The sequence below is a fragment of the Delphinapterus leucas genome, chromosome 16 (genome assembly GCF_059928025.1).
Source record: "Delphinapterus leucas isolate spDelLeu-1000000601 "Yukka" chromosome 16, BTC_Dleu_Yukka2, whole genome shotgun sequence".
NCBI classification, from domain to species: domain Eukaryota; kingdom Metazoa; phylum Chordata; class Mammalia; order Artiodactyla; family Monodontidae; genus Delphinapterus; species Delphinapterus leucas.
The window spans coordinates 17,623,445-17,911,802 of record NC_143144.1 but is presented as its reverse complement, the minus strand read 5'-3'; the positions used below and the strand labels follow the sequence as shown (position 1 = coordinate 17,911,802).

Below are 288,358 nucleotides of genomic sequence, written 5' to 3'. Positions count from 1 at the left end.
ATGATTTTCTTTTCGAAACCAAATGTCCTCTTCCATGAAGAAGCCATTGAGAGTCTATGCTTATGCAACAGCAGTATATGCCCTTACTGATTCCAGGGAAGCTGTAAAGTGCGGCACACACACGCAGCCAAAGGAAACCACTTCCTTGCCTGTCACCTCATATGTCAGCCATCAGTCAGGGCCACGTTTTTACGGCCCAGGAAGTGGGGGACCCTGATGGAGCTGCACGCAGGCCTTGGACGACCCGTCCACTAACTGCGCACGTTTTGTGAGCTTGTCTGCCAGGAGATGCTTTCTTCACAGAGTTGAAATACGAGGTGTTTACTATAGCACTTCATGAAGATTCCCCCCTCCGCAAATCTCTCCTCTGCGTAGGCCCCCCTCTCCTTCACTTTGTTCCAGGAGGGCGGAAGGCTGCTCCACACAGGGTGTAAGTGGGGAGGTATCTCCTGTATTCTGAGTTACCCCGTTCCAGAGGCGTGCAAGATGTATGCATGTGCCTGGCTCCATCAAGCTCAAGCGCGCTTGGGTCCCAGCCACCTCGATCCTCGGCTTCCCAGCCCGCATCTGTCCCTCTGGTACCCAACCTTGGTCACCAGAAAAGTGCCTGCTCTGCCTCTTCCCAGTCACCTTGATCGAATTGGGCCCAGTTATGCCTGGATAATGCTCCCGGGATTTTCCAGAAACGGCCATTTGAAACTCACAACTGTATTGTTTTAGGGATGTTGTTATATACCACCTCACAGAAAATCACTTTATGAAGACCCATAAAAATTTTTCTTTGACTCAATACAAGAAAAGAACTGGACTCTTCCTGAGCCACTGGCTTCTTGTTCTTGTTCTTCATTTTGTATCTGTGAATCTAGCAACTGACCTTGGTCTCTTTTCTCTGGCTGCTAACAAGACTTTATAATTCACCTCTGTTCAAAGCTACTTGCTAAGGATTTTCAACCGTAAAGTATTTCCCTACCTTTACATTTCCTTCCTCTAATTTTCTCATTTATTTTGTGTTTTAATAATATATGTAGCTCTGCATACAATTTCATAACTTTTTGTAATTGGATGGAGGATAAATACCCAAAAAGCAGACCATCTATTCCAACATTTGTTGAGCAACTTTATTGAGCTCCTACTCTCTCCCAGGTACTAAGCTTGGTCCTGAGGCATGTAGGTAAAAATAACGAGCTGGCTGCTCCTGGGGAGTCCACAGCCCGAGTTTGCTGTAACCTCCTGTGGACCTTAGAGCCTGGAAGTTACCATCAAGCAAACTGCACTTACATCGGACCCTGGGGGGACGGGAGGCAGAGCCATGACAAGGAAGGGCCACTCGCTTTCTGGTCACCGTCTCCTTCTCACACCTCCTGCAATGTACAGGCGTTGGTCTTCTGCACGCTGGCTACTTGTGTCTGTCTCTTCTCTAGAAAGCTAAATCTCCAGCGCAGTTCATGCCCACAAACACCAGGCAAGAGAAGCGTCTCGAGTAACGTTCATCGACCGGAAGGATGGTTGAAAGAACGTAGTTTTTCTGCTTAAATCTTCCAGGTTTTTTTTTTTTTTTTTTTATTTGAGTCACACTTAGCGTAAAATTAAAACTCCTTACATTGGCCTGCAATGAGCTACATCATCTGGCATCCATCTATTGATACCTTCCACCTCTCTGAACTCCTTTGCTCTACTGTCAACCTTCCTTTCATTATTGCTGGTGCCTGGAAGGTTTTGCCCCAGGATGTGGCAAGTCCAGATCCTTCTCCTCATTCAGGTCTCAGCTCAAATGTTACCACTTTTGAGAGGCTTTCATCTCAACCCCCACTGCCAGCCCCATCTCCAGCACTATGGATTGAGTGGCCCTGCTTCTTTTACTTCACACCACTCATGTTGACTGCTGATTCCTACAGACTCCTGAAACGGCCTGCTGATTGCACAAAGCCGAGTGTATTGCTTAGTGGAGTAAGGGATATCATTACTTCGATGGAATCATAGAAGCTTCTTAGAAGGGGGAGGTCAGGGTGGAATATTAAGATTTTGAGGTTCTAGTTTAAGGTGGGTCTTTCACTGTGGAGTCCTGGTTGGAATTGTGCAGTTTGTGATATAATAGTTTAGGACGGATGAACACAGCAAGGTGAGGGCTTTGCAGGGGACCTTGAAGAGTACATAGACAAGTTGGGTTGTTCTGAGAAAGGGGCAACCACCCTGATCCCCATTAGTTGAAGAGTTTGTTGTTCAGATAAATGGGTTTTCAGGAAGTTCCTAAAACAAACAGTACCGCTGTTTGCAACTCCATCTTTTTGGGCTAGAATTTTCTAGAATGTTGCTGTCATGTTAACACTGAGTGTCAAATAGTTGAATCATGTTAGCATGGACAGTAAGCCTTGTGGCTGCAGTGGTTTCGGGCCTCATTTATTACTAATGTATGAAATTATATTTATTTACTCTCTTATTATCTGTCTCCCCACCACACACACACACACATGCACACACACACACATACACACATATATAATTTCACATGAATGTGATTGCTCTAGCCTGTTCGTTTCTGTGTCCATAGCACTTACTACGGGGCCTGGCACTGATACTATTTGTGAAATTTAAAGCAAAATCAGGACTTTGCGTATGTTCAACACCAGGGGCCACAAGGCTGTGCTCTAAATTACCAGCTCCCTGCTGAAGGACCCGTACGATGGAAATGTGGGTATTGTGCTTGGGCTAGTGTGCTCCCAGGGTCTACAGGCGTTCATTCACTTACTTACTCATTTAATCAAAAGCATTTCTGGAATCCCTCCTGTGGGTCCGGCATGGTGCAGGGTGTTTGCCACATTAAGCATCTGATGGCTAACTGCTGTCTGCCAAAACGGAGGGCTCTGAGATCCGTTCCTCTCATTCCCCTACATGCCCGAGCTGGGGATTAGAGTCAGCATTTGTCAGCCATTAAAAGACCTGGTGATGAAAGATATTTGAAGACATAGGAAAATATATAGCAGTAAATATATACAATGATATGTGAAATAAAGCACGTTATACATACATATAATGTTATAGGGAAAAACATAATATAAAACTGAATATTTGGATGTTTGGTATAATCCAAATTTTATAAATATATAACTGACAGTAAATCACACACGCACAGGTGTGTGTGTGTGTGTGTGTAGACAAGGAATAGACCAAAATAATAACAACTCTGGGTGGTAAAATTATTACTGGTTTTAATTTAATGTTTCATATTTTTCTGCACTTTTGACAGTGAATGTATGTTTTTTTTTTTAGAATGGTATTTGAAAATGTCACTTTCCTGTTTGAGGGTGGAGAGGGTGGGAGAGTTGCCAGATAAAATACATAATGCCCAGTCGGATTTGAATCTCAGATAAACAACAATTTTTTTTAGTATAAGTGTGTCTTTAATATCACATAGGACATACTTATGGTAGAAAGTATTCACTGTTTATCTGAAAGTCCCATGAAACTGGGTGTCCTGTTTTTTATTTGCTAAATCTAACAACCCTAGAGGGTGAGGGCAAGTCATCAGAACCATGTGGGGAGCCTTTTCAAACCTGTCCTCTGGCTCCCACCCCCAACCAGATTCTGATGTGCCTACCTAACCTTACCCGCCAACATTCAGAGTTTGAAATCTCCCAAGGTTATCCCTGCAGTGAGGCGGTGAGGACAGCGTTGCCGTGGGGTGCTGTGGTTTGACAAGGCTGCAAGGGGGTTTCAGTCACGTCTCTCCTGTTCTCCCTGGTGGAACTCACTGAATTCCACACTGTGAGGACAACTCTTCACAGTGTCTGGACCCTCCTGACTGTGTTCTGATTGGGCTGTTTACATAATTCTAGTCCTCAAGGAGGAACCAGTGGGCCCTGGACAGTGGTGGAGCTGCTTTGCAGGAAAGAGGGAGCTCTCGAGGTTACTTGAGGTCTCTGACCTTGAAGATTCTCCTCTGGATCACTGGGTCCCCCGCAGACCCAGGGACTGAGACAGAGTGAGAGCTGTCTCCCCAGAGCACGAGTGTCTGTCAAGTCACCCACTAAAGGCCAGGAAGCCAACAGAACTGTTCCAGCCTCTGTGAGACTCTCTCCTCCAGCTTCACCACCGTGGGCATGGAAAAATGCTTTTCTGCCAGAAGACAAATATGTCCAGAGAACAGCCCTCTCTCAGGAAGGAAGTATCTAGGACCCAGGGCCAGTGACTATGCACCAGCTTGGCACCTCTGGAGAGCTGTGAAGAATCCACAGCATTGTCCTTTTGGGAGACCTGTGCAGAAGACCTGAAATAACCCTGTGGGGCAACACCTCACAAAATAATACTGGAGATGCAAAGAGCTAAACATTAGCCAGGACTTGTAAACACAGACTTCAAAAAGGTGATAATTAACAAGGTACGGGGCAAAGAGCAATAGAGGAGAAACAGTAGGCTTTGAACAAGGCCCCTGAACCCTCTAGGCCTCAGTTTCATCATCTGTAAAATGGATGGTTTGAACAAGATGATAGAAAAGTACCTTCTAATTTTGATGTTCTGGAAGGTTAATTTTGGGAGTTAACGGGGGGTCAGTTTCTGAACCAGGGAAGCAGAATGATGACTCATAAACACAGCATCATTTACTGAACGCTGCCGTATGGGGGGTGATGGGGAAGAGGGATTAATATTCTTCAGGTGTATATTTGGTACTAGCCATTTTGGTACATGTTTGATCTCATTTCTATGCTTTATAACAGTTCTTGGAGAGTAGTATCATTGTCTTCATTTTATATCCAGGGAATTGGAGCCACAGAGAGATTAAGTGACTTTTTTGAGGTCACACAGGGGCACGTGCAAAGCCAGGATTTTTAACCAGGGCTGTTTTCTGCTGAACTCGATGCCTCGGCCACCACACCATGTAGACTTTCCCTGGCCACCTCTGTTGCTGAGCTGAAGCTGAAGTTACCTGTTCCTGAGCTCTCAGCAGCACCAGGTGAGGTACAGAGATGGGGGGCAGAGGGAGGTCCATCTAGAGAGAGCTACTCCCCTTTCAACTGTGATTAATCTATCAACTCTGTAAATAAGGAATTGCCTACAACTGACTTCTGCTTACCAGGGACAGATGCCAGGGGCTATCTTTAAGGGCCCCTGTGCTCCAAAATTCTCCTCATATCAATTGTCTGATCTCTGAAATACCTTGAACAACATCCAGAGCTTTTTATTATGTAGGGAAAGGGTATATTTTAAATACCCGAACGCTCTCCACCCCATCCATCACCGAGAGAAGAAAAGTAGAAACTGCATTTCAGCCACTGACTGGTTTAATCATTTCTCATGAACAGATTTTGACTGGGCAAGTTGGAAAAGATATAGGGGCGCTTTTGCCTGAATGAGGGCACTGGTAGAGAAAAAGAGAGGACAGGAAAGGAGTCAAAGTCTCCACTGTAGTGGTCACCAGTGGGGAGAGGGCAGTGGGGGGCCGAGATCGGGGTGGGGGATTAAGAGATACAAGCTACTATGTATAAACTAAGTCCGCAACAAGGGTGCATTGTACAGCACAGGGAAATATAGCCATTATTTTATAATAACTTTAAACGGAGTATAATCCGCAAAAAAGATTGAATCATTACGCTGTACACCCGAAACTAATATGATACTGTAAATCAACTATACTTAAATTAAAAAATGCAAATTAAAACCATGATGAGATACCATTACACATCTATTAAATTAAATTACAATTAAATTGAAATCATAAAGACTGACCGTACCAAGATTTGGTGAAAATGCAGAGGAACTGAAACTTTCATATGTTGCTGCTGAGAGTATAAAACGATGTAACCACTTCGGAAAGCGTTTTTGCAGTTTCTTAAGAAATTAGACATATACCAACAATATGATCCAAGTATTTCATGTGTAAACATTCACGCAAGAGAAAAAAGAAAGTACGTGTTCATACAAAGACGTGTTGAATGAATGTTCATAGCAACTTTATTTGTAATAGCCCCAAACTGGAAACAACCCAAGTATCCTGACAGGTGAACCTATCAACATTGCGGTATATCCATGCAATGGAACGCTACTTAACAATTAAATGGAATGAACTTCAATCCATGCACCAACACGGATGAAACCCAAAATAATTATGCTGAGTGTAAAACTCCAAAAGCTACAAAAAAAGAATACATAGTATACAATTCTATTTATATAAAGTTTTAGAAAATGCAAACTAATCTATCATGACAGAAAGCAGGTTAATGGCTGCTTGGGAGAGGGGCGAAAGGAGTGGAAGGGAGACACTGTAAAGGGATGTGGGGAAACTTTTGGAGGTGAAGCATATGTTCACAGTCTTGACTGTAGTAATGGATTCACGGGTTTATGCATATGTCAAAACTTATCAAATTGTATACTTTAAATATGTGCAGCTTATTGTATGTCAGTTATGCCTCAATGAAGCTGTTGAAGACTTCCTTAAAAGAGGAAGTCTTAACTGATTTTAGAGTAAATATTCAAGCAAGCTTCCTTGAATACAATGGTGGTTGATCAAATGAATTATTTGGCTACTGCGGGCCCTGACCTTTTCAGGCCTCTAAAGGCACAAGAAGACATGTTAAGTGAAAAGATTGGAAATCACCAATAGCAAAGAATGTGGGTGGGCAGGAACAGAAAAATTTATTTGTATGAGCAGCTGGCATTTAAATGTCAGCCACTTCACTTGGAGGAAGCAAATCGCTTTGGAGTAGATTAAGGGGAAAATGTAAGACCAGAAGGCATTCAGCACCTTGAAACTTTTGGTTGGTGTCTTAAGTTGAGTTCCCCAGGCGCAGGCTCTGAGATGAAAGCCACGAGGAAATGGTTGATTAGGGAAGTGCTTCCAGGGTAGACAGGTGAGGACGTGGAGGAAGCAGGACAAGGAAAGGAAGGAAACCAAGCAAGGATATGAGGTAGCTCCACCCTGATCCCACAGGGGAACCTGGGAGCGTTAATTACACGTCACAGTTGTCCAGTCAGAGGCAAGAGAACTGGGTAAAGGGCCACTTTTTGTGGGGCATGCTGTGTGCAAATTCCCGGACACTTCTAGCTCTGTGCAAATGCAAGCCAGCATCAGGGCAGGCCTCTGAAGAGCCACAGGTGCCTTAAGGATGCTGCCTCTCTTTACACTTCTTGGAATGCAGAACTAGTCTCTGGACAGCAAGTGAGCAAATCAAATGGATCCAGACCTGATCCCTTCCCTTTTGAAGATGTGATGAACTGAGGTGGTCCTGAGTGAGCTTACTTATAGGAAAGGAAGCTCAAGTGAGAGGGAATTCACCATGAAGACAGGGGGATGTGGGTTTGTAGATGCCCCTATAAAATGGTCTACGCTAGCATGGCTGTTTCATTTTGGGGCTTTGGCTGAATGTATGGGAAGGGCAGTTATAACCTCAGGGACCCAAGGGTGGAGCACACATAGACAAACGTGCCAATGAGGTAATAGGACCATCACAGTGTTATGGTGGTAGAAGGCAGTGATACGTTGGCCTCGGAGAGCCAGGTCTTTTCAGTGGTGACACAGTCTACCATAGCCATTGTAGTAATCTTAGAAACAAGGAATAAAAAGGGAAATCTGTTAGTGGATTGATTAGATTTTATAGTTCCTCCTTGTGGGATATTTGAAAGCTCAACTAGCTAGACTATATGCTGAGATTCTAGGATACTACAGCCAGGGGTTCCAAGATAAAGACATACTACTTCCTGCTAATATGGACATATAGTGGCTCAATACCTTTTTAAAAAAAAAAAATAATAATTTTATTTATTTATTTTTGGCTGCATTGGGTCTTTGTTGCTGTGTGCAGGCTTTCTCTGGTTGCTGCGAGCGGGGCTACTCTTCGTTGCGGTGCGTGGGCTTCTCACTGCAGTGGCTTCTCGTTGCGGAGCACAGGCTCTAGGCGCACAGGCTTCAGTAGTTGTGGCTCGCGGGCTCTAGAACGCAGGCTCAGTAGTTGTGGCACACGGGCTTAGGTGCTCTGCGGCATGTGGGATCTTCCCAGACCAGGGCTCGAACCCGTGTCCCCTGCACTGGTAGGCAGATTCTTAACCATTGCACCTCCAGGGAAGCCCAGTGGCTCAATATCTTAATTTAAGTTTCAAAAGCAGACCTGGTGGACTTCTGTTTTCTGGTCTAAAACTTCTGGAAGTTGTCACTCCTGTCCTTATGACAATATAAAAGCTGAACCAAGTGAAAATCAACAACTCTTTCTAGATCCATCAGAGAATTGGGGTCACAGGAGAAATTGCTGTCCTGAAAGCTGGAGCAACAGACAAGTGGATACAGAGAGCCACAGCTCATAGAGCCGAAATCCTTCACTGCAGCCAATATTGGTAGGAATATTTTAAACTGTAATTGATGAATTGCTCCAGGCTCAGTATAGACAAGCGTGACAGTTAAAAACTCTGAGGAAGCCCAGTTTTAGGGAGGCCTCCACACATTTGTAAGTTTTATCCCCAGGAGTTCTATAAGTTTGTCACTGTGAAGACTGGAGAAAAATGCCCTCACGCTTCCAACAGGCAGAGGGGAAAAGTAACCATTTTGAAATATATCCAGAGCTGTCTATTCTCAGCAAGGCCTACCCTTAAGGCAAACTAATTTACAAATGTCTAATCTACTGAGGCTTTACCAAAGCCTAACCACCCTGGGGAAAGGGAAATACCCAACTCATGTTCACTAAAAGGCTGAAATCTGATTACAGGACTACAGAAAACGTTCCCAGGCACACACACACCATACTACCACGTCAATCCACCTTCTGTGTAATAGTAGATGATTATAGCTAAAAGAACTGCAGCCCTCAGACCCTGTTTAAGAAGTCTCTAGGAAAACCCCAAGCAACGGGGGAGACAAAAATAAGGATACTAGCAAAAATTTTAGTCTCTGACACCACAGTTACAGCCAACTGTAAACACCACCTAACTCCTAGTCAGACAGACATAAAACTTCACACTAAGGGCCTATCTAAAGCAGTTTCTTTTACCCAGTACATCATCTCTGCTTTCAATTTTAAAAAGTTAGAAGGAAAGCTAAGGGAAAAAAAACCCAAAAAACAAAACCTGACAGTCTGAAGAGATAAAGCAAATGTCAGAACCAGACGCAGACATGGCAGAGATTTTGGAACTAAAATAACTATGATTAATATGTGAAGGGCCTTAGTAGAAAAGTGGACATTGCACAAGAACAGGTGGGTTATGTAAGCAGAGGTATTGACACCCTAAGAATCAAAAGGGAATACGGGTAGTCAAAGACTCTAAAATAAATGGAGAATGCCTTTGTTGGGCTTATTAGCAGACTAGACATGGTCATGGAAAATATCAGTGAGCTTATCAATAAAACTTCAATAAAACTGTCAATAAAACTTTAAAAACTGAAATGCAAGGAGAAAAAAGAAAAAAGATGGAACAGAATCTGAGGACTATGGAACTTTTGCAAAAGGTATAATAACGTACAATTCAATGGGAATACCAGATGGAGAAACACAAGAGAAAAGGACAGAAGAAACATTTGAAGTAGTGATGACTGGGAATTTTCCAAATTAATGGCAGACACAAAGCCACAGATCCAGGAAGCTCAGAGAATGCCAAACATGATAAATACCAAAAAAAAATGTACCTAAGCATATCATATTCAAACTATAGAAAATCAAAGACAAAGAGAAAATCTTGAAAGAAGTGAGAAGCAAAAACAGAGGAATAAAGATAAAAATTACATCAGACTTCTTTTCAGAAACCATACAAGCAAGATTATAGTGGAGTGAAATGTTTTAAACTTGGTGGTGGGGGGAAGCCTACAAACCTAGAATTCTGTATCCAGTGAAATCATCCTTCAAAAGTGAAGGAGGAATAAAAACTTTCTGAGACAAACAAAAGTTAAGGGCGTTTATTGCCAGTAGTCTGTCCTGAAAGAAATATTAAAAGTTCTTCAGAGAGAAGGAAAATGACATAGGTCAGAAACTCAGATCTACTTTAAAAAAGAAAAGAGCATTAGACGAGGAATAAATGAAGGTAAAATAAAATCTTTAATCTTTCTTATCCTTAATTCATCTAACAGATAACAGTTTGTTCAAAATAATAATAATAGCAACAATGTATTGGGTGATTATATCTTAGGGATAAGTGGAATGAATGACACCAATATTAAAAGGAACAGGAGGGAAGAACTGGGAATATGCTGTTTCAGGGTACTTACACTACCTGTAAGTAATCAATCTAACTGTCAATGGTCTAAATATACCAATTAAGAGACAGAGATTTCAGAGAGGATTTAACAGAAAAACAACACCCAACTATATGCTGTCAACAAGAAACCCAGACAAAGATTAAAAGTAAAGGAATAGAGAAAGACAGAGCATGCTAACACTAATCAAAAGAAATCTGGAGTGGCCATATTGATTTCAGACAAAGCTGACTTCATAACAAGGGAAATTATCAGTGATAAAGGGGTACTGTGTAATGATAAAGGGCTCGATTCTCTAAAAAGACAAAACAATCCTTAACGTGCATGTGCCTGCAATGCAGTTCTGACGTTGACTACCCAGAGTTAGTGCAGACTTCACAAATTAAGGGCTCCATTCTCCACAAAACTCCCCTCACTTCAGACACCAGCTGCAAGCTCCAGGGTTTCCAGGCCACCCACACTGCTTATCAACTGGATACAAATTTAGGGGTTCCCACTATCCTCCTAGGTTTCATAATTTGATAGAATGACAAACATCACTCAGGAAAGTGCTTTACTTTTTATTACAGTTTTATTGTGAAGGATACAAATAAGGACCAGCCAAATGAAGAGACCTATGGTGAGGTCTAGGAGGGTCCCAAACGTGAAGCTTTCTTATCCTTAGGGCACATCGCGCAAAATATGGAAGTATGATTGCCAGCCAAGGAAGTTCACCCAAGTCTCGGTGTCCAGAGTATTTATCAGGGTTTCATTATGTAGGCATGAATGACTGAATCATTAGTCACAAGGCTGAATTCAGTCTCTAGCCCCCCCTCACTTCCTGGAATAGTATATAAAGTTACAGTAATTAAGACAATGTGTTGGTGGCACAAGCATAGACAAATGAATTGATGTAACCGATTGGGGCCATAAGTAGACCTATGCATATACAGTCATTTGATTCATGGAAAAGGCCCTTCTTTACTTCAGTGGAGAACAGTTAGCTCTTTCAATAAATAATACTGGAATACATATCTGTATCTTTTAAAAAAGAACCTTAATCATTATTCACACCAGCTACAAAAATTAATGCAAAATGGATATAGACTTAAAGCTGAAATTTTCTAGAAGAAAAAATGTTTGTCCGTGCTAATGATCCTGGGATAGGTAAAGATTTTTAAACAGGATGCAAAAAGCACTAATCATAAGTTAATAAATTGGAATTGATTAAGATCAACAACTTCTGTTCATCAAAAGACTTCATTAAGAAAGCAAATAGGCGGGCTTCCCTGGTGGCGCAGTGGTTGAGAGTCCGTCTGCCAATGCAGGGGACACGGGTTTGTGCCCCAGTCTGGGAAGATCCCACATGCCACGGAGCGGCTGGGCCCGTGAGCCATGGCCACTGAGCCTGCGCGTCCGGAGCCTGTGCTCCGCAACGGGAGGGGACACAGCGGTGAGAGGCCCACGTACCGCAAAAAAAAAAAAAAAAAAAAAAAAGGAAAGCAAATAGGCAAGGATTTGAATCTAGAATATATAAGGAACTCCTACAAATAAATTTCAAAAAGACAAAAAATTTACAGTTAAAAACTAGCAAAAGACTTCAACAAGCAATTCATAAAGGAGCATATCCAAATGATTAATAAGCATGTGGAAATAGGACTAAGCAGTATTATTCATCAGGGAAATGAAAACAGCAGTAAAATAGTAGTCTCTACTCATTAGAATGACTAAAATTGTAAAAACTGGAAATACCAAGTATTTTTGAGGATATGGAGCAACTGGAACTTTTATACATTGCTTATGGGAATGTAAATTAATTTAAATACTTTGTAAAACAGTTGAGTAGTAACCACTAAAGGTACATATACACCTACTCTGTGACCCAGAAATTCCATTTCTAGGTGGAATTCAGTTCCAAAAGAACCAAGTAAATAGGTCCACAAATAGCCATATACGAGAATGTTTGTAGCACCTTTATCCATCGTAGCTCAAACATGAAAAGCACCAAATGTCCCTCAGCTGTGCTGATGAATAAATCTATCATGGTATATTCACTCAATGGAATATCTCAGCAATAAGAAAAGAACAAACTATGGATACATGCAGCAACATGGATGAATATCAAAGAATTATGTGAATGAAAGAAGAAAGACACAAAGTAATACATATGCTTTGATTTCTTATATGAAATTCAACAACAGGCGAAACTACTCAATGAAGATAGAAGTCAGAGTAGCAATTACCTCTGGGTGGGGGAAGGAGACTTGGACAGGACTTCAAGAGAAATTCCAGGTGATAACAGTGTTCTATATCTATATTTGCACTGTGTTTCGAGTATATAGACACATGCAAAAATTCATCAATCTGTACACGTAAAATTTGTTCACTGTGCTATGTGTAAGTTATACTTCAATTTTTACGAAGAAGAAAAAAGTTAGACCTGAGTATTTGTAACTCAGGCTAGTGAAGCTGTTCACGCCAGTTATAAAGTCACATGTCAGGGGCTTCCCTGGTGGCGCAATGGTTAAGAATCCGCCTGCCAATGCAGGGGGACACGGGTTCGAGCCCTGGTCCGGGAAGATCCCACAAGCTGTGGAGCAACTAAGCCCGTGCGCCACAACTACTGAGCCTGTGCTCTAGAACCTCACGAACCCGTGTCCCCTGCATCGGCAGGCGGACTCTCAACCACTGTGCCACCAGGGAAGCCCCCACAAGTTATATCTTTATTCGATGTATTTTATTTTATTTATTTATTTTGGCTGCATTGGGTCTTCGGTGCTGCGTGTGGGCTTTTCTCTAGTTGGGGCAAGCAGGGGCTACACTTCATTGTGGTGCGCGAGCTTGTCATTACGGTGGCTTCTCTTGTTGCAGAGCACGGGCTCTAGGTGTGCGGGCTTCAGTAGTTGCAGCATGTGGGCTCAGTAGTTGCAGCATGTGGGCCCTAGAGCGCATGGGCCTCAGTAGTTGTGGCACGTGGGCTCAGTAGTTGTGGCACACAGGCTCTAGGGCGCGCAGGCTCAGTAGTCGTGGCTCATGGGCTTAGTTGCTCCACGGCACGTGGGATCTTCCCGGCCCAGAGATTGAACCCGTGTCCCCTGCATTGGCAGGTGGATTCTCAACCACTGTGCCACCAGGGAAATCCTTGATGTATTATTGTCATCCACAGATTTTTTAAATAAAAATGTAAAAATTAAAAGACCCCCTAACTAAACTGAAGGAACATTCATATATATCATCTTATCTCATCCTCACAACACTCCTGTGAGATGTATGTTCTTACTCCCTCCCTCCCACATTTTGCATATGAGGAAATGAGTCTCAGTAAGCTGGGTAGCTTGCCCTAAGTGCTGAAGCTAAAACTCTAATCCAGGTTTTTATTTCAGAACCCATGATCATCTGTTGAGAGTTCTGCTTAACAGATATACCATAAACTGTCAGGGCTTCCCGCTTCAGTGCAAGTCTGCCCAGCTTCCAGCTACCAGCGTCTGCCTCTCTTTGCTTGAGGGCTTTTACTTGCTGCTGGAGGAGCTAACCCTCAACCAATGATGGGAGTTGCAGTATAAATATCCCAACTCCTTGCCTCTGGGGGTGAGGGTAACTGAAACACAGTTTACACTGACTCACAGGGTTCCCCAATAGGATCAAGCTCCAGCCACCCTTGGTGATTTGTTTGATAATGCGCACTTCATTGGCTGCCTTCCCTTCCCTGACTCACTTTCCTGCTCCCCTGCTGGTATTTCCTTCACCTCCCAAATAGACTATTTGCACATAAATCTTTGTTTTAGGATCCGTTTCTGGGGAAACTCAAACTTAGACAATTGAGTTTCTCAGAAACAATATTTTTAAAATTTCCTGGCCCTCATTACCACGGCTGGTTTAGTCATTGGGCATGATCTTAATGGTGGTCTTCCTGATCATTGGTAGAAATGAGAACAAAATCCCTTTCCCTGACAAAAACATAAATTTTTCAAAAAATAGACAACTTTTCGCTCTTTTAGTTTTTATTAATGTTGCATAGGAATTATTTTTACAACTGACCTTTTTTATTGAGATATGATTCAGATAGCTGTAAAATTCACCAATTTAAAACGTATGATTCAGTGACCTTTAGTATATTCAGAGAGTTATGTAACCATCACCACTATGTAATCCCAGAGCATTTTCACACAATAAAGAAAAACCATAGCTGTTAGCAATCACTCCCCATTTCCCCTGACCCTTAGCAACCACTGACCTAATTTTTGTCTCAATGGATTTTCCTGCCCCTGACATTTCATATAAATGAAATCATCCAATATGTGACCTTTTGTATCAGGCTTCTTTCACTTAGCATACTGTTTTCAAGGTTCTTGAATATTGTAGCACAAATCAGTACTTCACTCCTTTCATGGCTGAATAATATTCTATTGTATATACATACCACATATTTATCTGTTTATCAGTCAATGCACATTTGGGTGGTTTCCATTTTTTGGCAATTGTGAATAGTGCTGCTGTGAACAGTCATGTACAAGTTTTTCTTTGAAAATTTGTTTTCAATTTTTTCCTTGGGTATATGGCTAGGCATGGAATTGCTGGGTTATATGGTAAAACTCTATGTTTCACATTTTGAGGACTTGTCAGGCTGTTTTCCAAACTGGCTACACCAGTAGACATTGTCACCGGTAGTGTATGAGGATTCCAATTTTTTCACATCCCTGCCAATACTTATTTTCCTTTTTTCTTTTTAAAAAAGGTATCTCATTGTGGTTTTGATTTACATTTTCCCAAATAATTAATGATGTTAAGCATTTTTTTCAAGTGCTTATTGTCCATTTGTATATCTTCTTTGAAGAAATGTTTATTCAATTTCTTTGTCATTTTTTAAAATATTTATTTATTTTACTTATTTATTTTTGGCTGCGTTGGGTCTTCATTGCTGCACGTGGGCTTTCTCTAGTTGCGGTGAGCGGGGGCTCCTCTTTGTTGCAGTGCGCAGGCTTCTCATTGCGGTGGCTTCTCTTGTTGCGGAGCACGGGCTCTAGGCATGCGGGCTTCAGTAGTTGTGGCACTCGGGCTCAGTAGTTGTGGCTCGTGGGCTGTAGAGCACAGGCTTAGTAGTTGTAGCGCCCGGGCTTAGTTGCTCTGTGGCCTGTGGGATCTTCCCGGACAAGGGATTGAACCCGTGTCCCCTGCATTGGCAGGCGGATTCTTAACCACTGTGCCACCAGGGAAGCCCTCTTTGTCATTTTTTAATTGGGTTATTTATCTCTTTATTGCTGAATTGTAAGCGTTCTTTATGTATTCTGGATACTAGACCCTTATCAGATATTTTGACTTGCAAATATTTTCTTCCATCATATGAGTTGTCCTTTCACTTTTAAAAATTTTTTTATTTAATTTAATTTATTTATTTATTTCATTATTTTTGGCTGCTTTGGGTCTTCATTGTTGCGCATGGGCCTTCTCTAGTTATGGCAAGCAGGGGCTACTCTTCGTTGCAGTGCACGGGCTTCTCGTTGCGGTGGCTTTTCTTGTTGCCGAGCACAGGCTCTAGGTGCGTGGGCTTCAGTAGTTGCAGCACGCGGGCTCAGTGGTTGCAACATGTGGGCCCTAGGGCGCGCGGGCTTCAGTAGCTGCGGCGTGTGGGCACAGTAGTTTTGGTGCGCGGGCTCTAGGGCACGTGAGCTTCAGTAGTTGTGGCTTGTGGGCTCAGTAGTTGTGGCTCGCGGGCTCAGTAGTTGTGGCTCATGGACTCTAGAGCGCAGGCTCAGTAGTTGTGGCGCAGGGGTTTAGTTGCTATGCGGCACGTGGGATCTTCCCAGCCCAGGGATTGAACCCGTGTCCCCTGCATTGGCAGGCAGATTCTCAAGCACTGAGCCACCAGGGAAGTCCTGTCCATTCACTTTTTTGATAGTGTTATGAGTTTTATCGTTTTATGCTTACATTTAGATCTGTGATCCATTTTGAATTAATTTTTGTATATAGTATGAGGTAGGAGTCCAAGTTCATTCTTCTGCATGTGGATATTCAGTTGTCCTACTATTATTAGTTGAAAACACTACTTTTTCCCTGTTAAATAGTTTTGGTACCCTGTCAAAAATCAATTGACCACATAGATATATGGGTTTATTTCTGAACTTTCAATTCTATTCCCTTCATCTATATGTCTGTCTTCATGCCAATACCATAACCTCTTAATTACTGTAGCTTTGTAGGAAGTTTTAAAGTCAACAAGTGTGAATCCTTCAACTTTGTTCTTTTTCATGATTGTTTTGACCAAGTCACTTGCATTTCCATATGAATTTTAGGATCAATTTGTTCATTTCTGCAAAAAGATAGTTGGAATTTTGACAGGGATTGCATTGTACCTATAAATCAATTTGGGGAATATCGCCGTCTTAACAATATTAAGTCTTCCAGTACATAAGTACAAGGTGTCTTCCTACGTATTTAGGTCTTCTTTAATTTCTTTCAGTAATGTTTTATAGTTCTCAGTGTACATCGTGCACTTCTTTGATTAAATTTATTACTACTAAGTGTTTTATTTTTTTGCTATCGTAAATGGAATTGTTTTCTGAATCCCATTTTAAGATTTTTTCATTGCTCGTGCACAGAAATACAATAGATTTTTTTATATTGATCTTATATCCTGCAACCTTGCTGAACTCATTTATTAGCTCTAATAGTTTTTTCGTCTGGATTCTTTAAGCTTTTGCTATGTAGTATCATGCCATATGCAAATAGAGGTAGTTTTATTCCTTTTTTCCAACTGGATGCCTCTTACTTCTTTCTCTTGCCTAATTTCACTTGCTGGAACTTCCAGTACAATGTTGCATAGAAGTTGTAAGAGCAGGCCTCCTTGTGTCTTTCCTGATCTTAAGAAGGAAACTTTTAGTCTCTTACCATTAAATGTGATATAAGCTGTGGGTTTCTGTAGATATCCCCATATCACGTTGAGGCAGTTCCCTTCTACTTCTAACAAATGACCTTTTGGGGGGAAAAACGATCTCTACTTTTCTAAATAGGGGAAAATGACTATCAAGGTAAAAACATTGGCTAGAAGACACATTTCTTAGGATTTTCATGTCCAGAAGGCCCAGGGAAACATGTTATGGCCTCTCTGCTCTTCCAGCAGACTTCAACAGGAAGTGAGTTGGCTATTTCTAAGCTAACATGGACATCATAGCTGTTTCACTTGCCTGGACTTCAGTTTTTCACTCAGTGACTATATCTAGTTCATTTAAAGAGTGAGAAAGATTACCAAAGCAATGCTTCAGGGATTTAAGTTTCCTGTGAATCCGATGGAAATATTGATACATAGTAAGCATTCAGTAAATATTTATGAATGAACGAATTAACAAACTTCAGGTGGTATTTAGGATTTTTAGAATGTTGGATTAGAAATCCTTGAAAGCTTCTCCTAACTTTAATACCCTCACGTTATCCAGCATACTGAAGTCAGAGTGACTCCGAGGCTGTGAGTCAGAGACAGGGCCAGGGTACAGCTGGAGTGCCTCAATTTCTCCTGCAGGACTCTGCGGCATATACCGTCCTATCCAGGAAAGCCCGAGTCTGCACATCTTCTAGGAGCAGGCCTTGTAATTAGGTGGCTCCACTGCCGAAAACTCCATTATTAGAGTTTTATTCGTTTAAATCAGAGACTCCTAAAAGACGGCAGGAGCACGTCAGGCCGGGGCACGGAGGGAGTCCAGGCAAGAACCTGGATGCTGAATGGTTAGGAGGCAGCCTTATTATAGACACAGCCTTCAGCTGAGGACAGAGCTGAGCCTGAGTCCCAGTTCTGTCACATGCCGTTGTGTGACTTTGGGTTAGATACTTAACTTCTTTGAAGTTCAGTTTCTTCGTCTGTAAAATGGAGATAATAATAATACCTCCTTCACAGAATTATTAAGATGATGAATAGGATCCCATATTTAAAACGCTCAGCAGAGTAGGAGAAGGGAGACCTTGAATTATCTTTTTTAGACCTACTCCCCTGTTGCAGATCTTCAGGCTCCTGGTGGGACCCAGGAGTGTACTAGGAGCCCACCCACCCCAAGGCCTGTCTAGAGCCAGGGAAACTGTAGGCAGAGCCAGAGGCAGAGGTGGGCAAAAGAAAAGGAGGAGAGCTTCTTTCGAAACAGTCGAGAGGAATGCAGAGAAGGGCAAAGCTGCTGTGGCCTTCAGAACCAGATGGGAGGAAAAAGAGAATCTAGTAGCTCTTCTGAAGATGGGAGTTCCGTAAGGAGTCTTCCGCCTTCTGAGTTCTTCTAAACCAAGAAAAATATTAGCAAAGAAGGCCCACATCAACACACAGCAGGCTCTCTGGGTTTCTGTTTTTCTTCCTTAATTCCTACATTACATAATTTTATGCACACTGCAGGGGGAAAACCAAGTTAATGTTGATTTTGACTTATATCTTCATTTATTCACAGGCACTTGCCTGGCACTGGAGGCTTGCTGAAGGAGCTGGCTCATGGCTGAGCCTGGCTCTGGATTCTTGCGAGGCCACATACCACCGTGTACTCACTGAACATAGTAGTACTCACCCCTCCTGCTCTAGTAGGACACAGCTCTTAATACCAAACCCCGCCTTGGATTTGATGCAAGTGCCTGCAAGCCCTGAGGGAGGTCCCCTGTACCTAGTGATGGCAAATTACATTTGCCTCATGCTGACACCCATTTACCAGTATTGCAGTTACAGAGATGTGTTGAGAAGGATTCTGAATCTGCATCGGGTCTCAGTGGGAACAATTTGTGATCGATTTGCAATATTGGCTTTAGGCATAGTAGTAAGGAGTTACAAGTTTAGGTCATGGTTGGCCAGGCTTGGACTGCAAGAAGAATGCTTACAGAATCAATAAATGTACATGCCTTTTGTGCCATTTAGAAGAGGAGAGACACAAAGCTTTAGACTCATTTAATCCTCAGGTTCCAAGCAACAGGTGCTCAGAGTGAACCCAGCCAATTCCTGGGAGAAGGACTTTGGGGCGAGAGGTCACAGGGCCATGTTCTCTCTGACCTGGAAGAACATCCCTCTCATCTTCTATTTCATTTCTAAACATGTTTAGTGAAAATACAAGTTGTTTCTCTGTAATTTTTTGAATTTTGAAAAGTCTATCGCCTTCTCTTTTTTTTTTTATTGTGATAAAATATACATAACGTAAAATTTACCATTTTAACCATTTTTCAGTGTACAGTTCGGTGGTATTCAGTACATTCACAGCGTTGTGAACCATCATCACCCTCTATCTCCAGAACGTTTTCCGTCTTACTCAACTGAAATCCATACGCATTAAATGGTAACTGCCTGTTTCCTCTCCGACCAGCCACCGGCGACCTCTGTTTTACTTTCTGTTTCTATGAACTTGGCTACTCTAGATACCTCATAGAAATGGAATTTGTCCTTTCGTGACTGACTTATTTCATTCAGCATGTCTTCAGGGTTCATCCATGTTGTAGCACGTGTCAGAACGTCCTTCCTTTTTAAGGCTGAATAAGTCCACTGTACATACGTACCACATTTTGCTTATTCATTATCAGTCGATGGGCATTTGGATTGCTTCCACTTTTTAGCTGTTATGAATAATGGGTGTACAAACATCTATTCAAATTCTTGCTTTCAGCCCTTCTGGGTATACACCCAGAAGTAGAATTGCTGGATCATTTGGTAATTCTGTTGTAATTTTTTTGAGGAACTACCATACTGTTGTTGTCCCCAGTGACTGTACCGTTTTACGTTCCCACCAGCAGTGCTCAAGGTTCCAATTTCTCACCAATACTTGTTATTTTCTATTTTTTAAAACAATAGCCATCCTAATGGGTCTTTTTGGGTTTTAAAGATTATGCTAGCTGGTCCCAAAGGATGTGGCAAGTTCAATGCAGTAGAATCTCTTTGTAGAGGATTTTCCTTCCCCTTAATTTTCAAGGTATCATCATTCTTTAGGTAAAACACTAGGTGGAGTAGACCACATTTAAAAAAATATGTCCTGAAAAATTCTTTTTCTTATTAGTACTGTCTGATCAGACAATTCTACCAGCTTTTGAGAACAGACATAAAGAATGACTTTGAAATAATTGCATGTGTCTCCCTTCAAAGCCCTGGAGGAAATGGGTGACTTTGGGGTGGTTTTCTGAAGGCAGAACTGTGGGTGGTGGTTCATAGGTAGTGGGGTATTGACCTCCCTCTCCGCCAGAGCAGGGACCCTGGTTTGATCATGACCCAAGTGTTCATGGAGCAGCTCCTTGTCCAAAGTACTGGCTTTTGGACAAAGATGCATAAGACGTGGTCTCTGCCCTGATGGAGAGCTGCCTGTTGGATTGGATCAGAAGTCATAGGTGGACAGTGTAGTCCCAGTTGCTGGAGAGAAAGTAAACGCTTCGGGGCTCTGAAGGCTCTCCTCGGGGCTGTGGTCATCTAGGATGGCTACCGGCAGGTGACGGGACACCTCGGGGCTGGGTAGGTCTCAGGGGATGTGGCGTGAGAGGGAGTGAGGGACATTCCTGGGAGGAGGAAGAGGCTGAGGAAAGGGAGGAGAAAATACATCCGAGACATCCATAGCCTCATTTTAGGGTGCCGAAAAGTCACTAAGAGGATCTTCGACATTAGCTTTTCTCCAAGAGGGCGGTTTCTGAGCAGAGGAGTGATACCATCGAACTGCTGCTTACAAGGATTGTTCTAGTAACAGGTTGTGGATCAGATAGAAAGTGGAGAGAGCGGATAGGAGGGCCCTTGTATTCTGTGATGGGAGGCTCTGAACTTCAGACGAGGCTGGCAGTAAGTAACACTAAGGGATTCCCATAAACACAACGCTTTATTTACTTTCTGTCCCAATACCTGGTGCCCTTAGGCCTCCAGCATCCAGCCAGCCCAGGCCTGTCCCCTGATGAGCCAGTGCAGCCATGTGCGGTCTGCCCTGCCTTCTCTTCACTCTGGTTTCTCCTCCTTTCATGCGCCAGCAGACCCCTCACCAAGGCAGGGTCTGCTCCATGGCCAGCCTGGAAGAGGAGGGAAATTGGCCTTTCTAGTCTAGATGCTCCTGTAATAAGGCTTTCGGACCGACGCACAAATCCTGCCCGTGTTTTGGCTTTAGCCAGAGGGGAAAAGTCAGAAACTATAATAACCAAAGAAGAAAATAAAAATCAGCCATACTCCCTATCATCAGGAGTACAGGTTGGGTTTTGTTAAGGTAACAAATAATTAGCAGTGTCAGTGGTTTAAAACCATTGGTCTTTCTTTTCTGCAAGCTACATGATCATCGTGTCAGAAGGTTGCCTGGGGCATCTACTCCAGTGTCATCTTCCTCATTCTGGGCCCCAGATAGGTAGAGCTGCCGCTTAACATTTGGAACATTGCCAGTTGCTGTGGCTGAGGGGAAAGAAGGGAGCAATGGAAAGTCTCACTCCAACAGTCACACACTTGACCCAGCAATGACACATGTACTTCAGCTTACAACTCAATGGCTAGGACGCTCGCATGGTCCCGCCCCACTACAATGGAGCAAGGGAGTACGCTCCTACTATGTGTCTTCATGGTTGGGAGCCAGAAATATTAGGTCAGGAGCACAAATGACTATTATACCAGGACCAAGTAGAGCTATAGTGCTAACGTTTTGGTGTTTATCCTCCAGGGTTTTGTTTTGTTTTGTTTTAATGCACATAGGCCTAGCTAGTCATCCACACATAAAAACAGATATTTTGTATTGATTTTTTTGTTTGTTTTGTTTTTACAAAAATGGAATCATGTTGTATGTATTATCTTGCAACCTACTTTTGGCACTTAACGGATTATGGTTGTTTTTACTTATCACTGAACACATCTAATGGCTGCCTAGCATTCTACTACATGAAGACCATTATGTATTTAACCAGTCTCCTACTGTTAGACATTTAGGTTATTGTGCAAGTTTTACTATGTTAAATAATGCTGCAATGGACATCCACGGAAATGTCTTTGTACTCTTATACTATTATTTCCTTAGACTATATTTCCAGAAATGAAATTAGTCTCCAAAGATAAGCCATGTTATATATATATATATAACAAATATATAACAAATATATATATAATATATATAAATATGTAATATATATATAAATTATATATATATATTATTTAAAAATATATATAAATATATATATTATATATATATATATATATATATATATATTTTTTTTTTTTTTTTGCATTACACAGGCCTCTCACTGTTGTGGCCTCTCCCGTTGCGGAGCACAGGCTCCAGATGCGCAGGCTCAGTGGCCATGGCTCACGGACCCAGCCGCTCTGTGGCATGTGGGATCTTCCCGGACCGGGGCACGAACCCGCGTCCCCTGCATCGGCAGGCAGACTCTCAACCACTGCGCCACCAGGGAAGCCCCCATGTTTTATATTTTGATAGATATGGCAAACCTGCCTTGCAATAATGCCTTGCCAAGTAACACTCTTACCAGTGGCATTTAAGATTCCTGAGAGCCTGGTTTCATCAGGAACGACTTAGTTCTCCAGCAAGAGCTTTCTAATAACAATGATCTTAATAGCACTTACTAGACATGGCAGTGTGCAAGTATTTATTGAGCATTATTTCATTTGATTCATATAATGTTTAAGGAAGATATTATTATCTTTTTCCAGATGAAAAATCAGAAGCTAAGAGAGGTTAGTTAACTTACCCAGGTTAACCCAACCAGGAAGTAACAGTGCTGGGAATGACAAAGACTTTCCTTTACCAAACTTGAGTCAGGTTCCTCTGAGGCTTCTTTGTGACTAGGCTTCACTCTTAGGCTCTGTCCTTGGCCCACTTAGTCCAGTTTTAGCTCAAATCCTGCTGGGTCATTTTAGTGAATATCCCCTGCCCTTGATATCTGATCAAATTTCTCATCCCACACCCTGGCCTGCTTTTAGCAAAAATCCTATTAAAATTGGTTTAGCCAGAATTTCCCTTACCCCCATGTTTCTTCTTAGTAGTTTCCCATCCAGTAACCCGTACTCTGCTCCTTGACTGTAAATTTCCACTTGCCTTCTTGTGTTCAGAGTTGAACCCCATCTTCCTCCCCTACAGCTAAACTCCATTGCAGTAGCCCACCTTGAATAGTCTGCCTTACCGTTTTCAACAAGGGTCACGAATACTATTTTTCTTTGACAAGTATTTAAACCCAGCTGTCTCTGACTTTATAGCAAATGCTACAGTCTCCAACCTCCTTGACAGAAGATTTCTAAAAAATTTGAAGCTGAACCTCCAATAAAACCGTAATATGCTTAAAAACAAATTTTTTACATGAAGGTTACACAGTGCAATAGTTAAGAGAACTGACTATGATACTAGACTGCCCGGCTCCAAGTCCCACTCTGACACTCCTGAGCTGGGAAAGTCACTTAACTTTCTGTGCCTCTGTTTCTTCCTCTGTAAGATGGAGAGAATATCAGTATGTACCTCATGGAGTTGTGAAGATTAGAGTCAGTATATGTGAGTACTTTGAACAATGTCAAAGTACATAGCAAGCACTATTAGGTGTTTGCTATTACTGTTATCCCAGTAATGTATCATATTTATTATAAAGAACACCCCCCCTAAAAAATGAAGAACGATGAGATCAGCTAGTAGATAAAAGAGAAGTGCAGTATCTTTTGCCTGCCTTGGGTTGGCTTGCACAGGCATCAGCTCCCTCACCCTCTCCTTTGGATACCACTAGGCTTACATGTACCCACCTTGATGATTTCAATGGGCCATGAAGGCCCACAGCCTGGGCCCATTAGGATGCCATCATGGACTTGGAGCTCGCCATCGTGGAAACATATTTGCAGTGAGGACCAGTCTACATACCCAGTCACAGAGCTGGGATGTGGGCTGGCCCCTCATTTCGGCTAAGGTTACACCTCAGAGGGGCTTATCCTGACCCATCTCTTTGCAAGTAGCTCCCTCACCCCAGGTATACTCTCTTCCATTACCTAGTCCCATTTTCTTCTTCACAGCTCCTATCACTTTCTGAAATTATCCCGTTTCTTTATGTTTTTGCTCATTTACTGCCTGTCTTCCTCATCAGGATATAAGATGTTGTCTGTTTTATTCACAGCGGTATTTCCGCTGGTTAAGCCAGTGCCTGGTACAGAGGAGGTGCTCAGTAGACATTTATGGGATAAATGAGTGATCAGATGTTCCTTTCTATGTCCCAAGGACTGTAAGGCATCAATAAATAGAAGGAGAATGAACTCCAGAGCTTAACTAAGCAACTCCATCCCTCACCCCTTTCCACTCACTTCCATTTTACAGATGAGGAAATTGAAGAGGTTAGGAGAACATCCATGAACACACACAGGGCAGGACAGAGGGCTCCCCATTCTTTATTTGACACACAGTGGCCACACCATCGTACTTTGTCCCGCTGGGAGGAAATGGAAGAATGCAGAAGTCTTCTCTGTGGGTTCAATAGGTTAGAAGGTTGAAAAACAAGGCCCCATCATCTGCATAGCTTTATCAGCCCCATTTTATACCAAGGGAGACAGAGACCCAGAAAAGTTAAGCAACAATTTATCCTGGTAAACCACAGTACTGGAATCTGAAGCCAAATCTTTCAATTCCAGGTACTTTCCACTGTATGGGAGCTACTGCCTCTTAAGACCAGGTGTATCAGTTAACAATGGATTTGGCTGCAAATAATAGAACATCTGATTAGTAGCAGCTTAAACCAACGGGAAGCTTATTGTTCCTCATGTAACAAAAAATCTGGATGTGGGTAATCAGAGCTGGTGCAGCGGCCCAACAGTGTCTGTGGAGACTCAGGTTCTTTATATCTTGCACTCTGCCCTTCGAAGCATTTTGGCTTTATGCTCATGCATGTCGCCACTGGTTGTAAGGTGGCTACTTCCCCTTCAGCCTCAGGGCCACGTCCCCAAATTAAGAAAAAGCGGGCAGGGGCAAAGGCCAAAGGAACACGGTGACTGGGTCTGTCCTTTTTGCAAATGTTTTTTTTTCTTTTAGCGCAAAGATTTCTGTTTTTACCTCTTTGCCCAAACGGTGTTACAGGGCCACCCCTTGCTGTATAGATGAAGAGGAGGTTAGCTGGTTGGGTCAGTCAACCCACAACGTTTGCTGCGTCTCAAACTCCGGCTCAAATTCTTTCTTTAGATCCCTATTTTCACGTGGCTGCCTAATTGTTTTCTGAGGCGCCTCGGAAGCATCCAGTAGTTCTTTGAGTGTAGGCTCTGAGTTTACCATCTCTTGCACCCATGGGATGCCACACACACAGCTGGCCTCAGAGAGCTGCTTCAGTACAGATTGATTGGGCAGAATTGTCTTCCAAGAAGGGCATGGGCAAGGAAGAGCCTCAGAAACTGGTGATGCAGGGGAGACCCACCAGGATCACAGCACATGTTCCTGAGGTATCCAGCGGAAGCCCTGCAAGTTTAGACCACTGGGGCGTGCCGGGCCCACAGTTAGGCAGTTAGTCTGCCCAACTACGGGGGTGAGGGGGAAGAGGTATGAGGTGAGCCTATATCTGTTCTTGTCATCTCACTGAGGTTTATCGATAGAGAGGAAATGGTTGCGCAGATCATAATGACAGTGTTTTCTAAGCCTAATTTCCTTTGGTTTACTTTAACCCTGGTGATGCTGAAGCCAAGTTCACTGATGGGCATGTATGGGAAGACCATCGTTATGCAAGGCAAGTGGGGAAATCTATGAGATGCTGGAAAGTCCCCTCTAGAAAGACCTCCTCCTGGGGCTCTAACAGTATCAGACGGGTCACCACTGAGATTTATTCCTTTGGGTCAAGACTTTACCTGTTATCTTTTTCTTTATTCCTCCACCAAACTGTTTTTTTTTTAAACCACAGTCATTTCAAGAAAAGAAAAAAGTTCATTATCCCACTACTCAGGTAACCCATGTTCATATTTTAATAAATGAAAGTGGATAATCTGTATATTTTAAAACTGTAAAATGAAATGTAGAAGTCTGCACCCCTCAGTGCCATGCCTCTACCCAAAGGTAGCCACAGATAAAATACTTTTGATTGCTTTCAGAAAACGTGTTTACGCCTATACCAGTGTGCATCTCCCTTGCTCCTTCCCGCCCTCTCTCCCTCTGTCTGCCTATCGTCATCATTTATCTATTATGTTTCCTTTTTGACAGAAAAAGGATGATATTATACACGGTTCTGCACCTCTTTTTTCCCCATCTCTGTACACACAAAACTACTTCATTCTTTTTCATACCTGCATAAGAATCATCATACAGTAGCCCTGTACTTTATATAACCCCTAATTGGTGGGTTTCTTTCCTCCTTTTTGTAATCAAATAATGCCACAATGAACACACTTTTATGCATTTCTTGACCAACATATTTAGGTACATATACATATAGGTAAATTCCTGACAAAGTAATTGTTAAGTTAAATGATATCTGTTTTAGTCCACTCAGGCTGCTATAACAGAACACCATAGGCTGGGTGGCTTAGAAATTTACTTCTCACAGTTCCAGAGGCTGGAAAGTCCAAGATCAAGGTGTCAGGAAATAACAGTGTCTGGTGAGGACCCTTCCTGGTTCATAGATGGCCTTCATTTTCCTGCGTCCTCACATGGTGGAAGGGGTGAGGGAACTCTCTGGGGTCTCTTTTTATAAGGGTACTAATACCATTCATGAGGGTTCCATCTGCATGGTCTAATCACCTCCCTCTTAAATACCTCCTAATCACCTCCTAATACTATCACACTAGGGGGGTTAGGATTTAGCATATGAATTTTGGAAGGATGCAAATATTCAGTCTATAACAGTCCCTTTAAAATTGGATGGATTTTGCCAAGTTTTTTTTTCCCGGAAATGAACCAGTTCACCAGCCCTTGCTTTAGCTCTTGCCTGTTTGCCTCTCCATAGCCTTCTCAGAATAGGACCTCCTCACGTTAGCTTCCCACGATCTGAGTTAAAACTAGTCTCTTGTTGCTGTGTAATTTGCATGTCTTTACTTATGAGTAATGTTGAGCATATTTTCATATCTACTGGCTACTTTTTTATTTCACTTTTTAGTAATTGACCACTGATCTGCATTGTTCATCATTTCTCTATTTTATTTGCATGAGCTTTTTAATGAAAGAAATTAGCCCCTTTCCTGTCACATAAGTTAAAATTTTCCCAACTTGTCATTTCTCTTGACTTACAGTATATTTTTGTTTTAAATAATCATAATTTTTAATATAGTCATTTATTCTTCCAGAAGTTTTATAGTTTCTCTTTTGCATTTAAATTCTCGATCCATCTGGAACTGATGCTGGTGTAATAAGTGAGGTAGAGATCTAGCTTTATTTTTTTTCTCCAGTCAGCTGCAACACCATTTCTTCGCAAACCGCCTTTTCCCTACTGTTTTGAAGTGTTACTATTTCATATATTAAGTTCCTCTATGAATTTGGCTCTGTTTATGGATTCTTTTAAAATTTAATTTATTTAAACTAATATGTATATACACACACACACAACACAGTTTGCCTATTCCTTCCATCCCTCTACCCTCCGACTCTTGCGACCACCAATCTGTTCTCTGTATCTGTGAGCTTGTTTTTCAGTTTGCTTGTTTTTTTGTTTTTTTTTTTAATATTCCATATGTAAGAGAGATTACATGGTACTTGTCTTTCTTTGTCTGACTTATTTCACTTATCATAATGTCCTCAAGGTTCATGCATGTTGTTTGCAATGAACATAGGGTTGCATATATCTTTTCTAATTAGTGTCTTTGTTTTCTTCAGATAAATACCCAGAAGTAGAATTGCTGGACCATATGGTTCGAGTTCTCTTTTTTAATTTTTTGAGGAACCTCCATACTATTGTCCATAGTGACTGTACCAATTCACAGTCCCATCAATAACAGACAAAGTCTACATCCTTGCCAAAACTTCTTATTTCTTGTTTTTTGTTAATAGCCATTCCAACAGGTGTGAGGTGATATCTCATTGTGGTTCTGATTTGCATTTCCCTAATAATGATGTTGAGCATCTTTTCATGTACCTGTTGGCTGTTTGTCTCCTTTTGAAAAATGTATATTCATATCTTCTAGTTTTTAATTGGACTTTTTTTTTTTTGCCATTGAGTCATATGAGCTCTTTATGTATTTTGGGTATTAGCCCCTTATCAGATATATTATTTGCACATATTTTCTCCCATTTGGTAGGTTGCATTTTCATTTTATTGGTGGTTTCCTTTGATGTGTAGAAGCTTTTTAGTTTGATATTGTCCCACTTGTTTATTTTTGCTTTCGTTGCTTTTGCTTTTGGTGTCAGATTCAAAAAGTCATCAGCAAGACCTGTGTCAAGGAGCTTACTGTCTATGTTTTCTTCTAGGAGTTTTATGGATTCAGGGCTTACTTTCAAGTAAGTAAGTCTTTAATCCATTTTGAGTTAATTTTTGTGTATTATGTAAGATAATGGTCCAGTTTCATTCTTTTGCATGTGTCTGTCTAATTTCCCCAACACCATTTACTGAAGGAACTGTCCTTTCCCCACTGTATATTCTTGGCTCCTTGTAGTGTGGATTTATTTCTGGTCGCTCAATATTGTTTCATTGATCTCTCTGTCTGTTTTTATGCCAGTGCCATACTGGTTTTTTTTAAAATTAATTAATTAATTAATTTATTTTTGGCTGCATTGGGTCTTCATTGCTGTGTGTGGGCTTTCTCCAGTTGTGGTGAGTGGGGGCTACTTTCGTTGTGGTGCCTGGGCCTCTCATTGTGGTGGCTTCTCATTGCGGAGCACAGGCTCTAGTGAACGGGCTTCAGTAGTTATGTCACATGGGCTCAGTAGTTGTGGCTTGTGGGCTCTAGAGAACACGCTCAGTGGTTGTGGAGCATGGGCTTAGTTGCTCTGTGGCCTGTGGGATCTTCCCAGACCAGGGATTGAACCCGTGTCCCCTGCATTGGCAGGCGGATTCTTAACCACTGCGTGCCACCAGGGAAGTCCTGCCATACTGTTTTAATCACAATAACTTTGTAATATAGTTTGAAATCAGAGAGCATGATGCCTCCAGCTTTGTTTTTCTTTCTCAACACTGCTTTGGCTATTTGGAGCCTTTTGTGGTTCCATACAAGTTTTAATATTGTCTGTTCTCTTTCTGTGAAAGATACCATTGAAATTTTGATAGGGATTTCAATGAATCTGTAGATTCCTTTGGGCAATATGGACATTTTAACAATATTAATTCTTCCAGTCCATGATTACGGAATATCTTTCCATTTATTTGTGTCTTCTTCAATTTCTTTCATTAACAGCTTATAGTTTTCAATATAGAGGTCTTTCATTGCCTTGATTAAATTTATTCCTAGGAATTTTATTCTTTTTGATGTAATTATAAATGAGATTGTTTTCTTAATTCCTCTTTCTGATAGTTTACTATTAGTGTAGAGAAATGCAACAAATTTTCGTGTATTGATTTTGTATCTGGCAACTTTGTCTCCTGGATTCATTTCTTAGTTCTAACAGTTTGTTGATGGAGTCTTTATGGTTTCCTATATATAATATCATGCCATCTGCACATAGTGACAGTTTTACTTTTTCCTTTCTGATTTGGATGCCTTTTATTTCTTTTTCTTGCCTAATTTCTCTGGCTAAGACTTAAAATACTATGTTGAATAAAAGTAGCAAAAGTGGATGTCCTTGTCTTATTCCTGATCTTAGAGGAAAAGCTTTCAGCTTTTCACTATTGAGTATGATGTTAGCTGTGGACTTGACATATATGGCCTTTAATGTTAAAGTACATTCCCTCTACACCTTCTTTGTTGAGAGTTTTTATCATAAAGGGATATGGAATTTTGTCAGACACTTTTTCTGCATCTATTGAAATGCTCATATTATTTTTATCCTTAATTTTGTTAATGTCATGTGTCACATTGATTTGTGGATGTTGAACCATCCCTGCATCTCTGGAATAAATCCTACTTGATTGTGGTGTATGATCCTTTTAATGTATTGTCTTTATTCTTATTCAGTAATATATCTTTTCCCTAATAACAAACTTTTAAAATTATTATAGCTTTAAAATACTTTTGGTATCAGACTTGGCTAGTTCTTCTTATTGTTTTTAATTTTCAAGAAATTAATCTTCTTAAGTTGTTTTACAAACTTTAATATTATTTTAAGTTTAAAAAGTGGTATTTTAACTGAGATTTAATTACCTGTATAAATTAATTTAGGAAAAATTGATATCTTTCCATCAAAGACCATAGTTTGTCTTTCAATTTCTTAAGTCATCTTTAGGTCTGTCAATAGATTATTAAAGTGTTTTTAATAAAGACCTTGCAAATTATTTGTTACATCAATCCCTAGGATTCTTTGTGTTTGATATTTTTAATGAGATCTTTTCTTTTACCACAGTTTCTAACAAGTTATGGCTTAGGAAAATCCATTGGTTTTATATATTTACTTTGCAACTCATCTCTGAATTCTCTTACTGTTTCATGTTGTTTTTCAGTTGGTTCTCTCAGGTTTTATGGGCCTGGCATTCTCTTTTGGAATGTAAATTATTCCATTAGGGGTAATTTTGTTAAATCATTTATTTGCCTAATATTTGACTCTTCAAGTTTTATGGGAGGTTGTGCCACAGTTGTATGCAATAAGTCAGTGCTTTTCCTACTTTCTTATTTAGGTACTTCCCCCGCCACCCCAGCCACTGACCCCACTGCTTTCTCAGTTCCTAGGACACCCATGCTCTGTCTTGTTTTTCGAAATTTTATGTATCTTATTTCCCCATTCATCACTTCCCAGATCACTGCTTAACAGTCACTTCCTCCAAAGAATCTTCCCCGAATCCTAGTTGAAGTTACCACTCCCCTAGCTCTATGCTCCCACAGCTCTTTGCTCTCTTTTATAATACTCAACACACTTAGACGTACTGCTTTCATAACTGTTTTTCTCACTAGACTTCAGGTTCTGGAAGAAACAGAAAGGCACTGCCCTACTCAGTGCTCGAATTGGGAGCTCTGCACTATGCCTGGCACATAGGAGGCTCCCAATGAGCATTTGCTGGATTGTAGCCTAAAGCAGCCTGCTGCATATTTGACATTTTTTTGATGTCTTTGGTTTTATCTTAAAACTCAGAAGAATTTTGCCTTCAATTACATAATATGTCTGTGTTATTTTCAATATAAAAATAATGTTGTTTTTTAATGACAGAGTAAATTAGCACAACAGGAGATGGCCTTGGTTTTTCCATGCCTTTGTAAACTGCAAGAGATTTAAACTCTCCATCTTCAGCTTAAAATAGTAATGATGATTTAGCTTTCCACTGAAGTTATTTTCTGAATGAGGATATTTTTTTCCAAAATATTTGCTTGGGGGATCATCATATGTTAGTTTGAGATGGGTGGAGGAACCTTATTGTTTACACTTTTCTGTGAGCTCCTCCATGCCAGCCACATGAGGCAGGATACAGGGGCTCAGGTTCTGATGAAGAGTGAGGCAGAAGAAATGGCACATGTGTAATGATAGGGCAAGAATATATGATGAATAAAAAATGAATTTTCCCAGAGATGCACCTCCCAAAGTTTGGGTGGTAGACCCAGAGCAGCTGAAAAAGAGCAGTCACCAAGAGGCCAGATGGAGAGGGCCGAAGGTAGCTGTGTGCCAGCCTCACACTCACCCACGCCAAGAGCCTGGCAGCAAAGATGCAAACCCTAAGGGGTGAATTCCTGCTGTTTCAGTTCAGGGTAGAGGCTGGGCTCTGGGACGCTGGAGCCAGAGGCCATCACATGTTCACAGTCACAGCACTGACACTTACCAGCTGGGTGACTATGGGCAAGTTATTTACTCTTTATAACCCCCAGTTTCCTCATCTATAAGGTTTTAATGGAAAAAAATGAAAGAACGTGTCTTAGCTTGTATTGCAACAAAGAATCACCAAACACTACATTATGAGGTCACAAAATTTAAGCTTGCAAAAAAGCCCATTTTTTCCCACCAACATATCCCCAGATCTGAGCTGCTTACTAATTTAAGAAGCACCAACTCTGGTGAAGACCATTGCTCTTTGGTTCTTTTGCAGAATTTCCCAAGTTAAAGGAAGCTTGACTTACTGTCTGAATATGACTTGGTTTGCATACATGGATGGAGCACCTTTCAGGAATCAGACATTATACTAAAAGTGAGGGAACATGGGCAGGACCCCCGTGCTCAAGGATTAAATGAGTCAACAGCACGTCTTTCTAGTACACAGCAAAACCTCGTCCCTACTAGGGCCTTCACGAAATAGAAGAGATGATGGATTAAGACATCCTCTTAGAGTAGGAAGGTCTGGCCTTGAATTATGAATGACCTAACCTCAGAGGATTGTTATAAGGAGAGTATATATGTGGAAGCACTAAGCATAGTATCTGTGTTATACACACACACACACACTTACACTCGACACTCACGGAGGAGGAATTGTAAGTGAATCTTCCTGGCTCATGGAAACTAGTCCCATTATTTTGCACCCTCAGTTTCTCAGGAGAAAGTTTGGAGATCCACACCTCTTCTGTCCTAATCTTACCCCCCTGGGCAGGTCTGTTTGCTGCTCCATGCACAGAGATGTACCACTATCCCCAGCCTCCTCCCACATGGAGTAGAAGCCTAGACTGGAGAGCATTCTCATCATGTTCTTGAAATGTGGAAAATTTGCTCCAAAAGAAAAGCAGAAGGTAGTTCCCTGGTGGTCCAGTGGTTAGGACTTGGTGCTTTCACTGCTGTGGCCCAGGGTTCAATCCCTGCTCAGGAACTAGGATCCTGCAAGCCACACGGTGCAGCCAAAAAAAAAAATCAAAAACAAACCGTTCAGAAAAGCAGAAAGGTCCTCTTCGTTAATCCATGGCCACCACTGTAATGACTGCTTCCCAGCCCCACTTGGTTTTGAGGCAAAGGGCCAGGCTGTTGAGGCCCTGCGTTGGGAAGGAATGAGGGGCTGAGCTAAGAAACAGATTGATGTGCTCTGTGGGGGATTTGAGCCCTTCTAATGAGATCTCAGGCTTTCGTCTTTCTCTGCATTAGGGCAACCGGGAATAAGACCCACCTGTCCTGAAGATGGGCGGGGGAAGCTTGGTGGGGGGGGGAGGGTGGAAGCGCGGGGGTAGATGGGAGTTGATGAGGGGTGGGTCGGACACCCGGAGGTGGGTGGGAGTCTCGGTAGCAGAGGCGAGTGTTGCGAGGTGTCTTTGCGTGAACGCTGACAAGTCTGGGCTGGGAAGTAGACGTCCAGTTATCAAGAGCAGAGTGTGCGGTGCAGTCGTAAACATCAACAGTAATAATAATTTTAGCTGCGTGGAACTTCACTGCTTATTAAACGTCTTCGTATCCTGACAACAACGCCGAGAGGAGCCCAGGCAGGTGCTATTCATCTCCAGTTTACAGGTGAGTTAACTGAGTCTTGGAGGCTGCAAACCCGTGTGTCTTTACTCAGTATGCGGCGTTATATGTCAGTTAGTTTATAAAGTAGAATTTCATATATACAAAAATATGTCATAGTATATCACCACATTCTTTCCACTCAAATTCAGTAAATATTAACATTTGCCATCTTGCTCCAGATTTCAAAAGAAACAAATTTTACAGGCAGTTAAAGGGTTTCCTCCCTCATCTGATTCTCCTTTTCCCTCTCCTGTAAATAACCTAATGTTGATGTGTTGCTGTCTATGTCCTTACCTATCTCCTATTCGTTAAATGCAATATATTCATAAACAGTATTACCTTGTTAGTGTGTGTTTTTATTGTTTGTTTGTTTTTGCGGTACGCGGGCCTCTCACTGTTGTGGCCTCTCCCATTGCGGAGCACAGGCTCCGGACGCGCAGGCTCAGCGGCCATGGCTCACGGGGACCAGCCGCTCCGCGGCATGCGGGATCTTCCCGGACCGGGGCACAAACCCGTGTCCCCTGCATCGGCAGGCGGACTCTCAACCACTGCGCCACCAGGGAAGCCCAGTGTGTGGAGTTTTTTTGCGGTACGCGGGCCTCTCACTACTGTGGCCTCTCCCGTTGCGGAGCACAGGCTCCGGACGCGCAGGCTCAGCGGCCATGGCTCACGGGCCCAGCCGCTCCGCGGCATGTGGGATCTTCCCGGACCGGGGCACGAGACCGTGTACCCTGCATCGGCAGGAGGACTCTCAACCACTGCACCACCAGGGAAGCCCCAGTGTGTGTTTTTAATTCTTTTTTTTTTTTTTGCGTCTGTACCTGTGTCCATTTATTTATTTAAATTTTTATTGCAGTATAGTTGATTTACAGTGCTGTGTTAGTTTCTGGAGTACAGCAAAGTGATTCAGTTGTGTGTGTGTATGTATGTATGTCTCTATATATTCTTCTTCATATTCTTTCCCATTATAGTTTGTTACAAGATATCGAATATAGTTTCCTGTGCTACACAGCAGGATCTTGTTGTTTATTTATTTTATATATAGTAGTTTGTATCTGCTAACCCCAAACTCCTAATTTATCCCCACCACCCCCGTTTCCCCTTTGGTAACCATAAGTTTGTTTTCTATGTCTGTGCGTCTGTTTCTGTTTTATAAATAAGCTCATTTGTATCATAGTTTAGATTCCACATACAAGTGATATCATATGCTATTTGTCTTTCTCTTTCTGACTTACTTCACTTATTATGATAATCTCTAGGTCCATACTTGTGTTTAATTCTTATCATACTGTCTGAAACTTTTTGCAATGTTTTTCTTTTCCACTCAACATTAAGTATTTGATTGCTTCTTTACCTTGATACATAGAGATTTTAAATATTCATTTTTAACTACTTCATATTATTCCATTTATGTGTCCTTTCTTTATTGATGGACTTTTCTGTTGTTTTGTGTCTCTGTTTGTTTCTCAGTATGTGATGAGAATCATGGCTGCAAAAAGAATTCCCCTACCTACTCCTTCTACCCCCTACCTACTCCTTCTACCCCCTACCTACTCCTTCTAACACAAGCGTCAGGGTTCTCAGGATATATCTAGAAGTGTTCTTGCCGAGTTTATAGTAAGCACGTCTACAACTTTACTGGAGTATGCCAAATTGCTTTTCAAATTATTTTCTTAGATTTATTCTTAGGTACCTTTTGGTTTTATTGCTACTGTGAATGGAAGAACTTTTACAGTACCATTTCAGTTGTTGCTGGTAGATAAAATGTTATGGGCTTGGGTATTTTCATCTTATATCCAACAAATGTGTTGAGCTCTCTCATTCAATATAATAATTATAAATTCTCTTGGATTTTTTGGATAATCATATTGTTTATGAAAATTTTCAGTTTCATTTCTTCCTTTCCAAACTTTTTGCCCTTAATTTCCTTTCCCTGTCATATTACACTGCAAAGGACCTACAGTGCTATGTTAAATAAAAGCAGTGACATGATGGTAAATATCTTTGTGCTCCCAATTTTTAAAAGAGTGCTAAAAACAAGGTAAACAAATCTGATCATAGAAATCAGGATAGCGATTGCCTACCTGGTCAGAGTAGGTGAATCGACCAGAAAGTGGCGTGAGGAAACATGGCAGAATGGAGGTGGACTATATTTTGTCCTCGGTCATGGTCACATGGCTGTACACGTTTGTCAAAGTTCCTTGAACTGTACGCTTAAGGTTTGTGCATTTTACTCTCATTTGCCCATTTTCTTCTTGATTTCTAGGAGCTCTTTAAAGAGATTAGCCCTTGGTGACTTGAAATGCAATATTTGTTACCATAGTAAAATTTGCCTTTTGAATTTACTTATTGTTTGCATAGACGTTAAATTTTTATGTAAGTAAATAAGTTTTTACAGTTTCTAAGTTTTGAATCGTAGTTAGAAAGGCTTTCCCTACCATTCTCCAATGTTTTCTTCGTTGGAATTCATATCTGTTTTGTTTGAGGTATGGATCCAACTTAATTTTTTTCAAATGGCTTTCACATGTTATTACATTAATAGAATTTCTAATATTTCACCATCTTTATACTTCTAGGATAAATTATTCTTGGTTATGCTATAATATTTTTAATACATTTCATGTATTAAATGGTTTATCCCAGGAGATTGGATATGGTTCCCTGTGCTATGTCACTTTAGTATTTTATCTATGCATGTATATGTACACATACACGTTTATGTGTGTATATGAATGTACACACATAAGTTTATAAACAAGTTTATATAAACATAAACTTAATAATTTTCTGATATTTTACCACAGATTTCTGCATCTGGTTTGTAAGTGAAATTGGGCTATATTTTTCTTTCTTTCTTTCACAGTGCTTTTTGAGTTTTGGTAATGAGGTCAAAATAAACTCATAAAATGAATTCAGTAGCTTTTCCTCTTTTTCATTTCTCTGACACAGTTCTTAAAACCATCTGGGCCTGATGCTCTTTGGTGGAGATTTGACTCCTGGTCAAATTTTAAATTTTTATTTGTTTTATATTTCTTCTTGGGAAAATTTTGTTAAGTATTATTTTTGTCGAAAATACCTTCTTTTATCTAAGTTTTCCAATTTACAGGCTTAAAGTTAATGCTATTCTCTAATCATTTAAAAAATCTCTACTGCATCTGTTTTTCTTTCCTAATACTATTTCTTCGTGTCTTTACTTTTTTTTTGCTTCATTGATGTACAAACAACCTTAGGGTGCTCTGCCGACATTTTTGGCTGATCACTTGAATTTCTGGGTCAGGGTGGCAGAATAAAGGAGAGAAGAGGAACACAATGAAAACAAATTTGGGCTTCCCTGGTGGCGCAGTGGTTGAGAGTCCGCCTGCCGATGCAGGGGACACGGGTTCGTGCTCCGGTCAGGGAAGATCCCACATGCCGCGGAGCGGCTGGGCCCGTGAGCCATGGCCGCTGAGCCTGCGTGTCTGGAGCCTGTGCTCCACAACGGGAGAGGCCACAGCAGTGAGAGGCCCACGTACTGCAAAAAAAAAAAAAAAAAAAATTTAAGGAAAGAATCTTGATACTACAGCGCAGGCACTGCTCCTTTTGTTTGGTCATCATAAGTTCCATTATGCCTTTTTTCCTTCAACTGTAAGGTAGGAATAAATAGAGTATCTACATTGAGGATGGGATACTATGAGGATCAAATGAATTAATACCAAAAAACCATTTGAAGCAGTGTCTGGCATATGTGGAGTTGTCAGTCTATATCCTTAGTGTTTGTTGTTGTTGTGTAAAGGAGAAATAAAGTGACATACCCAGGTTTGAAGTATAAGGACTGCTGAAAATATGTTTGTTATGGATTCTTCCACACTTGGTGACTGGGTCCTTTCCCTACCTGGTCATCTCCTTCCTGCTAAATACTTTCCTAGTCTCCAGAGATAAATACTGAATTACCATGAAATAAAACAATGTGGCTTGAACATGGCCACATTAGCATTGCATAAACTTTCTGGAAGTTGCATTCAAGCCTCACACAGTCAGATTTAACATGAAAGGCAGGACTGGATTGCAAAATGCTGCAATTGTCTGTAGACTCCTTTTTTTTTTTTATTGGAGTATAGTTGATTTACAATGTTGTGTTAGTTACAGATGTTACAGATGTACAATGTTGTGTTAGTTACAGATTCAGTTATACACATACATATATTCATTCTTTTGCAGATTCTATTCCCATATGGGTTACTATAGACTACTGAATAGAGTTCCCTGTGCTATACAGTGGATCCTTGTTGGTTATCTATTTTATAGATAGTAGTGTGTGGTGTTCATCCCAAACTCCTAATTAATCCCTCCCCACCCCCACAGTTCCCCCCTGGTAACCATAAATTTGTTTTCAAAATCTGTGAGTCTGTTTCTGTTTTGTAAATAAGTTCATTTGTATCATTTTTTAAAAATTAGATTCCACATATGAGTGATGTTCTATGATATTTGTCTTTCTCTGGCTTACTTCACTTAGTATGATCGTCTCCAGGTCCATCCATGTTGCCGCATATGGCATTATTTCATTCTTTTTTATGGCTGAGTAATGTTCCACTGTATATTGGAATATACATGTCCTGGCTATTGTAAATAGTGCTGCAGTGAACACTGGGTGCGTGTATCTTTTTGAGTTATGACTTTCTCTAGATATATGCTTAGGAGTGGAATTGCTGGATCATATGGTAGCTCTATTTTTAGTTTTTTAAGGAACCACCATACTGTTCTCCATAGAGGTTGTACCAATTTACATTCCCACCAACAGAGTAGGAGGGTTCTGTTTTCTCCACACTCTCTCCAGCATTTATTGTTTGTAGATTTTTTGAAATTTGAATTATAGTTGACTTACAGTGTTGTGCCAGTCTCTGCTGTACAGCAAAGTGACTCAGTTGTACAGATATAGACATTCTTTTTTTTATATATTCTTTTCCATTATGGTTTATCCCAGGAGATTGGATATAGTTCCCTGTGCTATACAGCAGGACCTTGTTCTTTATCCATTCTAAATGTAATGGTTTGCATCTACCAACCCCAAATTCCCCAGTCCATTCCTCTCCCTCAACCCCTCCCCCTTGGCAATCACAAGTGTGATCTCTATGTCTGTGAATCTGTTTCTGTTTTGTAGGTAGGTTCATTTGTGCTATATTTTAGAGTCCAGATATAAGTGATATCATATGGTATGTGTCTTTCTCTTTCTGACTTATTTCACTTAGTATGATTATCTCTAGTTGCTGCAAATGGCAGTATTTCATTCTTTTTATGGCTGAGTAGTATTCCATTGTATATATGTACCACATCTTCTTTATCCATTCTTCTGTCAATAGACATTTAGGTTGTTTTCATGTTTTAGCTATTGTGAATAGTGCTGCTGTGAACATTGGGGTGCAGGTATCTTTTTGAATTATAGTTTTGTCTGGGTGTATGCCCAGGAGTGGGATTGCTGGATCATACAGTAGTGCTATTTTTAGTTTTCTGAGGAGACTCCATACTGTTTTCCATAGTGGCTGCACCAACTTATATTCTCACCAACAGTGCAGGAGGGTTCCCTTCACACCCTCTCCAGCATTTGTTATTTATAGACTTTTTAATGATGGCCATTCTGACTGGTGTGAGGTGGTACTTCATTGTAGTTTTGATTTGCATTTCTCTGATAATTACTGATGTTGAGCATTTTTTCATGTGCCTGTTGGCCATCTGTATGTCTTCTTTGGAGAAATGTCTATTAAGGTCTTCTGCCCATTTTTCCATTGGGTTGTTTGTTTTTTTGTTGTTGAGATGTATGAGCTGTTTGGATATTTTGGAGATTAAGCCCTTATCTGTTGCATCATTTGCAAATATTTTCTCCCAGTCTGTAGGTTGTCTTTTCATTTTTTTTTATGGTTTCCTTTGCTGTGCAAAGCTTGATTAGGTCCCATTTGTTTTTTTTTTTTTAATAAATTTATTTATTTATTTTTGGCTGTGTTGGGTCTTCATTTCTGTGCGAGGGCTTTCTCTAGTTGTGGCAAGCGGGGGCTACTCTTCATCGCGGTGCGCGGGCCTCTCACTGTCGTGGCCTCTCTTGTTGCGGAGCACGGGCTCCAGATGCGCAGGCTTAGTAGTTGTGGCTCACGGGCCCAGTTGCTCTGCAGCATGTGGGATCTTCCCAGACCAGGGCTCAAACCTGTGTCCCCTGCATTGGCAGGCAGATTCTCAACCACTGCGCTGCCAGGGAAACCCCCATTTGTTTATTTTTGGTTTCATTTCTATATTGCCTTGGGAGACTGACCTAAGAGAACATTGGTACAATTTATGTCAGAAAGTTTTTGCCTATGCTCTCTTCTAGGAGGTTTATGGTGTCATGTCTTATGTTTAAGTGTTTAAGCCATTTTGAGTTTATTTTTGTGCATGGTGTGAGGGTGTTTTCTAACTGTATTGATTTACATGCAGCTGTCCAATTTTCCCAGCACCGCTTGCTAAAGAGACTGTTTCCCGTTTTATATTCTTACTTCCTGTAAGAAGGAGGTAATTGACTGTAGGTGTGTGGTTTTATTTTTGGGCTCTCTATTCTGTTCCATTGATCTGTATGTCTGTTTTTGTACCAATGCCACATTGTTTTGATTGCTGTAGCTTTGTAGTATTGTCTGAAGTCTGGGAGAGTTATGCCTCCTGCTTTGTTTCTTTTCCTCAGTATTGCTTTGGCAATTCTGGATCGTTTATGGTTCCATATACATTTTTTGATTATTTGTTCTAGTTCTTTGAAAAATTTCACCGGTGTTTTGATAAGGATCACATTAAATTTGTAGATTGCTTTGGTTAGTATGGCCATTTTAACAATATTAATTCTTTTACTCCAAGAGCATGGGATATCTTTGCATATCTTTAGGGATCACATTAAATCTGTAGATTGCCTTGGGTAGTATTGCCATTTAAAATTCTTTTTTATTGGAGTATAGTTGATTTACAATGTTGTGTTAGTTTCAGGGGTACAGCAAAGTGAATCAGTTATACATATACATATATCTGCTCTTTTTTAAGATTCTTTTCCCAGGTCATTACAGAGTATTGAGTAGAGTTCCCTATGCTATACAGTAGGTCCTTATTAGTTATCTGTTTTATATATAGTAGCGTGTATATGTCAATCCCAATCTCCCAATTTATCCCTCCACCCACTTACCCCCTGGTAGCCATAATTTAGTTCTCTAAGTCCATGAGTCTGTTTCTGTTTTGTAGATAAGTTCATTTGTACCCCCTTTTTTTTTTTTTTTTTTTTTTTTGCGGTACATGGGCCTCTCACTGTTGTGGCCTCTCCCGTTGTGGAGCACAGGCTCCAGACACGCAGGCTCAGCGGCCATGGCTCACGGGCCTAGCCGCTCCGTGGCATGTGGGATCTTCCCGGACCGGGGCACGAACCCGTGTCCCCTGCATCGGCAGGCGGACTCTCAACCACTGCACCACCAGGGAAGCCCCTGTACCCTGTTTTTGATTCCACAAGTAAGCGATATCATATATTTTTCTCTTTCTCTGACTTACTTCACTCCGTATGATAATCTCTAGGTCCATTCATGTTGCTGCAAATGGCATTATTTCATTCTTTCTTAAGGCTGAGTAATATTCCATTGTATATATGTACCACATCTTCTTCATCCATTTCTCTGTTGATAGACATTAGGTTGCTTCCATGTCCTGGCTATTAAATAGTAAATAGTGCTGCAATGAACATTGGGGTACATGTATCTTTTCGAATTATGGTCTTCGCTGGATATATGCCCAGGAATGTGATTGCTGGATCATATGGTAGTTCTTTTTTTAGTTTTTTAAGGAACCTCCATACTGTTCTGCATAGTGGCTGTACCAATTTACATTCCAACCAGCAGTGTAGGAGGGTCCCCTTTTCTCCACACCCCCTCCAGCATTTATTGTTTGTAGATTTTTTGATGATGGCCATTCACACTGGTGTGAGGGGATACCTCATTGTAGTTTTGATTTGCATTTCTCTAATAATCAGTGAGTTTGAGCATCTTTTCATATGCTTTTGGCTATCTGTATGTCTTCTTTGGAGAAATGTCTATTTATATCTTCTGCCCATTTTTTGATTGAGTTGTTTGTTTTTTTGATATAGAGCTGCATGAGAGATTTGTATATTTTGGATATTAATCCCTTGGTGGTTGCTTCATTTGCAAATATTTTCTCCCATTCTGAGGGTTGTGTTTTCATTTTGTTTATGTTTTCCTTTGCTGTGCAAAAGCTTTTAAGTTTAAATAAGTCCCATTTGTTTATTTTTGTTTTTATTTTCATTACTCTAGGAGGTGGATTGAAATGATCTTGCTGCAATTTATATCAAAGTGTGTTCTTCCTATGTTTTCCTCCAAGAGTTTTACAGTATCCGGCCTTACATTTAGTTCTTTAAACCATTTTATGTTTATTTTTGTATATGGTGTTAGGGAGTGTTCTAATTTCATTCTTCTACATGTAGCTGTCCAGTTTTCCCAGCACCACTTATTGAAGAGCCTATCTTTTCTCCATTGTATATTCTTGCTTCCTTTGTCAAATATTCAAAGATAAGGTGACCATAGGTACATGGGTTTATCTCTGGGCTTTCTATCCTGTTCCATTGATCTATGTTTTTGTGCCAGTACCATACTGTTTTGATGACTGTAGCTTTGTAGTACAGTCTGAAGTCAGGGAGCATGATTCCTCCAGCTCCATTTTTCTTTCTCAGAATTGCTTTGGCTATTCGTGGTCTTCTGTATTTCCATACCTATTGTAAATTTTTTTGTTCTAATTCTTTGAAAAACGCCATTGGTAATTTGACGGGGATTGCATTGAATCTGTAGGCTCCTTTGGGTAGTATAGCCATTTTCACAATATTGATTCTTGTAATCCAAGAACATGGTATATCTCTCCATCTGTTTGTGTCCTCTTTTATTTCTTTCTTCAGCATTTTATAGTTTTCAGAGTACAGGTCTTTTGCCTCCGTAGGTAGGTTTATTCCTAGGTATTTTATTCTTTTTGATGCATTGGTAAATGGGATTGTTTCCTTGATTTCCCTTACTGATCTTTTGTTGTTAGTGTATGGGAATGCAAGAGATTGCTGTTTTAATTTTGCATCCTGCAACTTTACCAGATTCTTTGATGAGCTCTATTAGTTTTCTGATAGCATCTTTAGGATTTTCTATGTAGAGTATCTTGTCATCTGCAAACAGTGACAGTTTTTACTCTTCTTTTCCAATTTGGATTCCTTTTATTTCTTTTTCTTTTCTGATTGCCAAGGCTAGGATTTCCAAAACTATGTTGAATAATAGTGACGAGAGTGGATATCCTTGTGTTGTTCCTGATCTTAGAGGAAATGCTTTCACTTTTTCACCATTCCAAACGATGTTTGCTGTGAGTGGGTCACATATGGTCTTTATTATGTTGAAGTAGTTTCCCTCTGTGCCAACTTTCTGGAGAGTTTTTATCATGAATGGGTGTTGAATTTTGTCAAAAGCTTTTTCCACATCTATTGAGATGATCATATGGTTTTTATTCTTCAATTTGTTTTTGTTTTTGTTTTTGGCTGCATTGGGTCTTCATTGCTGTGCATGGGCTTTCTCTAGTTGTGGCAAGCGGGGGCTATTCTTCATTTCAGTGTGTGGGCTTCTCCTTGCGATGGCTTCTCTTGTTGCAGAGCATGGGCTCTAGGCACGTGGGCTTCAGTAGTTGCAGCATGTGGGCTCAGTAGTTGTCGCTCACAGGCTCTAGAGTGAAGGCTCAGTAGTTGTGGTGCATGGGCTTAGTTGCTCCACGGCATGTGGGATCTTCCCAGACCTGGACTCAAACCCGTGTCCCCTGCATTGGCAGGCAGATTCTTAACCACTGTGCCACCAGGGAAGCTCCAGTTTGCTAGTATTTTGTTGAGGATTTTCATGTCTATGTTCATCAATGATATTGGCCTGTATTTTTATTTTTTTAATTAATTAATTTATTTATTTATTTTTGGCTACGTTGGGTCTTCATTGATGCGTGTGGGCTTTCTCTAGTTGCGGTGGGTGGAGGCAACTCTTCACTGCAGTGCGCAGGCTTCTCATTGTGGTGGCTTCTCTTGTTGTTGAGCATGGGCTCTAGGTGCATGGGCTTCAGCAATTGTGGCATGCAGGCTCAGTAGTTGTGACTTGCAGGCTCTAGAACGCAGGCTCGGTAGTTGTGGCACATGGGCTTCGTTGCTCCGTGGCATTTGGGATCTTCCCAGACTGTTGATCGAACCTGTGTCTCCTGCACTGGCAGGTGGATTCTTAACCACTGCACCACCAGGGAAGTCCCAATAATTTTCTTTTTTTGTGATATCTTTGTCTGGTTTTCGTGGTCAGGGTGGCCTTGTAGAATGAGCTTCAGAGTGTTCCTTCCTCTGCAGTTTTTTGGAAGAGTTTCCGAAAGAGATGTTAACTCTTCTCTAAATGTTTGATAGAATTCGCCTTTGAAGCCAACTGGTCCTGGACTTTTGTTTGTTGGAAGATTTTTAATCACAGTTTCCATTTCAGTATTTTTGATTGGTCTGTTCATATTTTTCTTTCTTCCTGGTTCAGTGCTGGAAGCTTGCATCTTTCTAATAATTTGTCCATTTCTTCTAAATTCTCCATTTTATTGGCATATAGTTGCTTATAGTAGTCTCTTACGATCCTTTGTATTTCTGTGGTGTCCATTGTAACTTCTCCTTTTCCATTTCTAATTTTATTAATTTGAGTCCTCTCCCTTTTTTCTTGTTGAGTCAGCTAAAGGTTTATCAATTTTGTTTACCTTCTCAGAGAAACAGCTTTTAGTTTCATTGATCTTTGCTATTGTTTTCTTCATCTCTATTTCATCTATTTCTGTTCTGATCTTTATGATTTCTTTCCTTCTACTAACTTTGGGTTTCGTTTGTTCTTCTTTCTCTAGTTGCTTTAGGTGTAAGATTAGGTTTTTTGAGATTTTTCTTGTTTTTTTTTTAATTTTTTAATTTTATTTTTTTATACAGCAGGTTCTTATTAGTCATCCATTTTATACACATCAGTGTATACATGTCAATCCCAATCGCCCAATTCATCACACCCCCACCCCCACCACCCCACCACTTTCCCCCCTTGGTGTCCATACATTTGTTCTCTACATCTGTGTCTCAATTTCTGCCCTGCAAACTGGTTCATCTGTACCATTTTTCTAGGTTCCACATATATGCGTTAATATACGATATTTGTTTTTCTCTTTCTGACTTACTTCACTCTGTATGACAGTCTCTAGATCCATCCACGTCTCAACAAATGACCCAATTTCGTTCCTTTTTATGGCTGAGTAGTATTCCATTGTATATATGTACCACATCTTCTTTATCCATTCATCTGTCGACTGGCATTTAGGTTGCTTCCATGACCTGGCTATTGTAAGTAGTGCTGCAATGAACATTGGGGTGCGTGTGTCTTTTTTTTTTTTTTTTTTTTTTTTTTGCAGTACACAAGCCTCTCACTGTTGCGGAGCACAGGCTCCGGACACGCAGGCTCAGCAGCCACGGCTCACGGGCCCAGCCGCTCCGCAGCATGTGGGATCCTTCCAGACCAGGGCACAAACCTGTGTCCCCTGCATTGGCAGGAGGACTCTCAACCACTGCGCCACCAGGGTAGCCCCATGTGTCTTTTTGAATTATAGTTTTCTCTGGGTATATGCCCAGTAGTGGGATTGCTGGATCATATGGTAATTCTATTTTTAGTTTTTTAAGGAACCTCCATACTGTTCTCCATAGTGGCTGTATCAATTTACATTCCCACCAACAGTGCAAGAGGGTTCCCTTTTCTCCACACCCACTCCAGCATTTGTTTGTAGATTTTCTGATGATGCCCATTCTAACTGGTGTGAGGTTTATTTGAGATTTTTCTTGTTTCTTGAGGTAAGATTGTATTGCTATAAACTTCCCTTTTAAAACTGCTTTTGCTGTGTCCCATAGGTTTTGGATCATTGTGTTTTCATTGTCATTCATCTCTAGATATTTTTTTTATTTCCTCTTTGATTTATTTCTGATCCATTGTTTAGTAACATATTGTTTAGCCTCGATGTGTTTGTGTTTTTTACCAATTTTTTTCCTGTAATTGATTTCTAATCTCATAACATTGTGGTCAGAAAAGATGCTTGATATGATTTCAATTTTCTTAAATTTACCGAGGCTTGATTTGTGACCCAAGATGTGATCTGTCCTGGAGGATATTCCATGTGCACTTGAGAAGAAAATGTATTCTGCTGTTTTTGGATGGAATGTCCTATAAATATCAACTAAGTCTATCTAGTCTAATGTGTCATTTAAAGCTTGTGTTTCCTTATTAATTTTCTGTCTGGATGATCTGTCACTTGGTGTAAGTGGAGTGTTAAGGTTCCCCACTATTACTGTGTTACTGTTGATTTCCACTTTTATGTCTGTTAACATTTGCCTTATATATTGAGGTGCTCCTATGTTGGGTGCATGCATATTTACAATTGTTATATCTTCTACTTGGATTCATCCCTGGATCATTAAGTAGTGTCCTTCCTTGTCTCTTGAAACATTCTTTATTTTAAAGTCTATTTTGTCTGATATGAGTATTGTTATTCCAGTTTTCTTTTGACTTCCATTTGCATGAAATATCTTTTTCCATCCCCTCACTTTCTGTCTGTATGTGTCCCTAGGTCTGAAGTGAGTCTCTTGTAGACAGCATATATATGGGTCTTGTTTTTGTATCCATTCAACCAGTCTGTGTCTTTTGGTTGGAGCATTTAATCCATTTACATTTAAGGTAATTATCAATATGTATGTTCCTATTACCGTGTTCTTAATTGTTTTGTGTTTGTTTTTGTAGGTCTTTTTTCTTCCCTTCCTTTTTTGTTGTCTTCTCTTGCTATTTGATGTCTGTCTTTAGTGATGTGTATATGTTTGGATTGTTTTTTCCTTTTTGTGTGTGTATCTGTTTTAGATAGATTTGGTTTGCATTTCTCATGAGGTTTTGATAAAGCAGTCTATATATATATATACAAGGTTGTTTTAAGTCGTGGTCTCTTAATTTCAAATGAAATTCCCATTTCCTGAATTTGTACTCTCCTCTTCTCATGGTTGTTGGTTTTGATATCATATTTGTGTATGGATGATTTCTTGCTTTTACTGTATGTTTGCTTTTACCAGTGAGCTTTCCCATTTATGATTTTCTTGTTTCTAGTAATGGCCTCTTTTTTTTTTCCCCCCTGCCTAGAGAAGTTCCTTTAGCATTTGTTGGTTTGGTGGTGCTGAATTATCTTAGCTTCTGCTTGTCTGTAAAACTTTTGATTTCTTCCTCGAATCTGAATGAGAGCCTTGCTGGGTAGAATATTTTTGTGTGTTCATTTTTTCCCTTTCATTACTTTAAATATATCATGCCACTCCATTCTGACCTGTAGAGTTTCTGCTGAAAAATCAGCTGATAACCTTAAGGGGATTCCCTTTTATGTTATTTGTTGCTTTTCCCTTGTTGCTTTTAATATTTTTTCTTTGAATTTAATTTTTGTTAGTTTGACTAATGTGTGTTTTGGTATGTTCCTCCTTGGATTTATCCTGTATGGGACTCTCTGTACTTCCCGGACTTAGGTGACTATTTCCTTTCCCATGTTAGGGAAGTGTTCAACTATAATCTCTTCAAATATTTTCTCAGGCCCTTTCTCTTTTTCTTCTTCTTCTGGGATCCCTATAATTCGAATGTTGGTGTATTTAATGTTGTCACTCAGAGGTCACTGAGAGTGTCCTCATTTCTTTTCATTCTTTTTTCTTTATTGTTCTGCAGCAGTGATTTCCACCATTCTGTCTTCCAGGTCACGTATCTGTTCTTCTGCCTCAGTTGATTCTGCTGCTGATTCCTTCTAGTATATTTTTCATTTCAGTTATTGTATTGTTCATCTGTTTGTTTGTTCTTTAGTTCTTCTAGGTCTTTGTTAAACATGTCTTGTATCTTCTTGATCCATGCCTTCATTCTTTTTCCGAGATCTTGGATCATCTTTACTAGCATTACTTTGAATTCTTTTTCGGGTAGATTGCTTGTCTTCCCTTCATTTAGTTGTTCCGGTAGGTTTTTATCTTGCTCCTTCACCTGCAATGTATTTCTTTGTTGTCTCATTTTGTCTAACTTAATGTGTTTGTGGTCTCCTTTCTGCAGGCTGCAGGATCGTAGTATGTCTTCTGGTGTCTGCCCCCTGGTGGGTGAGGTTGGTCCAGAGGCTTATGCCGTTATCCCCTTGATAGGGGGTTTGACTGGTGGTGTGGTCACAAGAGCTTGCCCCGGATATTGAGCAGGGCCTTCCCTTTGCTCTGTGGTTGTCACTGCCCTGTCAGGGATGGGGCCTGCTCCCTGGTTTTTGGAGTAGAGGCCCCCAGATCTATTTCTTCGCTGTGTTTCAGATCTGCATTGCAAGGTAGGTGGGATTGGAGCACTCCCACTGGGAGAGAAGCCACTGAGTATTCCTGCTTTGTAGCTGTTCACCTGTGAATGTGCTCTGTTGTGTCCCCTTTCACCCATTGTGCAGGCTCACAATGTATACTGTTGTTGGCACTGCTCTCGGTCCCACTTGAACTGTGGGTACACCAGCAGTTGGCCCTGGTGACTCTCAGGCATTGTTTTCACCAGGCCACCAGTGCAAATCCACTGAGGTCAGTTCCCAGGACTGCAGTAGTTGTGCACCTGGACCCACTGTGGGAGCTGTGGAGGCAGCTCAGACTCTGGCCTGGCCCAACCCCCACGTGTACTTGCCCACAAAGCCCATGGCTGCTAAAGCTAGTCCTGTCCCAGCTGCAGGAGCAGTTATTGTCCTTCCAGATGTTTCCCAGGCACCGAATTTAGGAAGCCGTCAAGGGAGGTGTAACTCCACAGTTCATGCAGCTGTGAGGAGAGATTTCAGCTCTCCTTCCGTAGTCACACAGCCACTGGGGCTCAGCTGTGGTTTCAGCCCCACTTCTATATGTGGTCCTCCCACTGGAGTCTTCTCCAGAGGTTGCCGGAGCACATGAGCCCATCAGGCAGGGAGGAGCCAAGGAGGCGACTGGGGCAAGTGGGCCACCCAGGTGGGAGGGCGCTGGGGTAGCAGTTTGAATGTACGAGCCCATCAGGCAGCGACTGGGGTAAGCAGGCCGCCCAGGCCAGGGAGGGGAGGTGGGGGAGAAGGAGGCGATGGCAGGGGCGCATGAGCCGGCCCCAGGAGGAGCCCTCCCTAGTTAGTGCCTGCGGAGGCAGGGGCTGACATGTGATGAGAGAGGCTGCAATGGCGGCCCTGCCCTTTGTGCGTCACTCAACAGCGGTGCTTCGCTTCTGTGGTGATCCAGGTTTCCTCCACAAGAATTCCCGGTTGCGGAGCTCCTCACTCCGTGGGGAGTCCCCACAGCCAGCAGTAGTTCCCTCCCCAGGTCTACTCTTCAAACCCCACATTCCAGCACCCAGACTCCGTGCACACCGGCGGACACCCGTCTCAGGCTGGGGTGTGCAGGGCTGTGGCACGGACTATCTGTGTACATACATCTCACTCTGTCCTGCCTGACACAGACCAGTTGCTGCTCTCTCCTCCGAGCCCTTGAAGCTCCCCTTCTGTCCCAGCTGATCTCCGCACCAGTGAGGGCATCGCCACATGCGGGAACATCTCTTCACCTTCAGCTCCCCACCAGGGGCGCAGGTCCCGTCCTGCTTCCTCTCCTCTTCGTTTCCCTTCTTGTTTCTTTTGTCCTAACCAGTTACGTGGGGACCTTTCTTGTCCTTTTAGGTGTCCGAGGTCCTCTGCTAGTGCTCAGCAGGCGCTCGATGAGAATTGTACCATTTATAGATTTATTCTTCATGTGTTTGTGGGGGGAGAGGAGCTCCACGTCCTCCTCCGCCGCCGCCATCTTGAGCACCTTTGCCAGGGAAAAATCACTATTGCCATTTTTTTTAAATTTAATTTAATTTTATGGTACGCGGGCCTCTCACTGTTGTGGCCTCTCCCGCTGCGGAGCACAGGCTCCGGACACGCAGGCTCAGCGGCCATGGCTCACGGGCCCGGCCGCTCCGCGGCATGTGGGATCTTCCCGGACCGGGGCACGAACCCGCGTCCCCTGCATCGGCAGGTGGACTCTCAACCACTGCGCCACCAGGGAAGCCCAGTATTGCCATTTTAACAATATTAATTCTTCCAATCCAAGAACATGGCATATCTTTCCATTTCTTTGAATCCTATTTAACTTCCTTTATTATGTTTTATAGTTCTCTGCGTACAACTTTTTCACCTCCTTGGTGGGGTTTATTTCTAGGGGTTTTTTTTTTGGTGCGATTTTAAAAGGTACTGTTTTTTTTTTACATTCCCTTTCTGATATTTCATTGTTAATATAACAAAATGCAACCAATTTCTGAATGTTAATCTTGTACCCTGCTACTTTGCTGAATTCATTTATTAGATCTAGTAGTTTTTGTGTGTAGTCCTTGGAGTTTTCTATATATAGTATCATTATCTGCATATAATGGCAATTTTACCTCTGCTCTTCCAATTTGGATACCTTTTATTGATATTTCCTTTTCTTGTCTGATTACTGTGGCTAGGGTTTCCAATACTATGTTGAATAGAACTGGTGAGAGTGGACATCCTTGCCTTGTTCCAGATTTTATTGGGAAGGCTTTCACCTTTGAGTATTATATTGGCTGTGGGTTTGTCATAAATGTCTTTTATTACGTTGAGATGTTCCCTCTATACCCACTTTGGTAAGAATTTTTATCATGTACAGATGTTTGGATGGGTGGATGGATGTTTTATCATGTATGGATGAGTTTTGTCAAATGCTTTTTCTGCATCTATTGAGATGATCATGTGGTTTTTGTCTTTTCTTTTGTTAACGTGGTGTATTACATTGATTGATTTGCATATGTTGAAGCATCTTTGTGAACTTGGGATGAATCCCACTTGGTCGTGGTGTATGATCGTTTTTATGTGTTGTTGGATTTGGTTTGCTAATATTTTGTTGAGAATTTTTGCATATATATTCATCAAAGACACTGGCCTGTAATTTTCTTTTTTGGTGTTATCTTTGTCTGGATTTTGTATCAGGGTGATGTTGGCTTTGTAGGATGTCTTAGGGAGTGTTCCCTCCTCTGCAATCTTTTGAAAGAGTTTGAGAAGAATCTGTGTAAGTTCTTCTTTGTATGTTTGGTTGAATTCGCCTGTGAAGCCATCTGGTCCTGGACTATTGTTTGTAGGGAGTTTTTATTACAGATTCTATTTCACTTCTAGTGATTGGTCTGTTCAAATTATCTATTTCTTCTTGATCCAGTTTTGGTGGGCTGTATGTTTCTAGAAAGTTGTCCATTTCTTCTGTGTTGTTACATTTCTTGGCATATAATTGTTCATAGTATTCTTTTTTTTTTTTTGTATTTCTGCAGTATCAGTTGAGATTTCTCCTTTTTCATTTCTTATCAATATTTTGTTTATTTGGGTTTTCTCTCTTTTCTTCTTGGTGAGCTTGGCCAGAGTTTTGAAAATTTTGTTTACAGTTTCAAAAACCAGCTCTGGGTTTTACTGATTTCTTCTATTGTTTTTTAAATCTCTACCTTATTTATTTCCTCCCTGATCTTTATTATTTCCTTCCTTCTGCTGACTTTAGGTTTTGTTTGTTCTTTTTCTAATTTTTTTTTTGTGTGTGTGTGTGCAGTTCGCGGGCCTCTCACTGTTGTGGCCTCTTCCATTGCGCAGCACAGGCTCTGGACACACAGGCTCAGCGGCCATGGCTCATGGGCCCAGCCGCTCTGCGGCATGTGGGATCTTCCCGGACCAGGGCACGAACCCGTGTCCCCTGCGTCGGCAGGCGGACTCTCAACCACTGTGCCACCAGGGAAGCCCTCTTTTTCTAATTCTTTTATGTGGTAGGTCAGGTTGTTTATTTGAGATTTTTCTTGTTTTTTTGAGGAAGGCCTGTATCGCTATGAACTTCCCTCTAGGAACTGCTTTTGCTGTATCCCATATATATGGGTTTTTTGTTTTTGTTTTAATATTTATTTATTGATTTATTTGGCTGCACTGGGTCTTAGTTGAGGAATGCAGGAACTTCGTTGTGACATGCGGGATCTTCAGCTGCAGCATGTGGGATCTAGTTTCCTGACCAGGGATTGAACCTGGGCTCCCTGCATTGGGAGCATGGAGTCTTAACCACTGGACCACCAGGGAAGTCCTCCCATATATTTTGTATTTGTGTTTTCATTTTCATTTGTCTCAAAGTATTTTTTAATTTCCTCATTGACCCATTGGTTTTTTAGTAGTATGTTATTTAGTCTCCATGTAATCATTTTTTCCCTCATTTCTTTTCCTGTGGTTGATTTCTGGTTTCATACCATTGTGGTCAGAGAAGATGCTTGAAATAATTTCTATACTCTTAAATTTTTTGAGGTTAATTTTGTGCCCTAGTATGTGCACAATCAATCATAGAGAATGTTCCATGTGCACTTGAAAAGAATGTGTATTCTGTTTTTTTTTTTTTTTTTGGCTGTAATGTCCTGAAAATATGAATTAAGTCTAACTGTTCTGTTGTATCATTTAGGATCTCTTTTGCCTTATTTTCTGCCTAGAAGATCTGCCCATTGATGTGAATGTGATGTTAAAGTCTCCTACTATTATTGTATTCCCGTCACTTTCTCCCTTTATGTTAGTATTTGTTTTATGTATCTAGGTGCTCCTGTATTAGGTGCATATATGTTGATGAATGCAAAATCCTCTTCTTGTATTGATCCTTTTATCATTGTATAGTGTTCTTCTTTATAGCCTTTTCTTTAAAATCTATTTTGTCTGTTATGAGTATTGCAGCTCCCACTTTCTTGTCATTTCCATCAGCATGAAATATCTTTTCCCATCCCCTCACTTTGAATCTGTGTATGTACTTTGCCCTAAGATGGGTCTCTTGTAGGCAGCATATTGTAGGTTCTTCTTTTTTTATCCAGTCTGCCACTCTGTGTCTTTTGATTGGAGCATTCAGTCCATTGACATTGAAGGTAACATTGATACACGTGTATTTATTGCCATTTTAAACCTTGTTTTCCAGTTGATTCTTTGTTTCTTCCTTTTTCTTTTTGTTTTTCTTTTTGGTTTGATGATTTCCTTTTATTTTATGCTTGTGTTCTCTTCTTTATGGTTTTTGTGAATCTATTGTAAATATGTTTTTGAATTGTGGTTGCCCTGTTTTTCAAGTATGTTAACCTCCTCCTATATCTGCCTGCTTTAGACTGGTAGTCATATAGGCTCAAACACGTTCTTAAAAGAAAAAAAAGGAAGAAGGAGAATCTGCATTTTATTACTCTCCTTCCCCACGTTTTACGATTTTGATGTACTTTTTTTTACATCTTCATGTTTATCCTTTTGCTGTTCCTTGTGTTTATCATCACTTTCACAGATAGGGTTTGTTTGTTTGTTTGTTTTTAATCTGTATATGGGCTAATTTAAGTGATTTACTTTCCAATTTGTGATTTCCTCCTTCCTATATCTTTTTGCTTCTTTTCTATTTAGAGAAGACTTTCAGTATTTCTTTTAGGATAGGTTTAGGGTTGTTGTATTCTTTTAGTTTTTGCTTGTCTGAGAAATTCTTTAATTCTCCTATTCTAAATGATAATCTTGCTGGGTAGAGTAGTCTAGGTTGCATATTTTTCCTTTTCAAGCCCTAGAGTATATTTTGCCATTCCTTTCTGGCCTGCAGTATTTCTGTAGGGAAATCAGCTGATAGCCTTATGGTGGGTCCCTTGTAATGAAGTCTTTGTTTTTCTCTTCCTGCCTTTAGAATCCTCTCTTTATCTTTAACTTTTGCCATTTTTATTATATTGGGTCGGTCAAAAAGTTCATTCTTTTTCTCTGTAAGATGGTTCTAGTAGCACTTAGTTGTCCTTAATTTCAGTCAAAACAATTTTGTTAGATTGTATGTGACAGCTGTCATATCAGTGTGCATTTAAAAAAAGACATCAAAATTGGTGAATTTTTGTGTAGCCATTTTAATATTGATGATGGAAGAAAAAAGCAGCATTTTTGGCATATTTTGCTTTATTGTTTCAAGAAAGGTAGAAACGCAACTGAAATACAAAAAATTGATTTGTGCAGTGTATGGAGAAGGTGCTGCGACTGATCAAACTTATCAAAAGTGGTTTGTGAAGTTTCATGCTGGAGATTTCTCACTGGATGATATTCCAGGGTCAGGTAGTCCAGTTGAAGTTGATAGCGATCAAACCAAGACATTAATTGACAACAATCCACGTTATACCACATGGGAGATAGCCGACATAATCAAAATATCCAAGTCAAGTGCTGAAAATCATTTGCACCAGCTTGGTTATGTTCCTCAATTTGATGTTTGGGTTCTACATAAGTTAAGCGACAAAAACCTTGTTGGCCGTATTTCCGCATGTGATTTTCTACTTAAACGTAATGAAAACGTTCCATTTTTTTAAAAAAATGTGACAGGTGATGAAAAGTGGATACTGTACAACAATGTGGAACAGAAGAGATGATGGGGCAAGCGGAATGAACCACCACCAACCACACCAAAGGCCAGTTATCATCTAAAGAAGGTGATGTTGTGTATATGGTGGGATTGGAAGGGAGTCCTCTATTATGAGCTCCTTCCAGAAAACCAAACAATTAATTCCAACAAGTACTGCTCCCAGTTAGACCAACTGAAAGCAGCACTCAACTAAAAGTGTCCAGAATTAGTCAACAGAAAATGCATAATCTTCCATCAGGATAACGCAAGACTGCATGTTTCTTTGATGACGAGGCAAAAACTGTTACAGCTTGGCTGGGAAGTTCTGATTCATCTGCCATATTCATCTGACATTGCACCTTTGGATTTCCATTTATTTTGGTCCTTACAAAATTCTCTTAATAGAAAAATTTTAATTCCCTGGAAGACTGTTAAAAGCACTTGGAACAGTTCTTTACTCAAAAAGATAAAAAGTTTTGAGAAGATGGAGTTATGAAGTTGCCTGAAAAGTGGCAGAAGGTAGTGGAACAAAAGGGTGAATACACTGTTCAATAAAGTTCTTGGTGAAAACGAAAAATGTGTCTTTTATTTTTACTTAAAAATTGAAGGCAGTTTTTGGCCAACCCAATAATATGTCTTGATGTAGGTCTGTTTGGGTTCATCTTGTTTGGGACTCTCTGTGCTTCCTGTATCTGGATATCTGTTTCCTTCTTTAGCTTTGGGAAGTTTTCAACCATAATTTCTTCAAAAACATTTTCAATCCCCTTTTCTCTTTCTTCTGCAATCTATGCATAATTCCTATTATGCATAGATTGGCACACTTTATATTATCCCATAGGTCTCTTATGTTGCTTTCATTTTTTTTTCATTTGGCTTTCTGTCTCCTGTTTTAATTGGGTAATTTCCATTATTCTGTCTTCCAGATCACTTATTCTTTCTTCTGCATTATTCATTCTGCTATACATTGCCTTGAGCTCAGCTTTTGTCTCAGCAAATGAATTTTCTAATTTTTCTTGGCTCCTCCTTATAGTTTCTAGTCCCTTTTCACAGTATTCTGCATTTCTGTCAATAGCCTTTCTTAATTCCTTCAGCAGTGTTATTACCTCCTTTTTGAACTTGGTATCCATTAGACTGAAGAGGACTATTTCACTGTTTGTTCCTTCAGGGGAATTCTCTTGGTCTTTTAACTGGGAATGGTTCCTCTGCTTCATTTTGCTTGTATTTCTCTTACTCTGAGTTTAGGAGAAACAATTATCTACTGTAGTCTTGGAGTGCTATTTATATGCAGGAGTGTCCCTGCATAGCTTGTGTGAGTTTAATATTGTTTTGGCGTGAGAGCTGGTTTTGGTTTGTATACTTGCTGTCTCTTTCCTCAGCGTGTGCTGGCTGTCATCCCCTTGATAGGGGGTGTGCAGGTGCCTGGCCCATGCACACTCCCGGGGAGGTGGGGGCAGTGGTTGGTGCCTGGTTGCAGCACCCTTGGTGGCCAGCCGCACAGTTCCCAGGAAGGTGGGGGCAGTGACTAGTGCTCGCTCACAGGATGCTTGGCAGTGGTAGCAGTCCATGCCCACCTCTGGAGTCCAAGATGGCAGCGGTGGCTTGTGCTCATCCCCGGAGCTTGTGTAGGTGGTGCCCTGCCACCTAAGAGCATGTGCAGAGAAAGAAACTCCTATAGTGGGACTGCCCCTTGCCTTGTGTGCCCCCCAACAATGGAGGCTTGCCTCTCTGGCAGGCCCTGGCTTCTTTCTGTACTCCCTTGGTCGTGGCCCACCACACCCTAGCCCCTGAAGACTGTCTCCATGCAGCCAACCACAGTCTTCTCCCCAGGGTCTGTCCTCTGAAGTCTGAGCCTCAGCACCCAGCCCCCACCTGCCCCAGCGGACAATCATCTCAGGCTGGGGAGTGCTGGGCAGCACCGGCCTTCTGTGCACGTCTCTCTCAGCTTTGCCCTCCACAAACCAGTTGCTGCACCCTCCTCCAAGGCTCCAGAGCTCCCCCTTTGTCCCAGCTGATCTCCCCGCCAGTGAGGGGATTTCCCAGTGTGCAGAAACCTGTCCTCTTTCACAGCTCCCTCCCAGTGGCACAGGTCACATTCTGATTCCTTTCTCTCTTCTTTTCTTTTTTTCTTTTGTCCTTCCCAGTTATGTGGAGATTTTCATGACCTTTTGGAAGTCTGAGGTCTTCTGCCAGTGTTCAGTAGATGTTCTGTGAGAATCATTCCACATATAGATGTATTTTTGATGTACTTGTGGGAGAAGGTGAGCTCCATGTCCTATTCCTCTGCCATCTTGATCTGATCCTCTGTAGACTTTATGATCATGGCCATTCTGACCAGTGTGAGGTGATACCTCATTGTACTTTTGATTTGCACTTCTCTAATAATTAGTGATATTGAGCGTCTTTTCATGTGGTTTTTAGCCATCTGTATGTCTTTGGAGAAATGTTTGTTTAGATCTTCTGCCCATTTTTTGATTGGGTTGTCTGTTTTATATAGAGTTGCATAAATTTTTTTTCATAAATTGTTTTTATACTTTGGAGATTAATTGCTTGTCAGTCGCTTCATTTGCAAATATTTTCTCCCATTCTGTGGGTTGTCTTTTCATTTTGTTTATGGTTTCCTTTGCTGTGCAAAAGCTTTTAAGTTTAATTAGGTCCCATTTGTTTATTTTTGTTTTTATTTTCATTACTCTAGGAGGTGGATGAAAAAAACATGTTGCTGTGATTTATGTCAATGAGTGTTCTGCCTGTGTTTTCCTCTAAGAGTTTCATAGTGTCTGGCCTTCCATTTAGGTCTTTAATCCATTTTGAGTTTATTTTTGTGTATGGTGTTAGGAAGTGTTCTAATTTCATTCTTTCACATGTAGCTGTCCAGTTTTCCCAGCACCACTTATTGACGAGACCGTCTTTTCTCCATTATATATTCTTGCCTCCTTAATCAAAGATAAGGTGACCATATGTGCGTGGGTTTATCTCTGGGCTTTCTATCCTGTTCCATTGATCTATATTTGTTTTTGCACTATACCATACTGTTTTGATTACAGTAGCTTTGTAGTATAGTCTAAAGTCAGGGAGCCTGATTCCTCCATCTCCGTTTTTCTTTCTCAGGATGGCTTTGGCTATTCAGGATCTTTTGTGTTTCCATACAAGTTGTGAAATTTTTTTGTTCTAGATTTATGAAAAATGCCATTGGTAATTTGATAGGGGTTGCATTAAATCTCTAGATTGCCTTGGGTAGTATAGTCATTTTGACAATATTGATTCTTCCAATCCAAGAACATGGTATATCTTTCCATCTCTCTGTGTCATCTTTGGTTTCCTTCATCAGCGTCACATACTTTTCAGAGTACAGGTCTTTTGCCTCCTTAGGTAGGTTTATTCCTAGGTATTTTATTCTTTTTGATGCAATGGTAAATGGGATTGTTTCCTTAATTTCTCTTTCTGATCTTTTATTGTTAGTGTATAGAAATGCAACAGATTTCTGTGTATTAACTTTGTATCCTGCAACTTTACTGAATTCATCGATGAGCTCTAGTAGTTTTCTGGTAGCATCTTGAGGATTCTCTATGCAGAGTGTCATCTGCACACAGTGACAGTTTTAATTCTTCTTTTCCAATTTGGATTGCTTTTATTTCTTTTTCTTCTCTTATTGCCCTGGCCAGGACTCCCAAAACTATGTTGAATAAAAATGGGGAGAGTGTACATCCTTGTCTTGTTCCTGATCTTAGTGGGAATGCTTTCAGCTTTTCACCATTGAGAATGATGTTAGCTGTGGGGCTGTCATATGTGGTCTTTATTGTGTTGAGGTAGGTTCCCTCTGTGCCACTATCTGGAGAGTTTTTATCATAAATGGGTGTTTAATTTTGTCAAAAGCTCTTTCTCTATCTGTTGAGATGATCATATGGTTTTTATTATTGAATTTGTTGATGTGGTGTATCACGCTGATTGATTTGCAGATATTGAAGAATCCTTGCATCTCTGGGATTAATCCCACTTGATCATGGTGTGTGATTCTTTTAATGTATTGTTGGATTTGGTTTGCTAGTATTTTGTTGAGGATTTTTGCATCTATGTTCATTGGTGTTATTGGCCTGCAGTTTTCTTTTTTTGTGATATCAGGGTGATGGTGAGCTCATAGAGTGGGCTTGGGAGTGTTCCTTCCTTGGAACTTTTTTGGAAGAGTTTCAGAAGGATAGGTGTTAGCTCCTCTCTAAATGGTCAATAGAACTTGCCTGTGAAGCCATCTGGTCCTGGGCTTTTGTTTGTTGGAAGTTTTTAAATCACAGTGTCAATTTCTGTACTTGTGATTGGTCTGTTCATATTTCCTATTTCTTCCTGGTTCAGTGTTCGAAGGTTGTATGTTATTAAGAATTTATTCATTTCTTCTAGCTTGTTCATTTTTTTGGCGTATAATTGCTTGTAGTAGTCTCTTATTATCCTTTGTATTTCTGTGGTGTCCATTGTAACTTCTCCTTTTTCATTTCTAGTTTTATTGATTTGAGTCCTCTCCCTTTTTCTCTTGATGAATCTGGGTAAACTTTTATCAGTTTTGTTTATCTTCTCAGAGAACCAGCTTTTAGTTTCTTTGATCTTTGGTATTGTTTTCTTCATCTCTATTTCATCTACTTCTGCTCTGATATTTATGATTTCTTTCCTTCCACTAACTTTGGGTTTTGTTTGTGCCTCTTTCTCTAGTTGCTTTAGGTGTAAGATTAGTTTGTTTATTTGAGATTTTTCTTATTTCCTGAGGTAAGATTGTATTGCTATTAAATTCCCTCTTAGAACAGCTTTTACTGTGTCCCATAGCTTTTTTTTCAATTTTTTTTTATGTGGACCATTTTTAAAGTCTTTATTGAATTAGTTACAATATTGCTTCTGTTTTATGTTTTGGTTTTTTTGGCTGTGAGGCAAGTGGGATCTTAGCTCCCCGACCAGTGGTCAAACCCACACCCCCTGCACTGGAAGGCAAAGTGTTAACCACTGGACTGCCAGGGAAGTCCCCCATAGCTTTTGGACCATTGTGTTTTCATTGTCATTTGTCTCTAGGTATTTTTAAATTTCTTCTTTGATTCTTCAGTGATCCATTGGTTGTTGGGTAACATATTATTTGGCCTCCAGGTGTATGTGTTTTTTACAGTTTTGTTTTTTTTTCTGTAATTGATTTCTAATCTCATAGCATTGTGGTTGGAAAAGATGCTTGATATGATTTCAGTTTTCTTAAATTTACCAAGACTTTATCTGTGACCCGGGATGTGATCAATCCTGGAGAATATTCCATGTGCACTTGAGAAGAAAGTGTATTCTACTGCTTTCAAATGGAATGTTCTATTAATATCAATTAAATCCATCTGGTCTAATGTGTCATTTAAGGCCTGTGTTTCCTTTATTGATTTTCTGTCTGGATGATCTGTCCATTGATGAAAGTGGGACGTTAAAGTCTCCCACTTTTATTGTGCTACTGTCGATTTCTTTTTTTTATGGCTGTTAGCATTTGCCTTATATATTGAAGTGCTCCTATGTTGGATGCATATATTCTTACAATTGTTATATCTTCTTTTTGGATTGATCCTTCGATCATTATGTAGTGTCCTTCTTTGTCTTTTAAACAGACTTTATTTTAAAGTCTATTTTATCTGATATAAGTATTGCTACTCCAGCTTTTTTTTTTTTTTTTCTATTAACATGGAATAACTTTTTCCATCCCCTCACTTTCAGTCTGTATGTGTCCACAGATCTGAAGTGGGCCTCTTGTGGACAGCATATATATGGGTCTTGTTTTTGTATCCATTCAGCCAGTGTATATCTTTTGGTTGGAGCATGTAATCCATTTACATTTAAGGTAATTATTGATATGAATGTTCTTATTGCCATTTTGTTAATTGCTTTGGGTTTGTATTTGAAGGTATTTTTTCTTCCCTTCCTTTTTTGTGTTCTTCTCTTGCCATTTGATGTCTGTCTTCAGTGATGTGTTTGGATTGCTTTTTCTTTTCTGTGTGTGTATCTATTGTAGATTTTTCGTTTGTGATTCCCATGAGGTTTTGCTTTGTTCTGTTTTGTTTTGTTATAAATTTATTTATTTTATATTTGGTTGCATTGGGTCCTCATTGCTGTGCATGGGCTTTTCTTTTAGTTGCAGCGAGCGGGGGCTACTCTTCGTTGCGTTGCATGGGCTTCTCACTGCGGTGGCTTCTCTTGTTGTGGAGCACGGGCTCTAGGCGCATGGGCTTCAGTAGTTGTGACACATGGGCTCAGTAGTTGTGGCTCGCGGGGTCTAGAGCGCAGGCTCAGTAGTTGTGGCACACGGGCTTAGTTGCTCTGCGCCATGTGGGATCTTCCTAGACCAGGGCTCGAACCCATGTCCCCTGCGTTGGCAGGCAGATTCTTAGCCACTGTGCCATCAGGGAAGCCCTCCCATGAGGTTTTGATATAGCAGTCTATATATGTACAAGATTGTTTTAAGTTGCTGATCTCTTCATTTCAGTTTCATTGCACTATCCTGCATTTGTACTCTCCTCACGATTGCTGGTTTTGATATCATATTTGTGTGTGGATGATTTTCTACCTTTACTGTATGTTTGCCTTTACCAGTGAGCTTCCCCATTCGTAATTTTCTTGATTCTAGTTGTGACCTTTTCTTTTTTACCTAGGGAAGTTCCTTTAGGACTTGTTGTAATGCTGTTTTGGTGATGCTGAATTCTCTTAGTTTTTGCTTGTCTGTAAAACTTTTGATTTCTCCATTGAATCTGAATGAGAGCCTTGCTGGATAGAGTATTCTTGAGTATAGGTTTTTGCCTTTCATTACTTTAAATATATTGTGCCACTCCCTTCTGGCCTGTAGTTTCTGCTGAAAAATCAGCTGATAACCTTAAGGGGATTCCTTTCTATGTTATTTGTTGTTTTCCTTTGTTGCTTTTAATATGTTTCCTTTGTATTTAATTTTTGCCAGTTTGATTAACATGTGTCTCGGTATGTTCCTCCTTGGATTTATCTTGTATGGGACTCGCTGTACATCTTGGACTTGGGTGATTGTTTCCTTTCTCATGTTAGGGAAGTTTTCAGCTATAATATCTTCAAATATTCTCTCAGGCCCTTTCTCTCTCTCTTCTCCTTCTGGGAACCCTATAATTCGAATGTTGGTGCGTTTAACGTCATCCCAGAGGTCTCTGAGACTGTCCTCATTTCTTTTTATTCTTTTTTTCTTTATTTTGTTCCACAGCAGTGATTTCTACTATTCTTTCAGCTCACTTATCTGTTCTTCTGCCTCAGTTATTCTGCTATTGATTCCTTCTAGTGTATTTTTTCATTCCAGTTATGGTATTTTTCATCTCTGTTCTTTAAGTCTTCTAGCTCTTTGTTAAACATCTCTTTTATCTTCTTAGTCTGTACCTCCACTCTTTTTCTGTGCTCTTGGGTCATCTTTACTATCATTACTCTAAATTATTTTTCAGGTAGATTGCCTATATCCACTTCATTTAGTTTTTCTCGTGGGTTTTTGTCTTATTCCTTCCCCTGGAACATATTTCTCTGCCGTCTAATTTTGCCTGACTTTTTGTGTTTGTGGTCTCCTTTCTGCTGGCTGGAGGATCGTAACTCCTCTTGCTTCTGGTATCTGCCCTCTGCTGGGTCAGGTTGGTCCTAAGGCTTGTGTAGACTTCCTGGTAAGTGACATTGGTGCCTGCCCACTGGTGGATGGAGCTGGTCTTGTCCCTCTGGTGGGCAGGGCCATGTCAAGGGTTGTGTTTTTAGGTGGCTGTGAGCTTAACATAGCTTTAGGCACCCTGTTTGTTGATGTGTGGAGCTGTGTTCCTATCCTGCTGTTTTCTTGGCCTGAGGTGTTCCAGCACTGGAGTCTGTATGCTGTTTGGTAGGGCCAAGTCTTGATGCCAAAATGGTAACCTCTGGGAGAGCTCATGCCAATCAGTGTACTCTGGGGCCTCTTCCACCAGTGTCCTTCGCCCACCCCCACATCCCCCCACCCAGTGAGCCACAGCCAATCCCCAACTCCCTAGGAGGCTCTCTGAGATTTGTAGGTACGCCTATCCCAGGCTCCTGTGGAGTTACTGCTTTGTGCTGGGTCTCAGTGTACATGAAACCTTGTGTGTGCCGCCCAAGAGTAGAGTCTCTGTTGCCTCCAGTCGTGTGGAGGTCCTGCATTCAAGCCCTGCTAGCCTTCAAAGCCAAATGCTATGGGGATTCCTCCTCCGGATGCCAGACCCTCAGGCTGGGGATCCTGACATGGGGCTCAGGACTCTCACTCTTGTGGGAAAACCTCTGCAATATGATTATTTTCCAGTCTGTGGGTCACCCACCCAACGGGTATGGGATTTGATTATGTCACGAAAGCACCCCTCCTGCTGTCTTTTTGTGGCTTCTTTGTCTTTGAATGTAAAATATCCTTTTTTATAGTTTCTAGTCTTTTTTATCAATGGTTGTTGAGCAGTTAGTTGTGATTTTGGTGCTTTTGTGAGAGCTGGTAAGCTTAAGTCCTACTCTGTCCCTTTTTTGCAGTCAAGGGACCGCTTTTAATTTGGATGCTTGCTGCGCCTTTCCTCAGTGTGTACTGGCTATTATTCCCTTGATATGGGTTGTGCAGGTACAGTGGCCCTTGTGTGCTCCCGGGTCAGCAGGGGTAGTGCTTGGCACCTGGTGGTGGGTCTTGTATGGGTGACTGCTCTCAGCGCACTCCCTGGACAGCAGGGGCAGGGCCTGGCGCTTGCTCACAGGTTTCGTATGGGTTTCTCTTTCCACGCCCTCCCGGGACAGTTGGGGCAGGGCCTGGTGCCTGCTCTCGGGTCTCATAGCAGCAGCCCGTGCCTGCCTCTGGAGCCCACTATGGTGATGGTGACTTGTACCGCCCCTGGATCTCCTGTAGGTGGTGTCCTGTTGCCTGGGAGCACACACACAGGAAAAGATCTTCTGGTGGTTGTGCCCCTCTCCTGGTGCAAGCCCCTGAACAGTGGCACCTTGCCTCTCTGGTGAGCCCAGGCTTCTTCCGGGTACACCCTCAGTTGCCACAGTCCAGCCTCTTCAGGCTGTGTCTGTGCACCCAACCCCCGTCTTCTCCCTGGGTCTGACCTCTGAAGCCTGAGCTTCAGCACCCAGCCCCCACCTGCACCGACCGACTAGTGTCTCAGGCTGGGGAGCACAGGGCGGTGGTGCTGTTTTGACTTCTGCAAACCAGTTGCTGCGTTCTCCTCTGAGGCTCTGAAGCAACCCCTCCGTCCAGGCTGATCTCCCTGCCAGAGAGGGGACTTCCCAGCACGAGGGAACCTTTCCTCTTTCACAGCTCCCTCGCTGGGGCACAGGTCCTGTCCCGATTCCTTCTTTCTCTTTTCCCTTTTGTTCTGCCCGGTTACGGTGGAGGTTTTCTTGTCCTTTCGGAAGTCTGAAGTCCTTCTCCTTCCCGCCAGCGTTTAGTAGGTGTTCTGTGTGAATCGTTCCAGTTGTAGATGTTTGTTTTTTGTTGTTTTTTTTTGCGGTACGCGGGCCTTTTACTGTTGTGGCCTCTCCCATTGCGGAGCACAGGCTCCGGATGCGCAGGCTCAGCGGCCATGGCTCACGGGCCCAGCCGCTCCGCGGCATGTGGGATTTTCCCGGACCGGGGCACGAACCCGTGTCTCCTGCATCGGCAGGCAGACTTTCAACCACTGCGCCACCAGGGAAGCCCTGTAGATGTATTTTTAATGTTTCTGTGGGAGAAGGCGACCTCCATGTCCTACTCCTCCGCCATCTTGATCCCCTCTGTAATCACAGTTTCATTACTTGTGATTGGTCTGTTTATATTTTCTCTTTCTTCCTGGTTCAATCTTGGAAAGTTGTACCTTTCTAAGAATATGTCCATTTCTTCTAGGTTGTCCATTTTATTGGCATATGGTCTCCCAATGGTTTGTTCATTAGTAAGTATTTAGATGTTTATGATGTGTAAATCCTGAGTGAAAAATAGTGTTAAATCTGTAGTTACCCCCTAATGGATTAATGAAGTTTTGCCCAGAAGAGATACAGTGTTGCCTGCTTTAGTGTCTATGTTAAAATTCATTTGCAGATTTTGTCCCATCTGTAATTGTGTCTGTACGTATGTGCTCACTGGCCAATTTCACATTCTAGGGCTGTGCTGTTGAATATAGTACCCATTAGCCACATGTGGCTATTTAAATTTAAGTGAATAAAAATTAAATAGAATTACAGAATCAGTTCCTCCATCATACTAGGCGTGTTTCAAGAGCTAAGTAGCCACTTTGACTAGTAGCTACAGTATTGGAAAACTCTGAATTGTAAGACGTTTCCACCATTCTAGGAAGTACCATTGGACGGTTCTGTTCTAGAGAGAGTTTCAACAATATTAAAGTAGTAGTAGTTCTTGTATGGATGCCTCAGGGAGCAGATCACCTTGTCCTTACTAGGTTGGCTGAATGCCTGTGGTTAGAGCTAGCATGATTAAAATAGTTTGTTCTTTTAAGCAGGTTAAACAAATGCTTTGCAATGTTGTTTATCCCAGGAGGTAGCCTGGAGATTCCAAAATTCAGGAATTCTCTATTAGTGGACCCAAATTAGTGTCATTTACTCTACTGTCTAGGTCAACCCTGAAGGCTATGCTTTTTCTTTTACATTATTCCTGGCCAGAGGTCACCCCACCCCCTACCCCACGCCCACCTCCTCCACTTTCCTACTTGTTGATGTAAATGATCACCCATTTCCTGGTCACTATCAGCCCTCAAACATTTGTCAACTTTGGCCACTTTCCTAGAATAAATCATTGGGCAGTTTTATTGCTTTTGCACCATGAGTGGCATCTTTAGCAAAAGCACCCTCCTTCCCAAAAGTATTAGCCAGCCAGGCCTGGTAAAAATAGATAACTTATCATGATGCTTCCTGTTGTGTATGATTCAAGTATCAGATCTATAAATGCTGAATGTGTCGTAGATGGAAGAACATTCTTTTGATGTACTCATAACAATTATACACATGAATCAGAATGAGGGCAAGGAGACCACGGGGCTAGGTGTTCTTTCTGTGTTTGGTGTGTTTGGATTAACAAAGGGATGAGAGTCGGGGGGAGAGGGTGAGAGCTCTAACATGTTGCTGTAACTCCTGCTGGCCTGAGAGGGGTGGGCAGGTCCTTCAGGGAGTCAACCATGATAAGAAAAAGGGTCTTAGGTCTTTTATCAAAACATATTGATATTCGTGGCTTTCTTCCCCCAGAGTTGTGGTGACATGCTGGTTAGCAGTTTACTCTCACCTGTCTATTCAAAGTCCACCCTGACCAGATGGTGTGGGTTGTAAACTAAGACACTCAGCAGAGTCTGTCCACCCTCTCCCCTGCCCCAGTCTCTGGGACCCATTAAGAAGGGAGCACACAGGGTGCTCTACTTTGTGAACCCCTCACTTCAACTAATATTAAGCTGAGCAAAACCAGGAGGAAGCTTGGAGGCAGTGGACCGAGGGGATGAAAGACCAGAAATCTTTGTCCATGATCACCAGACATCAGAATGTGCTGTTTTCCTAGCTTTTCAATCCTGAATATACATCAGTTGTTCCATTTAACCCATCACTAAGTCTGTTCATCCTTCCTTCCAAGTACTTCTGAAATGTATCCACTCCTCCATTCCACCACCGCAACTGAAATGACCACCATCTTTGCATTAGATTGCTCTCAATATGCCTTCACACAGCAGCCAGAGGGTGACATTGAAAAAGACAAATCTGAACATATCACCTCCCCACTTAAACCTCTTCTTGCTTAGGATAAAGACCAAATGCTCAACCTGGTCTCTTAGGACCTATCTGGCTGACCCCTGCTATACTCTGAACCTCAACTCAACCTCATTCCCTGGACCTTATTAATTATGCTTCTGTCACATAGGCTTTATTCGATTCCTATAATAAGTTAAACTTGTTCCTGCCTCCCGGCCTTTGCACATGTGTTAGCTTGTGCTTGGATAACTCTTCTCCCAGTTCCTTCTCACCTGGTCAACTCACACTCGTCCTTCACGTTATAGGTTTAGTCACCACCTCCTCTTCATGTATCACTTTTTCTCCCCTGGAACTAGGTCAGGTTGAACTTTTGTTATTTATGTGGGTGACTATTTGATTAACTCTCTTTCCCATAAGATTTATAAACTCCAGAGACAGTATTTTTTATCTTTTACTCACCATTGTAATCCCAGCTCCTAACACTATGCCTGGCAGTTGAGACATGAAAAAATCTTTGTTGACCAAATAAGCAAATAGGTAAATGGTGACTTCTGTTACCTGCCAGGAGAGGAGCATGGTATACAAAGGAAGTTGTAGACTTAAGAGCCCTGGGTTCAAATCCTAACTCTGCCAACTTGTTAGCCAGGTGATCTTGGGCAAGTTGATTTACCTAGGCTTCAGTCTTCTCATCAGTAGAATGGGCATAACCATATTTACATGGGGCTGTGAAGAGTAATGCCAAATGGGCACCCAGTAGGTTCTCAACAAACATACACATCATCATCATCATTGTTATCGTTATTATCCTATTTGGGGACAATGGGGTAGAAAGTACTCTGGTGAGGCCACAGGGCTCCTCAGGAGGAAGTGACAGATTACACCCAAAAGGAAACAGATAGTAACATTTTTTATTAAATATTACAGTGGATCAAAAAGTACAAAATATCTCTTGCCTGCTATGTGATTGGGAAACTATTGGCACGTAATACAGTATCAAAAGCAGTAATAAGTACAATTTGGAAAACATACAAAATTGAGTGTTTATAGTTGGCTCAGCATTCTTCTGGTAGTGTTTAAACTAATGCAAAGGTTACTCAATAACCTCTCCATTGGGAAACTATATAGTATCACTGGGCCATGTTGCTATATACAAATAATCACCTTACAGAAGAGCATAGAGGTTACAGAGCTGGAGTCACCAAAAGTATACAATATTTACAACACAGGAAGGTTTAAAAAAGTATAAACAGCCAAGAGATTATGCTGCTATTCTTCAGACATATTTCAACCATGAGGAGACAAGCAGAATATCAAATACATCAACAGCCAACACTGGAATTTAAGTGCTCAAGATACTCATTGCAATGGTGTGGGTCTCACCAGGGCAGACTTGTTCCCATTTTTCTTTAAAATTGGGACAAGAGTAAAACTAGACCAGATGGGACTTGGCTGACCACGACCAAATGTGACTTGTGGGACAACAAGTGAAGAGAAATAAATGGTTCTCTTTGAAGGCACACTACATAAAATATTTTTGTGGGATCACCTCGAAATTTCCATCAGACACACCAACACAGTGAAATACAGTACTTGAGAATTCATGCACCAGGTCAGAAAGTTGTAAAGTCAATGCTGAGTTTTAACAAACCCTTCTGTATATGCCCTGATAAACAAGTGAACTTAAGAGCTTCTAGCTAGTAAATAAATAAGTCAGTCCTGTGGCAAAGATTACAAGTTCCAATCACTTACTAGAATACTTAATTCTGAAACTTGGTTGGGCTGGGTTTTGTGGGGTTTTTTTTTCCTTTAATGTTGAGTTGCCAAAAGTTAAGCCAGAAGTTTTTCAGAAATATTATTTAGAATCTCCAAATCTCCAGTAAATCACGGACTTAGTGCATTTTGAATTGCAACATTTCTTGGAAGCCACACTTCGTAAATAGATTTATGACTCCACTGCCAATTAGATTCCACAGTTTCCTTCACAGAACTACCAATAACAATGGTTTGATTGCACAAAGAAAGGCTTGTGCAATTCCATTCAATAATAAGGCCCCTTGAACTCAAACAATGCAAACAAAGCCCTATTTAAGACTTTTTAAAATGTAGTTCTCAGCCAATGAAGAATTCAATGGTCTTTTTGAAGGATTTCCAAGATCTCTGTTCGGAGTTTTAAAACAACACACTGCTTCTGTTGGGAATGTATACCCCCATTTCTCTTTATTTGTCCTGCTGTTTTGCCAAGGGTATGAGCTTCCTCAGACAGAAACAGTGAATCTCCTCTCGGAAGAGATGAGAAAAACAAAAGCTGGACTATGTTAACATTGTTTGAAAATGGTGTGATCGAATTCCAACATGATGAAACCAGACTGAAATCATTGCAGTGGGGAAAACAAATGCCCCATATTCAAAATGGATAGGTGAGCTCCACCAGGGACAGATGCCCCCATTTTCTTTGAGAAACGAGCTCAGAGAAACCATGTAGGATCTAGCCCATGTCAGCTGCAGAGACACCGGAGTTTCCTCCTTCTTCCATGTCCTCTGATTCTGTGACTTATTCAATCTAGTGCAGCTTCCTTCTATGTGTCCTGGCCAGCATTCTGCCAGCTGGAATTGAGATTTTTTTCCGCCCTCTATCTTGTGCAATAGCAGGATAATCTGCATTCACACATTTATAATCTAAATTCTACTAGTCTATCTATGGTTCTATTAAATATATATATATATATATTATTCCACAGGAAGGTAAATAATTAATTGAAGCAAATGGAACTCTTAACACTAGATCTCTACATTCTTTTGTTTCCACCTTTGGATATTAAGTATGCTACACTGAATATTTGGCTTCGTATCATAGAGACATTTCAATACAAATGCATGGCATGCATGGCTTGGTTTAAGAGCCACGGTTTCATTGTTTACCAGTTTTGATCATTTTGCAGTCAAGTTACCTATTTAGAAGTTGAAAATGGTCATCCATTTTCATAGAATTAAATATCTCACAGGTAAAAGACTTGGTTAACTATGGTCCTAACGTCTACCGGTAGTGGTGGGGGCAGGGGAGGGTTGACTGGGGAGTTCATCAAAGCAGTCTTATCAGCAGGGATGGGACCTGGAAGGAAAATCCACTCTCTGTGTCCATCGACTTTTAACACACTTAGAAAATGCATCCACCTTGATGTTACATCTCGGCAGCAAACGAATAAAGTGGCAAGAATGACAGTATACATTCTCTGCATCTTTCGACTGCTTGAACAGCTTGACCATTTCTTCCCAACAGTAAAAGAAATTGTTAAGTGGGCCGTATTTGCCAGGTGGTTAAAAACATGACACAAATCACCCTATGTGTGTGCATACACACAGAAGTCATGCCCCATAAACCCAAAGAGGATGGCTTTCTTTTGAACTGGGTAATCAGTTTGCCGGCTACCCCCAAAGATGTGGCCTGTGAGGTTCTTCCTGGGAATAGCGAGAAACCAACTCGATGAAGGCAATGTGACTACCTGTTACTCGAAAGGCCACGGCCCTGGGCAGGTATCTGGTGCCTGGGCCTCCCGCTGTGCACTTTCTCCTGGATAGTCAAGCTCTATCTTCTTCCCAACCCCCCTTCCCAGACTGTTTAAAGGGATCAGTGCCAACACGAATGTAAATCATTTTGGCTTCTATTCTAATTTCTGAAATTCCTAAAATATGTGTGCAGCCCACAAATATGTCCTCTAGACTCTGTTGTTATTCAGCAGCTTGCTGCCAGTGAGGTTTTTGTTTTTATGATTCCTCTGGTATGTAGGACAGTTTCACAGCCTAGATAAGGTAAGTACAATGCTCGATATTTTCACATAACCCAATACTTCAAAGCAAAGCATTTGGCCGGGTAAGCAGTGTATAAGCTCTTTCAACTATGCCATTTATGAGGAAAAAAATCCTTAAGTTGCAGATTTGCAAAGGAACGTTCTTTGCACTATTGTGTGCTCAACTGTTTCTTTGATCATTTGTTCCACTAGAATCAGTTGCTTCAATTTGTAAACAAGAACATTACCACCCAAAGCTGCTCAAAACGATAAGATGTGGGAAATTACAAACACACGTCAACAACTAAGGACAGTCAGCCTTTAAAACAAAACAAAACAAAACAAAACAAAAACAAGACCTGCAAACAAAAGCGATGCCGTTTAATTAAAAAAAAAAAAGGGGGGGACAAGAAGGAACTGGGAGAAAATAGGACTACCTGTATATAAATTAGGTGAGCAAACAGTGATACGGGTAGTTTTAAGAAGCAAATATATACAGTCAGTTTAACAGTGTTTACTTCTCTGGATTGTTTAATAGTGTCAAAATGAAAGATCTATTGAAGTTTCACTATACATTGCATTGATTGAACCTTGGAGAGTTTTATGAAGAGAGGGGCATCCCTTGGCATATTTGCCAGTCTTCCTTGCCCCTTCCTCTGAAATATCTGCCCTTTTTCGCCCAGATTGTTTCCTGACCATCAGAACTCAGACGGGGTCCTCTAAGTTCTTCCTGGATACACATGAATCCCCTTCACAAGATCCCCGTGCAAAGTGGACCATCTGAGGCGCGAGGGCATCTGTGTTGGCAGGGGCTCAAGACTGACCAGCCAGGGCTAGAGTCATCCCGGAAATATCAGGTATGTTCACCTCCCCTCTGGGCCCCTTTTGGCCGGGACTGATCTCACCCCGGATTAGAAGAATACTGACTTCTAATTCTACAAGCCGTCACCCCGAGGCTAAGGAGTGAAGCTCTGTTATCCACGCCATTTGGGATGCTGGGCAGAGCCAGGCTTACAGTTTTGTACTGGGGTGTACGGACGACAGCTGAGAAGATGGGAAGGCGGCTTGAGGATTCAGAGCAGCTAAAGGGTAAATGCTGTTGTGCAAAAGGTCCCCATACGAACTTCCTACAGGTGTGGCTGCAGCCAAGTGTCTGTATAGCTGCTGAGAATTTGTTGGCGACGTAAAAATTCCTCTTTGCATCACAAGCGAGTGGAAAGCCAGGGGCTGCATGAGTGGGGAAAGCACAGTCTGGTTCTTCAAGTACTGCAGAGAATGAGAATACCCAGCCGGGAGCCTGGAGTTGAGGCCCGAGTTACACAGGCTTCCAGAATACAAACCTGGGAAGATGGGGGAGGAGAGGGGCAGCCTGTGGCTTTCCGAGGCGCCCCCGGCATGCCCACCGTGCGTGGCCTTGCTGCCTTCGCTCTCCTGCTCTGAGGCCTTCTCCTTCCCAGAGACCTCCTTGGAGGGGTCCAGAGGAGACACGGCCCGGGCCTTTTTCCCGGCGATCACAAGGTCCAAATCCTCCAGGCTGCGCTTTATGGGACGCGCCGCACCAATGTTCTGGGGGCTCATTTTCCGGTGCAGGATGGGGTGGACCATGCCTTCCATCTTCCTGAAATTCTCCAGTCTCACGGGGTGAGGTTTTCCCGATCTGGAAAGCGATTCAGGGTATTTTTTAGGGGCCGACATGGTCATGGGCGATACCCGACAGGCCTTGGGGTGACAGTCTCGACTCTGGCTGTTTATGACCTGGTACTGGGAGGCGCCCTTGCTCTCCTGAGGCCCGGGCGCCACGTGGGCCAGGCCCAGGGCCTTGCCCGTGGGTTTGTGGGGGTTCTTGGGAAGGCTCAGGTCGGTTGGCTGATCGTCTGTGAGGGCTTCCGCCGCAGCCGACTTTTTGTCTTGCAGATGTAGAGACGCCAGGTAATTTACGTGGAGCTTCTCTTGGTGCTTGTGGGAGGGAAAAGCACTGTTTTCCGACTCCCCGTACATGTCCCTGCAAGGGTACTTGCATGTCTGTTCATTATGCAGGTGGCGCTCAGTGTGCCTGTAGAGGCTGTGGAGATGAGGCGATGAGTAGAAATCGGCCAGGCAGCTGGGCATGTGGGAGTGGGGAGGAGCCCTCCTCTCCAGCAGCTTCTCCTTGCCATCCTGAGCATCTTGCTTGAGGGCATAGGAGTCGGCAAGGGGGCTAAGGTGATGCTTGGAGAAGCCGCAGCGGTGGGGCTCCGATCGACCCAGCTTGTCGTGCTTCCAAATGTCATTGATGCCCTTTCTCTCCTCTGAGGGCTTGCTTCTGAAACTCTGGACGTGCTGAATCACTGACGGCCGGCTGACTGCCACGTGGTCAGTGCTTTGGCCGTGATGGGCCTGGGACAAACCCGAACAGCGGTCGTCCCTCACAATCAGTTTCTTTCTGCTGATCAAAGGGGGTGGGGAGCCATAGGGGTAGCTGCTGGAGAGGCCGGCCCCGCTCACTTGGGACAAAAGTTTTTTCTTGGCCAGCGGGGACATGATGCCTGGGTTGCCCCTTGAGTAGAGCAGGGGCGTGTAATTAAGTCCATGGTTCTCATTCATGGGCCCAGTCAAGTCTTTGTCTTTGAACATGTCAAATGACTGGACCACAAGGACCTTCGGGGTCTGCTTGAGTGCACTGTGGATGTCGTCACTGCCCAGCTGGTCCACCTTCACGGTGCAGTTGGCGATATAATCCGCCATTGCGGGGAGTTTGTCATCCTCCATTTCACTCTGGTTTGCCAGTGGTGGCTGAGTGGTGGGAAAGCCGGGGAAGGACGCTTCTTGGAGTTCATTTTCAGGGCTCTCTGTAAAACAGCAGGGCTTGGGTTCTTGTTTTGAGTCCAGGAGAGCCCGGGGAGAGGTGCGCGACTGTTTGCCAGCCCCGGGGATCGGGGCTGGATCCCTTTCGGGGGCCAGAGGGGCACTCGCGAGTGGAGGGGCAGGCCCCTCCTCTCCTGCCTCCTCGTTGCTGGCACCTTGATCTGTGTCGTCGTCCTTTTCTGGGTCTGCTCGGGACACCAGGGGCCTTGCTGCAAAATCCTGGTACCCTTCCACTTTTTTCTTTGTGTCTGCTACTGGGAGAGGCTCAGTGATGCTCTTCTGGTGTAAAGTCTCTTGTTCCTTCTCTTGCTCTGACGAAACCTGATAAAATATTGCAAAAGGTAGTCAGAAGGAAGCCAAATGCGTTGACACTTTATGCTATGAAATAAAATATTACACACAGTCGTTTTTTGAAAACAGCCTTTTCAGTCAGCTCATGGAGTCTCTGTAAAGCTTTATTACTCCCCAATCATGGCTCTAAACAAAGAAATATAAATTACAGAAACATTAGGGGAAATATGCATATTCACTCCAGTCCCTTATGAGATACCTATCAAAATAGCAAAGTATTATGTACTGCCGGTATACAGTCATATCACTCCTTGATTCTAATACATAGTTTAATTCTGAGGTTGTTTTCTTGTCCAATCAGTCAATTATCCAAATGGGTTTTAAATTACATGTTGCGGTTTATGACACTTTGGAGAAAGATTTTTTTAGAATCTCTCTTTCAAAAATCCAACCCCGTGTCAACAACAAACTTAGTAAAACCCCTTGTTTTTTCTTCGAGAGAGCAAATCCCGTCCTAACGTGTTCAGTATGATGCGTTAAATTAGCAATGCTTAAGTGTTAATAGTTTCTACCCAGTGCCATATGACATGCAGATAAAGCTAAAATATTGAAAAATTATGCAGATGCCATGTCAGCCTGTCTACCTGAGGGGCAGAAGGACTCCAGGTCCTTCTAGGCTGCAGCAAACTACATTTCCATTAAAGCTGAAAATGAAATTGTCAAAATTCAAGCAGTGAGTGCCACAACACATACAGCTTTTCTGTTCACTGAAATAAGTTGTAGTCGATGAGATGGATGGTCTTTATGTGTCCCCACTGACAGAAGTTGTGGGCACAGTTCGACTCATTCATTGCATTACGTAGCTGTGCAGACTTTGGCCTTAGAAGGTCATCTTAACTTTCCACCTGTGACCCAGGGGGACTGGCAAGTTCTTTCAAAACTTCTGTCATTCTGCCCTGATGTGTCTTGGTGGAGAACAGTCACAAAACGGTGATGTTGAGATGGTCTTGCCCCACCTCCCCGCAAACTCATCCCTTGAATATTTTTCTTCTTTGTGAAGGAAAGAAGTGTCTACCACTTTAGCATCTTCGGGCAAGATTGAGGATGCTGGTGTAGGGATGCATAGGAACAAAAGTTTTAAGGAACCATACCCATTTCATAGATATTTCTCCTTAAATCCGCTTCAAGATAGCCCTCTGTTTTAGGGATACTTAGCATCATTCTTTTCCTTTCTTTGTTTTTGTACTAATAGCTGCCTTTTCCAGTACAAGTACCATTACTTGTTCTACATTAACAGTCATCATTGGTCTCGTGAGCTTATACATTACATGAAAATATAGAAAAATGACTACGGCTAGGGAAAAAGGCATATTGCATTTAAGTGTCAGTTTCTGATGGCGCTGTGGGGGAGTCTCAGCCCCACTGATGTCTCTATGACCTAGGCCTTCAGGTACATGGAGTTCTAGGTTTTTGGTTGTAAACAGGTTTAGGAGGTCATTGAAAGCTAGGCAGGAAAAAAAAAAATAGTAAAGGACCCTTTTTGTAGGATGGCATTTTATGATTTGCCTTAGTATATTAAATGGTACCTTCCCACCACACAGCTTATAATCTGATTACTTGAAGATAATGGGTTTGACTAGAAGGGCTTTTTAAGCCCTCCTATCTCCAAATTAAAAACAATGACAATAATAACAACAACAATAAAATTCAACCCCCAAACACACAGTGAGGAGAGATATACTTGCTATGTATAGAAATAGCAATACAAAATATACTATACATAGCAAGTATACATAGCAATATACTTGCTATGTATACTTGCTATGTATAGTGTATTTCTACATATAGAGAGAGAAATATACTTGTTATATATATATAACATGGGTCTGTGTAGGAGGTGGGGAGCGATTCTGACCTTTGGGTCAACCTTGGAGAGAGGGTGTGGGATTCCAGGTAGTTTAGATAACCTGATCATAATGACCTCGGTCCCTTAGATACTTGCAGTCCCTGAAGGGAACCTGTGGGGGCCTATAGGAAACAGGGAGCCTTAAGGCTTTCAGGATTTCTGTGGACTGCAGGGCACCGGGCTCTACTCTTGACAGCGGTCGCCTCCCAAGCTGACAGGCTCAGGGCAATGGCTTGAGGATTCCTCCCCCAACTCACAAAGCAGCCCTTTCAATTCTCACGCCCAGAGTGGAGCCATTCAAAGGCCAGCTGGCCTCTTGGTCCTCAGTTTGTCCCCTGGTGCTTTGGCAATGCTGTACATATGGTATCTAATAGAACTCACTGATCCCAAGCCCTGTAATAAATCACCAGACCAACAGGATAAAGGGAGAATGGAATGTAAGCCTTAACTTGGAATCTCCTTGCTTTTGGCCGTTTATGTTGCAAGCTTGCAGATGTTAGAAATCTCTGCATCATCCCCCCCCTTTTAATTATTAGAGCTTAAAATAATTATGAAACAAAAATTAAAGCAAATTTCTCTTCTTGGTATTAATATTATCTCCTTACACAGGAGTCAGTTGGGTAAGTTAATTTCTAGTTAGGAGGCTGGTGTGTGTGTTTTAAGCTGGTGTTTAATTAGAGAGTCTCTTATGTGTTCATTATAAACCTGATTTTTAGGGGGTGTTTAATATCAGCACCAAAGTTTCCTCTGGGGTTGAATCTTAGAACGTGCTGTCTTCAGATGTGGCCGCTAAGTTTTTTTTGGTTTGGTTTGGTTTTTTTGTTTTTTTTTTAATGGGCGGCAGAGATTTTTTATTATTCATCTTGAAACAGAGCCCAGCTCATCCCCCATGACTGTCTGGACGATGATAGTAACGGCTTCTACCAGAGAGCTGTTGGGGGCTGTGGGTAGCTGGGGCCTGTTTTAAAAGGTTCAGAAACTACCTGTTAACAAGACAGATAATCATGGCTTCAGAGGAACCATTTCAAAATTCCCCTATAAATAATACGTACTTAAGATGTTTCTAAATTGGTCTTAACCCAAGTCTGGTGCACAGAGGTCAATTAATGGAGGCAAACAAGTCTCTGAAGTTTTTAGGACAGTCCTGCAGAGACACAGCAGATCCCACAACGCGTGTTTTAAAGTCACACCAACTCCTCAGACAGGCTGGCTGTGAAATGGCAGAGAAGCCACATCTTTCACATGGGAGTCCCTTGGCTTTAAGAGCTGAAGCTCTGGCTCCTTCTGCCTCAAAGTCGGGTCCGCTCTCAGTTTTCTACAGAGTGTTTGCTTCCTTCTAGATCCTATTCTTGGCCTATCCCATTCAATCCATGTGCTGCCCCGAAAGGCCCACTACTCAGGGAATGGTGAAGTTTAGATGATTAAGTTTCTTAGTCTGGTGGTGTCTCTGGCAGGGATGCAGCTATGGATGCAGGGCTCCAGAAGACCCCGAGGCAGGACCAACCTCACAGAGGTATTTCTGTGGAGGAGCCCGACTCACCTCTGATGCATCCTGGGGCTTCGGGGCATTCTCTTTTTCTTTCTTGCTCTTAGAGATTTCGTGTTTGATGCGTTTGCCTCCTGATACTTTTGTTTTATTCTCGTTTTCCTGTGAATTGTTCTCCTGTTTTCGAGGTTTGATTGGAGGCAGGGGCTTATCTTCCTCTCCTTTAATAAACCTTTCATACGGCAGGATTAATCTACAAGGGTATCAGAAGAGAGGATCGGTCAGGGCAGGCAGTTCCAGTAGTGTTGATGCTATGGGGGTTTACTTTCTTGTCTCCCCGGTCAAAACCAGCACCTGGTAGCTTACATCCTGCTTTCTTTGCAAGACCTCTTTCTTGTTTTGCGAAGCTGTACACCGAGGATACCAATGGACACATCCAAAGTCACATCATTATCACTGCCCCCGGGACCTGGCTAAATGCTGATAACCACATCACAATAATAGCAACTATAATGCTAGCTGCCATTCATTTATCATTCTGCCAGCAGCTGTTTATTGAGCACTAACTATGTGTCAGGCAGTGTTCTAGGCACCAAGATACAGCAGCGAGCAAGATATTCAAGGCCCCTGAGGCTTACGTTCCAGTAAAGTACTAGTATGTGCCAGGTGATGCCCTAGGTACATTATATAGGTTATTTCACGTAATGTCCACAACATCCCTGTGGAGTATTTACTATTATTGTTGTTGTTATTATTATTCCCTTTTCAACAGATGAGGCAACTGAGGCCCAAAAAGGCTAAATAATTTGCCTGAGTCACCCCATTTGTTAGATGTGGAGTTTGAACCTAGTTCTGCCTGTCTCCCAAGTTTGCATTCATTCATGTCAAAATATAGACCAGACACTTAAGATAAAGAGGTTACGGGAGGGGAGCGCAGCACAGCGGGAGACGGCTGTCTTACCCAGAGCTCTTAGGGGGGGCAGGTGCCTCCCACAGGAGAAGCTCTGTTTTGGGGTGCCAAGTTAAAGAGGGCCCCAGAGAGAAGGCAGGCAGGCAGAACGTTCAAGCCACAAAAATCAGAGGGCTGAAAAATTCAAGCATTTTAATTATATAACTTTTTAAACAAAATACATAAAATTGCTCTAAAAAGAGAAACATCAAACAGCTCTTGTTTTAATCTGTTTTCCCTTTGCGATGTAGCGCTTGATCTGAAAGGGAAAAATAGCTGATGTAATTAAACGGGATGGATTGCATTACAATCTCAGTTTCAACTTCAGTGATTAAAGTTTTTATAATGCATTTGGTATGATTAATGACTCACTGTGGGATTAATACAAGACTCAGCCTTAAAAATATGAACTTTAATACAGCAAACATAATTTGTTTTAAATAAGACAAGTTGACTCAATGAAGAAAATGTACTTGGCTTATAAACAACATAAATCTGTTCAAATATTGGGAACCGTAATTATTTTTAAACTAAGACTCCCAGGCAAAAACTTCTTTGGCTTGGATATTTGTTAGCTATCCTAAAACTGGTTTCTAACTATGCAATCTGGATCACAACTACTTAAACGTACACAACTGTTCGGGTTTCTGAGTACAGACGTGGGGACATTTGCGATCATGATATTTCACTCTTTAATAAAATACCAAGTAAATTATGGGAAAATCAAATCTCAGTGTATAGCAGTTAGAAACAAAAGTCATTACTGAGCATGCTCAGGCAAGGTATGTGCAAGAAGGCGTGAATAATAGTTTCGAGCCCTGCGTCTGGCAGTGGGCCAGCCATGAAGATCAACACAGCCCATGGGGAATAGTTATCTTCAGATCCCATTACAAACTGAGTTTAAACATGTTACAGCTGCTAAAACTGGAAACTGTTCTCTCTATGTAGACTTACTAAAATAATACATGGCTGCCAAATACCTGCTTCCCACTGTAATATTACAGTTAATGTTTATATAATAAAAAGCATAACTAAGCAGAAGAGAGAAAAAAAGCAATCTTGTTCATACTTGAATGTATTCCGTCTCATCTGTAAAGTCCCCAACATTCCCCCCAGTTGCTTTTATCTGCATGGTTCTGCCAGGGACTTTATCCCCTTCAGCAGTGGCAGGTTGGGGATTTTTGTCCGGGAGCAAAATGCATTGAATATTTTAAATTAGGAAAAATATGTTAAATTGACTTTAATGAAAACATATTTTTATTGTTAGGACAGATAGGTTTGTTTTACTTTTGTTTGGTTGCCATGGGAACCCAAGGAGCATTGAAGTCTGGGTATTCCAATGGTTATTGTTTGTTGGTACCACCCTCCCCCCAAACTCCACTCTCTAATTGAGATGGTGGCACCATGAGGGAGGGACTCCCTTCACTAAGGATGACAGCATTACCTCTGAGTGTGGGGAAGGGGGTGAGAGGAAGCAGAGAACTGGCTGGGAGAGACACCCAAGGTGAGGACCCCTCACCTCAGGTCCAGAGAGTCCTGGGCCAACCCAGCTTTCTAGATGGGTGCTAAGGAGACTTTAATTTCCTCGCACAATTTTGCAAGTTCAAGAAGCAGGGCAACACTTCCATTTCATTTCTTTCTTTTTTTTTTTTTCCTTTTCCTTCATTTTTTTTTTTTTTTTTTTTTTTCTTCCCTTCACTCAGCTCAGCAGCTGGCTGGCTGACAGCAGTAAAAAATACATTTCACTTTGCTGGTCAAAGGCCTAAAGCCAGAAGCAGGAAATCTGGAATTAAATGTTTCTTGTATCTGGAAAGAGGCATGACTAAGGTAAAACTGAATCCAAACACAAACCCTGCTTGTTCAAGGCTTCCAGAGGGAGAGTGTGTGTGAGTGTGTGTGTGTGTGTGTGTGTGTGTGTGTGTGCAAAGGTCAAGTGAGTGTTTTTTTTCCCTTCTAAATCACTGAAAGATAATTATAGTGGCTCAGGGAATAAAGGCTCCCGAAATAAAACAAGAAAGGCAGCAGCTAAAAGGAAACAAGTAGAAATATGACCAGCTAAGCCCTGAAGAGCAGAGCTCTTCTCACCCGGCACACAAACAATCGCTGTTCATATAGTGATTTCCGTTTGGTACGATTTTCACTGAATGTTTTTTCAGTTATCCTGTCATGGTACAACACAATTACCCCACAGGATATGATCTTATCATCTGATTATTAGAAGTTTTTACACACAGTACAGAGGACGAAAGCTATTATAGGTTTCTGAACATTTAAACGTTTAATGTACATGCGATACCATTGAAAACAGGTTAGCCAACATAAGGTCAACATTGCCTAATGCAGCAAGCGTTGTATAAAGAATTTAGTATAATGCAACATGACTGCACCTTACAACAAAGATTTAATCAGCCTCTAAACTGTACAGATAAAAGCAAGAATGCACCCCAGCCCCTAAGAACTCATTACACAGGAGAAATATTTTCAATGGGCTGCAACTCTAAGAATGTGGTTTGGGTTTCTGGTGGATGGAAGTAATAGGGAAGAGAAGCAATATATTCATTAGAAAATCCAGAGAATTTCCCCCTCCCACCCACCCCCCAATCTAATGTAGTCCGAGGATTGAAAGCTAGGCAGATAAATGGGCCTTTACTATTATCGAGATTTCAGATTAGCAAAATGCTTATTTACGATGCCATTAATGGATCTGAAATAGGTAAGCCATCATGTATTAAAAAAAATAACATCTTTCCATAGGCATAAGAATTGTAGCAGCATGAGATTTTATTTTTCCCTAGGAATAATACAAGAATAACATTTTCCACCCCAAAGCAGAAACAGTAGGGGAGCCTTTTTCTATCACAGAGATTCTTACTAAATTCAGTCACTGTGAAAAGCAAGATTTTTTTCTCCTTCTTCTTTTTTTTTTTTTCCTTAAATAAAGACAACTTAAAACCAACCCAAGTTAAAATGAACAAATCAGTGGCATTATAACCTTGATTTATTAGCGTCTGAGCCACTAAATTATCATCATACAAGAAACTGCTGGTTTGAAAAGATTTCTGCTTTGTTAAATCTCAAGTTAAATAATGGTGCTCAGTATACTAGGTTTTTAGATCTGCCTCATCTGATATTATGAAAAATTCAACACATTTCTCTTCAGCAGAAGTCAAGGGTCAGCAAATCTATTACTGTAATGTAAGTAATCTGGCAACCTGCCAACTCTTTCTCCCTTTTATTTTTTTTTTTTTTTAAACACGAAGGCAGATAATTTTATATTTACAAATTCTGAAATCCTCCGGGGCCTTGCCTCTCTTTCTCAACAAAAAGCAGCAGCCTCATATTCAAGAAATGAATATTGCACATGTCCTCATCATTTGCATTTCATACAAAAGAAGAAAAGACCCTTCATCTTTATTAGGCAACATTCCCCTTCCCTCCCCATAGACAGAGGAAAAATAATGTCAAATCTCATCAGAACGAGTAACCACTAATGTCTCCTGTATTGACTAATGCTTTCATGGAATGACTGACTTTGGGGCCAAAACATTTAGCAAACAGTGCTTAAGACGAGAAATGAGAATCCATGTATTTATAGAGCTCTGAAAAATATTATAAGAATGTCTAGGACTGATTCAGTCTGAAGAGTTAGAAGAAGGGGCAAATCTTTTTTTTTTTTAATTAATTAATTAATTAATTAATTTGTCTTTGGCCGTGTTGGGTCTTTGTTGCTGGGCGTGGGCTTTCTCTAGTTGCAGCGAGCAGGGGCTACTATTCGTTGCGGTACACGGTCTTATCATTGCAGTGGCTTCTCTTGTTGCAGAGCACTGGCCCTAGGCGGGCGGGCTTCATTAGTTGTGGCACGGGGGCTCGGTAGTTGTGGCATGCAGGCTCTAGAGCACAGGCTCAGTAGTTGTGGCGCACGGGCCTAGTTGCTCCACGGCATAGTGGCAAATATTTAGGGTTGTACTTGAACCTCAAACTTACCCTAGTTACTTCATAGGCACTTGGATGCTATCAAACCAGTGAACAATTCCAGGCCCAGATTTCTACTGGTGCCTTTGGAGCAGAATGTTTTAGGGGCAGAGGAGATAAAGTTGGCGTGCATATCAGGGCAAAAATGCTACTACTATTCTTCTTTTAACTATTAGGTTTTATCGTGGCATTAGAAAAGAAATGACATATTGGTTCCACTGGGGCTTCAGACCTGATCTGATCCCAAATGGAGTTATTATACCTCCAAGTTGATTCCAGGGTCGATAAATTCTAAGGTTTGGCCAGACATTTCCCTTCTCAGCCAGAAACTGAAAATATATAACTTCGCTGTGACGTGTGGGGAAGCACTCTTTCACCAAATATGGAGCCAATAGAAGGTATGTTTTTCTTTTTTGAAGATGAAGTACACACACTTGTTAAGGTTCCAAGAAACATGGAAAGTTCTAATCTCACATACTGTTCACCTCCAGCTCAAGGTACCAGACCATTACTCTAAAAATGTCTAAAGAGCATTTGTTGTTGGTGGTGGGGGGGATACGTACCAAAACAAAAGCCAAATACACAAATGTGCTGCTATGTCAACGTGCGGAGCAGTGGGAATGTTTCCTCAGTGGGCACAACACTGGTTGAGTATAATGGCCATTATTCCGCTTTGTTCCTATTCTTTTAAAAGCCAAACTCCATCTAAGAAAAAATGTGGGCTCCAGATGAAGATCTCCACCAATTTATGGTATAAGTTTCAGTGGAGCAGAAAAAAGATCAGTCACAAAGAGAGCTGAGAAAGAGGACTTGAGTGTCAGTTTCTGACAGACGAAGATGTGAACTCAAAGCTTTGAGCACCGAACGACGGAGGGGAGGTGCCATGCTGACATGTAGGCCACGGAGAATAAGCCAGCGGCAGGACCCACCTGAGCCAAGAAGACGGTGGGAGAATGCAACATGGGTTCTGTGTGAAAGACTTAGCTTGCCCATGAGCTACCAACGGTAAACTGTACAGAGCTCTTTAAAAAGGAAGTAGGTATAAAGAGCACCATTTGTATTCTACTCTAAGATACCTAAAAGGCATATGGCCCATTATTATCAACGACCATTATCAATGGCCACTCGTCTTCAGAAAACCTCTGCCTTGGGAAAATAATCAGCTCACTAGGGGCTTCATTACCTACTCAAGGGCAAGCAGAAGATGAACAAGAAAACCTTTTGAAGGCACTAATTTTCTCCCTTTGCCCCAGTTGTGGGAGAGTTGTTTCTGAGGCCCATTGATGACTCTTGGCCTTCCCACAGTCGTGGAGTAATAACTGTGACCCTAACTAAGCAAAGAGAGGAAAGAAAGGTGCTGGGATCCCTGGCTTGATGGATGGTGGCTTGACTCCCATGAAGGAGGGTCAGCGTGAGAGACGCAGCTCCAGGATGACAGGCCCCTGAACTGAGTACATGGGCTGTGGGAGCCAGGGTTAGAGGGGGGGTGGGGGGTGGGGTGGAGAGAAACTTCTGGGTGTTCTTTTGGATCTCTTTCAAGGGCAGATGAACATCCTTTCAAGAATAATAGACAAATACAACTACAGTGTTTTCAAGGTGATGTGCACCCCCAACATGAAGGGTCCACATGTAAAAGCACAAACAACTGTCGCATTCAAGTCCCACGTGAGACACCACACATCCCAGAGCTTCTGAAATGTTCAACAGTTCCCCAAAATGTATCACTTTGATCAAACTCTGTAATAACTTGCACAAAACCAAAATGTTCCAAGAGGTTTTCAGTGGAAGAGTTAAGGATATATTTTAATGGTAAACAATTACATTCTTCTGTCATCTGATACTTTTTTTTTCCTTTCTTTTTTGGAAACATGCTTTCTGAATTTTCAATAGTTCCTTTGTGAAGGCATCTGTTACTCACATAATTGAAAAGATGTTTGTGCAGTGGCATGCTTGAGAATACAGTTATTTAATCTTAATGATAAAGCCCTGAGGACAGAAAATCATAAGTAGAAACCTCTTGTTATTTATCAAAAAGAAAAAGGGCTAAGACACCTCATCTATTCTCAAATTTAAATTCAGGCTGGATGAAAACTATCAATAAAACATGGAACCTGCAAAGTTTCCTAAATACTATAGCAAGGTTCAAAGGGGGTTGGGTAGGGGGAGTGGGAAGAAAACAAAAATGAGACAATAAGGGAGCTCGACAAAGAAGAAACTGCTGTTTGGCAAGCCTGTTTTGGGTCAAACAAAGAACTTGCTGTAGTTTACAGCATGACATACACACTTGATTAGTTTGTGCCTGAGGGTGTTTTTACACTCAACAGTGTAAACTCCAACTTCTATTAATTACAACTTGCATTTAGAGGCAAATTTAAGAATTTTTAAATAGAGATTTTTCAAAGGCTGTTGTTTATTTTTTTTTAAACAGAAACCAGTTTTTCTACTCCAGGGCCTGGCTGGGGTTCTGTTTTCCTTTTTAAAAGTTTCTTGAAAAATCCAGGCATTGGAAAGTTATCAGAGCATTTTAGGCATGCTGAGTGATACGGAGGGAGGCTCTTGCTTATGAAATTACCTGACTGTCCTTTGGGGAGACATTCTTTACAGATGAGAAGCTGCTCCGGGCATAGGGTGCTTACATCCACCCAATTCAGGTGCCTTATAAGAACAAGCCTGATGGGGTATCACTGGAAGAGCAGCAGCAGTACCTTACTGAGTCTGCCTAAATCTCAACACTTTGTGTTAGATTTTGGGGGTTGCTGGTTGCTGATAACGGCCAGGTGGCCTTCTGTGGGTGTGGGGAAAAGGGAGATGAGAGCGCCTGTTACCAACAGAGTGCCTGTTGGCCAGAGTCCCCATTACCAAGACAGTGTTTACAAAGGAGATGCAAGTCCATAGATTGGTCGAGCCCACCATGGGTGAGGATGGGGTACGGTCTACCCACTGGACCTCAAGGCAAGAGACTGAACAGACACTGAGAGGATAAACTATAATACCTGCCTTTGGTGTATCCAGTTTGGAAATTCAGCCTTAGACCCCTCCTGACTGCCCCTTCTACCAACTCATTCCCTACCTCTTTGTACACATTTCCTAGAGAAAGCTGTCCTTTTGGTTTGGATTTAATTTAATTCATTCAACCCCTAATTCTTGAGTCCCTGGTATGTTCACGACGCAGTACTGGGTGCACTGGTGAGTCTCAAGGGAAGCAACACCACAAGGTCCTTGCCCTCAAATATAATTTCTTTACCGTTTCTGAGTTCTACAACTGAATTATTTTAGGCAGTGTACGATGATCTATCTTAGGTTCTAACCTAATCTCTTTAAGGTCCGGTTCGTAAATTGGTACAACCAACTGTGGAGAACAGTATGGAGGTTCCTTAAAAAACTAAGAATAGAACTACCATATGACCCAGCAATCCCACTCCTGGGCATAAATCCGGAGAAAACCATAATTCAAAATGATACATGCACCTCATTGTTCACTGCAGCACTATTTACAACAGCCAAGACATGGAAGCAACCTAAGTGTCCATCAACAGAGGAGTGGATAAAGAAGATGTGGTACATATACACGAAGGAATATCATATATATGTTGCCACAAGAAAGAACAAAATAATGCCATTTACAGCAACCTGGATGGATCTAAAGATTGTCATACTGAGTGAAGTAAGTCAGAGAAAGACAAATCTAGAACATCACCCACATGTGGACTCCAACTTTTAAAAATGATAAAAAAATGAACTTATTTACAAAACAGAAACAGACTTACAGATATCAAAAACCACTTACGGTTACCAAAGGGGAAATATGGCGGGGAGGGATAAACCAGGAGCTTGGGATTAACATACACACACTACTGTACATAAGGTAGATAACCAACGAGGACCCACTGTATAGCACAGGGAGCTCTACTCAATATTCTGTGATAACCTATATGAGAAAAAAATGAATATATATGTATAAATGAATCACTTTGCTGTAGACCTGAAACTAACACAACATTGTAAATCAAATATACTCCAATAAAAAAATAAAACAGTTCAAATTCTAGATCCCCCCCCCCCACTGGAAGACTTTGCTTATTCCATTTGGAAATTCTCTCTTCTTTCTCTGATCTCTGTTGAACTTATTATTTGTATCTATTACTTCCTTACCTAAGGTTTTTATAGCCTTAAATATTTAACTCTCTTTCACGTATGTATGGAGTATGAGTCGGATCACACAAGATAGGGTCACACCCAGCAACCCCACGACTGGGCACATACCCAGAGAAAACCATAAATCAAAAAGACACATGCACCCCAATGTTCACTGCAGCACTATTTACAATAGCCAGGTCATGGGAGCAACCTAAATGCCCACAGACAGACGAATGGATAAAGAAGACGTGGTACATATATACAATGGAATATCAGCCATAAAAAGGAACGAAACTGGATCATTTTCAGAGATATGGATGGACCTAGAGACTTATACAGAAGGAAGTCAGAAAAAGAAAAACAAATATCATATATTAACGCATATATGTGGAATCCAGAAAAACGGTACGGATGAACGGTTTGCAAGGCAGACATAGAGACACAGAGGTAGAGAACAAACGTATGGACACCAAGGGGGGAAAGCGGGGGTTGGTGGTGGTGGTGGGATGAATTGGGAGATTGGGATTGACATATATACACCAATATGTATAAAATAGATAACTAATAAGAACCTGCTGTATAAAAAAAAATAAATTCAAAAAAATAAACAAAAAATTTAAAAATAATAAAAAGAAAGCAAATTTTAGAAAAAAAAAAGATAGGGTCACAGCACCTCCCAGTTCTAATGAGTTGGTAGTAGTGCGCATGGGTGCCATATTGAGAAGAATTGTGAAGCTGAGCCTGGGTTCTCGGGAAGCAGCATCATGTTCCCTTAGCAGTCTCTGCCATGAATGTGGTAGCATGGGCACCTCCTCATTTTTTGCCAGCCCTATTCTTGATAGACGTTCAAAAAACACCAACTGGCTCTTGAGGGCAGCAGCAAAGGAAAAAGGCAGTGAGTCAAATGGCACATCTACCCGACCCAAGAAAAAGAAACTGGCCACGAATTTCAAAAGTAATCTTAGGCTCTGCTGATAGACTGACACTGCCCACATCCCTAGAAATACTACATGCCACATCTGGAATAGCTTTGGGTATTCTAAGTGACACAAACGGGAGGCATTTACATGAGAGCAAGCCAAACTGGTGAAAGTCCATATATCGTGCTCTGAGGCTTGAATGAATGGATTAGGAAGACTTGAAGTAAGAGAGGAGCTTTGCCAAGTGTATGGAGGCCCATCACCGAGAAAAAAGAGCATGTGGAATGAGTCAGCCCCAAAAGGCAAGGCAGAGTCAGTGGGAAGCCACAGGTGTGCTGCTCAGTATGGGAAGAGCGTACAGGTGAAGAGGGCCTTCAACAGTGGTGTTTCTTTGTTGCCTTCCCACTGCAGGGCGATTAAGCAGAGACGGAATTACAGCCCGATGCCAGAGACAGTTCAGTCCTCATGGAACACAGCAGCCCACGGGCGTGTTTAGTTTAGTTTACATAAAATATTTTCAGAAATATTGGAGCCAGTATTTGTAAGTCGGGTGATTTCACATAAAAATTATCTCCAGAACACGGAAGGCGTGGAAGCACCGAGACTATATCCTTCTACGGCAGTAAGTGCCGCTGATCCCACCGGGCCTCTCTCGCGCCCGGCTGTGTGTTTTGCACTTTCCAGCCTGGCCACACCTGTGCTCACCCATGCTACCTGCCCCCATCAACATCTGAGTGCGTGACCGCTGCTTCTCCAGTGACCGGGTGAGAGGGACCAGTTTCCTAAATTTCCTGTCTCTTGCTGACTGATACTTTTGTAAAATACCATAAAAAGGAATTAACAGGAAAGTGAGAAATTTTAAAAGACATACAAAATGCAAGCCCCCATTAAAAAAAAATTCAACAGACAAAAAATTATTCTGGCAAACTGCCATGTAAGTGTATCAGTGCTTATGCATAGCTGCCCCGTTCACAGAGCACAGATGGGCCAGAAGACCCTCACTTGAGTAACACTGTCTAGAGGATTGCTAAAGGATCCCCGCAATCTGTGAATCCTGCCTGTGGCCTCCTCAACCGTGTGCTGATTAACTGAGTCCCTTAGAACCTGGTGTATGCCTGGCATTTACCTTGCAGCACATACTTATCTTATTTAAAACGTGAACCTCTCACACACTGCCTTCCGCCTTCAGAGAAAAAAAGGCCGAAGCTCCATCTGACTATCACTGGGCTTCCGCCCAAACGCGTGGGGCTTGGGTGAAGCTCACCCCAAGTCACTGCCCAGGAAAACGCCTCAGCCAGGCGGCATGACAGTCTCACCCCAGGAATGCTTGTGGGAAAAGGGTAGAGGGTAGACTTTGAAATTGGGCATTGAGTACATAAGAAGGTGAGGCATAATTGTTCATTTCCCCCACAAACAAATCCATTTGTTTATGATTTTCTAACTACTCAGAAAAGCACATCATAAAGTACTTTTGCCTTAACGCTCCTTTTAAAATCCCTAGGAACAATTTCATGTGCTCCACAGACACAGACCATGTAATTTATTGAGGAAAACTAAAACCAGTAATCTGGTATTCTGTGTAAAGATTTTTTTCCCCCTTGCATGTGCTTAAAAAACATTAAAAAAAAAAAAGAAAAGAAAACAAATCTGCATGTGAAAACAGTCTTTAAAGTGAATTACTATTCCAGAAAAATCAAGCTAAGAGAATTCCACTAAAGTAACCATTTTCCTTTTTGTTCCTTTACTGATAAAAGAAAGTTATTCGGGGCATCTTCAACGAAGAGTTGAACAAAGAAAATGTTCCACTGAGAAGTGTCCTGCACAGAAGGAGGTGGGCATTTTTTTTTGCATTATAATCTACAGTAACTTTATCTATAAATCCTGAACAAGAAGTGTCCAGGGTAACCACACTTCATAAGCTTTGCTGAGTTGGAGACATCTACATAGCAACAGTCTTTCGATGGGGAAACATTAATGCTTTTTATATTGGTGATCATCTGTAACATGAGCAATTAAGTACAGTACTAATGGACTGTGGCCAGGAGCCTGGTACTAATATTAAAAACTGACAGAGATGAATAGGTTTGGAAGCAAAACCAGGCTGACAAAGACATTTTTATGAAGTGCTTGGACCTATTTGATTTAAACCAATCAGAGGCAAGTTTGGACCAGTCAGGCCTTCAGCGACAATGATGCATTCACAGGCATTGTACCTACCATTCCTGCTATGCCTTAAATAAAAACAACATTGATTCTTTTCAACAACTTGCACTTTCATTATTACACTCATTAATAAACCGAAAGTGCCCAACTAATATATACCAGTAACATTTACTGAGGGAACCGGCTACTTTTTTCTTGTTGGAAAATGAAAACATTTACTGGAAGCGTGAACCACACTGCATGAAAAATAAATCAGTGGATAATGCGTAGTAGATCACTCACTGCTTCTTCATCTTCTAGGAAAGCAAAGCTGGTGGTAGGGAAACAGGAAAAGGAGCCAGTCCCTATATTAGAGTGAAAACAAGAGCCCAGGTGAGCCGGCAGCAGAGGGGGAACTCCAATCATTCTCGTCTGGTTTGGAAGGCTTTAAACATTGCCAAGGGCATCTCCAGACTAGATGTTTGCTCACAAAACCCTGACCCTTTAAAACTCCCTGAACCTTCTGGAAGACAATGGCCTTTCGCCATTCTAGTCATCTCTGTTTTAATTGTGTTAGCACAGCCTATAAGTGGCAAGAATGAGTGAAATCTACCAAAATCACTCAACACAGTTGTAGTCAAGAGCTTCAGCCTTTTCTTTGACCAAAGCATAACTGGTTCAAGTCCCTGGACAGATCTGAGTGTATACTCTTCCCTTCTTTGGTAGAACCATCAGAGAGAAGTAGGACATCTAGCGCAGTCATTCCCAGACATTTCTCCCCACCACAACACACAGGAGTATGGGTGACTCCTTTAGAGCATGGTTCAAACGAGTGAGGGTGGCATTACGGTAAGTAGAGTCTGATTTCTTTAAAAAAAATACCAATATTTGCAGATGAGTGATTTAACTATTAGAGATTACTAATTATTCATGACATCCCTTGTATCCGACCACAACAATGCAAGAGGGACTTAGATGGCGAAAGGAGATGCCTACTGTAAAACTCTTAGAGGAAAACACAGGCAGAACACTCTTTGACATACATCGCAGCAATATCTTTCTGGATCCACCTCCTGGAGTAATGGAAATAAAAACAAAAATAAACAAATGGGACCTGATTAAACTTAAAAGCTTTTGCACAGCAAAGGAAACCATAAGCAAAATGAAAAGACAACCCTCAGAATGGGAGAAAATATTTGCAAATGATGTGACCGACAAGGGATTAATCTCCAAAATATACAAACAGCTCATGCAGCTCGGTATCAAAACAAAACCAAAAACAGCCCAATCAAAAAGCAGGCAAAAGACCTAAATAGACATTTCTCCAAAGAAGACATACAGGTGGCCAAAAAGCACATGACAAGATGCTCAACATCTCTAATCATTAGAGAAATGCAAATCAACACTACAATGAGGTATCACCTCACACCAGTCAGAATGGCCATCATCAAAAAATCTACAAACAGTAAATGCTGGAGAGGGTGTGGAGTAAGGGGAACCCTCTTGCACTGTTGGTGGGAATGTAAATTGGTGCAACCACTATGGAGAACAGTATGGAGGTTGGTTCTTTAAGAAAACTAAAACAGGGCTTCCCTGGTGGCGCAGTGGTTGAGAGTCCGCCTGCCGATGCAGGGGACACGGGTTCGTGCCCCGGTCCGGGAGGATCCCACATGCCGCGGAGCAACTAAGCCCATGAGCCACAACTACTGAGTCTGTGCTCTAGGGCCCACGAGCCACAACTACTGAGCCTGCGTGCCACAACTAATGAAGCCCGCGCGCCTAGAGCCTGTGCTCCGCAACAAGAGAAGCCACTGCAAAGAGAAGCCTGAGCACCTCAACAAAGAGTAGCCCCCGCTTACTGCAACTAGAGAAAGCCCGCGCACAGCAACGAAGACCCAGAGCAGCCAAAAAAAAAAATAACTTATTAATTAATTGGAAAAACACAGACTCTTTAAAAAAAAAAAAAAAAGATACATGCACCCCAGTATTCACTGCAGCACTATTTACAATAGCCAAGACATGGAAGCAACCTAAATTTCCATCGACAGAGGAATGGAGAAAGAAAATATGGTACATATGTACAATGGAATATTACTCAGCCATAAAGAAGGACGAAATAATACCGTCTGCAGCAACATGGATGGACCTGGAGATGATCATACTAAGTGAAGTAAGTCAGAGAGAGAAAGACAAATACCATATGACATCACCCATACGTGGGATCTAGTTTTAAAAAATTATAAAAATGCACTTATTTTACCATACAGAAACAGACTTACAGATATCAGAAACCACTTATGGTTACCAAAGGGGAAATATGGCGGGGAGGGATAAATCAGGAGTTTGGGATTAACGTACACACACCACTATACATAAGGTAGATAACCAACGAGGACCCACTGTAGAGCACAGGGAACTCTACTCAATACTCTACAATGGCCTATATGGGAAAAGAATCTGAAAAAGAGTGGATACATGTATATCTATAACTGAATCACTTAGTTGTACATCTGAAACAAACAACATTGTAAATCCACTATACTCCACTGTAAAATAAAAATTAAATTAAGACAAAGAAAGGAAATGCAAATGCCAAGAACGGGTTAAGGACCATGCTAATCACCCTGGAACAGCTGTGCTCCAACCTGGGTTTCAGGTTCTGTGCAGGGATTTCTATGTTGGGGGCCCCGTGGGGCGCCCACAGCTGACTACTGTCTCTCAACTCCAGATCCACTCTTCTGTGCTCTGCTTGGTGATGCTGGGACCGGGACAACATAAATTACATGTCTCTCTTGTCAGCTGTCTTCCTATTGGGGTTCTGCAAGTGGGGCCCTAGCAGGCCAGGGGAAGGGAGAAGGGACCACCTTCCCTTTTGCTTGCTGTTCATTTCAGTGCCAACCCAACAATGACGTAGCAGCAGCAGTTGGTTCCACCCTGTCGCGTCTTTCAACAATCCCTGAGTAGTTTCAGTGCGTTTCCTCTGAGGTCTGGCCCCAGCCACAGAGCATGCCTCTTCAGGACTGCGCCCAGCACCACGGTGCCTCTCCTCTGAGCTCCTGAAGGACCAGTACTGGCTGGGCGCCTCTACCTATGAGAGATCTGAACCCCAGTTTGGTGAGGTCCACTCTCCAAACTTCTGGGTGGTGATAACCTACCTTCTTTTCTCTATTCCTTCAACCCTAGGAAACCTATAGTTACTGCCTCCATAGTAGTGGACTGCTTCACACCAACGCTTGTTAAGCAGTTCCCTACGGTAAATTCTCTTTGTTGAATACTTAGTGTGGATTTTTATTTTCCTTCCTGGATCCTGACTGATACACTGACCAAACAAATTCTAGATTTGGAGGAGTAACCGACATAGCTTTTCAAAAAATGTATTCCAGTGGGAGGCTAAACCTTTATGAAGTCTGCTCCCAAGAATGAGACAAGAAAAATCTCTAAAAATCTTTAATAATGTTTTTAGTTGCTAAAGTTGGAGGTATCTCTATTAGAATTTTCCATTTTGACTGACTGAAGGCATGTGGGATTCTACTACTCCAGGAAGAGGTAAATCATAAAACAAAAGTACACAACCTTCAAAAGAACATATCTTGGCATTTCATTTAAGATTGAAGCTATTTTTATCCACACAACTGCTTGAGTAAATTAAACACACAGCCACACACACACACACACACACACACACACACACAAACACACGTACCTAGTACTATGGAATCCAATCCTTTTTCTATCCCAAACCTTATCTGTTTTTTGACCATGTGATGCTTTCTAATACATTTGATTAATTTTTCACTCTAACTAGGTGAGCCAGCTCCCAGCTGAGATAACACTCCTTTTTCAAATTTTAATTGCTATCTGGTCCTTTAAGTGTGATGGTTCACATGCTGGGGACGCTGGCACATGGAGCTAAGGGAGGTTCACTATCTGAAAGTAGAGGCAGTGTTGCTAATGAAAATGTTTTGATTAAAGCCTTGACTCATAATCAAAACAAGATGACTATGGTACCTCAGACACTACAGAACACTCATCCCAGGTACCAGTGCCTTTTCGTACTAGAACTGCAGTGCTGTTAAGTGTTAGGTACAGTGAGGGTGCGGGCTTTTGTATTAAATACTGCGAGAAATAACACATTTAAAAAATTCGTGCAGTATACTGCAAACAATGCTATGAAAAGTAATAATTTGAATTCCTGTTATCAATTTTTTAAAAATCCTTCTGCATTATAACACTGTCAAGTAAGGCAATCTCTTGGGAATACTTTGTGAGAATTTTTCATAGGGTACTAAACCCAGCTCAATTTTCTACGATTATACCTATAAAAACATTCCAAGTTTCACTGAATGGCCATGCTAAAAGAGGCTCTGTGTTAAGTGCAATGCAGATAAAAATATAATTGGGCTCAAAAGAAATATGACTAAGAGTTGATGTGTGAGGTGACATTATCTGAAGATGCATTTGTATGATCCAGAGACGGGTGTTAAGCATGTGGGTTGAAGTTGGAATGGTAACTGACTATGTGAAGAGCAACCATCAAATTTAGCACTTGTGTTTTAGTTTTCAAAGGAGGAAGCTAACTGGCCCGTTTGCTCAGCTGACCGCGTCTTGACTTCATTCCATCCATGGCCATCATTAAAACACAGACACCTCTACTTGGATCTCACAAGCTCTGAATCTGAAACCATGAAGCCAAGTCGGTCAACACTACTGCAGGGAAATGCCAGTGATAAGGAAGTTGTTATGACCTAAAGAAATTAAGTAGGGGCTGGAAGTACAGAGCAAGGATAATGCGTGATTTATGCTAACTGGTCTCCAGCATTGTGGGTAACACAGTCCTAATGCAAAGGGGAAGAATTCCTGAGGATACAACCCTCATAGGAGGCCAATTTGGCATTAGTTCTTGTTTGCATTATCATCACCTTTCTGAGAGAAGCTGAAATTATTAGAAAACCAAACCACACAGAGCTTGGCAAGAAAGGATTTCCTGGGTCGAAAGCATTAGAAGAAAAACACCAAGATGGGAAAAAACAATGGATCTTATCTGGGACCAATTTTCTTATTAAAGAAATGCTTACTTTTCAATATTAATACAGTCAACATTAACACTTTTCAATATTAATGCAGTTACATGGCAACCTCATAGTAACACCACAGACCCCAGAATCTCAAAGTTTTCCAGAAGCTGAAAGTTCTCATAGTAAATAAACCTACAGAGTACAGAGAACATATTGAATAATGTATGCTTGGGGGGGGGGTAAGTATTATCAGGCAGGTGGTCACAGGATAAAACCAAACTAAACGAACTTAATCTAATTTCATCCCTTATAACCAGAGAAAGCCATGTTCCCTAAAAATCACAAGGCAGTATGCAAAGTAAAATGCCAGAGGGATGTTTTCTGTTTCCTAAAAGGTCTTATGCTTGACCAATTAACTTCCAATTAACACACTTTTAATTAATCGACGACTTTCCAAGAAAGGGTGCCTTACCTTTCATAATGTCTGCGGGTACAAGTGGCGGCACTGGTGCTCCCAGGATTACCGCCTAATTCATCATAAATATGTTTCCATTGACGGCGGGCTGTTATCTGAAAAAAGTGGCAATGAGAAATTTAATCTTGCATCATAAGAGATTCACAGTGCCAGGATTCAATACATACGCAACAGTCTATTCTGGAAACCCAGAAACAGAGAAGTCCAAATGAATACATGGGAGACTTACGGGCTTATAGTAAGATCTCACTTTTAGCATTTCTCTTTACAGTAAAAATGGAATTCTGCTTTGGGCTCTATATTTTGTCACCCTTAGCGCATTTTTATCTGAGGCATCTCCCTGGATATTCATGTAGTTATTTGCCCCCAAGGTCCCAAACTTATACTCTGTTCCTTTATGTCGTGTGATAAAGCATCAGAATAAAATAAGACTTCAGCTAAAATATATCTTAGTGTACCAGTTTAAATGAATCAGAATTAACATTACTTGCTTAAGGGATATGGTAATGGGTGGCTGAGTACACAGGTAAAGACAGAGTTTTCATAAAACATGCTTTTGTATCTTCTGGTTTTTCAACTATTGTGATGTGTTGCCTACTTTAAAGACTAAAAAAAAATTCCTACACAAATTAATTAAAATGATCAAGTTGGTTATGAAATTTATGGTCACCTCAGGCTGTATTTTTATGCCAGCTCCTCTAACCATCAGAACAAACCCAAAATCTGAAACTGTCTATGTCACAAGCTGTTTATTTTTCTTCACTTAGGTCAGGAAAATGGGATATCCATCAAATCCTATGAAAATTAACATATTCCAAAGTTAAAATGTAAGCTCTGTATTTTACTGAGTTGGGTGAATAAAAACAAACAGCTTGCAACATACCGAAAGGCATACTATGGTCTTGGTTTTTTTTTCTTTAATTTTATTTTTATATATAAATTAAGATTTTACAAAATAACAGATGCATGATCTAGCAAATGATTCATTTGGGGAAACCACGTCACTTACTACATCTGAGCAATCTAGTGTTTCCTTGAAACTGGGAAGACCGAGCAAGTTCTGAGATCTTTGTGAACGTTTCTAAACAGGGCTCCAGGAAAAAACTCTGTTAGTGGAATGTGCAGGGGGCAGGGCGTGGCAGAGGTGCCAGTGGCATTTAAACAATCAGAACAGGAGGCTTCTTTTGAAAAACACCCGCAGAGCTGCCAGCGGAGTTCACTTAGGGGCTAGAGGCAGCAATGCGTGAAAAAAAATCTCAGCGTGCATCCAGGGGCTCTGTGATTGCGATCTAAGGAGGAGAAGGGTGGTTAAATATCATAGGGTAAATGGTACCCCTTGCATTTCAAATAAAAAGAACCCCTTCATTTCTATAAACCCTTCTTAACAGACCCAAGTAGGACCTCGAGACAGTGTGAGTTTTGCATTGTTCAATTTCCCACGAAGCATTCTTGAACCAATTTGTTTCAATAGTTCTTGTTAGCCTGAGCCACCTCTTAGATCTACTAGCAGGTATAACTAAAAATCCTCCTGTATTTGTAGCTTGGTTTAGATTATAATAATAAATGTTTTTTCAAGCCCCTTTAAAAATACTGAAAATACATATTTTGGTAATTATTTTATATTTAGTTACAATCTCCCTCCAACCTTTTAAATATTACAGTTTCAGGCTGATCCATTCTAGACCTGTGTATCACAGAAGAATAAACAGGTTCCCCTTCTTCCAAGTATCTATCTACCTTATTCCTCAAAGCCCTTAGAATGATGAGTCCCTTGAAACAAATCTCCATATTCCCTTCCCTCAGGTGAGGTGCGGGCCCTGGAAAATAGCCTATGTGTGTTCCTGCAATCACTTCAGAAAGAAACCATCCCTCTTGTCATTCTTGAATCTCTTGTGTACACTGTATTTTATATTTTGTAAAGAGTTTTCATATCCATGATATCATTTAATCCTCGTCTCAGCCTGTGAGGCAGATTATAGGAATCTCATTCACAGACAAAGGAAACAAGTCTCAGAGAGGTTGCACGACTTCCCTAAGGACACACAGCAGCAGAGTGGGAATGTCAGGATTCATACGGATGTCTTATGGCCCCAAGAGCAGACCTTTTTCCACTACATCAAAGCAGCCTCCATATCAGAATGACCTGATGAACAGTGTAGCAGGGTGACAATATAGAACTCCAGGGGCCTTTTGCTTCGAAGGAAGGAGATAACTGTGGGACCCATAGCTTCTGCTACAATTTCTCAAATTCTCACTAGTGGGAAAATAGCATCGCTACTACGAGGTCAGCAAGAATGTAAGGGGGTGGGTTGGGTTACCAATGCTCTGAGATTTTACTCTCTTAAAGTAAAACCAATAAAACTGTGGTTCCTGCCACCCTGCCCACTTGTGCCTCTAGTTAGAACATAGGTTCACCATTACATCACGGATAAGTCCCAATTATACCAGAATCCATCCGTTCACTCCTCCATTCACTCACCAAACATTTATTGAATATCTCCCATTTGTTGGGTACTGTGCTAGCAGCTGGGTGGCAACAGTAAAAACCCAACACCCAAGATGACTGCATCCTAGTGGCAGATACCCAAAAATAAACAAATGACCAAATATATAAACAGAGTACTACTGACTGTGAAAAATATAATGAACAAGAGGCCACTGCCGACAGGGGTATGTGTGGAAACTGGCCGTGTTCCCTACCCACAACCCATCATCCAGACTAGGGGATGCCCGGTTAAACACATGCCTATGACAGAAATGACAAAACTTCTTTGAGAATAGATAATGAATTATCAAAAGGAAAAATAAAAAATCTTCCTGACGCTAGGCTTGACGCTGTGGCCGCGGGAAGCCAGCATCAGTCACCACTTGGCATTAGTAAACCGTATGCAGCTGGCTAGCCCCCCGCTAGCAGGTTCTGGTGTTTCAATACAGTTTTTACCAGTGGAGAAAAGACAAGGGCTGGGCCTTCAAGGAAGTGGGTGCTCAACTGTTTACTGAACTTCCACTGGCCAGCCTGGATGAATCAGGCCATTTTGAGATATTTTCTTTCCACAGGAAAGTCATAAAATGTGCTCTTTCCAACTGCTCAACGCCTTTAAGTACACAGCTCTCCTGGGTATACATCTCTTATTTTTTGTGCCCAGATGCGCTTTCAATTCAAACGCTGACCATAGGCTGTACAGCAAAGGAACGTCTAAATCCTCGCCTTGTCCAAACCTACAGGGGGTCTCAGAGCCCTGTGAGGAGAGATAGGAGGACGCAGCTGGGACAGCTCCTGGGCATCATGCCCCCACCTGTGTACATCTGCCTTCTGTACTAACAGGCTTTCGTCGTGCCTAGGCATGCATTGGCTTTGGGCTTTTATTCTGTTGTCCTCTCTGGATGTGTGTAAGCTTTAAACCCAGTCTCAGGCAGAAGCAATGTCTGCCTCCTGGTATCTGGCCCCCAGCCCCATTCAGCTGGAAGGTTTGATCTAGCCATGGGGTTAGCTTGATCAACTCTCTCATAAAGCCTCAGGCTTCCTGGACATGTTCATGTTTCAACCTGACCTTCTATTATTTTAGGTTTTTAAGGATACAAAGAACTCTGGCTGTCTGTTTCCTAAAGAAAATTCATCCAAGCAGTGGGATTCCTGACATCAACACATGTGCTGCTGCTTACCATTCTAGGACACTACCAGGTACAGAGGCTCGGAAGCGGAAGGGAGGGTGGCGGGTTGAGGGTGGGGTGAGAGCATGAGAAGAAAGAGACGTCACCGCTTTTAAGGGTTCACAATCTAGCAGGATTCATAGCTCATACAATTAACCATAAAGCAAGACGGAAAACCGAGTGGACCACACCCAGGTAAAGTAAACCAATGTAGGTGCATATGAAACTTAATCTCACTTTGAAGACACCTGATAGTTACTTCTTTCCCTAGTGTGGATAAGACCCAAGGAACTCTGTGAAAAGCACTCTACACCTATCATGTTCATGAAGTTTTCACTGCTTATGAACACAGTGGCCTCTCTGCATCCACAGACCCCTGCAGATACCAAAAATTTGCGGACGCCTAAGTCCCACAAAAAATTTGCATATAACATATGCACGTCCTTCGATATACTTTAAATCATCTCCAGATTGGTTATACTACTGAAGACAATGTAAATGCTATGTAAATAGTTGCCGGTACTTGGCAAATTCAAGTTTTTCTTTTTGGAACTTTCTGGAATTAAAATGTTTTTTTTTTCTGATCCAAGACTGGTTGAATTTTCGGATGTGGAACCCTCAGATACAGAGGGTAGACTGTACAGTGGTTTTCAAACTGCTTTTTAGAATTCAGGTGGTGTTTTAAAAGGTGGTGTGAGAGACTAACTCTCAACAATGCTAATCCCTGCCAAGAAAATGGGCCCAGTGAGTGGGAAAGGAATCTGTCCCTCCCATGATTTTATTTGATGAAAATAGTCTGTCGGGCTTCCCTGGTGGCGCAGTGGTTGAGAGTCCACCTGCCGATGCAGGGGACACGGGTTCGTGCCCCGGTCCGGGAAGATCCCACATGCCGCGGAGCGGCTGGGCCCGTGAGCCATGGCCGCTGAGCCTGCGCGTCCGGAGCCTGTGCTCCGCAACGGGAGAGGCCACAACAGTGAGAGGCCCGCGTACAGCAAAAAAAAAAAAAAAAAAAAAAAAAGTCTGTCACTTTAAAAAAAATTGGAAAACTATTTAACCCAAGATACAGTCTTGGAGGCTTTATTTTCCTACCTTTGAGGTCACTAGGATGAAATAATTTTGGTATTTTTGTTGACTGGTGAGGAAACAGTCATCAGAAATCTTTTAGGACAACAGTGCTTCCACTATTGTATTAACCGTAAGAATGTGTAGGACGTTATGAAGTCAGAAGGAGAGTTTGCCTGCGAGCAGTGTTGCCCCAGCTGCTGTGAGAAAGCCTTTTTCCTCAGGACACCTTGAGGGTGGACTGAATTCAAGGAAGATGACTTTTTTTTCCTGGTAGTACTCCAGGAACCGGAGCCTTTCAAAGCGATATGACATCATCTTTGGCCTCGAGAATTTTGAATTAAGCGAGAGGCTTTGTCTGTCCAGAGAACTAGGGTTAGATTCAGAGGATGCCTTGAAATGATGTCAAAGCCAGAATCTGATGTCAAAGCCTAATCCTTCCAGCAAGAAGACAAGTGACTTCTTGCAGTTGGGAAGTAATGGTCCGGTCTCACCCATGGGGCGAGGCGGGGCTGTGAGCTGACATTCTTAGAAGGCAGCACTTGCATGGTCCTCTGCCTCTAGGATAAGATTTACTCAAGACCCATTTCCCGACTCAACCTCTCTCCAAATATTGCTTCTGGCTCGCCATCAAATGTTTAGCCAAATGGAAATCACTTTAGCAAACCATCATCAACACGCTGCATCCTGGTAATACCCCAAGCTACTCTGCAAGCTTTAATTGCTTCACCAGACACTGAAGTGAAGACCTCCTTAGCTCATCAGCAAAACTTGATTCAGTTCTGCCTCTTCCACTGCAGGTGACCCAGACTCTCAAATGTTTGGAAGGAGAAATTGGATATACGACTGTTAAAGAAGGGTCCTCATTGCCAACCAATCAAAATGCCAGTATACTGTTCTTTAGGAAATCAAATCCATTCAATACATTTATGATCTCTAAACGTAGGGGTGCAGAGACACAATATACATTTCTAGCAGAGGCAGAAGAGGCCAAGAGAACAGAATATAGCCATTAGTTGAATGCTGTAAAGGCTTAAAATAGAACTTGTGCTCTTTTTTTTTTTTTAATTCAATTTGTGGGTTGTGAAGGACTAAAATGAAATAATCCGTAATCCTCAATTCGAACCAGAAGGTTTGGAATAGTTTATAACCACAAACAAAAACAAGCCAATTAAGATGGCCTCTTTTTATAACCAGAAGGAATTCCAGAGAGATGTCTTTATCCAATCACAAGTTAACAGCAGAAGAAATATATCTACACATTTTAAACTTGCAATTTTTTACTATTACTGAGTATTTACATCTTCCAGACTTCCTGACCCATCTTCTAAGGTCACACATTTTTCTCAAGAATCAGAAAATCTCAGCTAATAGTTAGTATATCTGGTGAGGTTCGTATTAAGTACAAAGAAGTGACTGAAAGATGCTACCAATGAAGGTAGGTTATTAGATCTTTTTTTTTTCTTCCAAAACATCACCCCAAATACATAAAAAGATACATAAGAGACTGCTGGGAATGGAAGGCACAAAGAATTTATAAATCTCTTTCTTCCCAGTGATACTATGGAGGTTGAAGTAATTATGCACAAAATTCTCAGCAATTCAGAATGTGAAGAATGCCATGGTGACCCCATTCAACTCATTTCATCTCCCTGTGCCTCAGTTTCATCTGGAGCAGGGCAAGGATCTTTTTCTGCATAAAGGCCAATTTGCGAAAAGTAAAGTTAGGGGGCTACACTTTTCCTTATTCAAAATGAAAATGGCTTATTGAGTCCCAATTTAGATTGCCACTTCACCAAACAGAAAAATATTCGTTGGAAACTTTGTGCTACTTCTGAGCCAAGGAATGTTAATACTCTGGCATGTTTATCGTGTTTATTTAGTACTAGCATGAAGACAACATTCTAATCTTTGATACTTGACTTAGATGGGGGCTTCTGAAGCCAGGAGTTGTGAGGTCTAGTAATCACTGTTACCATTAGCTTTGAATTAACATAATCTGGGCAGCTTAAAAAAAAAAAAAGGATCCTCAAATTCTCAGGCCAGGCCCCACCCCAGAGTTGATATCTCAGAGACTTAGAAAACTACTTATACTTTAAAGTTCCCCATTGAAAATCTGAGCCCCGGTTCTTGAGTAGCTTCTGGGAAGCCTTTAGAATCTTCTTCACTGATCTGGAAGATTCTAAGATCTCTTTTGAGCTCTAAATGACAAGTCTACACTTGCTTCCGACATCAGATAATCTCACAGATAAGTATCCTCTAGTAACGCTGCGATGACAAGGTTAAGTCCTCAGACTGTGGATATCATTCATACATCTCCTGGAGTGACTTCAAAACTGAATCCTCACTGAGCATCTCAGACTTTTATTAGTCAAAATATACTAGAGAAAAATGTTTTCTGTACTTCACAGGTTCAAAAGCTTAAAGGTAGAAACAGGAGTGGCAAACTTAAGTGCCTGCAGGGCCAACAGGTAGTATGAGGCATTTTTTAAAAAGGAAGGAAGGAAGGAGGGAAAGAAGGAAAGAAAGAAGGCAGGAAAAATCCCACCAGTTGGCTTCATTCAGTTTATGGCCCCAAACAGATTTTACAGTGAGATAGCCACGTAGATTCACTGCTTGAGATGAGATGAAAAAAATACGGCGTATTGTAATCTGTGGCAGGGACCCGCCAAAGGATGAAGAAGTTGAAGGGTGAGTGGAGAGGGAAGGAGGAAAAGGGCCACCCCACAGGTCACCTGTCCTCTTTGTGACTTGGCTGAAGAGACGTGAAACACATAACCAGATGGAAAGCAGATGCCCGTCTGGTCTTGCCACGTTCACCCATCCCAGTCACTCTCTCCTCCACTCCATCCAGCACAACGCAGGGCAGGAAGAGTAAGTGGCAAAACAGAACATTTAACTTGTTATCAATCTTCATCGCCCCCAGCCCCATCCCTCACTGCCTAGCATCCAAGGGCCTTCTTCCCTCGGGTGCATCCTTCTCTCTGGATTCCCCTTCACGGTCACTTATCCCCACCACCTAGTGACTCTACTTTAAGTTACAAACTCTCTATACCCAACTTTATTCTACCTACATAGTTTGTTTCCCCATCTGATTTTCTCTTCCAAGAAGGTCATGATCTTTCATGTCTAAATTCCATCCGTTCTCCAAAATTCTGCTCAACTGGCATCAGGGCCACAAGTCTTTCTTCCCCATCTCTAAATGAGGAAGTACTTTACCTGAACCGGGCACTGATCTTTTTTTCCACCTTGTTTTATAATTACTGCCTTTCCTGGATGGTAAGCAACTGGAACCCCTGGCCTAGATATTTTTATGTCTCCCAGGGTGTCTTAACACAATACCTTACACACATAAGACACTCAGTAAATATGTGGTCAGGTGATCTGCTGATTGTGTGATTCATTCATTCATTCGTTCATTCAACAGAAGAAGAATAATCACTGTTTGTTCAAAGAGTATTGCAAATGCCTTGAGACTCATCAGAAGTTTCTTTTGTATTTTCTACACCACTCTGCTATTGCATGTTAAAAAAAAAAAAAATCCTTGTGCAAATACAGAAGATACAAAAGCAGGAAAAACTGATTCTGTGAAATTTACTGGCACTCTCCCTATCAATCAGTGAATAACAAAAAATTCCTGGGTTTAAAAAGACATTCATAATGTTGTGCAATATCATGTAACTGCCTGCAGTCACGGTCCATAAGAATGTGTATTCCTACTCTGAACTTTAAAGGCTAGGCTTAAACGTCTAGGCTATGGGGATGACTCCTAAATTTATGAGACTAACACTGAATAAGTTATCAGCTTTTTCACATGCACAAAAGCTATAATTAGCTCAAGATTTTGCAAAACTATGAGCCACAGTGGGAAGGAGTCAAACTCCCTGTCCTATCAACAGATCCAACCAAGTGAAAAATTACATTATTTATTTTTCAATAGGGCATTTGGTAAAACAAGTATTTTAAGCAAATTCATGTCTATGAAATGCACCTTTAAATGTAGTTCATATGAGTATTCGATTTCCTTATAAAAATCTATGTATGCCCATATATTAAATAAGCATTTTACATGTATATAGACTCACATCAAAGAATTTTTAGTCAGAACTCACAGCAGGTATCTCTACATTAATACCAGATTACATGAGTCACATAACACTTGCTGTCTTTTCCCATCCCAAGCCCCTGACATCACACCCTTACATTAGTTTGTGGAACAATATGCTACATCTGGCAAGAAACACTCATTATTTTGGGTTAAAATGAATTTCATTTTCTTGACTCTGTGTCTCTTACTGTCATTTTACTACCGATACAGGGATATACCCCAGGTTACTCTGTGAGGAAAGAAAAAAAACAATTTCTTCTTCAATTGTAGAAGAACCTGCACAACTCAATCTGATCATTGTGTGGAGGAGAAAATCTTTCCAGTGATGACATCGTCCTGTGTCACTTGATTTTATTACAGATGCTGTATTAGTGCAGCTCTCTCTTCTTCTTTCAAGATTTTAATCTGAGTCTGTTGCTCTAACATTTTATCAGTTCAAAATACATGCTGTAAACCTCCCTGGCCATCAGATTTTCCTGTGAGCTAAAAATAACCCGTTCCTGTCAGTTAGAATTAGCTGATAAAGAGTGTCAGAGCCTGTTCTGAATAAGTTTGATAACTTCCTGTTTATGTGGCACTGACCCTTGTCTAATAGAGCTTCTTTGCCCTAGAATGAGAGGAGATTCTGCTGCATTCTATTCCTTAATGGCCAATACTGATTACTTTTGAAAGCCTTTAATACATTTCCCATATTAGACATGAACAGATGTCAGGTATGTTGCCAAGGGAAATTTCTTTTATGCAATCTTGGCTTGTTGTACAATAATAGCCCTTTCTCAACATGGGAAAAAATTACAGACCCAACTAATTTCCCTGACAGGGGAGAGTTACATATGTTTTCCACTTGTAGTTTTTACGACAAGTTTACAATTTTGCCAAACCTGGAACTAATTGGGACTGTTTCCAAAAGCGGCCCAATAAACCCCCAAAAGTGTAGAGCCATTTGAAAAGGTAAGTCAGCGATGGTTTGCTTTTTGCGTTTTCTCCATTTTGGTCACAGCAGGGTGCGGGTGGGGGGTTAGATTGCAAAACTATTTCGTTTAAGTCGCTTAAACACTTACTGTTTCATATCCTCCCAGTTTTTGAGCAGCTTGAAACATAGTCCAAAGGTTAACTGTTAGAGGGACAATAAGTATTTAGATAAGCATTGCATTAACATATTTCCAAGAAATGTCAATTAAAACATTTTGCTTTGTTTTTTCAATGAGAAAGAGAAAAAAAAAAAAAAAACAAAGAAATACTAACAGTAACCCAGAGAGCTAAGTTCTTAGGAAACAATTTGCCAAAGGGTGTTCAACAACAGGATATATTAGTACCACTTAAAATATTTCTTAAAAAAGAAACAGTCACAAATACGGAAATAGTTCTACTTTTAGGATAAAGGAAAAACACAATTTTTAGTCCTATTGCCATCAGCAGACCAAGGGAAGCTAAGTTACAGCCTCCTTGGGAAAAGAGGGGGATTTCAAAATGGGGGCTGTTCTTGTAGGACCCTTAGAAAGAAGCCATTGACTAAAGGGTAATATATAATGCCTCCTTCAGATAAGAACTCTCCATAATCAATAAATTAACAGCCACTTTAATATATGATTAGCTTCTTAATAGAATGTCTGATGGTAGCACTATATTAAAAGCTCATAGCATATTTCACTAGCACATGGTACCTTGCACTGAGCAGGGAAATAGATATTTCACCCTTGAGGCTGCAGTGATACAACAGATCAAAGGAAGGGAAGATACTGGTTCACAGAGCAATTGAGTCATTTGTCCACTCAGTCCCCTAACTTGCCTGTGTGATGTTGCACATATGTATTTTTAAAAACAGTTTTCTCTTCTCAGGACATGCATGTGTTTATGCTATTAAACATCTATGCCAAATTGCTAGCAACCCTGTTCATTTGTACTAAATACCGTGGAATGGGACTGCTACGGATTTGATTCTTTCACAAGAGGGGAAAATTGAACTTCAAGTAATTCCTTGGTAAAGGAAATGAAGAATAAAATTAAAAAAAAAAAAAAAAAAGGCTCTTTGACACAACACGTTCGAAAAGCCTCATTGAACCCTGCACTATTTCAAAGCTATCAAGAGCCCTGCCTCAGCCTTGATTTAATCTGAACCAATGCATAATGCAACAAAGCTGTTCATAGTACATTAATTTTACTTCTATTTCAAGCAACCAGTTTTCAGACAAACATTGTAATCATTCGTAGTTATATAAGTTTATAATAGCTGCAAGTGTTCTCTTGCAATCAGTGCCAGTTGCCATTAGGTATGTAAATTGTTATGTAAAACATACAGGTTTGACATTCTTCATCAAAATGACACATGGTTTTAATCTAGGAAGATACATTTGGAGAAAATACTATTTTTCAAGCCAGGGGCTCATCGCTTTGTGTGCCACGAAGTCCAGACAGAGGCAGTATATATATTCAGTTGTGAAATCAGGACAGGGTCTGGGTTTCTTCTCTTTTTATAAGGAATTCTGCTCAGCTGAGAGTTCCCTGTTCTACTTTAAAATATATGATGACGCTTACATGTACATGTCAAAGTAATTCAAAATTGGGCCCTCGGTTCAAATTTGTGTATTCCTTGTTTCCTCTGAAGTCATCAGGTTTTTGTTATCTCCTAACAAATTTGGGGCTTAGGAAATATGTTTTCTCTTTGTGGTTGTTTTGTCCATCTTTTAATGTCCTCCTTTTAAAAGCTGTCTCTTCAGGCAACATCTGTGCCTGATAAAGCTACGTCATATTATTATCTCAGAAGAAAGGCGTTACAGACACTCAAGACTGACAAAACAGAAAATGAGGAACTTTCAACATGTCTATTTCCAGTCATAATCAGTGGATTCGAGCCTATAAATATCTCACTGCAACTGCCCCAGAAGGGAACAATATCGAGGAAGGAGGCAGGGGGAAAAATTCCTGGCCTGGATGATTTGTAGATTTAGTACAAACAGAGAACATCATCTCCAGAATAGGATTTCAACATAATCCTGAGTCAAAATTTTTTTCCCCCAATTCAAAGAATCTGAGCGGTTTTGATATTTCAGAAATGAAAACAAGTATACTTACTCTGTTTAAAACCTAAATACGGTATTCGTTCTATTGGCGTCTTCCTTTCTTTCATGTATTTATAAAGTGCCACCAGGAAGGCCTGCTCATCTGCCCTGCACTCTTCACCAATTCCAACCTTTGGTTTTTCTTCATTGGAGACTTTTTTACAGTTATTATGGTTATTCTTCGGCTTGGTCAAGGCTGACCTGGCCTCACATTTCACCTGGAAAAGGGAAAAAAATATGCCACATCAAATCAAGCACAGCTCTGGAACACTTACAAAGACATAGCTAGGACAGGAACCAGTAAACTACCCTTGCCCTGAAATAGCTCTTAGAGGCACCACTGGATATGAATCGTCTTAGACCAGGAGATGGTAAATTTCTGTAAAGGGCCGGATAGTAACTATGGTAGGCTTTTGGGCACTATTGTCTTGGTCACAGCTACTCAACCCTAGCACCGAGAGCCATCCCAGACAAAATGTAAATGAATGGGTGAGGTTGTGTTCCAATAAAATTTTATTTATAGAAACAGGTGGCCAGTGGGCCATGGTTTGCCAAACTGTGCCAACCTCTTTTAGACTCCTTACAAGTATGTTGATATGAAACCAGAAACAGTGTTTGCATCTACTAGGACCATTCTCCTGTCTCTTTATACACTTTATTTTCCTAAGGGGCACCATCTGTTACTATCATTCAAGGAACGTTCTTAATAACAGTCCCATGTTTCGCATTTTGTATCAAAATGAAAGGCAGGTGTATTTCTTCATAGTAAACTTATCTTGTTGCCACTCTTCCCAGCAAACTGGAAAAACAGGTCAATGCTGGCAGATGTTGGCATCAGGAATACCAGCAAGGTCTCTGCTATCTGTCACCCGAGGGTGATGCCCAGATACACCCTCAGTAGGAAACAAAACACCCCACTCTTTAAGGAGGGCGTCTCGCTTTTCAGTCAGCTCTGAGAATCTCATAGATGTTAAGTTGCCACAAAAGAAAAAGTAGAGGTCAGCTAAAAACCCAAGAAGAGTAAGTGAAAAGCTCCATAATTAATAAATAAATGACAGTACATGGGCCAGATGTTCTTCCCTCCATGCTCCAGGCAAATATGGAGCTTGCCACACCGAACGGCCAACCTCATGTTCCCTCCTCGCTGCCACGTTCTACAAGAGGCCTTTGATGGTTGTTAAATGTAACGGCTGAGCTGCTGAGAGATTTTAATTGTCAAAGGGGGAAGTACAAAGGGTCAAGCTGCGAGTTCAAGTGAGCCCATGGGGAATGTGTACATTCCAATATTCATTACATCTCCCGATCTAACGTCTGAGAGAAGAGGATGATTGCCCAGGAAATGGTACGAATTAAAATGTCCCACACATTCAACAAGGTTTTCCATTTCAGATTTCTGACCCCTCTTATTCTTTCCCTTCAGAGTCTCCTTCCCAAGCTCTAAGAACATAAAAGGCCTCACTTATTTACTAAAGGGGAACCTCTCCTCTAAGAACATAAAAGGCTACATTTATTTATTAAAGGGAAACAAACGCCTCCTCTGCAAGGGTCTTCTTTATTGTTTATTCTCTCAAATGGACACACTAGTTTAATATCTTTATAGAGTCCTGGAAAAAAATAAAACTTCCTGCACAGCTCAATCAACTGGGCCTCTAGATAAGATTTTAATTTTTAAAGATCAGTGGAAGTGGGATGAAAACATTTTTCCATATAGGATTTCTTCTTAACAGTATTTTCAAACCTTAGTACTTGGTAACATTATATTAAGGCAAGCATCCTGGGAAACTTTATATTGTCATCATTTTTCACTGTCAAATTTCAGATTGTTGAGTCTAAAGTTCTGATGAAATCTATCATTTAACGGCTCTTTAAAATCATAAAATCACTCCAGTTCTAATCTGTCTTGCTCTCTGGCCTTTTTTGAGTGCTTACTATGTAGCCAGGCTCTATTCTAAGCCCTGTTTGGGCCCTATCTCATTTCATGCTCACAACCCTAATGGGGCAGGTTATTACTCTATGAGGGAGGAGGAAACTGAGGTAGAGAGAGGATGGGTAACACATCCAAGATCACAAGATCATGTCCAGGTTAGTAAGTGGCGAGTCTGGAATTTGAACCCAGGTAGTCTCACTCGACAGCTTGTGCTTTTAAACACTGTATTTTACTGACACTCATAAAAATATTAAATTGATAGTCAGAACATACTTCCAATTAAAGACCGTATCTTATCACTAGGCATTACAAAACCTGCAGCTTAGAAATGTGATTTATCAAATGAGAAGTTGAAGATAAAACTTGGTGGTTTCCAAAGTGTAAAAGGGCTCCATTCCTTCCATTGTGTGTTGAGCAGAGGGAAGGAAACCAGTATCAATGGAGCAGCGACAGCGCGCCCCGGGCTTCACACAGTCTACCTAATGTTCACAAGAATCATAAAAGGGAGGTTTTGAGCCCCATTTTACAGTCAAGGAAACTGAAGCTCAGCGGTATGTATTTTAGTGTGTGGCTAGTGTCGGGTAGAGCTCTGAGTTGAGAACTCAGGTCTCCCACACTCCAAACCCATCTTTTAAAACCAGGAGTAGGTGTCAGTTTTGCATATAAAATAGGCTGAGGTCTTAAATCTGCAGTGATAACGGGCCACTTATTTATATTGTTAGGTCAGAAGTGCCACTGTTAAGGGAGTATGAGGTTTGCCCCTCAGTGTCTAGGGAGCTGCCTCACCCATGCAGAAACACCCAGAAACAGAAGGAAAGCACAGAGGGCGTGTACAAACCCGACCCAAAGTCATTCAGACCCCATGATCACAGGGGAGGCTCCAGGTGATGCTGGGCTGCCACCTACTGAGCTGCATCCTGAAAGTCAGGGGGCTTCTCTTGGGGGCCAGGGGCTTCGTAAGACATGAACAGTGGTTTCTGTTCTCAGACTAGCTCCTGCGTTTCTTCACTTAACATAAATGAGCCCTTTAGGGTATTATTCTGTTTCTGGATAGGACCAGGCCAAGTTCCTTTCTACATTTTTTTCACACTTCCCGGAAACATTCTCAGCGTTTTAAGCTACTGAGATATGACACGGGAGCTAGTCTTCATGCTGACCTTGAGAAAGCCCAGCCTTTTGATGGTAACAGTTAATTACTAGATCTGTTCGCCCCACTCCGCCCCCCCACCCCCACCCCCCAGACCTGAACACCTTACACTTGTTGAGTTCACTAAGAGCTTTGGGGTTTCCAAAGTGATTGAAGAAGTGCTAATTAAAGAATCCACATTTAACATTTTCAGTGAACCACCACCTATTTGATATTAACCACATCCTTTCACTGGATTGAGTTGTAACTAATTCAGCCTTCAACTGGGGCAGCAGGATGCGCTGAACCAGCAGGAAAGGAACTAGAGTCTAATTTCGATTTGGTCACTAACTTCCTAGGAAACCCTCATTTTCTTCCTCAGGAAAGCAAGAAGGATAATCCCTGGGGTGAGTTCTGCGAACCAAATGGGATGAAAAATATTGAAAATAATGGAAGTATCACATTTGTGAAGTATCAAAAGTATGTTTGTGATTTAAAGGGAAGAACCTATTGCAGTTTCCCTTTTTAACGTTCCTTTAAGAATACGAGAATATAAGCCACCTGTTAATGTACTTCTGGCCTTTGGAAAGTGCTTACAGGATGTGAAAAGTCATTTGCCTTTTATCAATGGAGGCCTTTCATTAGAGAGCCAGGCTGAGAAGACTTCTCTTGTATAGGTCGGCATTATGAATGGGCTTTTTACCCCAGACCTGGATTTGTGTTGGACACATTCACGACATCTTCAGAGAATTGGTAGCCTCTTCTCCATGAGACTTTTGCTATTGTTGGAAAGCCATGAAATTCTCTGTCCCTTGGAAAACAGAGTCTTGCAAAGTTAGTTTTCATGTTCTCACTGAAAGAGGGCAACCTTTGGATAGCAACAGGCAAATTACTTGACTTGCGTTTCCAGTCATGCACACAACAAAGTGAGTGGGTTCTTATTCTAAGAGCTCTGCTGCGTGGAGCTGCAGGAAGCTGGTACTTATCCACAGTTAGAAATGGTCTGTTTGAGGCACTTTTGAAAAAAAAACAAACAGTCACACAAGTCTTGGTCATAAAGCCAAACTGTCACCTGAAATGTTGCTTCCAGTTCAGCAAATGATCAGATGGTCACAGACTTGTAACCTCTACGGTAGCGTTTCATGAGAAAAGAGCACTTTAAGTCACACACGTCTTTTTAATGCTGTCCCGGCCCCAGATGTGGCCTGTTCATTCAGCAGGGATTTTACGTCCATTTGTTGGTGCCAACAGATAAGCCCGCCATACTTCATACCTACCAGTCTCTCTCTTCTAGGTGAAGCGGTCTTTCCAGACCCACTGGAAGCAGACAAAGCAGGACTGTAATCCAAGACTCCGAGAAGAGCAGGGTGTTTAAACCAGTCCCCGGGAGCTGATTGCAGCATGACATTCATCAAGGCACCATTGAAACGAATGACGGAAGGATGACCCTCCTTCTGGTAAAGATTCTAAATGGCAGTGCTGGTGCAAATCAAGTGGAGAAGGTCACTCAGAAAACCCAGGCTTCACTACTGTCCCTTCTGAGAAGGGTAAGTCAGTGAACAGCAAATACAGACTGCAGTTCTCTTCAGTTTTGTGGGTCCGAGTAGGAGTCCTGAGCTGCCTTCCACGGAGGGAGATATTAGAGGTGCTGTTCTTTCAGATCAATTGTATGAGTTCTGTAAAACTCCCAGAGGCATTCTTTGGTGGTGGCTCCAAATGACATGAGAAGGAGCTTCCTCCTGCTGGGCTCAGGTGCAGAACATGCTGGGATAAACACGTGATGTCACCTTAGAGGTATGGGGCAGGGCGCCAACACAAGACCTTGTCAGGACAAGCTCTGCTGAATGCCACGATCCTAAAACCCTCTCACTCCATTCTGCAGTATCTTGCAAGCCATGTCACAGGGAACAAACTGTTCCCGCTGACATCCTTCAAGACCACAGAAGTCGAAGCCCTAGATAGGTAGTTGTAGGGCCAAGATGTCCGAATTACTAGAAAATTCATTTTTGGTATCCACACAGACTCACTTGGCAGAAGGTTAAAGGAACAGAACAAAAATAACTTTAGGGAAAAGCAGATTTGTTTTTAGCCAGAAAACACACATTTCTACTGGGTGGTCTCTTTTTAACCCCTTGCAATCTTGGAAGCATGAAGAAATTTTAACCCGTTAAGTCCTCAGAACTTCCTGATGAAATAATCCTTGAAGATAAGCTACAGAATGTGAATGTCTGGGATTTGCTTCTTTTCACTGGGAGGAGAAGAGGAGGCCATGGCAGAAAAATAGTAGATGGTCAACAGAGAACTGAATTCATGTTTTCCTACTTTAGGATCTTCCAAATTCACTAATAATGCTCCCATTTTCGTAAGCTTAGTCCTTGGATCTGGAAACGTGGTATCAGTTGAAATCCGGGCTTCAATTCAGGTCCTAAAGGGGCTACTGCTGTCTTTGGCACAGAAACAACACCTAAACGCAAACACCCCATAAACGGAATCATGGAAACACGATCCAAGCCCACAAAAGTAAAAAAAAAAAAAAAAAAAAAGATAAGCCTAAAAATATGAAGTGACACTTCACCCTTCATGGTGCTAAATACTTCAGGCATGCACTTTCCAGATTCCAAAGAATGCTTAGGCCCCAGGGCCTGAAAAAGAGTCTAGAATTTGGACTTTCATTCTGCATCAAGAGTGATCTTTAAAAACATGTAAATCTATATATGAGTATATGTATACATGTAAGTACTGGGCTACGTGTCTTTAATTCTAAGGTAAATTAGAGGTGACTTTGAAAAAAAAGTAACTTGAAAAAAGATTAATTCTAGCCATTTCTAATTTCGTCCTCTGTTAACCGCTGAAACATATTTAGATGAATACATTCAGAAAGAGGATGGTTCAGCTTGTCTATTTTTGATACAAGCAGAGTAAACTATGTCATTGTGTCACCTACTATGAAATCTCAGCCTCAGTGACGTGGGCGCTTAATCATCTGTCCTTTACCCAACAGGCCAGACAGGGAGGTGGGAAGTCTTTCTGCTGACTAATCAAAATGCCTGCACTGCCCCTCCCCCACCCCCACCCCCACCCCCCGGGGAAGGGGAGGGGTGGGGAGGGGAGGGGAGGTGGCGGGAACAGGAACAGCAGAGAGCTGTGAATAGCAAAGTCAGACTCTGAATTGAATACTGCCACCAAGACACAGGAGCAGAGAGAGAAAGAGAAGAGGGGAAAACAAAAAGATGCAGCAAAACGAATACCATGGAGCCGAATGACTGTACCTTGGCAACGGATTTGCCATCGGAATTGTTGTTGGAATCTTTACCACCACTGAATGAATCTCTTCTCTGTGGGCATGGTTTCTTTTTGCGTGGTCTGCCTTTAAGATTTGGCGCTGAAAACAAATGGAGAACAGATGAGATACATTTTCATTTGCGTGGGTTTCCTTATGAAAAACCAAGGATGTTAAAACTCCAGTGGCGCCCTCTAATTGTTCAGAGAAACATACACATCTGTGGTAGCCAAGCCTCCTTTTAGGCGTCTCTCTCTGAAAGGCTGCCTCTTGGTAGACTGTACACTTCTGTCCATGTTCCCCAAAGCTCATCTATTACACTTGAACGTGTCTAATTAATATAAATAAAATGAAGCCCTCAGCTTTAAAGGGTTAGGATAAGGAAAATGCACTTCCCCACTGTTATCAAAGAGACATGTTGGGCTGAAAGACAGCCCTGAGCCTGGCTCATTCTTTGTTTTTTGTTTTGCATCTTGTTTTCAGAAACCCAAATGATATGCCAGCCCATTATGGTATCATAGTAATGTAACGTTTGAAAACATCTCTCTTCAAAAGTGGAGACGTGAGTGTTTTCTCAAAGTATGATACAAATAAGTAAGGAGAGAGCTGTAAAAAAAAGAGGCATTCAAAATAACAATCTGAAAAATATTATCCCATGTATTTACTATTAATATTGCGACCAGCATGCTTCAAATCTCAACAAATCTGGCAGATACATTTAAGTCAGCATGTTCTCTTTTCCTTTTCAATGTATTTTTTTTATGAAGATCTTGAGGGTTATTTAAAATAACTTCCAAAGATCACACTGGAGTTAGCCTGATTCCGTGGAGATTATACTTTTTAAAAGCCATAGACAAGACACAAATCAAAGTTATATTTCATCTTGGATGCTGAGTTTGAATCCCTTTAAGATCCATACAGAAAGAAGGAGAAAAAAAAAAGGCTGCTGTTTATTGAGTGCTACGACTCTCCGGCATCAGCTTTCACATTTAACTTCATCAGTCACCGGAGTCAAGCAAAAATAAAACAAACCAACTAACCGACTAGCCCTTGAAGAATTCCAAACTAACAAATTATACCCCAAGCAATTTCTTTAGGACCTTTCAAGGTACCCACACTTCTTTATTGCTTTAAGGTATGATTATGACCATGGAAAATCTGAACAACTCAAACCCTCTTAACTGTTGTTAATCTTAAATCATGTCGCGCCATTAACCAGTGCTTTTAGGACACTGTACGCTGTACTCCTCTTAACAAACACAATTAATCCCACTAATTTGATTTTCTACTGTGGATAACAGTCTTGCTGTTGACAAAGCACAATAAAGCAGAGCTGCCTTTACGATCAGGCAAAAGTTTAAAAAGTGGCTTTGGGGCTCAGACTCCCCCCCCTTTCCCAAATCCGTTCTCCTCTCATTTCCCCAAAACGTTTGTCTTAAAGTCCATCTCAGAAAGCCAGCCTGGAATCATCAAAGGTAAACAAACTCACAAACAAAAAAATCAAGCAAAGAGAAAGCGGCGATTACCCATTCCAGTCGACAGACATCTGCCTGATGTCTGTGCGCGTGAAAGCTACAGCATGTGACTGCTTCCCGGCCCTGTGTCCCTGAAGTCTCGACTTGACTTGGTGTGGATGTCAGCTTCCCTCCGAATGCGAGCTGCGAGGCTCAGCGCTCTGCTTACAACTCCCCTCCCCCGGCAGCTCCATTACTCATGTAAACACACAGCAGTGACTAGCACGGGGGTGTGTGGGATGAGCTCCGAGGACTTGGCTTGAGTTGCCAGACTGGCAGGCAGGGCTTGCCTCTCTCTGAGACTACCACACGGGGTTGGTGATTTCATCCGGCCTGTTTTGTGGATCCTGGCCTCCTGTTCCCCTGTCAGAGCCCGATGCCACCTTCCTTCCAGGCTCGGCCTGGAGCCAGGGTGGGGACCATTTTGGTTTGAGGACGCAGTGTAGCACAGAAGTGTTTCCACAACTGACCCAAGGGCTAAGACTTTAATGACCTCGAGGGAAGGATGTACTTTCAAGTCCCTTATCATAATAATAGCAAGGCAGAAAGCTGACAGAAACCCACAGAACTTGGGGTAAGGGCTGAAGCATTTCATTAAAAGGAAGAAAACAATCTTGCCTCTGTTCTAAGACTTGTTACTGTGATCGTTCCTTCCTAACATGTTGGCAAAAAGCATTTAAACCTAAAAGGCATTTATTTCCAGAAAAGCTTTCAAATCCCAAAGGCCTTTTAGATAGAGAGAACTTGCACTGAACAGGCTGTTTTGAATAAAGGCAAAGGTTCCGGGAACTGACAATAAGTCATCCCCAAATCGGGTCTATTTTCTCCATTCTTTGAGCTGCTTTCAGAACCCAGAGAGGCACATGTCCTTCCCCAGCAAATTCTGAGAATTGCAAATTTAGAACAGACTAACACCTAACAGTCTGGTCGCACAAACTTAAACTCTAAGTGGAATCTGATCAAGAGAAAAAGGCTTTTGTCCCTAAGAAAGGCAAGTACACTGATGTTTCAGGCATGGTTAGGTAAATCTCACCAGTCACTAAAGCCTCAAACTCAAATACCTCTTTTAGTCTCCCCTCTGAACTTCTTTTCTGACCTTCTCTGATGGAAAGTATCACTGTATTATTTGTACTTTAGCTGTGTCTCATAGCTTATTATTATACGAAGTTGGAGAGTCCTTAAGGGCAGGACCATGTTAGATTCATTTTTCTCCGCCCCAGTATCCATCCAGGGGCAGCACTGCCTAATATACTGTTGAATAATCAAGTGACTAGTGGAAATACAGGTGCCCACATAGGCCTCCTTGGTGTCAAGAGCTGGGCCCGCCGACCTGACCACATGTATGCCTGTCACACTGGGCACCTGAAAAACGGCACTCACCTTTCCTGCTTACCTGTGAGCTCTGGGAGCACACACCAGTGACTTGAGTTTGCTGTGGGAAATGAGACAGGAAACCTACAGCCTTTGGTTCCTGCTTAGGGTAATTGTATCTGGCATCTCAGTGGGACCATGATTGTCCCACATGCAATGAACAAATGCCCTGAAGAGCGGACGTTCAAAGTCCTGGGGGAATGGAGCGTGCAGGACTCTGTGTGGGGTGGGAGCCCCCGTAATACAACTGGAGATTTTTTGGATCCACAAGACCCCAGGTGAATCTTTGGGACCGAAAGGCTGGCTTTTGGGGAGAGCAAATATTCTTGTCCCCAGATTACATTGTTTTTTCCTACAGGGTCAAGAAGACAAATCATTTGCTAGGCCGCTGAATGAAAACAAATGCTTTATGGAGTGGTGGGGTCAGGGGGGCGTGGCTCTGGCCTTTAACTCTTCCCCACCTCCTCCTAGCTGCCCTGGACCCACCTAAACCTGCCCTCTCCTTGCCAGCTAAGGGCCGCACACTTCCTGAGAGAACCCAAATCCTAAAACTCCAGACGCACACCAGCCCCCGTGCTTTAGATGAGAGCTGTCTCTACCAACAAAGCCATTCTTGGAAGCCAGCAGTACATTTACTGACAGCATATCTGGTGCTGGTGAGTTGTACTTCAAAAAAAATGCATGTAGTGTATTTTAGTGTGACACAGTAAATGCACAGTTACTTTGATATGTGTGTATATGCACTGGCCAACCCTGGCCTGGCTCAGAGTGTTCAGTCAGAACCCTCTGCACGACTGTTTTCAATGTTATTCACACATCATAATCATAGCTGATGCTTACCGCGCACTTTTTCTTGCCAGTCAGCACTCTGCATACAGTAACTCATTTAAAACTCAAAACAAGCCAACAGGAAGGCACAAGTATTATCCCCATTTTACAGACAAGGTAACTGAGATAGGATGAAATTACTTTTTTCTTAGGTCATACCACTGGTTACTGGTAGCAGAAGGCTTCCAGCCCAGGCAGCCGGACATTGTCCAGAGCCCCTGCTTTAAGGAACTTCTCTCTAACAGAGGACATACACACTGTGTCTCATAATGAGGTATCTATATTATTAACTTGGGCTGGCAGTCTCCAGGGAGCTTTCTCCAAATGAAAAAACTCTCAAATACCACACAGCACGAGGGCGCTGCAGCCCGTCTCAGGCACCGCACAGTATCCTACAGCCCTGAGGGCGAGCAGGGTCCCCATCAGTTAAGTCACAGGGTGCCAATAAAACTTAGAGCACCAAGTACATTACCCCCTTGCAGTGAGCCACTGACTAACTCTTCTGCCTAATCGGTGAAAGATCTCTGTGGTTTTTTAAAACAAATCTTCCCTCTCTGACTGCCCATCTGTTCCTCTTACTCAGCGCCATGAAATTAACAAGTATTCACCATTGTGACGTCACAGCTATTTCTATAGGTGTTAATCCCAGGAGAATCGGCACCCACCAGTGCCCCAGGCTACTTTGACATCTGACCCATGTGTTTTGTTTTTTCCTTTTCTTAAAAACTCCTTCAACTATTACTGAATCACAGTCTTTTTTTTTTTTTAAACAGTATAGCAAAACATGCTTTGTGTTTTGTTTTGTTTTTCTTAAAGAGTCTAGAAGCTCAGAGTTGCAGGCGTTCATGTGCGTATTTACTTCACTGTGGGTTCTGACAAGTTATGTGTCAGGGCAGCACAGGTGTGGGAAACTTTCATCTTGCAATAATAATAAAAACAAAGGAAATGTAACCAGTTACTGGCAAAGTAAATTGCTTTTGGCTTAAATGTTCCTGTTTTTTTTCCTACTGTGTTCTTCCTGTCATGACCGTCTCTTTTTTTTTTTATAACATTTATGCTCTTGGAAATGCCATGAAGATAAACTGCTATAAAAGCTGGATTGACTCATCAGTTAACAACTCTTTCTTCTCGTTCTGCAGAGAGGATTTTGTTGCCAGCACAGCAACATGTTCTCTCGAGAAATTCTTTGTGAGCTTCCACTCAGAGATAGGACTTGCTTGTTGGTAGGGACTGGAATTAGGGGAATGGAAAACCAGGCATCATTTTCCTAAGAGTTTGACCCCCAGGGTCATTGTCTAGAGGAAGCTGGCAGAGCATTAACTCATTTGATTTGCAAGTGTGTGTGTGTGTGTGTGTGTGTGTAACACTAAACACAAGTCAGAAAACTAAACGACACCGATTGAAGGATTATGGACTGGCAAACATTGCTCTATGCGTAGTGCGCATCACTGATAATACTTTGCATTTCTTTAATGCCTTTCCTCTGAGCATCTCAATTCTTTGGTACATTGTCTTTACAGACAATAATCTTAAAATACTCTGGCAAGTTTCAGCATGGAGCATTGCTCCTGCTGGGGGAAAAAAAAAAAAAACCTATCCTAATTTAGTTATCATTTATTGTGTTCTATTTTCAATGTTTCCCTTTTGACTCCTTAGAAACTTCCTCTTGCACTACAACAAAAATAGGATGAGTGTTTTTAAAGTTATTAACGTATGAGTAAAAGATTTAGAAACCGAGAATGGCAGAAGAAGGCTTGATCAAAGCCACTCCTGAAATTTATGGGTGTAATAAAAGAAAGGCATTTCACAGATAATCTCTTACAGAATTTCAGTTTTCAAATACTTGGAAAAAAAGAAAAGAAAAACAGAAGCTCTCAGCTCTCCTGCTGGCTTTAACTTAAAGCCAACATTTTTACTTTTAAATTCATAAATGATTCCCTGAAATTCTATTTCAAATCCACGGTTACATTCCATATACTCCCCGCTCCACACCTCACAGAGCAAGGCCAGAAAACTGCAGCCGCTGGTACTCAGCATCCGATAATTGGTTGAATCTTTCCATGAATTCACAAAGAATCAATTATATATAGATTTAAAAACATGCAAGTTTACTTTTATTCTGTTCGCCTATAAATAATTTCCCACACCCAGCAGAAATGTTTGAGAAGCAACTGTGCTGTATGAGAGATGAACACACCGGGCCATTAACAAGCACAATTCCATCCTGAGGGGCTTGCTAACTTAAATGATGACTTTAAAGCATAAATAGGCACAGTTTAAAAAAAGCTGCAAGAGTGTTATCATTTTCTCTCATTGTTCTGACAGTTTCCTATTTAAGAGTAATTTTTTCCCTCAAATAAAGGCATTAAAAAGATGAGTCCAGACTTGCAAGCTGAGACCAGAGCCAGCCTCACACGCCCTCACTCTCAAATGCCACCAAGACGAGGCAGCCCTGCACAGGGACCAAGGGGCGTGCCCCAGGGGAGTGGTCCCACTCACTACTCTGGATGTCACGGCTGCTTTGAGTTTCCAAGGTTGCTTTAGCCCCAGCCGTACCTTGATGTTGCTTCAAGCACCGTGCCTATTAACTACAATTTAGCATTTCCAGTGAACTGTGCTCTCACTGAATCCAGGTCCTCTCCTACCACCTGTGGAAGGGTGCACGGTAGTGTTATTAGAAAGAGTGTGGGGGGAAAAAAAATGAAGCAGGCTTTCTATGAGGTCAAGCCACTTAGGCTCTTTGTCACTGAGATCCCCAAGAGTCACTAATGAGAGTGGAATGTATCACTGCATTTGTCATACCTGGACTGGTCAGGCAACTTAAGTCCAGAACAGCCGTGGACTTCATTGACTGCTCAACAAACCATGTAAGTAAACACTTTTGTAATGCCTTCCAAATATGTCCTGTCTTACTCACTCCTTGTTTCCTACTTGCGAATGCTCGAGCAGTTGTTAATGCCTCTGATCAAAGTCTTAGTAATTTCATAGGCATGTGATTTGCATAGCTATTTCCTGATCCGCCTTCTCTCTGCCCTGGAGGTCTTCATTTCTCAGAAACACTTAACAACACAGATTATTTTATTTCTCCCCTTCCCCCAGCCTATAAATGGAACTTGACTTGCTAGCTCATCTGTATTGCTAATTGGTTTGAAAGCATGTGACTCCATGCATTCTTGCCATTAATACACAATCAAACCTCTCTTTTAGTCAGTTTTTACCAGCAGTGATGGGCAGATCTCTATCTTTATTTCCCCTCTGTGTCTTGAGGAGGGAGACAAATTTAAATGGCCAAATGTTATCTTATATCATTTCAAAATGATGTAGGGAATTCCAAAGGCATTCAGAAATGTTCTAGAAGTCCATGATAGGCCTGTCTAAAAGGGCGCTGGCAAAGAAGAAAGGGATTATGGTTGCTTTTCACTACGACTTGCGGAGTAAGAGGGGAATCGGGGAGCTAAATTGAGGTCTGGAGTGAGGAGAGATTCTGGGTTTTCAGAGGACTGACTCTTTAAGGAGAGAATTCTGGAGGAGGGGAAGGAGACTGAAGCCAATGCCAGGCCTTTCAAATTTGGGTCTGTTCTGATCACTCACAGCATCCTCCAACCATCATCACAGTATCCTTTCAACCATCTCAGATGAAAGATCCCCTTCAGGACCTTGGTGGCTCACAGCTGCTCTGCAAATGCTTATTCGTCTTTGGGGTAATGAAGTCTATAGGCCATGGCCTCAGGAACCTGTGGAAAGACTTTGGCCTTAGAATTCCAAATATTTTGTAAAGAGACATCAGGGCAGCATGGATGCCTGAGGGCTTAGCTTGGATCTTAAGGTACAGGAGGCAGCACCGTGTAGGTGCTCAGGGCTGCGCACAAAGGGTCAATTTCCTCCCCAGCTGCAAAGACTTGTCGAGAAGTCACAAACCCAGCCAAAGCAAAAAATGGACTCTAAAATGCTATTGTGGCTCAAACTTCACTTTCACATGTATCTGGCAACTCATTTCTCCTGCTGTTCTTCTCCCCAGATGCCAGGTACCCACCAGCCATTTCCAAGCCCCAGGAGCCCCAATTAATGAAGATCCTGCTGGACGTTGAGGGGAAAAAAAAAAACCCGCATCAAAACTCCTACAATTAGAACAAGTGTGTCGTCTCAATGCTCACTATGTACTCTTTCTTAAGATTTTGAAATAACTCATGTTTCCATTTTTTGAAAACCATTCAGTATACACAGATTTCGTTTTTCTTAGTATGATTATCTACAATACCAATAGAACATTAACTTAAGATACTTGTCTATTTTTTTCTTAGGCTATTTAAGGATCCACTCTGGAAATGATTTTTTAAGGACATTTTGATGTCTGTAATTTATGAAGTTTATAAAGATAGGACTTGGGCTTCCCTGGTGGCACAGTGTCCGCCTGCCAATGCAGGGGATGGACACGGGTTCGAGCCCTGGTCCGGGAAGATCCCACATGCCGCGGAGCAACTAAGCCCGTGCGCCACAACTACTGAGCCTGCGCTCTAGGGCCCGCGAGCCACAGCTACTGAGCCCGCTTGCGTAGAGCCCATGCTCCACAACAAAGAGTAGCCCCTGCTCGCCGCAACTAGAGGAAGCCCCCCGCACAGCAACGAAGACTCAACACAGCCAAAAAGAAAAACAAAAACAAACAAAAAGGTAGGACCTCTTAAACATAGAGAATTAATTTTTGTCTCTTTTTTTGTTATAATCAATAAACCTGTTTATTCTAGTCCATGATTGATATGTTCTATGGTGTTACTATTGTACGTGACAGCACAGAAGTGCAAGCCACATTTTTGTATTGAATAACCTTGTGAAGATCAGTAACTATCAGAGCAGTTCTTAAACTCGTGTATAAATAGAACATTCTTGTTCAGCCATTTCTCCAGGTTTGGAAATGAGATATTCCATTTTCAACGTTGAGGATAATTGATTGCTGCATCTCTAAAGAAAATGTTGGAAGTAAGTAAAAGAGACTTTTGTGTGTGTGTGTGTATGTGGATTAACATGGAGATATTTAACTTACTACAGACTTGGACTAATATATTATGAGACTTTTCACTTTTTCAAACACATACGGAAAAGTAAAAAGTAAAAGATCATCAAGTAATAGGTTCCCCATTTCTTTTTAAAAAGATCCCAAAAGGAATTTGTACTTAAAGGGGATTTTTCACTCTCTTCATGTTTTTCTACCTTTCAGAAAGAATAATTTAAGAAGTAGGATAATCCCGGGGAATTCCCTGGAGGACCACCGGTTAGGATGCAGTGCTTTCACTGCTGAGGGCGCAGGTTCAATCCCTGGTCGGGGAACTAAGATCCCACAAGCCACGAGGTGCAGCCAAAAAAAAAAAAAGGAGAAGAAGAAGAAGTAGCAGCATAGTCTCTTACTTAGAAGTAAAAAGATGACTGTTCCTGTTTGTCTGAGACTTTGAGACATTCTTCTTTGCTCAGGTAAATCCGTTTCTCCTCTATGAGCTGCGAGCCACAATACTGGAAGACGACTTTCAAAGCTCTACTGTGGTACCAAGGAACTTACAGGTGGCAGAGAAGAGTGTGTGCTGCAGCAGGGCAGAGTGAAGAAGGTCAGCTCGATATAACCCCAGCAGGGCAAGCTAGGGAGCTCAGCTCCCGGGAGTGTGTCACACTGTGGGGAAACAGTGGACAGATACTGATAGGAATCTTATGATGAAGATACGGAACACACAGAAGATGTTAGAATTTATTCCCACGTATTTCAGTGAAAGCCAAAACATTTACAGGACTGCTTAGAGTTGCTCTGTCCAATATGGCAACCACTAGCCACATGGGGCTCTCGTGCACCTAGAAGATGTCTAGTCCAGGGACTTCCCTGGCAGTCCAGTGGTTGAGAATCCGCCTTCCAATGAAGGGGACGCGTGTTTGATCTCTGGCCAGGGAACTGAGATCCCACATGCCATGCCAGTGCGCACCGCAACTACTGAGCCCGCGTGACACCACTAGAGAGCCCCCGGGGCTCCACAAAGAAGATCCCGCGTGCTGCAACTAAGACAGACGGACGCAGCCAAATAAATAAATATTAAAAGGAAAAAAGATGTCTAGTCCAAATTGAGATGTGCCGTAAGTGTAAAACACACACTGGATTTCTAAGACAATACAAAAAATATCAAATAGCTCATTAATAACATGTTATGTTGATTACATAGTGAAATATTTTGGACATACTGCATTAAATTAAATGTTATTAAAATTAATCCCACCTGTTTCTTTTTACCTTTTAAAATGTGGTTATTGGAAAATTTTAAGTTACACATGGCTTGCAGTATCTCTCTCTTGGGTGACGCTGGTTTAGTCAACAGTTCAACGTTACGATTATAGATATAGGTCCTTAGAAATGTGTGTTAAAGTGCAGACAGAACAAGGCTAACATCTGAAGCTAAAATAGCAAAAATCATGAGTCAAACTTTCAGTAAAATTTAGAGTTTTATTCACTGTTTTGCAGGGTAGTCATGCATAGATGTTAGTATCTGAAAATTCTGCCAAAGCTGAGGTGTCTCCTTTGTAAAACTCAAATCTGGTCATCATTGATTCAAAGTAACCACGTGGCCCCGATGAAGATGTTATTTCATTAACTTCCTTAACTAAGATGTCAAAGCAAATTTTAAGACTTGACAACAGACTTGGGGAGTTGGGTGGGGGGTTAGGGAAGAAAGTGAGAAAAAGAGCTGTCTAATTTTTTATTTTACTTGTTATTTTCTCCTGCTACCAGCATGGGCTGGGCATAAGGTAAGTCATTTGCAAACTGAATAAGAGAAAATCGATTCTGAGTGATTTTGGCTCACTGGAAAAGTAGAAGCTTCTACACCACAAACTGTTGAATAAGTTCATGGTCTGCGTGTGTTTTTCTTTTTGGAGTTTTCATCTGCAAGTAAGCAGAGAGGTTTGATGCAGCCAGGCCCAAAGGCAAGGGCACAGTCTTCACAGCTTTGCCAAGGTGCTTGAAGTCCTACGGTTTAATATGACATAAAGGGAGGCTGTTCATTGAAGACAGGAGCTCCAGTAAGCCCAGAAAAGTTGACAGAACGAAAAGGTTTGAACTCTAGGGGGCGGGAGAGGAGATACATCCTTTTCCCAATCTTAGCACCAAAAAGGCCAGGGGGCATCACTCCGAGAAGATGGCTGCTCATCGCTCAGTTGGCCCCATGTCTCAACTTCCCAAATAACTTGTCACTGTCGCTGAACCAAAGCCTGTCCCCCTCCACCTCCTCACCTTTTGATTCCTGTGGCAGCAGCTACACAGAAACATACCTAGATATTAAGGGTTCTCCAAATATAACATGCCAATCAAAGGGCTACACACCTGCCTGGATTCTTTTATGGAACCACCTGCCCCTTACCCCCTTTTTAGGGTTCTCATAAAAATAAAAGAACAGTAATGGGGGCTTCCCTGGTGGCGCAGTGGTTGAGAGTCTGTCTGCCGATGCAGGGGACACGGGTTCGTGCCCCGGTCCGGGAAGATCCCACATGCCGCGGAGCGGCTTAGGCCCGTGAGCCATGGCCGCTGAGCCTGCGCGTCCGGAGCCTGTGCTCCGCAACGGGAGAGGCCACGACAGTGAGAGGCCTGCGTACCACACACACACAAAAAACACAAAACAAAAAATAAATAAAAGAACAGCAATGGTAGCAGTAGAAATAAGCTTAGAAAATATTTTCTTAGAAGGCAAGAGTTGCTATAGCGTTTAAGGCAGTTACATGCAGCGAGATTAAGACCAAAACCCCCGCAATGTCAACAGAAACGTGCAATGACTATTATTCATCCTACTGTATAATACTTATAACAATAATTTTTATGAAATTATTTGGCAGGTTCAACCTCCATCCAGAGAAGCAGTCTGCACACCTCTGCTATGCTTCTGATATCTAACTATAGCAGTATTTGTCTTTGTCCTCCAAACTCTTTCATAGCACATGGCATGCATATTTCAGCATCCAACATTATTAACTCATGACCAACTGTCACTTGATGGTTATCTAACACGTGGGGTCTCCACAAAAGGGATCCTTATTTGGGCAAAAGCTCTTGTCTGCACCAGTCTGTCTATATTTTCCCTCAGAAGAACTTTATTTGGATTATTATTCGCTGTTAGTGGAAACTCGGAGGCTGCATGTGTGGCAACTGGAAGGCGGGGAAATAAATCCTTAGCAAGTTAAAACACTTAGCTGATATTAAAACCAGTTCTGGCTTTGTTAGCTGAAAGGAAACTCTCGGTTGCCCTCTTGTGGTCAATCTATGTGATGTGGTGGGAAGACCATTAAAAACCCAGAAACTAACAAGAGAGTTTAATCAAATACAGGTAAGAACATTCAGCCTCGACAGAAACAGTCACAAATCACAACCTTATGTTGTTTTATATGTTTTAGAATTTACATTGAGCAGCCCTCCTATGTGGCGAGGGATGGGGGAGGGGGGAGGGCTAGTAATATGGAAATTAGAACTCTGTCTTTCTGGAATACAATGACGTCCCTGTATTTACAACCATAACTGTTATATATGTGGCAAACTGATTTTTAGGGGATTTAGAACCTTAAAAAAATCATGCCTACATTTTCAAAGTTTCTTCATAACCAAAAATAGACTGATGTTCCAACTGGTTTGGAATTATAAGAACCAAGGAAAGAAGTCTGAATAATTCCCTAATATGGAAGAAAACCACTTTTTTTTCTTTTTAAATAAGGAACAGTTTATTTGTTTCTGACAATAGGCAACATATGGAAACGCGGAATTTACAGAAGTTTAAGTACAGAACTTAGCCTTATCGCCTAAAAATAAAATTTTATAAAAATCTGAACTCCAAATCTAATAATTGGTTACCCAATTTGGTATTTAACTTTAATTTTAAAAAACAGCATTTAAATAAAAATTCTGCTGTAGGCCTTTCAACAATTTCCTGCCTAACAGGCCCATCCCCAAAAAGCAAACAAACCTGGTATTAAAACAGACTGAGGAGCTTAAGAAAAAAAGCTGGGGGCAAAGTACATGAGAACATAAACTATTTTTCATCTTATTACCAGTAAATGTACCATTTTCCTCTTTTATGTGTCTCCTCTTTAGATAAAAGCCGCTCCTCCAACCAGCATTAACAAAAATGCTCTGTATTTTTAATATGAGGTTGGGGGCAGATTCATCTTAACTTGGCTTTTCCACTCACACGTGGAAGTTCAGTGTTGCAACAACAGTTGTTTGGTTTTGTCTTTGAATTTGCAAAGTTCTTAAAAGTAATTTTTTACTACAAAATTAAACAGCTGTGAGTTCTTTAGCAAACATGATGATTCTTGTTCTTTTTTGTACTATTGTGCAAGCTGAAATACCCTTTCTTTCATGTCTTTTTATTCCAAAATGAATTCCCTAGTTAGCCTTGTTTAGCTTTAAAAAATATAATGAAGAAAGGGGGCGGTGTTTGCTGACCTCTGAAATTCATCAGCATTTAAAGCACAGGGAGCTTACACGAGGTGCACACTCAAAAGGGCTTTTGTTTAAGTCCCATTATGGAATGAAAAATGATACTCTGCCCCAATTTAATGCCAATCCCTGTGTACAACAAAGCCATCTGCAAATATTTCTGTGGCGCAAGGGATCTTATGCCTATTTTGCAGATGAGAAAACTGATGCAGATGAGAAAACTGAAACATCAAAAAAATGGTGAGGGAGTGAAAAACGAAGACGTTCACAGAGACTGCAATTAAATTTAGAATTTGACTCCTAGCCCAGGACTCTAACCACGTGAGGGCTCTGACTCTTTGGAAGCAACAGAAGAGCAATTTTCAAACATTCTTTTGACATTATTAACCACAGCCCCAGGGCTCCGGGAAGTGGAGGCGGGGCCTGGAAAGGACACGGAGCTGCTAGGTGACAGCCTCTGGCGACACTAATGAAGTGGATTATTTGATCCATACCACCATATATTCTAGGAATAGTCAGAGGCTTAGCAATTCCCTTTGTACCTTAAAAAATTAAAATCTAGATTTGAGTGCCAGCGTAGACGGCCTCCTAAAATATGGAGCCAGAGAATCATGACAAGACGTGAAGTGCAGAAAGTGGTTTGTGGCTTTTCTACTGTACTTGGAACCAAACATCGCTGCTAGGAGCTGTGATGACGGTAGGATTCTTCACTTGAGTAAAGAATGATGAAATTCCAGAGAGTAAGGAGAACCTCAGACACCATCTAGCCCAAACCCTTATTCTACACATCAGGAAAGGGAGGCCCAGAGAGTCTGCCAATTGCCCAGAGTCACATTGGTGTCTGCTGGCTGCACGAGATCAGCAGCAGGGCCTTGGCAGCAGACGGCTTTGCAATGGGCCCCGAGTACCTCCTCTTGGGTCTCTGCAGGGCAAGCTCCGTCATCCCAAGACCACGTAACTAAAACACACTTTCCAAGGAACTGCAATTAATAAAGTCAAATGGGAGCTGACAAGGACATTCCCGCTGTGTTCAAATGCCAAAACACACAACAGAGAAAGCTCACTTGGAGCGCACGGACCGTGGGTCCTTCTGGCGGGACTTCTGTGCACCACACTCCCAGCTGTTTGCTCAGACCAAAATGGGAGGGACTAGGAAAAAATGCTCACGAAGCCGTCGGGGCAACACTTGGCACTCGGCGACGGTGCCTGCCACCTTCTTGCTTTTGCTGGACTGGGCGGGAAAACTGAAGGGGCCTCCTCATGTGCGGAAAGGCTTTGGGAATTCAAGACCTCTGGGAGAAATGGACCACTGCCCACCTTGCTTTGGAGCATCCTCGTTACCTTCCAATACTAACAAATACCCTAGAGGTCTCCCAAGCTCCCCATGCGGCTCCACACCTGTGTGCCCGAGCTCCCCGGCTGTCTCTGACGATACCCTTCCTTTTTCACCATTTTCCCTCCTGCCCCAACTTGTAATTGTTCCCCAGACTCGCACTGGGAATTGCATCCCTTAAAAAAACTTCCTTATTTTCCCACATCCCCAGCTGGGTGGGTGAGTGGGAACTCTTTGTCTGTAACTTCTATATCAAGTAGGCTTCTACCCTAGCACCTATCACCCTGTATTGAAATCATCTGTGAGTCTCTCGCCACATCAGACTCTAAAGGGATGATGTCTGTCTTAGTCACTGTAGCATCATCATAGTAGGTGAACAATAAAAATTTGAAGGCTCTCTGTATCATGTCTTGAAAGCAGTGTCTGGTACTTAGTGAGAGTCTAGTAAATGTTTATTAAACTGCACTGACTGCTGATTCCACTAGAGAAAAGAAATACCTCTGAAGACGGCAAGGTGGCTGGGCTGTCCTTGGTGGTTCACCTTCCTGTCTGCAGTACTTTCCCTTGGTCACAACTGCCATTAGTAAGGGGGGAAAAAAACACGTCCACATTTTATTTCCCACTGTGTAACTCTGAGACCCAGCAACTGTCCACCAGTTAAATGCTTAACAGAGACCTGCCTTGTCTGTGAATCTATAAATCTGATTTGTTTTGCCAAGACCCTCCAAGCTCATGGGATGATGCTGGCTCTATTGGAGAACCTAAACAAGGGAAAAGGCAGCAACACCTAAGAGAAACAAAGTTCCCTGGGGAAGATGGCAGACTGTCTGATGAGAATTACTTTTTTAAGGAAACCCATCCCTGCAAAGCTACCTAAAAAAATGTTCCTGCAGGCCAAAGTCTGGGCAAATCTATAATGTAGAGATTAAATTTAAATTCTAATAAAGATTTTCAACAAAGATCAATAAAATAGGAGATTGATCTGCAGTTAAAAGTTCCCAGTAATGGGATAGCCTAGAAATTTCATAAATAATGCTTTTATCTTGATTGCAAAATAATCCCCTGCCACAAAAACAAGGCAAATCAAGGTAGGAAGTTGTTCAGCGGGAATTAAAATGTCACACTTTACACAGAATAAAGCATTGCAATCACCAGGGAAACACACATTACAAATGTGTTAACACAAAATTACATACATCACTTAATTATATAAGCGCACAGCTCCTGAGTAACCCATTAGCTAAACATGTCGGGTTGCGGTTGAATATATACATGCAATATTTTTAGCACAGAGGGGATGTAACTATGTCGAGCCTGGCACCATAAAGCCTGAGATGGCAAGTGCTATTAAACTGAGATGCAATCATGTTGAAAGGAAACATTAACAAACGGCAGACAATTGAGAAGAAAATACAGTGAGCTTGTGTTCTACTACACGTGCTTCCAAAACCTTATATAACTATTCATTGTCTATTTCTTCTGGCTTGCATCCCTGGTTTGTTCTATGCGATACTAATTTTATAATAATAAACTGCTACACCAGTTTTATGAAATCACACATGCAGAGAGGTTGCAAGATGACATTACATCTGATTATCTTTGCCAGCAAAGGACACTGTTCTGAAATTAAACAGTCTCATTCAAAATCACCGTCCGCTTTGTTTAAAATGTCCCTTAGAGTTGGCTTCTGAAAAAAGATACACCTCTCACTCCAGAAGTCTTGTGAAGTTGGTAAAATTGCTGCTGGAGACCCAAGTTTCATAAAGAAGGCAGAGCCTTGGAGAGCAGGTAGTTCTTCATAAAATTCACAAACCAAACAACCGTGTGACCCTGGGCAAGTCCATCTCTCTGGGGTTGAATCTGCCCATTTACCAAAAAGGGATTGAAAGATTTTGACTGAGAAAGTCTACGAGTGAGATAAAATGAGACAACATGACTAGCACATTATCTGGTATCTAGAAAACACTGATAAATGGTGGACGCCATTATTATTACTATTATACGCACAGACACATGGAAGTAATACATCAAGCATTTCAAGAGGCCAGTAGTTCTCTCGTGGGTGAGTTATTGACACACTGGAAACACCTGGACCCTCAGCACAGAGGTAAGCACCCAAGAAGAAAGAGTAAGTGCAATCAAAGCTGGAGGATCGCTTGGCAGCTGGTATACCTCCTTGGAGGCTGACAGTTGTCTACTCGGGCAGAGCCTTCCAATATAGAGCCAATAACCAGAGGTTGTTAAAAGAGGAGAACGTGTCTTGGTGATAGCTGATTCTATGTTTGGGGCAACGTTAAATCTCAAAACAAAAAGTGAAGAAAGGAAACTGCCACACAGTAAAGTATCGCCTAAATAGGGTGAAACATTTTTTTAAAGAAGAGACTATATGCCAAGTATCTTCATTCTCTAAATTAATCATTGAAATCCCACCCCCACCTCCCGGCCGCCAGCTCATCTGAATCCCCTATGTCTTGAAATCACCAATACAGAGGCCTCTGCACACTGTAGGAGCTCAATTAATAGACAGAAAGTTGAATGGAATTGGGGACTTCCCTGGCGGTCCAGTGGTTAAGACTCCACACTTCCACTGCAGGGGGTGTGGGTTCCATCCCTGGTCGGGGAACTAAGATCCCGCATGCCGCATGACGCGGCCAAAAAATAAAAAATTTAAAAATCTGAATGGAATTGAATATGGTAGGCCAAGAAAACCTATTGTTTGTAGGAGTCCCAATATAGACAAATCTATGGGAAGGCTGAACCCCAGATAGAATCCAGGGCTTTTCCTTTGGCATTTTCACTAGAACATCCCTATTAATCAAATACCGCCTTAAACAAGACACAAGCTGGCAAAAGAGCAAGTTCTATCTAAATAGAAGCTAGTGAAGGTGACTTAGAAGGAAAATAAAGTCATTTAAGAGGAAGTATTTAAGGTCCTGATTTCTTACTCGCCAAGTCCTGGTCTTGCCTCTAACACCTCGTATTTGTTGATTCAATAAATACTTATGGAGTTGCCATCGTATGCCTGACCCTGTGCTAGTCCAGCTGGGAATAAAACAGAGAAGACAGAACCATTCCTCACTTTAAGGAGTTCACGTGTTCACTGAATTTGAGTAAGTCTCCTCACTCACCAGGCCTCAGTTCCCTCATCTATAACATTACAGGTTCATTAAACAAGATTGCTTCATGGGCTAAATCCGCCTTGGTAGCACAGTTTATTTAGTTTGAAGACTTCTTAAAAATTATTATTGTCATCAGTTAAAAATCATGAGATTTTTCACATAAAACTTGATATGTCTGGCTTTTCTGAGAGAGTTGAGAGATCTGACAACTCTGGGCTCATATTCCTACAACACAACAAAAGACTGGAGCTGAAAAGTAGCCGCTCCTTTTTACAGAGCATGGGTATCTACTGCTTCCTGATTTTTCATAGGCCCTACCGGCCCTCCTCCCTCAAGGTTCTCTGCTGACACCTGTGGGCACCCGTGTTTGTGATCTCTGATCTAGAAGATCCCTTAGGTTCTTTTCATTTAGGATAAGGTATGACTGTGAGAGCCAACCATTAGTATAAATCAGTAACCTGAAGAAAAGAGGTTAATTCCCGGATTAACCCACGTTCAACCTAGTGGTCTCAGTCCAAAGGCTGCAAGATTCCCAAGCGGGTTACCAGAGGAGGTGTTATAATAATCCTTCTTCTTAAGTGTTTTCCAAAACCCCATTACCTACACATCCATGTGGGATTAGGTAGGAGGCAGTCCTGCCTGAAAGCAGAGAAGTGGATCAAGCTACACTTAGAGGTTCCTCTTGTATCTACATATTCCCTCTCTGCATGTGTCCAACAGGAACAGGACATTTCAGTGGGTCTCTAAGGATGTCAGATCAGATCTTGTTACTCTTAAGGGATGCATGGCCTGATTCCTGGGGGGATCTGCTTTGAAACTGCTATCAGAAACCTGGTCATCTCAGCTGCAACTTCAACGTTTTTGCTCTTCATTCATTTTTAGACCCTTTGCACTCCAAAAGTGCTTCTTGATGGTTGCTAGGCAACTTTTGTTGAATACATGCAAGAGGTATTAATCGTGTGAATGTTTTCGAAAACAGGGGAAAAAATTGTTTGAAACTGAGGGCGTTGCCATACCTAAAATATAACATTTTCTCCTTAGGCAGCTGTCCAGAATAGGGACGCTGCAGGCTGTTGGCTTCTGTATGTCTGGAGGCAAGAAGATTCACCAAACCCGGTAATATATACAATGGATAAACAACAAGGTCCTACTGTAGAGCACAGGGAAAAGTATTCAATACCCTGTGACAGACCATAATGGAAAAGAACATGAAATAGAATGTATATGTATGTATAACTGAGTCACTTTGCTGTACAGCAGTAATTAAAACAACCTTGTAATTCAACTATACTTCAGTAAAAAATAAATTAAAAAAAAAGAAGATTCACCAAAAATCACTCATCCACACTTCTGTCTCTTCTATCATCCGTCATCAGCCCCTGACTCACATAAATAAGTGGTCTCATCTTATAACAAAGTCTCGCTCACAGGATAACTGGAACTTGTCTTATTAAGTATTTTCTGCTTTTCCCGTTGTGCGGTTCCTCACTGACCACATTTTTCCTGACATGTGTATTTCACACTTGCATATCCTCAGGGCAGGACAACTGGTGGCTCGTCCATGATTTACATCCAGCGTTGGAACCCAGTAACCTTATCAGAGCCATCATCTCTTTCTCTGACCCAAATGGAAACAGCGAGAACTCTTCTATTTTCCACATCAAAGACTAAGCTTTCTGCTGATGCCAAATGCTCTGTGCTTCTTACCGGTAAACGTAGATTTCATTTCACAGCGTTCTCCCCTCTTCTTTTTCTTTTTTTTTTTTTTGACATGCCAATGTCATGATCAAGCTACAGAGACATAGACTTCTATAAACTGAGTCAAATGTTTCAACTAAACAAGGGTAGAACTTGTGGCAAGGTGATCTCCTTCTTTTGTTGGATATTAAGTAAAGAAAAATAACTTTCTATCAGGATGGAGTCCTAAGGGCAAAGTAGACTAATGACATACCCTTTCCACCATATGGTTCACACAGGCAACTAGTTTCATCCTCTGTAAAACGGAGAAAATGATTCAGGGCTCAGATGAGTGCCTGGCACATAGCACACAGCATAGAAGCAGCAGCAGCAGCACTTCTGGGTCTTAGATCCCACAAATGTCTTCCCATTATTTCTTGGCCACATATTCTCATTTTGTTTAATTCCAATGAAAGATTATGTCTTCCCTATGAAATCAATGTAGAAAAAAATTGAGAACAGACTTAAACAGAAAGAAAAAAGAGGCTGTTATCAGAGATTTAAAATGTGTCAAATAAAGAAATCTGACTTTTGGAAAGCCACCAAGGTAAGTTAGGGTGTGGCGCACCTGGAACTGACAGTGGTCTGTACGTGGAGCGCAAGTGCTGGGTGGTGGGACGGAGGGAGAGAATAAAAACAAGAGACAAGAACACTGTGGCTCTGGAATGTTCCAGACAGATAAATCCTAGGCCTCTCTGTGTACCCACAAACAGTTCTGGGGAGCAGATGGAGGCTAGGAGATCTCCCTTGATGGAGGCGAACAGTGATAGATATTGCAGGTCACTAACAAATGTCTCATGCCAGGTGCTGTGCTGAGAGCATTACGTGCAGCACTTCACTCAATCCTCACGTACAGTCAGCCTACTGTATCTGTGTGCTTTTTGATCCTCAGGTTCAACCAACCGCGGATCAAAAATATATATTTAAAAAAAAACAAACAAACAACTTCAGGGGGCTTCCCTGGTGGCGCAGTGGTTGAGAATCTGCCTGCTAATGCAGGGGACACGGGTTCGAGCCCTGGTCTGGGAGGATCCCACATGCCGCAGAGCAACTAGGCCCGTGAGCCACAACTACTGAGCCTGCGCGTCTGGAGCCTGTGCTCCGCAACAAGAGAGGCCGTGACAGTGAGAGGCCCGCGCACTGCGATGAAGAGTGGCCCCCGCTTGCCACAACTAGAGAAAACCCTCGCACAGAAACGAAGACCCAACACAGCAAAAATAAATTAATTAATGAATAACCCCCTACCCCCAACATCTAAAAAAAAAAAACAAAAAACTTCAGAAAGCTCCAAAAAGCAACACTTGAATTTGCCACCTGCCAGCAACTATTTACATGACATTTACATTGTATTAGGCATTAAAAGTAATCTACAGATGATTCAAAGTATAGGAGAGGTTGTTTAGGTTATATGCAAATAATAATTTTATATAAGGGACTTGAGCATCCTCTGATTTTGGTATCAGAGGGAGTCCTGGAACCAATCAATCCCCTGAGCATCCCGAGGGATGATTTTAATATCCCCTTGAGGTGTGTAGCAACATTACTGCCAACTCAAAAATGAGAAAACAGAGGCTTAGAGAGGGTAAGTAATTGCCCAGGAGCACAAAGGTGGTGAGTAACCGTGAGTGGAGACTGAAACCCAGATTCATGTACCTTTGGCGTTCAATTCCTTGGCGCCGTGCTACCTGCCTGTACAGAGCAGCCTACTCAAAGACCCTACTGAGGAATAGATTTTGTTCCCTGAGATGAGGGCCAAGGAAAACAGAGGCTGTAAAGCAGAATGCAGCGACAACTGGCACACACTTCACAGGTGATTGCTCATTCAATACTATAAACTAGTGTTTTTGTGCTCATGTAACTCCTTCCACTAAGAAAGAAACAGGCCCAAGCTCGTTCATTCCTCTCGCTGTTCCACACATCATTAAAGGAAACTCCTCTCATGCCTAGCTAAGGTAATAACATAATAACAGAATTAAGGATTATTTTCAACAAACATTTCTTGGGCACCACTTAGCCTTACAAGGGTCACCAAAGATTCATGAGACAAGATTCTTGCTTTCTAGGGAAGCAGAACTGAGTTTGTTTGCTGCAAGTCAGAACTGAAACATCCCTTCAACATAACGCTGGTTACCGAGGATATGCAGGCTACACACTGGGCACACAGGGGTTCCCACGACATCCCTTGGCCCTCCTCTCACAAAGCTGAGGTTCTGGCGTGAAGAGTAGAGGGAGAGGGTAAAGTGGGTGGGTAGGTGTTATCAACAAGCAAGAGTAGAAGCTCTGAGAGCACCACGGGGGTGCTGAACTCATGGAAACATCAGGGAAGACCTGTCTCAGGAAGTGATGCTTAACCTGAGATCTGCAAGACAGAAGAAGTTGGCCAGTTTGAGGGGTGAGACAATGATGAGAGGTTTTCTTTTCCAGGAAAGTCATATGCAGAGGGTTTACAATCAAGGGAGAGAAAAGCAAGGTCAAGAAACTGAAAACAGTCCCATATTACCCAGCTGGACAGAGCACAGGGGAGGGACCATTATCCTCTTCCCCGTCTCCATGAGACAATTGCGTCACCGTGGCAGAGACCTTCAATGCTGTAGACCTTCACGAGCCACACAGACGGATCCAAGGAGGTTGGTGCAGGACTTGCGGCAGGAAGGGGCTTGAGGGACAGGCAGGATAGGAAAGACAGAGGGAGGAAGAGAGGACACACAGACTCCGTTTCCTTCCCTGCCCTTTCAGTCTGTATTAGGGACACAGCCGGAGATGAAGCGGGCTGCCCACCCTGCCAAGAGCCTCCTTTCCCCAGTTCCCCAGCTCCGTGACACAACTCTACATTTGTACGTGTCATCCTCGGTGAAAAAGGGCTCAGAGTTACTCCTCTCATTCCCCGCTAGCCCATGTTCGGCTCCTTCTGCAGGCAGACGATGCCTGTTTTAATATGTGATTCTTCATTTATTCATTTCCAGCTAGCAAACAATTTTTAATTAGCCTGCTCTTTACTAAGGACATGGAGCAGGTTATTAACTAGGTGCATCTCTGGGTCTTTAAAAAGAATGGAAAAGACATAATCAATCTGTGTGTGATGTTTAGGGGTTTAATTGGTATTAGTCAACATCTTTAGAACAAATCTCATCAAGTTCCATTTTTAAGCCCTGACTCAACTAACAACCCCACAAGGCAGAAAGGAAGAGTGGGATTAATGCATTCATCACTTGTAAAACTTGCCAGTCCCTCAATTACATTAGTTCCAGTAAAATATTCAAGGGAATAATCGAAATGAAAAAATAATAAGTATTTTCCTCTCTTCTGCTGAATCTGAGAAGGATTCCCTTAGCTCTATCACAGCACTTAAATAACGTTTTAAGTGTGTGTTTAATTCAAGGGAGCCTCCACTCGCATGCGTGTGCCTCAAAGGTTAGCGTGTGCCTCAAAGGTTAGTGCTGTGCTGCTCCTCGTGCGAGTCCCACAGCCTTACACAGCCTTTTACACAGCCTTACACAGGGCCACATATGATGCCACAGCTGGTTGTCAACACGTGTCGGTTGGACATATGGATAAATGAACAAACCGACTGTCCTCGAAAGTACGTGCTAGTACATTATTCAGGAAAGTGCGGGATCAAAAGAACCACGTGAGCTTCCCATGACATGGAGGAGAAGGCCTTGAGGTCACCCCATCTGGCAGTCCTGCCCTGGTCGGTTGTTCTCTGTGGTTCTGTTTCTTGCAACAAGGATTGGGTATTAACTACCCAGCACGAGTCTGACTTCACTTATGGAAAAGCCATTTGGGATCTGGACCTAATTGAAGGGGATGAAAGTGAGTGGTATCACTACCTTATTAGAAAGCTAGCCCTTTCGAAGCTACTCAGATATTTCTTTATTATCCATGCTGAGGCAAAAGTCAGAATTTGCAAGACCAGCATCTTTGTTGTATCTTCACCAGATAACAAACACCTCTTGAACCTCCACTTAATGAAAGCCATTTTGGAAAATATTTATCAAAATCTTTTAGAAATCCTTCCAATTTGCCAAAGTTAAAAGTGCAAATATGCTTTTCCTTTGCTTCAATCCCACTGTCCCTCAGTCAGCCTACTTTGGAATGACCTGCTTGATTATACATAAAAAACTTGAAGGATTTATATAAATACAGGCCCCACAACATGGTTGTAAGTTAGTTCCACCTATACTTCTCAACGTGCAGGGACTTGATCAAGAGTGATTTGTATTTAGCAGGTTTGTCTAATTACACCTCTGTTGTGATATCTAGCATCTATCGCAGGAAGTACACAAGCAAACATAGGTCATCTAGCTAATTTCAAGGCAACATATATCAACTGTGGATACAGTAGCAAGACCACAACCTAAGTACAAATGCCCAAGCTTGCTGTAGAGAAATTTTTAACGAGTAAAGGTAGGTAGAAAAGTCCAGATTACCTTTCCAAAAAGCATTAGAAATGTCCCCAAATCTTTCCCACTCCAAACTGTCTTTAAAGATACCCGTGTCACTCTGCTCAAAATAATGTCACTAAGTTCTATGGCCAAAATAAAGAGGTTCCTTTACTGTGATATTTGTTGCAGCAAAAAGTAAGGCACAAATGAATCACAAAGATGTTAAGATAAGAACTGGGTGGAAAACACTGTGATAGATGACACATCTCATTAAATATAATTTTATGTGATGGGTTACTGTATTGCCCTGTTTAATTGATTTATATACACTTTAGGAAGCTTTTTACTGTTCAGAATGTAATTATACACTTTATAATTGAGTACATAGTTGACTAATTACGTTTATGGTCGTTTCAATTAAAAGCTGGGTATCAGGCCCATGGTCAGAAACCTACCTTCCTCACCTTTAAGACACTGCTTCTACAAATAATGTTCTATGAAAATGAATTATACTTAACCTGCAAGACTTGCTTACAGCATTGCTTCTAGTAGGGTACTTATACACAGTAATCAAGAAGATATCTTTTCTTGGGGTAACTGTGTGTTCCTAGGTATCTTTGGTACAGGGTCATTCTCAATATTTTGAAAGTTCCTTCCAAACAATTTCAGAACAAGAAAAGAACATCAACACAGATGATAATTTACATCAGTGGGAACTCATTCAATATCTACCCATGAACATTTTTTTTTGCGTTTTCTACACTTTTGTAGCTTTTGTGCTCTGTAAGAAGAACAATGAGAAGTTAATCTCTCTCCTTAAAGGAAAAAAAAAATCAGAAAACATAATTTTGTCACATCCCTTCAAAGGAGTTTCTTTTCTAGCTGCTTATCTGTTCAAAGCTGCTTAAGATATGGTAGTCAATATCAATCAGGAAACATTCGACCTGAAGAGATAAAGTCCGGAGGTACGAGATCGTTTGATGAATGGTTTGCCCTTATCAGCTTGTAATTGCTATTATAAACTCAACAGAAAGGTTCCCTTCCACTCTCCTTTCTGAAATAAGCCTCAGAGAAAAAGGAGTGGTGGTGTCACCACTAAAGCTCAGGCACTGAGCATGTGCCATAGCACTGGCCGCCACAGACAGCAGGTGTTGCATTAGTCAAAATTAAGTCTCTGAAGGCCTGCGTTTTATAGGCTATGATGCATTTTCTCATGCATTATTTCATTTAATCTAGACAGCAATCTTTTTGTGTTTGTAGCTCTTATCATGGCCTGTAATTCTGTTATGCGTGCCTGTGTGTGACCATGGATATATCTGCTTACTATTCACATCCTTAGACCCTAGTCTTCAGGAGGCCAGGGGACTCATGTCTGTTTCATTCCTTAAGTTTGGCTCAAGGTCTAATGCAATAATACATAATAAGTTCTCCCTAAATATATTTGTTGAACTGATGAATGGTAACCCCAACCAAAAGAAGAATGGGTGGATGGATGAATAAGGCACTCCGTGTTGAGGGGGGTTATCTCACTCATTTTATTTTACTTTATCTTTTTGGCCACGCTGCGAGGCTTGCAGGATCTCAGTTCCCCGACCAGGGATCAAACCTGTGCCCCCTGCAGTGGAAGCTCAGAGTCCTAACCACTGGACCTCCAGGGAAGTCCCTATCTCACTCATTTCTTTTTTTTTGCGGTACGCGGGCCTCTCACTGCTGTGGCCTCTCCCGTTATGGAGCGCAGGCTCCGGACGCGCAGGCTCAGCGGCCATGGCTCACGGGCCCAGCCGCTCCGCGGCATGGGGGATCTTCCCGGACCGGGGCATGAACCTGTGTCCCCTGCATCGGCAGGCGGACTCTCAACCACTGCGCCACCAGGGAAGCCCCCATCTCGCTCATTTTAAAGCTAAAGAAACTGAGGCTTGAACATGAAGCTGCGTACACAGTGGGGGCACACACTGAGATAAGTATCCGCCGTAACTTTGTGTGGGTGTTGCTGAGGATGCTAAGGAGTCTCTCACCTTTATCCAGGACACAAAGGAGATGAAGCAGGAGGGGGCACACCACCTGCTCCAGCTCTGTGTGATCTTGATCATAACTACTATTGCTCCTATTGAAAAACTACTATACCAGGAGCACAGTGCTAAACAATTTCCCATACATTATCTTGTCCGATCCTTAGGACAACTATGGAAACAGGTGTTATTCTCGGATATAAGATGAGAAGACTCAGTAAAGTTAAGTAAATTAACAACAACAACAGAATGAACAAGAAAACAGGCATCTTAAAAAGCTGGGGGTAAATTTCCTAAATACCTATTATCTGTTACCCAAAGGTGAGTAGACATCAACAATCTTGAAGCGACAGCTTCTTTTTAAGGGCCAGGAGAAATATCCCAACACTAAAACACAAGAGTAGCAGCAGTGGCTGAACCAGGAGCTGGTTTATTCCAGACTCTTCCATTAACACATTTTATTCCACAAGTTCCCATAATGCTATTTTTTCATTTGTGATAATGGGCTCGTATTATTTCCCTTCATCCACTCAAAGGATGCTTGGAGGGACAAATAGAATCATGTTTACCAGCTAAATGCTAGTGTGACAGTTTAGAAGGGAAGTGGGGTCACTGGTGTGAAAAATTACCCATAAAGCCCTCATCATCTCCAACCAAAGGTCTCATCTCTATGAAATTAGTGGCTTTGTATTCTGTAGACTATTTTACCTACAATGCCACCAATCCCAACAGGCTGTAAATACCAGCTGCTCTGACTGCCTTCCCTTAGAGGTGAGATGTGAAATCTCATCAGGTTCACAGCTACTGTCAACACAAGTGTGCCAAACAGTGTGAACATACCTAAGCCTCTTTCAGTACTTCATTCTTCTGGTATAAAAATATGCCTCAATAATGTGGCAATGACCTGCCCATGTGTGTATAAATATGTTATTTGGTCAAGCTGGTGTGAGTAAGCTGAAAAGGACTCTATGCATGTATATATGGAACTCAGCAGAGCTGGTCAATTTTACACTCTGAATGATGGCTGAAGGAGGTGCTGCGGGGAAGAGATCCTCACTTGAATTTAAGGAGCAAACAAAACTATGGGCAGGGGCTTCCCTGGTGGCGCAGTGGTTGAGAGTCTGCCTGCCGATGCAGGGGACACGGGTTCGTGCCCCAGTCCGGGAAGATCCCACATGCCGCGGAGCGGCTGGGCCCGTGAGCCATGGCCACTGGGCCTGCACGTCCGGAGCCTGTGCTCCGCAACGAGAGAGACCACAACAGTGAGAGGCCCGCGTACCGCAAAAAAAAAACAACAACAACAAAACAAACTATGGACAGTCTGAACTAATGAATACTTTAATAGGTATTTTGTTACTTTCAAGTATTTGTCTATCTGCTAACAAGTACTTTGATGAACACATAAGAGTTGTCCATTGCAAGGGGCATGAGCTGGTCAACATCAAGGGGCTAAAATCCTCAAAACAGTCTTCTCTGAGTCATCCACCAGCAGGTGGTTCTGCCATACATACTAGGTACTGGGGAAAGGGTGGGAGACTTGCCCCAGTGTGTTGAGAGTCCAGGCAGGGGAAAGAATTAAACACGGAGGCACGTCTGTTTGGCTGGTTTCCAGTATTTCCTTGATCTAGAGACCTCATCGAAACTCTCAAGAAAACAGAAGGTAACTAGTGACTCCGGTTCCATGTCTTTGGCTCAAAACAGAAGACTGTTTTGAGGATTTTAGCCCATTGATGTTGACCAGCTCATGCCCCTTGCAATGGACAACTCTTATGTGTTCATCAAAGTACTTGTTAGCAGATAGACAAATATTTGAAAGTAACAAAATACCTATTAAAGTATTCATTAGTTCAGACTGTCCACAGTTTTGTTTGCTCCTTAAATTCAAGCGAGGGATCTCTTCCCCGCAGTGCCTCCTTCAGGCATCATTCAGAGTGTAAAACTGACCAGCCCTGAAGGAACTACTGCTGTCTTCAGAGTTCCACATATACATGCATAGAGTCCTTTTCAGTTTACTCACACCCTAGTCGATGAAAAAATTTAACCTCGTGCTCCAGTTATAGGAGATCTCTGTGGCTTGTTCACACTGAGGGGTTTTGGGGGGGTTGTTCTTAGTTTACATTTTGAGTTAATTTCCTTGCCAGAAGGTTTGCTCTCAGCTCCTTTCTATCATTTCAGTTCATCACAAGACCCAGGGAATATTTGCCCACGGAAAACACACTGATTTTAATATTCCTCTGATGATGGCCCTTGTATCATATCAAATCCAGAGCCAAAGCCACAAATGAGGGAATCACAGTGGCTGTGAGGCACAAGTAAAGAGATGAGGTTTTCAAAGGACCCCACCCCATGCCCTAGAGGGTTAAAATAAAGCAAGAGTGCCCCTTAGCTGGAAAACCATGAGCTTCTAAATAACCTCCTCCATAGAATGGGTTTTAGAGTCTCAAGAAAGTGGTGTTTGGAGGATGACAGAGCTCATCTGCTCTAGTCCACTGGACTGTACCAACAAACTTAGTTATATGAGCTCTGTTCATATCACAAAGAATTCTATTTCAGAAAAAGAAGAGGATTAGGGAACATAGGGCAGGAGGAACCGCCCTGAGGCGTTCAAGCTACTAAAATGATTACAAAATGTGAAATTTATAAGAATTGAACAGAGCTGTGTAATATTGGGTCTTATTTATCCCAAAAGGGAAAATTATGAATCATTAAGAACTTCCCTTCTGTGACTCCTCTCTCTGTTGTGTCATTTCCCAATCACCGTGCTGATGGCGCCAGTTTCTTAAGGGCCCGGCTCTAAAATCCATGGACTAATTGTTGAACAGAACCAGGAAGCTACCAGCCCTTCTGGTGGTACTCCATTAGACCTACGCCACAGGGTTTATACAGCTCCAACTCAGGCCTTAAAATGCTGAATTAAACTAACTCCTTTATTTAGACATAAACATCACATCATACCCCAGACAGGGCCAGAATGGACATTTCTGGTTCACACATTCAGTCCAGGGCAAAGAGAGATACTTGTCTATAAATATCGCTAACCACAATCTGAATTCTCTAATTTCAGAAACCCACTCCTCCAACAGAGTAACATTTATAGAAAATGAAATTTGGGTTTTCAGTTATGCCAACTCGCTCTTTCATATTCAAATGTTACATATATTCCAGAACATGTTTACAGAATTTTCCTGTATTTCTAAATAAATACACAAAAGAAGTTCTGAAATACACACATTTTAAAGATGACTTCGCACACACCAAGTTATTCCCAGATGTTTTTACATTCCGAATTTCTCAATAAATGAATAACATGCTAGGAAAGCAAACACGGGCTGACAGTATTTAGTCTAAGTTTTTTAAACGGTATAACATGTGTAGCTAAAAATAATTTTCAATAACTATATTTTACTATCAGCAGTTATTAAAGAATTGAAAATGGGCATTTGTAGGGTTCGCACTGATTCTAATAAATGTGGTCTCTAGGATGATTTCAACTGTTTTGGGTTTCTCACAACCACATGGCAGCAACAACTCTCGTATTCTATCTGCTGAGTTTTATACATACATATATATATATTCATGTGACAAACCCATGATCCCAGTTCACTGCCACAAGTGCTCATTAACAAGCCTCACAGCCCCACAGTCAGTTCTGCGAGCTCTGAACCAGTTCCAGAACGAGGGCTACAGCAAATGGCAGCCTGGCCTTTTCACTTCTTCCATTTCTTACATCTAAAAAAAATTGCAAAGAACTCCCAATAACTGCTCCTTTCATACCTTTTATCTCCTTTATAAATTGGTAATATTCACTCATTAAATCTCAAACTTTGCTACATTCTTATGTAATGCTTAATTCTCTTCTTTCTCTGGGGTTGGCTTGTGAAATGTCTTTAATTAAAAAAGCTAAAAGCACTCTAAATCTGGATGGCAGACTCATTTCCAGGGCACTCAGGCATGTTGTCTAATTTTAAAACTCTGACAGGATACATGTAAATTTATGCAAGTTTCATAAAAGTCACAATTTCCTCCTTGAATTCAAGCTAAAGAAAATGCCCCCGAGCTCTTTTCAAAGCTGTTTGTTTTACTGGAAAGCTCATTTTGCCCATTGTGTTGGAGGTGATTATTCTAAAGGCTATCCAGTGTCAGAGTCCCATCAATCCACTGAGAATTACGGAGTTATAGTTCCCTACTATTGATCAAATAGGCTCTTTGATCACTATTTTATGGCTCTTAGACACAGATGGGGGAGAGGGAAAAATATTATCATGCAAATTATTTTGGTTGACAGTAATTAAGAAATTATATGTTAAGAAAATCAGTAATTGTTCACATGAGTCATTAATGTGTTTTCATTCTTTGTAAAACTTTCTGGCACGCCCTTCCTTTCTTGCTTTAAATAAGCAAGGACTGGAAAATATGCATAGTATTTGGAACCCAGGGGAGTGACATATTAATTCAAAGTTTGCTTGGAAGTGTAGTTTTGTGGAAACTCAAACATGTTCCCCTCCTTTTTGTTTCTACTACTCTTCACCCAAGACTTCTCTCCAGAATGTTGGGGTGGCCTCTTTGAACAGCGAGGCAGGGTCTTCTCTGGGCTGGGCCCTCCTCATGCCCAGAAGACGCAGTGCTTCGGAAATCTGCAAGAAAACCCACCTAGTGGGGGAATCAAAACCAGCTAGGCTCTGGGCGATTAACCAGCCTTTGCTAATTCTTTGCTCCCCAGAAGCAAATCTTCACTCTGAATTAAACTTTTGCCAAAGTTTGTTTTGGAAAGGTCTTAAATCCACAGGAAAGAGACTAACAGTGAATGATGGAAGCCTGAGACAGGCTCCCTCCCAAACGGTTGGGACACCTTCGCATGAACTCAGGTTAGCTTACAAATCGCCGATCCCTAAAAGGGCACAAACTAAAATTACATTTGTTTTTATTGAAAGACAGACTCAAGTGCTGACATGTAGTGTATGACATGTGATACATAATAATACTCTTAAACTAGTTCTGACATAATATCTCCGGCGGCCTAATAACCACAAATGATTGCTTTAGTTAAGAACTAGCCAGAAGCAAAACAGATCCATGTAAAAGTAGCTTGAACCATAAATACCTCAACAATATTTTATGTCACTTTGTAAAAGTTAAAGGAGTCTTATAATAATTAACAACAAAAACACCATGCTCTTTACTGTTGCGTGTTGCTTGTGAAAGGTTATTTCATGGTCCCGAGGCTGCCAGTGCCGTAAATTATGCAGGCACCAAGAAGCATTAAGGAGAAATAATAGCAATTTAAACGAAGGCTGACGTAAGTCATGATAAACAGTCATTGGAAAATATTACAGTGTTGTCTTTTTTGAGTGGGTTTAATCAGAAGAATGTGACCATATTCTAACATAAACCACTTCTCTTTTCCATTGTGCTCGCACTTGGAATGTTGGCACTCACCCTGGCTGCAAGGTTCTTATTCACAATAATTGCTGAATCCGGACCTCTAACACCTCCAGGGAACCTAACAACGTAAATTTGGTATTCTGATTGATGGAAGGAGCTTCCAAGACAAAGCTCAAAAGCTCTGGGCTGCCTGGTGGTCCAAAAGAGGGGCTGAAATTCGAGACGCATGTAGCCAGGATGCCTCAAAGAATACATATCCAAAAGATGGCCAAGTAATGCAAACAATGAAGAATGACTTTATTGTCACATCCAATAGAACCCTGAGATGTGGTATAAATCCAGCAGCTGTTCTGATAAAAGCAAACCTTTGTCACAGATTGTTCTGGGTGAACTGTAAATATAGCAACACATTAAGAAGCAAACACGATGACGGAGACCAAACCTGCCAACTTTCAGTGATGCAAAATATCACCAGGTCAGGATCACAAGATATGATGGCCAAGCAGATGTTCATATCTGAACCCATAAAAATAATTGTTACCTTTACTATGGGGGGAAGGGGGATTTTGTGTATAAAAAACTGACTGGGGGAAGGTTTGGGGAAAAAAAAAAAAAAGAAAAAGCTCAGGTACATGCCAGCATGGGGACTGGGCAATATTTACCTCTTTGGAATTCACCCAGTCTTTGGGAGTGTAAAGAGAATAATGAATTGAAATATAAATAGGAAAAGCTGAAATTCCATGTTCTTCCTGCCCTCACTTTTCCACTTCCTCCCTTCCCTAGGTATAACCACTGTCATTTTGGTGTGCTCAGATCGACTCTCAAACACTTGGTAATGCTCAAAAATATTATCAGTGATTTTTTGTTGTTGAAACTGTGTTAAAGTTATACATTAAGAAAAACTGTCATCTTATATTGTCTTTCTATTCAAAGACATATTACGTCCATTTAGTTAAGGCTTATTTTATTTATCTCATTAAAATTTCATAATTTTATTTATATAGATTCCCAAAAAAGAGAGAAAAATGATATTGCTATCATAACTGCAAAGCCTTCCGAGGCAGAGTTCATTTAGAAGTCTTTAAGCGAACTATTGATTACCTGTGTCACCGAAGGAAGGCAAGGATAAAAGGAAACACAGAAAACCCAACAGCTTATTTTTCCCACTGGTTTCTATTTCATTCATGATCCATTCTTTCCAAAGGCCATTAAGAGCAGCAGAGGTGATTTCATTTTTTCTTCCTCTCCTTTTCTCTGCCAGCCTTCGGGTGGAAGTGCTAATGAGCTGGAATAAACTCAAATGAAGGCAGAGGGGACCTTCCCAGGAAGTCAGGGACTTGGATAATCTACATAGTGAGGGGCCCTGTCCCTGATAATCGAAAATTAATTGCCACCTTCCAGAGATCATTTAAAATCTCCATTAGATAGCAAAACAGACTATTTTTGACTCTGGATCTCTTTTTCCAACTGAGTCTATTTAAATAGCCCCAGAGGTCAAATATCTGGCCACTCCTTTAAAAATATTCTTTCAAAATACGATAAATGGCTTTCTTTGGCATTTAGACTAATAAAAATGTATTTTATCTCCTCTTACCACACAAACCTTACTTTCTCTAAATAGCCCATTGCGAACATTATCAGTGAATTTTGCTCAGTGTACAAATATTTTATGTATTACAATGAGTAGCAGAACGCAAAACTTGCAAATATTTATTTTTAGACATATGGGAAAAAAAGCAATTAGAGCTAAAAATGTGAAGAATGAAGAGCTCACTTAGAAGCAATTACGTTGGACATGCAAACTGTTCTGCCATCAAACTCTGATTCAGATGCTGTAGAGCATTTTAAGAAATATCACTTGCACAAGCACACACACAAAAATATTATTTCGCAACTGAAAATATCCAATCACTATAAACAACATCTGGGGGCCATTCATAATTTACTCTGCAGCTGAATTAGCCAAATAATAAGTGGCTGGACTCAGAATTCCTACATTCCTATTTTTGAAGAAAAAACAAAGCATGACTTATATTTGCAAATACAGATGCTCTCTGGACATTTTCTGTGAGTGTGCAAATGTGTGTAAGCATCATGGGTCACGGGTATACACATAGCGAGGGACATGCTGTTCGAGCATTCATCACTACCTCCCCCATTAAGTGGTGTCCTGTTTTTGTTTTGAGGAAGTTGAAAATTGGAATATTGAGTTCCCTCTCCTTGCTCAGAGCCTTGTATGTAATTAGCATATTTTTCAGACTGGTAAGAATCTGACCATAAGCAGCATCTGAGAAGTTTTCCATTCCAAACTACTACAAAGCCTTTTGTACATAGCCTCATAACACATTTTAAGAACAGGCATGCTCTTCAAATATACCAGCCCTAAGATAAAAGAACTAACAAATTTACTGCCACACAAGCCACTGTACTGAAACACCCTAAATATTTATACTAACAGGAGTTGAAAATAGTGTCAGAGAAACAATGCCAAAATATTTCCTCCACTCATTAATAGCAACTGTCTTTGGGAAGACAGATGCCAAAAAGCCAGCACTTTTCTAATTCACTGGGTCCCATGATATGTCTGTTATTACAGGTTTCATAAGGAGTCCATAGACTGGTCGATTTACGGGCAAAGGAAAATAGTCTTTAAGACAATCCGTATTTACATTTAAAAAAAATATCTCTAAAACATCTCTCTGAAAAGTACCAAGTTTTGATTCTAAGATGCACAATTCTTTTCACATTTCAGGGTCTCCAGAACTGGTGGTCTCCCAATGAACATGTTACAATTACGCTTTTTTACTTCCTAGCAGCGCACATAAAAATGACGTGTATTACAAACATGTTGTCTTAGATCTGATGAACTACAGTACCTAATTGTTTGGTCTATATCAGGGGTCAGCGGATTCTTCTGTAAAGGGTCGGGGCGTAAATATTTTCAGCTCTGTGGTGCGTGCCCCACTCTGCTGTTGCAGCACGAAAACAGCCATAGATAAGACACATAAGCGCGTGAGTGTGGTGTGGCGCTGTTCCAATAAATCTCTGTAGCATGGCGACAGGCCAGAGGTGGCCCGTGGGCATGGGATGCCCTAAACTAGATTGTCAACAGCACATGATGAGAATGGGCCCAGCGGGGAACGGGGCACACTGATAGAACATCAGGCCTGATGCTATACCTGCTGAAGGCATGGACCTTGTCACACGCTGCAGTCTTCCCGGTCTAACAGCTCACCTGCCGCAGGATATCAGTACAGGTCAGATAAGGCTGAGGCCACTGACCACGTTTAAACTCACATGAGTCAATCACTAAATGGTCATTCCCCAGGGTGGGGAAGCAAGGACCGTGCAGGTGGATGAAGAGAATGTGGTTGGCTGCACCCGTAGGAACACTGTTTTTGTCCTTTTTGTCAAAAATTTTGAGTACAAGCTGGATTCTGTATTTATTATTTTAGTAAATCAGAGGAGTCAACAGTTTACTACAAAGAACAGCACGCCCTGTAAGAGTACCCATTCTACAGGACACGGAGCTGGGTTCGAATCCCAGCTCCACCCCTGGAAGAACTCTATGGAATGACCTCCTCCAACAGCTCTGAGCCTCACTTTTTTCATCTGCAAAACAGGGATAACAACACCTACCTCAAAGTATGGTTGTGAGAATTTAAGGAGATAATGCAGGTAGTTAAGTGTTTCATAAATGGTAAAGTTGGCTTCACCAAGCCTTTCACATGATTCATTAAATGGATATCATTCAGGGACACAAACTATATTTAGGCACCTCTCTCAATACAATAAAAGGTATGAGCTACTGCTATTATATATACTTTTTCTATTAATTTTTATTGGAGTATAGTTGCTTTGCAGTGTTGTATTACTTTCTGCTGTAGAGCAAAGCGAATCAGCCACAGTATACATACATCCCCTCTTCCTTGGAGTTCCTTCCCATTTAGGTCACCACAGAGCACTGAGGAGAGTTCCCTGTGCTATACAGTAGGTTCTCATTAGTTATCTATTTTATACATATTAGTGTATGTATGTCAATCCCAATATATATATACTTTTAATTAACCAGAATTCTCAGGAAATGAGCTGTCCTAGTTAACAAAAATATAAAGTTTACAGAGAATCATTACAAATCATTATTTCACTGACAGAATGCAAGAATGTGAGAACAAAAGGGGATCTTAAAGATCATGCAGCCTTGGGGTTCTTAATCCAAGGTTTCACACAGTCTGTGAACCTGAAAAATACATGCAGAATTTTCTATATTTGCTTGATATGTTAATTTTTGCTAATAATAATGTTCAGAGCCATGATGATGATGATATCTGCATGCACATTTTTATCAGAAGAAGATTTATAGCTTTCATCAGATTCTCAAAAGGGGCCGAGATCCCAGAAAGCTCAAAAATCCAGTCCAACCTTCCATTTCACATGTAAGACATGAAAACAAGAAGTCAACTGAGGGGGCTTCCCTGGTGGTGTAGTGGTTAAGAATCCTCCTGCCAATACAGGGGACACGGGTTCGAGCCCTGGTCCGGGAAGATCCCACATGCCGTGGAGCAACTAAGCACACGCGCCACAACTACTGAGCCTTCGCTCTAGAGCCCGCGAGCCACAACTACTGAAGCCCGCACGCCTAGAGCCCGTGCTCTGCAACAAGAGAAGCCACCGCCACGAGAAGCCCGCACGCCACAACCAAGAGTAGCCCCCGCTCGCCACAACTAGAGAAAGCCTGGGCGCAGCAACAAAGACCCAACTCAGCCAAAAATAAAGATAAATTAATTAATTTTTAAAAAAAAGAAGTCAACTGAGTTGCTGAAGCTCCCTATTTAGTATGAGGGTCAGATCTGAACCCAGGTCTCCTGACTTCCACCCAAGTGCCCTCTCCTGTGCTTTTTCTTAGTTTCTCGGGAATTGATAGCACTAGTGTATTATCTCTCCAACGTCCTGGCTCTGCACTAAAGGCAAGGCCTTCACCTGAGCCCACTGCCTAAGAAACAGACCGCACCTTCTGCTGCTATTTCTTGCCACACTGTACCACTCATGTGGGCACCAGCTACAGCCCAAGGTTCCTCCATCATGCCTGGACAGAAGCAAACAAGGAAGGAGGAGGTGGCAGTAATAGTTACGTTGTCAACTCCCATTCTCCGTTTACCACTGCCACCGACGCCAACTTGAGGCAATCCCATGACACTAAGCCTCAATCTTAAGTGTGCATGAAGTGTAATTAAAACATGGGACATTTCCCATTTAAATTCAGGAGGTCTGAGACTAAAAGCCAAAATTTTAGCAAGTTCTTCAAGAGACTGCTGATGAGGTGAAAATCTTTACCTAAACTCACTTTCTTGCCTAAGCCCAGTATCCACTGAAGAAATTTTTTCCTGTTGTGCTTTAGAGCTGTACAGAAACTCAGGGTCTTCATTCTGAGCACTGGTTCTGTATCTTCAGCCATAGCTGTGGAAGGTTCAGAAGATAAGAGCTGATTGTGAACTCAGCCCACAGCAAGCTCTGATTATCTATCTCTCCACTATTGCTCAGAAGGAAAATAATTTTGGCAATAAGAGATTCCTGGAATTTATCCTAAAGAAATCATCAAAATGCTGATATTTGTATAGATAAAGATGTTCATTACAGTGTTAATTATACATTAAAGCAACAAAACAAAACTCTGGAGGAAATGATATAAACTTCTAACAGAAAGGGATTATGTAAACTCAGATACATTCATTTTATGTACTATTATGCAACCATTAAAATGGTGTTTATAGGGCTTCCCTGGTGGCGCAGTGGTTGAGTATCTGCCTGCTAATGCAGGGGACACGGGTTCGAGCCCTGGTCTGGGAGGATCCCACATGCTGCGGAGCAACTAGGCCCGTGAGCCACAACTACTGAGCCTGCGTGTCTGGAGCCTGTGCTCCGCAACAAGAAAGGCCGTGACAGTGAGAGGCCCGTGCACCGCGATGAAGAGTGGCCCCCGCTTGCCACAACTAGAGATAGCCCTCGCACAGAAACGAAGACCCAACACAGCAAAAATAAATTAATAAACTCCTACCCCCAACATCTTAAAAAAAAATGGTGTTTATAAAAATGTTGACAGTAATATGAGGAAAGGTTTATTTTGTAATAACTAAAATTTTAAGATACAATTGCATATATAAGATGTTCTCAATAAAAATGCTTCGGAAAAAGACTGGAAGGAAATGGATGAACAATGATGAGATTATTCGTGTTATTTAGGTAGGCAATATCAGAGTGGATGAGAACACCAGCTTTGAAGCCAGACAGACCTGAACTGGAGCCCAGCCTCACCACTTACTAGCTCTGTGGCTTACTTGCTGTAAACTTTCTGAGCGTCTGTTTGTTCCTCTGTGAAGTGATGGTTAATACGAGCCTCCTTATAGGGGTGCTGTAAAGATTTTTTTTTTAATAAATTTATCTATTATTTATTTTTGGCTGTGTTGGGTCTTCATTGCTGCACACGGGCCCTCTCCAGTTGTGATGTGCGGGGGCCACTCTTCATTGCAGTGCGCGCCTCTCACCACGGTGGCCTCTTCCCAGCTCATATGTTTTTCAAAATAATTTTCTCATGAAATTACTTCCATTATGGAAAATACAAGTGTAATAATAATAATAATAATTGTCACTCTTCTCTGAGTATGGACCACATGTCAGGCCTTAGGCTAAGCCCTTCCCATGCATTTTCTTGCTTAATCTTTACAGCACCCCGGGACTTCCCTGGTGGCGCAGCGGTTAAGAATCTGCCTGCCAATGCATGGGACACGGGTTCGAGCCCTGGCCCGGGAAGATCCCACATGCCGTGGTGCAACTAAGCCCGTGCCCCACAACTACTGAGCCTGTGCTCTAGAGCCCGCGAGCCACAACTACTGAGCCCATGTGCCACAACTACTGAAGCCCGCGTGCCTAGAGCCCGTGCTCCGCAACAAGAGAAGCCACCGCAATGAGAAGCCCGCGCACCGCAACGAAGGGTAGCCCTTGCTCACCGCAACTAGAGAAAGCCCGCGCATAGCAATGAAGACCCAGTGCAGCCAAAAATAAATAAATAATTTATTTAAAAAAAAAAAGAACTATGGGACAGAACGCACTCCCTAGAGCATAAGACCTGTCATCGGTGCTACGATAAAAACAAGCCTCAGAAGAACCAACTATTACCAACCCCCTCCTCCTCTCTGAAAGCCCATGTGCTGGGGATGGGGCAGTAGTCAGTGCCCTGCGAGAGTACAGTTTCTGGCACTGTGTGTGAGATCTTCGTTAAAATATTTTATCTCTTATTTAAAAGACCTACCGCTCATGTCTGGGACTGTGAGGAAGAAAGTGTGACCTGCTAAACCTTGCGTGTGGTGAACCTGCCTCATGCAGGATCCCCTGTGGAACTCTCCTGGGAACCAGAAGACCTCATCCTCATCCATAAATAACACAGAGCAAGTCAGGGATCCATAAAGTATCCTTGGCCGTAAGTGCCATCCACTAAGTAATCTTCGGAATAGTGAACATTATACTGGCTAAGCCTCTTCCTTCCCAACACTTTCTGATATGATTCCAGCCTGAACTGTAATCTATATATACTATGTTCCTGATCCAGAGAACCCACATTTAATTAGAACTTGCCAGTGTTCTGTATGCTAACGGTCCCTCCACCGTTCCTTTTTTTTTTTTTTAACATCTTTATTGGAGTATAATTGCTTTACAATGGTGTGTTAGTTTCTGCTGTATAACAAAGTGAATCAGCTATACGTATACATATATCCCCATATCTCCTCTCTCTTGCGTCTCCCTCACACCCTCCGTATCCCACCCCTCTAGGTGGTCACAAAGCACAGAGCTGCTCTCCCTGTGCTATGCAGTTGGTTCCCACTAGCTATCTATTTTATGTTTGGTAGCGTGTATATGTCCATGCCACTCTCTCACTTCGTCCCAGCTTACCCTTCCCCCTCCCTGTGTCCTCAAGTCCATTCTCTACGTCTGCGTCTTTATTCCTGTCCTGCCCTTAGGTTCTTCAGAACCTTTTTTTTTAAGATTCCATATATATGTGTGAGCATATGGTATTTGTTTTACTCTTTCTGACTTACTTCACTCTCTATGACAGACTCTAGGTCCATCCACCTCACTACAAATAACTCAATTTCATTTCTTTTCATGGCTGAGTAATATTCCCTTGTATATATGTGCCACATCTTCTTTATCCATTCATCTGTTTTTAGTTTACATCTATTTTTAGTTTTTTAAGGAACCTCCATACTGTTCTCCATAGTGGCTGTATCAATTTACATTCCCACCAACAGTGCAAGACTATTCCCTTTTCTCCACACCCTCTCCAGCATTTATTGTTTGCAGATTTTTTGATGATGGCCATTCTGACTGGCGTGAGGTGATACCTCATTGTAGTTTGGATTTGCATTTCTCTAATGATTAGTGATGTTGAGCATCCTTTCATGTGTTTGTTGGCAGTCTGTATATCTTCTTTGGAGAAATGTCTATTTAGGTCTTCTGCCCATTTTTGGATTGGGTTGTTTGTTTCTTTGATACTGAGCTGCATGAGCCGTTTGTAAAGTTTGGAGATTAATCCTTTGTCAGTTGCTTCATTTGAAAATACTTTCTCCCATTCTGAGGGTTGTCTTTTCATCTTGTTTATGGTTTCTTTTGCTGTGCAAAAGCTTTTAAGTTTCATTAGGTCCCATTTGTTTATCTTTGTTTTTATTTCCATTTCTCTAGGAGGTGGGTCAAAAAGGATCTTGCTGTGATTTATGTCATGCCTATGTTTTCCTCTAAGAGTTTTATAGTGTCTGGCCTTACATTTAGGTCTTTCATCCATTTTGAGTTTATTCTTGTGTATGGTGTTAGGGAGTGCTCTAATTTCATTCTTTTACATGTAGCTGTCCAGTTTTCCCAGCAACACTTATTGAAGAGGCTGTCTTTTCTACATCTTATACTCTTGCCTCTTTTATCAAAAATAAGGTGACCATATGTGCATGGGTTTATCTCTGAGCTTTCTATCCTGTTCCATTGATCTATATTTCTGTTTTTGTGCCAGTACCATACTGTCTTGATTACTGTAGCTTTGTAGTATAGTCTGAAGCCTGGGAGCCTGATTCCTCCAGCTCTGTTTTTCTTTCTCAAGATTGCTTTGGCTATTTGGGGTCTTTTGTGTTTCCATACAAATTGTGAAATTTTTTGTTCTAGTTCTGTGAAAAATGCCATTGTTAGTTTGATAGGGATTGCACTGAATCTGTAGATTGCTTTGGGTAGTGTAGTCCTTTTCACAATGTTGATTCTTCCAATCCAAGAACATGGTATATCTCTCCATCTGTTTGTATCATCTTTAATTTCTTTCATCAGTGTTGTATAGTTTTCCACATTCAGGTCTTTTGTCTCCTTAGGTAGGTTTATTCCTAGGTATTGGTATTTGATTCTTTTTGTTGCAATGGTAAATGGGAGTGTTTCCTTAATTTCTCTTTCAGATTTTTCATCATTAGTTTATAGGAATGCAAGAGATTTCTGTGCATTAATTTTGTATCCTACTACTTTTTGTATCCTGCTACCAAATTCATTGATTAGCTCTAGCAGTTTTCTGTAAGCATCTTTAGGATTCTCTATGTATAGTATCATGTCATCTGCAAACAGTGACAGCTTTAAATCTCCTTTTCCGATTTGGATTCCTTTCATTTCTTTTTCTTCTCTGATTGCTGTGGCTAAAACTTCCAAAACTATGTTGAATAATAGTGGTGAGAGTGGACAAACTTGTCTTGTTCCTGATCTTAGAGGAAGTGGTTTCAGTTTTTCACCATCGAGAACAATGTTCTGCCACCATTCCTTGACGCCCACAATGAATTCTGATATCTGAACGTGAGAGGCGGGAAAGGTGGATGCACTAATTTCTGGATACAGGCTACCATTTGCCCTAACTTAAGGATGCTCCTCGACTTCCTCAGAAAGAGCAACTTAGAGGCTGTGCAGACTCCAGGGACTGTTAAGCTTCGTAAGAAGTGAACAATCTTCAACCAAAGACACTGACCAATTTATGAAGACTGTTCCTCTAGTTTGAAAAGGTGAGTAAATGTTGAGAGAAACCTGGTTGCTTTGAGCTAGACATGTTCCCTTGAGAATTAAATCAACTGGCGATGAGCTAAAGTTTAAAGATTGAGGTCAAGAAATACTTGACTCTAAGGAAGGTGATAAGATAGATGACGGAGATTTGAAGCCCTCTGGAACCTAGCAGAGTTTTTATATTATTTCCACAAGCATATGTTGTTACAAAGATGAGTATGGCATGATTCTTACCACCACCACCACCCCCCCCCGCAGGAGCTTAGAATCTAGTGAAGAGAAATGCAGTTGACGCTGGTAACTTTAATACCAAGCAGAAGGAAAAAATAACTTTGGAAAAGTACTGAGTACCACGAAAGGGATAAGGAGCAAAGTGTCCAAGATGATTATTCTGAAGCTACTCGTTCAGCCTAGAAGCAGCCCTTTAAACAGCTAGGAAATCAAGCAGGCACCTCGCTCCTTTACCCGCTGCTGCGAAGCTCGTGCAGCCCTCCCTCTCTTATACACCCAAACAAACATTTCCAATTTAATAAGAGACACATTGATTTTTCCTCCAAGAGGTTTCCTCTGGGCCTTAACCACAACGGGGCCTGTGAGAGAAGGACTCAGGAGCACGTGAGTCCTCAGGGGAAGGTGACATCTTCTAGGAGGAAAAAAAACGTTCTGCTCGTGGAGGCTGTTTTTTTGTCTACGCTGAAAGCTAAAAATGGCAGAGGAAAGAAACCTCATTCTCTGAGCTTCAAAGTCCGTAGTATTTTCCACCTCCTCACCTGAAATAACTTCCTCCGTTTTGAATCCCTCAAGGTCCAGCTGAAGATCCACTTCCTCTAAGAGGCCTCCCTGACCTCCGCACCCTCTTTCGTACATCTTTTAACTCCAGTGGCACCTAGACTTTGACCTTCTCAGTTCGCCCTTCACAGACTGCCCGGCAGCCTCCATGAGATGGCAGAGCTTTCCCATTTGCTAAAGCTTCACGATATCATCTCTCTGAATGCCAAAGTAACTCCAGACTCTTAGCTCCACGCTCCTCTCACGCTGTGGTGGAAAGTGTGCTCACGGTGGTCAGCAGCCCGGGAAGGGGGCGCTACAACTCGCACGTCAGCAGCATGTTAGACCTGTGACCCTGCAGCCACCGTGGGACCCTAAGGTTGCTCATGGGTCAAAGGCAGGATTGTTAAAAGGATCACAGATAACAGTGGCAGTGACCACTGCTCTACGGTTTATCTCAACCACCTTGATTTGTAAGTGTCTTGAGAACAGAGACCAAGATCCCAACAACACCTGGAGCTCTGCCTTCAACAGAGTTGGTGCTCAGTGAATGTGTGGATAAGAACCGAAGAAGCATCAGAACGCACAGCCTTCTTCTGCCCAAGTCCCACGTTCTTTCGTCCTCCAAGATGGCGACTGGATAGCCAGAAAGGCAGTTCAGAGAGGAGTCTTAGGGAGAGAACTTCTAGGCAACTTCCAAAGGGAGCATAAAGCCCAGATGATGGAATCAAGGCCCACGCCAGCCAGCAATGAGGAGATTTCCTGAGCAGGCATCACAGCTAGCTCCCTTGCCAAGAGCCTGGCTACTCAGCGTCCTTTGAAAACCCATTTCCAAATCATGGCAAACGAAATTTAATTTTAAAAAGGGAAATGATTTATGTGCTACAGGAATAAAGAAGTGACAGAAGCAGGAAAGCTTGCATACATTTCATTTTTTGAAATTAGACCTATAATTTTTTCATTAAAAACAAGGATGCCAAGTTGGGAAAGCCAATGCACTCTGAGCAGAAAATTACAGAGAGGTGCATAAGGAAAGTCCTGTCAGCATCGCAATCCCATGCCTTAAAACGAGTCCGGGAGAACACAGGCTAGTTTACTACTGCCCCCTTCAACTTCTAAAGAGTTCCAGCTCTTAAAGAGCTCGATACTCACATCTGCTTCTCTGATGGAGTGGGAAGCCACTGGGAGATCTGAGCACGGAAATGGTCATTCCGACTGCTGTCTTGAAAAGAGACCAAAGGACAGCAAGGGCTGAAGGAGGGAGACTGGTGTAACATAGACAAGAGAAGACGTTGGCATCAGAGTTTCTTGATCCCAATCCAATGGTTTCCCTATTTTGAATCTTTACCATCAGTCCTTGCTAAACCATTCCAACACATACCAATCCCTCTAAATCCTACCGAACCTATTTCACGTCGATCATCTAGAGACCTGGTGGTCAGTTATCTGTTTCCTGTCAGCCTGATGATCTGCGGAAATCCGACAGCTCTTCCCGAGCAGGGACCAAGGTGGGAGGCACGCAAGTATAATGGTTAAGAGTCACACTGTCTAGGTTCAAGTCCTGGTTTTACCACTTGCTAGCTGTGTCATGTTGCTGTGCTTAAGTGTCCTCATCTGTAAAATGGCAGAGAGCAATGCTATCGATACGCAGTATGCATGTATCCGTTCATTCACGTAACCGATATTCATTATATCCCTGCCACGTGCCAGGTATTGTTCTGGTCCCCAGGCACATGGTTGTGAAAAGACAGAAGAGCTCCTTGCTCTTAAAGAGCTTACATATAGTATGGGTGGGGAGGAAGCCGACAGACTAAAACACGTAAAGAGACAGATATAGGAGTTCATTTCTGATAGGGATGAGGGACAGGAAGATAAGGATACACTGGGTGATGGGACAGAGCCAGATCTGTGGAAGAGGGAAGGTCAGAGAAGACTTCTCTGGGGAGGAGACATTTGAGCTGAGGCTGGAATGACGAGAAGAAGCCAGACCCACGATATCTGTGGAAACACATTCCAGGCAGAAGGACAAACAAACAAGTATTTCTGGAATGAATGGATGTCGAATGAGTTTAAGTAGCAAATGATACCTCATTTTCCCTAGGAGGCTGTATAGGTATGAAATGATTTTGTGCATGTTTTTTGAGGCATCACTGTGGACCCCATATGTGGTTAAGGTAGTATTGGGTGGTGCAAGAGGTACAAGAAGATTCTGTGAACCTGAGTACTTAAGCAGTACCTGCCATGTTCCATCTAAGTGCTTTAAGCGATTAACTCATTTAATCTTCACAACAACCCTGTGAGGTATGGTCTACACCTAGGAGGTGTGGTCATGGCTATCCCACATTTTGCTAATACCCTTGCCGCACACTACACTGTAAGATCCTTAAGAGCAGGGAATTTTTCTGTCTTGTTCACAACTGTGTGCACAGGCACCATTTGCCGCACTGTAGGTATTGAATAGATATTGGTGAAACACAGGAATGGATATGGGCATACTGTGTATCAGACAACGTCCTGGGCCCTAAGCATCCCCAGAGAGCCTCACCCAAAGTCCAAGGAACTTAAATCAATCCAGTTTCCCTGACAGGATAGAATGAAGGAGTTTAGAGAGAATCTTCATTTATCAAGAAGATTTTAAAAATCAAATGAACACAGACTTACTCGGGACCTCATTCCACCAACCCTACCCCTAACCAGCACTTTTGCCTGTGATTTTTCAATGACCTGGCTCCTTCCTATCGTGTGTGTGGTGTGTGTGTGTGCGCGTGCGTTTTAACTGATAAAAATATCTGTTTCACCCTGGAGAGGAACATGTTGATCTTGCTAAAGTAATAGGATATAACTTTCTTGCTTTTCTCGATAAAATCCTAGGTGAAATATTAGTCAATATAGACACAAATCCTTTCTTCTGGGGTGAACAGAGTGTATTGAACCCATCAGTCCAAATAGTTTCTAATAACCTATGGAGTCCACTCAGCTACAAAAGGAGTCCAGAGTTATTTTAAAATACATTTTAAGTTCTAAAAACAGAAGAGAAATCCACTAATCCTACCCACTTCATATATCACGACTCCGTAAATTAATTTACAGTAGCAACATAAAAATTCTTTTTATTAACCCCCAAAAGGGTTGGCACCCTAGCTTCCAACGCCTCTGCCCAAGGAGGCCTGTTCTCCAGTCCTCTTTGTGTCTCGCTGTCCTGGAAGCCAAAGCCCTATGTCCACCATTCCATGTACTCTAGAGCACATCCCACACACCTCTACCAGCAGACGTATTGCGGTTTGGTTGACTGTGGTATGATGAACTTAACATTCTCTCTGGCCCTGCTTTGGCAGCTACATGGAATAAAGAGCAGGTAACCAGGAGTGGTCGTGGTTAGACCATCCTCTATGATAAACAGAACCTCTAGAAAACTTCCAAGACAAAGCAGTCCTCCAAGCGAGATCTCTGAAGGTGAAGGTCTTCTGCGGAAACAGCAATGTACAAGAAGCACAACTCCTTTGCCACCCGGCTTCAGTTAAAGAGAAACATCTGCCTTGTTATCATTTGGGAGGTGGATGGGCACTGTAGGCAGGCAGGCAGGGGAAGCCTGAATGTGGACATGGGCCAGGAACAAAGCCATCAGATCATCGAAATCCACTGAGACCTTGAAACCTACTTTGGCAAGAAAAAGATGTTTACTCACTTACAAATTCCCATGATCTTTAACAAAACAACTGCCTTTCCTTTCATTTCCAGCAAAGCATGTGATGTTTAGAGGGGAAGAGGCAGTGTCGTCCAGCTCGTTCTTTACACTTCAAAATAATTTTATAGGTCCTGAGTTTTCTTTCATAAAATGTCAAGGTTTCATCCCCTCTTCTGTTTCCCTCCCTCCCTTTGCTTTTTCTTCTTTTGTCTATAATGTCATTATTTCACCCCACAGGAAAATGGAAAGTTCAGGGCAGAGTCAGAAAAGCGTCTTTAAAACATACTGTAAAAAGTAGAAAACTATTCTTTTCCATTAAGGTTCCAGTAAGAGCCCCAGAGTCTTAGGAAACCGGTTCCTTTATTATTCAAAGAGGAAGATAGGTTTAGATGACTACGTACAAGTTGTCTGAGGCTTAAGACTCCAATAGAAACAATAGAGAATCTTCATTTATCAAGAGAATTAAAAAAAGAAAAATCAAGCGAATACAAATTTTTTCTGAGCCCAGCAAGTGGGCTGTTACTACTGGATTTTATAGATGGGACAAGTGAGGGGCCTTACGTCACTTGCCCAGAGCACAGCAAATCAGACGGTTGAGCCTTGATTAAACCGGGGCTATGTGCCTATAAGCCTAGCACTCTTTTTATTCAATACTATAACATGTTACCCCGCAGCCCCTCAGCAGAGGCTATGTCTTAACATTGATGTAGCCAACTTCTCCCCGGGGATCAGGGTTCACGGTGTTCTCCATATGGACCAAACACCAAGATGACGGTCCACCTCATCTCTGTTCTGTTCGGGTGATTTACCACATCCTTCCTTTAACCTCATCCCACTCCTTGGTCAAGAAGCCCATGCACACACGCACACGTGCACACACCATCTGCCAAGGAACTTAGAAGCATGACTTCTTATGTCTCTCTGCAATTCCAAACTCAAACCAAAATAAACCATACTTTTATTAATTTTTTAACCAACCATATCTTCATCCATTTAGCCTCACTCACCTTTAAAAACTGATTTCACCTCATTTACATTGGGTCTGCCTCACATCTCTGATAGAAGCCAATACCTTAAAGTTATCCATTTATCTACCATACTGCGGGTGCCTCTGTTTGGATTTAGCTGTCGACACCTCACACATGTGAAATCAATTTGTGTGATATTAATGTAAACACTGTGCATTACAAACTGGTGGACATTTTATTGTTCTAACAGGAAAAACAGACAGAATGTTTGCAGGTGTGTGTTTTCTCTACAGCACAGACAATAACACACTATACATGACAGTACGTGTTTTACAAAAGGACCATCACATTATAAAAAGAGGTAAAAGTAAGGTGGGGGGCTGTCAGAGAATGTCTTATGCTAGCAGATTCTGACAGGACAGTGGGGGGCAGGAATTATACGTAGGGTAAAGATTTTTATGAAAAAAAATTGCCATTCATAATGTCACTTTCCCCTCATTGTTATTATAACCTCATTTCCTAATGGCATGTGCAAGACAACCAGTTTTCATAATGCTTTGGTGCGGAGTCCATTGCTTTAGTTTTAAAAATAGTCAACTCTCTTGTGCTAAGAAAACAGCACATTGCCTTTCAGAGCATTGTAACTGACAAGATGGAAGAAAGCGGGCAGGATGTTGAGGCTGAAGCTTTTCAATCACCTAACATTAATACGATTCAATTTATGCTTATGTCATAGGTTTAGACATTGTGCTGCAATGTAAGCAAGGAAGGGGCTTGAATAAAATACACTGAAGAAAGCAGATGGTATGCTATCAAAACCCTTCAAGCCTAAAATAACCTTTCCCAAGTAAGGAGAATAGTTAATTAAAACCAGGATATATTTACTCTATGCTGAATATCTCAATGTAAATAAAAATCAAAATGACACTACTGTCATGTGGGACTAAATGATGAAATTTCATCTATTCTCTTTTTCTTTCATAGTTTCTAATCAAACTTTTCATTAAACAGCTTCATAAAATTCCATGGAGAATTTATTTACAGGGACTCGCTGCAGATTTAAAAACCTTACTTTTATTGTTCAATTAAATCTGTTATTCAGTGGACGACATTAAAACAATGGGAAAGGGGTGGGGTGTCTGAGCAGTTGGGCAAGGTTGTCACACGAGCCAAGTCCATTTTCAGAGATGAACCTGGGGAATGGGAGTAAGCTGGATGGCACACAGAGGAAACGAGGGGACATCCCTGCTCGAGAAAGAAAGGCCAGATCCGTTCCAAAGCCGTGGCCTGGGTTTGTCCCAGCCCAGGTCCACCGACTCACATTCATGTCCTACTGGTAGAGCGGGCATCAGGCCATTTATAAATCCCACAAAGATAGCACGGCCTCCTGAGGGTGATGACTAAGGGCAAACAAATCTAAGAGAGACCAGCAGCTGACCCAGGGCAAAGGCAGCCATTCCTAATGGAGGCTGGACCTGAATTTTAAATGATCTAGGTATTTCCAAAACTTTTCTAATAACCTCTCTACCTATTTTTATTTTTTAAAAATTTTTATTGGCGTAGAGTTGATTTACAATGTGGTGTTAGTTTCAGGCGTACAGCAAAGTGAATCAGTTATGCATATACATGTATCCACTCTTTTTTTTTCTTTTTTTAAGATTCTTTTCCCATATAGGCCATTACAGAGTGTTGAGCAGAGTTCCCTGTGCTATACAGCAGGTTCTTATTAGTTATCTATTTTACATATAGCATTGTGTATATGTCAATCCCGACCTTCCAATTTATCCCTCCCCTTCCCGCCACTTCTCCCTACTGTTAAAAACCAGATCCAGCTCTGCCTTTTCCATAAGGCTTTCCCTGACCCCTCACCATGATATGACCATCCTCTCCGGCCAGGCCACCTCTTGCATGCCCCCAGCTCACTGTGAAATGCCTACTGCACGTGCCTTCTACAACACTCACCCAATACTTCATCACTGACTTTCCTGTAACATGAGTTAACCTTTCAGGTGCGTTAATCCTGTCTTCCCCAATTAGATTTTAAATCCTCCAAACAAGCAAGGACTGTGTTTTATTTATCTTTGGAACACCCCCCTCCCACCCTCACTCCGTAACCTCATTTAATAAAAGAATGCAAAAGATATATTAGTTAATAAAATAAACATTATTTAATCGTAGGAAAGCAGACACTGTCCTTTTGAGAAGAGCCTTGGAGGTATTTTATAGCAATTTATGAATTTCATGTGTCAAAGGCGTAGCTGCTAAATGCTATGCACTCTTTGCCATCAGCTCCACCATTCATCCACCTGGTGATATGGCTAATAAAATTTGATTTTTACAGCCTAGGCATACTGTTACCTAAATTACATCTGACCAATTACTGAAGTCACCAAACGTGTGGTACAGAATATATACTGTGCAGAAAATTCATCTGCGGGCCCCCCGGCACTCGCAGTAATCTGACAGAAGTGTTTCAGTCATCTGGCAGTGTTTAATATTAGGAACATTTGTTTAATGCCAGTCACTAATTAAATTTATGTTCTTCCACCAACTGTCGGTTGGAGAAACCCAACCCCGCGTTTCAACAAACCCTTTAACCCATGTTGATTTCAAATATAACCAGTTGGAGGTTTAAAAGGAATTTCTCTGGAAATTGAGATGTATGACCAGAAGTGCAAGGTGGGGGAGGGATGTTGGTGAACGTGTTCAAATTGGGTCAGAATAAGCTTTTTTTCTGTTCACTTACTAAAATGAAACCCTGTAAGAAGTCCCAACTATCTGAAGTATAAACTTAACTAAAAAAACCTGATATTCTACTTTTTTAGACTAGCCATCTTAGAAGCTCTTTAAAGGTACCTTCATTCCAAAAGAAAGCTTCCACCTTAAGAGTCTGGAGAAGAAAAACAGCATTAAAATTAGCTATACCAGAAGAAGATTCCGGAAAACATTCAAAAGTCAGATGCTTGTGTTTGTGAGAACATTTAAAACTAATTTAGTAACTCTTAAACAACCATTGTGATCGTTGTTAAACTGCAACTTCTATTACCAATTCTAGATACAACAGCTTTGAAACTCCATGACTAATAACTCTTAAATTAGCCAAAAAGGTTAAAACATTTTTTCATTATATTACACTGTGAAACTCTAATTTAGAATACTCTTAAATGAGGGAAAGCATTTTTTCAGTTCTATTTTGTTTCAGGAATTTAGAGACCTCTTGAGCAGCAAGCAGGACAGAGAAACGCTTTGTCCTGGGAGTAGGGGCTAGAGATGAAAAACTCAAAAGAGAAGTATTGAAAAGGGAAGATTTATAAATGTTGATCTGAAAAGAGAGTATGTTTTAAAAATGTATTAGATACATTCATCTACTTGAATAAAAAGGTTATTTGAACATTAAGAACGATAAGAAAATCATAACTTGCGTAAACACTACTACCCTCTTTTAGACCGATAATCCAGAGTTGTGAAAGGCACCTGGAAAAAGTTTGGAACAACAAAAAAAAGTCACGTCTAATAAACTTAGGTCCCCTTCCTCTCTTTTCTCCCTTTGTTCTTGGATCAAGATGAGCCGTCTGGTCACCTTACCCTCATCTGCCCACACACCTACTTACAATACCCCCGCAGCAGCTCCAGGGCTGCTGGAGTCGTGAACAATCAGACTGGAGAGGCCACCATGGACCCCCAAACCACGGTGAGGCCTGTAACGGCTGAGCAGAATAATCTGAACCTGAATAATCCGTAAAATTAGGCATCCTCGGAAAGACATTACCCAACAGAATCAAGGAATGTTCTGCCCCCAGGGACCCCCTCACACTCTCTAAGCCAAGGGTCTCCACTGCGTCTGCACCCAGATACCCACACGGGAGCCAGCGCGGCTCAGTCATCACCCCGCTCACTCTACGGTGGTGATTCCCAGAGAAGGGAGAGGGTGAGAGCTGGGGGTGTCTTTGCCTCTGTAAGTATAGGAACTGCCAGGCGACACGTGTACTACAATGACGTGCCCCCTGGGTATTCTGATGTCCCCGCCCAGCCTATTGAGAACCACTGATATGATCCAATCTCTTCAAGAAAGAGATGAGAAAGTGAAGATGTGAGAGATGTGATTTTATCTTGCCTCCAGTCTTTCACGGCATCATGACAGGTCTTCTAAACTTAGGATGTGCTCTCTTCTCCTCCTTCCTTTCTATCTACAGAGATCTCATGACCAACCAGCTGTGTTAACAGAGATGCAGATACAGATATGTGTGCACATATCCATCTCTGATGGGCACAGTGTATAAAGATATATGTATATGACAAAATTAAGGGACATGGGGATCTATTATCTGTCTATATCTATCTATCTATATCTATTTACCTTATGATACTGAGGTGGTTAAACTGGTGTGTTTTTTTTAAACTGGTGAATTTTTATAGCTCCTTATACCACTGAAAAGGAAGTGATCAGTTAAATGAAGAAAATCAGTATCTGAATAGCCGAACCCTTTTAAGAAGCAACTAGCATAAAAGCTTCCTGTCCTATAAAGTCCAATTTCAAGGTTGACCAAGCAACTCCAGACTCTGTCTTGAACAACAAATTCTAAAGAATAATCCTGGGCCCTGGTACACACAGGCTGCCAAGTAGGCAATGACGTCTTATGCCGCAATCATTGGGGGGAGGGGAGGGGTGGGTGGCACACTGGGCTTGTCAAAGTAAGCCCCGTTCCCCATCGCTGCTCTTCACAAGAACTGAAAACAGCCAGACACACACGCACAAGTTTCATGTAGGAAAAAAAAAAAAAAAAAAAGACTCACCAAACTCATCGCATATGCTCTCATTTTCTATGAGAGTTGGGTGGTCAAAGGTGTCCCGACAGTACAGGATCTGAGGGTTCTTGCTGACCACTGCGATGCCCCCCAGGGCCAACGCAAACTGGTCCGTGAGAATGGAAGACGGATTATCCTGGATGCGTTTCAGCATCGAGCGGTAGCGGCAGTACTGAGGGTAGCTGAGAACTATCACGTTCGTTTCTTCCTCGTCCTCCCCTAGACAAACGAGAAAACACTTCCATTACCCTTTTTGCTCCAACAGGGAATTGTGGTCCTGGCATCATTTCAATGACCACCTCTGGTTTTGTACTAAAAATAGAGTCTTCAAAAAGACTCTTGTATCAGTTTATCTTTAGCACAGTTCGGCTACTGCCAGCATCCTCTCAGCACCATCACCCCTTCAGATCCATGAAAAAACCTCAGGCAGAGAAAAGGAAAAGAGTGGGATGGATAACCCCACAGACAGATTACGCAATGTTTAGGTCACCGGCAAGCAGCAGAACCAGAAAACCGTCTTGAAAGAATCCGATGTATATATATATTTTAAGCATTAAAGGCATCACCATAGGAAAAAAATCAGAATTTTGCTGAGCTTCTTTATACTTCTTTCCACAGTTTGGTATTGCTTTTATTTTGGATTATGTCATCTTTCAGCGCTTAAAGCCCCTGTAAAGGTCATCCGGCCCCAGAGCGATGTCTGTGGGTCTAAACAGCATCATTATCTGCTCTGGTGGTTGTTAGTTTTGCTCAATGAATATTTCTCACTCTCTTTATGGTCCTGTGGAAAGGCCGTACTTCCCTGCCCACTGAGGACAAACGGCTGTGTGACTTGTTCTGGCCAATGAAATATGGCAGCAGTGGGCGGCTACTTCAAGAGCCAGTGGACAATGGACCACACTCTCTCCCTCCCTTCGTTCTGGACATCTGTAACGTTTCAGACAGTGGCCACTCTGCCAGTCTTGGTCTTGAGTGAGGATAACACAGAGCAAAGCCCCTGGTTGGTCCTAAAGGGATGTATAAACGTAAGCACTTGTTGTTTCAAGTGAGACTGTGATTTGGAGGTTGTTTCTGCAGCATGATCCATTTCAATGTGACTGATACATCCACCTTCCCCCCGCCCTCCCCCCAACCCATACCCCCTTATCATCTTCTTTTTTTTTTTTTTTTTTTTTTTTTTTTTGCGGTACGCAGGCCTCTCACTGTTGTGGCCTCTCCCGTCGCGGAGCACAGGCTCCGGACGGGCAGGCTCAGCGGCCATGGCTCACGGGCCCAGCCGCTCCGCAGCATGTGGGATCTTCCTGGACCGGGGCACGAACCCGCGTCCCCTGCATCGGCAGGAGGACTCTCACACTGCGCCACCAGGGGAGCCCCATACCCCCTATCTTCTAACGTTTCTCAAATCCATCCGGTAACTTAGCACAACGCAGAGGACCACACTGAGAGGACTCCCCAGGCATCTTTGTGAGAGCTCCATCAGAACCAACTTAACTCAGGAGAACGTTTCAGCAACTTTAACGAAACTCCCTCTTACAATGTGATCTTAATGCTTATTTACACCTCACCATATTAAGTGCTCATTTACAAAACCCAGATTCTGCATGCATGAATCCTTCCTTCACCTTAAGCTTGAGAAATGGCACCCCCTCCCTCTGGTATCCTGCCACCTGCACGACGTCAAGCTGGATTTAGGCTCCACGACCCAGTTTGCCATCGCTCTCTATAACCACATCTTCAGGGCATTTGTAAGCAATTCCCAGATATGTCAGTTGCTTATCCAAAGGGAAAACACTCAATATTTCAAGCCTTTACGATGCTGCAGGGAACTGCACAAAACAGTTGTTAAGGACACCAACACTGTCGTGGCCATCTGGTAGCCAGTGGGAGACGAATGAGCAAGGACAGAACGTAATGATGGGACATAACCAGTACCAAAGGAAGGTGTGCATGCGACCTTTTCAGATAGGACGCCATTACCCAGATGTATTTCTCATTACGTTCACTTAGCTCTGCAGGCTGGAGGCTTCTTCGAGAATGGAGACGTTTAGCTGCTTTCCAGATGACGTCTTTTAACGGTTTATGTCGCTTAGACTCCAGCCTGGCTTGTGGGTAGCCACTTCATCAGCTGGCACACTTAATTAAAAGGAAATATGTCTACACTGAAAGCAAGTCCCCAGTGAAAAGTAGTTTTGAGATGCTGATGTATGTCCCAAGACATGCCAATTTGAGATTTTTACAGTAGATCAAGACACTAGTTCGTACTTTGGGTTCAAATTTGTGCTTTCTACAGAGTTAAAGCAAAAAAATGTTTTATTGGAAATATCTACCTAACATCATCAGAACTCCAGAGTGTCTAAGTACTAGTGGAAGAAGCAGCCCATAATGTGTCATTTGCATCATTACACTCTATTTGTCCAGGATGGCCAAGATTTGTCTAAGATCGTCCAAGATGAGAGACAGGGGCATAACCATGAACCCTCAGGACTTACTTCAGCATGCTCAGCCCCTAATGCCATCTCCTGTACATAGTAAATACTGTTCAAATATCCGTTGATTCCAAATCTCTTGGCTTTCTGTAATGGGTGGGGGGTGGCAGGAAGCTGTACTAGTTTCTCTAAGAATTCTTGAATGAAATGGAGAAAGTCATGCTTCTCAGGCTGAATAAAGGTGAAAAAATGAATGCTTCAGAGTTAGCTTTATAGCAGAAGATGTCACCTGGACTCACGGGACCACCTCGCTTCCTTCCTATCCCTTCATTCTCCTTCTGTTTTTCTCTGACCATTTTTCGTGATGATGCCATCTCTAGTTTCTTCTTAATTCTCTATTCTGGATGAAATCAGCCTCCTGGCTATGTTCTGTGCTTAGAAATGACTTTCTTTTTTTTTTTTAACTCCACCTCATCCTTCAAACATTTATCCCTCTTTCATCAGTCAGTTTCCAAAACACTAACCAACCCATGTGGTCCTGCTCTTTCTGATGGAAAAAAAATAGCAAATTCGCTCTGACCCCAAGTCATGGAAACACATGCTATGATGTCCATTCATTCTGGAGACAGTATCTCTAAGAATGCTCCCAGGACCGCCCGCATCAGAATCACATAGCGGGGTGTAAAGAGGCAGACTCTGGGGCCCCAATGAGAACCCCTGACTCAGAAACCCTAAGGTTGGGGCCCAGAAATTTATATTTTTAACAAGCTCCCATGCACATTAAACTTTGAAAACACTACCTGAGCTTTACTTATAGTTATTTATTCAGTTGTGCTTTGATCTCTCTCCTCTCTCTCTCTCTCTATATATATATATACTTTTTTTTTCTTTTTTCCTGTTTTCAGTTATATGCTTCTATCCAAAACCCCAATGTACCTGAAACAGAATACAGGACCAAATTCCCTTCTCCTTGCCGCTTTCCCAGGACTGTTACAGGTATCACAGAAGACAGCAAATGTAAAAAAGCTCTCTTAACCAAAAATATGAGGAACTCAGGAACTGTTTTCTTGTTTAGGAAGCGGAGCAAAAATGCTACTGCAATTTCTGGTGCCAATAATAAAACATTAAAATTTACAAAGGCCTTTCACAAAGCATATCTTTTGTTTGTTTGTTTCTCACAACAACCCTATTAGTAGCATGACAAACTGTTAATTAATATTCCCTGACTTAGAGACGGGAAAGTTGAGGTTCGGACACCCAAGTGACTAGTCCAGGATCTCAAAGAACTAGAAAGTGATGGAGGTGAGACTATAACCCAATCTTTTAACTCCAAGTTTGATGAGCTTTTCATTATGACAAAATGTCACTAATAATAATAATAACAACATTCCTTAGGGTAATATCTTGATTTCTTTTCCTATATGGGTGTGGCTGAAATAAAATATTTTTCCTTTGACATATGATTATTATTATTGTTGTTACTGCTGTGGAAGAGATTTAACTAATTTACAATATTAGGGACGAGGATGGTGGTCTTTGATCAAGTAAAAGAGGAGACATCCGTTTCAACAAGAACTGTTGAATTCAGCCAGTTATAAGCCAGAATTACTCTACTCTGGTTAAGTTGACGGGTTCTTATTTCGGAACACTGAAATTCCCATTGTAACGATTTAACATTATTGACACACCTTTCATGTTTATCAACTTTCTACTTTCTATCCACATGATAGGAAATAAAGTCAACTCTAGGCTGTGCAAGCCGAGAACCCCTGCCCCTCACTGAGAGGTCAGAGGCACAGCTGGGACCTGGTCTAATGTGGTAGTGCTTAGTGATTCCAAAAAAAAAATTATTATAACTTTGTTGCTTATTAGCAGAACCATCCATTTGGACCAGAATTTTGGCATTGTTTGGACAGAGGCAAATTTCCAACCTTTCAATTAGATATTCCCAGAGGAGCTGCCTTTAATATTTACAAAAGCAGAGAAAATCCATGAGACCCTCAGGACTCCTGTGAAGAGGTTAACAAACATTCTAGGTGAGAGTCAAGAGAAAATAGAGAGTAAAGGTGAGACCTGGAAGAACCAACGATTCATCTAGGTCAAAGTTTCCCTGTGTGAAGATACCCTGGATCTCTTCTTTGGAGTTTAGGCAGAAGTTTCTTGAACCGAAGAAACTTTTTTTTTTTTTTTTTTTTCAAGACAAAGTGTGATCACCTTAATATGAAAGGTATGTACAAGAGAGTACAAAACTGAGTTTGGAAGAGCGTTCCAGGTCTAAAATTCTATGATCCTATAACTTCCTTCTAAGCCTTTGCATTAACTTCTTCCTAATACAGCTACAAAAATATTAAATTGTTCAACAGCCGTCATATTTTATTTTGCCCTAGTACACTAAGAAACAAATAAAGCCAAACAACCTTTCAAGAACTCTTAAATTCCTCAGCTACTTCTTTCCTCCTATGCATTTCATACACACACAAACAAATACTCCTATGCAAAGTTACGCATGAAACAAGGGCTGACAGTAAACGCTGTGTAGGACATCTCCCCCTTCCCAATTCATAATAGGTCTAGCAGATAAATCTAAGAATGAATAAAGAGTGGATAAATTGCACATTTGTTTAGCAAGAGAGAGACAAAGTGTTCCTGGAACAAAGATTTTCTTTCAGCCACACCCACATAGGAAAAGAAATCAAAGTATTACCCTAAGGAATCTTTGTCTAACACACTCTAGTTGGTTGGGTTATATATACATTACTTGATTTCTGTCAACAGAAAATGACCAGCAATAAATTACTGGTACCAAAGACTGAAATTTCAAACCATAATTATGATATTCTATTAAAACGTCATCCTGTTCTTCAAGTCCCCCTCCACCAAAAAAAAAAAAGTGTGCCTATTTTAAAATGAAATATTCAAAGGGAATAAGAGTCCCCAAATTACTAAACCTTATTTCAACTTCAGTGAAAAGAACTTTGCCTATTAAAAGTTAATACCTAAAGTACACTGCTTGTAATGCTCAACCAAAATTACTCTAATCCTGCACTTATATCATAATTACACGTTTTGTTAACCTCTCTCAATGTCAATTTTTCACTTATTTATATGTTTTCCAAGTCCAAAACAGAATTCCACTGAGAAACTGTAATTATAACGTGAGACTCCACCCAAGCTTTTCAAACAGTAACTGTATACCATTGCTTTAATCCTCAGCGTTGGGCTGGGAGCGGGGAGAAGGTGGGGGGAGATGGTAAGAGCAGGCATTCATTCTGAATAGCACGTTGCTCAAGTCGTCTTTGTAAAAAGAGAGATGCATGAAATAGCAAACACAATGAATTAATGGAGCATTGACTTTCAAATATCCATAATGCTATTTTTTTAAATAGATAATGGTGGCCAAATGCACAGAAGGCTGAAAACATAAATTCCGGAGGAGAAATTTGCTTTTATCTCTTACACAACAATTTAGAAATGTAACTTTCTTTTTCATTCTGTGGGGAGGGAGGAGGGAAGGCTTGTTTCGGAAACATCACACTATTATGGTTACTGAAAACCACTATAATCTATTTCTAACATCACAGTAAGCTTAAAAAAAAAAAAACTTAAAAAAACCCTCGCACCAGGATTTTATAGAGCCTGGTGGAAAAAGTATGCATGTTCCTTCCTGCACCTAATTACCTCAACTGAAAAATCTGCCAAGTATTTTGCCCTTTAGTTCTCTTAATCGTATTAGGGCAAATGCATTTGGATGCCAATAGAAACAAACATTTAAAGATTTTCACTTAAAAGATTCCAAATATGTATGAAGGTTATGTTTGAGACACAATGTCCCTAGTCCTTCAAAGATGATATACGGTGTTCTTTTTTTTCTCCCCAAGCAAATATGAATTTGCTCATGTTATAAAACTTGATGTCTAGTTTTGAGACAATTTAAGTAAAATAATGTCAATATGAGAGGCTCTTACAATGATTTATGCTTCTTTCTGTTACTTTATTACATTAGACATTCCTTTCTCAAAGCTTTATACTTTTCACTGTGCTCCTAGCAACGACCCAAGGCAAAGCATCAACTTTATATACCTGGCACCATTCCAATTCTTACTGCTATTGACAATTATATTGAAGTTTCCACTTAATTGCTACTCGGCTGTGACACTGAATATTTGTCATAATTAGGCATTTCCTATTTTCCGTCCATTCATTTTTGATTATTACTGAAAATGAAATTTTTTTATTCCAGAAAACCTAAGCATGAAAATTCTACAGATAAGAGTAGCTACAGCTGTTACTATCATTACCAACATTGTAACATGCAGCAAAAAAAAAAAAAAAAGAAAAGAATATAATTTCTCAGAAGGTAATTTTCCTTTCAGTCTAAGTGCTCTTATTCATCTTACAGTTACTCAATGATTTCCTGTTCTAATTACAGGACATTATACAGAAAGACGTTTGTAAAAGGAAAATGCAGCAGTGCATATGACTTAAATGGCCTGAATTGGTTGAAAGTGTTTAAAATTCACAGTTGTACATTAACTTTATCAATTCCTGACTACAATTCTGTGTAAACGTGTAATGTGTCCCTACATCTCTCAAAAGGGAGTCAACCTAGTACCCGAAGTTAGTACACATCAAAGGGGAAAATACAGTTGCAGTTAAACTGATGTTGAAGAGTTGCGGTGGGGGAAGATCAGTTTTTTGGGTTTTTTTTCTCACCAAAGCTGTTACATTGGAGGCATGCCAAGAGAAGGAGTGGAAAATACTAATAATAAAAATAAATTAAACGCCTGATTAAAAGGGAGAGAGAACAAGATTCCATCCAGAACAGAAATGAAAATGCCACCAACTATTTCATAAAAACATACTGTGACGTAAATTGCACATCAGTATTGCACTGCTGTGGTTATTTCGAGAAATGGTTTGTACTGTAAGTCAGATGGTGCTGCCCCACCCTTAATGATTTTGTAAGTCTCTACACAGTAAGCAAGTGGGGCAGCCCTGAGATGGCTAAGACAGAAAACAGACCCAGCCAAACAGAACTGACAATAAAAAGATAATGTACTTTTAACATAACAGAACAAGAAGATTGGTTTTATTAACTAAAAAAAACCCGACTTTAAATGGTCCCCAGCTTGCCATTTGTTTTGATAAATGGAAAGACAGATCTTCCCAGGATAGGCAACAAAAACATCACTGGAGAACTTATAAAAAGAGAATATGGGAAAATATGTCAGTGCATGGTTACAAACAGAACAAAGAATATTTCAAATGTAAAACCCAGGGTTTTAACCAGCTGTTTCCAAAAGCAAGCCACTTCAAATGGATGGACACACAAATATAAAAATACGTGTTAATATGTTAATATCAGCTTTTGCCCTACTACTGCTTCATCACTCAAAAAAAGAAGACAACAGAAAGCTAAACTAAAACCAAGCACTGCCATCACTTGAAGGAACAAATGAACCTACTAGGAGGCAAAGCCAGCTCCACCACCAAGGGTCCCCCAAATGGTCACTGAATTCTAAGCTGCATTCAAGAGCCATATTAGATTTGTTCTAGAGAATTTTGTGTCTGATTCCCACATGGCTCAGCTCAGCCAGATTTAAATGTCATACAAGACAGGGATTATGCAACAGGTGTATCTACTGGTGAGACCACATGGCTAGAATGACGCATAGGTAAAAGTGGTGACCACATTTGGGGTGTGATTCTAAGGGGCCTGACTTACCATAACCTGCCTCCCTTTCACAGGATTAACTGTTAAGCTACAGTCAACCATTCACTTTTAGTATCAATGAGTTTCAGTGTCTGAAGAAGAAAATATAAAGAACCCTTGAGACCCCCTAGGAGCCAGATCTGAGTCAAAATTTCTCCTACTCTAAAATTGTGTCAAAGAGATTAATTTATCCATTTATTTATTTACTAGTGACCCAGGTAAGACTATTATATTGGATTTGAACTTAGTTCAACTCAACCCTCTCTCGCTTTACAGGAAGCTACTACTAAGATCCAGTTAGCCCCTCTGGTACCATGACGAAGTTGCTATAAGAGAAGGAAACTTGACCATCATTAGCACAACTGGTCTTAATACTCATATTAACTTCTGCCATCTTTCCCCTTAAAATATCTACATAGCTTTTTATTCTTTGTTTTTGTGTGTGTGATACGCGGGCCCCTCACCGTTGTGGCCTCTCCCATTGTGGAGCACAGGCTCCGGACGCGCATGCTCAGTGGCCATGGCTCACGGGTCCAGCCGCTCCGCAGCATGTGGGATCCTCCCAGACCGGGGCACGAACCCGCGTCCCCTGCATCGGCAGGCAGACTCTCAACCACTGTGCCACGAGGGAAGCCCTTTATTCTTATTTTGTAGCTTATGCCTGCCATCATTGCGAGAGTCACAATTCCATTTCTGCAGCAGCCATGTAAGCCTTTGACATTTGAGAGACCCTCCTGAACCCCTAAGCTCATGAATAAACCTAATTAAGGTGTGATACTGGACAGATCAATAGCTAAATGATTAACTTCCACACATTAGTCTCTCAGCACGTAAGATCTGAATTTGTGCCTTAACAAAATGACATCGCTATTTGTCATGACTTTCATGGACATGATTATTTCACTAGTCAACACTGATCAAACTAAATGTCATCATTTCCAACATGGTTTGTGGAAAAAATCTGTGTGTGGAGAACTAAACACCAAATGATGTAAGACTGATTAATATTGATTACCTAATGCTCAGCATTTTGAAGGCATTCTATACATATATACATACACACACACATGTGCGTGTGTATATATATACACTATATAACAGGATATATATCTGAAAATAATATTATGTCATGGTATGGCTACTTTCATTAAAACTGTGTGGTCATTAAAAATACTAAAATCAAATAACATTTCAGGTCATGCAAAGATGCTTCTGCTATATTCAGTGAAAATAAGAAAGGTAAGAAATAATATATTCAGCCCCTTGTCTTTTGTTTAATAGCACTACTGAGATATAATTCACATACTAGATAATTCATCCATTTAAAATGCACAAGCTTTTAGTATATTCACAGAGTTATGCATCTATCACTACAGTCAAATTTAGAACATTTTCATTATCCCAAAAGAAACCCTAAACCCCCTCACTCCCACATCTCTTTGCCCCTCATCAGTCCTAGGCAACCACTAATCTACTTTCTGTCTCTATAGATTTGCCTATTCTGGACATTTAATATAAATGGAATCATAAAATATGCGGTTCTTTTTGACTGGCTCCTCTCAGCATAACGTTTTCAAGGTTCATACATACTGTAGATTGTATCAGTATTTCATTTCCTTTTACTGCTAAATAATATTCCATTGTATGGACATACTACATTTTATGTATCCATTCCATCAAGAGATGAGACATCTGGGTTGTTTCCACTTTTTGGCTATTATGGATAATGCTGCTATCAACATTTGAGTAAAAGTTTTTGTGTGGATATATGTTTTCATTTCTCTTGTGCATATACCTAGGAATGGAATTGATGGGTCATATGGTAATTCTGTGTTTGCCCTTTTGAGGAACTGTCAGACTGTTTTCCAACGTGGCTGTACCATTCTACATTCTCTCCAATAGCGTATGAGGTTTCTGATATCTGCACATCCTCGCTAACACTTGTTATTATTTGTGTTTTTGATAGCCATCCTAGAAGGTGTGAAGTGGTATCCCATGTTGTCTTGTTTAATGCTTAAAAATCACTAATAGTGGGGTTCAGCTAGGTTATGAGATTATCTGGGATTCTTATTCTCCTTTGTTTGCCTGCATTTAACTGTGCAATATTTTTTTAAAGATGTGGACATCTGGCAAATTTATATGGAATTTCAAGAGATCTCAAGTAGTTAATCTTAAGAAAGAACAAAGCTGGAGGACTTACGCTTTCCTATTTCAAAACTTACTACAAAGCTACAGTAATCAAAGCAGTGTGGTAGTGGCATAAGGGTCAAATGTGATCGACAGAATAGGGAGTCCAGAAATAAACTTTCAAATGTGTCAACAAGGGTGCCAAGATCATTCAATGGGGAAAGGACAGTCTTTTCAATAAATGGTGTCAGGAAAACTAAATATTGATAGGAAAAGAATGCATTGGAACCCTTACCTCACACCACATACAAAAATTAACTTAAAATTGATCAAAGACTCAAATTTAAGAGCTAAAACTACAAAACACAGGAGGGCTCTTCATGACCTAGGATTTCACAATGGTTTCTTAAGCATGACACCAAAAGTGCAGGCAACAACAAGAACAAAAAAATAGATAAATTGGACTTCATCAAAATTTGAAACTTTTGTGCACCAAAGGACACTATCAAGAAAGTGAAAAGACAACCCTCAGAATGGGAGCAAATATTTGCAAATCATATATCAAATAAAGGATTAATATCCAGAATATACAAATAGCTCCTACAACAAAAAGACAAACAACCCAACTTAAAAGGACTTGAATAGATATTTCTCCAAAGAAGTTACACAAATGACACATGAAAAAAATGCTCAATATCATTAGTCACTAGGGAAATGCAAATCAAAACCATAATGAGATACTACTGCACACCTACTGGGATGGCTATTACTTTAAAAATAAATAAAACAAAACCAATAAACTCCAAGTGTTGGTGAGGATGTGGAGAAATTGGAACCCTCATATATTGCTGGTGAGAATGTAAAACGGTTGTAGCTGCAGTGGAAAACAGTCTGGAAGTTTCTTAAAAAGTTACATATTGAATTATCATATGACCTAGTAATTCCACTCCTAGGTATATACCCCAAAGAATTGAAAACAAGAACTCAAACAGATACCTGTACATCAGTGTAACAGCAGCATTATTCACAAGAGCCAAAAAGTAGAAACAACTCAAGCGTCCAACAACAGATGAACAAATAAACAATGTGGTTATGCATACGATGGAATATTATTCAGCCATAAAAAGGAATGAAGTTCTGATACATGCTACAATATGGATGAACTCTGAAAACATTATGCTAGTGAAATAAGCCAGACAAAGGACAAATAATGTATGATTCTATTTATATGAAGTATCTAGAATAGGCAAATTCTTACAGAGAGTAGAACAGAGGTTGCCAGGGGCTGGGGCTGAGGACAGAGGCAGGGAATAAGGAGTTATTACTTGATGGGTAAAGAGTTTCTGTTTAGCATGATGAAAAAGCTGGAAATAGATACTGGTAATGGTTACACAAGACTGGGAATGTACTTAATGCCACTGAATTGTAAGCTTAAAAATGGTTACAACAGTAAATGTTACGTACACGTATTTTACACAATTTAAAAAACGAGGGGGCTATCTGGCAAGGGTTGTATTTTCTATGTGGATGCATTCTTAATTGCTTCTTGAAAGAAAAAGAGGTGTCTCTCCAGCCTGTAACTAAAATATAAACTCCTGGAGGGCACAGAATCAGTGTCCTAGTTTCTTGTTATCCCTCCTAGACCTTTGAAGGACCACTGACAAAGGCAATTGCCTATAGAGAGTATCGCTGTCAACATCTGAACCTTCTGTCAAACAGTAAGAGCAGTCATGTCATTAGTTCACTCTAGGCTCTGGACCAGCAGCTCTACACAACAGGCTGAAAGGATGTGGAGAAAGTTATCCACCAAACAGTGCTTTAGCCATTGGCTGGCATTAGATGATGGGGACTGAGGTTAGATAGTCATCTCATTTTTGTGACTTTTTAAAAAATAATTGCACTGCTTGAGGAATGTGTGGACCACCCTCAAAGAGCTGAGCCATCTCCAAACAACAGCATTGACTTCTGGGAGCACACATCCTCATGTGACAAGAATTGCTTGGATTGCATTGTTTTCTTGCATATTATCATAGGCCTTCTGGAGTGGCTTAACAAGGAGGGCAAAGGCTTCTTTCTTCTACCAGTGGCTCATCATGAATCAGGGGACTTCAAACTGGTGAACCCCTGGACCGAACCTGCATAGGCATGGGACAGATGCTCAACATCTGTGTCACTCACTACTCTACTCATCCTCCTGAGAGTGAGCCTGCACTCAATACAGCCAATCTCCTTTACCCATCTACTGCCCCTTAGTCGTCTTATGATCACTAAAGAGACAAATCAAAATACTGGTTTTGGAGAAGCCTCCTTTATTGGTATATTAAGGCACCATAAACCATGAGCTTTGATTGTTCTCTTTTTTCACATATTGCCGTTAAAGGAGAAGCTTGGCAGTAGTAACAGAGTACTTTGGCCTGCGTTAAGATGCTCTGAATTCAGAAAAGCCAGAGCAATAAAGGTTAATGATGCTGATCCCTTTAAATGTAGCTGGAATGTTCTGCGAGGTTACCAGATTTTTTAAAATAAACTGCATAAAACCTAAGGATAAAAATTTTACATAATTTATATCAGAACTCTTGTACTTTAATAAATATAGACTCTAACAATTCAGATTTTATCAAATGATATATAATATTTATTCTAACTATAGTCAATCACCATCTTATTTCATGCCATATCATGTTTAACATTTTCTACTGCCTATTAACAAAAAATTCATTCAAATTTATGATAAAAATTTAAATGTCCTCTTAAAATTGGAAAAAGGCAAATATATGGTTTTTGAAAAACCTTTTATAGCAGGATTATTCAATACAAACAATGTGAGCCAAGTATGTCATTAACATTAAAAAAAGTAAGAAGCAAACAGGTGAAATTAATTTTAATAATCTATTTTATCTTTTTTAGCTCTAGTATTTTACTACTAAAAGTAATAATTCAATGCACATTTTTGTCTCCCTCCTTTAATTGAGATATAATTGACGAGGCTCTTTGGTAGGGCTAATGGTCAACTCCGGGAGGGCTCATGCCAAGAAATGCCAAGTATTTCCCAGAACTTCTGCTGCCGGTGTCCTTGTCCCCGCGGTGAGCCACAGCCACCCCCCGCCTCTGCAGGAGACCCTCCAACACTAGCAGCCGTGTGGCTGACAGGGTCTTGGTGCTTTGGCTGGGTGTCAGGGCTGTGCCTCTGAGGCGGGAGAGCCGAGTTCAGGACACTGGTCCACCAGAGACCTCCCAGCTCCATGTAATATCAAACAGTGAAAGCTCTCCCAGAGATCTCCATCTCAACGCTAAGACCCAGCTCCACTCAACGACCAGCAAGCTCCAGTGCTGGACACCCTACGCCAAGCAACTAGCAAGATAGAACACAACCCCACCCATTAGCAGAGAGGCTGCCTAAAATCATAATAAGATCACAGGCACCCCAAAACACACCACCAGATGCACTCCTACCCACCAGAAAGACAAGAACAAGCCTCATCCACCACAACACAAGCACCAGTCCCCTCCACCAGGAAGCCTACACAACCCACTGAACCAATCTTAGCCACTGGGGGCAAACACCAAAAACAATGGGAACTACGAACCTGCAGCCTGCAAAAAGGAGATTCCCAAACACAGTAAGTTAAGCAAAATGAGAAGACAGAGAAACATACAGCAGACGAAGGAGCAAGGTAAAAACCCACCAGACCAAACAAATGAAGAGGAAATAGGCAGTCTACCTGAAAACGAATTCAGAGTAATGATAGTAAAGATGATCCAAAATCTGGGAAACAGAATGGAGAAAATACAAAAAAGGTTTAACAAGGACCTAGAAGAACTAAAGATGAAACAAACAATGATGAACAACACAATAAATGAAATTAAAAATTCTCTAGAAGGAATCAATAGTAGAATAACTGAAGGAGAAGAACGGAGAAGTGACTTGGAAGATAAGATAGTGGAAATAACTACCACAGAGCAGAATAAAGAAAAAAGAATGAAAAGAATTGAGGACAGTCTCAGAGACCTCTGGGACAACATTAAATGCACCAACGTTAGAATTATAGGGGTCCCAGAAGAAGAAGACAAAAAGAAAGGGACTGAGAAAATACTTGAAGAGATTATAGTTGAAAACTTCCCTAACATGGGAAAGGGAAGAGTCAATCAAGTCCAGGAAGCACAGAGAGTCCCATACAGGATAAATCCACAAGGACAAACATGCCAAGACACATATTAATCAAACTATCAAAAATTAAATGCAAAGAAAAAATATTAAAAGCAGCAAGGGAAAACAACAAATAACATATAAGGGAATCCCCATAAGGTTAACAGCTGATCTTTCAGCAGAAGCTCTGCAAGCCAGAAGGGAGTGGCAGGACATATCCAAAGTGATGAAAGGGAAAAACCTACAGCCAAACTCACTCTACCCAGCAAGGATCTCATTCAGATTTGACGGATAAATAAAAAGCTTTACAGACAAGCAAAAGCTAACAGAATTCAGCACCACCAAAACAGCTTTACAACAAATGCTAAAGGAACTTCTCTAGGCAGGAAACACAAGAGAAGGAAAAGACTTACAAAAACTAACCCAAAACAATTAAGAAAATGGTAATAGGAACAAACATATCAATAACTACCTTAAATGTAAATGGATTAAATGCTCCAACCAAAAGACACAGACTGGCTGAACAGATACAAAAACAAGACCCACATATATGCTGTCTACAAGAGACACTTCAGACATAGGGACACATACAGACTGAAAGTGAGGGGATGGAAAAAGATATTCCATGCAAATGGAAATCGAAAGAAAGCTGGAGTAGCAATTCTCATAGCAGACAAAATAGACTTTAAAATAAAGACTATTACAAGAGACAAAGAAGGACACTACATAATGATCAAGGGATCAATCGAAGAAGAAGATGTAACAATTGTAAATATTTATGCACCCAACACAGGAGCACCTCAATACATAAGGCAAATGCTAACAGCCATGAAAGGGGAAATTGACACTAACACAGTCATAGTAGGGGACTTTAACACCTCACTTTCACCAATGGACAGATCATCCAAAATGAAAATAAATAAGGAAACACAAGCTTTAAATGATACATTAAACAAGATGGACTTAATTGATATTTATAGGACATTCCATCCAAAAACAACAGAATACACTTTCTTCTCAGGTGCTCATGGAACATTCTCCAGGGTAGATCATATCTTGGGTCTCAAATCAAGCCTTGGTAAGTTTAAGAAAACTGAAATTGTATCAAGTATCTTTTCCAACCACAACACTATGAGACTAGATATCAATTACAGGAAAAAATCTGTAAAACATACAAACACAAGGAGGCTAAACAATACACTACTTAATAACCAAGAGATCACTGAAGAAATCAAAAAGGAAATCAGAAAATACCTAGAAACAAATGACAATGAACACACAATGACCCAAAACCTATGGCATACAGCGAAAGCAGTTCTAAGAGGAAAGTTTATAGCAATACAATCCTACCTCAAGGAACAAGAAACATCTCAAATAAACAACCTAACCTTATACCTAAAGCAATTAGAGAAAGAAGAACAAAAAAACCTCAAAGTAAGCAGAAGGAAAGAAATCATAAAGATCAGATCAGAAATAAATGAAAAAGAAATGAAGAAAACAATAGCAAAGGTCAATAAGACTAAAAGCTGGTTCTTTGAGAAGATAAAATTGATAAACCCTTAGCCAGACTCATCAAAAAGAAAAGGGAGAAGGCTCAAATCAATAGAATTAGAAATGAAAAAGGAGAACAAACAACTGACACTGCAGAAATACGAAGGATCATGAGAGATTACTACAAGCAACTATATGCCAATAAAATGGACAACCTGGAAGAAATGGACAAATTCTTAGAAAAGCACAACCTTCCAAGACCGAACCAAGAAGAAATAGAATATATAAACAGACCAATCAAAAGCAATGAAATAGAGACTATGATTAAAAGTCTTCTAACAAACAAAAGCCCAGGACCAGATGGCTTCACAGGCGAATTCTACCAAACATTTAGAGAAGAGCTAACACCTATCCTTCCCAAACTCTTCCAAAATAGAGCAGAGGGAGGAACACTCCCAAACTCATTCTACGAGGCCACCATCACCCTGATACCCAAACCAGACAAAGATGTAACAAAAAGAGAAAACTACAGCCCAATATAACTGATGAACACAGATGCAAAAATCCTCAACAAAATACTAGCAAACAGAATCCAACAGCACATTAAAAGGGTCATACACCAGGATCAAGTGGGGTTTATCCCAGGAATGCAAGGATTCTTCAATATACGCATATCGATCAATGTGATACAACATATTAACAACTTGAAGGAGAAAAACCCTACGATCATCTCAATAGATGCAGAAAAAGCTTTTGACAAAATTCAACACCCATTTATGATAAAAAAAAAAAACCCTCCAGAAAGTAGGCATAGAGGGAACTTACCTCAACATAGTAAAGGCCATATATGACAAACCCACATGCAACATCATTCTCAAAGGTGACATACTGAAACCTTTTCCTCCAAGATCAGGAACAAGACAAGGTGTCCACTCTCACCACTATTATTCAACATAGTTTTGGAAGTTTTAGCCACAGCAATCAGAGAAGAAAAAGAAATGAAAGGAATCCAAATCGGAAAAGGAGATTTAAAGCTGTCACTGTTTGCAGATGACATGATACTATACGTAGAGAATCCTAAAGATGCTACCAGAAAACTACTAGAGCTAATCAATGAATTTGGTAGCAGGATACAAAAAGTAGTAGGATACAAAATTAATGCACAGAAATCTCTTGCATTCCTATACACAAATGATGAAAAATCTGAAAAAGAAATTAAGGAAACACTCCCATTTACCACTGCAACAAAAAGAATCAAATACCAATACCTAGGAATAAACCTACCTAAGGAGACAAAAGACCTGAATGTGGAAAACTATACAACACTGATGAAAGAAATTAAAGATGATACAAACAGATGGAGAGATATACCATGTTCTTGGATTGGAAGAATCAACATTGTGAAAATGACTACACTACCCAAAGCAATCTACAGATTCAGTGCAATCCCTATCAAACTAACAATGGCATTTTTCACAGAACTAGAACAAAAAATTTCACAATTTGTATGGAAACACAAAAGACCCCAAATAGCCAAAGCAATCTTGAGAAAGAAAAACGGAGCTGGAAGAATCAGACTCCTGGGCTTCAGACTATACTACAAAGCTACAGTCATCAAGACAGTATGGTACTGGCATAAAAACATAAATATAGATCAATGGAACAGGATAGAAAGCCCAGAGATAAACCCACGCACATATGGTCACCTTATCTTTGGTAAAGGAGGCAAGAATATACAATGGAGAAAAGACAGCCTCTTCAATAAGTGGTGCTGGGAAAACTGGACAGCTACATGTAAAAGAATGAAATTAGAACACTCCCTAACACCATACACAAAAATAAACTCAGAATGGATTAAAGACCTAAATGTAAGACCAGACACTATAAAACTCTTAGAGGAAAACATAAGCAGAACACTCTATGACATAAATCACAGCAAGATCCTTTTTGAGCCACCTCCTAGAGAAATGGAAATAAAAACATAAATAAACAAATGGGATCTAATGAAACTTAAAAGCTTTTGCACAGCAAAGGAAACCATAAACAAGACGAAAAGACAACCTTCAGAATGGGAGAAAATATTTGCAAATGAAGCAACTGACAAAGGATTAATCTCGAAAATTTACAAGCAGCTCAATATCAAAGACACATAAAACCAACTCCAAAAATGAGCAGAAGACCTAAATAGACGTTTCTCCAAAGAAGATATACAGATTGCCAACAAACACATGAGAGGATGTTGAACATCACTAATCATTAGAGAAATGCAAATCAAAATTACAATGAGTTATCACCTCACGCCAGTCAGAATGGCCATCATCAAAAAATCTAGAAACAATAAATGCTGGAGAGGGTGTGGAGAAAAGGGAACCCTCTGCACTGTTGGTGGGAATGTAAATTGATACAGCCACTATGGAGAACAGCTGTATATATGGAGTTTTATAGAACAGAACTACCGTACGACCCAGCAATCCCACTACTGGGCATATACCCTGAGAAAACCATAATTCAAAAAGAGTCATGTACCACAATGTTCACTGCAGCTCTATTTACAATAGAACAATGGAAGCAACCTAAGTGTCCATCAATCGATGAACGGATAAAGAAGATGTGGCACATATATACAATGAAATATTACTCAGCCATGAAAAGAAATGAAATTGAGTTATCTGTAGTGAGGTGGATGGACCTAGAGTCTGTCATAGAGAGTGAAGTAAGTCAGAAAGAGTAAAACAAATACTGTATGCTAACACATATACGTGGAATCTAAAAAACAAAGGTTCCGAAGAACCTAGGGGCAGGACAGGAATAAAGACACAGATGCAGAGAATGGACTTGAGGACACAGGGAGGGGGAAGGGTAGGCTGGGACGAAGTGAGAGAGTGGCATGGACATATACACACTACCAAATGTAAAATAGATAGCTAGTGGGAAGCAGCCGCATAGCACAGGGAGATCAGCTCAGTGCTCTGTGACCACCTAGAGGGGTGGGATAGGGAGGGTGGGAGGGAGGCTCAAGAGGGAGGAGATATGGGGATATATGTATATGTATAGCTGATTCACTTTGTTATAAAGCAGAAACTAACATACCACTGTAAAGCAATTATACTCTAATAAAGATGTTTTAAAAAAAGCAATAGACTCAGTCAAGAGTCAGAAAAGGAAAAAATAAAATAAAATGACTTTTTTGTACGGTTTGGTCACTAAAAAATAAGCAAGAGAGAGATACAATTGACATATAACATAATTTAGGGTGTACAACATAATGACGATATACATAGAATGAAAACATTTTGTCTTATGTCATGGCATAAGTGCAAGTGTTTCTCTAGGGTACTTTCTTTCTTAGTTTATCTAAATACATCATAAACATTATCTCAATGCATGAGCAATATAAAGAATTGCTGACGAGATATTTTACATTATTTTTTCATATTAAGTTTTAAAAATCTGTATTTTACATTTACAGCATCTCAGTTAGTACAAGCCACATTTCAGGGCTTTATAGCCACACGGAGCTCATGGCTGGCATACTGGACGGCATAGCTTTAGAGAGTCCACCGGGAACGAAATGTGATGACCACTGTGTCAGACAACTCAGGCCTAAAAAGGCAGCTGGGATGACTGGGGCTGTTCTGGGTACCCGGCGCAGTCCTCACGGTGCCTTTCAGTCCTGGACTCCAGGACCCTACCATCTTAAGTAAAAAGGTTCAGAAACCCAGCTAGGAGAAGAGAGCAAAACAGGAGAAAAACCAACTGTTGTGGCTGTTATTTCATTGTTCTAATAACCAAAACCCCAACAAAGGCCAGAGGTAGCAAGCAACCTTGTGTCACTGTTTTAGCAGAGATCCTTGCTTGCCACCTTTGGTTTCTGGTGAATAATAAAAATCAATTCCAAGTTAAAAAATTAAAAGCTTCAACTATAAAAGCTGGTGAGAGCCCTCTCCTCTGGGTTCTATCTATTCTCCTGCTGTAACGAGCTACAAGTTCCCCTGGTGCCATGTCCGCAAACCATCTGTTCTGTTTTCTGTCACAATAGCAGGAGAACATCAGTTGTTCAGAATGGGTATATTTTTAATCTTTTTTTTCCTAGTGTGCACAATGCGAAAATTCGTTTAACATCTGAAGGAAAGAGATACTTATTAAACCCAATGGAAAGTGAAACCACTATTCAATCTCACAGCAACGCAGTCACATAAAACTCTGGCACCTTCTAATGCGCTCTCTCAGCACAGCGTGGGAGAACATCACTGCCAGCCAATGATGCGGATATGCTGTTTTACTTCCTTTTGTACAGTGTTAGCGGTGAGTATGCTGATGTAAGACCTCAGGAGGAAGAATCTGTTTCTTCACGTTTCCCATAATACCCAGCATCTGCTGAAAATCATTTCCACTGCAAATGTCTTCCTTTCCCCGATCTCTAATATCCAAACCTACTTCCCTTTTCTCATAAAAGACACAATAAACAAATTGCTGGTGACTAATGTATTAATTCCAGTAATAATTCCGCGGTTTCATACCACGAGTTACCAGTGCTACCCATCTCTGTTCTGGGCACCTCTTAAGATATTTCTGTGGCATGGTTTATGTTAGAGCACGGATTGGCAAATTATGGGCCAAATTCAGCCTGAAGCCTCTTTTTGTAAATAAAGTTTTATTGCAACACAGTCATGCCTCTCCGTTGATGTATTGTCTATGGCTGCTCCCATGTTATAGCGGTGGAGTTGCGTAGTTGAGACACAGCCCCGACAGCCCATAAGTCTGAAATATTTACTCTCTGTCTCTGCTAACCTCCGTTCTGGAGAACAAATGATTGCTTCCAGAAATCTATCTTGGATCACTGATATCAGCTTAATTCCTATAATTCCTAAGATACAGTTACCCTGTGACACTACACTGAACTTTATTTGTTCATGTTGGGCTCCCCTTTCTAGACTGTGGGTTCTTTGAAGGGCAGGAACTGGGTACCGTGTCTGAATCCCTAACACCGTAGATACAAGTGAAGCACATGGTAGGCTTTCAGTTGATGTTAATTTCAATTAATGTTTCAAATTAGTGTTTTCTGGTTATTCACTGTTCCTCCTCCCCTACTTCTACCCTAACCCCGATCCACTTCCTAAGCCCATCTACCTTGCCGTGTGACCCCTGAAGGTTGTATCATGGGTCTCCCTTGCACTCTGGCTTTTGCTTAGTTCAGCACATGGAAGACACCGGCAAGATAGCAGGTGGTGGGAAAGAGAGAACTTGGGGTATTTCTTCCCTGCTCCCTTCCAACTTCGGCACCACAGCTCTGGCCATGGCTGCAGCCCCGCACCACTGCAGCTCCCCCGTGACTCCTGCTTCCACGGGAACCCCTCTTGATTCCGCTGTTACAGCCCCTGGGTTACAGCCTCAACGGCCCCTCTTCATTCTAACCAACCTCCATAAATCTTCTCTTCGTTAATGTGTCTCCAACTGAACCCTGGGAGGAAATCTGTTTCTGCCGCAACCTGGAAAGATACTTCTCACCTCAGGTTGCAGGTCCCCACACTCAGAGGTTAAATGAAAACCAAGAAATGACACGTGTTCTGTGGACAATCACATTAGAACCACCGAGGGGTTTGTTGAAATAAAGAGTCCTGGGCCCCCCTCCTGCCATGCTGAACGAGGATGCCTGAGCTGCGTCTCTGGATTAGTGCTTTGTAACAGCTACCCCTGTTGTTGTCATGCACCTATTGAAACAGATGAAGACATTCAGCTGTGGGGGGCAGAATGAAAATAAGAAACAGAAAACCAGTTGGAAGCAACTACAGAGTATCTGAAAGGTCCTGAGGTCAGCTGTATAAATATGGAAGTGTTAAGCTAAAAAGGAGGTCAGAGCTCCTTATCAGAAGGTCACAGGGAGTGCTAATGCTAAACACAGCAATTACCCGTTTCTCTTGGTAACACAGGTAAGCCCTTTAAAGGCTCCACATTTCAAAATCACATATTCCATAAGATTGGCTTCAACAGTTTACCTTCTCATGGGTACCAGCACAGTGGTGAGCAGAAAGATCAATTGCTTGGAGACTTTGGAAACCATGAGCCCCGTAAGTTCGATCATTTGTAGAAGAATTCAACAAGGTAGCAAGTGTGAAAGACAGGGCAGCAGGGCAAGGTGTTTACTAAAGATGTGATCTGGGAAATGACGACCTCTCAGAGCCTTGGTTTCCTAATTCAGAAAATGGGCATAAAAACTGTGCTTCCTGGGAGGATATGTGAGTTAAAAGAAAGTACTGAGGCTGGTGTAGGGCAAATGCTCTATAGATCTTCACCATTATTACTGCTTTGCAAGTCACCCCCCCAAATATTCCAAAGAACACTAGCTCCTGGGGAGAGAAAGGAGCATATTACCAAGTGTTGTATGGAAAAAGGGTCCCATAGTATGGAAAACACTGAATTTAACAGTTACACAGACAGTCTCCTTGGGGCCTTTAACAAGCTAAGGGGCATTTTAGCCTACAGGAGGGAATACACTGCCCTTTCTGAATTTATTTTACCATGAAATTCTCTCTCACTTGCTTTCTTACCCACCCACCCCTATGCTTTTTTTGGTCATTCATGGCTCACCTCAACAGGCTAGCGTTGAGGTGTCTCTGATGACATTTTGGGGACTACCCACTCAAATGTTGGGACTATGTACCCAAATGTTGATTACGGCAATTCCCCAGCTCCCTTCACGCCCCTCCAGCACACACACCCTGCTTAACGCTGTATAATTACAAGTAGTTTATTGTGCATAGTATAGTCACTCATTTGTATAACACTTTGGAATGTATAACGTCCCTTTCACGAGCTTAGGTTCACTTAATCCTCCCAGAACCCCCCTTGAAGTCTATATGGATACCCCTGTTTTATACAAGAGGACATGGAAACACAACAAGGTGAATGACTGGCTCAAGGTCACCCACCTACTGGCAGGGACAGGTCATCGGGCATTGAATGTCACACCATCCCATCACACCCCACCTGCCTTCTTCTCGGTCCCAAACCTCCGAGAGGGGTTCTGGCAGATTTGTGAGAACCTGAGAGCCTCTCTAAGACTGTCCAGTGGGCTGGTGGCCTTGAGAATCCTCGTGATTTCATGAACTGATAAGAAGCAAGCTTCTCATTTCAGGTTGTACTATTAAAGTAGCCTTTCCGGTCTCATGTCTCCAGTCTCAAAACAATCCCCCAAGTGAAGCTAGATTTTGCCATATTTGGAAGATAATCTCGGAAAGAGGCTGCTGTTGTATAAAACACTCTTCTTCATCAGCACACTTCTCCACTTTTAACCTCCCAGGGAGCACATTTTAGTCTGTGAAGCCAATAGTACTATTTTTCTCTATTACCTCCCCTGTTTGGGTCCCAGGACAAAGACCCACAAGCCATTCCACCCTCATCACACACACAGCTCACACAACCACACCCTCTGCATCACTGAAAGGACAGCATTTGACATCAAAATGGCCATCTGTCCATGGACTGGTCAGACACCACTTCCTATGGCTTAGGAGGTAGCAAGCGGCAGGAGGACAAAGGTCAAAGAGCTAGGGCTTCCCTGGTGGCGCAGTGGTTGAGAGTCCGCCTGCCGATGCAGGGGACACGGGTTCGTGCCCCGGTCCGGGAAGATCCCACATGCCGCGGAGCGGCTGGGCCCGTGAGCCATGGCCGCTGAGCCTGCCCGTCCGGAGCCTGTGCTCCGCAACGGGAGAGGCCACAGCAGTGAGAGGCCCGTGTACTGCAAAAAAAAAAAAAAAGAAAAAAAAGATCAAAGAGCTAGTGGCCCTCCCTGAAGGATGTGCAGCCTAGTAGAGGCGGTGGGCGTGCGAACAAGCATGCCAGTAAATGCTCTGACGAGAGCCACAGCAGAGGCGGCAGATCCTTGGTACCAAAGGAGTGTCAAGAAGGGCTTCCGAAAGAGAGAGCTCGAGCTGAGGTTAGAAGGCTACACAAACACTCTCTAAAGCATATAAAGACACCATCCCTCCCTGAGCCCCTTCTGTGTGGTGGTCATGAACACATCTCTCTCCTCCTCTAGACAACCCTACACGAAGTTATTATTATCCCCATTCTGCAGATAAGGAGACCAACACACAAAAAATATTAAGTGACCCTCAGCCGTCACACTGCTAAAGAGGCTGGAGAACGGATCTGAGCCCAGGTCTGCCTGCCGCTGCGGACTCAAAAGGACAGAGTGGTGGTGGGTAAAACAGTTCCAACAAAAGGGGGTTTTAAAAATGCAATTTGGAATCTGACCAGGTTTACACAGAAGAAAACCAGATACATTGGCTATGTTGCCTACAATTTATTTATTTATTTTCAAATTTATTTATTTATTTATTTTTGGCTGCATTGGGTCTTCGTTGCTGCGCACAAGCTTTCTCTAGTTGCGGTGCGCAGGCTTCTCACTGCAGTGGCTTCCCTTGCTGCAGAGCATGGGCTCTAGGCACCCGGGCTTCAGTAGTTGTGTCATGCGGGCTCAGTAGTTGTGGCACGTGGGCTTCAGTAGTTGCAGCACGTGGGCTCAGCAGTTGTGGCCTGCGGGCTCTAGAGCGCAGGCTCGGTACTTGTGGCGCACGGGCTTAGTTGCTCCGCGGCGTGTGGGATCTTCCCAGACCAGGGTGTGAACCCGTGTCCCCTGCATTGGCAGGTGGATTCTTAACCACTGTGCCACCAGGGAAGTTCCTGTTGCCTACCATTTAAATGCCTCCTTTTTCATTTTTATTTCTGGCACTTGGCTCGCCAGCCTTCATCTGGGCAAGCCCTGCACAGTCCATCCACATAAACAGTCGAGATGTCTTTTAATAATGAAGGATATTATTAATATATTTTGCCTCCACTGAAATGCAAACCCAATTTGATTTTTTCCTCAGGTGGGATGTGGACAGAGAACATCCAGGTAATAGGTGCTGTTCGCGAGGCCAAGACAGAGCCAATACTTTGTAGCTAAATGCCATTCACAAAGCACAATTTAACAGCTCCATTTAGTGACTCTTCAAAATCAAGATGATTTCAACAATCTCTGAACACCAGCCAAGATGCTACCAAAGTATACTTAAATACCAGCAAATATTACATAAGAAAAAAATCCCATGTTTGTCTCCTTCTCTGACTTAAGAAAATCACCCCTCTCTCCTACCTTAAGACAAAGCCATTGCAACTCTTCAATTCTCAACGGTAGGAGGAAGGGAAGGCTTGCATGAGGAAACAGAGCTCAGCTTATGCCGAAAATTAGCATCCATCTTCCACCAACTCTTTTTTTTTGCGGTTTGCAGGCCTCTCACTGTTGTGGCCTCTCCCGTTGCGGAGCACAGGCTCCGGAAGCACAGGCTCAGCGGCCATGGCTCACAGGGCCAGCCGCTCCGCGGCATGTGGGATCTTCCCGGATCAGGGCACAAACCCGTGTCCCCTGCATCGGCAGGCGGACTCTCAACCACTGCGCCACCAGGGAAGCCCCCACCAACTCTTTTTATTGGCTGTTAAGCTTTAAGGTCCTTACTTCAAGTTGAGTGGGACACGCCAAACACCCTTTTCTTGCGCCAGTAACAATCTTGAAGCTTAGAGGACCTCCGACACCAGTTATTCTACGGATTTAGAGGCACACGTGAGTAGCGTCTGAAGGAGCCTCGATACTTGAAAGACAAGTAGGAAGCCCTGAGACTCATCAGACCTCTCTACCTTTCCCCAGCCTTCAAATCGATCAGATTATTTAAAGTCATCATGTTCTTTCTGTCTAAAAACATTTCTAGATTAAAAAGCAACATAATTTACCACCTTGGGTGGTATTTCCTATTATAAGTTTGCTAATGCTTTGAAATCTAGAGATAAAAATCTCATCCTCCCATGCACAAGAAGAACCAAAATAAGGGGCTTCCAAGGCTGCTCTGTCCCCAGGAGGGCTGCATCTCCTCTCACCTTTCTCTAAGAGAGCAGGACTTCAGAGCTTGGACAAACGTCCTCATGCACAGGTCAGTGAAAGAGATGCTTCCAATATTAATTTCCCACCACGTGATATCTTGGGTTAAGATGCTCTTTTATAAAGTGTTCCTCAATGAGTTACTCCTTTACACGTAACCACGAGGAGACCAGGTTTCTTCGGCCAGAAGAAATAAGTGTTTCTTTTATCTTTGCTCACACATTCTTTTAAAAAAATTGTTTTTAATTTTAGAACGAAAACATAAATAAATCCTTGTAAAAGGTAACGTGAAGACTCCCCTTGACCTCACAAACCCTCCAACTTTAAGGGAACTTTCCACTTCCACTTCAATAGAGCCTTCTTGAAAACTGGAAAACTGCTGGTCTCAAGACACGAGGGGGCCTGGAGGATGAGGGGGGAGATCTGGTCCAGTCGTTCCGCTTGGTTTGGAGGTGTGTCCGACTCTTTCAAAAATCACGGCGGAATAATAGCTCTCTTAATTCTGCCAGAGTACAATTCACTTAATACAGACCCCAAAAGATCTTCCCTGTATGGCGCACTGAGACAGGCCAGAGCACACAGCGAAACGCCAGCCTGTGTGAGGATCCCCAGCTCCATGTAACCCCAACTCTAGCTGTGAGACCGCTTCTTCCAACACATGGAGAAGTGAGAATGATTACATTTTGTTCAAAGTGTCTCATTACATTGATTTAAATAAGATTTCTAAACCTGCAAAAAGAAAAACATTGTGAAAGGCCATTTGTTTCAAACAAGCCTCTATAAAGATGGTTAGTGAGACCCTTCAGAAACTCAGGCTGCTGGGGACCAAAGTCATCTCCTCTTCTGAGAACGGCTGACAGAAGATAATAGAATTTAGTGACACCCACGTCAGGTGTTTCTTTTCTGCTTAATGTAGAATCTAACAGACAGGTGTTAAGAGACCTGGGCTGAGGAATATTCAGCCTAGGCTTTGAGGAGATGGTAAACCTGATGAACTTGCTTCATCTCTGACGACATTCAAGTGCGACTGACTTGGAGTCATTTTCTGAGATCTCACACACCTGGACAGGTAAGATACAGTCCGGTTTGCAAAATGCCGAGCACGCTTCCTGATGTTTATTATATTAACACTGCCGTCTTTGCAATGCTTGATGCCAAACTAAAGGAAAATGCAAATGAAAATCCTCAGGCTCCCAGTCAGAATGTTCAGTGATCCAACACTGTCCTCCTGGAGTCCAACTGCTTTGTATTGAACATACACTATTGACAGGCAAGTGCTAAGCTAATCACTGCAGCAACCCTAGGAGGGTCATGCTTACCTCTTCCATTTTATAGATGAGGAAACTGAGGCTTAGAGAGATTAGGCGGCTTGGTCAAGGTCACTCTGGAACCCAGGTCTGTCTGATTCCATAGCCCCCAGTCAAAACCACTTCTTAGGACTTCTGAGAGAAGCCTACACCCAGATAAGCCTGTGACACAAAGGGACCTGCCACTGAAGCAGCGCTGAGAACGGAGCTGTGGGCTATGCACTGGGCAGCGGATATGCACAGAGGAGCAGCCTATTCTCTGAGAGACGATATTTGGGGTCCAGGAATCATATAGAGATGGAGGGCTGGAGTCGCCGTCCTGGGAAGCCACGAGCCTCCCCTTCCCCGTTCAGGGTCAGGGTCAGCACAGAACCTGCCACCTCGGAGGACCCATTCTGGTTTTGCAGTTATAATTCCTTCACTGCCCACTAAGTGGAGGCAGGTGTTTACTGAGTGGGAGATACTATTATTTTAAGAGAGGCCTTTGGAACCAGAAAGCTCGATGAATTTATGAGATCAGCTGCTCTTTTTCCAAGATGGGTATAATACAATTCATTTCATTTGCAGCTGGTTTAACATGAAACATTGTTTAAGAGAGACAAATAAACAACAATTCACATTCAGTTGGGCTTCTCTCCTCCCCACCTCTCCCAGTTGTTCCACAGGAAATTTTTTACTGATTAAAGTACAATTACATTACGGTGAGGAAAAACCATCCCTGGAATAAATCGTTTTAAGAAGAAATCTCCCTGATGTCTGAGGGGAAAACAGCCTCCGCAGGGGAGCAGCGCGCCACGCACTGGCTCTGGAATTCTGGGCCAACTCCTGCCCTTCTCTGGGCTTCGTCTCTCCTCCTTGAGATGATGGGGGCTCTGCCTTCCAAGGAAGGTGGGATCAGGTCAGGCAGCGCTGCATGGTGACTTGCCTCGGCCCCCTCCTCCACAGGGAAATACTGAAACTTGTATTTTACGACCACACTGGTATAAAGATGAATAAATATTATACATTAAAACATTTTCTTCCACTGAAAAGGTCACTGCATTTTCCTCTGATCTTGAAACGATTGGAAACATTCTTGCGGGCCCCCCAAAGTACTGGGGGCGCTAGGCACTGTGCCAGCTATGGCCACTGGATAAGCCGGCCCTGGATGAAGACCTAGCCTCCGGTTTGCTGAGGGCCTGGAGACGGGAAGGTACATTTGGAGCAGCTGGGCCTGAGCAAGGTTGCTGTGCGAAAGAGGGACTCGGTGTGGGAGAAGGGTGGAGAGGAGAGCTTGTACTGCTGGTGGCCAGGTCACGAGACAGGAGGAGAGGGGTGTCAGGTGCAATGGATAACGCTGGATGATACATGGAGCAGGGGGTGGAAACTGGCCCCTCTGCCACCCCTCCCATCGACTCGGAGAAACCCTTAGTCAGATCTCCACGGCTCAACCAGGAACACTGACTTTTAAAAATAAAAATAAAACAGGGAGATTGGATTCCATGATGTCTAAAGGCTCTCTGTCCCCACTCTAATATTAGACTTCTCACCACAAGTATTTAAATACTGTTCCACAGCCAAAAGCTGCTCCATCTCCCAGAGGAAGCTCACTAGCATAGGAACCAAGAATGGACTTTGAGGCACCCGATCGTTTGCAAAGATGCCTCGCAGTCTGCAGAGGCTTGGCCACAGCACCTCCAGTGAGCAGGCCCAGGGCACTCTGGCCGCACACCGCCTTCTCCCAGCGATTTGCGTGTTCAGGTCTCGGATGGCTGCATTTCACACCCAGTACCATTGGATTTTTCGGCTCCACGGATAGGAATGAATTCTGGATAACTCAAAATGAAAATGTGAAGTGTTACATTTTCTCTGTGAGACAGGGAGTTCTTTGCTCTGTAGTTCAATGTTCATAAAGCCTGCACTTTTTCTTTAAATTTTAAATTTTTTGGGTGCGCCGCAGGGCACGTGGCATCCTAGTTCCCCGGCCAGAGATCGAACCCGTGCCCCTTGCAGTGGAAGCGCAGAGTCCCAACCACTGGACCGCCAGGGACGTCTCCATAAATCCTACACTTATGACTATTGGGCACTGATGCCCCCAAACTGCCTTCGCGCACCCGGTGGCTCGGCTGGGGCTTCCCGCTGCCAGCCGTCCCGTGGCAGCACTGCCACCACAGTCCTGCTCACCAGAGGCTGGGCCCTGTATGAGTATTTTATTCATTTTCCTCATCAATACGTACCAATTCCCTGCTTCAACAACATATACACGAAAAAGCGATTCATCCGTTTTGTCCACGGACACTCTCCAAATAACCAGTTCCTTTGAGCTTTGGGATTGTGTCTCATTCAAGAGAACAGAGACACGGGTAATTTAGTCTCCATGCCGATTACAAAATATTTAGGTTAACTTCCCAACCTGGCAGTTAACCTGGCAAGTCTTTACTCTGGAGCTGCTAGCCACATGTGCCTATTTAAAGGTGAATGAATTCAAATCAAATCAAATATAGACATTTTAAAATTCAGTTTCTCAGTTACACTAGCCGTATTTCAGGTGGTCAACAGTCACATGTGGCTGGTGAGCCCTTTATTGGAAGACACGGATATGGAACAGGTCCATCATCACAGAAAGTTCTACTGGAAACTGCTGTCTGAGGCTTGGACACTTGCAAAGGCAAAGAACTATATTCCTTTCACCACTGTGTCCCTGATGCTTAACACAGGCTCTGTCTGACATGCAGTAAAAACTCTAATAAATGCTTAAGGAACCAAGATCCTTCATCTCTAAACACAGAAATAAAACGTGATCCCTAAGAAATGTTGAATTCGACGAGGAAGAGGTAAAAGAAATACAAAGAAAGGGCTATCTTGGGGAAACTGTTTCCACAAATGAAAACTAGAATTCTAGTGTTAGCACAAAAAACAACACAAAACAACCCGATTCCTAGACCCCTCCCTTATAGAAGCTAAAAGTGAATAAGACTGTTGCTCGAAATTTACATCCGTGAGCCACTCACAATATTAATAGGCAGGAAAAATGACCAAAGCCAATATATTAATAACACAATGGCAATAGTAGTAGCAATAATAATAATGATGGTGATAATGATACTCATGCACAACAGGGCCCTACACATTTACAAAACCCTTTCACATCTAGTCTCATTCGAATCTCATAACAATTTTGTGAGGTTGGAATTCTTCTACCCATTCTATTGGTGGGGAAAAAAAGAGTTTTGGAGACTCAGTGACTTGTCTAGGATGACCCACCTGGTGTATCAGATACCTGGTAAGAGATAGTTGAGTTCAGGCTTTCTGACTCCAGACCTTCTTGCTCTATCACAGCTGCTCCACTTTGCCCAGAAATTACCACGGGGCTATTCCTACTTTCTACCTGTGCCATTAAATGAACTGAGATCCCTTAACAAAAACAGACTTATACTTCCAGTGCCCCAGAAGGCCAACTCATCGATTGTCTTCCTTAACCATAATTTTTGGCTTCTGCCATATCGAAGGGCTACTCTTTGGTAACCAGAGGCTCCAGAAAACATTACTTTATCATCCAAGAAACCACGTGTTCTGTGGATTATCAATCTCAAACAGTGGTTCTGAAGCACAAGCGTGGTACACTATGCTCTGGGTTGCACAGCTGCTTTGCATTTTGAATTCTTTATTTATAGAACAAGTCAAATTAATAACTCAAAAATGTTGTTTCAGGCAAAGTAATGGACACACAATAAAACTATTCATTTCCTAAAAGGTCACTCCAGGAGACGCATACATTGTTTAAAAGCCTACCAACAATGCTATTATTCCTTCGAAAACTGAAAATGTATAATAAGCAGTTAGAGTACATATCTGCCCCTGAGACCCCAGGCTAATTTAAAGTACAATCACAAGGCAATCAATCATACTCCAAAATTACTTCATTTTCCAAACTGTTTACACTTTTTAAGTTACAAATCCACTTTCTGCTATTTCAACTCACGATTTACAACTACAGATTTAGACCGCTTGGCAGGCAGCCAAGCACTAGTCATGAGGGAACTAATGATATGAACAGATCAGTGTTTTATAGAGGAGAAAAGCGCATGTAAATTTCCAGTGTGTCTGCAAGTAATCAAGGCACTGCTGACTATAAATGAGACCGTCTCAAATTTATTTTAGGAGAAATATCTTAAAGCTGCACTTTTTATCCTGGCCAAAAAAAGCCTTTAGGAGGAACTCTGAGATTACTCAAATTATTGTAAATAAATGGTTATGTGAACAATATGGAAAGAATAGTGAAATAAGCGACTTATTTCAATAAGCGACTTATTTCAACATTCCTGTCCCACATGCCTTTATCATGATTTCTGGAATGCTAGCGTTAATGGAAAGAGAGGGAAAGATCTGCCAATCTCTCTCTCTCTCCCTCTCTCTCCCTCTCTCCCCACCCCCGCCCCCAACTGCTGTTGTTAACCATAGCAGCAAATCATGTTTGTTTTAGTAGCCAAAAATGCTCTGAATAAAAAAAGAAGACCCTGTGGGATACTGTTTTAAATATGATCTTTATTGTTTCATTACAACAGCACAGCCAAATAATCACTTTGTGTTATTTGTACAAATAACGTAGGATGCTCGTTTTCTTGCGGAAATAATTAGTCTATCATATCCTGCTCGTCGTCAAAACCTCCCCCTTTGCTGTCACCAAGCATGTGCATTAGCCTCAAGAGGCTAAATTTAGCCAAAGTTTCATGTGTTCTTACATGTTAAAGAGTAAAGCCAAGTAAGCATATTCAGCTGTGAGGATGCCTTGAAGAGAGACACTCAGAATAGCCTCACAGTATATACACTGTAAAAGTCCATTCACCATGATTGATATTTTAGTTGGAGAATCATTACATGACTAAACTCAATTTTATAATTGGATAAGGCCAGATACAATAAACCAGCACTGCACTGTTAAAAGTATCCTACATCTTCAAACTATCTGTAATCATAAATCAACCTAATTATGTGAAATACTGTCATGAAATGGAAAAGTAAAGAAATTAAAATAAACTAGCTGCTTGAATATCTCATTTTATTTTCTAAGGACCAAACCTTTTTATTGGCCTTAAAGCCCAGCCCCACAATGGCTGGTAAACCATAGTCTTTAGATAAAACTGTACACACAGAAAATCAATAACAGAGATTAAAAGCTTCCCCCTCCCCTTTTTTACACCAGCGTGTGTGTGTGTGTGTGTGTGTGTGTGTGTGTGTGCGTGTGTGTGTTAATTTCACTGTACTCAAAATAATGATCTTCAGGAACCTGGAGCAAGACACATAGCCCTATTTTATTAAAACTTCAATTTATCCTTGTTTTTGTCACACTCAAAAAAGCCACTAAGAGTAGAATGAATGTTTCCAGTTCTGAGTAATTTCATAATAAACTCCCTGGAGCCTCTGATCTCACCACTGTGACATCATCAGGGTCAGTGTTCATTGGCTGCAAGTCTTTTAGGTTAACCCTTTCACAGAAGTCCCAGCCTATCAACTGGCTAGTTCTCCAACCCCAGTCCCCTATATTCACCTGTGAGAGCACAGACACACACATAGCATGGACCTAGAACATTCTAAAAGGCAGGGAGTGTGTCTCTTCCACAGGAAGGCTTGGTGCAAATCAAATACAGGCCCCCAGAGGGGCAATGTGGGAAGTTCTGGCAGGTGGAGACGGAACCAGTCAGGAACTCTCTTAGAGCTGGGTTATCTTTCCTAACCACAGTGTGAGAGTTGGAGAGAGAATTCTGGGTATAGAAACATGTTCTACACACAAAGTACAAGTCTACCCAAGATTGGCTATATCTGAATTTGCCCAAATTCTCTTGAAACTTGGTAACATATTTTTCACTTTACATTGGCTTCAGCGACGCCAAGCACTGAAGGATTTTCAATATATATGATATCCTAATTCTACTTTTCTTTACCATTTATATTTGTTCTTTACAAATTTTTTTTTTTTACAATTTAACGAATACCTAGCAAAAGCCTCAGAATTCTGCTCTGATCTCTGACCTCACAAGTTCCACTTCTAGGAATTTATTCTAAGAAAATAATCAAGAATACAAAGAATGATATCGCTTCAACAATGTTCCTGAGAAAAGCGTTCATAATAGACAAAACCTAGAAAAGAACTCCGAAGTCCAAGAACAGGAGAACAGCCAGATAAATTACAGCACTTCTGTACAGTGGAATACAGTGGAGTCCATTACTAAAAATGATACTACATGTGAATATCTGTTGTGCATAAAAGAGCATATTAAGTTAAAAAAGTGTTGTAATACTGAAGATATACTATGAATAATTTTAAAAACTCACATATAATAGGCAGAGAAAAAAGACTGGAATGATAGACAATAAATATCAATACTAGTTATTTCAGCATGGTGATATTATGGGCAATTAAAATTTTTTCTTTCTATTTCTTTGTATTGTCCCAACATGATAAACATGCATTACTTTTTTTTTTTTTTAAACATCTTTACTGGAGTATAATCGTTTTACAATGGTGTGCTAGCTTCTGCTTTATAACAAAGTGTATCAGCTATACATATACTGCGTTACTTTTATTGTAAGAAAATAAGCACAATTAAAAGAGATGAAGAAAAAATGTGTACATAGAAGAAGAAAATGACCCCATATAAATTCTCTAATGTTGGATAGTCCAAATGCCTGATCAGACCTTTTTGAAATAATATACCCAACTTTTACGTTTTTGTAACTCTGATAAATCTCCCTCAACACACCTAGTAAGGGAATGACAATCCAATAAATATACTGAGTTGATAAGAGTGACAAAAATAGCTGCACCAAATTAAGGGGAAAAAATGGATTTTGGTTTTCATACCACTTACAAATCTTTTTAAAAATTATTTTGGGGCTTCCCTGGTGGCGCAGTGGTTGAGAGTCCGTCTGCCGATGCAGGGGACGCGGGTTCATGCCCCGGTCCGGGAAGATCCCACATGCCGCGGAGCGGCTGGGCCCGTGAGCCCTGGCCGCTGAGCCTGCGCGTCCGGAGCCTGTGCTCCGCAACGGGAGAGGCCACAACAGTGAGAGGCCCGTGTACGACAAAAAAAAAAAAAAAAAAAAAAAAATGATTTTGCTACTGGTATCTTCATGCAAAACATATAATATCTTGCACTAGTATGGTACATTTATATCAATTGATGAATCAATACTGATACATTATTATTAATCGTATCCATAGTTTACATTAGGGCTCACTCTCTGTTGTACATTTTTGAGTTTTGCCAAATGCATAATGTCATATGCATCCACCATGAGAGTATCGTACAGACTACTTTCACTGGCAATCTATTTTTTTTAAATGAGATTGAAAACTTCCTTCTAAGAACACATATTGACCTCAAGTTATTAGAATGGGCACAAACATATCAACAACCCTCAGCATGGTCCAAGGTACAAAGACAGCTCCACAGTCTTAGCAAAATTAATCATTTTTGGTGCCAGTTCGAAGGGTGGCTGTGGAAAGAGATAAAACTTTGGGATCAGCTAGTCCCTTTCGCTGAAACAGTGGAGGACGAGGGGGAGGGGGACCCACTTTCATTTCCTTCTCCTCCAGCTCTGAATTCAGAATTACTATTCAATTATAAGACAGAATGTCAAGATGTAATAAACTGAACTGAAAAAGGGGAAAGAAAACATGCTCTTTTTTTCCTACAAATGAGGTTCAGAGCTTTTGCCCATGAAAGTAAACCAAATATGTTTCTCTCAAAAATTCCAGCCAAAAGGCAGGATGCCAAACACACTTAACAGATAAATCACTGTTTCAGGGTCTCTCTTTTACTCTTTCCCCTTTTTTTCTTTCTTTTGCTACACACACACACACACACACACACACACACAGACACACACACACACTCACACACATTTTAAAAGCAAATAGAACACCCCTCCCGCCTTCTCAATCTACTTACAGAAAAATAACCAAAGGAAACAATCACTTTTGTTGAAGAAGGCATTGTTTAAGGGAAAAGGCACATTAAAATAACTTCTACCTCCATCGGAGATTAGCATTTCATATCTTGGGATCAAGCCATTGTCCTGCACACTATGTATAACTTATTGTAGTTAATTTATCACTAAGGTCATTGTAAACTAGGAGGGAGTTTGTAAACAAAAATGAATCACAGGTTTCATTTTTGTATCCTTTTCAAACTGGAAGACCTAACAGTTTCCTGTTCCAACATACGAAATAGTATTGCTTCTATCGACCTCCTCAGCGCTCTTGCCAGCAGTTTCCATTTAATTAAACTGACAGCAAAACAGGGCCTTTCGCTAATGGGATCCAGACCATTTTTCCTTCAATGTAAATTCTCAGGCATGAAATTACATCTGAAACAGACACAATAATCCTTCTATATCTTCAACATACGTTTAATCTATAATAACAATTCCTCTCTCTATATTACAGTGTGTTTTAGATTTCAGTCAACCTTGTTTTAACTGGAATTCTCAAGTGTTACCGAGTCTGAATTCACCTTAGCATTCCTACAAGGCCCTGCCTATATCTAGCCATAGATTATGGTTAAAGACCAGATGCCAGAGGCTAATGTCCACAGCAGGGAGGAAAAATGATAAAATGAATGAATAATGTTTCTGTTGGCATCCTTGTTCTCAATTTATTTAAGTAAGAGCTTTTTCATCAGTTGTTGACTCTGAGTAAATAAAAGCTATCAGCATTTATAAGTATGTCTGAATTTCACATTACAAGTCAGGGTTTCAAGTATTTCAATATGGCTAATCAAGGCAGAATACATTAAGTGCAGCTTGGAGACCTGTTCATATTAACATAATTAGTGGACTGGCTAGCCATTTTTCTCTGCTTGGATGTTAGTCACTTTTCTGGTATTGCAAGCCATAATACGTGCTTGAAACTTGACTTTTTCCAGTTCTTTAGGCATAATTATGAAAAAAAATCTCTTTATTGGATGTATGGGTTGAAGAGAGAGAGTCTTTTCATGTAACTTAGCATGGAAATCAAGAACTTCAGGGCCAAAAAAAAAAAAAAAACCCCAAAAGAATCCTAAGACTATTTCTAAACAAAATTAAAGCACCTACTAAATTGAGCAGTGAAAACATCATTTTATTCTGATTGTGAGACAAAAGAACATGATGATTCCTAAGTGAAAATTGGTTGGGTCAAGTGTCATTAAAAAAACAGAGCGTCTTTCACACTCAGGGCAGGTCTAGAGCTGAGCAATGCAGGGTGTAGGAGAACATAAATAATTCGAAAATGCTAAGCCCAGGGTCAAGGAAGGCTGACTGATAAACTCAACTCGTTCTCTTTAACACCCTAACCAAATGGCAGTTCCCTTGGTATGGTCTGTCCAGCTATCAAGAAAAGACCCATCTATTTCAACAAAGGAAGGGAGTTCTGTTGTAGATATTCACTGGCCTGACCACCCAACCCCACCCCAAAAAGAGATAATAGTTTGCATGCATGCAATATTTTAGGTTCAATTCTTGCTCCATTTCCAAAGGGCCACTGTCCTGTTTGACCATGCCATAAAACGGGCAATGCTTGGTAGTCAGTGAATCAAAGAAGCAAATCCTATGAGCAACTTCATGAAACAAAGAAACCGCTATAAAATAAGCATTTTAGGACTTGCTGAAAGTCGCATCTTCCAATATAAGAAATAATGCCATTGTTCTCTTGGAAAATACAAAGCAAAGCACTTTATTTTCGGGGGGGGGCGGGGTGTGGAGCAGTGAAGGAACTGTCTGCAGAATATCCTGACAGTCTCTTTGAAAATGAAACATTTCATTTATACAGCAGAAGACAGTTGTGGCAAGATTAGAAATCATCTCAAATCTCCCAGGCAATCAAAATACAGTCTTTTCATGTGGATGGAAGGGCTCTTGTTTTACAGAAAATGCTAAATAAACAATTCTATGGGCAGAAATGTGAAAGCAATTTATTATTGTTCTATTCACGTTGGTTAAAACTTTAGAAACCACACGAAGCCTATAAATAGAAGCTTTTCTTTGTCTTTGGGATGTTGAAAGCAGTTTCTCTAAGGTCCAAGGCGAAAAGGCAGGAAATTATTGATCTCACCGAGGAGTAACATACCAATTCAGACAATGCTTAAAAGATGGATTCTGTAAAATCACTGTATATGGGAAGAACAGCAACCCTGTCCTCATTTTTTGAAAAATCAAGCATCGTGTCATAAATGGACTATATTGTGAGGTTTTCTTTTTATTTTGGACATGGGCAGCTTAATTACTTATGACAATACTTTATATTAGATTACCAAAAAGGGCACAGAACTGTACTAGTGATGGTGCCTTAGAAATAGGATACCTTGGGACTTCCCTGGTGGCGCAGTGGTTAAGAATCCGCCTCCCAATGCAGGGGACACAGGTTCGAGCCCTGGTCCAGGAAGATCCCACATGCCACGGAGCAGCTAAGCCCGCGTGCCGCAACTACTGAACCCGCATGCTGCAACTACTGAAGCCCACACACCTAGAGCCCATGCTCCGCAATGAGAAGCCTGCGTACCACAACAGAGAGTAGCCCCGGCTCACTGCAACTAGAGAAAGCCCGTAGGCAGCAACAAAGACCCAATGCAGCCAAAAAGAAAAAAAAAAAAAAGAAGAAATAGGATACCTTGGAAGGGTTCACTTTTAGACTTTGGGAAAAAAACACAAGTTCTGTAGGGACTGTTATAGGGTAGGGAGAACCTAAGTAACAGTTGGCCACATTCACATCCATAAACACTTAGTTAAGTTTGGAAATAGTGTGCTTAACCAGAAAGAAGACATCATGCAAAATGATTACTTCTAGGTCAGTGTTTTTTAAACTGAGGTTTGCAGCCCATTAGTAGGATTACAAAACCTCTTAGGTGGGTTGTAACCAGCATTTTTTAAATGAAATTGAATATAATAAAAAAGAAAATGCTAGAGTGTATCATTCATAGTAAAGTTTGAGGGAACTACTGGTTTAAATATATCTGCATCTACACACACACACACACACACATATATATATGGACACATACATATATATAAAATACAGATATTTGTGTATATGTGTATACTGGTTCACCATGTTAAATTTATCATTATTATTATTATTGGACATTAGATTGGATATATTTGTACACCAACAAAATTCTTACCTAGGTAATTTTCATGAAATGATCCATCCCCAATACTGCCATACAATAAGAAAATTAATATTTTCAAGAATCCTTCTAAAAGCTAAAGTCTAATGGAGCCTGAGCATAATATGCCCTTAAGTGTTTACTGAATAAATCAATGAATGAATAAACAAATATAAGAATATACAAACAGATGATTATCTACATGAATACAACAAGCATATCCAAACCAGAAGGTTACATGAACTACTTCATGGGCCTGGGTAGCTTCCCTTGATTACAATGAGCTATATTTCCAACACTTTGTCAAAATAAAAGGCCAGGATCATTCTTCTGTTATAAATGGCACACATATTAACAGAAACATTAACATTCACAGGCCAGAAAGGTATCTGTGGAGGCTGTGTCTATATTCTAGCAAAGCATCTACTTGAAAAGGGGAAAACTGAGTTAAATAGGCAGTCTGTCTACACAGTATAAATCTCAATCTGAAAGATGAGCATTTCTCCATCAACCAGCTGTCTATCATCCTATAAGAAAACACTCAGATGAAAGAAGAGGACTTGTTTTGTGTTAGGATACATGACACTGTGTGAACCATCTCTACCTAGGTCCACTGCATGGTCTATTTCTCCTTGGTTCATGTACCAAGAATCGTAGGGGTGGCCAAAGATCTTCACATGACTCATGAAGAGACAATGGATCCATCAGAAATTGACTCTGAACTAGGAGCTCTGGACAATACAAATATTGACCAGTAAGACCAGCTTTTTCCTGTAAGACACTTGGAGTCAAGTTAGGAAGATATACCTTAAAAAGAAATGCAAGTAGGAATATGGTCATATCCAAACAGCAAAAATGGTTTGCGTTTATTTGGTGGGGGCTTGTTTTAATCACTACTTGAGTAAAGATATAGAAGATTTCTCACACTTGCAGATGACACAGTTGGAAGATATGCTCCAAATGTATGAGAGTCAAGAGCAAAAAGCTCTTAAAAAGGCTGAAAATTGGCTGGAAGCAAAATATGCTAAATATAATAAAGAAAAATGTAGTCTTACACTTAGTTTTAAAAAAGAAAAAAATTATTGTACAAGAACTGGATGGCGGTGGTCCATCTTAACATTTCATGTAAAAAAAAAAAAAAAGACCTAGTTTTCTAGCTAACCATGATTTCCATATGACTCAAAAGAAAGTATTGCTTGGGAGAAACAATAGAACATGGACAGAATTCATGGAAATATAGATGCAGGATGAAGAAAGTAATGGTCTTATTATATGCCACCTTGGTTAGACAATATATACAGTCTGCAGATGCTATTTTTAAATGAGCAGTGATTAACCAAAACACACCAACACAAGTATAAGAATACTCTAGGTTGAAAGCACCAGGGACAGTTAACCTAGAAATTCAAAGATGTCAGAAGAACCAGGAAGACTTCGGGAGCTCTTGAAAGGAATGTGAGAACTGCTTTTAAAGTATCAAAAGGACTTTTACGTGGGAGAAGAGTCTAGACCCTTGTCTTATGGGATTCATTAAGGGAACTGGTCCCAGTGGGTAAATGTGGCAGAGCCATAAAACTTAGAGCCACTAAGTTTTATATTTAGTCCAATATAAAAACAAAAACTTTCTAAAATTCAGAGCATATAAAAAAAAAATCCAGGGCTGTATGAGGTAATAAACCCAATATTACTGGGAAAACAGTAGAAGGATTACTCTGATAGATGTAAAATGGAATTAAATTGAATAGTTGAGGTTCCTTCCATTTCTTAGAGTCTTGGACTAGGGCAGGATTCCCAGTGAGCTGGGAACCCAGGGAGTAATACACCTTCGAGGAGAAGAAGGGCCAGAGCTGGGCCTTTAAAAATCAATTCTAAAATGCACTCCCTGGCCCCCTTCACCACTTTGTAATTTTCTGAAATCAGTATGTATCTAAAAATTATGTCTATATATGGAATGAAATTGTTTCTTGTTCCCTAAAAGCTGTTGTGAAATCAATGATGCATCTTTACAACCAGTGGCTCTTAGAATCAAGAACATATAGTAAATTGGAATTAAACTGTTAACAGAGGTAGCCTCTGGGTAGTGGGACTATGAATGATTTTTATTTTTTCTTTTTGCATATTTTTACTTTCTGCAATAAAAAACTTGTTACAGTCATAATGGGAAAAAACATTTTAAAAGAATGATTTGGAATTAGATTTTTATCTAGAAAAGTCCCACTGGTGAAAAATGAAAGTGGTGTTTAAATTATGACATTTCAGTGTTTCCCAGAGAAATCTACATAGTTTTCATTCAGCCAAGGCACTTACTTTCCTAGACCGTGAAGAACAACCCACGGCCTCAAATCTAATATCAACATCGATTCGATGACTGAAAAGTTGCCTTTCTGTTACTACTTCTCAAACATACCCACATGTTAACATTATAGTGGGCAATGTTCTACTGACATTCTTTATTTACCAAAGTAGTTAATCTAAGATGTAAAACTAGAGCCCCCAGGGACTCAAAAAAAGCCATTTTTGTTTTAAGTAAGGAAAAAAATGCAACCCGTTAACAATTTTACTTTTCTGAACTGGATTATGTTCACAAAAGCTTTTCACTTTGGACAAGGATATATCTTGACTTTACTGTAGCAATAATATACTAAATGCTAACTTACCCACCTGACAGAACAAGGGTACTACCCTTACTTTTCAGGATGGGTGGGACAGGGGGAGGGTGAACATTTATTATTATATCCCACTCTGTGGGTTCATAAGCCGGATTTTTAAAAATAATTGTGTTCCTCTTCTTTAATATAACGTTAAAACCAGTATACATTTAAAATCCTCCTCCCCCTACAGCATATAAATAAATGTGGAGAATTATTTGCTATGATCTTTATTTATTTTGCTATGATCTTTAAAGAAGGATGTTCAAAGGAGGTATAAGTTTGAAATATATAACTCTGAATATACAATGTTCTTTCAATAAAGGCTGGGCAAGGGTCATAAAACTATAAAAAAAAATACCCTGCCCCTTTGGACTATAACAGCTAATCATTAGCCATCCATTCGTAATGTTTACCTTTTAGTGTGTCATTTTCACATTTTTCTTCACGGGGACTAACCATTAGTATCCCCCCTAAGACTAACAAAAGTACATTCATTGCCTGCTGGCAAACGATTTCCGGCCCCAAAGCATTTACTGGTAGAAAAAGTTAAAGTATATCTAGCCTTATATTTCTATTATTCTTGGGCATTAGCAGCAGCATAAATTTTTCTTCCCAAGAACTTCATTCTAACTGGCTTCACATATGATGGTAAAGATTCACACACACTATTCACATGTTTGTGAATCAAATTTTGGAAAACAGAAAAAGTTAAACAGTAGATGTCTCAGAAATCTCTTACTAAATGGACATATTTTAAATCCATTCTCTATTCAACCCCTCCTTCTCTACCTGCCCCTACACAGAAAGACTACCCCAAAGCCCCATGAACTCCCAAATTAATATTCTTCTGCTTTTTAAAAAGGGAGCTTGTTTGCATTTAAACATGCCTATGTAAACAAGGTGTTTGAGGGAGATTTTCTTCTCAGAGTATTCAAAGAGCTGGAGTGAAGCTATTTAAAGAATGGAGTATTCAATTTCTTAGGCCAGATGCTAGTATAAATATGAAACTATGTTCACGCTGCAGATGAAACTATTTTTAGTCCGTGCATTTTGAAGAGCACTGTTCAGTTAAACATTGTAGGGAGGGCTTTCAGTAAGCTACAAACAGAATCTAGATGATTCTTGCCCCTGTGTTAACACACTGACACCAGGACTACGGGAGGGGGGGGGCTGCCCTTCCGCTGGTACACACCACGACGGTCTCGCCAGGTCAAAATATCGAAGACTTTCATGCAGGTTAGTAAACAGCCATTGCCCCCAACCCCTCTCTTCAGCGCTCCCTGCCACCTCCCTGTATCCCTGGATCCTCCCTTGGGAGATCCAAGACCCTCCCCGCCTCCACACCGCAGCCACTGTAGAGTTAGTTCCTGGCAACACCAGGGGTCCTGGTTTCTCCCTCAGCCCTGAGGTGTGTGTCCACTTTGCCTGGTGCCTGCATCAGCCCTACAGCTGTTAATGTGCTGATTTCCACCGTTCACCTCTATCTGATTATCCAATAAGTTGGACTCTGTTATTCGATTCCAGACTTCAGAATCAAGGAAGGTGCAAATCTAAAAAGGGATTTGAGGACCACAGAAATGTGAAAACATAAAATTATTCTGGGACAAATCCCAGCCATGTTTTTCACACCAGGCACATGTGTTCCTGTGTATAAACTTGGTTAACTAACAGTTGCTAATGATGCTAGTGTAGGTGTGTTGACTGTGCAGGTCACTTCTTTCCCAGTGCCTTGCACATACTAGACACAATTATAGCAAATGCACACAGAAGGGGCTCAAGAAAGGCCACAGACAAGGATGATAGGAGTCTCCTAAACCCAGGATACAGGTATAGAAACCAAGAGTGCAGCTAAGACACAGCAAGCAACTTTCAACATCCACCAGCACAGGGCATGCATCATTTTCCTTGGAACTTTCTGTGGGACTGATGGACTTCACAAAGAATGGTCTTCCTCCTTGCTCAAATATAAGCTGCTCCACCAGGCCAGTCCTGCCAGGCAGTGACACTGGCCTATAGATCAGCGGTTGGGCTGGATCTTCAACTAATTCGCTGCCATGCTGTTACCAGGCTGTGGTTCTGGACACCGTCTAGCTCTCCCTGTCCCACTGACAGGCTGCCCTTCCTGTGGCTGTGAGTGAAGCCAGGAGGCAGGTGGGGCTCGGTACCCCTTTCCACGTCTCCACCGTTAGCAGACTGGCAGGTAACAACAAGGTAGGGAAACAAAGCCCAGGGCCAGAGTGATGAATGCTTTACTTTTTAGAATCTGAAACAAAAGATAAACCAGCCAAGAAGCTGAGAGGCCTGGGACCTTTCTGCTCTTGTCTTTTTTTGCTTATACAAAACTCATTCGAAGGAAAGAAACCAGAAATGAGGGAACTAAGAGAGGGAGAAACAGGAGGGAATATTTTATTTTTTCCTTAAGTATATATTCTGTTTGTTAAAAGATTCATGCATCATACAAACCAAGGGCTTAATCTCCTCTCGATAATTGGTATACTCCCATTGACCCTAATGAAAAAGAGTTACACATTTTTTGATACAACACTAGTTGCTGTTCCCCTCACCCCCAATTAAAAACAACAACAACAACAACTGTGGTGCTGAGAACATGGCTTTAAATATTTCTCAACGTTCTACTAACACTAGAAACCACTCTAGCTTCTCTCATGGTTTATTATGATATCACCAAATCCCTGCTATGTATTTACAGCCTGCCAAGTCCTAACTACCATTTACTTTAAGATCATAAATGTTTTTTGGCGACTTAAATGGACAACTAATATTACCGGTTGATGGACTGAGGTGCTGCTCATGGATGGTAAAATTTATTCTTGCCCATACTTCAGTTCATTTGTCAGATATTTTATGCTACTATCCTTTCAATGATTCATTTACCTTTAATAATATTTGTAATTCAGAATTGTGCTGTTGATAGCCAACAGCACAATGCTTGGCTGCATTATGTTTTTCTTTCACAGCACAACAGAGAAGAGCGCAGTCCAACTGAGGATGGTCTTAAGGACACTGTTGGAATCAGACTGTCTGGCAAACACATCCAGAGCTGTTTCTCAAACCACGTGAAATGTTCTCACTGCCACCGTGCCTGCAGCGTCACTAACGAGCATCCCCAAATGCGCTGTACACATTTAAATGATAAGGAGAGTAGTATGGACAATGAGCCTTTTTCCAACGGTGCTTCAGCTTTTATCAGTTATGCAACACAACACGGATGTGAGCCTTCACCTTTGCTTTTTTTTGCGCACCGCTGGTGTACACTACCTTTTAGAGCAGTGTTTATTTCCTTTTGCTTAGCTTAAACCCAAGGCTAGGGCAGGTTGTTCTAATCTAGACAACCTGAAGGATTCAATCTCAGCCAATCACCTTCACCTCGGCAAATTTCTAAAGACTAGTTTTACCCAGGACTCAGATTTGCCAGGTTACTTCATCACTGTGTTGGGCCAGTTGGTAGTAATAACAATTACCCTTTTCCTCACCCGACTGGGATCTGTGTTTAGAAACTGTCCCGCGTCCTCACCCCCAAATGGGAGCTGGGGATGAAGCCAATCATGTGAGTGCAGGCATCTCAAAGGTAAGAGTCATGTCTTTATTCTACTGTTCGTACAGCATCTAATCTATTGGTGCTTAATTAACTCTGTAACGGACACACAAAAGGGGCAGGTGCACGGTGGGTTATTTTCAGACTTCGCATCTGTGTGGCAGTTATACTTCTGAGTCTATAGGTTAATTCAGTGCAACTGGTTCCAACCCTCCCTGGCCTGCTGTTGACATGAGGCTTGCCATAGTCCGGGCAGGTCTCACTGCTCTCAATAACCTAGGCTGGGCTGTTGCCCAGGAGAAAAGCCTCAAAGGAAATGACTTTAGTGTGGTCTACACTAGGAGTACCCAACTCAATTTTAGGTGATACACGGATAAACATTTTTTTTTTAATTTTAAGAACTATGTATTTATCTTCACTGTTATTTATAGCAAGTGATATAGGTTTTCTATTTGCAGTAGTGATATAAAATTTCCTATTAAAGTTGTTTAAGTTAAAAAAAGCAGTTAAAGAAAAAATATTAACTAAATTATAAAATAGGGAGTTATCGACATGAGAAAACTTTTGACATTGGTTTACAAATGGCTAAAGTCTAAGATATCCTAATTTAAGGCCTAAGACTTTAATAATGCTCCATTTATCAAGTGCTTTATTGTGCCAGACACTGTCTTAAGTACCTGGAATTCAATATGTTATTAAATCCTACAACATCTCTGTGAGGTAGAAATTATTATATGGATTTTTTAAAATCAGCAACCCAGGTTCAAGTTTAGGTCTGCCAGACTCCTACCATTACATTATTCTGCCACCAGGTACAAGATTCAAAGCCTCATCATGCAGTCATTCACCCAGTGTATGTATTGAGCACCTACTACATGCCGGACGATATTTTAGAATAAAAATTGGGGTGAGGGAGGGATCCTCATTCCCTTCCCATTAAGTAGTTTAGTCTAGCAAACGGCAGATGGGGTCTTGATCAGGATAAAAAATAAAATGTTTCTCATCTTGGGCTTCAACTCAGGCTCCCAGGAAATAGGCCAAATTTAGACCATAAACAATATGCAGAGCTCCCTTAGTAAAAGACAAAAAGCCATTATTTTATAAATATTTAGAATACTGAACATGAGATTGATTCACATAAGAAACAAATTGTCGTTAGAAGTGGCCACTGGGGACTTCCCTGATGGTCCAGTGGTTAAGACTCCGTGTTTCCACTGCAGGGGGTGCAGGGTCGATCCCTGGTCAAGGAGCTAAGGTCCCACATGCCGTGTGGCCAAAAAAAAAAAAATGTGGCCACAGGGTTGATGTGATAAAAAGGCTTTCAGAAAAATCCTTAGGCAGGCCTCATTTTATGAAACGCGATATATAAAAATTAAGCATAGAGAACGTATTTACATTACAACAGGGGGCTCTACTTCACCATGAGGAGTTTTCAGAGGGCTTCCTAAACAGGAAGTAACTACTAAAGTTATAATGTATACACAGCATACCCCAATCATCCAGACAGGAGCAAATAAGAATTACCCAGTGCCCATTCTTGCTGTCAAAATTAATAATTTGAAAATAGAAAAATACATGACATGAGAGAGGCATGCTCTTTCTTGCCACACATGCATGAAAACCGAAAATCCTTGTACCTGAAAGCAAAATCCCCATCAACCTTGTGGGGTGGACACATATCATTTTCATTTTTCTTCACAGCACAACGATTCCGTACTCTTTAACGAGAATCAACCAGCAGTCTTTAACCAAGAGTTCAAAGACCAGTTTCAGGAAGGGGTCCATGAGTGTCATTCGAATGTCATTCCAATTTTGCGGATGTATTTTCTGGGTAGGGAGTCCATAGTGTTCTCTGGATTCTCAAAGTTTTCTATGCCACATGCCCAAAGGTTAAGCACCATCAGAAGAGGCCAATCCAATTACCTCTCCTCCCTGTCACATATGCATGGGCTTCTACGAAAATGCAATAAATAAAACTTGGTGGTAATCCCTGATGGGTGGCTTTTGGGGCAGAGTGATAAGTAATAGGCATTGGAAAAGTATTTCCTGACCCTTTTTATCATCATAGACTCCTTTCAGAATCAGATGAATGTTATGTATGGGCTTCCGAGAAAATGTGTGCTCATATCCAGAATTATGCATGAAGATTTGGGGGTTTAGGCACCCCACAAAAATGTATCTATCAGTCCTTAATTAAGAATTAATGACTCAGATGATTCCCCAGCAGAATATTCAGGCATATGACCGATCGCCTAAGCTACAGTTTGTGTGTGTGGGGGGGGGCAGCCGGGCATAGCTGATGTCAAACCGTGAACCTGCTATCATGATCCTATACCCTCCCGATCCCCACTCTTAGATTCAACAGGAGAAGTTTTATTCAGCTAGAAAGCTCTGCCCGGGGTAAATTCTCAGATTTTGTGAGATCCATTCTAACACCGCCTTTGGGAGAAACGGTTTTCTATGAATTGATTTGATTAACCACACTAGCCCCATTTGCAACCATGAACAATGTAACCACGTAGAAAGCTGACGTTTTCATGGAAAAGTTTTACCATCTGCAATCTAAAATGGCTAACTTTTGTCTTAGCTTGTAGGTAACGCAAGCTAAGAATACGGTATCAAAATATTGCTTTGATGCATCCAGGACACCCAATGAGAGGGTAAAGACTTAACATTTTGAGTTTCAACTGATATCCCTTTATCGCCAGAGCACGCATTGGTAGGTATGAAGTCTCCATAGTTATGAAACAAATGACACTATAAAGCCAAACAAATCAAGAAAGAGCCTTAAGTTTAATTATCTTCCCTTCAGCATCTCCGGACACTTTCTGGGTGGAGGTGCCAAAGCTTTGGCAAAATATTAGGGATTTCAATGAGGGATATGTAAAGTATGTATTTCTTGTGCTAACCAGATAAGCTTGATATGAACCACTAGGTATTTATTAGAGCCAATGAAAGGTCAGCATCTAACATCAAGCACAGGAATTCTATCTAGAAAGCCAACTTTGCACCAAATCCAAGCTCGTAGTGGGATAAGTAGGCCCTCCAAAAAGAAGATCTAAGCCAAAGATGACCACGATCGTCTTCAAGCCTAGTAATATCCTGGAAGACCAGTGATCACATGGGATGGGAATCTCCTCATTTATTTAACAATCACACGAGACGACTACCAAAGGAACAGCGCTCATCATCCCTGCTCTTTAAGCATTTACAAGTTTGCTCACATGCAAGACCCACTCAGGAACCTTCTTCCATACTCCCAGTGCCCTCTGCTTACACCTTCATCTATGCACTGGCTAAACACTACCTTATAACCTAGCTGTGCTGTCCACCCCGCTACACCATGAGTTCCTAAGGGCAGGGACTAGGTCTCTTTCATCTTCATCTTCCTTCTACAGCAAATACAGTGCCCTGGTCTTCTTCAGCACTCAGTGCATACAACAGTGATTCTTCTACATAAGTCCCCTACATATGAGCGAGTTCCACTCTGAGAGCGTGTTTGTAAGTCCAATTTGTTCTTAAGTCCAACAAAGTTAGCCTAGCTTACTTTGCAGTATCAGCTACGTCACTGCTGCTTTTACACTTGCTTCCGGACATCCTGGGCTTGAAATAATGATACTGTACCACTGTACTCTATACAGCACTGTACAGTAAAGTACACAAAAGCACAACCACTTGTAGAGGATGCACGCACGTGACAATGTACACCAGACACGTACTTTAAAAGGTTTGGCTAAACATCACAGCCGTCCAAATCTCTCTAGATCAGTGTCCAATATAAATATAATGTGCACCATATATATAATTTAAAATTTTCTAGTAGCCGCATTAAAAAAAATAAAGGAAAAGGTAAAATTAATTACAATAATATATTTTATTTAACCCAACATATCAAAATATTATTTCAACGTGACCAATATAAAAATTATTGAGATATGTTCTTTTTTAAGCTAAGTTTTTGAAACCAGGTGTCTATTTTACATTTACAGCACATCCAATTTGCAGGCTAAATATTCAATAAAGTGATGTAGTCCTACTAAAGCAATAAAGTTATGTTTAACAAAAAAATATTTTACACTGCTTTAGTTTTTAATTTTATACTGAAATTAATTAAAATTAAATAACATTGAAAACTCAGTCTCTCTGTTAAAGTAGCCACATTTCAAGGGCTCAGTAGCTACGTGTGTGGGACTTTCCTGGTGGCACAGTGGTTGGGAATCCACCTGCCAGTGCAGGGGACACGGGTTTGATCCCTGGTCCGGAGGATCCCATATGCGGCAGAGCAACTGAGCCCATGTGCCACAACTACTGAGCCTGCGCTCTAGAGCCCGCGAGCCACAACTACTGAGCCTGTGTGCCACAAGTACTGAGCCTGCACTCTAGAGCCCGTGTTCCGCAACAAGAGAAGCCACCGCAATGAGAAGCCCATGCACTGCAACGAAGAGTAGCCCCCGCTCACAGCAACTAGAGAAAACCCATGTGCAACCAAAAATAAATAAATTAATTAATTAATTAAAAAAAAAAAAAGCTATATGTGATTAGTGGCTACCATGCTGGACAGCACAGTTCTAGGCTACTTAACAGTAGTTGATAAAGCAACTTGCTAAATACTGTACACAGCGTAAGATCTTATTTTTAAAGCAAAACAATGTACACACATACACACACAGATAACTGGAGGAATAACTACCGATCATTAGCAGTGTGTTAATTCTGGGAGGAGTGGAATCAGAAAGGAGGTGAAGAAGTACTTTTGCTTCTGAAAGGTTTAAATTTTTTTGTATAAAAAGTAAAATTAAGGCCGGAAACCAGACTGAAGTATCGCCTTTTCTTTAAATAGAAAACATAGATAGTTACACACGGAGAGCAACAGGGACAACTTAGATGTCTTTAGATAAGGGCTACCAGACAGGTGGGAAAACCAGTAGTCACGCTGTGTAAGGAATGCGGATTGAGACTATTGGTGTTTGACCTGGAGAATGGAGCACTGGAGGCGGGGGCAGTTTTTTTCAAATACTTGAAATGCTGTCAAGAACAAAAATTTGATTTGTTCTCTGCTGTCTTGAGAATAGAACTAATAACAATAGTACATCATTAATACAGTCGTTTGTACTATAAACCATACTTTTGTGATTTAACTCCTCCAAAGAAAGAATGTCTAGCATAGGGATGGATCAAAGATGGAATGGAACTGTAAAGTCATGAGTTTCCTCAATCACTGAAAATATTAAACAGTCAACTATTTTCAGCAGAGGACATTTAAGAAATAGTAAGCTCAGGAAAAGATGTCATAACTAGAGTTTTGTAACTAGATTATCAACCCTGAGATTTTATTATTGTATGAGATTTACCATTATCCAAAGGGCACGTGTGAGATTATTACAGATTATTACAGATGTTCACCCAACATCCAACTTTCCTCTCCTTCCAAGAATGCTGTATGAATATATACACTCACCTCTTGGAAGTAAAACATGACCATGGAATTAATCACTTTGTTGATTAATGAAATATGAGTGGAAGCCGATGCCTGTTACTTCATGTTACTGTATTTAGGTTGCAACTGTCCACTTTACTTTCTTGGGGAAGAAAATAGCACTTTGCAAGGTTTACTTTTCTAAAGGAAAGAGGAAAGAAAACCAATGTTCTTGACTAAATGCTCCCCCATAGGTAATCTAGTCTAATCTTTCCCAGTCCTCTGAGACAGGTATTAACGCCATTTTACAGATAAACAAACAAAGCAGAATTAAAAAATTTAAGGCGATACAGCTTACGGAGCAAGGATTTGAATTCAAGTCTGTCTTACTTTAAAGTTCATGACACAAACGTATAGTACAGTGGTCAAAAAGAAGCCACCCGAATACGGTAGGTTCTGTGTTTGCTCATTCTTCTAAATCTTTGATTGAAAACATTAATACAAAACAACGGAAACTAACAGAGCATTCTCAATTTAAAAAAAAAAAAAGAAAGAAACCCACACAGAGGCTGCACATGTGAAAGCCTGTATTTACACACAGCCATCATGTGATGGGTAATTAGCCAGGTAACTATAGGTTTTTCTCTGCTAGAAAAGTATACGTTTCATCATGCTTTGAAATCTGCCTTATTATCAGCACTGCTATGAAAACAGTGTTTTATTTCTTATTGAGTGAATAGGCCAGGCATAAAGCATTGTTTTTGTAGAGCCTAACAGAATACTTCCCTTGTGAACCAAAGAAGTAGAATGAGTAGTTGGAAGATGGGGAATATCCTCCACCATGATTAGCGAGTAACCATTTTCAGGGAGGTGAGGATTAAAACAGTACAATCGCCTAGAATAAGAAGTACCGGATGTCTTGCTAAAACCATCTCCTTAATCACCTGTCACCTAAAGAAGACCGATTACAAACAAGCTGATGATAATAAAAAGATAAGGGAGAGCAAGTCCAGTCTGGATTTGTTTATTTCCCTGCACATTTTTGTCACTGCTATAACCCTGACACATGAAAAAGATTCCCTTGAGGAAGAGAGGAATTAACGAGTGCCAGTATTAATAGGTAAATGTCCACACACAACAAACTCCTACAACACCACCAAAAACCCCTAGGCTGGCAAGCTAGCTTTGAGCATGTCCAAAAGCTCTCTTAGTAAGTTTCCCCGAATGAGTCTATAATGGAGGATTAGAAATGAAGCCCAAAATAGTTAGAAACTAAATACCACAAGTACAGTCGTCCCTCAGTATCCGTGGGGGAATGGTTCCAGAAACCCTGCCAGGATACCAAAATCTGAGGATGCTCCAATCCCTTATATAGAATGGTATAACATGTGCATATAACCTACACACATCCTCCCTTATACATTTGACCCCGGAGCAATACGGATTGGAACTGCATGGGTCCACTTACGTAGGGATTTTTTTCAATAGTAAATACAGTACTACATGATCCAAGGTTGGCTAGATCCATGGATATGCAGAACTGGGAAAACAGAGGAATCACAGATACGGAGGAACGACTATAAGTTATACCCAGAGTTTCCACTGTGCAGAGGGTTGGCACCCTAACCCCCTCATGGTTCAAGGGTCAACTGCACTTTAAATCATCCCTAGATTACTTATAATACCTAATATGACATAAATGCTAAGTATGCTAAGTAAATAGTTGCCAAAATGCAGCAAATTCAAGTTTTGCTTTTGGGAACTATCTGAACGGTTTTTTTTCTTGTCTTTTCTGAGTATTTTCCATCCAAGGTTGGTTGAATCCATGGATGCGGAACCTGCAGATATGGAGCGCCAACTGTACATTGCTTCTCTTTCCAGGTACCAATGGGAAAGCCCCTCCACTAGAGGGTGTCCTAGGAAGTGCTGGACAAGAACTCAAGTCAACCACTGAATCCACACAGGTGTCCTGACCATGCAGAGCAGAGAATGCCAGAAATTTCAGAGGAGGTTGATCATAAAAGTCGCATGTTGACTTAACCTACTAAATATAGCTGTGAAGTCAGAATGCCTACAGGATAGTTAGGACTGTTGCTGGGAAGGTAAGACAAGCATATATATATAAAAAAAAGATACTGCATTATATTGCTAGTTATAGCGTAAGGTACTCAATCAGGTGGTAGAGACACTGAGTGTGATAAGAGCTCCATAAGCAGGGAAAATCCTTTGGGCAGGATGCCAAACAAGGGCTTCAGGGGCTTCAACTGAAACTTAAAGAAAAGAGATTTCCTTCAGGTAAGAGTCCTGGAAGGGGCATTCCAAGAATGAGTAAAGGCATGAGCCATACAAAACTCACGGGAGGGCTGGGGAGCAGGGTGTGGGTGCATGCGGTTAAAGAGAAAGAAGACCAAGCAGTTAGACTAGTTAGGCTAAAGCAAGAGGTTTACATAAGCGATAGGAGATAAGAGAGAGAGATAGGCTGTCTTCACATTCTGTGTGCACTTTGAGCTGCCAATTCCACCTCTACAAACGTATGAGGAAAGAGTCATGGACATGGGCAGAGTTACAAGAATTTCAGAGTTTGTGGGAAAACAGAAGCAAATGAAATGTCCAAACAGAAACACCTCTCTCATGAAACATTATGGCAGGCAGAAAGAAACAGAGTATTTTATAATATGGAGGCACTGTCATAATACACCTGTACAAATTTAAATGGGGGGGGAAGGGTATGCATATGAATTTCATACCTATACACTCATTCATATACCTTGGCATATTGATATTAAAAATGCTAACAGCAGTTACTTCTGGGTGGGAGGAAAAGAAGCAACTTAAATTTTTCCACATTTTGTATTGCCTACATTTTCTAATATGAACACGGATAACGCTGGCACTCAGAAAAACAACAACAATGAAAGATGTTTAATAAAAAAGAAAAAAACTGGAGGCTGGGACTGCACAGTTCACTGGATGCTTGCCTACAACATTTGTATCTTATCCAGTAGGCATGAGGGTATCGAAGAAAGGGGAGCTACTGGCTGAAAGCCAATATTTTTAAAGGGTCAGAAGTGTAAAAGATGTTAGAAATGATTAAAAAATTAAAAAGCAAGTGGAGAGGTCCAAAGAAAGAGGCCAGGCACATTTGGGAGAACAAAGCAAAGCCACTTCATCCCAGCATACTAACTGAAAACACACAGGGCAAGGCAACTAGGAAAACCCCAAATCGACAGCACTGTTTGCTCAGCCCCTACTGTGCATGAAGCACTTGTAAAGCTTCTGAAACCCCACTATTATTCCAATCTGTCCTAAATAAATATATTCATTAAAATGGGGTAAAAGTCCAAACCTCAGCTTTCCTCAACAGTGGACCTGTACAAACTACAGACTTAAACACATAATGTTAGAGGAGAGAAGAGGGGTGGATCTTTGACATTTAGGAAAATTAATGTTTTGCAATAAAACCTCACATTTCAAGTACTCTAAAAGACAAATGAGGGGCTTCCCTGGTGGCGCAGTGGTTAAGAATCTGCCCACCAATGCAGGGGACACGGGTTCAAGCCCTGGTCCAGGAAGATCCCACATGCCATGGAGCAACTAAGCCCGTGCGCCACAACTACTGAGCCTGTGCTCTAGAGCCCGTGAGCCACAACTACTGAGCCCATATGCCACAACTACTGAAGCCTGCGCGCCTAGAGCCCACACTCGGCAACAAGAGAAGCCACTGCAATGAGAAGCCCGCACACCGCAACGAAGAGTAGCCCCCACTCACTGCAACTAGAGAAAGCCTGCGCGCAGCAACAAAGACCCAACGCAGCCAAAAATAAATAAAGAAATAAATAAATAAATAAAAGTTTTTTTTTTTAAAAAAAAGACAAATGAGCAGTTGGGAAGAATCAGCATCAATACTAAAGAGAATTAAGCCTAGATGCCCAAATCAAACACCTGCTCACAAAACCCTCTGGAAAAGCCCCATCAATTCACATGTTGGATGTATGTGCTTTTGGGTTCCAAGGTGATGCCATGGTGATAACAGCTATAATAATGGCCTACAGTCAGTAATCATGCAGTGGCTAAAGAGATGAGAGCTGGAAAGTAAAGAAAAATATTTTAGAGGTACCATAAAAGGAGAAAAGAAGTTTACATTTCCAACGGAAGGGGAAATGTTGAATCAAGCTTCATTTTTAAAGCACATTTGAGGCGCGACGTTGCACTGTTCAAGGATGGTTAACAGACCACGTGGACCAATCAGGTTTGTTCCTCACAGTAGACTCCTACCACCAAATGCAAATGGAAGTATTGCTCCAAGTGTGCCTGTCTATCTATAATACCAGATATTTATGAGCTTGCAAGAAGCCAAGGATGCCTAGAAGACTTTTTCCAAAAGACCCAGCGTATGTAACCAGAAACTAAAGGGGACATATATATTAGCAAGGGACTCAGACCGCAGCTGAATTTCTTTCATCTTTGGTAATCTTCCCATCAGATGGTGACTACCACAGATTTTTCACTGTGATATTCACATTTTTATTAATGAGACTGAAACAAAAGTATGGGTTGGTTGCCTTCTCCATCATGGTCTTTTTTTATCAAAGGTATGGCCATACACCAGAAAACAGAGAATGAAAAAAAAGCAAGAACAGCTAGAGTCCAGGAGGATGATAATGAGCCAAACTAACACATATGATAATTTAGGGAAGACGTGTGTGCTGGTCTTTTATCTTATTTGATCAGAGCAGCTTAAACAAAGCTGGACACCAAGCTGGTATTCAACTGTGGATCTTTATTGAGGCAAAAATACTACAGTCCTACCCTAAATGCTACAATATACAACTATAGGAATTACAGAAACTTGAAAGGCACAGCAATGATATTGAGCCACAAAACCTCCTGCCATGTTAGTTGACAATGATGTTCATTAGATAATAGTCTACATTTAACACTACTGTTTAAAAAAAAACACAAGCAAAAACAGAGGTAACTAAAATTCAGGAGGTATAGTGGTTGAATAACATCTTTTCCCTCCTTTTTGCCCTAAGGAGTAGAAAAGTCAAGGCCATACAGCTTTAGGGAAGAGATTCCGAGAGTTTTGCCCGTGTCATTCCTACCTGGAGGGTGCCAAGCCTGACGCATGTGCCATGGCTCTCTTCCAACAATGGGTAAGTTGGTATAAAAGAACCACCAAAGTGTGTCCTGAGATGAGTGACCAGGATGGGGAAGGATTCTGAAACCACATCCTGGTGGAAAATTGAAAAAATTGGGATTTGGCTAAAACAAGCCAAATAAGGACAGAACTGAGGACTATTTCAAGGAAAGGGGGAGAGGAAGTATCAACTGTACCAGTGTCCAGCCTGACAATTCTATGAAGGGCTCCCCAAAAAGCATGAGTTTCTTACCTTGTTCAAACATTGTATCCAGGAGGTGAATACTGGTAACCTGAATACTTAAAAATAGCACTTAAGTTCCAATTTCACTTTTTTCTTACTTCTGCCTCAACATCTCCAATTCTAAAAGTAAGAATAAAGTCTTATATTCTACGGACTTCTCTTCAGTTGACCATCTAACCTTCAGTCCATTATTAAAAGATCTGAATTTGGTGTCCTAGAAAGTGTTCATCACTCTAGGGAACACTAGAAGACCTGCAAGTCAACAGAAATTCCAAATGGAAGGGCTTTAACTTGGAACGAGCCTTCCTGAGTGATGGCAGTATGATATCTAGACAGCAATATCAGTGACCAGCTGTTGACTGGTTCACACGTGGTTAGGTTTCACAGACTTCCCTTCCAGCAGGTGTAGCCGAGATGGCTGAGTGCAGACAACATACATCGTTGTTTATTCAAGACACTTTTTACATGTTCATTCTACCATTATTTTAGGACAGTCTTCAACTACTTGATTACATGGCCAAGCTGAATTTTAACTTTGAAATGAAATGGAATAACCTCCCGCCTATGTTCCCAGATCCTTAGAAAATGGCCTGTCACTAAGTTGTTCTAAAGCTTTGAATGTCTCGGGTACAGACTTTTGGAAGTGTGAACTTGCTCCTGTCAAAGGTTCTCTGGGCTGTCACTTTACAATGAAATGAGGCAACCTCTTGAAGAAACAGCCACGTTGGCACGTGGACAGCATGCTTCTCCTGTGTTCACTGTGCTAGAATTAGATTCTTTAAAGAATGCATGGTTCACACCACAATATTGTCAGAGGAGCTTGTGAGAAAATCCTTTGGAAATTATCTTTACAAATTTTTGATAAGCCTCAAGTGTAACTGATTTCTATTTTGAACTCAAGGAGGCCAAATCTGTTTCAGTGAAGAGGCCCTTCTGTAGGGATTCCTCATGATATCCACGAACAGAATAATTCAACAATATATCATCCAAAAAATTTCCCAAGTTTCTATCTTAAGAAAAAAATAGTATAGCTAGCTCGGCAATGGAAGTTAAAATATAAACAACAAATACCCTGAGAAGACTGTTTAATATATACATACAAAATTTACATCTAGGAAGGAAGGAAGGAAAGAAGAAAAGGATTGGCTTAGTAAGAAGCATGTCTTCCATCTTAAGTTCATTAGATGTCTCTGGTGAAAAATACTTCCTATGACAAACTGTCAGCACCTTAGCGTACTTCTTATTAGAGACATTTATACTGTTCTCTTCAACACAAATCGAGAATCCTTCCCGTATCCACATCCCAGGAAGCAGCTTGACACATCAAACTCAAAACCAAGTTGAAACAACCATTTGAAATACAAGGCCTCCAGAGCTTCCAAGCAAAGACTATAGTCAATTTCTAACTAAAAGTACTGGAGAAGACATTTACACCACTGGCCACTTGTGGCCCAGCTTATTTTGACAGAATGTAAGGGGAGAAACTTTATATAAAATATAAATACATAGCTCTATATAAACATATAAAAATATATATTTATATTCTTTCTCCATATAGTTGTATATATAATATATACAAATATATACATATATATACATATAATATATATACAAATAAAAGAACCTGAAGGATTTTAATAACAGCACTAAGGCGGTTAAGGCAGACAGTAAGAGTGTAAACCCTGCCCCAAATAACTAGAACACGTGATTAGGGAAAGTCATAAGAGACAAATTAGCTCATTTTATACCACCTAGCTCCCTATGATACAGAATCGCCTTCTTGTAATAATAATGATAATACCATCTTAGACTTCAGTATCACAGATGCTTCCATGGATATTGATCTTTTTTCTCCATTGACCTTCTCAGAAATCCAGCGAGATAAACAAAGTACACACTATGACCCATTTCACACACGAGGAACCCGAAGGTGTAAACACACAGTGACTTGTGCCGTGAGTGACAGACCTTCACGACAGGCAGAGGCAAGATTCTCCTGACCTCCCAGCCACTGCTCCTTCACCACCACCATGCTGTCTATTCCCCAAAGTACAGTAAAAGTCCCAGCAGCAGAAGGGACAGGGGAAGGCACTCGTTCTCCATCTGACGGGACTTTAGAAACAGAAACTGAACTGAGGGAACCTGAGGGAACCCCCAGCATTAAATTCACCCACACCCACATCTTTTGGTCTCTTTTCTTGATTTCAGCTCACACTCCTCTATCTTTTCTTTTTCTAGAGACATATTTGGAGATGAAACCATTCAAAACTGCCCATCCACAGACAGTTTGTGACAGCGTAATTGACAATGCGTCTGCTGCAAAAAAATGAAAATGCTGTTTTAATAACCTTGGCCTAAAATACATTCTATTGTATGCCTCAAAGGGTATCAATAAAGTCAACCTGTAGAGACATATTTTCTTGGCTTAAACAACAATCCAAAGCATATAAATGTAGTCCAACTATAATGACATATTTATAGGCCAATAAAGCTTACACTGCAGCTTTCATACTTCACTTAAAGGAACTCTGTAAGAAGCAGTGTTATATAAAATAATTTGATTTCTTTTCAAACTATAGCCCAAGGAATAAAAAAATGCAAGTATGCTATGTTTAACTGATAGTGTTTATATTCCTTAGCTGTCAAAAGTTTTGTAAAATGAAATAATTCTTCATTTGACTAGTTCCAACTGCCATACCAAATATGGGTATCAGGTCCACTTTATAACAAAAGCTAAGTACTGTAATTCTGAAGACAAAAATAAATAACTAGAGGCTTGTGTAGTGAATGATTTAATCAACCCGATTCTTCTGGAAAAGCAGGTTCCTGTGTTCGTTATGCTTATGAATAATACATTCCTTAACCCTTCTATTTTAACATAGTTATTTTTTCTTTCTTCCTTTTCTATAAACGTCAGTATGAAACTGTCTGAAAAAAGGTAAAATGTCTCACTGAGTAAAGTCACAATCTGAATTGGTTTCATACTGAACTTTCTTTCTGTGAAAAGGACAAAGGGGAGGGAAGGGGATGAATGTACTCTCACACATCTCAGAAGTGTTTTTTAAAGATTGTTAGTTTCCCCACTATCTAGATCTACAGTTTCAGTCACCATTTACCATCCTAAATGAAAATGCCATAGGTTTTTAAAAAGCAAACATGACCTCCACAAATATTGTCCTTGAAGGGGAGAGGGATTAAAAAAAAATGAAAGAGTTGTGATTTGAGTCACAGCAGTTATTGGAAGCTGCCATTTGGGGCAGAGTTTCTCTTTGTGGAGTATTAATTTGTTGGCAGACACACATTTGTGAGAACATTCTTGTTGTTTTACTATTCAGAGAGACAGGAAGTGACACAAACTGGGATTAAAGGGAACTTATTCTACCTAAACACTCAGCAAGAAGAGTTCTTTGATTAGCTTTTAGATGGTAAAATCCCTTCTTTAAGAGTCAACCGAATTATTTTGTTATTATTGATGTTTTAACATGATGAAATAATTCAGTTAAAAAAGATAACATATTGCAGTTTTACTTTATCCACAGAAAGGTGAGATGGCTCCATTCTTTGCTTACTTCCACTAGAAAAAAAGAGGGAGGGTCTTAAGTAATCTCAGAGTTCATCTTCTTGCCCTGGTAGGAACAATGAGGAGTTGGAAGGGTTTTACAGAAGGAAAAACCTAATAAGTGTGTGAACTTCCATTAACAATGTGGTACTGGAAGTGGTTTCAGTGTGGCCAAGAGAAAGGGAGATAAGAAAACCACTGTGTAGAAAGAAAAGTACAGACAACAAATATTTTGATGTTGCAGACAGAGAAAGGAAGGGGTTGAAGAGAAAGTTGCTGGGACAGGAATGCACACAGCAAATGACATCCCCTATATCCCCAATATAAATCCTCACAATGTAGGCTTGTAAACCTTAGATCAAGCAGATAATGGAAACTCATTACATTAAGGAAAGTTTTTGTTTCTCTTTCCACATTATTACAACACAGTGTGCATTCCAATTACAAAAGCTATTTGTCTCAAATTCCCCACAGTTCATACCAACTGAGTAGAATTTCAAGGCTCCAAATTCTATCCTTAAAGGGGTATTTTACATTAAAAAAAAGAAAAGAAAAAAAAAATACATGGTGTTTCTTATTCACCAGAGAGCTTCCCAATCCAATCTCCTGTTGCTTATTTTCCCTTCCTCTGCACTGATCACTCACAGAGCTGTCTCCCAAATGAGACCCAAAGGGAAAAAAAAAAAAAAAAAAAAATCGGAATCACCTAGAGATCCTTTTATCAGCACACATTCTTTGGCCTTGCCTCAATCCTACTGAAAGAAGAATCTGGGGAAGCTGTACTCAGCAATCAGTATTATTTAAAAAATTTTCCTAAGCGAGTCTAATGAACAACAAGATTTAAAAACCACTAAGTACTTTGAATGTTCACTATAAACCAATTTCTTCTGGAATCAATTATTAAAAAGTTCGATTATGACATTTTTAGAATTCAGGAAGATCAAAACCTCTAAATCTTTTGATGAAGCTAAGAGGTTGGGTTTCTTTTCATTCATTAATAAACTATCAATTTTAAATACAAAACAACTCTTCTATAAATACTCTTGTTTATATGCATGACATCAAGCTTAACCATCTACACATCCTTTTGTTCCCCCATGGGTTTCCTGTTTAGTTTTTTATTAGTAACAGTATATTTCATAACTAAAAAAAAAAAAAATCAAACAAACAGAAGAAAGGTTTTAATGTTAAGGAAAACATAAGACAATAGCAATACAACTTAGATCATATATTAGGCAAGTAATACAACAGCTGAATTATTCAGCATTACCACATGTCAGAAGGCTGGTCATGGTGTGTTCACAAAATTGGCCATGTTAACAGCCTGTGTAGGAAGATGATTTAAAAAAAATTCTTTAATTTTGAAATGAAAACCACTAGATTAATAATTTTCTCTAAATGGGCACATGACAATCAGGCCACCATGACCAAAATTTTACTGCCTGACATCTACCAAAAGATGCCAGGAAACTGTTGATTGTTAAACTAAAAGAAAATATTAATGCTATTCCCAAAACACAGCACAGCTCATCACAAACCAGAATCACATGAAAGACAAGTCAGTTATGGGTGTTACTCAGTCTCTTTATGCCAATTAAAATAAAAAGTCTAGGTTTGTTGTAGTAGTTAAAATCTAGGTTAAAAAAAAAACCCAACAGGAAGTTGTTACATTAAGGCATAAAACTGGGCTATGAAAATCAGCATTGTGCTAGAACGAAAGAAAAAGATGCCTTAATATGTTAAAAGTGAAGTTCCTCTTTGCCTAAAGAGGAAATAAGTAGTCTAAATCAGAGGTCAACAACTGTGGTCTTGAGCAATGCTAGGAAAGTAAGTCAGTGAATGCCACAAGGAGTTACAAAGGAAAAAAAACAAGCAGGAAAGGACACAAAAAAGTCACTGGAGAAGACAGTGTTGAGAAAAAGCAACAGAATTAATTATGGCGCTCCTCTCCATACACCAATATACACCAGTCACTGTGCTACACCCTTTGTATCTTACATCTCCCAGTGACCCTGAAAAAGTTTCCAGGTTTTCCAGATGGGGAAGCTGCGGCTTGGAGGTTAAATTATTTGCCCAAGGCCACACAGCTAAGTAAGCAACAGAGTCAGGATTCAAACACTAAATGGAATAACTACTCCAAATCCCAAACCTATAGTGGAAGAAGGGAAGGAAGGAAAGAAAAAACCATATGGTTGATGGTAACCACTACACCCTGAAAACTCTGGGGAACCTATGCCGTGAGCTGTGGACCAGTAGTTCCCCTGCTTTGAAACTCTTCTCCTGCTCCACGTGAAGCAGCTCAATCTCTCTTCCTCACTTTGCCTTCCTTCCAACATAAAACAGGAAATTCTGATGTGGTGTTAAAAAATGTCATAGTATCTACTCAGAACAAATATTTAAACTCTCCATTAATTCAACTTTTGGTGCCTCGATTAAGTCTTATGCCTTGACAGCAACTGGAAGCTGCTAAACGCTGAGTGTTATTATATCACCCAGTTCCCAGCACAGGGTTCCACACAGACAAGGTCCTGTGATTCAACAGGTAACATCCATCCCTTCCACCCCCAGTCATCTGTCCATCCATATTCCCAGGTCCCTCTGAGGTTAAAGAAATTATATGCATATATGAATGACAGGGTTTCCAGAAAAACCTACAATAAAAAAAGTAGGTTCCTGTATACGCCCACACATTAGATTTAGAAGTACAAACGATAATTACCAAGGTCAGCCTTTTCCTTGAGAACGTCTTTGAAGTTGAGTCCACTGTTCAAGGTTGACTGCCGGTACTTCAGCAGAGCTTCCTTCTGTCCATTCCTTCCCAGGGACTCCATTTTCACTGACCCAGCTTGAAGGCCACATCTCCACTTGGAGAAATCAGAATGTACCCACTTGACCAGGTCTTCAAGCTTCACAATCACCTTTTCGGAAACAGCAATGACTTCATCCTATAAGAGGTAGTGGCGGGAGAACAAAAAACATTATTGGTGGTTCTGAAGTAAATGATACGTTTTCAATAAAGCCCATCTGAAACACCATTTGAGCGGCTGAACCTAATGTAAGCAGACAACGTGTTTTATTGGTGACAGAGAACCTTCAGAAACTCACTTCACTTCAATGGTTTTTCGCTGCTTGTGGTCTACTTGAGGAATAATTTATAGGATTTATTTGTTATGTGCTTAGAAAATGTCCAAAAATTGGACAGTAATTCTAATAGCCATGCTATTTGCCAAAGCTCACTCTCCCTACTTGACCACATGGGCAAAAGCTAATTTTTAGGTGCCATTAATTTTACAAAAGTAAAAAAGTGAGAACTAGATGACTAATGGTTAGTCTGTCTCTATATAAATGGTCTAAGTAAATCTGGGATTCTTGGAACTCTGACTCACCCCCAAATTCCTATGTTTATGGTACATTTTCCCTTGGCTTATACACAAATATTGAATTTAACTTTTGTCCTAAAATTAAATAAAACTGTGATGTAATCCCCAAAGAAATACTTCATAAATGTTATGTGCTTCCCACTGAAAGAAACTTACACATTCTCATGTTTCTTAAAAACTTTGTAAGTTGAGAAATGAACTGATTTTTTCTTTTAATACGTATGGGGTAAGAGGCAAAGAGGGCAAGTGAGGAGAAAGCCTTTGAATCTAAGAAAAGTAGTTGAAACTTAAGTTTCTCCTACGGATCATAAATTTCAATTTCAAGCACCTTTAATTGCTTCCAGGAAACGACCAACTTTTCTGACTCAGAATTAATCCAGCAAGATATTTAATAGATATCCGTACACGGAGCAAAGGAGGGCCTCTCTTTCCCGAAGATTCTTTGGAAAAGGCTTAAGAAGATCATCTCACTGGGTTTTAAGTTAAATTATTTGAAGCATTTGACATTTCAACTTGAACTGACTTCTTCCATTTCTTTTACTTCACATTTCTGAAAAAAGCTGAGCTGTGAAAACCCCTAAGCTTACAAAATCTTAGAAATATTTTTGACAAACAACAACAGGAAGATGTCTCTGAGCTATTAAACAAAGGGAATTCACAAGTGATTTTGGCTAATTTTGCTGTAAAACATGACTCTTTCCTCCTTCTCTCCCACCTACACACACACACACACACACACACACACACACACACACACACACTCTCTCTCTCTCTCTCTCTCTCTCTCTCTCTCTCTCTACTCCAAAGCAAACAAAAAAGGGTTTATTAAGATAAGCTTCCCACAATAAGAAGCCCCGGATTCAGTTTTTAAAAAATGTTTTAAGGTAGGATCTAAAATTTCACTTTTCCTCATCCAGTTCCAAGCTGCCTCTGAGAAGAGTTTGTTAGGCAGCAGCAAAATAACAAATACTCTATCAAAAATGAAAAGTAAAACTTTTGTAATGGAATCCTTTCTCTTATCATGATTAAATATGAACTTCCACTAAATGGGAGACAAAGTAGAAACCGTTTTTATTCTCTGCTCAAGAAAAAAAAAATGTCAATACTTTATATAAACAATGGGGCATATTACAAAGTACCATTTCAATGGATGATTTCACTCAGATTCACTACACCATCCTCTCGAAATAAAAGATCTATAGTTGTCATGCATTTTATAGCTATTACATGGTGATTATTAAATGTCAGAATAAAAATTCAGGCTGGGTATTGTTTCAAAGCACATGGGAACAGCTTCTGGACAGGGAACAGCTTCTGGACAGGGCATACCAGAAATCAAGTTTAGAATATACTGGAAAATAATTAAGTATCATGGTACATAAGTCTCAATATTAGCAAAGATGGAATTTGGCAACAGTTTTACCAAATATGGTTCCCTAGAAGAGACAAGTTTGGAGATGAGTGTTATTTTCAAATAGCTCTAACTATGATCAAATGATTATCATTTCAATTACCAGTTGCTTCAGAACTTTTCCAAGAAATGGCATGACTAGCTCTGGCTGGCTTCCAACACCCGCCAAACAAATAGTTTATTAACCGAGAGAAAATACAATCCTTATGATGTCATTGATGAATAAACCCATCTTTCAAGATCCAGTCTACAGGTTTAGTCCTCCCTCCTTTCTCTCTCTCTCTGAAACAGACCTTCTGAATATATACACAATGCATAAAAACAAATGCAGGAATTCAAATAAACATGTATAAGCCGTAAACCCAAGTTTGGCTTAACTGTGAAACCACCAGTATGTTTCACTGTGGATTCACAGAGAAACTGGCCCTGCAACATTGTCCAACGCCAGGATTTAGAAGGAAATCTGATAAGCGGAGGAGGGGGAAGAAAAAACCAACCCCCAAAACAAAATAGCCAACATATATATAGAAAATGTCTCAGGAAACATTACTTTGTACACACAATGGCATAAATCACATGTTCGTATTTACTATTCTGAGGCAGTTGCTGACTAAAGTTCCTAATACTCACCATTCTTGGGCAAGTCTCTATGTCTAAGAAAAGAATTTCAATAAGCTCATCTCATGATTACATTAGCTCTCTGCAAACCGAGAATTAGCACTGGATAAATACCACTGATTTACTCTAATGCAACCCAAAAGGAACACAAAGAAATACACCTTGTTATTCTATTAACGCACTTTGGCTTTTCAATTAACCCAGAGCCTAATCAATGTTTATGTAGGCTGCGTTGGGATACTTTCTAAGTCCATATCCCCTTTCATCATTGTTTCAAACTGCCCATTTCTGTCGTTTGGATTTTGTTTCTCCCACTGCATAATAACAGCGTACTCGATCACAGACTCCTCTAAGTCAGAGGAGATCCTCTGGTCAAGAAGTCATGTATCAGCCAGCCTATGTGTACGGCTGGCCTCTCCAAGTGTTGTAAGTCCCCAGGGAAACTTGGGACTCCCCTGGTGGCGCAGTGGTTAAGAATCCGCCTGCCAGTGCAGGGGACACGGGTTCGACCCCTGGTCCAGGAAGATCCCACATGCCGCAAAGCAACTAAGCCCATGCGCCACAACTACTGAGCCTGCACTCTAGAGCCCGCGAGCCACAACTACTGAGCCCACGAGCCACAACTACTGAGCCCACATGCCACAACTACTGAAGCCCACATGCCTAGAGCCCGTGCTCCGCAACAAGAGAAGCCACCACAATAAGAAGCCTGTGCACTGCGACAAAGAGCAGCCCCTGCTCGCCGCAACTAGAGAAAGTCCGTGCCCAGCAACGAAGACCCAATGCAGCCAAAAATTAATTAATTACTTTTTAAAAAACCAATTGGGAAACTTTACACAAAGTCTCCTGACTTCTATCTTCTCTTATAAAAGAAAATAAAGGGTTATCTGGGGAAAAAAAGAACAAAAAAACCCATCAAAACAAAAAAGTTGAAACTGAGTAGAGGTTGCTTTCTTTAGATGAGATGCAAGTTCTCTAGTCTGCCACTGATCCCACCGTTCCTATCTCCTTACACTCAGTCCACACCGTTCCTTTACCTGCCTGGACCCTCCGGCAGGCACCCACCATTTAAATAAACGCCCACACCCTAGTTTATCCCACCTCCCTCACTTCAATGATGAGGACAGTAAGGCTCAGTGACATGTCCGACTGCCAACTTCAGGCAGAACTTGGACAGGAATCCAGGTTTCCTACTGGCCAACACAGCATTCATCCTGGACTCTGGAGCCAGACTGCCTGGGTTCAAATCCCAGCCCTGCCATTTACTCCCTGGGGAATACTGGGCAACTTCTTTCACTTCCCTGTGCTTCCATTTTTTTAAACGTATGTTTTTAAAAAATGTTAATGATACTGTCTATCTCTGACAGTAATGGTGAGGGTTAAATGTGTTAACATAAATGAAGTGGTACATCGGATTTAGCTGCCATCACTGTCATTGCTTCTCTGAATTAGTGTTTTCCAAAGAGTGCCACACAGAGATGAGTATAGATGGTTCATGGATAAACCTTTTAATATTTAATGTAAGTTACTCATTGCTTATTTATTTTTGTGGTAACTTTCCACTTATGGGGAAGTGGTACTGGTTTCCCATTTATAGGAGATATAGAAGTTTCCTCTTTAAATAAATTTTAGTTAAAAAACAATGGATCGGTTTGAACAAAGCCATTAAATAAACCCAGTAGATGTGGGTATGGCAAAAAAAAAGTCAAGATGCTATGAAAATGACTGAAATTTGGGACAGTACATTATATATCAGTGGTTCTCAAAGTGTGGCTCAGGAACCCTGGGGAATCCCCAAGACTATTTCAGGTGGTCCACAGGGCAAAACAATGATCATAATAATACCAAGAAATTATTTGCTTTTTCAAGTGTATAGTGGGGTTTTCCAGCAACTACAAGACAGATGGTATGGCAAAAGAGTGAATACAGAAGGAGATACGAGAATACAGCTGTCTCTATTAAGCCCGACAGTAAAGAAATTTACAAAAATGTAAAACAATGCCACTGTTCTTACTAATTTTCTTTGTTTTTGAAAATAAGGTTAATTTTCATTAAAATGTGTTACATTTACATGATGGCTTTATATTCCCATTTTCATTGTATTAATATTTTTAAAAATTAATTTACAGTAAATTTTCCTTTTTTTATGTACAGTTCTATGTATACCATAGTACACATGGCAACTACTGATCTGTGCTTGGTATAGTTTTCTCTTTTACAAAATGTCATATAGATTAAATCTCACAGTATGAAATCTTTTAAGGCTGCTTCTTTCACTTAGCATAATGCCTTTGAGAGCCACCCATGCTGCTGTCTATATCAACAGCTTGTTCCTTTTTTTCTGCTGAGTAGTACCTCACGTTATGGATCTGTCCCATTGACAGACACTGGGTTGTTTCCAATTTTGGCGATTACAAATAGAGCTGCTATAAATATTCATGTACAAGTTTTCGTGTGAACATACATTTTCAGTTCTCTAGAGTAAATACCTAGGAGAGGGATTGTTGAGTCATATAGTAAGTACATATTTAATTTTGCAGAAGCTGGACAACTGTTTTCCAGAGTGGCTGTAACATTTTGCATTCCAACCAGCAATGTAGGAGAGTTCCAGTTGTCCCCCATCCTTACCAGCACTTGATACTGTCACCGTTAATTTATTATTGCCACTTTAATATGTACGTAGTGGTTTCTGATCATGTTTTTAATTTTCATTTCCCTAATGGCTGAAGATGTTGAACATCTTTTCAGGTGCTAATTTGCCATCCGTATATCCTTTCTGATGAAGTGTGTGTTTAAGTCTTTTACCCAGTTTTAAACATTGGGTTGTCTGTTTTCTTACCGTTGAGTTTTGAGAGCTCTTGTACCCTCTTGATACAGGTCTTTTACCAGATATGGGGCTTGAAAATATTTTCTCCTGTTCTATAGCTTGTCTTTTCACTCTTTTAACAGCGTGTTTCACAAAATGAAAGTTTCATACTTTGATCAAGTCCAATTGGTCAGTGTTTTTCTTCTATGAATTGTGGTCTTACTGTTATATCTATGAACTCTTTGCCTAATTCCTGGTCATGAAGAATTTCTACTTTGTTTTCTTCCGAAAGTTTTATAGTTTTACATTGAGAAGTATAATCCATTTTGACTTAGTTTTACATAAAGTGTGAGGGTCAGCTTGACGTTCATGTTTTTGGCATATAAATGTCACTTTATTTTTAAATAAATTAGTAAGCATTTAAAATCATTTTAAGTTTTAATTTCTAATACCAGTAGATATAACCCACATAAATCAAAGCTCCTTTGTGGTCCTAGATAATTTGAGTATAAAGGGTCTTGAGTCCAAAAACTTTGTAAACCACTATATCACTAACCAAGGCTGTTCTTATTTTAACTTTGCTTAATGTCTTAGTAACAATTTAATAATGAACAACTCTACCTTTGACTTGAAACTCTCCCTCTTGTTAAGAACTGTGAAGAATCTGAGATTTTACTCTACTTTCAAACTTGTAAGTTAGCTTGTCACAGTTTCATGGATGCTTGCAGAGGACACAGACTCCTGATCAGAGACAAACGATGGTTTATAGCTCACAGAAATAGCTGTAGTCAAAGTATCAGCATTTGTGTTGGATCTTTGATAATCAATTCCCAAAAAGAGATACCAAGAGGGCTAGATGATATGTGTCTACAGAGTGGGGTGCATTTCAGGAGAAGAACCCCAAGCATAGGCAACCCAAATCTTTTAATACTGATCAGTAAGTATGTCTGCCCTTTGTTCTGGAGGAAGGCACTAGCTCCATCTTCCAGGGCCGTTCACTATACAAACATCCTTGAAAAGATAGTTGGAACAAAGAGCCAGTGGCTTTGCTCACAAGCGTACAGATACTCAGTGGCCCATGAAACATACCTACCCAACGCCAAACACCTCTACATTCCCTTGCTTTGTTCAACTTCTCTCCTTCCTCATTCTATTTCCCTACAGGAAAAATGTAGGAAACATTTATCTTTATATGCTGTCTGGGTCCAGTCTTCCTTCTCTGCATATCACTCCTTGAAGAAGTCATTCTCCATGGAGATTCCAATGTTACTCTCTAAGGCCATGACTACGTTCTGTCGTTTGGTTCCAACTAGTTGGTTCAAACCTTCATCCAGACTCCAGTCCTTTGTCCAGTCCTCAATTTAGATGTCTCAAGAGTCAACTCAAATTCAGCGGAACTGTACTACCAACTTGGCTTATGTGTAAGAAAAGAGCTTAGTTGACACAAGAAGAATTTAATACTCCCCAACTGTGGTTAACTTTTTGCCCACATCTATTCTTCCTTTCATCTTTAGTAACAGACTGCTAATTTGCTCGGCACAGAAACAGACACCACTTCCCTGCTTCCCTTACAGCCAGATGCGGCCATGTGACCAAGTTTTGACCAATGGGATGTACCAGTGATGTGCGCAACTTCCAGGTCAGGCCCTCAGAGGGGATGGATATGCCTTTGGATCATACAAATAAAGGCACATCTCTCAGGAGAAAACGCTAGAGGGAGTCAGGTCTCTAGATGACTTCGTAGAACCCAGCCATCATACTAACCCTGAAACACTTACCCATAGGCTGTGACATGAGAGATTTTGAACTCCCAACTTATTTAAGCAGCTTTAATTCTGGGTCTCTGTTAAACAGAGCTAAACCTATATATATATTTTTTATTAATATATCATTCCTCAGGAGAGAAGACATGAACGGAACCTTCCCTACAGCACCACGTGGTACCCAATAACAGACCATTGCTGAGGACAGCCATGTTCAGCTATGTTAATGGAGCCCAAAGGACAATAAACACATATGTGTATTATCAGAGGGGTTGGCGAGCGGGGTGCGGGCGTAGAATGAAAACAGGAAAACACGGCATATTCACCTTAATTGTCCCCAAACATCCTGGGGTTTTGCACCAATGGACTCAGGCAAGGGGAAGAAAGTGTCCTGTTGGGCCTGGCTGCGTTAGCCACTTCCATTGCTCGCAAGCCTCCCTCAGATACCTGATATTCAAGGTACCATCTGCCCCATGACTCTCCCTGTTACACATTAGTATGTTCTGCTAACAGGACATCTACAAAGTGAGTAAAAGGTTTCACTCTGCAGGCACGTGGTTGCCAATCAGAGGTCCAAGAAGGTCTGGCAAAAGAGAATGGTAATGTGGGTCAACAAGATGAAGCTTTCACTGGTCAGTGGTGAAATGAGAAAAATGAAATGAGAAAAATGAAGACAACACAGTGAGTATTTCAAGAAGCTAAATATGCTAGATTTCAAGGACTACCCTTGTATCAGCCAGGATCCCAACAGGAAAGACATGGAACAGTTGAGTAATGATAATCCAAGGAGGGTTTTACAAAGGGACTAATGACAAAGATGTTGGTGGGATATAAAAGAACCCTAAGAGAGCGGTAATGCAGGAACCTGGGCTAACAGCATCTCAGCCATCACCACTCCTGGGTGAAATCGTCAAAAGGGCGGGGGATGGTTACCAGCAGATCCTTCTACCAGTGGCTGTGACTCTTCCTTAGAGGGACACCAACAGCCTGGGGGAACCTCCCATGTAAGGACAGGGAATAAACACTTGCCTTCATTCTCCTTCCTCCCTCCCTCTTCTGTGGGGGAACGGCACTGGAAGCCCCTGGTCCCAGGAGCTCTGTTACTGGAGCCACACAGGGGGCCTCCAGGACAGAGAGAAGGGTGCAGCGCTGATCTGGAGAGGCTCCCTGCACACCTGCTATTTAGGACTTCACCTCTCTTCCTTTCAACTGGTGTTACAATAATCTTTTTTTCCTCTAAAATGAGGATGGTAATGGATGCTGGTAGCTGCTTTTTAACGTCCTTACTCGGCAAAATAAAATGATATCAACACTAACTTGGTCCCCGAACTGGGAATTACTGTGCTTATTACCTGTGACATAATGTTAAATCTTTGTTAGGTGTCAGTATTTGATTCTGAATTGCATAATTCTCTCTCCTACAATAAACACCAGAATTGCAGAGACTTTTTAGCGGCGAGGACGTTTAACTTTTACTTCTCTTGTACCTCCCAAGGAGCCATGGATTGTGCTGGGCCCAAAGCATACAACAAGTATTTATTTTTAATGGTCCCCCTGTCTGGATGTCCCACGCTGGGGGAAACTGAGAGCTGAGGAAGCACTGGCTTCTGAGTCTCGTGGACCCGGGTTCAAAGGTGGCTCTACTGTGTTTAATGTCAATGTTAATCTTGGGACGTGACATTATCTCACCAAGGTCTCATTTAAAAAAAGGGCGGGGGGAATCAGATAAAAGAACCCACCTCACAGGGTAACTAGGCTGTTGGAGTAGTTCTAGTACAACTGTCAACACAGGCATCTAAGAAATGATGGCTATTACTGTTATTACGTAACATCACTTTAAGTGAAAATGAGGGAAGGAGGGTGAGCGATCTTCAGATGTCACCTGCAAGGAACTGTGCATGTTCTTTACGCCTCTTAATTCTTTGTCTGGGGACAATAATATCCCTGGAGCTCCTGCTGGGTACCTCCAAGGCCAAGGGTGGGCCGGAAAGCAATTAAGAATGTCTGGGCTTCTCCTTAACCCTCAAGGATACAGCGGTGGCAAACTCTGAGGTGCTTTACTCTACCCAGACGTTCATCTATGAATTTAACAGACATCATCTTATCTAATCCCCATGAGGACTCGCTGAGGTAGGTCTCCTCAGGCCCATTTCAGAGATGATAAAACTGAAGTAGAACCAGAAACCAGCTTGTTAAGCCTATCATTTCTCTGGGAAATTGGTCTCTAAGCCTTTATAGTAGTAACACCCCAACCTACTCCTATCCTGGGATAAGTGAACCTTCCCCATCTCCCAGCAATTTCCTGGGGTGGCTGGGGCTCAAGGTCATTTGGGGACAAAAAGATTTGTAATTTTTTCATTTGTATTTTGGTTTTGCCCCCAAAGTAAGACTACACGCACTAGTTAAAAATGTGAAGGCTTTCCTGTTGTCTGAGCGACGCAGGAATCCTCTCAGGTTTGCTAAGGGTTAACGTGACTCCCTTAACACGATGAAATGGATTTGCCACGGAGGCTGATTAGCGTATTGGGTTCCAATTTCCCAAGCCAGCCCCTTCTCTTCCAGCCTTTTCCCTCCCCCTCACCAGACACTGGGGTGATGCTTGTGGCTTGGTGAATTTTGGAAATCCATCCTGGTGCAATTACAGGGAGTAAGCAAACAGAAGACTGCTCTGAGCAGCGATTTGTCAAACGTAATGTGACCATCCTTCATGGCACAGCCAAAGGCATTTGAGTATCAAATAAGTAATTCAAAAACCCTAAGTATTTTAATATTCCTAAAAACATTTTTAATACTCGCTAATCTAAAACCTGTTAGGATGCAGCCTGCTCCCATGACCAGAAGGCCCACTCTAAAGAAAGCCCCAGAAACATCCTCTCATTAATTCCCAGTTCCATTTCTTTCCTTTTGGATTTACTACGCATGCATCTTCTTTCCTCCCTAAGATTAAAAATAAATTTACACAGAAATCAAGAAAATGCATCCCAGCATCCTCTCTAAACAGGCAAGCATGTGATATGTAGAGAAGATGCCTTAAGTCAATGGTTGAGCCAGCCTACCCTTCCTTTAGCCAAATTAATAGGGTGTTAACATCACAGTCTATTTTTTAACTACTTTCAGGTCGCCATAATAAAAACTAGCTTGGCCCCCACATACTTAGCTCTGGCCATTAAAACAGAAACAAAAGAAGATAAATGAGGCCAATTCCAGGGTTAACGCGCAGCTGAGTTACCTATGAGAACATTCTCTAAAAGCAAAAACAGTAACCATAAAACCCAAACTCAACCACCACCCAACCGAGATGTTCTAATATGGTGAGTGGCTTCAAACCATTACTTTTACATCTGCTGACCTTTTTTCCACCTAGTTTTACAGGCATACGGCACACTGCCCAGGTACGAAGTTCAGCAGGGCCCGTATTCAATCAAGACCCTAAAAGGAAGAAGGAAATTCATTGCCCCTGTTGGTCTATGAAAATCATGGTGGGAGCCGACTGAAGAGTCAAGGTTATTGGTGATCGTGCACAGCACCTTGGTATACTGCTGTCATTAATGAGAAGAGCAGTCTTCACAGAGAGTCAGCGAAAGCCTTACGCCTATTTAGCACATTTTAATGTAGAAACCAAGTAAATCTTCCTGTTTTCTGGAGCCTTTATTTAAACATAAACATATGATTTAGACGTGCTCCCTCTTGTTAAACATTTTTTTTCACTTTGTTCACTTAGCACAGTTCACATTATTATCCTCACATGTACAAGGGCAGTGGAATAATTTGAGACCCACGGCTTTATTTAATAATGTAATTATCCTATATTGGATTACTTAAAAGGGGCTTTGTATTTTACAGTTCTAGCTTTTCCCATACCAGTGATATGCTCTGACACAGTAACTGATTCAGGCTTCAGTCAAAAGCTCTAAACTCAGTTTGGAAAAATATTGAGTGTTTCTGAATAAGCCAGGATTAATATAAGAGCCAATTTGCAACCACAGTTGGTGACCTTTCTACTCCTGTTCAAAGACTGTGGTGTGGAGGCCAACACAGAGGACAGACACGAGCAACTATGGCTGCCTGATTCCAACTCCCTGCCACCTCAGTGAGGCGGTACAAACCAGAGAATAAAGCCCAAGTTTCCCTCAAGGTAAGCTTTCTGAAGGCGGGGCTGTAACTTGCCTTCCACATCTTCTGATATTCCGTAGACCACCAGGAGGAGCTGAATGCGTGAATGAACGAATGAGTGGATGAATGCTACTGGGCATTCCGACAAAACAGTTGCAAAAGGGAATCCAGAAGGAGCTATCACAAGCTGAGCTTCATCCAGTGCTACTGTCAGGAGGGATTTTGTTTGAGCTTTTCCCCCAACTCAACTCAATCTGATCCAATTAACCTGCACTGACTCTGCTCTGTGCCAGGCATTGGACTGGGAACCAGCCATGCAGAGAGAAGGATGAAGAAGACACGGGTGCTGCCCTTCAGAAATGGGCAGTGCCCAGGGCTCCTGTTACTTGCCTAGAAGCGAAGGTTACTCTCTCTCTAGTCTCCTTTGCCAGAGAATCCATTCATTCTTTCACTTTCAACGTCCGGAACATCTACTCTGAGCTGCGCAAGGCACTAGGAACAGCAGGGGGCTGGGGAAGAACTGCAGTCTAGCGGGGGTGGGGGACACAGGACACATACAGTAAAGCACAGTCCTCAGCTAAGTGTGATTTATACAATGAGAAACTGTCATAAGTGAGCTCATTCATTCAACAAATATTTATTGAGCACTAACTATATGTCAGGCACTGGGATCATAGTCAGAAATTAAAACAAATAAAAATCCGTACCTTCCTGGATCCTACAGTTGTGTGTGGGGTTAGGGTACGTGTGTGTGTGTGTTGGCAGAGAGGGGAGTGGGGGGCCAGATAATAAAATCTGCACGGAGAGGGAACAGGATACAAAGGCACTGGGAGGGACGTGGTATGTTGTCAAATTCAAGGTGAAAGAAAAAGCACATAGCATACATATATCCTATAGCTGATACATGCTTCTAAATTTGAATCCGGACTCCTTTTCTCTAAGTTTCTGGCAGGTTTCGCATGGAAGCTACCCCATAAATCAATTTCCATTATTAAAAACTGACCAGAATCTGGGAATTCCCCAGCAGCCCAGTGGTTAGGATTCCGCACTTCCACTACAGGGGGCATGGGTTCGATCCCTGGTCAGGGAACTAAGATCCCGCATGCCGTGTGGCATGGCCAAATAAATAAATAAATAAAAAGTGAAAAGAGAATCAACAGACTGGGAAAAGATATTAAAAAATAATTGACCAGAATCTGCTTAATGCCACCCTTTTCTCAAACCTTTAATGCCTACATAGGTGTGTTTTAAGCACTTTATCTAAAACCAAGTTGCATCTTCCCTGAAAGAGGAACAGTTGAGTTTTCCCATGAAACAGATAATTTCCACGGAATTTAAAAGATGGAAGGCCAGCTGCTCCCTGACATACGCACAGAGTTGAAGAGTGGCTGAGAGATCCTTGTTTCCTATAGGTTCACCTGTTAGAAACACAACCTGGGACAACAATCCCTTTCATTTGGATGTTTAGGACTTAGTTACATGGACATATGCCAACCTGATTTAATGCCCCTCCTCAAACACTGTGCATGAAACATACCTATGTTTTTATGCATTTAGGAGCCTGTTTAATTATACCAGCTACAGCGTCCTCATTCCCCTTCTCTCTGCAGACTCATCATCACACCAGGCGCAATGTCCTTTCCAGCAAAACGCCCCAAATTCACTGATCAAGACATTAGGTTTGGGACTTCCCTGGTGGTCCACTGGCAAAAGAACCCGCCTTCCACTGCAGGGGTATGGGTTCGATCCCTGGTCGGGAAACTAAGATTCCCACATGCCATGGGGCAACTGAGACCTGACGCAGCCAAAAATAAAATAAAATAAAATAACTAAATAAATTTTTATATATATATGACATTAGGTTTTAGAAAGACCCAATATAAGTTGTTGACATGCTCTAAGACTAACAAGTATTTGAAGGATTAAAGCAGTCTGCTATCTATTATGTACGTCGTCTATAATTAAATGCCCAGAAGAGTGGGGAGGTATTTGGAAGAACCACTCAAGGAGAATACATAATAACAACAAAAGGGGAAAAAAAGAGCGAGACAGGGTAAGAAGACTATCTTCCAATCCACATCAGACTAGCTTTATACTAAGGTGATTGGTTCCACCGCTGATTGTAGCGGGCAGCCTCTAAAAGGACACCCAGTGATCCCCACCCACCTCCTTGTATTCATGCCCTTGTGTGATCCCCTTCCCTTGAATATGGGCAGGACATAATGTCCCAGATCTAACAAACAGACCTAGGCAAAAGTGATGGGATTTCAACTCTGAGATTAGTTTACCAAAGGACTGTGGCTCCTGGCTGGCTCACACACGGTGAGGGAAGTCAACTGCCACACTGGAGCTGGCCTGTGGAGAAGCCCATGCAGCTCGGCAAGGAACCAGGGAGGTCAAGGTCAACGGCTAACAAGGAAGGAGGCTGTCAGCGCAACAGCCCAGGAGCAGAGGAGTGAGCTCAGAAGTAGATTCTAGCCCTAGAGAGCTTTGAGATGACTCAGGGCCCGCCGGGCACCCTGACTGCAGCTTTGAGAGACCCCAAGCCAGACACACCTAGCTAAGTCTTACCCAGACTCCTGACCTACAGAAACTGTGAATGAGAAATGCTTTAAGATGGGAAGTTTGGGGTAATTTGTTACACAACAATAGAGAGCTAGTACACTAATCTTCGAACGTGGAATACGTTGACATATTTTTGTGTGACAATGAAATAAAGCCTGTGAAACAAGGTGCTAAATACCAGTTTTAACTGTGCCCGGAAATTAGATTAATTTCTGCTGAGAAGTTGACAAGCCAATGGAAGAATGCTTTATGCAACTGCCTAAATCCTGAAATAACTGCGTGTAAAAGAGATCTTTTCTTGTTGGGGGGTATCCACAGAAATCTCCAAGAATACTACAGAACAGTATAAGCAACCCTTTCAGGACGGAAGGGGATCCATAGAAATCTCCAAGAATACTACAGAACAGTATAAGCACCCCTTTTCAGGACAGAAGCGGCAGAATAAAATATAAGCTTGTCCAGTAAGGCTGACTTTATGTTCTCTCTCCTCTAAGCAACTAGAGGGAGAAAGGCCAATCTTACTCATCTCTTTATCACCTCCACGGTACCTTGTGTGTACTAATAAATATTGGTTGAAGTGAACTGAATAAAAGTTTGCCGTCAAAAGGCCTATATTTAAAAATAGAAATGTTAAGAGCAAGATTATATTATGTCCTCCGCTACTGCAGAAGAATTCCAAGCCTCGTGTCTCTTGTCCTCCTCTCACCTTCTCAAGGGCCTTGGCACAGCTGACCAGTTAGACAACGGTGCTGCCTACATGTACAATCTACAGGTCCTGTACATACACAATCCTCTAGCCCTCATGGCCAAGATCAAAGCAAGGCTTCTCTTTCCTTAAAAAGAGAGAAAAAAGGCAGAAAATAGCCTTTAAAAATTAAGGCCAAAAAAAAAGAATTAAGGCAACTGAGGTACCGCAATATTCTGTCATGCTGAGCATGTTTTCACGCCACTACTTCGAGGGGTCATTTAAGGAATTCTGGGGGTCAGAAGTGATTTGAACACCTGCTTGGCTGTCTCTTGAATTACTGATCGAGTAACATCCAAAATGTGGAGAAACAGGACCTATAACTGTAAAGAAAAAAAACAGAGCCTACTGATAATTTTAAAGGACACTACCATGTGTGTGATTCATACCATTTGCATTAGAAAAAACATCTTCAGCCTTTTTACTAGAACCTCCTTCTTGCCTGCCCAGATAGTTGGGGATGCATATTTTACAACCCAATGCATTGTTGCTGACACATTCAGCCCCCAGGAGTACAGAACACAATTAGACTATTATGGAGAATGCGCACAAGAAACAGAATGGAACAGATTATCTCACTTAAGACATACAGAATTGAATTATTTTCTGTATCTATAACCCATGTACACTAGATTTTGGAATAATTTGGCGAGGAGCCTGGGTACTACAGCAGTGTTTTCATCTGAATCCTAGTCATCTGATAAACACTGTGGGATTAACCCAAAGCAAAAGGATTTAATGGCCCAGCAGGCAGCCTCTATTTTGAAGATCCTTCTTCTAAGATTCCCCAGCCATTGTGGCTGGGACTCAAGCCCTTTACGTCCTTCTTTCTGCTGATGCTTTCTGCTTTTTGAAAGAACCTGGCATCACGCATCTCAAAGGAGTTGGTCTGGAATTACACTCCTTACCACCACCGAAAGAGGAAAAGGAGGAGAGGACAAGGGGGTGAAACCCATTTCCAGATTAGGGGTGTTTTGAAAAACAAGAACTAGGAGAGGCTCTTTTTAAATGGCGGGAAAGGGAAGGTATTTACAATAAATTCAAGGCTGTGCACATTCAGCGCATCAACACCAGGTTTCCCAGAAGCTGCATCACGAAAGGGGAGGGACCTGGGAAGCACCAGGTCTGAACTTTCTTCGGCACACTGAGGTGGGACATCTGGAATGCAGGTTTGGTCTCTTGACTCCCATCTCTTTTTATTTTGTTGTGGCTGATGGAAGAAATGCCCCCTGAGGGTCCTTTAAGACCCAAATAGAACAGAGCAGAATGGGCTGCAGGGTGACTCCTTCACAGTGACTGGAAACTTCAAACATGAATCAAAAACTCTGAACCTAAACACAAGAAAAACCTCTCAGGACAGACGGAGAACCAGGAAGTTTAACTCAATTTAAATTGATAATTTTCTTAGTTATCGTTTTTTCAAACAATAGTAACCCAATGATTCAACCAATAAATTACTTAGTAAGGGGCTATTAACAGTCTTAGCACCATGACAGACTTCATGGAGACAATGAAGTTCGGATTTGGTCCCGGGCCGGAAAGGACAGGGTCGATGACTAGCATCTGCTAACGGCCTGGGTCTTCTATTAGCCAGCTCAGGGTTTGAGACTTTATGCCCATACAAGTCTCATTTGATAATCACAGCCCAGCAAGATTAGCCTACTTCGCAGATAAGGAAGCAGAGACCCCAGAAAAATTAAGTAATGGACCAAGATGACGTGCAGCTACTACCAGAGTACATACACACATGTGGTTCTACCAAGCTTTGAGACTAAGAGTTTATATTCTAAACAGAAAGAAAAAACACACACGGGAAATTAGTAATCAGCACTGCCTCTAGGTTCAAGTTCAACCTGACCAGCTAGACGACCCAAGGTCTGGCTTCAGTCTACCCCATTGTCCACCACAGCCCTGCTCCTTTGCCGAACACAGACCACATCCAACACTGCCAAGTCCTGCCTTCCTACTTGCCTATGGCTTCATCTGCCAAGGATTTCCCCTTCTGTCATTCTCACTCCTCAAAAATCTCTACCCATGAAAGGCCGAAGTATTTTCAAGGGTCTGCTCACAAGCCCCCTTCGGCAGGGCGCCTTCAGCATGGCTCCAGGCCACCTCCCCACTCACACACTTCTTTCTTCCCACTTTTTTTTTTTTTTTTTTGCGGTACGCGGGCCTCTCACTGTTGTGGCCTCTCCCGTTGCGGAGCACAGGCTCCGGACGCGCAGGCTCAGCGGCCATGGCTCACAGGCCCAGCCGCTCCGCGGCACGTGGGATCTTCCCGGACCAGGGCACGAACCCGTGTCCCCTAGCATCGGCAGGCGGACTCCCAACCACTGCGCCACCAGGGAAGCCCCTCTTCCCACGTCTTAATCCCTGTGCCCTTCCTGACTGTGGGCCCCAGCTTGCACGTCCGTCCATTCCTTCCATCCCTCCAGACTCTGGAGCTTCGGCTGGAGAAAATGGTGAGGGCTTTGCCCACCGGGCTGCCTGGCCTCCTCCCTTTGCTGCCCCTTTAGGACTAACAGGTTCCTTTTGCTTCATTACAGAAAACGGGCCAAATGTGAGAAAGTTTTCAAAACTGTAACATTCCAAAGCTTTCCTCCAGAGAGTGCAAGGTGGCAGCCCGTGGGCCACATCTAGACTGAATACATGTTGAGTTTGGCCCACAGAGTTTTCTTAAAAATTGTATGGAACTGCCAACTAAAACCACACAAAAATCTGGCTTTCTGGCACGTCTCTTGAAAAAATGGAAAGATATGGCAACATCAAATGACACTGCTGCCCGCATGCAACGTTCGACAGGACCTGAGGGGCAACATCCAGACGAGTCACACGCCCCCCCGGTTCTGTCTCCCAGCCTGGCTCCACCCACTTCGGCCTCCCTGCCCGGCCCACACCTGTGCCTCTGCTCCAGGCTCCTTTCTCTCCTCGTCAGTGGAAGACATCATAGAGGAGGTGGTTTTTGAACAGGATACAGCAGTTGTGCTATTTTACTTCACAGAGAAAAACCTCAGCAAATTTGACACCCTTCTTCGGATACAACCCCCAATTCCTCGACCTGTCAGCAGGACAGCACGAGGCGTCTGCCTCCTGTGTTCTGGAATCAAGACAGCTCGAGCTCCCATTCAGTCTCTGTCATTTACCTGATGAGTGAACTTAGAAACCTGGACGGGTGACCTAGACTCTCGGGGTTGCCCGCCTGCAGAATGACATGGCCCTAGAGCCTCCCTCATAGTACTGTGGCTGTTAAGAGTAAACAGAATGTCCATGTGAAGCTGTCGACACCTAGTTTTACTACTAACTTTATTAAAGTCATATCAGACCAGGGGCCAGGCAAACATTTACCGTAAAAGGTCAGATGGTAAACACGTGAGGCTCTGTGCGTCACAGTCTCTGTCGCAACTACTCAGCTCTGCCACGATAGTGTGAAAGCTGCCAGAGACCATTTGTAAACAGGTGGCTGTGTGCCAATAAAACTTTATTGACAAAACAGGCAGCGGGCCAGATTTGGCCTATAGGCCTTAGTTTGCGGCTCCGTTTTCTACTTCTCCACAGCCAGCCAATGTAAATCAGTTCTGAAAATGCTACGCAGGTGTCTCAATGGGATCTAAAATAGTAGGTGCCTCCAGTGGGCTTCAGTGGGCGTCTCTAACCTGTTTCCTGGGTTCACCAAGATTCGGCTCAGCCCAGAAATCATGCCAAAGGGAGAACGCTCCCCCCTCCACATCCTACCAAGAAACCTTTTCCCAATCGTCACTGGAATCTCTTTAGCCCTGAGTTCAAACACTACTTCTTGCAAAATGCCTCCAGAGACCTTCCTAACAAGATCAGGTACGCCATCATAGGTCGCTGTATTTTCCCTTCTCCATGCTGACCGCACCACAAAATCACCCATTTATTTAGGATTGTTTGCTTAATCGTGCCTGTGCTCCCCGCCCAGTGAGAAGCCCCACGAAGGCAGGATCTGCCTGGTTTCCTACCTGTCTCTCCAGGGCACAGCACGGCCTGCACACAGACGCCGCTCAGGAGGGAGGTGCCTGGCTCCTCCCGTGGGCTTGTGGGATTTAAAGAGCCCGTGCATACACTTTACTGAGCAGGTGCGCGGTATTATTACCAAATACTCGCGTATCAGTCAACAGCCAATTTGACTGCAAGTTCCCAGACAGCAGGATAGAAGCTTTCAAGAACCATATACTAAATAAATAGATGAAGGACCAAAAGAAACTATTCATAAAGGCTCAGATAAAGAATAGGTCAGTATATAATGAAAATGAAAATATATATAATATATTTCTCAATATATTCTAAATAGGGGGATATGAAGATCACCTGGCAGAATCGAGAATCTGGTGTTTTCAATCTTGCCTCTCAGTCTCACTTAGATGTGACCTTGGGCAAGTTACTTAACACCTCTTTTGGTCTCAGTTGCCTAGTCTATAAAGTGTGGAAATGTCACAATACTACCAACCTTAGAGAATTTCTTTGAGAACTAAATGAGTATTTAAATTATATGTTAATTTATTTGCAGTGCCTGACACATAATAGCTACTCGATAGAAAAAAAATGTAACTTCATTGAAAACACTGTGGGTGAAACTTTTGCAAATGGTTTTGGAAAACAGCAAGTTGGGAAGTTTCCTCTGGGTTGTGCACCTGGAAGAAGGAAGTGTGAATGTGGTTCTAAGACTACAGTGTATGGTGATGGGTTTCCTCCGTTTTGGATAAATCAATGAACTCACCTTTTCCTTCTTCCTTTAGAGAGTAACATAAGAACAGAAATCTTTATCTGGGTATTAGTCACTGTGTTAACTGCTATAATCCCAGCGCAGAGAACCAGCACATAGCAGGCACACAATAAAAATTTCTGAATGAAAGAAACCATCCATGAATATCAGACGGTAGCAGAAATGCCAATTCTGTTTATCACCAAGAATGCTTTTCTTGAGTCAATATAAATATCCCTATCAGAGGGCCCTCCTGGCCCCAGGAAAGAATTTGGAAATGAGAGTAATAAGGGTGAAATCCAGAGGGGACCCTGAATATCAAAGCCTGGTTTCTGTGTAATCGCTCACCCTTTGGTAAGTGTCTCGTCATTAGAATAAAAACCATACACTCCATTAGTGACTTCATAAAAGTGATCTCCCACAGAGGCACCAACTACTGGTGTAAGACAGGGCACTGGAACGACCCCCTTGAACACGCCCATGGGAAACACTTGCCTACTTGCCTCAGACTGTAACCTCAAGAGAGCAGCCCTTCCCCAAAGCAGCAGACCACTGTGCTTGAGGGACTGGGTTCTGGTTAGTCTCTGCATCTATTAAATAGAGGGGGCTGGACTTGTTCTCTTGAATATCCTGTGAGTCTATTAAAACGTCCATGGCACATCAGCCAGGAGCCTTTTTCTGAGATAAGCATGGCAAGTCTTCCTGGTCATCGTGATCAACAGCGCCAAGAGCTGTCTGGCCAGTCCCGCCTACAAGCACACATGTCTGATGGCAGAGGCAGAGGGACCGGCTGCACCCATGGACAGGCTATCGTTCATGCCAGGAGAAGGTCTCAGAACATCAGAACAACCTATTCTGCATCGGACGGCTTCACCGCACGTCAGAGGCCCTCATTCCACAAGGCAAATTTCCAATCAGAACGTCGCCAAAGTTGGGTCGTTACAGAAGAGAAACCACTAAACCTGGGCCCATCACTGAGGAAAGTCTGAGGACAAGGTAATGAATGAGAACATTTTTATTCCCTGGTACAGTATCTGGCTAGTTTGCTTTTTTCCCAATGGTACTCGGAGCTGAGCTCAAAACAGATGACGGCAAGCAAAGCTTGGACTAAAGGGAAAACAGTATTCTGTCAAAATGATTTCCATCTCCAATGTTCCACAGGGAGCTTTGAGCAGGCCTAGTGACAAGTAACTGGATGGTAACTTGGCCTGTTATCTCTGTAGTATGCAAGGCTTCCTTTGTGAGAATAACACACACACACACAAACACACAACTCCATATATACATATCTGTATATACATACACACACACACTTTGATATGTATGTATATGTACATATTTTAAAACATATTCGTCCTTTAAGAAGAACACACAGAATTATCAAGATTAAATTATTCGCACTTACTTCTTTGTCTCCAGTAATACCGTGTTCTTTTGTGCTGGTAAAACAACATGTGCTTTAATTAGCAAATATCTGTAAATAATTTATTTGCTTTCAAATACAACAGAACAATGGGGTCGATTTTCACATACATTTGCCAGCACACATGCTGGGTCTTAAGCCAGACTCTCCCATTGTTCAATAACTACACCAAGCTATCCAACTCTTGCTGTCCTCCGTGGTGGAGGGGTGGGATAGGGGGCTAGAAACCCAAGTTCCTTCCAGAAGCCACATCCCATTTTGCATGACCCTAGAAGGCAAGCACAAAGCACTGTCCAGTCCAAGCTACAACAAACTCTTATGATCTCCAACCCTGGAGCCTTCTGCGAGGAACACGGAAGAGTGCCAGAGCAAAGGGCACTGGAGTAATGGTCGCTGGATGCAGGCGCTCTGCTGCCCCCCAACAGTGTGAACCCCAAAACATAGGCACAAAGTGTGAGGCCCGTGAATCACAAAACCTCATCTAGGCTCTGCAGGGTTAAAACTGGGCGCTGCGCGTGCAGTGCAAAGAAAGATGTTAAATCAAATGAGAATGACTGCTCTAGGACTGGAGGCACTATTATTTTGAATAAGATTGAAAAGGCCAGAAAAAGCAATTCAAAAACATTTCAATTATGTATTTCCCAGAACTACATCTTTGAGCAACTAATGCAAACGTTACCACCACAGTAAAACTTCTTCCCACATAAAAGCATATAAAACAGGTTAAACAGCATATACTTTATATATCATATGCATACTTTTGACTATTAATAAAAAATTCAAAATCTATGTATGCTTTACTCTCCTAAGCAATACAGTAATTATGATTAAAGAACACAGGCAGCACAAAAAGAGCCAATTTATCTTACTCGTGCCCAGGAATACTATTGGGTAACTAAGCAACTAAAGACAAAATATGGTCTAATTAATTCAATCCTATGCTTATTTAAAAGACACAATTAGAACATTTTTATTTTCCAGCCTGCACAGTAGCTCAACATGCTTGAGGGTGTACAAAGCAAAGCCTATTATTCTCAAAGACAAGAGTTTAATGTTTAGTGCCACTGATCCGGCTTGGAACTCAACTCTGGGGAGGAGGGATGCGCATCACAGCCCAGGTGCGCTGGAGTCATGAGAAAGGAAAGGTGGGGAGAGGGGAGATGGTTATGGGGCCACCAGATTGACTGGCAACACGTGGTTTCTACCCCCAGTTTTTCTCTCTGTTCAAGGATGGAGATGGGACCCAGAACTTGACGTTCATGTGTGTAAGGACACCCACCACTGTGCGTTGATTCATACAGCCACAAAGATCCTACAGAAGATTCATGCAGTTAAACCACACGTCCTAGTCTGTGTGACAAATGTCAAATATCCATCTTGAACGCTGTTAACAATGCGTCTGATTTTAAAAGCAGAATTAATGTACGCAAGTGTGTACTGGAGACTTGATGCCATTAGCATGCGTCTAAAGCGCCCTTTCAATCGTCATCATGATCTGCACGTTGGAAACGTGTCGTCTGTACGGGTGCTCACAGTACAGGACGCGAGCCATGCTCTTCAAAGGCCAAGGCCCAGGTTCTAATCTCCAGGAGGCCAGCAAGGACCTTGGTGCGGCTAGAAAAAGCCATCCTCGTGCGAGGGCACAGGAGCAGATTTTTCAAGAAATGCAGGAATCCATGACCACATTTCTGAGAGGCGAATGAATCCTTAAGCCAACAATCAATAAATTTATTTCAAATTTATTTAAAAGCCAAGCCAACGGGTAATCACTAGCTACAATATTCTTCTGAGTAGAAGATGGCAGATATCCAACCACGCTGGCTATAAAAAATGACAAGCAAATCCATTTGATTCCAGCAATTATATTCTGGATATTGGTTAAAACTAGACTTTGATAAATGAGCCTGAGTCATGTATCACTAGATGCCACTATGAACAATGGCATGCTTTATTAATAACTAACAGCGAAGTATTTACATGTATGGACTCGCGCACTCCATAAACATAACGTTTCCTTAGTATGTGCCTGACACTCTAAATGTCAAGACAGGTTTTAATTGATTACGGTTTTGACTTGCTATCAAACATGTGGCCTCGTCAAGAACATCAGTCTGGAAAACATGCTAGTTCGCCGGAACTGCCAACCAACACTCAGGTGAGAAGTGACTCCCCTTCCCTGAAGTCCCATCTTTCCGCAGACTGCCACCCCAGAGCCCTGACTTTTTTTTTTTTTAAACAACCTTTATTTATTTTAAATGCAATTTTTTTTTTTTTTTTTGCCACCGTGTGCCGCTTGTGGGATCATAGTTCCCCAACCAGGGATTGAACCCAGGCCCTTGGCAGTGAAAGCTCAGAGTCCAAACCGCTGGACCGCCAGGGAATTCCCCCAAAACCCTGACTTTCTATAGGCTGATGGCTGAAGACTGGAAACATGCTCAAAAAGATGGAGATGCTGGGGCTTCCCTGGTGGCGCAGTGGTTGGGAGTCCGCCTGCCGATTCAGGGGACAGGGGTTCGTGCCCCGGTCCGGGAAGATCCCACATGCCGCGGAGCTGCTGGGCCCGTGAGCCATGGCCGCTGAGCCTGCGCGTCCGGAGCCTGTGCTCCGCAACGGGAGAGGCCACAACAGTGAGAGGCCCGCGTACCGCAAAAAAACAAAACAAAACAAAACAAGAAAAAGATGGAGATGCTGGCTCTCGCCTGATCATTCAGTCCCAAGTAGTCACTAATTTCTTTGGCGAGTTCTACTTAAAAAAAAAAAAACCTTTGCGCATTTTCACAGCCTATGGTGCAAAATGATATGGATTTTAGAAGAGAAAGAAATGTGAGGTGGGCTGCTGGAGCTGGCCCACAGGTGAATGACCCTCTGCCAGAAAGAAAGAAATTGGGCCAAGCTTAAAGAAAGCAGGCTGTGGGGAAGCATTCATTTTAATCATGACATTTAGTCATTCAGTAGATACTTGATGAATGCACTGACTGCTGTGGGGAGACCCAGAGGTAAGTAAGACACAACCCTCTGCTTCTGAGAACAGCACTGCAGTGGGGAGGGGGAAGAGGGAGTGACAAGCACAGGAAAAGCACACAGATAACCATTCCAGGAAGCACCATGTGAAAACTACCGGGGAGATTAAAACCAAACACTAGACTGTAAGTCCCCTGAGGGCAGGGGTACTTGTCTGTCTTGTTCAATGCTGGATGTCGGGGCCTAGAACAGGCTCTGGCACAAAATGGGTGCTCTATAAATATGCATGGAGTGAATAAGACCTCAAAGGTGAAGACAGTACTTCATAGTTTCCAGAAAGATTGCAAAAGGCTACAAATAAATAGTGACCTTAGTTAATCTCCACTTTAACTAAGGGATGCAGATAAGAGTCTGACAGCTTTTCTGTGACCAGTGTCTGTCTATGGGGGTAGACTAAGAGTTTTTTGAGGGCTGGGACATTCTCCTGTATCTCAGTACCCCACTGTCCAGCACCTAGTAGGTCTTCAATCAGCAGCTGAGGAGTTGAACACATGCGTTTTCCAAAAACATATAGTGACCCTTCCTTTGAAAACGTATTGCATTTACTGTCAGAACAATTCACCAATGTGTTACATCTTACACTGCTTTTACATTTTTTAAAAACGTGTGCTGATCTCATCTCTCTATCAAGATTGATAAGCTTCTTGAGAAAAAAAGCCACATCATGAATTGTTTCACATCCATCTCTGTACCTAGCAAAGCACGGAGCACATAGCACTCAGCAAGCACCTTTTATTAACTCAAGATAGATGAAACCAGCATTGGTGGAATTGGGAACTTAACCATACAAAATACAACTTAGTATACATTCTACTGATTCTCAAATTTTAACATCCTAGGCTCAATGCTAAAACAGAATTTTGTACATATAAAGGTTTTTGACATATTAATGTTAAAGTATTTCTTCTATTACTGGATCTTGCTCCAAAGCCAAGGAAGAAAGACTAAAAGGTACACAGTCACATTCCTTATTTCGGATCAACTCCATAGGGCAGGGGTCAGCAAACTTTTTCTGTAAAGGGCCAAAGAGTAAATATTTTCCACTGTGTGGGCCATATGGTCACTGTCACAACCATTCAACTCTGACACTGTAGTCTGAGAGCAGCTATAAACAATACATAAACAGTCTATGTTCCAGTAAAACTTTATTTACAAAAGCAGACAGTGGGCCAGATTTGGCCCTTTGGCCTTAGTTTGCTGACACTTGTCACAGTCCAATAAACTCTGTCCATGTAATTCATTAGTTCTCACCCTAGTTCTAAAGGGCCTGCTAGGGAGAGAGTAAAGATATTCCTTCTCTTAGCTTAAGATCATTACTAAAAATAAACGATAACTATTATAACAGCATCCATCATTTGCTGAGCTCGCATGTATAGGTACGAGGCTAGTTGCCAAGACCTCTTCATTATTATTACTAATTCTCTTGGCAAAGTAGAAACCATTAAATCCATTTGACAGGTGAAGAAACTGAGGCTTAGAAAAGTTAAAGAAATTCTGCAAGGCTAGTGAGGACACTGAAGAGATCTCAGAAACTTCTAAAAAAAGAAATCAGCTCATGGAAACGGACCAGAGACCCAGTGAGTGGCCACCCACAGGCAGAGCAAGGCCAGTCCAGCACCTCCTGAATTTCAGAATGTGTCTGTGATATGATCAGGTGATCTTCTAAAAACTCCTGCTGATCCAGTTGACAGCATATTTCGATACTAAAACGTAAATCCTTAAGGAGCCTTTTATAATGGCAACACAGCTAAAACCACCATATGGATGAAAGCCAGCCTGATCTGGGGGGACCTGAATTGGCTATATGTTCTAGTAAACTAACCTAAATGCCGCCCTCTCACAGAGAAGAGCTTTCTTTAGGAAGGTCCATGGTAGTGGTCTCAAACTCTAACGAGAACAATAATACTAATATTAATGATAATAATAATGAGTCAGCCATTACTGGAGACTCTGCTATGTGCCCACCTCAGTTGTAAGCACTTTACATGTATTAACTCCTTTAATCCTTAAAATAATCCTGGGAAGTAGGTACCATATTTCCATTTTACAGATGAGAAAACCGAGGCACAGAGTTTAAAACTCGCCCAAGATCCACACAGCTAGAGCAAGACTGTTTAAAATGCAGAATCCTGGACCCCAATTCCAGAGATTCTAAATAAATTAATTCCAGTAGGGGCTTGTGAATATGGATTTTTAACAATTTTTGACTGGATAGTGAGGCTGGTGATAGTCAAACCACTGTTAGATACCCTGGCTGCATACTAAAATCTGTAGTGCCCAGATATGCTTGATATTGACTCCCTGACATCAGTGACTTACTCATCCACACTCGCTGTTGCAGGGGACCGGCAAGCTTTCTTGTAGAATCCAGCCTATGATCCGTCAGGCTGAAATCCAACCTTGTACCTCCATCTATTTTTTTTTTTTTTTTTTTTTTGCGGTACGCGGGCCTCTCACTGTTGTGGCTTCTCCCGTTGCGGAGCACAAGCTCCAGATGCGCAGGCTCAGCGTCCATGGCTCACGGGCCCAGCCGCTCGGCGGCATGTGGGATCTTCCCAGACCGGGGCACGAACCCGTGTCCCCTGCATTGGCAGGCGGACTCTCAACCACTGCTCCACCAGGGAAGCCCTCTTTTCTATTTATTTAATTTACAGTTATAAAGTAATTTTGCCCATAATAATGTCTCTTGATATTTATAACAATCCCCAGTCAGCTTTACTATTGTTCCCATTTTGCAGATGAAGAAACTGAGGTTCAGAGTGTTTACAGTTATCCAAGGGCAAACAAATAGTAAGTTGTAGAATCAAGATGTGAGTCTCTGGAATGCTTTTCCTCCACACCAGCTGCCAGCACTGTTAAGTATGTGTAGGCAGCAGTGATATAAGCAGGCCAGACATTATCCTAATTACTTAAACTAGTAATAAATTGTTAATGATTATTAATAATGGTATTAAAATGTAACTGTTATTGTCCTATGACATTGGCTAGGATTAACTGAACTTTATAGAATAAGAATGATTCTGCTACCTAAATATCTGGTGACCTTTAGCAAAGCTGACTAGTCATAGTTCTAAAATGCACAAGGAACTGCCCACATTTAGTACACACTTCTGGAATATAATATGATGTATTCAAGCTCTAGTTTCAAGGGTAGGTTTCAGCGGGAAAATAAAGCAACCCTAAAGCTTAAGAAGGCCTAGGTTCTAGCCGGCGACCTTTGACAAGCCACATAAACTCTTCAAGCCTCTGTCTCCATCTATAAAATGGGCATACAAATCCCTGCCTTATCTAGCCTGATACAATTAATGCAAAGATCAATAAGAAAATTTCCCTCCCCCACCAAAAAAAAAAAAAATTGTCCTCTGCAGATCATAGCAAACCACATAGGGATGCTATTTCTAATCTCGCACAATGATAATTTCCCTGTTTTTAGAACTGATGTCTTTATATTTCAAGAAATCATAAAAAGACAGAATGATGCTCTTAAGCCAAAAAAGCATACGGAGTCCTGGCTGTCCTTTTGAAATGGATGCTGATGTCAGCTCAATCAAGAAATTATTAACCTCCATTTGGTTACTTTAAATAAACTGTACTGGCTGATTTAAATGTGCTGAACATTTTCTCCAAGGCACAGTGCACGTCACCAGGAAAACTTTCTCTTTCAGTTATGCATTGCAAATGGCAAATGCATCATTCAAAACTATTTAAAATCAATAATAAAATCATTTCGCTGTACATAAACAAGTTAACAGAGTAAGAGAAAACAAAGCAAATGTCTTAATGAGAGGGCCCTGTTGCCCCCTCTAGGTGCCAGCAGTAAATGCTGGTTTCTGCAGGCTCTCCTCCAGAGGAGACTGCTGCTGCTATTCTGCTAATGAATGGCTGACTATCTTAGGCCAGGGGGGAAATGACATCACCAGGGTGGAAAACCGATCTGCACTGGGAAACTTTCTACCTGCTTTACATTTGTCATAATTATTTTGCACAATGTAGCCTGTATTTGCATAATTTTGAGGCGTGTCATTATCTCAATTGAAAATTGTTTTAATATGGCTGAATAATTCACAAGGACATCATCCAAAGTCCTAATGAAATATACAACTATAATCATACAGCTAATTACCAGCCGTGTTAGCATTAAAAAACAAATCATGCATAATATTAGACGATGTATATGCAGCTGAGGAATATAAATAGAGCCATCTCCCTCTCCAAACCCCCTAGAGTTTACTTTTAAATGGCAAGATTAATTTTCTCAGGTATGGCTCATATAGCAGCGACGAAACGCAAAGATCATTAAAATGGTTCGCTTACATTTCCCCATAATGAATAATGTCTTTTAAAAAATCGTGTATTTAAAAATATATCTATTCACTATCATTAGTTCTACCAGATGCAACCTTCAGCTAATATTTCTTTTATTCTTACATCAGAATTTACTATTTAATTACACAACAGAAATTAAAACTGGACCAAGTGGGGTCAATTCGGGGTCTTTAAAAAATATTCCGCTTTCAATTGAAAAAAAAAAAAAAGAGCGTGGCCACAAAATATCCCATAAAACACTGAATAATTTCCTTCTGGGTTCAGTCAGAAGTCTATTAGGCACCAGCTCTTTTCTGGATATTTAATCCTTCCCTTTTCCAGATCACAGGCCATGTTGAAGTAATAAATTTGAAAAGCAAATAATAAGAAATCAGGAGGGGGAGGGGAAGGCAGACAGCTGCGCAGGAAAGTTGGGTCGGGGGAGGGGGCCGAGCCAAACCTTGGGCGGTGCAAAGAGCTCAACCTGTTGGTAGGCTGTAGGATTTTTCACAGCATTTCCAAACAACACCTTTGTAAAATTGCCGGCAGACGTCGGGAAAGGTGAACATTTAAAACCCATAGCTGGCCGGGAGGGCGGAGGGGAGGTCGTGTGGGTTGGGAGAGGTGTTCGGGGAGGAGGGAGGGGCTTATTTCCGAAGAGGCTGAAACGAGGGCGAACGTTTTGACGAACTCCGGTAATTAACCGGCATAGACCACTGACGGGTAACTCGACCTCGGCGAGAAGGAGTGAACCGGAGGTGCCAAAAGTACAATCAACTCCACCAGACCAAGGAATTCTGGAAGGACTGGCAGGCAGCTTCGAGCTCCGGGATGAGTTAAACGGGGAACCATTCACTTAACAAAAAGGTCCTTACACCTACCTCGACAACTCGAAAGCCTGGCACAGAGCTAGCTGCCCTCAGAAGTCTGAGTTTGATTGCCCTGCTCCCGCTTGGGCAACACAAAGCCTTGACAGGCGGCCGCGCGCCCTCCCGCTCCGCCGCGCCGCAGGCACAGCCTTCCCAAAACAGTTCCCCCGGTAGGTACCAGGGTGCTGAGGTCGGTCAGCTGACGAGGGGAGCCCGCAGAAATGCGGTCACACATGAAATGACAGAGCCGAATAGGGGCGGCCGCCCCGGCGACCGGTGACAGCGGGCTCACCTCGGGCGTCCTGCCGGGAGCGCCGGCGAGCGCCCCCGCGGCCGCCCAGAAACGTGCCGGGGAGGCTCTGTCCCTCTCCACCCTCCCCAGGAGCGCCGTCTGGGCACGGAGGACTCCGGACCCGCAGGGCCAGGGGGTGAGCACACACCCCTCTGCCCTTCCCTCCCCCGTCCGCGTCCCACACATCCCCAAAGATCGCGCTGGAAGGCGTCCACTTTGCGTGGAGTAATTGAAAACTAGAACATCAAATGGCTTGTCCGGGGGGAGGGGGTGGGGACGAGAGATAGTTGTTAATGCTTAACGTGTTTGTGCCGGTTACACGACCGCTTTGAAATCCGCCCGGGCAGATCTGCAAGTTATTTGAATGTATTATTCCAGTACCTGTCATTTATCACTTTATTCAACACGTCTTTGCCAACTCAATAGCTTTTGATCTCACTCTGCCTCCATTTCGTAATTTCCGCCCTCTTAAACATATCAAATACTTACTTAAAAAAAAAAAGAAAAGAAAAACGGGAACAATATCGAAACCCACCGAAAGAAATCCACCCATCCCCTACCGAGCCAGACGCGAAGGTAAATTTTCAAAAGGCAAAAAATATAAAAAGCATGTGATGTTCAAGCGGCAATAGCAGGATCTCACACACACACACACACACACACATCCTTGAACAAAACCCTTCTCGAACAAGTTATTTGATCTTGACTAAAATCAGCAGTTGGATCTTCTTTGTAAAGCTGACAGCCAAACTCTGACAATGGCAAAATACTCGAGCCCCAGCTAGTGGCGCTACCCCTTTAAAAAAGAAGTCGATCCTGTTCGCCTGCAGAAGTGAATACAGTATTTTCAAGCTTGCCCTGTAATAAGCATTACTACGGGAAAAAATAATAAAGAAAGAAGAGAGGGAGATATAAGTTTACCACCTCGCCATGGTCGCTATTTCTGCCCTGGGGAGTGTCTTCTGGGAGGAAATAAAGTTTAGAGCTGGATAAAAGTTGCCGGCTGGTCCTCTCTTCCCACAACAGCTGGAGCTCCGCTATGCAAATCGGATCCTTTGGCGTACATCTTACAAAGAAAAAGTCGCCAAGGGACAAAATTCTTGGTTTGCCTTCAAGGTGGAATTGAAAAGCCTTGTAGAAAATGTAAGGTCCGTGCAAGCCACACGGTGAGCCGACCCACTGCAGGGGAAAAAAAGCACCAAATAAATAATGTAGCCATCAGAGCACAAACGTCTATTCCCAGACACATTTACACACAGACATCCACACTCTTAATACAGAAGAGCCAACAGATATAAAGCTGGGTGGAAAAAATAATAGAGCCCACACAAATTTTCTGCCTCCCTTAAAAAAAAAAAAAAAAAAAAAGACTCCGGGCCCCCCACCTCTCCCTACCTCTCCATCTGAGGCGGTAGAATTACATTATGTATGTATGATCACTGCAGGGATTTTTTTAAACAATAAAAATGATTTGGGGGGATGCAGAGGGTAAAAGTTTGGTGAAAAGTTTGTGGGGGGTGTGGGTGGGTGCAGAGGTGTGGGTGAGCCGGGGGGCTGGGGGGTGCCGGGGGGTGCCGGGATCGGAGGAGCGGAGGAGAGCGAAATACCTGGAGTGAGTTGGGCTCCATCTCGACGTTCTGAATTGATTGAACTCAACATTCTCTCCAAACTTGTTGGCTTGAATGGATTGCATCAGGTCCTGGCAGGGAAAAACATTCTCTGCCTTCAGCCGGCGTAATGTCTCAATATAAAACTAAGCTCTCGCCTCCCCTTCGGCACCAAAATGATTGAAAATGTGTCCTAATATTTCTCTGACGACTCAATTTTCAGCTCCTGTCAAAAATGTGTAGGTTTCCTTCCAACCGTGGGTTGATCAAATTCATAATCGGCAGAAAGGCTCCGTCCGATCTCGGCGGGAAGAGGATGGATCAAGGCAAAAAATATATAGGAAGGTCTGTAAAAATAAATTCTGCCCTAAAAGTGTGTGAAGATGAGATCTACCTCTCCCCAATCTCCCTTGTCTAGCGGTTTCATTTGATAAGAATTTTGGAGGAGACGAGAGCTAGCGAGCTCCGCTGTGCATCTGACAGGACCTGCTTGTATATGTCTAATATAAAGAACATTTCCTGCAGAGATTCCGGGGCGCTGCTCCTCTTTCTAATGCTCCTTAGCAGATTTGCTGTTATTAGACATGTAGATTTGTTTGATAGTTAAATTACGCTTCCTCACTGCCATGTTTTCGAGAACTAATCTGTTAAATTATCTTTTGATGCCTATTTACATCGAAGGGAAAAGTGGGTTATCGATTATATAAACATATAAATATTAATGCATTTGTTCGCTTCGCAAAAAAAATACTCAGCAAAAAAAACAAACAAACAGAAAGACAAGTGAGCAGCGCACAGACATCTCAAGATTTTGCAAACAATATTGAACGGACAGCGACTGCATTTAGGGACTGGAACAATAAACGATGCATGATAAATCAATAAATGCGAGCAGCGAGTCTGCTCGGAATATGAATTCAGGCTCCCGGTTCTGCGTGTGCATTCTTTAATTTTGAAGTATATACACTAGTACGTGTTTACAATGCTGATGGACGCCAAGGGCGCTCTCAAATGATAATGTGTTTATATAACCCAGCGCTACAGGAATAATATACCGGCTACTCCCCCACCCCCAACCCCTCCCCCCGCCAAAAAGGGAGAGGAGCTTCCTCAATAATAGTTTGAAACTGAAAAAAATCCATTTGCAAACTAGTTACATACAACCAGAAATTAAGCTGTTGAAAACCGGGGGCACGAACCGTAAGACAATAAAGGCTTTAAATGTGTATATTTATTGTTCTGGAGCCCTGGAGCATTGCGAGGTTTGCATGCATGGCTATTATGCAAACACAGAGAAACTTAAGAGCGACAGAACAAGGAACAGGCAGAGACTGCAAAGCCCTCGCTCGCTCCGACCCAGCTGCCGGTCCTCCGCCAGGCTAGACTGCATTTTCGCAGTGTGGATGTAAAATGGTGTACTCGCTTCCCCCACGCTCCCCCATCCCCTTCCCCGCCCTCCTCCCACTCCTTTCAGTGTGACACCCACCCACCCCCCCCCTCCGACTTTAGTATATTGGCACCAATCTTTCCAAAGTGGGTCTGGCATGCTAAAAAAGTAAACATGTACTATATGGGGAATAAGGTCTGTATAGTATGACAGTTGAAACTTGATCTGTGATAAAATTACAGGATGTTGAAATTACTAGTAAGCTATTTTTAACGCTTTCGCAACGTTTCACCTCTAGTCACAGCATCTAGTTGAAACAGGATTACTTTAATGAAAATTATATTCACATGGCTGAAGTTAATACACCCGGCAGAGCACAAATGCCTCATATTCAGTGACTTGAGGTGGAAAGACCCTCTGTGTGTATTTTTATGCCTTTTCAAAACGTCTGCGTCCACTGCAGTAAGAATTAGGACACTTAACATTATCTAAAGCACATTTTTGATTCAGAACATGGGGAAGTAATAAAAGGCAAGACCTAGCTCATTTCTATACACACAGAGATAAACGAAAGAAAATGGCAGATCCTCCAATTACAATAAGTAATAAAAGCCCATGCCAAAGAGCCGGTATTCTGAAAGATGTCGAAAACTATTTTAATAATTTAAAGTAATATCACAACTCTGCACCGTGGAAGACAATGTAACAATTCGCAGTCTCCCATCTCTTGCATTAGCCAATTATGACTTGCACATCACTCTTTAATTATCTTCCTTGAAATTTCATCTGATCTTTCTATTTTATAAGCATGGGTTACAAAGAGAAATTACAGCTCTCTGGTGCTTTCTGTCTCTTTTTAAGTTTATGATGCATACTGCAGACGTTTGATTAGAATAACCCATTTTGTTCATTTTTTTACATATGAATGGACTTGACTGAAGGGCATTTTACACAATTTTTTAAAAATACATGAGAGACGCCTAAGGCTGCAGTTAGTCTCTGTCCTGTTCGTGTAAATATATACATTCAGTTCAAGAAATACTATATTAAAAAACTTGAGTTGCAGTATTTTGACAAGATCATATTTGAGATCGACTGTGAGTCAGTTTCCTGTATGACCAATGCAGCAGCATTTATGCAGGAAACCTCAACAGAATGCCTGAGGGTGTCCCTCGATTGTATATTAAATCTCTCTCTTTAAAAATACACAGCTCTTTAGAGCATCTAAGCAACTTCTGCTGGTTTTGTTGCTATAAGTCTTTAAGGGTCTGTAAGGAACTTCACCTAATTAGAAACCCTGTTTCTATGTCTGTACAAGGTTAGGTGCTGAACTAGGCTGCATGCTGCCTGATATCTCTGTCTTCTGGAAAACTCCAGACAAGGTTTTTGAGATGTTAACAATTGCAGGGATCTAGGTCTGAATATTTCTGAATATCTGCAGTCTTATAGTCAGATGTCAAAACTGAATCACAGGGGCATCTTCCCGCTCTTTTTACACGAGCAGCACCCCCATGAACCTAATAAAATCCAATAAATCAAACCTCAGGTCCAATCCTGTGAATGACTTTTAAAATTATAGGTCACAATGGTGTGTGTTTACAAACAAAACAAAAACAAAAAACAACCCCCTCTATTTTACTTCTTTAATATGATGCTTGATAGGCACCTGTAAATTATCTCTGTAGCAAATATCCATACAAAGAAAGTTTCAATTAAGATAAGGAGATTGTATTGAAGCAGTTCTTTGAAGTAATGTAGTTAATAGCCTGTTTGATTTCTGCTTGTAAGAGAGTAATAACGTGGATTCAAGGTTCCATCAATCACAGAGCAGATGTAAGACTTGAGACACCCGACACCCAGGGGAATAGAGGCAAACTCCTGCAGTGCAGGGTCCTTGGGCTAATGTAAAGTAAATACTCATAAACAGATTGAATGTTGTAAGAAGACAATCCATTCTGGACAGTTAGAATCATGAAAGCAAGTGCTTTATCTATAAAAAAGCTTGTAGCTGGGACTCACAGTGTATAAAAGAAGAGTGGGGAAAAAGCAGTATATGTTTATATCACACATTATTTTTGGGCTCTTTCTTATACTGCAACACAGGAACCTATACCCACACATCTATATTCCGGCTGCTTTGCTAAGCCAAAACCCAACTCTCTGTTTTAAGTTATTTGGTTTACTTAAAAGGTTAAAAAATTAAAAATCATTCTCACCCCTCAAGGGAGTGGGGAAGCAGTAGACACATTTTTCAGTGTCTGTGGATAAAGGATCAGGGGGGTTAAGTTAGTTGCGAAACCTAGCAGTGACATAATTAGGCAGCTTGGACTATAATAAATAGGATCAAATTTTTAAAGTATAGTTGAAGAAAGAAGGCGACCATTTCAAAAATTCAACCCTCTCTGCGCACCTCTGGGCCTCCCCTCCCCCCCAAATTGTAAAAGACAAGTGAAACATTTTTGACCTTGGCTATAATAATACTTCATGTTTTAGCACTTTAGTCAGCATTTTATCTACTAATTGCTACACACTACCGCATGTGGCTCGAAGCTGCCACTGCAGCTTTCTTTCACTGGTGAGCGAATTGCTTCATAAAGACTGGGAATTCAACCTGGCTGTTTCCTTCCTTGCTCCCCCGACCACGTTTTTTTTTGTTTGTTTTTTTCTTTTTCTTTCCTTTTCCACGTAGAAGCCGCTATATTTTTCCAGAAAATACCAGAACAGGGACGGTGAATGGTCCCCTAATCTCCTTCCACCGGTCAAACTCAGGCCACTTTGGCGATCGGGAGGCAAAGGGGGAAGGTGAAAGGGGGCAGGAGGAACGAGTGGGGCGAAGCTGGGGGAGCGGGCAGGGGGGGATCCTGGCCTGCTGGAGGACCTGCTAAGTGATTCTACACGTTGGTCCCCTGACTAGTCCATAGCTGGTTAGAAGTCCGGGAGACTCCGCGCTGCCCACCTGGGGACCTCGAGTTAGAGGCTCTCTCCCGTCTTGCCTGGTCAAGAAGTGGGGCTCGAGGAGGGTAGCCCCGGAGTCTGCGGACTGATTCGTGGATTGAAAAGCCAGCCCTGTCCGAGGGTCAGCCACTGCCTAGTCCCCTCCCCCCTTCCAAGCCTGGCGCCATCGCGAGCGGTGGGGGTGGGTGGCGTTATTAATAAGGCGGCCTCCAGCAGAGCAGACTCGCGAAGTCTGAGCTCAACGTCTATGGGTTTAAGGAGGGTAAATAGGGTTATACGGGTCATTGCTTTCCAGGAGACCTCTAGTGGTCAAAGGTTGAGCTACATCTTAAATTTGGGCCTCCTATTTGTCGCCTGTCTCCTGGGCTGTGGTGGGGAGACACACTGAGCCTCTTAACTCAGTTCCAGGCAGTAAAGGCCGGTAGCTTGGGACAGATTTCTCACGGACTTGAAGGCAGAGCCAAGAGAGAAGCGGGGAACTCCGAGAAAGGGACCCCCTCCCCCTTCCCCCTCCAAACCCCGCCCCCTCCCGCCCCGCCCCGGGAGGGGTCATGTGATGCCCTTTGTGGGCACTGGAAGCCCCAAGGTCCTCTGCCCTTAGTACAGACGGAGACTTCCTATTTTATCTTGATTTTTTCCTCCGCGTTGGGAGACTAATTAAGTATTTTCAGGGAAGTTGGATTAAATTTGCCCAAGCCATTTCCAGTTACAATAGAAATGCTGAGTCTGTTTTTTTCTGACTTGTTTGTAAATCAAAGCCAAGTCCCACTCCCTCACCCCAATCACATATACACCCAAACACCCCTTAATTTTAACAATTCATTGCCTTCAAGTGCCCTTGACATTTCTGGGTTATTTAGTTTAGAAATAACTAAGCCTCGTTTTTCTCTTCTTTTTAAAATTGTATGCACTGCAGTGGAGTATGTATGACTTTTGACTAAATTGTGACCTTGTCCCTCTAACCGAAATGCCACACCATTCCATCTCAGGTGGCCACGTCCTAGGGGAGAGAGTGGTGGTGACTTATAGGCTCCTTGTTCTTCAGACTCATTTGTGATCCACATACTAATAAAGAATTTGATTAAATTGACCCCCAGCATGGTATTAAAGGCATTGCTGGGAACAGCTATCTTAGATCATACCAAAAACAGAGGTCCCAGACATCTGAGGTTATTAAAACATCTTGCCATACCTGATTTTTAAAAACGAAGACAAGAAAGTGTACAGACATGGGGTATTGGCTCCACTGGGGGACTCAAATACCACCTACTAAAAATTTCTCTGTGCAGTTTCAAATGGACGTTAATGATGCCTTGTATTTAGTGATTTACAACTTAAAAATACTTGACAAGCATTAAAAACAGAGTGGGCATGGTAGGTAAATCACTAAACTGCAAGTCAAGGGGCCACTCTTCACTGATTTTCTGTGTCTCCCTGTCCATGGCTATAATCGTCTGTAGGACTCAAATCCTAACTCTGGCTTTGTCAGAATTTCTCAGATAATTGTGGTAAAATGATGCAGACTGGTCATCTGTATAGTGGCAGCCCCCTGTGCTAGGCCATCAGCCAAACCCATGGAAGCACCAGCAAGTCCCTGGGCTGTCTCCACCTACATTTTGCCATGGCCACAGACTGATAATTTTATGACTTGTTATTTCAGGTTGAAATATGTAAACGTAGTAATTCACTAAGGGTGTAAAGAGATCTGAGTACTTCAGAGGAAAAGTAATACCAAGAAGAATAGTGAGATGGTTTCTGTTCTCGTCTTCAGTAAGCTGTGGCCAAAATGAAATTGGGCAGGGTTTTCACAAAGACGGTAAGGGACTAGAGGAGCCTCAAACAAAGTTTACCCAATGCCGTTCTCAGGGTGTTCTGGAACCACCTGTTATGGACTCACCACAGCTAATTGTTGCATTTTCAGGAATTTTGCAAGCTGGCTATTAAACATGTCTATTATTAAAAATTAAATTGTATGTATATATATATTTATATCAACTATACTTCAATAAAAATATAAATTCACGATACATTGTATTAAAAACAAAGGTAGTACATACTGAAAACTCATCACTTTCTAATTATTTTACTACATTTTACTATTATCTCTACTCTTGAGGTTAATTATACCTTTTGTATTGTGATGACTGCAATACTATATCACAGTATGTTACCATATCTCTTCCCAACCCATGCCCATTGGCATTATGTTGGTAGCTTGAAATTGGCTGTGGTGGGAGCATTTAGAGCATGGAGCTCAGCAAACATTGCCACTCAGGGCTTGATTTATTGTACTGTTGATTGTTTAGACTTAAGAAAGGAATGGAGAGAATGTAAATATCACAGATTGTGATGATTACTTTCATAGGTCAACTTGACTGCGTCATGGGGTACCCAGATATTTGGTCAAACATTATCCTAGATGTGTCTATGAGGATGTTTTTGGATGAGATAAACATTTGAATAAGCAGACTGAGTAAAGCAGATCACCCCCAACCCCATGTGGGTGAGCCTCATCTAATCAGTTGAAGGCCTGAGTAGAACAAAAAAGCCTGAGTAAGAGAGAACTCCTGTCTGATTAATTGAGCTGGGGCATGGGTCTTTTCCAGCCTTTGGACTTGGACTGAAACACTGACTCTTCATGGGTCTCAAGCCTGCCGATTTTTGGACTGGAACTTATACCATTGCCTGTCCTAGTTCTTAGGCCTTTGGACTCACACTGCAACTAAAGGTCAGTTCTCCTGGGTCTCCAGCTTGCTGACTATAGATCTTGGGACTTCTCAGCCTCCACAAACTATGATATATATATATATATATATATATATATATATATATATATATATATCTCAAACTATGATACATATATCTCCTATTGGTTCTGTTTCTTTGAAGAGCCCTACTACATGGATTAAACTTAAACGTGTGTCAAGGACTTCCCTGGTGGCCCAGTAGATAAGAATCTGCCTGACAATGCAGGGGGCATGGGTTCGATCCCTGGTCTGGGAAGATCCCACATGCCACAGAGCAACAAAGCCCATGCGCCACAACTACTGAGCCTGAGCTCTAGAGCCCGTGAGCCACAACTACTGAGCCCGCGTGCCACAACTACTGAAGCCTGCGTGCCTAGAGCCCATGCTTCAGAATAAGAGAAGCCACCGCAGTGAGAAGCCCGTGCACTGCAACGAAGAGTAGCCCCCGTTTGCCACAACTAGAGAAAGCCCGCATGCAGCAACGAAGACCCAACACAGCCAAAAATAAACAAAATAAAAATTAAAAAAAAAAGAACTTACTGTTTAACGAGGCTTAAAATCACATTTTTTAAAAAAAGTGTGTCAAGTCTGTAGCCAATAATATAGTGAATAGCACAAACAAATGAGGAAGTTTTTGAAAGCTGTATAATTCAGCAAAGAAGTTGCTCATGTCATTGGTGAAAGAGTGAGATTTTTGGATACATCTTTGTTTTCTCACTTTTATTTTACTCCTCAATTTAAATGAAAATTTCAAACAATATTCAGGTTGGAACTACACTCATTTGCTAATGCAATTATAGGTTAGCTATGGATATAAGAGTTCAGCCAATAGTTAACCAAAGCATTCTCTGAGAATAGATTGGCTCTATGGAATTTACAGTGAAGAGTGTGGCATATTTTATTATTATTTGTACATTTGTGCTATACTTCCTGTGTATCAGCAAAATGTGTAATGAACTTATACACCTACATATACCTCTAAATCATATATGTATACCATATGTACATATCTGTATCTACATCTAGATCTAAATATATAAAAACTAACACAGACATACCTCTTTTGGGTTAGGGAGCTAGTTAAATATTTAGAAGCACACCTCTGTCTACAGGTAGCCTTCCGCCTGACATGCAACTCAAACTTCTAGAGCAGGGGTTGGCAAACTGCAGCCTACTACCTGTTTTTGTACAACCCACGAGCTAAGAATGTGTTTTACATTTTTAAATGGTTGAAAATAATCACTAGAAAAATATTTTGTGACAAATAAAAATTATATGCAATTCAAATTTCAGTGTCCATAAATAAATTTTGTTGGAACTCAGCCATGCTCATTCATTTATGTTATTGTCTATGGCATCTATCACACTAAAACAGCAGAGCTGAGTAGTTACGACAGAGACCGTATGGCCCTCAAAGCCTAAAATATTTACTATCTTGCCTTTTGTAGTAGAAGTTTGTAGTTGTAATTGCCTGTTCTAGAATATGTAGGTATGTGCCTTGGCTGGCAGTAGTATACACAACCAAATGAACTTTTGAAGTCTTTTCTTGTCATTGGTCCTAGAAATACTTCCTCAGTAAACAGAGAAAATGGAATACCCAGAGTTGTGAGGGATTCAAGTCGCTGACTCAAGGTCAAAGACAGAGCCAATGCCATCTAAAAAGTAGGAATGGAGCGTGAGATTTCCCACTCCTCAGTTTGTGTTCCACCAATGGATGATAGTACCTTTCTTCCTGACTGCTTGTCCTAAAGCACTGTATAATTTTGTTGGGCGCTGTTAAATATTTATTGAGTTTTCTTGTCCAACGTGGTTCGGTTACTGTGTGTCTGCGTGTGTGATGGGATCCTTCAGGATTAAAGATTCTATGTAAATCAAGGATTATTTTATGACTTGTTATTGAAGGTTGAAATATGTAAATGTGGTAATTCACTAACGTTGTATCAGTGCATATATCTGGGAAACAAGAATGCATTATCCTTCTTTTGAGTCTAACATCATTTACGTCCTTTAAAAAAAAAACACCCAATCAATTTTTTTTTTTAATGAGGAAATGCAGTGGAGGAAAAAAAAATTCCTTTAATGCAATACTTCAGCTGAAAGTTTAATGATACAAAAGGCAGGCAATTCAAAGTTACAGTTCCCACAGCAACTGTAACTCTGTTATATAGCACATTTAGGCATAGATTTCACAGCATGTAGTGCAATACAAAATACTCCACACTGGGCATGCAAGGGGGCAGAGTTATGGTTGCTATGGGTACCATGACTTTGAATTTCCAGATTTTTTGAGAGTTTAAATTCTCAACCAGAACATCACATTAATAGTTCACTTTTTTTTTTTTGCATTGAAAATAATAAAGATTGTATCACTGTTTCCACTGTCAAACCTATCTCCAGTTCAGTCCACTGCTTAGTATAAATACCTACCCAAACGTATTCACCCTACTTGCTAAAATTAAACACATGACCTCAGCCCAGGGAGTATTTTGCAAATTTATATGCGATGACTTTCACTGGATTAACTAAATCTGCTCCCTCCTCCTTTCCAAAAATCACCAATAGATTCAGGTTAACTCTTTCAGCCTTTTAGCATATTTTATGTTATTCATGGGCTGAGAGGATATGGTAATCATATTCGTTGTGTATGAATGTGTTATGTATATATTTATAATTTACACTCTACTCCTAAAAGAACTGGAGGCAGCTAACTGCACGTCTTCATTTATTCATTTATTCCTTGAACACGCCATGCAACTTTATGCCTTTATGCTACTGGTCTGAGGACCCTTTTCACTTTTAAAAATTCCTGAGGCCCTCAAAGAGCTTTTGTTTATGGTGGTTTTATATAAATATATAAATATAAATATATACATGTATATATTTACCACATTAGAAATTATAATTGAAATATTTTAAATATTCATTAACTCATTTAAAAATAATAATAATAAACACATTACATGTTGACATACGTGTATTTAAAAAGTAACTCTAACTTAGTGAAAAGAGAGGGCATTGTTTTACATTTTCATAAATGTCTTTAATAGAAGACAGCTGGATTCTCATAGCTGCTTTTACATTTAATCTGTTGAATATCACAAGTCATGTAGCTTCTAGAAAATGCCACTATACTTTTGTGAGAGTATGCGAGTGAAAAAAGCAAACCATGTATTAGTATTATTATGATTGTTATTTTAACCACCTGAAGTGGTCTCAGGGATTCCCGTGGATGCCCAGACTGCACTTTGAGAACAAGTGCTCTATGCATTTGCTTATGCTCTTCTTTCAAGCATCTGCCTCTTCCTTGTCCACAGGAAAACTCCTATTCATGCTTCAAGGCACTAGGAAAAATTAATTGCTCCCTTACTTATATTCTCATAGAATTTTATAATATGCCGATCTTAGCACTTATTTTGTATCCTTATGATTGTTTAAACGTCTGGGGTTTTTTTTTTTGCTGTTGTTAGACTATGAGTTGCTCAAAGGGGAAACCATGTCTTATACATTTTTTTCTCATTTTCTAGCATGGTACCTGGCATTCCATATGTATGGGATGTAAGAATTCAATTCAACAAACAAGTAATAAAATAGCTCCCATTCACTGAGCAACATATGTTAGGAACTATGTCTGAATTATCTCAAATGTAACCCTCATAATAATGCTATGAAGGTACTATTATTATCAGTATTTTTTAAATGAGGAAACTAAGGTTTGCCCAGAGTTGAACAGCCATGGGTCATACACCATGCCAAGAAATATGAAGGTTAGTAAAAAGCAGGAATCAGAATCTTTGCCTTAAAGGCATTTACAATCTACTTTCAGAGACAAGACAAAATGCACAGATGAAAGGCAAATAACAACATAAAATTAGCTAACAACAGACCACAAAGACTATAATTAAAGAAATGTCTACTTAGTAGAAATGGCTACTTACCCAATGAATTATTTAGATTCAAACTTTTGGAGGATGTACTTCTATCAGAAAACCCTTGTTTTAGAATGCACACCAGATACGTGTATATTTGTTGATAAAATATATATTTACCTCTGCACTAATCTGTTGCAAATGTACTAATATATACTAATATACTCAAAATATAAATTATAAAGAATTTTAAAAGAATGAGATAAAATATATATATAAGAAGACATTCTATAGCTTTTTTCAGCATCTTGATGAATTATGTACCCCACTTTGGAGCCAGTTCATCTACACTGGCAGTCAGCTTTGGCTGCACACTAGGCTCATTTGCGGAGTTTTTAAGATATGACACTGGGATCACACCCCCAGGTTAATTAAATCAAAATTTCTGAGGGTAAGTACATGGATCATATGAATTTTTTACCCCCTTCCCTCCCCCAGACAAGGAATTCTAATGTGCAACCAGAGATGAGAATCACGGGTCCAGCCACTAAGGACCGTGGTACCATGGAGAGAGGGCAGGAATTGCAGCCATTTGGGAAGACATCACAGGAAAGATGGTATTAAAATCAGCTTTGAAATTTTTCCTTGGAAGTATTGAAAAGTTATGTTTGTAGAGTTGTATTTGTCAGGTAAGCTGATCTTTTAAAACCCCCTTCCCTAAGTTAGGACCCATGTTTTTATTTTTGGAAGCAGTCCCCATTTTTAGTGTACCTGGCTTGTCAAGGTATGGAAGTGAGGGGCCCTGAGTTGTTTTCTGTGTCTGGCTAAAAATCTGTGTGGACCTCTTGAGCTGTTTTTCAATAACAGTAATCGTGGAGGTGGAGATTTCTGTTGTCATAAAGTACTTTGTTTCAGGAAAGTACATTCTTTGAGTCAATACATAGGCCCTTAAATGGAGTCATGACATGTTTGTTCTGGAAGGCATCTTTTAGGAGAGCACCCTTGTTTTACACAGGAGGAAGCTGAGACCCAGAGATGGGAAGTGGTGTTGGGTGACTTATGTAAGGCAAAGCTCTGAGGAGAAAAGTTTGGGATGTTGGTGGGGGGAGGAAGAGAGATGATTGTCCTTAGACAAATGGTTCTCAAATACATGCTAAGAAATTCCACCTTCATAAAGTGCCTCAGGTCATTCTGGGACAGGACGTATGAGCAGAATGGACGGGAGTAATTGTGGCTCCTCCATCTTTAGCTAATCCCATCAACACTGGGGTTGGTTTAAACATTTTAAAACAAATTATATGGAAGGCTCCTAAACTCCAAAAGTTAGGAAGCACCCTGAGCTCTCTGCTTTCCTATTCTTGGATCTGTTGTGACTATAGTGATCCAGAACCTTCCTTGTGAATGAAGAGGTTCAACTAGATGAGCTCTGAGGTTCCTTCTGACCCTCCATTAAAGCTCTCGGACTGTGTGCATTTCTAGATAGTGCCCGAATCTGAGGACAATAGTAGAGTACAAAATTGGGTTCTAAAAACTCCTCTTTGTGCTTTGTAACAGGGAGAGGAGTGGAATTCTTAGATAATTTGAATTTTGAGATCCAGAGGCTGGGGCCCCTAGACTTCTGGGACAAATGTAGCTGTACTTCACCAGGCCTGCTCAACATGGGTCATTATAGGTGAAAGACAGCACAGCCTGGGAGCTGCTTGACCTGGGGGACAGTGTCATGCATAGACCAAGAAAATTCCATGTTGTCACGGCTTCTGTTCATTTGGGTTAAACTGGGTTTCACAAAGTGGATAACAATGCATGAAACCATTCTTGTTCCTCACTCTTTAAAACACATGAAAATACTGGAAAGGTTCAAATGTAGGAGCTAGCATGCCACTTCATGTTTCTTTATGCATTCTGTTTACCTTGTTGCTTCTTTGTATCCTCCACTTTGCCTTCTTCACCATGTCCACCTAAAGAAGTCCAAAACACCAAGTGAAAAATGGGCAAACAGTAACAGTAGCTCATTGTCCAAAATGCCTGCGTGTACTTAACTTTATATGGTAAGCACTAGTATTAGCCACTAGTTTTAGACGAAGACACTGAGGCACACTCAGAGAGGATAAGTAACTTGCCTAAGGTCACACAGCTAGAAAGAGCTTCAATATGGATTCAAATTCTGGTAATCAGTCTAGAGTCTGTGCTTTTAACAACACATTTTACCATCTCTTTGTTGAAACTGTCAGGGATGTCACAGAAGAAAAAAATCCAAATGTTCGGTGAATGTATTAAGTTTTCGTCATTACTTTTGATAAAAAATTTTTCATCATTACTTTTCACTATCACTTTTGACAAAAGTTTTTAATTAAAAAATGAAATTAGGTCTATACCCATCAACTTGGCAAATATTTTAAATAGTAGCCAGTATTGGGTCGGAAATGAGAGCATGGAATTTGCCCCATTGGGGAGACTGCCAATTTTGCACAGTTCTTCTGAAAGACAATTCGGCAGTATATATATAATATGTCCTTTAGATACAGCATTCCCTCAAACCCAGAAATTTCACTCTTATGAATATATGCTAAAGAACATTTTGGACAAGTTCACAAAAGGAATACAAAATTTACCCCAGAACATTGTTCAAAATAAGAAAAAGTTGGAAGCAACATAAGTAATTGAAATAGAGGGTCGGTTAAATAAATTATGGTGCAACACTAATAAAGGAAAATATGCACATATTAAGAATGTAATAGAAACATGTTTATTGACCTGGAAAGATATTAAAAATACTCTTGTTTTTAAAAGGAAATATTTTTAACTTAAAACATACAAGTTGATGTTGATAGTAGAATTAAGGCAATTATGTTTCTTTATTTGTACTTTCTGGTAGTTTCAAAATTTTCTACAATGTATTACTTATGAGATATTATAGAAAGAAAAAGTACTAGAACTTCCTTGCCTTAGCCACTGGAAAACGTTTTGCAGATGTGCAAAACAACCAATGACTGTAACCAGAGAATGTTCAAAGTGAAATTAATAGCTAACATTTATTGAGTACTCATTATGTGCTAGGAGCGCTATTAAATACTTTGAATTATTTCTTTTAATCCTTACAACTCTTATGATATAAGCACTCTCAGTAGTCCTTTCTCGCAGTTGAAGCATGAAGAGATTAAATAACTTGCCCAAATTTACTGAGGAGGAAGCGTCTAAGGGGACGTGAATAATTTGTAGGATTTAGAAATAAAGGAATAAAACTGACCCTCGGGTGTTAAGGCACCATCTCCCGGCAAAGGAACATTTGCTAGTTAATCAAAGAAGATAAATTTATCTGGTTAAAAAGAAAACCATCTATTATGGGAGATTGAGCCCTGAGGGGACCCAAAATGGGTAAATAACTATATTGTGTGATTTTTGATGGAGTAGTTGACTTTTCTGCCAGATAGGAAGTGCTTTACTGGTGGGTGGTTTTCTGTTTTGTTTTTTTTTAATTGGGTGCCATGCAAAGGGTATGTGATCTGAGAAGCAGCCTAGGAGTAAATTAATTGAATTCATTTTGATAACTTGGGGATTTTGCTTGGCTTTGCGCCCAATCCCTCGCTTCCCAATACCTCACTCAATAAACATTGATCTGTTCATCTACACCCTCAAGGGTCTCCTCCTTTGGTATCTTGCTCTTCCACATTATTTTGTAGTTGGGAAATAAGAGACACAGAAGTTCCAACTGCTCTACCAACTCTAGAACTTAAACTGTAGGGCCCTACGGGTGGTAGTACAGTTGGAGATAGGTGTCTGAGGATTTTCTTCAGGTTGTGTTTGCATATCACTTAGCATAAGAATGAAAAGACATCAGTTGTATGAATCAAAGAATGGGCCACTGATAAGCAACTTAGCCCCAAGAACAAGTAATGCAATTTCTTTGCAAACCTAGTGCCCTAACATCTGGCTGTCTCTTGAAGCTCAGGGGTGCCTTCAGACAAAGAGGAATTGCTTTCACTACTGCCTTTGATAATCTTTAATATTCTATCTAAATAGTGGGAGACAGGATCTTGAAAGGACAGAAAAAACTTCATTACTGTCATGTTTTTGTCTATGACATTCATGTTCCTCGAATGCCTCTACTCAACCTTCCCTTCCTCAGCATTCATTGAAACCCAGCTCAAGGGTCCCTCTTCTATAAAGAATTCTCTGGTGCTACCAACTGAGAATTATCTCAATATTCCTGGAACTCCATGACTTTTTAAAAAAAATTAATATATTCATTTCTTTTTGGCTGCGTTAGGTCTTTGTTGCTGCACGCGGGCTTTCTCTAGTTACAGAGAGCGGGGGCTACTCTTCGTTGCGGTGCGCGGGCTTCTCATGTTGCAGAGCACGAGCTCTAGGTGCGTGGGCTTCAGTAGTTGTGGCACGCGGGCTCTAGAGCACAGGCTCAGTAGTTGTGGCGCACGGGCTTCGCTGATCCATGGCATGTGGGATCTTCCCGGACCAGGGCTCGAACCCATGTCCCCTGCATTGGCAGGCGGATTCTTAACCACTGCGCCACCAGGGAAGTCCCTCCATGACTTTCTGAATAAGTTTTGTAGTTGCATTGCTCTTCCCCAGAGGGACAGGAATGCTACTAGATAACAACAATGGTAAATGAACAGCCATGACTAGAGTGGTGTCAGCCTATTTATTTTAATAGAGAGAAACCTAGTGGTTTAAAGTTAGACGTCACCTACCAGCCTAAGCCTTCAGTGCACCAGGCTTCAAGTGATTTAAAAAGTCCAGTGTATTGAGAACCCTTGTGCAAGGGTTTAATGGGCTTCTAGCTGAAGATTGAAAGGTAGAAGATACCAGTTAGAGGCTTGGTTCCATCATCACTTACACATATTCTCAGTTACTTCACTTCCCAGTAGGACAGATGACACAGACACTCATACCTGATAAACTATTGTGAGAACAAAATAAAATCACAGATGTGAGAAAGCCTTTATCCAAGGCACTGTTGTAAACTACAAACCAAATCCTATGTCACAGAGGAGACTGTGATTATAAGGGTGGGTGGTCAATACCTACAATTCACATATGCTCAATGAGACCAACTATCTGGAAATGACAGGTACCAAGAAAAAGCCTGAGTGGCTGAAGAGGTCATAGGGAGATAGGGATAGCTCATGTCCAATCAAGGGAGAATATTAACATGCTGAAAAATGGTACTTTGGCAAGTTTTCCTAAAGTACTGAATAAACTTTGATCCACGAAACAGGTTTTTTGCAGGAAGAAAAATGGGTTATATAAATTTGAGTGAGACAAAATCAGATAGAGTTTTTACCCGCAGCCTTTAGAACGCGGACGTGACTCTTCAAGAGGAAGGTAGGCAGCTCTCATCTTCTCAAGGGCAGGCACCTGGTCAAAGCTGAAACTCAACCCCTTGTATTAGGATCTGACAGAAGAAAGAAGGTGTTTATGATCTGCTTGAAGTTTCTGAAATAAGAACCCAAAGAAGAAGACTCAGGTGATCTTCGGCCAGCATTGTAAAGGAGGAGACTTCGATTTTGGCAGTTGCAGGAACATCAGTCCTTGGAAAGCTGGATTCTATTATGAGGGAAAGGGTTATTACTCAGGCACGCCTGGGTCTGCGAGAACTCTTTCCTCTAGATGGCTGCTACCCTGGCCCCAATTCCACGCTCATCCACCAGCCTTCCTTCTCACTCAGCTTCCAGGCCCTCTGATCATGGGGAACAATCTAAATGACAGGCAGAAGCATCCTGTGCCCAGGAAAAAAAGACTGTGAATTAAAAACTATTACATCAGGGTTCAATTTTTCTTATTAATGATTAATTATAAAATTAAATTTAAATTCACTTAAAATTTCAAATAGAAGAAATATGGACTAAGGGGACATTCCTTTCTCACCTATCCCCGTGCCACTCACTGACACACAGTAGAGATACACCACAGGAAAGAACAAAATGCTGCATAATATCCCACAACTATTGAACCTTTTCTTTATTTCTGGATATTTAGGTAGTTTATGATTTTCCATGACGTGTTGCAGTGAACTTGAACATATATTTTTGTGCATTTTCTGTGAGATAGATACACAGAAGTGGAATGCCATGACAAAGTGTAAATACATTTAGAATATGGCTATATGCTACTAAACTGGCCCATAAAAGATGGTACCAATTTACACTTCCAACAGAAGCATAAGAGAGTTGTCTATGAGTTTGATCAGTTGGGTTAGTTGCTTGGGCCAGATTATGTCTGCAGCAATGACAAAATTGGTTCTCTGTATTGCAAAATCTCTAGAACTTGGTGATGAAAATTGTCACTCCTGTGTAGGGTCTTGTCTAAGGGTCAGCAGATGGCTCTAAACAACACTGACCTCATGACTCTCTTCAGCTTAAACTGTAGCACCTTGTGGCTCCTGGTGTGTATTAGACTGAACATTAATTTCCTGTGAAAACCCTAATCAATTGCTCTTTTGAGGGGTTTTGAGGGACTCAGTAAATATCACCTTTCTCTTAAGCCCCAGGTCTCAATTTTAACTGGGCAAAAGAGTAAGACAGAGTGTCAAACATTACCTTTGCTATTGTTAAAGTTGAAACTGGAGAACATGTACACACAACTATATATATAATAATAATCAACAAGGACCTACTGTATAGCACAGGGAACTCAACTCAATACTCTGTAATAACTAATACGGGAAAAGAATCTGAAAAAGAATAGATATATGTATATATATAACTAAATCACTTGGCTGTATACCTGAGACTAACACAACATTTTAAATCAACTATACTTCAATATAAAATAAAAAAAATTTTTTAAGTTGAAATTGGAGAATGTGAGTTATACCTGCTGTGCAAGTGGGTTTCCCCATCCTTACCTCTGGCATTAAAGAAACAACACCTGTCTTGGACTTCCCCGGTGGCAGAGTGATTAAGAATCCAGCTGTCAATGCAGGGGACACGGGTTCGAGCCCTAGTCCGGGAAGATCTCACATGCTGCGGAGCAACTGAGCCCGTGCGCCACAACTACTGAGCCTGCACTCTAGAGCCCGCGAGCCACAATTACTGAGCCCATGTGCCACAACTGCTTGAAGCCCACGCGCCTAGAAACCGTGCTCCTCAACAAGAGAAGCCACCGCAATGAGAAGCCCGCGCACCGCAACGAAGAGTAGCCCCCGCCCGCCGCGACTAGAAAAAGCCCACGTGCAGCAACGAAAACCTAACGCAGCCAAAAATGAATAAATAATTTATTAAAAAAAAAAAAGAAACACCACCTGTCTTAGGCAGCACTGGGTCACTGCAAATCTCGCCCAAGGCCAAGGCTTTCACTGATACATTCATTAGCTGACAGAGAGAAGTCAGGAGTATACACTCTCTGGGTGGGTATGCTTAGCAACCCATGGCTACTGTTTCTTTCAAAGCTCGCGTATCAGATTATGTCTCTTTCCTTCCCTGAGGAAGAAAAAGTGAGGAAATAGTGTGAAGCCAGAAGTGTTACACTAAAGGTGCTCCCTCTACAAGAAAGAAACATCAGGAATAGGGGAGATTCTTGTCCTTTCTGGCCCTCCTTCTCCAGCCCCATTCTAACAGGAAAGAGTTGCATGATTGATTAGTAATGCCTGCCATAGTCTGGGTGGAGGAAGTTATGGCATATTTGGCATGTATTTCTAATCCTGCAATAATTTTATAATGAGTAATATGTGGTTAGTATAAAAGTTAGATGCAATTGTGTCTTCTGAGTTATGAAAGACTTCACTACACATCAACTACCCCTGCAGACTTTCTGTCTCTATTCTCTGCACGTTCTGAGTCTCTGTTCCACGGTAGGGTGGAGAGATAGTCTGCTCCCAGTAATTTGCAACAGTCTAGGTCTTGATAGCTCTTGGTGCTATTCCCAGCACAGAGCTGGTATTTTTCTTGTAAGTGTTCATAATTCAGGACTCACATATCCAAATACCCAGCTTCTGCACTGGGGTAACAAGAGGCAGAAAAGAAAAAAAAGTCACTTTGCCAAGTGGCCAAGGATTAAATTGGTAGTGGAAAAAAAATTAGATTTTCAAGCTATTAAGAATTTATTACAAACAATGGAGCAATAAAACAAAGCTGATGTCTTTCTAAACACTTGGCGTTTTCTACTTTGTACTCTAGTTGATGTTCTTTTCTAGAGAAGGAATCTTTATTTCTTTATTATTTGTAGATAGTTTCCATTTGCTCTACTGAGGAGAGGAGAACATTTCTACTTGAGTTGAGTGATTTTAGGGCTCAAGAGAGATGCCAGATACGTCAGGGACCAATTAAGCAGGATTTTAAAATGCATGAGCTTCCTAATAGAAAAATAATAGGTGCTGGGTGGGGTGAAGCTGGGGAATAGGACAGAGGTGTACTGAGGAGGAAATGAGGAAAAACACTGAGAAGACAAAAAAGAGAGCTGTTCCTTGATGAACATGCTGCCCTGTTGACACTTCATTATTTCTGGCCCTTCTCCCTATTCAGGCAACAAGACTGCTGCTCCCTGAAGGACTTTAATTGACTTGTATATAGAGCCAGCCCCTCCCAAGAGCCCTGACCACATCCCTCCTCCTTCAGACCAGTGTTCCTCCAACTTCAGATATTAGCAGGTTGTGTTTCTGACTTTTGCCTTATCAACTTGCCACCTGCACTGTTTCCCACGTGGTTGTAATTTATTTATACTGACTCGCTTTCAAAACTTTTTATGACTAAAAGAAAAATCAGTGTCACTCGCAGTAAACAGAAGGTAATCATAAAAATAAGTACAATGGAAACAAAAACGTTGTTTAAAAGTTTAAAAAAATAAATGAAAAGCCAATAATGAAAAATAATTATTGATGAACCTGGGAGCTTTACAAATTTCTAAACCTAAAATCAGTTCCTCAATGAGAAGAATGTATGTATTTACTAACAGTCAGTAATGCAGGAGTAGTCAACTCTTTAGTGCTTACTTTCACCTAAAATCACCTAATGGCTACAGTTTGGAAAACATACTTTTCTAGGAGGCCAAAAGGTATAGTGGGAAAAGCTTGGGGTTTCTAATCGGACCACACTGAGTTCCAGCTCTTACTGGTCTCTCACAGTGAAGTAGGATGACAATAACTACGCCACAGGGCTCCTGTGACGCCAGAATGTAATCATATTGAAAAGCACTGAGAGCATATTTAGGAAATTTCAATTTTATTCTTTTCTACAAATATATTTATAGAATATCTTGTTTCAGAGTATTTTGTTCTGGGTCGGGAAAGGCACAACAAAATACAGAATCACAGAATTTGAGAAATGGAAGGGATTACTCAGAAAAAAATAAACAAAATTTATGGGCTGTATTTATTTTCCATTCAAAATAAAAATAGCTTTATTGAGTCCCACGGGAAAAATGTACTGTCTTACTTACACTGTCTACTTCATTGACTAGAAGAATGTCAGTGAGAAAAGTGTTAAGAGTTTACAGACATTCAGTTAATATCTGGGCGTATTTGAGAAGTAGCCACACAGGTAGCATTCTAATCCTATAGCTTTATATTCAAATGAGGCCGGTGGGTTGCATGGAACCTCTGGGTCTCATGGCCCCTTGATCAGCAGCCCATTCCCCTCATTACTGATGAGGAAGCTGAGACTCAGAGCATCAAGTGTCCCCATGATCTTAAAAAATAAATCATAGGGACTTCCCTGGTAGTCCAGTGGTTAAGACCCCAAGCTCCCAAGGCAGGGGGCCCAGGTTCAATCCCTGGTCAGGGAACTAAATCCCATGTGCCACAACTAAAGATCCCGAGTGCTGCAACTAAGACCCGGCACGGCCAAATAAATAAAATAAAAATAAAATCATAGATAGTAACAACACAACATTTTACCCAATGTCGACTCTCATTAAATGCTTAGTAGCGACCTAATACCAATTGACAGTATTTTATATAATTCTAGAATAATAGAATGCTTATTACAGGAGGAATTTCAGAGCTCACCTAGTTCAGGGGTCAGAACTAAGGAATGAAGTGGGTCTGGGGGCACGGGGAGAACCAGAGACATCAAACTATCTGGAATGGGCACAGTCCCCCACTGCTCTTCTGTGGCTTTGAACCCAGTGTTGCCAGATCTGACTTCTAAAGAGAAGACAGAAATTTGGATTTCTGGGTGCTTATGTGAAAATGTCTTTATCTTTTGGCAGCTAAGCAACTGAACGCCCCTACCTCCTCTCCCACCTCCTACCACACACAGAAACAGAAAACCAAAACCCTCTGTGTTGGTCACATAAGACGTGTCTATGGTTTCCATCCACTCTTCAGTGTTGCCATATTGGTGCCTCTGATCTGGCCCAACTGCCTTGTCTCCGAGATGAGGAAATGGAGGCCCAAAAAGGAGAAGTGACTCAACCAAGGTCACATCAGAAGACCTCTCTTCTAAAACCTCCTGTGACAAGCAGACAGATCATTCATTTTTAAAAAGTATGAGGAAATGAAACTGCAATTGGATAATCTAGAGAGCAATAATTCTGAGCACAGCTCTTTGTGTAATTGTCTGTAACCTATATTATCCAAGCTGGTGAACACATGAAGTTAAGAAAGTGAGGCACTGCAGGGACTTGCCTGGCGGTCCAGTGGTTAAGACTTCACCTTCCAATGCAGGGGGTGTGGGTTCGATCCCTTGTCTGGGAGCTAAGATCCCACATGCCTCACGGCCAGAAAACCAAAACATAAAACAGAAGCAATATTGTAACAAATTCAATAAAGACTTTAAAAATGGTCCATGTCAAAAAAAAAACAAAAAAAGAAAAAAGAGTGAGCCACTGCAATAAAGAGTTGGTAGGGAGGGTTTGAAAATTAAGTGGAAGTATTTGTTGGTGCAGGATGTTCCCAGAGGTGAGTTCCTACTCCAAAATCATGGACCAGCAGTTAAAGTAATATGGGAATATGCTTCCCCCAGGTCTCAGAGAAAACATTGAGTGAGATAATATCATTTGCAGTTCCATGGAAGGAAAACCCATGCATCTTTTGCATCCGTCTTTGAGATGGATAAATGAATTGATGCTTCATTTATTAATGCCACCCTTCACTGTGAACTAGTCATGGTTCAGGCATTGGGGACACAGCATGAATAGGAAAAAAATTCCCTGCCCTAATGTGACTTATGTCTTAACGGGTTAAATGAGCTGCTTAGGCAGTTCTCAACTGGCTGAATAATGGATCAGCTCTTCCATCCTTCATGCCGACAAGAACAAGAAAGTTGATGGTGGCACTGAGACAAGAAGTTGGCTCTCCAACTCCTAGGCCAATATTCTATTGCCATGGTAATGATATGGTCGCTGGTCTGGATTATGGCATAGGCTTTTATATGTTGAACCAAAGCTCTAAAAATACCAGGAGGCAAAAGATGCTATTAACGGGACAAGGCAGGGGAACTGATATCAATTTACTTCTTTGTTGCCCATGCCTCACTTAAAAAAATATCTGAAACCCAGCACAAGCAGGGCGTGTACCTAAATTAAGCCTTTGGTCACATTTCCGTAAGAGATTCGTCTTCAGCCCTGTTGGCTCTGGCAGATTTATAGGGGTTATATTTTCATACACAAATTGTCCTTGAACAATTTCTCCACTACCTGGAACACTGCTCTCTCCTCCCTGCCCCCTGTCAGATGTGCCCATCTGCTGTCTCCCTCCCAGATTTTTTCTTTAATAACAAAGTAATTGTTGACATTGTAAGAAAAATCCAATTCTTGGTTGACGTTTACGTTCCAGAGGGTCTCTCTTTGGGGAGAAAATCAGCAGCAGATAGAGTTGCACATTCCTGACATTGGGGCCAGCTCCCTCGAAGGCCTGTATTACCGCAAAACAACTGCACTGCCCTTTCCAGCTGGTTCTCTTTTCTTTCTTGGGGGGGATCAAGAAAGACTAATGCTTTTTGTCCTTTACCCTCCCTCTATATGCCAGGGCTGCTGCATGGAGTGATGTCAGAAGACGGTCAAGGGGAAGATGGTCCATGAGCCTAACAGTCCCTGAGTTAAACTTCCATGCTCACTTCCCATGTGCCGGGTGATATTGTGACCCTGCACAGGTCGTTTCTTAAACGTATCAGTTCCCTGACAATAATGGGAACTTGGAAGTCGCCATGAGCATCAAACCTCCCCTGGCATCCACAGATGTTGACACCCAGCCAGGCTGAAGAGACTTAATAAAGATTTGGTCAAGGGTGGCCACTGTCTTCTAGGGACCGTGCCAGCTGATGGTGTGAAGACTGACCCTCTTAGCAAATTTCACCGTAGCGAAGTCCCTACTAAATTGTCCTAACTGGATTAAAGTCAATCTTAATTAAAAGACAAAAGAGAAAAATGGTCAGCAGAAAGGGCTTTAGAATCAGGTAATCCTTGGTTTGTATCCCTGCTCTAGCACCTTCTAGCTTCAGGACACTGGACAAGTTAATTAAACTCTCTGAGCCTGGCTTTCCTCTTGGTAAAAATAATCTCCTCTACAATACATCATGCAGTTGTCATGTTGGCATCAAGGTTAAATGAGATGATGTGTGTGAAAACACTTAAAACAGTGGCCTAACATCAAGGAGGGCTCAATAAAACGTAATTTTCATTCTTGGTATAAATTCTAAGTTAGAGAATATTTTCACCAATACATTTTTAATTAAGGAAACTCAGTTAACAAAAGCTTTGTGAGTAGGCCCTTACAGCACTTGCCATAACAAAGAGGGAAGAATATTACAGAATTGCTATATTACTTATTTATAGGAAGAGGTTGCTTTGAAATAATTTTACAAGTTCTGAGCAAAATGCTTTGATGACTAACTCGAGAGTAGGGTCTACACTCCCCTTGAAGCCTTGTTTACACATTAAGTCCTTATTTCATCATTGGTGCAAAGGTACGTTTTAGTTCCCTCCAAGGGGTGATAATATTCTGAATTTGCAGTATCTGGATTTCTGAGACTTTACTACCATCCAAAGTCTTAATTTCAGAGAGATCCTGCATATTTTAAACCTGAAATAATCTAGTCTTATATCCAGTACAGTTGACCTAGAAGATACCTTGTTGATGACATGATTTTGAGGCTCAGGTCTTGGTGCTGGTCTTCAGGAATACAGTGATAAAGAAAGTAATAGTAATACCTCCTGCATCTGTGGAAATGATTTCATTTATGCTCACAACAATCGCTTGTGGCAGAAAGAAAGACAAATTATTTCCCATATTTTACAGTTGAGGAAATTGAGGATTGGAGAGTAAATCACTTGCCTCATGACGTGTGCTTCAGTGGTTTATGAACATTTATGTAGCTATTTAGTTGCAGAATTCTTTCAGAAACTGAAATGTTTTCTGTAAGAGAGAAAAAAAAAGAACCAGAGAACAGCCTACCAGCCTCGCCCTCCTTCCTGTCCTGACATTCAATGATCCCAAATCTGTGGTGGGAAACAGCTTTCTTTGACAATGACCATGGTAGCCCTGGCAGGTGGTAATGAGAGAGTAGAGCTCTTTGATTCTAGATTTCTACATGCCCTTGAAATCTACTGAGAATTACAGAGATGAGATCTGCCTACCTAATACTGATGGAGCTGCCTTGGTGGTTGAAACGCTGACCGTGAAGGTGATTTGGCATGGCGCAGCAGACTGATGGGCTCTGCTCCCTGCTCACCACTGGCTGCAGTTCTGTTTCTTGCCTATTTGACGTACTGGGGAAATAGTAGAGTCTGTAAAAAGAGGAAGAGCCCTAGTGTTGGTGATGCTAGCACATAAGGATGGGGAGGGGAACGAAACCCGTGTTTCTAGGTGAGGAAATTGCAAAGTAGCCAGTGGGATATGGGGGACAATTTTATAAAATCCTTTTTTGCAGTCTCCAAGATCGACTGGAATCCTTTGGTTATAATGACAGTGCACATTCACAGCTCTCTTACTGGTTTCAAACACAGACACACATTAACAGGAACGCAGCTAGCTAGAGAGATATAGAGACAGCATCGTCAGCCATTGGTGAGTGTATGGCTTACAAAGCACCTCCAGATACACACGCTCATTTCATGTTGGCACTGCAACCAATTTGGTGCTTCAGCAATGTCAGTTAAATGAATAAATAAACATCATTGGCTGAAAAGTAGGTCCCTTTATTCATATTTTACAAATGAGGAAATTGAGAGATTAGGTGATGTGCCTGAAGTCATGCAGATGCAATAAGGTTATCTGACTCTGAATCTGGTGACCTTTCCATTACATCAATGCATGCTCTCATTGACACCTTTGTCACTGCATCACAGAAGCAGACTTGTTATGCTACAAAGAGGCTTAGGCCTCCTGTCTATTCCATGCTCTTCTTTGTCTATAAAGGAAAAGGGGCCCAAAGGAGTTTAGAGTAAAATTCTATGTGGAAACACGATCTCTTCCTCTAAAGAGACTTGGATTTTATCTTCTTATCTCTTCTCCAGAGATCATACAATTTATGATGTTCAAAAGATCAGAGATGTACAAAAAGTTCCTAGGAAGATGCAAAGGTATTCAAGAAATGGAAATGTGAGGTGGCTGTAACAGAGAAAGAGATCTTTGTTGGTTATGTTTATAACAGCTGCCGTAACAAATTCTAAAATGTTAGAGGTTTAACATCATCAAATGTTCTCATTCGTGGGACAGTCCTGCGCAGATGTTCCTCATTAGTTAGGGTGGGTGGATGCTCTGTGCCATCACTCAGGTGTCCAGGTGAATGGAGGCGCTGCCATCCTCGACATGTGGTTTCTCAGCGCAGGTCATGCTGGGCAAGCAAAAGGGAGAGGAGAATGGGGGATTGAATAGCAGAGTTCTTTACGGGCCAGGCCTTCAGCACATCATTACTTTCCACAGATCATTGTTAGAATGCAGCCATGTGGCTTATCTGATGCAAAGGGGCCTGGGAAACGTAGCTGTGTTTACGAGGAGAAGAGGAAACGCTGGTGACCAGCCAGCAATCTCAGCCACAGGATCCAAAGGCAGGATGGTCATTACGGGGAAGTGACAACCTCCTCAGGTTGAAAAAATTCCCATAGGTCTGCCCTTTAGATGGAGTTCTCAGAAGATCTTGATTCCAAACTATAGCTTTGACAAGGAAGGGTGAGTGCATGGAGAAAGGAACGTCCAAGTTATGTTCACCTTTACTACCAAGATGATGAAGATTTTCCTGGTCAGCTCAGCTAGAAGTCATTGTTTTCTCCCCTGGATTCCCACATTACTCCATTTCTTCACCTCCCATGCACTCTTCAGCCTTGATAATCAGGCTCCCACCTTTTCTTTTCTTCCCTCCGTAACCTTTGAAGTAGAGAGTGATTTCTGGGGCTGTACAATTTGGTTCCACATCATTCCACCTTTACTTACGTGTGACTGTGGGCAGGTGACCTAGCTTCTCCCTATCTCAATTTCTTCAACTACAAAATAGAACCCACTTGCTAGGACTGTTGTGAGTGTAAATTGAGAGGGTACGTGTGGAGGACTTAGAACAATGGTTGGTACCTAGTAAGCATTAGATATTAGCATTAGTTATTAGCACTTTGATGTTGTGGACATGTTTCTGAAATCTCTTCCCTTGCTTTCCATGACATGGCCCTCTCATACGGCTTTTTCTTCTTCTTCTCAATCTCTCGTAGGCTCTCATTTCACCACTGATAACTAAATTTAGAGTTCTGAGAATGTACTTTTCTAAGTCTTCATCTCTTCCTCGTACACCCTGGGAGAGCTCATCCACTCACATGGCTCCATCCACAATCTGCACACAGATGACTCTACAACTATATCTCAGCACAGTTATTGTCTCTCAAATCCAAGTTTGAAACCAGGTGCCAGAAAGGCATTCCTATTCAGAGATCTCACAGCCACGAATAACTCAACATGTTCAGAATGGAATCCATAATCTTTGTCTTCATCACTGGGCTCCTCTGCCTAAACTTCTGGGCTGGAGTGGTGGCATCACGATGTGCTCTACTCCCCAAACTAGAAACATGGACCTCCAGTCTTTCATTCCTAATATTCACATTGTAACTGTAAAGGACAGCATAATTACTTTTTCTTTTCCAAAATATTTCCTACCCTTTTTACTGCTCCCATCTCTGTAGAACCTCTTCCTCTACAGGACCTCCCCTTCCATGGCAGGAACTTATTCCATCTTCACTGGCTGCAGCCTTTGCCACGTGAATTGCTTTGGCCAGTAGAACGTGAGAACCAGGGTAATATTTGCAATGTCTAAGTAGAAGCTTGAAGAACCACTGTTTTGTTTTCCTTCTGCCATGAGAATGAAATGTCCTAAATAGGGGCTGATCCCTGAGCCTGGGTGCTTGAACAGAGAAGACTCATAGAGCAGAGCTGCAGCTGTCCTGCAGCTGACATGTAATATGAATGAGAAATAAACCTTTATCATCATAAGCCATGAGAATGTTATGGTCATTTCTTATTGAAGTATAGCCAAACTACGTGCTGTTTGGGGCTGGGTAATGAGCAACTAATTATTACTGGAGGACGGAAAGATGGCAACCCATGTTATATGAAGGTAAAATAATACAATACTCAGGGGTAAAAAATGTCATCTGTGATTACTTGGAAGTATGGGAGTTTGGGAAACGGAAGAATGCTGCTATGCCTTGGTTCTACTGGCTGTATTTGACAAGAACGAGCAGAGCTTGAAAATGAACTAGCAGGTTGACAAGCAAAATCAAAAGGGCATACTTAAGGCTCCAAATTGCAGGACTTAGGGAAAATGAAAGCATTTGTCACCTACGCTGATAAAACACAAAACCGGGAAGGCAAACCTGAGTGACAAAATCGAACTGAAACTTCCTCTCTTAAAACACTACAACTTGTATGATTACTGAATGGTTATTTTGTAGTCGTGCTTACTGGGCAATTGCTTTCTTTTAAATTTTAAAATTAAATAATTAAAAATTTTTTATTGCAGTATAATTGAAGGGTGGTTGCTTTTGACCAACCATCTCCTTTCTATTTTTTTATAAATTTTTATTTGAAAATAGAACTCTGCCCTTAGAGATTCTTGATAATCTGTTTTATTCGTAAATGGTAGGGATTCTAACATGACTTATTTATTTATTCAACACATGTTAATTAAGCACTTGCTATGAGTGAGGCATTGTGTTAGGGAATCAGGATGCATTAATGAACAAAATACAAAAACTTCTGTTGTTATAAAGCTTGCAACCTGGGGTAGGTGAAAGGCTAATAAAATTTAGCAAAAAGAAAATAGACTTTGGGAATTGGTGGACGAGTAGGAGGCGTGGTTAGATTGGAGCTGACTAAAGAGGCAACAGCATCTGCTGACGCTTTTCAAGAAATTTAAAACATGGGAGTAGAAAGGTATTAACATTATGAAGATGTTGGGGTACTGGGTGATTGAGGCTTTTTGTTTCTTTATTGTTTGGTTCATTTGTTTTAAAGATGGGAGATAATAAAACATATATATATATATATATATTTATTTTAGTGCTCAAGGAATAATCTACAGAGAAGGAGAGATGGGAGATGCAAGAAAAAAAGGGGTAACTGAGGAAGCTTTGCCATTTACTTCACAATATGTCGTTGGGCAAATCGTTTCCATTCTGAGTCTTGGCTTCCCTATTTTTAAAATAAGGAGGTTGGACTAGCTCAGTGGTTTTCAAACCATATTCAGGGGTTTTGCAACCATTTAATTTGAGTTTTATTTTAAAGTACATTTCTATTCAATTTTAAGAATTGCAATAACAAAAAATTATATTCCCCCAAATTCTATATGTTAAAGTCTGTCAATCCTCCTACATATGTGGCCAGGTTACCTTTTTTTGTGAAGATCTTGGAATACAGTGTCTTCTGACATTTGAAATTGTAAAATTAAGTTTCCTGATTCCATAAAAAAAACCCACAAAAAACTGTTACACTACTTATTTCTGTGAGAAATGATGTTCTCAACAGCAGCAAACCAGATGCTGAGGCAGGTATAAGACTGTTAACTATCATTCATAATCCCAAATTTCAATATTTTGGATTTATCAAATCAGCCTTTTCATTCTAACTTGTTGACTTTATAAAAGATAAATGTTAAAATTAGGACTATTTCTTGCTTGCTGTTTAAATAAATTTATACTAGTGAAATACTGTTAAAACCTAATTTATACGCTGGAGTTCTACATATGATTTCATTAACAAAATATTTAAAGTTTGAAAGCTGTGGAATAGGATAATCTCTAAAATTCCTTTAAGCTCCATCAAATCTACCATTTTGTTGACCTAACAACATAACCCGGATTTATAGGATAACTGCCAACTTCCCACTTTACTTTGTACTTGGAGCAAGTTTTTGAAGCAAGAAGATGGAAAAAAATGGCTGAGTGTGGAGGAGGGAAAATTCAGCTGCACTTACTTGAAACCAACACAGCCCTTCTAGAGAATACACTAAAGAACCAGTGGCCAGCTTTAATTACCATTTCCTATAGTGAATTAGGAAATGGATTCCTCTTAGTGGGCCGTATCTGTCTCTTGTAAATAACTCTAATTCAGATGGTCACATGGAAATAAAATGGCATCCAGGGGCTGTTTTGAACTGTACCAAACTGAATTCTACCGTTATCAAACCCAAGCCCTAAATTTCAAACTGTCAGTGTATAAGTATATGCTTTTTGTTTCCTCTGAATTTGCATAAACTCTAGTAATTTTTTTTTTTTTGGTTGATAACAGTGTTTGTGTTAAAATCACACCTTCTTTTGATTTCTTGCATGCATATAGGCTTTCTCCTGCTTGTGGACATAAGTGCTTTTATCTCACTCTGCAATCGGTCACAAGCCAGGGTGGAGGCAGGGAATGTTTGGTACAATATTTCCTATATAAACAGTTTCACTGTAAAGGAACAATATGGCTCTAATTTTGATGTATGATCAGTTTAGAAATGTGCAAACGCATTTGAATATACATCCTGTACATGACAACAGCAATGTGAAATTGATACACAAAAAGATTTTTTTTTGGCTCTAGTGATTTCCCTAGCCCTCCCCCAACCAGATAATATCAGCTTCATTTGTAAGCTTTTAAGTGAAAATGCCTGCTTTGATAGCTTTCCCAAATTGATAAAAATATATGCAGTCAAATAGAATTTCTTTTAATGGTCAAGTTGTCCCCTGGCATACACACTCTATCTTAGTCTGAATACAAATAAAAGCAGCCCAAATTGAAGAGGATTTAAAATTTTCCAATGTAGCTTGAAGTAAAATTGGAAGTGGCAGTGGTAGAGACACAGCTCAGGGATATTCCAGATGTATTTGTTCTGTGTGAGAAAAAAGCACTGGGTTATTAGGTCCTATTTGACTGGGCCATGTGGGAGGAGCAGCTTTTTCCCTCTGGCTGGTCACAAGCGGCCCAGGTGCGGGTTAGCCTTGACCGGGCAGCCTAGTGGTGGTAGTGGTGCCTTTGCTCTTCGCTCTCTTTCCCACAGTACAACTCTGGGGTTGAACAATAGCAACTCAGTGAATGCAGCTGTAACTTGGCCACTGGAAGTTTCTATTATTGAACAGTGATCCTTTCTTAAAAGGTACAAGGATCACCATAATCCTACCACCTAATTACAGTACTATTTACTGTGAATTTACTAAAGACCAGAATTTACGGATACCAGCTAAACCAACCTCTGAAGTTGATACTATTATTAATATCCCTATTTTTCTGAAAAGGAAACTAAGGCTTAGAGACACTATGTAATTTAGCTAAGACAATATACTTAGGAAGTGGCCTAGCTGGGATTAAAGCCCAGTTTAAGAGCTAATGTTCTTAATTTCAAACTGCATCTCAGCCCTAATGCATGAAAATTATTTTTCCATGTTTTTGTCTTTCTACATAAATATGCATAAATTTTCTTGTGTGAAATTAGAGGGAACACACACACAGACACTGTAATACAGCAAATTGAAATATTGGAATATTTGAAATATTTTAAAATTTTCTTAAGAATTTTTTGCTATTGCTTGTATAGTCTCCATTACTATGATTTTGTCATTTCTAATGGCTGCAAAGTTCATATTAAAAGTGTATTTACTGTGTGATTTCAAACTCTATGGTAGGCATTTCACTATTACGTACACTAGGCATTTTGTTCTTCCCCCACCAGAAAAGGAAATTATTAGGTGTATGTATCATCATCTCCATTTTACAGATATGGAAGTTGAGGGTCATCGGATTTGAGTAACTTACGCAAGATCATGCATCTGGTCAGGGTCTGGGCTGACTCCATAACCTGGCTCTTTTCACGATCCCATAGCTGACTTCAGAAACTAGCTAATCAGAAATCAGAAGTTAACAAATCAAAATGTCCAACACTTGGGGCATGGATAGGTATCATATCCTTTGTGGGCAATAAATTTACTATGTTGATAGCAGCTGAATGTAAAAATGAGCACTGATTTTCTTCCCGATGAAAGAAAGCTTATCCTGTGGACTACAATGATAGGATCTGTGCTTGGATGGGTGATCTAGTGGATCACAATGGATTGGGGCAGATCTATCCAGGCCCAGCAATCTGTCAAACAGTATAAGTTTACAGGGTCTGAGTGTCAGGTCTCCTGGGGTCTGCTCTGGGGAGAGAAGGCCATGAGATGGGGAAGGAGGCCGCTTCATTTGCGGGGTGTGTGTGTGTGTGTGTGCGCGCGCGCGCGTGCGTGCGCGCACACAGATGGGAAGTCCCCATCACCACCAGACACAACTTGGAGATTCTTCTTCTAAAAATGCCAAGTACTAGCCATCTTTTTCTCATCCCTTCCCCTTCCCGGTTTCTTCTCTATCTTAAGGCAGGCGTCTTCATCAGGGCAGGCTATTATAAGAAAAATAACACAGATTGGGCAGTTTAAATAGCAAAAATTTATTTCTCACAGTTCTGGAGGCTGAGAAGTTCAAGATCAAGGGGCTGGTAGATTCGGTGTCTGGTGGAAGCCTGCTACCTGCTTCATAGACAGACAGCTGGTCCTCACCTGGCAGAGAGCAGAAAGCCAGAGCAAGCTCTCCTGTCTCTTCTTCCAAGGGCACTAATCCCATTCATGAGAGATCGACACTCATGACCCAATTATCTCCCAAAGGCTCCACCTCCTACGCCATCACATGGGGGATTAGGATTTCAACATGTGGCTCTGGGGAGGGGGAACACATTTAGTCCATAACAGCAGGGTTTCCCACCTTTTGCTGCGGCAATGACTGGTGGTATACCTGAGGTAATTTTTAGGGATGCCCAGGTGAAACATTTAAAAAATTTTAATAGTCATGTACTTAATTTATATATATTTGAAAATATATACAGAAGCACATTAAACAGTGACTTCAACGAATATTATTGCTGAGGATGAATCTAAATTAAAATAAAAAAGTGAATCATTTAAAGAAAAATGTTAAAAAAAAAAATACGGGTGGTACTAGGATGTGCAAGAATCCCGAAGGTGGTTGATGAGGGAGGGAAGTTTGGGGCAATACTGCTTAAAACATGTTACCTCCTTCCCTTTCTTCTCATGCTGCACTGCGGGCCCAGTCTTGTTACTCCAGCACTATGCTTTCGTGGTCTTTCTGGCTGGAACCCTGTCTCTCTTGCCCTTTGAATCCACCACTCCTCTGCCTCAGCACCTGGTGCAGTGCTCAGCACAGAATAGGAAGTTCAGCTGGGACCCTCAGTCTCTCTGCTTGTCAAATGTCTGTCCAGCAGCTCAACCTGTGGCCGGCCCCTGGGCTCTACCTTCCAGCAGCAAGTTCTGAGATTCAGGGCTCTCGAAGTCTGATCTTCTGCTAAGAGAAGGGAACAAGGGACAGAAATAGAACAAGAAATCTTGAACAC

At 41.4% G+C, this 288,358-nt stretch overlaps 1 protein-coding gene and 1 long non-coding RNA gene across 4 annotated transcripts; one reads left to right on the top strand and one right to left on the bottom strand.

Moving 5' to 3' along the window:
* Positions 1-66,503: 66,503 nt before the first annotated feature.
* ARID5B (AT-rich interaction domain 5B) lies at positions 66,504-255,673 on the bottom strand. Of its 3 annotated transcripts, none has more exons than XM_089897533.1 (10): positions 255,622-255,673; positions 254,939-255,193; positions 224,700-224,925; positions 163,153-163,383; positions 111,715-111,848; positions 105,427-105,631; positions 103,416-103,468; positions 93,531-93,628; positions 75,978-76,176; positions 66,504-72,561 (listed from the first exon to the last, which is right to left on the bottom strand). In XM_089897533.1, exons 1-10 carry the CDS (start codon positions 255,640-255,642, stop codon positions 70,408-70,410), a joined length of 3,576 nt encoding a protein of 1,191 aa, XP_089753659.1. In that variant the 5' UTR covers positions 255,643-255,673; the 3' UTR covers positions 66,504-70,407. The 3 variants fall into 3 exon arrangements, with proteins under 3 accessions (XP_089753659.1, XP_022416295.2, XP_089753660.1); XM_022560587.3 differs by having other exon boundaries at positions 111,736-111,848; positions 255,622-255,671; XM_089897534.1 differs by lacking the exons at positions 163,153-163,383; positions 224,700-224,925; positions 254,939-255,193; positions 255,622-255,673 and adding an exon at positions 113,273-113,705.
* Positions 115,301-124,196, top strand: LOC149747228 (uncharacterized). The gene is made up of 4 exons (XR_016388053.1): positions 115,301-118,326; positions 119,478-120,127; positions 120,349-120,433; positions 120,672-124,196. It is a non-coding gene; the product is annotated as an uncharacterized LOC149747228 (long non-coding RNA).
* Positions 255,674-288,358: the final 32,685 nt, after the last annotated feature.

What these genes read in the sequence shown, in the direction of transcription:
- ARID5B (XM_089897533.1), bottom strand. Translation starts at nt 255,642, where the DNA reads ATGGAGCCCAACTCACTCCAG. An exon ending in TACAGTCATTCGGCTCCATG is followed by an intron (nt 105,632 to 111,714) that starts GTATTCGTTTTG and finishes TCCCTTTTCCAG; the next exon opens with GTGAAATGTGAGGCCAGGTC. An exon ending in GTATTTAGGTTTTAAACAGA is followed by an intron (nt 103,469 to 105,426) that starts GTAAGTATACTT and finishes TCCCTCTAACAG; the next exon opens with TTAACCTTTGGACTATGTTT.